The 286,952-nt window shown below is 42.8% G+C and overlaps 4 protein-coding genes and 1 pseudogene across 10 annotated transcripts; 4 read left to right on the top strand and 1 right to left on the bottom strand.

The window, feature by feature from the left end:
- Window positions 1-7,304: 7,304 nt before the first annotated feature.
- On the top strand, window positions 7,305-31,809 carry ALG1L2 (ALG1 chitobiosyldiphosphodolichol beta-mannosyltransferase like 2). Its single transcript, XM_055382133.1, has 9 exons — window positions 7,305-7,441; window positions 24,773-24,883; window positions 25,625-25,746; window positions 26,616-26,675; window positions 27,908-28,018; window positions 29,541-29,655; window positions 30,662-30,826; window positions 31,417-31,559; window positions 31,760-31,809. Exons 1-9 carry the CDS (start codon window positions 7,305-7,307, stop codon window positions 31,807-31,809), a joined length of 1,014 nt encoding a protein of 337 aa, XP_055238108.1.
- Window positions 31,283-45,007, bottom strand: LOC101139163 (protein-lysine N-methyltransferase EEF2KMT-like). Of its 3 annotated transcripts, XM_031009733.2 has the most exons (8): window positions 44,852-45,007; window positions 42,647-42,709; window positions 40,670-40,750; window positions 38,991-39,092; window positions 37,638-37,771; window positions 37,213-37,478; window positions 36,236-36,385; window positions 31,283-32,802 (listed from the first exon to the last, which is right to left on the bottom strand). In XM_031009733.2, the coding sequence occupies exons 1-8, from the start codon at window positions 44,945-44,947 to the stop codon at window positions 32,702-32,704; spliced, it is 993 nt and encodes a 330-aa protein (XP_030865593.2). In that variant the 5' UTR covers window positions 44,948-45,007; the 3' UTR covers window positions 31,283-32,701. The 3 variants fall into 3 exon arrangements, with proteins under 3 accessions (XP_030865593.2, XP_030865594.2, XP_063560244.1); XM_031009734.3 differs by lacking the exon at window positions 38,991-39,092 and having other exon boundaries at window positions 44,852-45,005; XM_063704174.1 differs by lacking the exons at window positions 38,991-39,092; window positions 40,670-40,750 and having other exon boundaries at window positions 44,852-45,000.
- A 553-nt stretch (window positions 45,008-45,560) lies between these two features.
- Window positions 45,561-197,423, top strand: LOC115933946 (collagen alpha-4(VI) chain-like). Of its 4 annotated transcripts, XM_063704170.1 has the most exons (21): window positions 45,561-46,228; window positions 46,802-47,149; window positions 53,405-53,517; window positions 160,266-160,337; window positions 161,658-161,684; window positions 163,113-163,157; window positions 165,721-165,774; window positions 168,815-168,877; window positions 169,232-169,297; window positions 175,546-175,599; window positions 175,717-175,752; window positions 178,985-179,047; window positions 180,986-181,048; window positions 182,131-182,193; window positions 182,704-182,767; window positions 185,059-185,109; window positions 191,827-191,862; window positions 191,967-192,029; window positions 193,311-193,373; window positions 194,574-194,609; window positions 195,934-197,423. In XM_063704170.1, exons 2-16 carry the CDS (start codon window positions 47,140-47,142, stop codon window positions 185,073-185,075), a joined length of 810 nt encoding a protein of 269 aa, XP_063560240.1. In that variant the 5' UTR covers window positions 45,561-46,228; window positions 46,802-47,139; the 3' UTR covers window positions 185,076-185,109; window positions 191,827-191,862; window positions 191,967-192,029; window positions 193,311-193,373; window positions 194,574-194,609; window positions 195,934-197,423. The 4 variants fall into 4 exon arrangements, with proteins under 4 accessions (XP_063560240.1, XP_063560241.1, XP_063560242.1 ...); XM_063704171.1 differs by lacking the exon at window positions 178,985-179,047; XM_063704172.1 differs by lacking the exon at window positions 46,802-47,149.
- Window positions 197,424-197,535: 112 nt separating this feature from the next.
- LOC134758090 (collagen alpha-4(VI) chain-like) lies at window positions 197,536-224,580 on the top strand. Of its 2 annotated transcripts, XR_010132924.1 has the most exons (7): window positions 197,536-198,274; window positions 198,364-198,856; window positions 208,132-208,249; window positions 210,981-211,661; window positions 213,451-213,546; window positions 214,194-214,423; window positions 214,556-224,580. XR_010132924.1 is itself a non-coding variant. In XM_063704175.1 (6 exons), exons 2-5 carry the CDS (start codon window positions 198,659-198,661, stop codon window positions 213,528-213,530), a joined length of 1,077 nt encoding a protein of 358 aa, XP_063560245.1. In that variant the 5' UTR covers window positions 197,536-198,274; window positions 198,364-198,658; the 3' UTR covers window positions 213,531-213,546; window positions 214,194-224,580. The 2 variants fall into 2 exon arrangements, 1 of the variants encoding a protein (XP_063560245.1); XM_063704175.1 differs by having other exon boundaries at window positions 214,194-224,580.
- A 12,622-nt stretch (window positions 224,581-237,202) lies between these two features.
- On the top strand, window positions 237,203-237,631 carry LOC101142357 (ATP synthase F(0) complex subunit C2, mitochondrial-like; annotated as a pseudogene).
- The last annotated feature ends 49,321 nt before the right edge of the window (window positions 237,632-286,952 follow it).

The following is a 286,952-nucleotide window of genomic DNA, read 5'->3' on the forward strand; positions in this document are numbered from 1 at the left end:
CGTCTTGGTGTCAAGCCCAATTGTATATTCCTTCTACTGAGATAAGGGAAAACCACCTTAGGGCTGGAGGTGGGATATGCTGGCAGCAATACTGCTCTTTAATGGATTAAGATGTTTATGTGTATGCACATCAAAAGCACAGCACTTAATTCTTTACCTTGTTTAAGATGCAGAGAACTTTGTTCACGTGTTTCCCTACTGACCTTCTCTCCGCTATTACCCTATTGTCCTGCCAAATCCCCCTCTCCGGGAAACTCCTGATGATTGTCAATAAATACTAAGGGAACTCAGAGGCCAGTGGCGGCATGACTGGCATGGGTCCTCCGTATGCTGAACGCCGTCCCCTGGGCCCTATTTTCTTTCTCTATACTTTGTCTCTGTGTCTCTTTCTTTTCCAGGTCTCTCATTCCACCTAACAAGAAACACCCACAGGTGTGGAGGGGCAACCCACCCCTTCAATCAGGAACTTCAGAATGTCACATTTGGAAATTGGGTGGTTGCAGATGTAAAGAATTAACTTGGCGACATACTGGAGTAAGGTGGGCCCTTCACACCATATGACTGGTATCCTTCTAAGAAGAAAAGAAGAGACTCAGAGGGAAGACAGCTGTGTGCAGCTGGAATGATGCATCTGAAGCCAAGGAATGCCACGCATTGCCGGCCACCATCCAAAACTAGAAAAAGTCAGGAAGGATTCTTCCCTAGAATCTTCAAAGGCGGTACAGCCCTGCCAACACCTGCATTCAGATTCTGGCCTCCAGAACTGTGAGAGGATGCATTTCTGTTGTTTTCAGCTACCCAAGCTTAGGAAATGGGTTGCAGCAGACTGGGAATAAGACAGGCAGCCAGTCAGCCTCCGTGGAATTCCCAGGCAGCTTGCAGGAGCCAGAGTGGGCCCTGGGCTCTGAAAAGGTCTGAGGCCCAGCAGGCGCAGGGGCCTAAACTATTTCTCGGCAAGGAGGAAGGAAGGTTCATCCAGAACGTAGATCCCCTTCCTCCTTCTCACACCTCACGAGGTCACAGCGAGGTGGCTGGGAGGAGAGCCAGGAAGTTTTCACTGAGGTGTGTGGGAGACAGCTTGGCAGCCCTTGGCCTCTGAAGGGAGGAGGTGGTGTGAAGGAGGGCAGCTTCAGAACTTCCCTGTTACTGCTTGATGACCTGTGTGTAAAGTATTCCTGTTTAGGTTTCAAAATCCTCTCAGAAATATAATTCTCAGAAAATCCAGGCACCCATTCCAGCTCCCTGGCATTCCCTGAAATCTGAAGTCATAGGGGCTGAGCCAGCCTGCCCTGGGTGTCAGGCCTCTGAGCCCAAGCTAAGCCATCGTATCCCCTGTGACCCGCATGTACACATCCAGATGGCCGGTTCCTGCCTTAACTGATGTCATTCCACCACAAAAGAAGTGAAAATGGTCTGTTCCTGCTTTAACTGATGACATTGTCTTGTGAAATTCCTTCTCCTGGCTCATCCTGGCTCAAAACCTCCCCCACTGAGTACCTTCTGATCCCCACTCTGCCTGCCAGAGGACAACCCCCCCTTTGACTGTAATTTTCCTTTGCCTACCCAAATCCTATAAAACGGCCCTACCCCTATCTCCCTTTGCTGACTCTCTTTCAGACTCAGCCCACCTGCACCCAGGTGAAATAAACAGCCATGTTGCTCACACAAAGCCTGTTTGGTGGTCTCTTCACATGGACGCACATGAAATTTGGTGCCGTGACTCGGATGGGGGACCTCCCTTGGGAGATCAATCCCATGTCCTCCTGTTCTTTGCTCCATGAAAAAGATCCACCTACAACCTCAGGTCCTCAGACCCAGCAGCCCAAGGAACATCTCACCAATTTTAAATCTGGTAAGCAGCCTCTTCTTACTCTCTTCTCCAACCTCTCCCTGTCCATCAACCACTTTCTCCTTTACAGTCTTCAATCTGTCCCTTCTCTTAATTTCAATTCCTTTCATTTTCTGGTAGAGACAAAGGAGACACGTTTTATCCATGGACTCAAAACTCTGGCACTGGTCATGGACTGAGAAGGCAGATTTCCCTTGGTGTTTAATCATTGCAGGGATGCCTCTCTGATTATTCAACCAGGTTTCAAAGGTGTCAGACCACCCAGGGATGCCTGCCTTGGTTCTTCACCCTTAGTGGCAAGACCCGCTTTTCTGAGGGAGGGACAAGTACCCCAACCCCTTCTCTCCATGTCTCTACCCCTTCTCTGCTTTTCTGGGGGAGGGGCAAGTACCCCTCAATCCCTTCTCCTTCACCCTTAGTGGCAAGTCCCGCTTTTCTGGGGGAGGTGCAAGCACCCCAACCCCTTCTCTCCTTGTCTCTACCCCTTCTCCACCTTTCAGGGGGGCAAGAAACCCACAACCCCTTCTCCTTCACCCTTAGTGGCAAGTCCCACTTTTCCAGGGGAGGTACAAGTACCCCAACCTCATATCTCTGCACCCCAATCCCTTATTTCTGCACCCTGACCCCTTTTCTCTGTGCCCCAATCCCTTATTTCCACACCCTGACTTCTTATATCTCTGCACCCCAATCCCTTATTTCCATGCCTGGACCTCATATCTCTGTGCCCCGACCCCTTTCCCACTTTTCTGTAGGGTAAGAACCCCTGAACCCCTTCCCTCCATGTCTCTACTCTCTCTTTTCTCTGGGCTTGCTTCCTACACTATGGGCAACTTTCCATCCTCCATTCCTCCTTCTCCTCCCTTAGCCTGTATTTTTAAGAACTTAAAACCTCTTCAACTCTCACCTGACCTAAAATCTAAGCATCTTATTTTCTTCTGCAATGTTGCTTGACCCCAATACAAACTCAAGAGTAGTTCCAAATAGCCAGAAAACAGCACTTTCAATTTTTCCATCCTGTAAGATCTAAATAATTATTGCCATAAAATAAGCAAACGGTCTGAGGTGCTTGACTTCCAGACATTCTTTTACACATCAGTCCCTTCTTAGTCTCTGTGCCCAAAGCAACTCATCCCAAATCTTCCTCCTTTCCCTCCCGCCTGTCCCCTCAGTCCCAAACCCAAGCATTGCTGAGTCTTTCTAATCTTCCTTTACTACAGATCCATCTGACCTCTCCCCTCCTCCCCAGGCTGCTCCTCGCCAGGCCAAGCTAGGTCCCAATTCTTCCTCAGCCTCCACTCCTCCACTCTATAATCCTTTTTTCACCTCCCCTCCTCACCCCGGGTCTCGCTTACAGTTTCATTTCATGACTAGCCCTCCCCAACCTGCCCAGCTATTTACTCTTAAACAGGTGCCTGGAGCTAAAGGCATAGTCAAGGTTAATCCTCCTTTTTCTTTATCCCAAATCAGATAGCGTTTAGCCTCTTTTTCATCAAATATAAAAATCCAGCCCAGTTCATGGCTTGTTCGGCAGCAACCCTGAGACGCTTAGCAGCCCTAGACCCTAAAAAGTCAAAAGGCCGTCTTATTCTCAATATACATTTTATTTCCCAATCGACTCCCGACATTAAATAAAACTCCAAAAATTAAATTCTGGTCCTCAAACCCCACAACAGGATTTAATTAACCTCACCTTCAAGATGTACAATAATAGAAAAAAGTTGTAATTCCTTCCCTCCACTCTGAGACAAATCCCAGCCACATCTCCAGCACACAAGAACTTCCAAACGCCTGTACCGCGCGGCCAGGTGTTCCTCCAGAACATCTTCCCCCAGGAGCTTGCTACAAGTGTCAGAAATCTGGCCACCAGGCCAAGGAATGCCTGCAGCCCAGGATTCCTCCTAAGCCGTGTCCCATCTGTGTGGGACCCCACTGGAAATCGGACTGTTCAACTCACCTGGTAGCCGCTCCCAGAGCCCCTGGAACTCTGGCCCAAGCTTCTCTGACTGACCCCTTCTCAGCTTAGCAGCTGAAGACTGACGCTGCCTAATTGCCTCGGAAGCCCCGTAGACCATCATGGATGCTGAGCTTTAGGTAACTCTCACAGTGGAAGATAAGTCCGTCCCCTTCTTAATCAATACGGAGGCTACCCACTCCACACTACCTCCTTTTCAAGGGCCTGTTTCCCTTGCCTCCATAACTGTTGTGGGTATTGACAGCCAGGCTTCTAAACCTCTTAAAACTCCCCAACTCTGGTGCCAACTTAGACAATACTCTTTTAAACACTCCTTTTTAGTTATCCCCACCTGCCCTGTTCCCTTATTTGGCCGAGACACTTTAACTAAATTATCTGCTTCCCTGACTATTCCTGGGTACAGCCACACCTCATTGCCACATTTTCCCCCAGTTCAAAGCCTCCTTCACATCCTCCTCTTGTATTACCCCACCTTAACCCACAAGTACAGGATACCTCTACTCCCTCCTTGGCGACCGATCATGCACCTCTTACCATCTCACTAAAACCTAATCACCCTTACCCCACTCAACGCCAATATCCCATCCTGCAGCACGCTTTAAAAAGCTTAAAGCCTGTTATCACTCGCCTGCTACAGCATGGCCTTTTAAAGCCTATAAACTCTCCCTACAATTCCCCCTGTAAGGCTGTTCTAAAACCAGACAAGCGTTACCAGTTAGTTCAGGATCTGCGCCCTATCAGCCAAATTGTTTTGCCTATCCACCCTGTGGTGCCAAACACATATACTCTCCTATCCTCAATACCTCCCTCCACAATCCATTATTCTGTTCTGGATCTCAAACATGCTTTCTTTACTATTCCTTTGCAACCGTCATCCCAGCCTCTCTTCACTTTCACTTGGACTGACCCTGACACCCATCAGGCTCAGCAAATTACCTGGGCTGTACTGCCACAAGGCTTCACAGACAGACCCCATTACTTCAGTCAAGCCCAAATTTCATCCTCATCTGTTACCTATCTCAGCATAATTCTCATAAAAACACACGTGCTCTCCCTGCTGATCGTGTCTGATTAATCTCCCAAACCTCAATCCCTTACAAAACAACGACTCCTTTCCTTCCTAGGCATAGTTAGTGCGGTCAGAATTCTTACACAAGAGCCAGGACTGCACCCTGTAGCCTTTCTGCCCAAACAACTTGACCTTACTGTTTTAGGCTGGCCATCATGTCTCTGTGCAGCGGCTCCTGCTGCCCTAATACTTTTAGAGGCCCTAAAAATCACAAGCTATGCTCAACTCACTCTCCACATTTCTCATAACTTCCAAAATCTATTTTCTTCCGCATACCTGATGCATATGCTTTCTGGTGCCCGGGCTCCTTCAGCTGTACTCACTCTTTGTTAAGTCCCACAATTACCATTGTTCCTGGCCCGGACTTCAGTCTAGCCTCCCACATTATTCCTGATACCACACCTGACCCCCATGACTGCATCTCTCTGATCCACCTGATGTTCACCCCATTTCCCCACATTTCCTTCTTTCCTGTTCCTCACCCTGATCGTGCTTGATTTATTGATGGCAGTTCCACCAGGCCTAATCGTCACACACCAGCAAATGCAGGCTAAGCTATAGTACAAGCCACTAGCCCGCCTCTTAGAACCTCTCATTTCCTTTCCATCGTAGAAATCTGTCCTCAAGGAAATAACTTCTCAGTGTTCCATCTGCTATTCTACTACTCCTCAGGGATTATTCAGGCCCCCTCCCTTCCCTACACATCAAGCTCAGGGATTTGCCCCCACCCAGGACTGGTAAATTAGCTTTACTCAACATGCTCCGAGTTAGATAACTAAAATACCTCTTGGTCTAGGTAGACACTCTCACTGGATAGGTACAGGCCTTTCCTACAGGGTCTGAGAAGGCCACGCAGTCATTTCTTCCCTTCTGTGAGACATAATTCCTCAGTTTAGTCTTCCCACCTCTATACAGTCTGATAACAGACCAGCTTTTATTAGTCAAATCAGCCAAGCAGTTTTTCAGGCTCTTAGTATTCAGTGAAACCTTTATATCCCTTACAGTCCTCCGTCTTCAGGAAAAGTAGAACGGACTAAAGGTCTTTTAAAAACACACCTCACCAAGCTCAGTCAGCAATTTAAAAAGGACTGGACAATACTTTTACCACTTTCCCTTCTCAGAAGTCAGACCTGTCCTCAGAATGTTACAAAATACAGCCCATTGGAGCTCCTGTATAGATGCTCCTTTTTATTAGGCCCCAGTCTCATTCCAGACACCAGACCAACTTAGACTGTGCCCCCAAAAAGCTTGTCATCCCTACTATCCTCTGTCTAGTCATACTCCTCTTCACCGTTCTCAACTACTCATACGTGCCCTGCTCTTGTTTACACTGCCGGTTTACACTGTTTCTCCAAGCCATCACAGCTGATATCTCCTGGTGCTATCCCCAAACTGCCACCCTTAACTCTTGAAGTAAATAAATAATCTTTGCTGACAGGACTATGCTGAACCTCCTTAGGCACTCTCTAATCAGATGTCCTGGGTCCTCCCAATTCTTAGACCTTTTATACCTGTTTTTCTCCTTCTCTTATTCCATTTAGTTTTTCAATTCATACAAAACTGTATCCAGGCCATCATCAATAATTCTAAATGACAAATGTTCCTTCTAACAACCCCACAATATCACCCCTTACCACAAAATCTGCCTTCAGCTGAATCTCTCCCACTCTAGGTTCCCACGCCGCCCCTAATCCCACTCGAAGCAGCCCTGAGAAACATCGTCCATTATCTCTCCATACCATCTCCAAAAATGTTCGCTGTCCCAACACTTTACCACTATTTCCTTTTATTTTTCTTATTAATATAAGAGGACAGGAATGTCAGGCCTCTGAGCCCAAGCTAAGCCATCGTATCCCCTGTGACCTGCACGTACACATCCAGATGGCCGGTTCCTGCCTTAACTGATGGCATTCCACCACAAAAGAAGTGAAAATGGCCTGTTCCTGCCTTAACTGATGACATTGTCTTGTGAAATTCCTTCTCCTGGCTCATCCTGCCTCAAAACCTCCCCCACTGAGTACCTTGTGACCCCACACTGCCCGCCAGAGAACAACCCCCCTTTGACTGTAATTTTCCTTTACCTTCCCAAATCCTATAAAATGGCCCCACCCCTATCTCCCTTTCCTGACTCTCTTTCAGACTCAGCCCGCCTGCACCCAGGTGAAATAAACAGCCATGTTGCTCACACAAAGCCTGTTTGGTGGTCTCTTCACGCAGACGCACATGAAACTGGGGTCCTCATGCCCACCAGTCCAGAGTGCTCTCTAGAGGAAGGCTACAGACATTTCCTGGCTCACTCACCCAGACGTTAGCTGTCTTGCTGAAACGCCTTTTTTCGCCCTCGAAAACCACTGGAAGAATGGCCAAGAACCCAGGTATCCTGAGTAAGTTCACTTAGAGAAGCAAAATCTAACATGAGTGGCAAAATGGACATTGGCACCAGGAGTGTGGGTCAGAATCGTGCTCCTTGGAACTACATCATCGCTTGTACAGTGTACCCCCCAGGCACCAAGAGACCAGGCCGAGACCCTTCAGTGGCCCTGGGCCTCTGGTCAGTGTCTTCCCGCCTGGCACAGAGGCAGGCTCTCATAAAGCAATGAGTACTGAAAGTTCCAGCCTTCTTGATGGGTTCTCAGCACCCCGTCGTGAGCCACACCCTGCCCCAGGGAAATCAGGATCACCCTGATGCTACCCCTAGGCCAGTGCCCCTTCTGAAGTGCCCCAGGCTGGCACCCCTATACTTAGATCTCTTCAGCCTCCTCATGAAAACCTTCTTGTCCATCACCCCAGCAGTCGTGACACTGTGCTAAATGAGCAGCTGACCACACGTCAAATCAATTTTCAGAATTTGCCTTTGGTTTAATATTGACGGCTCATCCAAAAGATCTTGTCACTATAGCTAGATGAAAAAAATGACAAGGCTCTGGAGAAGCAGAGCCACAACATGGAAGATACCTGGGTCCCAGGTTCAGGAGGAGAGGAGCTGCCTGCTCCAGACTGTCACATGAGTGGGAATGAATCTTTTTCTACGTTTAGACCATTACCTTTCTTCACTCTGTCACATAGTCTATCCCCGCTAAACAGAAATTGACCTCCACCAGACCGTTTACATCAACACCTGTATGTGCAGTGCAGTGGCCTGAGCCTCCAATCCATGCCCCACCTAGCCAACCGGCCTTGCCATATTCTTACTCTGAGAGTGGTATTCTGGGGACAGAAGCTCAGTGCATAGAATTGACTAATGCCAGATCCTTCAGGCGCTTTGCACTTTGAAGTCTATCTGTCCTAGCACATTCCAAGTACAAAGAAGACACTTCAGCAGTACAACCTGGCCTTCAGCCAGTTCAATTCCTTCTTCAAAAACCTAGGCCTGGCCAGGTGTGGTGGCTCACATCTGTAATCCCAAAACTTTGGGAGGCTGAGGCGGATGGATCACCTGAGGTCAGGAGTTCGAGACCAGCCTGGCCAACATGGTGAAATTCCATCTCTACTAAAAATGCAAAAAATTAGCCGGGTGTGGTGGCACGCCCCTGTAATTCCAGCTACGCTGGAGGCTGAGGTGGGGGAATTGCTTGAACCCTGGAGGTGGAGGCTGCAGTGAGATGAGATTGTGCCACTGCACTCCAGCTGGGGAAACAGAGCAAAACCCCATCTTAAAAAACAACAACAACAACAACAACAACAACAACAAAAACAAAGAAACCTAGGCCCACATCCAGACAATGGAATGTTATTTAGCACTAAAATGAAATGAGCTATCAAACCACAAAAAGACATGGAGAAACCTTAAATGCATATTCCTAAGTGAACGAAGCCCATCTGAAAAGGCTGCACACTCTATGATTCCAACTATGACATTCTGGATAAAGCAAAACTATGGAGACAGCGAAAATATCCACGGTTGCCAGAGGTCAGCAGAAAGGAGGAATGAATTGGTGAAAGACAGGATTTTTAGGGCAGTGAAACTACTCTGCGTGATACTACAATGGTGGATCTACGTCATTGTCCATATGTCCAAACCCACGCAATGTACAACACCAAGAGTGAGCCCTCATGTGAACTATGGACTCTGGGTGATAGTGATGTGTCAATGTAGGTTTATTGATTATGACAAATATCCCACTCAGGTTTGATATTGCTAGTGGGGAAGCTGTGCATGCGTGTGTGTGTGGCAGGTGGGAGTAGAGGTTGATGAAAACTCTGCACTTTCTGCTCCATTTTTCTTTCTTTCTTTTCTTTTCTCTTTCTTTCCTTTTCCCTTCCTTCCTTTCTTCCTTCTTCCTTCCTTCCTTCTTCCTTCCTTCCTTCCTTCCTTCCTTCCTTCCTTCCTTCCTTCCTTCCTTCCTTCCCTCCCTCCTTTCTTTCTTTCTCTCTCTGCTTTCTGTTTTTCTTTCTTTTTCACCCAGGCTGGAATACAGTGGTAAGATCTCAGCCCACTGCAACCTCCACCTCCCAGGTTCAAGCAATTCTCCTGCCTCAGCCTCCCAAGTAGCTAGGATTACAGGCGTGCACCACCACGCCTGGCTAATTTTTTGTATTTTCAGTAGAGACGGGGTTTCATCATGTTGGTCAGGCTGGTTTTGAACTCCTGACCTCGTGATCTGCCCGCCTCGGCCTCTCAAAGTGCTGGGATTATACGTGTGAGCCACAGCACCTGGCCTCTGCTCCATTTTTCTATGAACCTAGAACTTCTCTAACACATTAAGTCTATTTAAAAGGAAAAAAAAAATCCCTATACCCAGGATAGCATTACCTTTGGGAGGAGAGGAGCTAGCATAAGGGAGGGGAGAATGAGGAGCTCAGGCGAGATGGCCGTGCCCTGTTCCTTGATCTGCATGGTGTGCTTGTGTTTCACTTTGTGAAATCTCACCCAGTTATCCACTTTGGATATGTAAACAAAAATGTTTAAGAAAACTTCACCTGCAGTTATCTGACCTACACTTTTAAACAATAAAGAAAGCCTAGGCACACGGAGCCTTGGGTAACTCATGGAGCAAGGGGGTGCGGAATGCCTTCTGTAGCCAGCCTCAGTCCCACGAGGATGGGCTGCTGGGTGACAGCAGGACAGGCTCATGAGGACCAGCCATCGCCCAAATGCTCTGGTCCTCCAGGCTGCCTGCCCATGTCTCAAGCTGTTTGGTCTACAGTGCCAAAAGATCAAGAGGAAGGACAGTTAGAACAACCCCATGGTTTCAGCAACATGGAGGCCCTCAAGAACCATTTTGAAACCATATGGAATGGGGTGTGGGACAGAAGCATGTTTGGAAAAGTTTGAAAAGTGAGTGGAGGGGCCAGGTGCGGTGGCTCAGGCTTGTAATCCCAGAACTTTGGAAGGCTGAGGCAGGCAGGTCACCTGAGATCGAGAGTTCAAGACCAGCCTGACTAACATGGAAAACCCCCTTCTCTGCTAAAAATACAAAATTAGCCAGGCGTGGTGGCAGGTGCTTGTAATCCCAGTTACTCAGGAGGCTGAAGCAGCTGAATGACTTGAATCTGGGAGGCATAGTTTGCAATGAGCTGAGACTGCGCCATTGCATGGCAGCCTGGGCAACAAGAGATAATCTCCACCTCAAAAAAAAAAAAAAAGAAAAGAAGAAGAAAAAGAAAAAAGAAAAGTGAGTGGGAGGTAAGAAAGTCAAAGATGGTCCATGTAGTAGGCAGAATAACCGCCTCCAAAGATGTCCACAGGCCTTAATCCCCAGGCAGTGATTATGTTACCAGACATTCATGGTAAAAGGGACTTGGCAGATGTGATTAAGTTCAGGATTTTGAGTAGGGGAGATTATCCTGGATTATCTGGGAGGGGATTATATAATCACAAGGGTGCTTAAAAGGAAGAAGGTGGCTGAGTGCAGTGGCTCACACCTGTAATCCCAGCACTTTGGGAGGCCGAGTTGGGTGGATCACCTGAGGTCAGAAGTTCGAGACCAGCCTGGCCAACATGGTGAAATCCCATCTCTACTAAAAATATGAAAATTAGCCAGGCATGGTGGTGCATGCCTGTAATCCCAGCTACTTGGGAGGCTGAGGCAGGAGAATCGCTTGAACCCGGGAGGTGGAGGTTGCAGTGAACCGAGATTGCACCATTGCACTCCAGCCTGGGCAACAAGAGAAAAACTCCATCTCAAAAAAAAAGGAGGAAGGCAAGAGAGTCAGAGTCAGACAGTCAGAAAAAGGAGATGTGACAACAGAACCAGCAGTTGGAACGATGAAGCCATGGGTCCAAGAATGTAGGCAGTCTTTAGAAACGGGAAAAGGCAAGGAAAAAGATTTTGCCTCGAAACCTCCAAAAGGAATGCAGCCATGCAGAAATCTTCATTGCAAACATCTGACTACTAGAACTGTAGGAGAATAAATGTGTGCTGTTTTAAGCCACTGAGTTTGTGGCAATTTGTTACAGAAGCAATAGGAATACTAGTACAGTTTGTATAGATGACTGTGGCAACAGTGTGGTGAAGATGAGAGAAACAGAGCTGTGCCGGGCGCAGTGGCTCACCCCTGTAATCCCAAAACTTTGGGAGGCTGAGGTGGGCAGATCACGAGGTCAGGAGATCCAGACCATACTGGCTAACACGGTGAAACCCCATCTCTACTAAAAATACAAAAAATTAGCCGGGCGTGGTGGCGGACGCCGGGAGGCTGCTGCAGGAGAATGGCGTGAACCTGGAAGGTGGAGTTGCAGTGAGCTGAGATCACACCACTGCACTCCAGCCTGGGCGAAAGAGCAAGACTCCATCTAAAAAAAAAGAGAGAGAAACATAGCTGTAAGAAGTGATGTTCAGGGAGAGATTTTTAAATAATTATGGTTGAGTTAAAGTTGAAAGAGGCTTGTGTGTATGTGTATGTGTATAGATAAATACGTATGCAGATGACCCTTAGATCATAAGTATTCGATTTCTTTTTTTTTCCCCCCGAGACAGAGTCTCCCTTTGTCACCCAGGCTGGAGTACTGTGGCGTGATTTCGGTTGACTGCAACCTCCACCTTCCTGGTTCAAGCAGTTCTCCTGCCTCAGCCTCCGGAGTAGCTGAGATTACAGGTGCCTGCACCATGCCCGGCTAATTTTTGTTTTTGGCCAGGCTGGTCTGGAACTCCTGACCTCAAATGATCCACCCACCTCAGCCTCCCAAAGTGCTGGGATTACAGGTGTGAACCACCGCACCCAGCCCAATGAACAGTTCTTGCATGAATGACACAATGAAGAACACTACCAGAACAAGAGCAGATCAAAGGTGAATAAGTGAGTAGTAGCTTCTATTAATCCTCATCAGCAACCAACATAACCCAGGGCTTATAGATTTCTCTATGTAATATGCTACACACACTCTATGGAAAGAGAGAGAGAGAGAAGCACATCAGTCAACCAATTTTAAAAAGTTACTCTAAATGTGTTGGTCTTGTATTACAATCTTTAGATCACACTATTATTTTATTTCAAACAGGACTGGTAGAAACTTCTTCATGCCTTTTCAACCAAAGAACTTCAATACGGTGAAACCCCTAAAAATACAAAAAATTAGCCAGGTGTGGTGAGGCTGAGGCAGGAGAATGTCATGAACCCTGGAGGCGCAGCTTGCAGTGAGCCGAAATTGTGCCACTGTACTCCGGCCTGGGCGACAGAGCGAGACTCCGTCTCAAAAAAAAAAAAAAAAAAAAAAAAAAAAAAATCACACTTTGTTCTTTGATCAAGTACCAACCTTAGAAAGTTATGCAGCGAACACCATCTGACTTAGATTAATTGAAAAGTAACTGGATCAATCCCCCTTTACCCCAAGCATCTAAATGGAACAATTTTCTTTTCTTTTCTTCGGGATGCAGCGTACCTCAAACTGCAGAGCCACTTGGCGATGAAGCCAGGATCGCAGTGCATTTGATAACTTAATGCAAATTTTTACTAGCACTTAAAACTCAGATATGAAATCTATACTTGATCTTTTCTGCTTGGAATTGGTCAGATTAGTGGTTCTGCCCCGGCATACAACAAAAGGCTCTCAGAAACACTCATGGTCGCTAACCAATCAGAAGGACCAACAGAGCTCGACAAACAGACAGGAGGGTGGAAGGGCACCGCCTTCCACCCCACCCGCTTAGACAGCCTTTCAACTCTGCCCACTTTGAGGATGTGTAGGATGATCCAGGTAAGCATGATACCTATCTTAACTTCAAGGTAGAAATTAAGGCTTGAGTGCACTTATTTGGTGCCTTATTCATTTAATTGGAAGATTATATGGTAATTTCACTGCTCATAATAATTAAACCTTTTTTTTTTTTCACTTTGGGGATGATAATGACATTTGGAGAGTAGCACTATAAACCTCAAAAACCTATTTTGAAGATGACTGGATTTAGGAGCGGGACAGGTTTGCTATACACTTGACCGAACATACTTTGTTCCCCAAAGCAGCAAAAAAGCCAGAGCCTGGAAGTTTCTAAAACTTGAAGCAGATGCAAGTGGCAGATCCAAAAAGCTGTGCCTAGAGAACAGATCAGTTGACCGGCTGTATCTATTCCAGCCTCTCCAGTGGCTCGGTGGAGGATTTCGGACAGGTCTCTCAGTTTCCCCTTCTTTTGTTTCACCTTAGAGTGAGGGGAAGTCACAGCTTTTCTTCCTTTGTATTTCACAGAAACACAGGAGGCTGGATTGACAGTCAGCAAATGTAAAGAAATACAGACGCCCACAGGGCAATTATGCTGGCCTGGCCTCAAGCTTCATATTCATCCTTAATTGATTCCCTGGCACACTCACCAGTGACCTGGCTCCACTTCACCGAATGGACCCAAGGGCCCACACTTTCTTAATTCTCCTGTGGACCCTTTATTCACTCCCCCTCATCCTTCCTTTGCTGACGGTGGTCGCTTCTGACTGCCCCAATCTTTTTTTTTTTTTTTTTGAGATGTAGTCTCGCTCTGTTGCCCAGGCTGGAGTGCTGTGGTGAGATCTCAGCTCACTGAAACCTCCGCCTCCCCAGTTCAAGCGATTCTCCTGCCATGGCCTCTCGAGTAGCTGGGATTATAGGCGTGTGCCACCACGCCTGGCTAATTTTTTTTTGTATTTTTAGTAGAGACGGAGTATCACCGTGTTGGCCAGGCTGGTCTCTAACTCCAGACCTCAGATGATCCACCTGCCTTGGCCTCCCAAAGTGCTGGGATTACAGGCATGAGCTACCGAGCCTGGCCTCAATCTTATGCTTACTATTCTTCATCTGTTGCCTCATTTTATAGCCAGAGCTCAGGTGACAGCTGAGGGATTACATTCATCTGTCTCTGAGCCTCTGAGACTTCTATTTTCTTCACCACCCTCCAGGAATCCTTTTTTCTAGCTCTTGGGTGCTGGCCATCTCCTGGAAGGTTAAGTTGAAAATCTGACCTCCAGTTCATTGGTGCATCTACAATCAATCCGCATTACCTGCAGATTCTGTAGCTGCAAATTCACCTACTTGATAGTGTTTACTTATATCCCCTAAATCAATCCCAGTGGGGCTTTTCTGGATGTGCGCTGGGTGGTGAAGAGGTTGAATGGCTGATAAGCACGGTCCCAGCAGAGATCCATCGAGGAACCTCTGTCTTTTGGTTTCCGCTCTTATACCATAAATGAATGCCCTTTTCTTGGTCTTTTTGGGGTTTTTGTTTGAGACAGAGTCTCACTCTGTCACCCAAGCTGGAGTGCAGTGGTATGATCACAACCTCTGCCTCTCAGGTTCAAGTGATTCTCCTGCCCCAGCCTCCCGAGTAGCTGGGACTACAGGCATGTGCCACCACACACAGCTAATTTTTGTTTTTTAGTAGAGATGGGGTTTCGCCATATTGGCCAGGCTGGTCTCAAACTCCTGACCTCAGGTGATCCACCTGCCCTGGCCTCTCAAAGTGCTGGGATTACAGGTGTGAGCCACCATGCCCAGCCTGGGTTCTCTTAAATGTAATGGAAAGACGAGAATTGGAATGGCCGAGAGAGAGAACTAGGACCCTGCATGAATGAATCAAGTTGACTTGGAGAGAAACTGTATTTATAGGAAAGTTAAAGCTCTGAGTTTGGAGGCCAAGCAGGGTGGGGGTGAGCAAAGCCATGGGAAGGAAAGCAGGGCTTCAAAAAACAGCTGCTCCTTCTTGACAGATGCAGGGAGGAAACAGGAAAGACCGGGGGCCATGCGGTGTTATTTGTAGCACTTGAATAGCTTGGCTCTTAGAGTCCCAAGGCCTCCAGCTAGTGATCCACAGATGCCGTTAGAGGGCAAAAGTGCTCTCTGCTCTCTCATTTGTCAACAAGAAGAGCCGGTATGGCCCTGGCCTTAAGGATGTTAGTCAATTGCTTATTGTACGTCACAAGATGAATGCTGGGAGAGAGGAAACACACGGTGTGTAGGGAGAGGGCAAAAACGGCTACATCTGACCCACCCCAGAGATGAGGAAGGCTTCCAGGTGGGAGGTGACACCAGGAGGTAACCAGGTGGAAATCACCCTCAAGTAGCAGAGACAGGTGTGCAAAGGCTCAGAGGGAGCTTCTCCAGGATCAGCAGAGCTCGATTGTAGGGTGTGAGGCTGTCACAGAGGCTGGAGAAATAAACAGTTCCTTGCTAAGAAGTCTGAATTTTAACCTGAAGGGACATGGGAGCTACTGCATGCTGGTAAGCAGGGGGGGTGATGCTGGTTGGATTGCAATGCAGAGAAACCCTGGGTTGGCCTGCGTCTAATAGACTGGAGAGACCCTTGAAGAAATCAGGGTACAGGCAGTCCTCCGGAGTAGAAATGAGGAAGGTGCCAACTGAGACCACAGCAGTGGGGAAGAGTGTGAGAGGGATGGAAATTGAGATGAATTCATGGGTGTTTGGCCTGTGCAGTCACACAGGGTCCCGTGCTGAGAGGGACCCCAAGCTTGGCTTAATGCTCTGCTGTCACTGTCTTAAAATTCCTCCTCATTTTATGTTTGAATCTATGTTTTGTTTTGTTTTGAGAAAGAGTCTCACTCTGTCGCCCAGGCTGGAGTGCACTGGCACCATCTTGGCTTACTGCGACCTCCACCTCCCAGACTCAAGTGATTCTCCTGCCTCAGCCTCCCAAGTAGCTGGGACTACAGCCACCTGCCACCACGCCTGGCTAATTTTTGTATTTTTAGTAGAGAGTGGGTTTCACCATATTGGCCAGGCTGGTCTTGAACTCCTGATCTCAAGTGATCTGCCCACCTCAGCCTCCCAAAGTGCTGGGATTACAGGCATGAGCCACTGCACCCAGTCTGAATCTATGTTTTATCAGTGAAATCCAATGGGGCAATAGAACACATCCGTGGGCAGACGAGACACCAACAATAGGAGTTACCCCCGTCCCTTGCCACCGCACTCCCCATGGCATGTCTGCTGTGCCCTGAGCATAGAATCTTGGGGGGTCCGCAGTGCATGGGAGCCCAGCAAGGCTCCAAGTGAGCATAAGGGAACTATGTCCACAACGGAGTCTGCGAGAGATGCTGACAGCACCAAGAGGTTGCACTTTCTCTTATTATAGAATGAGAATTGAAAACCAAGTCAATGGCATTCTAAGAAACAGGAACAAACAAGGAACCCTCTCCCAGCCTTTTCTACTCATCTGATTCCCTGTAGTAACCAACCACTTCCACTGGAACTGATGACATAGGAGAGGCAAAGATAGCAGAGTCATAGTTGTTTTTCCTTTCAATTCTTCCTTACACATCAGTAAGCCAAAGGTAGAGAGTGGTGGTAGATTGTATAGGTGTGAAAAAGTGAAATAAGAACAGCTGAATGGCCGGGTGTGGTGCTTCATGTCTGTAATCCCAGCATTTTGGGGGGCCGAGGTGGGTGGATCACAAGGTCAGGAGTTCGAGACCAGCCTGGCCAACATGGTGAAACCCCGTCTCTATTAAAAATACAAAAATTAGGCCGGTGTGGTGGCAGGCTCCTGTAATCCCAGCTACTCAGGTGGCTAAGGCAGGAGAATGGTCTGAACCCGGGAGGCAGAGGTTGCAGTGAGCTGAGATCTCACCACTGCACTCCAGCCTGGGCAAGAGAGCAATACTCTGTCTCAGGGGAAAAAAACAAAAACAAACAAACAAACAAAAACAGGTGAATTAGTTTCCTGCAACGTCTCACTGTTTCTGTGAGGCAAAAAAATGCCACATACAAAGTACAAATTATGTCATTTCTGTGATTCCACATTTGAGTCCAATGTTCCTATTTAAATCTGGCATTGCACAATGTAAAGAGGAACAGTATAATCCATGCTACTAATTTAAAATGTTAACTTTTTTTTTTACTTAGATGGACATTAAATAACAAATGAAAGCATCATGATAAATTGAGACACAGACACCACAGAAGAAAGAAAATGCTTTATATGTTAATACTTCAGCAGTGCTTTTTCCTCTGATTTTTGAATAAGGGGGCCCATGTTTTCATCTTGCACTGGGCCTTGCAAATTCTGTAGCTGCTCCTGACTGTAAAGAGGGGATTTGGCCATAAAATCAGCAAGGGTTGGTCGTGGGGATGTGGGGCACAGGAAGATAGAGGATTTAGGCATGGCTGCAGGGTTTTAAGCTGGTGGTACTGTTGGCTGGGAAATCTAGGAAATCCAGCATTGAAGGACCGGCTTTGTGAATCTGTTGTGGATGGGCTGAGCCTGCAGTGGCCATGAGGCATCCTGCCTGGGAGGAGGGCGAGCAGCAATTCATCAGCACAGATGGTGACTGAGGCTCAGGAGGGGCAACTGAGGCAGGAACTGTGGGCAGGGATGCTGGGGATGCAGACATTTAGGAGATGGGACAACAGCTGGGTATGGTGGCTCACACGTGTAATCCCAGCTACTCAGGCTGAGACAGTAGGATAGCTCGAGGCCAGGAGTTCAAGATCAGTCTGCACAACATAGCGAGACCCCATTTCCCCCCCCTCAAAAAATAAAATTTATAAAAAGTAAAAATGCAAAGAAGAGATGGGACAGCAAAGAAGGCCTCATAAAGGAGATGGAGAGGAAGGGGACAGGAGGAAAGGGGAGAGGGAAGGTGACAGCCAGAAGCAGGCATGAGAGGTTCCCTAGAGTGGAGTTTTATTATCTCAAGTGACCATGAGCAAATTACTGAACCTCTCTGTGCTGCAGACATCATGGATAAAAAGAAGATAAAATGAAGACAATAACAACAGCACTTATGGATGGGGCGGTTGTGGTGAAGATTAAATGAAGAGTTTATATGGGAAGGGCTCAGAATGCTGCTGTATTAAATGTCTCAGTCTGCTATAAAAAGATACCACAAGCTGGATGGCTTAGAACTACAGAAATGCATCATCTTACACCTGCAGGCCAGAAGGCTGAGATGAAGGCATTGTCAGGGCCAGGCTCCCTCTGAGGATGCTAGGGGAAGGATCTCCCTCCCAGCTTCCGCCAACTCCTTATCTTGTGGCAGCAGAAGTCCAGTCTTCACGTGGTCTTCTCCCTGTGTGCATCTGTGTCCAAAATTTCCCCTTTCCATATATCTACATCTATATCTATGTCTATATCTACACACAAAAATACACATATATGTAGTGTGTGTGTATATATATATATAGATATATATAATTTTATTTATTTATTTATTTATTTATTTATTTATTTATTTATTTATTTATTTTGAGACAGAATCCTGCTCTGTCACCCTGGCTGGAGTGCGGTGGTGCAATCTTGGCTCACTGTCACTTCCGCCTCCCGGGTTCAAGCAATTGTCCTTCCTCAGCCTCCCGAGTAGCTGGGATTACAGGTGCCCACCACTGTGCCCAGCTGATTTTTTTGTATTTTTAGTAGAGACAGGTTTCACCATGTTGGCCAGGCTGGTCTTGAACTCCTGACCTCAAGTGATCCACACGCCTCGGCCTCCCAAACTGCCAAGATTACAGACGTGAGCCACTGCACCTGGCCTCTTTTATTATTTTTTAATAGAGATGGGGGTCTTGCTATGTTGGCCAGGTTGGTCTTGAACCTTGGCCTCAAGTGATCCTCCTGCCTCAGCCTCCCAAAGTGCTAGGATTACAGGCATGAGTCACTGTGCCTGGCGTATTTTATTTATAATCTTTTTAATAGAGATAGGAGTCTCCCTATGTTGGCCAGGTTGGTCTTGAAACTTGGCCTCAAGTGATCCTCTTGCCTCAGCCTCCCAAAGTGCTAGGATTACAGGCATGAGCCACTGCACCTGGCCAATTTCCCCTTTCCATAAGGACACCCATTATACTGGATAAAGCCCACTCTATCAACCTGATTTTAACCTGACTACTTTTGTAATGACTATCTCCAAATATGTCACATTTTGAGGTACTGGGGGTCAGGACTCCAAGAAGTCTTTTGTGGGAGAGGGGATGCAATTCAACCCACAACAGTGCCCTGCTCTGTGAAATGTTCACCTTTATGAATAAGACGACCTCCACGAGTTGTTTTCTTCAAAGGTATGAGGCAGAGACCAGTGAGGAGCAACCTGAGGGTGGGGAACCTAAATTTGTTGTGGCCACAATCTCCGCAAAAACGCAATGTTTCTCCCGCAGCACTTAGCAGCCCAGGTGAAGGTAAATACAAGAAGGAGAGGGAACAAAGATGAGGGAGTGACACATCCTGATAACATGCCAAAGACAACCACAGGCAGACATACTGATGGCAGCGAGGCAGACGAGGAACACTGCTCATTGCTCTGCCTGCCTCACTTTTGTTCACGGATCACCAGGAGGCCTGAGGTCCCAGGTGGACAGAAATCACCACGATCCCCTCTTGGCCCCAACCAACATACGCACAGGAGGCAAACCAACTTTTGATCATTTATTAAAACAAATAAGAGGTTAATCTGTGGGTAAAAAGGCCTTGTTTGTCAGCAGCTCAGGGGATGCCTTCAAGCTGACAGGCGCTAGTGCCCTTTGAAGTAGGAAGCATCAAATGGGTTCTGGAGATAAGCAATAGATAAACAACGGGAGTTACCAGAAGTGTCAAGCCAGGCATCACCTTCACAGAAATTATTCCTGGAGCGAATGTGGAAGTCATTAATCCCAAGAGAAAAGACAGAGGTGGGCGTGGTGGCTCATGCCTGTCATCTCAACAATTTGGGAGGCCGAGGCGGGAGGATCCGTTGAAGCCAAGAGTCCAAGATCAGCCTGGGCAACAAAGTGAGACCTCGTCTCTACAACAACTAAACTAAATAAAATAAATTAGCCAGGTGCAGTGGTGCACACCTGTAGTCTCAGCTACTCAGGAGGCTAAGGCAGGAGGATTGCTTGAGCCCAGGAGGTCAAGGCTGCAGCAACCTATGATCACATCACTGCACTCCTGCCTGGTCCACAGAGCAAGGCCCTGTCTCTAAAAATAAGAGAAGAGAAGACCGATGAAGCAAAGTGGGCCAAAACATCGAAAAAGGAAATAGCTCTGTTTTAGATGAAGGATTGTGAAACAAAATTTTCAAAAGCAGCAATGAAAGACCTGTCTACCACAGGTAGCCCTCAGCAAAACCACAAGTGGGCGGACTCTGACTCTCCCACACCCCTCTGGCTAACCCCAAACCCCTTCTAGATAGAATGTTCTCCTTCCTCTTCATCCTAATGCCAGGAGCAACTTTGGTGGTGCGTTCCCCACACCTGCCCCCTTTGCCAAAGCTCCAGGTTCCAGAGCCTTCCTTTCTTCTCTTCTGCTTTAAGGCTTGCTTACCCTGAGTTCAAGACCCTTACAGCCTTGTTAGATAAATGGCTACGTAAGATGATCGGTTAATCAGAGCGAGTATGGCTGATTATGGCTTCTGCAATATAGTGCAATGAACCTGCACCCACCTTCACTGAACGATCAACATTCACTTTGGTGTAATGGGGTAAACCATCAACATGTCCCTCCTGATGCAATGCACAGAGAACATGACACCATTGCTGTGATAGTCCCACCCCAAATGCATAAGAATATCACCGCCAAGAAACATCAGCCAAATCCAAAGTAAGGGACATTCTATCAAATAACCGTCTTGCGTTCTTCAAGAATGCCAATACCATGAAAGATAAAGAAGAACTGAGGACCTGTTCCAGGCTAAAAGGGACCTACAGAGACACAACAACTGAAAATAATGCATGATCTGGGATGATTGTTTGCTCCAATGTACATCATTGGGTTAACTGGTGAAATCTGAATGAGGTCCATACATTAGAAAACCGTATTGTAGCAGGGTTAGTTTCCTGATTTTGATCATTGCCTTGGTTATATAAGAGAAAGTCCTTGTTATTAAGGAATACACAGGAATATTTAGGGGTAAAGGATAACTCTTCTGCCACTTGGAAAATAATAAAGCAAATGGGGTAAAATGGTAGCACTGGGGAATCTCAGCGAAGGGTATAAAGGATGTCTTTGTACTATTTTTTGCAACACTTCCGTGTCTGGAAAAATAATAATAAATATTATGTATTTAATAAATGAATGAAAAAGTGTGCAATGTTTCTGCAGGTGTCGACCTTGGCAATGCAATAGGATCATCTCAGAAGCTCTGCATGAATATCAGTGCCCAGGCCCCAACCCAGAGATTCATAGTCAGTTAGCTGGGGGTGAAACTCCAGACATCGGCATGTGTAAAACACACCCCAAGGTCATTCTAGTGTGAATCCAGAATAATAAGCAGCCAGCTTAGTCTTTAGTGTCATTGGGCTGACAGGAAAGTCCTAGGCTGGGGACTTTCTGAGCCCCCATGTCTGCTTGTTTTGAGATCTGATCTTGGGGGCCACTTGGTGACTCAAAATAGGAGCACAGTTGTGGGTCCAGTCTTGGTCCTTCCACTAATAAGATGGGAGACGTTGCGTCAGATCCCTTGCCTGTGCCAGGCCTGGGTTTTCTCAGCTGTGGAATGAGGTTAACCAGGAAGTGCCTCAGTGGCCAATATGCATTCAAGGAAGAAGATGCCCAGCTCAGTAAGTGATATGGTGTGGCTGTGTCCCCACCCAAATCTCTAATTGTAGTTCCCATAATCACCACATGCTGTGGGAGGGACCTAGTGGGAGGTAACTAAATCACGGGGTGGGTCTTTCCCCTGCTGTTCCCATGACATTGAATAAGTCTCACAAGATCTAATTCTTTTTTTCTTTTTTTGAGACCGAGTCTCACTCTGTTGCCCAGGCTGGAGTGCAGTGGCTTGATCTCAGCTCACTGCAACCTCTGCCTCCTGGATTTAAGCAATTTTCGTGCCTCAGCCTCCCAAGAATCTGGGACAACAGGCATGAGCCATTATGCCTGGCTAATTTTTGTATTTTTATTAGAGATGGGGTTTCAACATTTTGGCCAGGCTGGTCTCAAACTCCCTATCTCAGGTGATCCACCCACCTTGGCTTCCCAAAGTGCTGTGATTAGAGATGTGAGTCACTGTTCCCTGCCTGATCTAATGGTTTTATAAAGGGGAGCTCCCCTGCACAACTCTCTTGCCTGCTGCCATGTAAGATGTGACTTTGCTCCTCTTCCACCTTCTGCCATAATCATGAGGCCTTCCCAGTCATGTGGCTCTGTGAGTCCATTAAACCTCTTTTTCTTTATAAATTACCCAGTCTCAGGTATGTCTTTATTAGCAGAGTGAGAATGGACTAATACAGTAACCCTTACATCCCCAGACCCCAAAATGGAGTTGTCACAGGATGGCAGTCTGAAGTCCTTGTGATGTCCAGCTGGCAGAAAGGAATTTGGATGAGTAGGGCTGGCCAACTTCTGGTATTGCTGGTGGGTCCTGTCATTGTGTGGGTGATTCCTTGCACCCCTGGCCCTTCATAGGACTAAATTCTGGGAGGGTTCTTGAGAAAGGGGCTAGAGAAGGCAAGAGGACACTAATCTTCTTCCAGGCAGTAGGAGGGCAAGCTGGAGAGGCCAAGCTCCCAAGTAAACTGAGGCACCTCCACTGGTCCCTTTGTGAGGCACACTTGACCTGGGTTTTATGGAAAGAAAATGCCCTCATCAAGGGGTGCTAAACAAGGCCCCAGGCTCCACACCTGATCCCAGGTGCCCCCTTCTGCCCTGCCCTAGACTCATCTAAAGCTGTACTGCCCAGAGTCATGGCCTCAGGCCACATGTGGCTACTGGGCACTTGAGATGTGGCCATCTTAATTGAGATAGTTAGTGTAAAATATACACTAGATTTCAAAGCCTTCATAAGCGAAAAAAAAAAAAAGAACATAAAATACCCATTAAGAATTTTTAAGTATTCATTAGTTGAAATAATAATATTTTGAATATATTGGTTAAAGTTTACTAGGAGAATTCATTTCACCCCTTTTACTTTTTCTAATGTGGTGACTAAGTTATTTAATATTACACATGTGGATTGCATTATATTTCTATTGGACAGCTGTGTTCTAAAGTCTGCACATTTTCCTTTTGTGGCTTATTTCCTTGATAATTTTATTAAAATTAAATTGAAGGGCCAGGGGCAGTGACTCATACCTGTAATCTCAGCATTTTCGGGAGGCCGAGGCAGGTGGATCACCTGAGGTCAGGAGTTCGATACCAGCCCAGCCAACATGGTGAAACCCTGTCTCTACTTAAAAATACAAAAATTAGCCAGGCTTACGGGTGGGTGACTATAATCCCAGCTACGCGGGAAGCTGAGGTAGGAGAATCGCTTGATTCCTGGAGGCAGAAGTAGCAGTGAGCTGAGATCATGCCACTGCACTCCAGCCTGGGGGACAAGAGTGAAAATCCATCTCTAAATAAATAAATAGAAAAATAAAACTGAGGGCCTAGCACGGTGGCTCATGCCTGTAATCTCAGCATTTTGGGAGGCCGAGGCAGGAGGATTACCTGAGGTCAGCAGTTCGAGACCAGCCTGGCTAACATGGTGAAATCCCATCCCTACTAAAAATACAAAAATTAGCTGGGCTTTGTGGTGGGTGCCTGAAATCCCAGCTACTCCTCAGGCTGAGGCAGGAGAATCACTTGAACCCGGGAGGCAAGGTTGCAGTGAGCTGAGATTGCACCAAGGTGCTCCAGCCTGGGCGACAGAGGGAGACCGTGTCTCAATAAATAAAGAAAGAAATAAAAATAAATTGAGGAAGGATTTAGCATGCAAAATAGAATCAGCTTTGGACCCTGAATACCCTGCAGTGAGAATTCCCCTGTGGTTCTCAGGCTTCTGTAATTCCAGCAAATACACTCTTCCTTCAGGTTCACTAAAATGCAGATATTGTGAGATAATGCTCATTTCTCACAGCTTGCTTAAATAATAATGATCATCATAGTAATTTACAACTTAATAGTCAACACTGCCTTTTTAACCCAGTCTGTGAGACTGAATCGTAAACGTGACATTCTTTGAAGTAAAGCTCTCAATTAATATACCAGACTGCATAAACTCTAATAACTTACCTTTCCACAGAAAGACAATATGTGGGTATTCTCTTTGAAGACAAATGGTGGAGAGTAGACTCTCATCAAAGACCCTCTGGCAGTAATGAGTTGCATTCCAGAAGGTTCCAGAAGGTTCTGTGGAAGGCTGCAGTTTGGTATTGGTTCTCAGGTGTCTGTCTAACTGCTTTCTAAGGATGAAGACTCCTGGTTCCTGCTTTAGCGACACCCACAGGAGCAACAGACTAAGACATTCCTCCACACAATAACAGACCCAGGCAGTGCAGAGCCATGTGTGTCTTATCTGTCCTGTTGTCCACAGTCTGGTTTTATCTTAGACCTAGCCTGGTGCAATCCATGTTGTATATTGGCACTCCACTTAAGTTTCCAGTTTGTAAAAAGCCCCTTTCATTCGGTGATTCCTCAGGTCTTTAGGGGAAATTTCTGGAAACCAAGGAGAAGGAAATAAAGGTTGTTTTGCTGAGGATGGGTGACGTTGGGCACGGAACCCAAATGAGTGGTTTGAGCAGAAAGTAGCCTCCACGCTTGACTAATGCAATAGCCCTGCCATGATTTCATTGCAGGGCTGTGACCGTCTATGACAAGCCGGCATCTTTCTTTAAAGAGGCACCTCTGGACCTGCAGCACCGGCTCTTCATGAAGCTGGGCAGCATGCACTCTCCGTTTAGGGCCCGGTAGGCCTCCCACCCTCAGCTGCCTTCTCTCCTGCTCACCACTGCCCTGGCCTCTCCCCTTCTCACTGCAGACCTGGGAACCCACTCATCCAGGGATTGGCAAACTAAGGCTACAGGCCAGTCTCCTGCTTTTGTAAATCAAGTTTCATTGGAACACAACACACTAAATTAACTTCTGAGTTGTCTACAGCCGCCTTTGAGCTACAATAGCAGAATCGCGTTTTGCAACAGAGAACCTGTGGCCCACAAAGCCTGAAGTATTTACTCTCTGGCCCTTTAAGGAATGTTTGTTGACCCCTGCACTGTCTTACTCTCCTGCCAATGGGTTCCCAGGCCTGTGGCAGGATCTGTGGACCTGTGTGTCCCCTGGGGTGTCTCATGGGGCTAAGGAAGGGACCTTTGTGCAGGTCCACATACCCTGAGGTGTGCCCCTGGGTAAGCTGGGGTGGTGTGGGAGGGCGTCCTAGCACCCTCATCTTGAGTCCAGGGGATGACAAGACAGTAAGTCCCGTGGAGAAAAGGAATGAGTCAGTCTTGTTTGCTGTTGTAACCTTAGCACCCAGCAACAATATTAGAGAAAGCAAGCCCAGGCCTCGATTGGCAGGGGTGGCCTGGTGCTGCTGATGTGGCCGGGCACCCCAACCGTTGGGAGCCTGCAGGCCTCACCATGGCAGGAGATGCCCGTTCTGGGTCCTTGGCCTGCTCTGTGGCCTCTCACAGGGTTTTTTTCTGCTCCTTCAGCTCAGAACCTGAGGACCCAGACACAGAGCGGTCGGCCTTCATGGAGCGGGATGCTGGGAGCGGGCTGGTGACGCGTCTCCACGAGCGGCCAGCCCTGCTGGTCAGCAGCACAAGCTGGACAGGTCTGCACAACCCCTGGGGCGCTTGGGGTTGGTGTGAAGGGCACCTGGCCAACCTGTGTTCTCCTCACCCCTGCCAGTCCTGCATGCCCCCACCCCGCCACGGTCTCAATGAGAAGGGGAGGGCGTGTGAGCTGGAAGAGGGGTGTCTAGAAACAGGCCCCTGACATTCAATTCTTTTCTCATAGAGGACGAAGACTTCTCTATCTTGCTGGCAGCTTTAGAAAGTAGATGTGTAGCTGCGGTGAGGAGCTCTGGGCTTGTCGGGGCCACTGAGCTGTGAGCTGCTTGCCTGGTCTGCAGCATGTTCCTGTCCCGGGCTACTGGGTGGGGCATCCTGGGGACAGTAGGGGTGGTGGAGGTGGGCTGCCCTGAATCCCCAGTTGGGTCATCGAGTGACCAGACCCTCAGGCTGAAATGCCCCCTCCAGGAGAGTATCTCACAGAGGCTCGTGGCCTCCCTGCCAGAGCAGTGCACTTTCTCCACCTGACCAGGGGACTCTGGCTACTGTTTATTTAAAATTTTTTTTCTGAGTGGGCATGGTGGCTCACACCTGTAATCCTAGAACTCTGGGAGGCCGAGGCAGGCAGATCACCTGAGGTCAGGAGTTCGAGACCAACCTGGCCAACATGGCGAAACCTGTCTCTACTAAAAATACAAAAATTAGCTAGGTATGGTGGTGGGCGCCTGTAATCCCAGCTACTTGGGAGGCTGATGCAAGAGAATTACTTGAACCTGGGAGGCAGAGGTTGCAGTGAGCTGAGATCATGCCATTGCATTCCAGCCTGGGTGACAGAGTGAGAGTCTGTCAGAAAAAAAAAAAAAATTATATCAGAAATTCCATGTAGAATTGTTTCTTTTTTTAAACACAGAGTTTGAACAACTGACTCTTGATGGACAGAACCTTCCTTCTCTCGTCTGTGTGATAACAGGTACCGCCTGGGACCCTGGGTGTCTGTTTGGTTGGGGGATGGTGGAGGGGGAGGGGCACACAGCCTTTACTCTGTGCTTCCCACGATCTTGTCTCCTTAATCCTCACTGCAGCTCTCTGCCATAGGGTCTTACACTGCTTGACATGCGGGAAACTGAGGCTCAGAGGGTTTCACAGCAGGGCAGGGAGCCCAGATTTGAATCTGTAGATACCAAGCTTTCTACTTTTTCAGTAGTTTCCAAGCATCTTTTTTTTGTTGTTACGTCACTGGTGTCTTTTTTTTTTTTTTTTTTTTTGAGACAAAGTCTCTGTCGCCCAGGCTGGGATGCAGTGGTGCGATCTCAGCTCACTGCAACCTCCGCCTCTCACATTCAAGCAATTCTCATGCCTCAGCCTCCGGAGTAGCTGGGACTAAAAGTGCCCACCACACCCAGCTTATTTTTGTATTTTTAGTAGAAACAAGGTTTCACCATGTTGGCCAGGCTGGTCTTGACCTCCTGACCTCAGGTGATCCACCAGCCTTGGCCTCCCAATATGCTAAAATTATAGATATGAACCACTGAGCCCGGCCATGTCATTGGTGCCTTAACCAAGCTTCTTTTAATTTTTCAAACAGAAGAGCGCCTGTCCCAGTTACTGCTGCTGAGCCTGAGGAGGGAGAAAAGCGGAAGCGGTGTGGGAAGAGGCGGGGTCTGGGCCAGCTGCTGGTCCTGCTCTCCTCCCTCCTCTGGCCTCTAGGCTCCCAGGACTGGTTTGGAACCTGCACCATGTGCTCTGGAGGCTGTGGCAGGGCTGGCGCGGCTTGGAACCCGCGCCATGTACTCTGGGGGCTGTGGCAGGGCAGGGGCGGCTTGGAACCTGCGCCCTGTGGTTTGGGGGCTGTGCCAGGTCAGGGGGAGTCCTCTTGTCCCCTGTGCACAACATAGACAGAAGGCTGGGTCCACCCAGTGGGTGGTCGCGTGCCAGGCCAGTGCTTACCCCGCCTTGTTTGCAGCCCGAGGCCAGCTGGTTGCAGGTGCAGGGCTATGCATCAGGGGTCAGGGTGCACACACCCCTGCAGGTCTTGGGGCTCCTGAGTTGCTTCTGGAAGGGCCCAGATAGGGCCTGACTGGAGCTGCCGAGGGGTGGAGCTTCTGGGAAAAGGATCCCTCCTAGTGGGGAGTGTCTTGGGCCTGGGGCCATGTGGCAGGGACAGAGACGGGTTCATGGCAGTGTCTGCTCTTCTCTGTGAAGGCAAAGGGCCTCTGAGGGAGTATTACAGCCGCCTCATCCACCAGAAGCATTTCCAGCACATCCAGGTCTGCATCCCCTGCCTGGAGGGCCGAGGACTACCCCCGCTTCTAGGTGAGAGGCCAGCAGGAGGCTCAGGGAGGAGGCGGGGCCTTTTGCAGGGGGAACAGGGGTGGGCGGGGTGTACTTTTTCTGAAAAGGTGGCTCTGGAGGCCACTTGGGGACAGGACCTGGGCTCTAGCTGAACTCCCAGGAGAAGGCTACTTCTTGGTGTGCCAGCCCCTCCCTGCCAGGTGGCCCCAGAGGCCCTTTACCAAGGGGTTTGAGGAAGCCACGTCCTTTCAGCCTGCCACACCCTCCATTCAGTCCTCTTCCTTCCTGCAAGAGGGCTGGGCCTGGGGTTGGGGCCACTGTTGCCCAGGTGTGGGAGGGCAGTGGCTTTGGGAGGTACAGGGACGATGAGTCAAACAGCGTCGCCTCCCCACTGAGGTGGTTCTCCTTTGCCTCCGTCTCTTTCCTCATTGATTTCTCCAAGTGGGGAGTCGTGGCTTGTTCCTGATGCGTCTCTAGAGCCACATCTTCCAGCTTCGAGTGAGCAGAGCTGTTGGAGGCTGAGGGCCTTTTCCTGGCAGGATTCTCCAGCTAGTCTTTGTTTTAGACAGTCTTGCTCCATTGCCTAGGTTGGAGTGCATGATCTCAGTTCATGCAACCTCTGCCTCCTGGGTTCAAGCGATTCTCCCACCTCAGCCTCCCGAGTAAATTACAGGAGTACAGGAGCTCTCCACAACACCTGGCTTATTTTTGTATTTTTAGTAGAGACAGGGTTTCACCATGTTGGCCAGGCTGGTCTTGAACTCCTGACCTCAAGTGATCCTCTCGCCTTGGCCTCCCTAAGTGCTGGGATTCCAGGTGTGACCCATCATGCCTGGCCCCAGCTAATCTTTAGAAATGTTTAGCTATTTGGCTTTATTTTCACACTGACAGCTGGTTTGTGGTGGGTGTGCTGTGGTTTATTATTATTATTATTATTATTTTGAGACAGAGTTTCGCTCCTGTAGCACAGGCTGGAGTGCAATGGCGCGATCTTGGCTCACTGCAACCTCTTCTTTCCCAGGTTCAAGCGATTCTCCTGCCTCAGCCTCCTGAGTAGCGGGGATTACAGGCACCTGCCATGACGCTTCGCTAATTTTGCATTTTTTTTAGTAGAGATGGGGTTTCACCATGTTGACCAGGCTGGTGTTGAACTCCTGACCTCAGATGATCCGCCTGCCTTGGCCTCTCAAAATGCTGGGATTACAGGCGGGAGGTGAACCTGGGAGGTGGAGGTTGCAGTGAGCTGAGATTGTGCCACTGCACTCCAGCCTGGGTGACAGAGTGAGACTCTGTCTCAAAACAAAACAAAACAACAACAAAAAAATCAAATTGTGGTTACGTAGAAAAAGTGTCAACTTACATTTTCAGATGTCCCAGCCAGGCCGTGTGGCTGCTTGGTCAGCTGAAGCCACTTGTGGTTGGGGATGTCGGGGGCCTTATCCAATTTTCACTCCCCTCGGGGGATGTTGCCTCACTGTGCTGGGAGGATTTGTGTTCCCAGGGCAGAGACCAGCGCTCTGACCGCACCCCTCTTGCCTAGCAGGGTCAGTGGACCTGGGTGTCTGTCTGGACACGTCCTCCAGTGGCCTGGACCTGCCCATGAAGGTGGTGGACATGTTCAGGTGCTGTTTGCCTGCGTGTGCCGTGAACTTCAAGTGGTGGGAGCAGAACCCGAATCTTTCTGCGGATAGCTTCACAGATCCACCGCTGAGGGGGAAGCAGTGCAGAGTGAGCTGCCCACAGTGAGGCCCTGCCCCTTGGTCAGTCCAGCACACACTGGAGGCCATGAGGAGGAGCCCTGCGGTTACTGTGGCTGGGCTGAGCCTCACTGAAGTAGTTGCTTCCATTTAGAGCTCATGTTATATTTAGGTTGGTACAAAAGTAATCACGGTTTTTGCCATTAAAAATGGCAATTACTTTTGCACCAACCCAGTATGAAAAAAAAGCTCCTTAAATACCAGAACTCCACTCGGGGCTTTTGCTCCTAGAGTAGAATTGGCAGGAATTGTCTGCAGGCTTACATGGTTTTCTTTCTTTCTTTCTCTCCCACCATGTCCCTTTTGGCCAAGCTCACGTGCTGGGTTTGAATCAGTTAAATGAGTGTCATGCTGTGGCCTCACTCCACCCACCATAGATGGGTGTTTGGAAGGGTGGAGTTAGAGGAGATTCTAGAAGCATTAGCCCCAGCAAAAGTTGAGCCCTTGGCCCCTGCTCAGGAGCCGGGCCCTGGATGGGATTCAGGGATGTGAGCCTCTCGTGTGAGCTGAGCTCAGGGAATGTCGGGATCAAATCTGGTGTCCTAGAAAAGTCATCTTTTATGTGCTGAACCAGTCCCCAGGGGGTTGCCTTTACTTGTTCCGTGGCCATGGAATTAAGAAAAACATGCAAAAATAATTCTTCAGTCCTTGAAGAGCATCCAGCACAGAAGGTACAAACCTTCCTTAAGGCTCTCTCCTCAAATCGGTTTGACCATTTTGATGTGCACCCCCCCAGGCCTTTATACCCTTCAGATGCCAAATCTAAGAACCACCTCCCAGAAGCCACACACCCTGTTCCATCCCCCAGCCTGGCTTGAGCGTGGGGTGGGTGGGAGCCCAGCTGGGCACCCCAGGGTTCTGGTGTCTTCTCCAGGAAACTCTCGGGCTCCCTTTGTTCTCTCTGCAGTGTACATGAGCTGGTGAAACATGAAGAAAACGGCCTGGTCTTTGAGGACTCAGAGGAACTGGCAGCTCAGCTGCAGGTAGCCATGTCTGCCACCACGCCAGGGTGGGCAGGGTTCTGGAGACTCCGCCGAGCCACGCTCCCTGATCCCTGCTTCACACAGCCAGGGTGGGACCATGTGGGGTCTGGTGGAAAAGCTAGGGAGGGAGCAGAAGTCACCGAGGCTGGCCTACTCTGCTGTCCCATTTCGGTACAGTAGGCTCGGTAAAGTTGGGACACAACCCCACCTGCCCTTTGGATTTATGGAGCTGAGACTCCACAAATGATGCTGGAGCCAGGTGGGCCAGGCTGCAGTTTAGGAAGTGATCAGGATCAGGTAGGTGCGTGGGCTAAGGGAACTTCTGGGACCAGCCTTGAAAGATGGGTGGAATTCTGCAAAGGTTACTTGTTTCTTATTGCCAAAAGTAATACATCATTCTTGTCAACAGAATGATTGGGAGGATTTTCAGTAAAGGTCCAGGTCATAAGTCATTTAGACTGGGTCCCCCAGTCTCTGTCAGAACCATGGTACTCTGTTGTGGTGTGAAAGTAGCCACAGATCATCTGTAGATTAAGGGGTGTGGCTTTGTTCCAATAAAGCTTTATTTACAAACACAGGCTGTGGGCTGGATTTGGCCTGCAGGCTGTAGTTTGTGATCCTTGATTCAGACAGTTTAGCAAGGCTGAAAAGAACACCCACACCCCCTTGTTACCCACAGATGGGTGGGACTGTGTTGGCCAGAGGACGAGAGGAGGGTGCTCACAGGAGAACGTACAGCATGTAGAGGCCGGAAGGTGCTCCAGGGCACCAAGTGTGGGAAAGTGGGACATACGGGGAAGTTTCCAGAAAGCATGATATCAAGTTGGAGGCGGAGCGCTGCTGGGGTGTGAAGGGTCTCAAGTCCAAGTGAGGGAGTTAGGGACTTGGGAGGGGTTGTTGTTGGGTCGGGGAGCTGGGGTCATCCAGGTGGTGACCTGGGATGGGGTGGGGACAGGCAATGAGGTAAGCTCTGCTCTTTAGTATCTTGCAGATGCTTTTCTCAAACTTTCCTGATCCTACAGCCAAGCTAAACCAGTTCCGGAAGAACCTGCGGGAGTCGCAGCAGCTCTGATGGGATGAGAGCTGGGTGCAGACTGTGCTCCCTTTGGTTATGGACACATAACTCCTGGGCCAGAGGCTAAAACCCCAGGGCCCCTGCTGTCCTTCCCGCAGCTTTTTCTTGGAGTCTCAGGGCAAACCCTTTCGAGCAGCACCTCCCAGTGGCCAGAAGCTGAAATGACGGCAGTCGTGCCACCTGGTGAATGACCCGGGAAGCTGTGGTTGGCCCTGATTTCTTCTTTGGAGTCTCCAAAACGCTTCCTGTCTTCTTCTGTTCTTCACGCCCCATGCCCCTGCTAGCGTATTACTGTTCTGTGACTTCCCTGTGACCTCTGCAGTACTCCTCATCCTGCATTTGGTCTCCAGGTGTCACCTTTCTGCCATGTTCCTAACACTTTGATTCCTGTCTTGAAAAAAGCACCTGCTGCACCATAAGCCCAGGGATGTGGCAGCTGCAGCGGGCTTGGCTTTGTGAGGAACCGAGTGTGTCCAGGGATGTGGCAGCTGCAGCGGGCTTGGCTTTGTGAGGAACTGAGGGTGTCCAGGGATGTGGCAGCTGCAGCGGGCTTGGCTTTGTGAGGAACCGAGTGTGTCCACGTTGGGGGAACGTCATACTTGATACACACGTTTTTATTTGCACAAAGAAAATGCTATTTTTGGAGCCAGAATTTTCATGTCTGATTTATGGTGATTTTCTTAAGAACCAGAACTGCTGGCAGAAAGGGGGCACCCACACGCTTAGATAGCCGATGTCTTATTAGAGGGCAGTTTGTGGTTCCTGATTTGGAAATTAACATTCTGCAAACATTCCAGTCCAATGAAAGTTTTATCCGCTTTCCCATATAAAAATTCTTCCCACGAGAGTGACTTGATTCTCACAATTCTGTTGGAGTCGTGTGTGAGTCCTACAGTGTGAGGTTCAGCATTGCCATCTCCAAGTACTCTCCATAGGGAAACAGTTTCTGGTCATGATGAGCTTCCGCTTCCCATCTGATCCCAGCCCAGCCTGGAAACAGAGCACGTGTTTGAGGATGGCGGTGTTTGGGGACAGGACATGAGCGTATTGTGTGGGGCTGCTAGGACAGGCCTGGCGGGGTGGGGGGGTGTCCAAGTCAGTTTACTTGGTTCACAGGTTCCCAGGCCCACCCAAGTACCTAGAATTGGCCTCCAGGAAGGGACCAGAAATCTGGTTTTGCATAGAAATGGCTAGCAGCAGGCACCATGCAGCTGTCCACTCTCTGCCCGCGTCTGCCCCAGCACTTGGCACAGCAGGACAGAAGCAGAGATCTGAACCCACATCTACCTGGCTGCTCCATCAACCCACTCTTCACAAAGCTTAGAAAGTGGCCGGGCACAGTGTCTCATGCCTGTAATCCCAACACTTTGGGAGGCCAACGCCGGTGGATCACTTGAGGTCAGGTGTTCGAGACCAGCCTGGCCAACATGGTGAAACCCCATCTCTACAAAAATACAAAAATTAGCCAGGCACGATGGCGGGTGCCTCTAATCCCAGCTACTTGGGAGGCTGAGGCGGGAGAATTGTTTGAACCCAGGAGACGGAGGTTGCAGTGAGCCGAGATTGTGCCACTGCACTCCAGCCTGAGTGATAGAGTGAGACTCCATCTCAAAACACACACACACACACACACACACACACACACACACACACACACACACACACACACACAAAGCTTAGAAGGGGCTGGTGTTTTCATAAGCACAGATGTCTGAAGAGCCTTTAGCCAGAATGATTCTTTTTTTTTTTTTTTGAGATACGATCTTGTTCTGTCACCCAGGCTGGAGTGCAGTGGCACAGTCATTGCTCACCACAGCCTCGACTCCTGGGCTCTAGCAATCCTCCCACTTCCTGAGTAGCTGGGATGACAGGTGCATGCCACCATGCCAGTATTTTTTTTATTTTGTAGAGATGGGGTCCTGAACGCATGGCCCTAAGTGATGCTCCTGCCTCAGCCTCTTTTATTATTATTTTTTGGATGGAGTTTTACTCTGTTCCCCAGGCTGGAGTGCAGTGGTGCAATCTCAGCTCACTGCAACACCTCCCAGGTTCAAGTGATTCTCCTGCCTCAGCCTCCCGAGTAGCTGGGATTATAGGCGTGCACCACCACGCCTGGCTAATTTTTGTGTTTTCAGTAGAGATGGGGTTTCACCGTGTTGCCCAGGCTGGTCTTGAACTTTTGACCTCAGGTGATCTGCTCACCTCAGCCTCCCAAAGCCTCAGCCTCTTACAGTGTTGGGATTACAGGCATGAGACACTGTGACCCGGGATGATTTTCAATCACGGTTTTTTGTTATGAGTGGAAAATGTGTATTTATAAAAATGAAGTAGTACAGACATGAACGTGTAGCAATCTCTATAATCCTGCCATCCAAGGATGGCACCTGTTAACGTGTATATCAGGGATGTCCAATCTTTTGGACTACCTGCGCTACATTGGAAGAAGAAGAATCCCCTTGGGCCACACATAAAATACACTAAAGCTAGCAATAGCTGATGAGCTAAAAGAAAAAAAAAATCACAAAAAAACCTCATATTGTTTTAAGAAATTTTACAGATTTGTGTTGGGCCACAGGTTGTACAAGCCTGCTATATATATGTTCTAGGTTTTCCCCTATAGGTATACCTATGTGAAAGTGATTATTTTGATACATTTTTTTTTTTGAGATGAAGTCTTGCTATGTTGCTCAATGTGGCCACAAACTCCTGGGCTTAAGCCATCCTCCCGCCTCAGCCTCCTGAGTAGTTGGAATATAGGTACTCATAACCACGTGTGGGTGATTATTATTAGTTTTTAAACAAAAATGGGGCTGGGCGCAGTAGCTCACGCCCATATTCCTAACACTTTGGGAGGCTGAGGCAGCAGATCACTTGAGGTCAGGAGTTCAAGATCAGTCTGGCCAACATGGAGAAACCTCAAATCTACAAAAAATACAAAAATTAGCCAGGCGTGGTAGCACGCACCTGTAGTCCCAGCTACTCAGGAGGCTGAGATGGGAGGATAGTTTGAACCTGGGAGGTGGGAGGTTGCAGTGGGCCGAGATGGCACCACTGCACTCCAGCCTGGGTAATACAAAGCCAGACTCTCTCTCAAAAAAAAAAAAAAAAAAAAAAAAAAAAAAAAAAAAAAAAAAAACGTTGGTGGGGGCTTATACTATGTGTGGTGCTTGGCACTGTTTTTTTCACTTAAAAGATATTGCAGGTTTTTTTTCACGTAAGTATCTGAAGAAAGACTTCCTTTTTTTTTTTTTTTTTTTGCTTTTTTGCTTTTTTGAGACAGGGTCTTTCTTGCTCTGTTGCCCACGCTGAAGTGCAGTGGTGAGATCAGGGCTCACTGCAGCCTCCACCTTGTGGGCTCAAGCCATCCTCCCACCTCAGCTTCCCGAGTAGCTGGGACTACAGGCGTGTGCAACCACATCTGGCTAGTTTCTGTATGTTTTGTGAAGATGGGGTCCTACTATGTGGCCCAGGTTGGTCTTGAACACCTGGGGTCAAGTAGTCCTCCTGCCTTAGCCTCCTAAAGTGCTGGGATGACAGGCCTGAGCCCCGTGCCCAGCAAGCCTCCTGTGCGAGGTTGTGCGGGACTCTGTCGTGGAACCCAGTATGTCTTCGTGTGCTGGCTTGTTTGTTGGCTCTGTAGTTAACGGGCTGCCCCACGTGGACAGGCACTGGGTCATCCGTGTCTCTGTGTGCAGGCAGAGGCTGCTGCGGGTGCATCTGTGCACATGGCTGCCAGGAGGGGCTGTGCTCAGGGGGAGCTGGGGCAGAGGCTGGTGGCAATGGGGGGCTTGGGTGTAGTGTGGAGGCACGAGAGCCAGGTGGCCGGGCTGCAGTCTGCGGGAGCTCGGGGGTCGCTTGGCCTCTGTGTGTCCTAGTGTTTTTGTCGGTGAGATGGGACAATGACAGAACACCCTCACAGGTGCTGGGGGCTGACCAATGTCAGGTCTCAGGACAGTGGCTGGCCCACTACGGGGCCAGTTCCCCTTCTCTATAGTCACCCTGCTCATCTTCCATCAACTGGGTGCTCAGGACAGTGGTGTGGTGGATCCGCCTGTACAGCCTGTGCTCCAGCATCCTGCAGGCCACAGCTGTGTCCAGCCCTGACCCCGACTGCCCCTCCTGCCACCTCCATTTTATAGATGAGGAAACCGAGGCCCAAGGGCTTAGGGAAACCTGCTCTGAAGCACATAGTAGGGCTGCTGGGCTCAGACCCTCCCTCCCTGTGCTGAGCTGCCCTCCTCCTGCCGCAAGCCCCCCACGCCCCAAGCCCACCCTGCTCACCGGCCTCTGCCCGAGTTCCCCGCGTGGTGTGGGAGTGTGGGGCATCCTAGCTTTTTGCTGGCGCCCAGTTCTTTCACTTCCACTGGAGTCCTGCAGGGACAGCTTGGGGACCATGCAGGCCCGGGTGGGCGTGGGGGCTCACCTAGCTCGGTGGTGAACAGCTGGCATGTCTCTGGGTTGCGGACGGTAAAGGCCATGTAGACCTCAGGAGCCCACTGGTGCTCCCGGCAGGCAGCCAGCCTCCACAGGACCCCGACCAGCGACACGATGGCTTCTGGGCAATACAGCACGTCTACGGTGAAAGCTTCAGGTTACTGAAAGGGACAAGTGGAAAGTTCCAGTTCATGCTGACCTCAGCAGCAGGGTGAGGCCAGAGAGGCAGCGGTCATATGAGACTATTAGATGCCATTTGACCATTTGGGCCATTAGATGGAAGGGCAATTACTTGGGTGAAAAAGGAGAACCCTTAGTAGAGAAAGCTGCAAAAGACCGAAGCAAAAGAAAAAAATCTCCAGACTCACTGGTGTTCCTTAAAAAACCAGCTCTGGTTCTCGGCCTATCTAGAGGGCTTTGAATGACAGAAAGCCTGACCCTGCCGTAAGCTTCGTGTTTCAGGTGTCTGCCGATTGGTCTGCTGGCTTGCAGGGGTGGGCCTGTGTCCCTGGCCACCGCTGGACCTGTGGTTTTCAGGGCTGGGACCCAGGACCACAGGCAGAGCTCTGTTCGACCAGAGAGGGGACTGAGTGTGCTGGCAGGGGTGAGGGGTTTTTGGTGGCCCAGCCAAACACCACCTTCTCTCAAGGGCCCTGTCCTCATCCCAGAAGTGGTTGTTTTCCTCTTGTGGTCTCTGAAGGACACAGGGCATGGCTCTGGAACAGAGCCATGTGGTGACGACTGTAACGGAAGTATGCCTGTCTCCAACAAGAGGGCTGTGGCTTGAAAGTCACCTTAAGAGGCACCCCTGTCCTTTGATATCACCCTGGAGGCCCGGAGTAACTCTTCTGGAAGCCCCATCATGTCCATGCCCGACAGCGTCCATTGTTCCCTTTTCCCAGAGCCAAGAGCTGGGTAGAGCTGCAAGGACACCACCTGCACAGGATGCCCTGGGCTGGGCATTACCTGCTGCAATGACAACATCTGGCTGGAAGGCAGAGAGCTGATGGACCGTCGCTACATCCCAGTCCAGCTGGGCCACTGTCACCCTGGGGCTATCTAAGTTGGCAGTGATGTCTGCCTCTAATGAGAGGCCATTGAGAAGGACATTCCCTCGGAGCTGCTCGAGGACCCGGCTGTGACAGTCGCTGAAGATGTATGCCCGGGGGTGGCACATCTTGCAGATGGACAGGCCTGTAAGGCCGGCGCCACTGCTAAGCTCTAGGACAGTCCTGGCGGGAGGAAAGGGGGCTGTGTCTTCGACTGCACCAGGGTAAGCCTGCCTCGGTGCCCTGCCCTGTGCCCCGAGGTCACCTGCTAGTGAAGGCTGCCGGGTTCTCAATGACCCATTCTGCAAGGTAGACGGCGGCTGCCCTGTGCCCCGAGGTCACCTGTTAGTGAAGGCTGCCGGGTTCTCGATGGCACATTCTGCAAGGTAGTGGGCGGCATCCCATGTGACCAGGCCTGTGGTACCGTGGGAGATGATGGCTGTGCTCTCGGAGAGTGTGACTGAGCCTTCCGAGGGCTGCACCAAGAGAGGGTGAGACAGTAAGTCCAGCAATCAGAAAACAAGTGGCTTAGAAGACAAGTAGCCATCCACCACATGGCTGAATAAACCATGACAGGACCAATCGCCACTCAGCAATGAGAAGCAGCTAACTGTTGACATACCAACAGCTTGCACGGGCCTCAAGGGTGTCACGCGGCATGAAAGACACTCATCTCAGGCCACACAGGATTCCATTCATCGAACATTCCTGAGACAACGGAATTCTGGTGATGGAACACAGGTCAGTGGTGGCCAGGGGCCAGGTGTGGCTATGAAGGGGTGGCTGCCTTGTGATGATTCAATATGCTATGTGTTTCCTTTGTGGTTTTCTGTATCTATGTTTTATCTTACTTTTTTTTTGAGCTCTGTCACCCAGGCTGGAGTCAGTGGCACGATCTTGGCTCACTGCAACCTCTGCCTCCTGGGTTCAAGCAATCCTCCTGCCTCAGCTGCCCAAGTAGCTGCGACTACAGGCGTGTGCCACCATGTCCGGCTAATTTTTGTACTTTTTTTTGAGACAAAGATTTGCTCTCGTTTCCGAGGCCAGGGTGCAATAGCGCGATCTTGGCTCACTACAACCTCCACCTCCTGGGTTCAAGAGATTCTCCTGCCTCAGCCTCCCGAGTAGCTGGGATTACAGGCGCCCACTACCACACCCCATTAATTTTTGTATTTTTAGTAAAGATGGAGTTTCACCATGTTGGCCAAGGTGGTCTCAAACTCCTGACCTCAGGTGATTCCCCCGCCTCAGCCTCCCAAAATGCTGGGATTACAGGCATGAGCCACCACGCCTGGTCTAATTTTTGTATTTTTAGTAGAGATAGGGTTTCTCCATATTGGCCAGGCTGGTCTCCAACTGCTGACCTCAGATCCATCTGCCTCGACCTCCCAATGTGCTGGGATTACAGGCGTGAGCCACCATGTCCACTCTTTGAGGACTGGGCACCAGGTCCTTGTGAAGCAGGTAGTGTGTGTCACCTATTGGACAAATGCCCAACAACCCCACGAGACTGCTGTTGTTGTTGAAGTGCTTGATTTACAGACAGGGAAACTGAGGCTAAAGAAGGTTAACGGACCTCATGTCTAAGACTGCAGAATGGGTGAGTCAGGATTTGAACCCACACCCACGTTTTCACTTTGTCTGTGCAGGAAGGGTATCTGGGCTGTGAGGGGGAGGAGGGTGCCCTTCTCATACCAGCAAATAGCTCCAGTGGCCCTGGGTGGACTCCTTGGCCATCAGGGTCTCTGCCAGCACCTTGTACAGCTCGTCCAAAGGCTCCATGTGGACAGCCTCATGCTGGGGGCAGACAGAGTGAGAGCTTGTTTGCTTTCGTTCTAATCTGTAAAAATGGCCAGATGATTTTCACCAAGTTTGGAGGGGAGATTCGGGATGGAATGGTGTAATACCGGCCAGCTGGCATATAAAATATTCACTTCGTTGGGCGTGGTGGTGTGTGCCGAATAGTCCCAGCTAATCTAGAGGCTGACATGGGAGGACTGCTTGAGCCCAGGAGTTCGAGGACAGCCTGGGCAAGAGACCTTGTCTCTAAAAAAAATTTCACTTGGTAGGGCAACCTGGATGGGAGGGCCTTCAACAAGAGGTGTTGAGAGGGTAGGGTTAGGTGTAGTCTAGGGCAGGAAACAAGGATTCCGTGAGAGCTGCCACGTGACCATGACAGAGAGCTCTGTGTTTGGATCAAACAGAGAGGAGGAAAACAAAAGGTGCTTTTAAATGAGCCCAGGCAAAACTGTGAGGGCGGCCCATGCTGCAGGCTGTGGCTGTCAGCAGGCTGCTTCTCCACAGCTGGTCCCGTCCTAGGATTCACAGGGCAACAGCAGGGTACACTGGGTGACTGCTGCCCTCTCCTTGTGGCACAGGGGAGACCTGCTGGTGAACACAGATGCACGCTTTTGGGGAGGACTAGGGAGAAAGCAGGTATTGGAGAAGCAGGGGATTGTTTATTTGCTAAAAGTGTGGCCCTTTCACGCAGCAGGTCTGCTACTGTCTACTAAGGAACGGCCTCTCGACATCCTCATGTCAAACCCTGCATGTTCGGGCCCATCTTTAAAATCCATCCTAGGCCAGGTGTGGTGGCTCATGCCAGTAATCCCAGCACTTTGGGAGGCCAAGGCAGGCGGATCACCTGAGGTCAGGAGATCGAGACCAGCCTGGCCAACATGGTGAAACTCTGTCTCTACTAAAAATACAAAAATTAGCCGGGCATGGTGGTGTGTGTCTGTAGTCCCAGCTTCTTAGGCACGAGAGTTGCTTGAACCCAGGAGGTAGAGGTTTCAGTGAGCCGAGATTGTGCCACGGTAATCCAGCCTGGGCACCACAGTGAGACTGTCTCAAAAAACTAAATAAATAAGTAAAAAACAAAATCCATCCTGATCAGTCAGGAAAGAGCTCATTCCAGCAGGATCAATGCAGAGAATTCACCAGAGGAACTAGTTCCAAAGGTATGGCAAGAGCTAAATCTTCCAACAGGGGCCTGTGGGGCAACCCAGAGACAGACAAGAGCAGGAAACTCCAAACCCTTCGGCGGGCAGGACAGAGGGTGTGGATGAGGGTTCCAGTGCTGTGGGCTGGACCAGCCTGGTAGGAATGAGAATTCATATTCTAGGAGCTGGGGCCCCAGAGAAGCAGCTGCTGTGGAAATCCCAGGAGGCAGAGTGAGGGAGAGACGCTGGCCTCCCCTTCTTCCCGCTCTGCACTGTCTCCCATGGGTCACACTCAGCTGCAGCCAGTTGCCTGGGGAGGCCCCTGCTATGCTGGGGTTTGCAAAGCAGGCCCAGGGCCTGGGAAGGACGGGGGCTCCAGCACGCAGGTGGCTATGCTGTCCAGCTACTGGGCGGACACTGCCCATTGCTGACCTTTTTGATGAGTTCTGAGAGAAAGCACCGGGCACACTTGACTGATGGCGGGTGCTTCACACACACAGGATGCTTCACAGTCTACAGCAAAGGACAGAACGTTGGTTGCTCGAGAGCCCATCTTAAGTCTCCTATGAGCTTCAAGCCAACACAGCAGAGGGCAAACTCCAGGCTACCTGATCCCTCAGCAAAGGTGTAGATGGACACGGAGTTCTGGCCCCACGCATCTGAAGTTTGTTTTAAGATATAAGCCGTTTCCTAAAGATGCTTCCACTGCAGTGGCACAGGATATGGCAGCATTTCTAATGCCCATTCTGAGCAGGAACACAGGGCATGTGGGCCCAAACCACCTCCCTCCCAGGGGAGCCAGTGTGAACCAGGGCTTGGAGTAAGGACAGTCGCCAACTGTCTGGCTCTATGGAAGAGGCGGGAAGGCCCACTCGGCAACTGCTCTCTTGGAGCGTGTGTCCCTGGGGACAGGATGGAGGGTAGGGGACGCTCAGGGTGACACTCCAGCTAAAGCCGAGAGAAGCCAAGTGCAGGATGAGCAAGTTCCAGGCAGTGGGAACAGCCTGTGCAAGCTCTGAGGTGGCCACGGGCTGGCACTTGGAAAGGAGGGCAGAGGGACTGGTGCAGCAGGAGTGGGGATGGTGGGAAAACAGGAGCCTGGAGGGAGAGGAAGGAGACAGTCCGCAGGGCCTGCTGGCTGGGAGGGATGCAGATTCTGCCCAAGGGCAGCAAAGTACCCCACGCAATACACAGGCTCTTCATGCTGGTGCTGGTTTTACATTTTTTCTGACACAGTCTCTCTCTGTTGCCCAGGCTGGAGTGCAGTGGCCCAATCTTGGCTGACCGCAGCCTCCGCCTCCTGGGTTCAAGCGATTCTCCTGCCTCAGCCTCCCAAGTAGCTGGGACTATAGGCATGCACCACCACGCCCAGCTAATTTTTTTTATTTTTAGTAGAGATGGGTTTTTGCCATGTTGGCTAGGCTGGTCTTGAACTCCTGACCTTAGGTGATCCGTCCACCTCAGCCTCCCAATGTCCTGGGATTACAGGTGTGAACCAGTGCACCCAGCCTTGTGCTGGGTTTTAAAGCAGCTCTCCCTACATTTCATGCTTCACCACCTACGAGAGTGAGGCTCAGGGTGAAACTCAGAGCAGGGTGCGAGATAACTTCAGGTATCTCCATGCTCGAAGCCCTGACCTACTGTATTGCCCCGAAAGTCTTCCCTGCTGTCGCTGCATCTTTTCCAAGTGGATCATCTTGGTTCACCTCTAGCACAGGAATTCTTCACCGGGGCTCCTAGGATGGGCTGGGTGGGTGGGGGTGGAGGATGTCTGCCTCCCCTGAGTTTGTATGGAAAATGTATTCTTCTGGTGCACTTCTTTCTGGGAGGGAGTCTATTGCTTTGTCTTTTCTGAAGGGCTCATGGCCCTTCGAAGGTGAAGACCCAGGATGCAGGGTGATCTCCACTTGGCCCTCAAGGCCAAGGTCAGGCTGTGGCTGGGTCGGGTGGACAGCATCCTGGCTGTCACCTGCATGCAGATGCACTTGAGTCCAAACCCCACCCTGGGCAAAGCAAGGGCCCATTTAGGTCTAGAGGAGACAGGAGTGGGCAGGACAGGCCTCAGGAATGCAAAAAAGAAAGTCTCTGAGCATCTACCAAATGCTAGAAGCTGTTTTGCACCTGTCATCTCTGTTTTTGCTGAGGATGGTTTAAAAAACATTCCCTAGATTTCCCCCCTCATGCAGATTTTTGTATATTCTGATGTCTTTGTCTAAGTCTTAGATAGAAAAAGAAAGCGCAGGAGCTGTCGGAGGTGCTGACACCCACCTGCAGTGCTGACTCAATGGTTTTGTTCTTTGAACAGGGGTGTTTTTAAAGGGTACAAGCACACCTGTGGTTCTTCTCTCAGGTCTTCCGGAGAGATTCAGGAAGCAGGGTCATGAGTCCCAGGGACTCTGGAATTCTTACCTTCTGCAAAATATCCCGCAGCAGCTCAGAATCTGATGAGTCTCTTAACTTTGCTTCTAAGCTCTGTGTGGACGGGAGAGAGAGAACTCTCAAGGGTGCATTCACAGGAACATTAAAACACCCAATAGAATGTGTTGGCAAAGCGCTATGTGATCCCTCCCTGGGGACATGGAGCCAGTTGGAAGTGGAAGCCACAGCGGCTGAAAGCCTGACCTTCAGATGTCGCAGGGTGCACCTGGATGAGTCACAGGAAGAAGGCTGACGCTTGGCCACATTAGTCCTGGCTACTTAGCGGCCACGTGGGTCATGGGCCAGCTCCGTGGTTGCACTGGTCAGCCAGGAATTACCAGGGCAGCCATGGCACCAAGGTTTGATGGGCTTGCCATGTGAGTTTAAGTGGAAATGCAGAATGTGCCCATACCAGCCTGGGTTACATTGTCCTCTTACAGTGGCCTCAAGTCCAGCAGCAAGCTTTGGCTCCCGAGTTAGGCAGACTGTCCCGGCTGGTATGTGACACATGGCAAGGCACTTCATTGCTTCAGAGCTCCTTCCATGCCATAAAAAGCCCTACAAGACCTGGTCCTAATCCCTCTCTCTGGCCTGTTCTCCCTCACCCCTGGCCCACACTGCTCACTCCACTCCAGCCACACTGGCTGCCTTGCTGTTGTTCCTCAACCACAGCTGGCTTGTTTCCACCACAGGGCCTTTGCATATCCTGTTCCCCAAACCCTTCCCATGGCTGGCTGCTTCACCACTCAGGCCCCAGTTCAAATGCCACATCTTTGGGAAAGGCTTCCCTGATTCCCCGACTTTGGTGACTCTTCTTCCCAGTTGCTCCATTCACCATTCCCCTGTTTTCTTGGCTTTAAAGCCACTCTCATCTGGTCTTTTCTTGTTTATTCATTTATTTGTTTATTCTCTGGCTCTCGCATGCAAGCAGAGCCTCATCTATCATGGGTACTGCTGATCCATGGTGCTTGGCTCACGGAAGGCATTTATTAAACATTTTGAGACTGAATAAAAACACTAGCTAACACCGACATGCATTTGCCATGAGCCAGGCACTGATCCACAGGCTTTTGTACTCAACGCTGACAACAACCCTAAGAGGTAGGTCATTATATCAACCATTTTATTAATAAGAAAACAACAGCACAGAGAGATGCAGTCACTTGCCCAAGGTCACACAGGGCCAGGGGTTGGGCCAGGATTCGAAGCAGGCAGGCTGTCTCCTGGGTCTGAACTCTCAACTACTACACCCTAATCAAACAATCCTTCTGGTCAAATGTGAGTGATAGTAATAGTACCCACCTCGTGGGTGTTGATGGTGAGCCCAAGTTAGCATTCAGCGTGGGCATGTGAACAATTATAGTCAATATTGAATGGAGACCTATGATGCTTTTATGAAGGTTTCTATTTTGGGTTAAAAATGCACAAATTTCTCCTGACCAGAAATGATCTCTGAGTGCTAAATATTTCATGTCAATGGAATAACGCAAATGATTAAGCAACACCCCATAAAATGGGGCAGACCCAGGGAGGAATATATAACCAAACTGACTCATCCCAGTGAGCTCACTGCACATGAATTACAAATGGAGCGGGGTGCATTAAGCCCCTCTGCTGGCAGAAGGGAGGCTGCTGCCTGCCATGCGCCTGTGCTGAGAATGGCAGGTCCCCAGGGAGAGGAGAGGCCACCCCCTTCTCTGTCTCTTCCATCACAGGCGTGAAAGCCTCAGCGCATGAGCTGATTCTGTGCAGTCCTCGACATACAGATGAGAACGCTGAGGCCCGAGGGACAGCCTTTGACCTGGTCACCGCGCTCAGGAGGAGGTCGTTACCCTCGGGCTTGAGGGCGCTGACTTTTTAGAATGGGCGAGGGCAGCTGTGTCCCAGTGACCAGAACGCTTACTGCCTTTAAAAAGTCATGAAAATGATCGTGAACTGTACCCCACACCGAGCACGCGTCTGCCCCCCAAGACTGTGGAGACGCCCCCAGCTTCCGCCGCCAGCTCGCGGGGCAGGAGGGGTGAGAGCAACTCTGGCCAGGCCCCAGGGACGGGGACCGGGTCTCCTGGCCCTGACCGGGGAGAGCCCAGGAACTCACGTGGCAGGAGCGCCGGGGGTTTCAGCACGGAGACCCATCCCGTCTGCCCCTGGACTTCTGCGAGCCCCGCAGGCCTCCCCGCTCGCCCCGCCGCCCACCTGCCAGGGGAAGCAGCGCAGTGTGCGCGCTGCTAGGAAGCGGCGCTCGAAACTCTGCAGCAAGAGTTTGGTACCCGCGTTCTCCTCCGGCGCCATGACGTGGGCGGGGCCGCAGCGTTGCCAGGAGACCAGGCGGAAGCCGGGCCTGGACTGAAAAGGGGGCGGGCCCAGGGTAGTGCGCGGGAGCAGAGAGGGGGCGGGGCCTGGGGGTAGGGTCAGGAGGAGCGTCCTGGGGGCGGACGCTAGGGCGGGGCCAAGATGAGCTTAGGAGGGCGGGGCCTGGGGTGGGGCCAGGATGAGCGTCATGACGGCGAGGCCTGGGGTAGGGCCAGGATTAACGTCGTTGGGGCAGGTCCTGGGTAGAGTCCAGGTTGGCGGGTCCTGGGGCGGGGCCAGGATAGGGCGATCCTGGAAGCCGGGCTTTGGAAGCGTCCAGGTTGGTGGCGTTCTGGAGGCGGTGCCTTGCGTGAGGGCAGGATAAGAGTCCTGGAGGCGGGCATTAGGGCGGGGATAAACGCCATTGGGTTCAGGAGGCGGGACTTGGAGCAGAGCCCAGGAGACAGGTCCTAGGGCGGGGCTAAGGCCAGACCCAGAGAAGGGCTCAGGAGGCGGGGCCGGGGCGGGGCGTTGACTATGTAGTAGCACATGGCCAGGCGGTGCGCGGACTCTGGGAGGCGGAGCTTAGGACGGGCCCACGTGGGGAGGGGCCCAGGGTCCGGGAGGCGGGGCCGAGTCCGGGCTGCGGGCTGCGCTCAGGAGGCGGGCCCTGGGAGGCGGAGCTTAGGGAGGGGCCGGTGTCGGGAGGGACCCAGTGACTGGGAGGCCGGTCGGGGCTGGGCTCAGGGGCCGAGACCTAGCTGGGCTTGGTGCGGGGCCGAGACGGAGCGAGGGGTCCAGGGTGTGGGAAACGGGGAGGGGTTTGAGGAGGGGATCGGAATGTGGCTCAAGTTCGGGAGGCGTTACCTGCGGAGGGTTGGAGGCAGGTCCAGGAGCGAGCCCACGGTCTGCCGACGCGGGGCCAGGGGCGGGCCCCAGGATCCGGAGCTTCGGGCGGGGCCGAGTCCGGGTTTGGGGCCCGGGAGGCGGGGCCAGTTAGGGCGAGGGTCCCTGGGATCGTCAGGTCAGGCCTTGGGCTAACGTAGGCACTCGCAGTTCCTCCGCCTTCAGGAAGGTCTTTTTAGCAGGGGCCTTACGGGTGCGCGCTTCGGTCCTGGAGGCCTTATGCTAGCCTCCTCTCCATCAGCGCCACCCGTCTGGGGCCCGAAAGGAGGGAGCTTTCCGTCTGTCCCCCAGCCTTTGGACTGTCACCAAACAAGCCATTCGTTCACCAAATACTTATTAAGCGCCTACCATGTGCCTGACAACGGAGACGTAACGGTGAGAAAAACTAGGTGTTGTCCAGGCCCTCCAGGGGCTCAGGGGCTCGTGGAAGAAGTGGACATTGAAGTATTTATCACACAAATGAGTGTAAAAGTACAATAGCGATATCTGCCACGAAGGTGAGCAGACAGAGCTAGCGGGGCTTGCAGGAGGAGTTTTGATCTTGCAGGGACAGGAAGGAGGAGTTAGCTCCTGCGGGGTGGGATTGGGGGTTGTGGTGATATAGACGTGGGGACAGAGTGGAAAACAACAAAAATATAATTATTTTAGTTCAAAGTTATTGTGTCTTGAGTTGAAAGGCAGGGCAGTTAGCAACACAGTTCAGATTTCAGTACTGCCCCTGAAATCTGAACTGTGTTCAAAGTCTAAAACGTTTACCTTAGCAAATTCCTCATAAAACTCCATTTGGAAGAGTCCCGAGAGCTAATTTGTTAAGTATACTTGCAAAAGGTAGATGAGGAGACAGATACAATCTTATTACCTCTTTCAGGTGAGAGGCACTGGAGCCCTGCTCAGCTATGAGAATAAGAGAGGGGAATTAATTCTAATTGAATACACTTGTTCTCATAGCTGTTGTTCCCCACCAGAACCAAATGAGCGCAAGATCTGACAAAGAAAAAAAAAGGTTCATCTTTTATTCCCCCATACCCTTTCATTTAAATCAAGAGGATGGGATGTGGTTATTGCTGTGCTTTTAGGCAGAATCAACGGTTTCTGGGTCTGAGATGTTGCATACACCCTCTCAGTCCCTGTATCCTGAGATGGAGTCACCTGAGAATCCACAGCAAGTCCTAACCAGGGATGGGTCTGGGTGATTAAGGAAGGTTGGCTTCAGAACTGGGCCAGGGGCACTGCTTTGCTTTTGCTGTTTTGATCAGCTCTCTGCCTGCAGGAGACAAGGAAAATCAATGGGAACAGGTTAGTTATACTCATAAATCTTGGGCTTATTTTATTAACTCACATAATAGCTATTAATTGTCTTTCCTCCAAGGAGCAAAAGGGCATATATGGTCAATGCCATAGTAAGTAACACTGTATTATGTTATACTAAAATATTAATCTAGGTTTGTTCAGTCTTTCCTGATTCCAAGATTGGAAGCGGATTGAAGAAGGACGCTAGTGGACCACAGAGCTGAGCCATGCACACAGAAGAAATCTTTTTTTCTTTTTGTTTTTGGAGACGGAGTTTTGCTCTCTTGTTGCCCAGGCTGGAGTGCAATGGTGCGATCTCGGCTCACTGCAACCTCCACCTCCCAGGTTCAAGCGATTCTCCTGCCTCAGCCTCCTGAGTAGCTGGGATTACAGGCGTGAGCCACTATGCCGGGCCATTTTTGTATTTTTAGTAGAGACAGGGTTTGAACACGTTGGCCAGGCTGGTCTCAAATTCCTGACCTCAGGTGATCCACCCACCTCTGCCTCCCAAAGTGCTGGGATTACAAGCGTGAGCCACCACGCCTGGCCAGAAGAAATCTTTATCTTGGTGTGCAGTCTCTGGTGAGGGAGAAATGTCATCTCTCTTGGATCTGAATCTGGAAGGATCAAGGCACTGAAGGGATTTTTTTTGTTTCGGACAGTCTCCTTGTGTTGCCAGGCTGGAGTGCAGTGGCACGATCTCAGCTCACTGCAACCTCTGCCTCCCGGGCTCAAGCAATTCTCCTGCCTCAGCCTCTCGAGTAGCTGGGACTACAGGCACGCGTCACCACACCCAGCTAATTTTTGTATTTTTAGTAGAGACTAGGTTTTACCATGTTGGCCAGGATGGTCTCAATCTCTTGACATCATGATCCACCTGCCTTGGCCTCCCAAAGGGCTGGGATTACAGGGGTGAGCCACCGTGCCCAGCCTCACTGAAGGGATTTTTTTTAATGTCACGTGGCTCTCACAGGTGCGGTGTGTTCGGGTGCAAGTGAAGATTACGAATGATGCTTAAAAACAAAAGTAAAATTCCAGGTGGTGTTGCTATGGGGAGCAGCATTAGGACAATCTGAATGGTTTCAGTTGCAAGAGTGTGCGTGTACGTGCAAGAACTACAGTCAAGATTCAACTTCTGGCTTTGAGGGTCTCTTTAATAACAGTAATAGCAACCTAAGTCAGTTTAACAGTATGGAATGGTTGCCTTTTAGAAGTTAAGCTATGGGCGTGGAAGTTCAATCAGTACATTGAAGTTTTTCCTTTATCTCTCCTATGGTTAATGGTTTCTGCAGAAAAGGACCAATTGATTTCTTTCTAAAACATTGCTTCAGGGTGTAGAGTCCTTTATAGGTCATGTGTCAACTTACAGAAAATTTTTATAGTTCAAATATAAATTACTTTCAATGTAGACTTTGTAATAGAATTTAAGGTTAAGTAAAGTTTCCACTTTCCTTAGGCTGTTTGCAGTGCCCAGCAGGCCCCATCATATCGAGATGGAAGTTATGTTAAAGGAGGAGGTTGGTCAGGGATGGGCAGAATAAGGACTATGGGCAGCTCAGGCTAATGATACAATGATTGAGATGTAGAAAGAGGGCCAGGCATGGGATAACACCTGTAATCCCAGTGCTTTGGGAGGCCAAGGCAAGAGGATCGCTTGAGGTCAGACCAGCATGGTCAACAGAGTGAGACCTAACCTGTACAAAAAAAAAAAAAAACCCACAAAAAAACCAAAAAATTAGTTGGGCATGATGGTGTGCACCTGTAGTCTCAGCCACTTGGAAGGCTGAGGTCAGGGGATCCCTTGAGCCCAGGAGTTTGAGGCTGCAGTGAGCTATAATCATATAACTGTACTCCAGCCTGGGTGACAGGGTGAGGCCCTGACTCAAAAAAAAATTGAGTCAGGGAAAAAATTGGAAATCTTAATCTTCGGTACCCAGGAATGTGACCTTATTTGGAAATATGGTCTTTCTAGATGTAATCAAGTAACGATGAGTCATCCTGGATTGGGGGCTGCTGGTGAGGGGGCAGATGCAATGACTGGTGTCCTTATAAAAGAAGAGAATGAGGGCTGGGCATGGTGGCTCATGCCTGTAATCTCAGCACACTTTGGGAGGGTGAGGTGGGGGGTATCACTTGAAGTCAGGAGTTCGAGACCAGCCTGGCCAATAATAACAATAAAAAAGCCATTTTAGATTCCAATCCACTGAAAGAAAACTGTCCCTTAGTTAATGTCATGCTTATTGGATCCATGAAGTCTTTGAAAATTTAAACTACAAGGACACTGCTCTCTGTGGTGGTGGAGAGAATACCAAGGATTTAAAGGTCTTTAAGAAAGAGAATGTAGAAATCGTACCCATTGGAAACAGCAAGATGATGATAATAGTACTGACAGTAATAATAAGCTCAAATATATAGAGCTTACTATGTATCATGAATTGTTCTGAATGCTTCATAAATATACGTTCCCTCCTTTACCCTCATGGCAGCCCAGTAAAGGTGCCATTCCCCATTTTACAGCTGGGGAAACTGAGTTATGGAGCTTTTCTGCACTGAGTCATCAGGAGCAAATGCTAGATCAGGTAATTGAACCCAAGCAATCTGGTTCCAGAGCCAAAGAGATGTATTTTTTATGGTATAAAAACATATACATACATTTTTAGGGGAACGGTGGGGGTAGGATGGGATGAGGATTCTGGGTAATTGCTTGGTAAATGCCAAATACCTTTCTTGTCTGTCCCTCTTTTCAAATGATAAAGTAATGTCAATTGCAGCACTTTTTTTTTTTTTTCAGACAAGTTCTAGCTGGAGTACAGTGATGCAGTCATAGCCCACTGCAGCCTGAAATTCCTGGGCTCAAGCGATCCACCCACATCAGCTTCCCAAGTAGTTGGGACTACAGGCCCACACTACTATGCCCAGCTAATTATTTTAATTTTTGTAGAGATGGCAGGTGGCGGTGTGGGTGTGTCTCTCTATGTTGCCCAGGCTGGTCTCGAACTCTTGACCTCAAGTGAACCTCCTGTCTCAGCCCCACAAAGCTCTGGAATTATAGGTGTGAGCCACTGTGGCTGGCTACAATACTATTTATTTCTATTTTGGACCAACAGATATTCTAGCATATAAGAAATGTGATGCTCTCTGTACATTGAAGAGTTGGTCTAATATTTGTCCTGGTGGATACAGAAATTGACTGTCTGCTCTGCTCTGGTTGAAGAAACCAGTCCGACTGTCTCTGAGGTTATGGAGCAGTCCATCAAGAATGAAAGCCCTCTGCCAGGCACGTTGGCTCACACCTGTAATACCAGCACTTTGGGAGGCCGAGGCAGGTGGATCACTTGAAGTCAGGAGTTCGACACCAGCATGGGTAACATGGTGAAACCCTGTCTCTACAAAAAATAGAAAAATTAGCTGGCCCTGGTGATGCCTGCCTGTAATCCCAGCTACTCAGGAGGCCGAGGCAGGAGAATCACTTGAACTTGGGAGGCAGAGGTTGCAGTGGGGAGCTGAGATCACACCACTGCATTCCAGCCTGCGCGACAGAGCGAGACTCTCTCAAAAAAAAAAAAAAAAAAAGAATGTCCTCATGATGGCCTCAAGCACATTGGTCCCTGAAGAGAGTCAAGGAAGGCCCACTTTACTCTGCACTGCAAAGCAGGCAGGTGGACAGGATGAGAAGTGGATTCAGTGAGAGGAATTGACCCAAAGGATTGTCTGCCTTATGGTCAGTTCAGCAGAATATTAAACTGAGCACAGCATCCTGTTCCCTGAAACCATCTGGTTGGTCAGTGGGGAATGTTCTTGTCTCGTTAAATGTCCTCATGCTACTGTCAAGATATCCTGTTATAAAACGTCATAAACCAGGTTTACAAATAGGCCAGGTGATTGTGGAATTTCTCCTTGGCAAGGCCTTAGCTATGGGCGTGTGATTGGTGTGCAGCAATCACAGTGTTCCGGGCCACTTGAGGGATAAAATATACCTTAGGTGATAAACTGTTGTATTTTAATGTGAATATTTCCACCAACATTAAACAGTAACCCCATGAGTTTTCTCATACCTGTTACACTCTGGAGTTGCAACAAGCTGACATGAAGCAAGTTGCAAACATAATTATCGCATTTGGCTCCTATGCACAGCAAGGGTTCTTCAAGCTGTACCTGGGACAGTCTTCCCTCACATGAGGTTTATAGCATCATTTATTTAATTATTTATTTATTTTTTGAGACCGTGTTTCACTCTGTCGCACAGGCTGGAGTGCAATGGCGCGATCTTGGCTCACTGCAACCTCCGCCCCCCCAGGGTTCAAGCGATTCTCCTGTCTCAGCCTCCCGAGTAGCTGGGACTATAGGCACCCGCCACCACACCTGGCTAATTTTTGTATTTTTAGTAGAGACGGGGTTTCACCATGTTGACCGGGCTGGTCTCAAACTCCTGACTTCAGGTGATCCACCCACCTCAGCCTCCCAAAGTGTTGGGATTACTGGTGTGAGCCACAGCGCCCAGCTATAGCATCATTTAAACTTTGTTTCTGCCATGAATTGTTAGTTGGTAGTTAACAAAAAATAGACAACCTTATTTATGTCTCACAGTTAGCATTGGTTTTTTTGTTTTCTTTAGGCTCTTTTTTAATTGTTTTTAAAATTGTGAAACAGGGTCTTGTTCTGTTGCTGAGGCCAGAGTGCAGTGACACAATCTTGGCTTGCTGCAGTCTCAACTTCCTGGGCTCAAGCAATCCTCCCACTTTAGCCTCCTGAGTAGCTGGGACTACAAACACGAGCCACAACCGCTGGCTAATTTTTAATTTTTAATTTTTTTTTTGAAATGGAGTTTCGCTCTGTCGCCCAGCAGGTTGGAGTGCAGTGGCATGATCTTGGCTCACTGCAACCTCCACCTCTTGGGTTCAAACCATTCTTCTGCCTCAGCCTCGGCATCCACCACCATGCCTGGCTAATTTTTAAAAAATATTTTTAGTAGCGACAGGGTTTCACCATGTTGGCCAGTCTGGTCTTGAACTCCTGACCTCAAGTGATCCACCTACCTCAGCCTCCCAAAGTGCTGGGATTACAGGCGTGAGCCACCACGCCAAGCCAAAGTTTTAAATTTTTTGTAGAGACCAGGTTTTGCCATGTTGTCTAGGCTGGTCTTGAACTCTTGGGCTCAAGTGATCCTCCTGTCTTGGCCTCTCAAAATGCTGGGATTACAGGCATGGCCCTTATGTCTGGCCCTTAAAGCTACTTTTTAATAACAGCCTTACTGAAAGATAATTCATATACCATACAATTTACCCATTTAAAATGTATCATTTGGCCAGGCATGGTGGCTCACACTTGTAATCTCAGCACTTTGGGAGGCTGAGGTGGGAGGATCGCTTGAACACAAGAGTTTGAGATGAACCCGAGCAACATGGCAAAACCCTGTCTCGACCAAAAATACAAAAAAATTAGCTGGGCATGGTGGTGTGTGTCTGTAGTCCCAGCTACTCAGGAGGCTGAAGTGGGAGGATGGTTTGAGCCCGGGAGGTGGATGGTGCAGTGAGTTGAGATTGCACCACTGCACTCCAGCCTGGGCAACAGAGCCAGACTCTGTCTCTAAATAAATAAATGAAGTGCATAATTCAGTGGTTTTTAATATATTCACAGAGATTTGAAGCCATCATCACCATCAATTTTAGAAATTTTAATTACCCCAGAAGAAACCCTGTATCCATTAGCAGTCACCCCTTATTTCCCCCCTACTATCCCCACCCCTGGCTCCTGGCAACCATTAATCTACTTTCTGTTTCTTTGGATTTTCATGTTCTGGGCATATATATATATATATATATATATATATATATATATATATATATAATCATCTAATATTTGTCTGGCTTCTCTCACTTAGCCTAATGGTTTCAAGGTGTATCCAGGTTGTATCATGAATCAGCCCTTCATTCCATATTGTGGCTGATTAATGTTCCATCACACGGGTGGACTGTACTTGTTTGTCCATTCATCTGTTGTTAATAGGCATTTGTGTTGTTGCCACCTTTTGACAATTATGAATAATTTTGCTACGAGCATCTGTGTGTGTCTTTGTAGGAACAGGCTTGCATATTTTTTGATATGGGCAAATGAGAACCAGTGGCGGGGGGCCTCTGTGGTGACTTTTTTGGTGATCTTTGTGTACTCTGTATAATGATCAGCCACTCAGGCTTGGGGGCAGCACTTAACCTTGCATTTCTTTCTTTTTTTTAAGATAGGGTCTCTCTCTCTCCCACCCAGGCCAGACTGCAGTTGATGCAGGGCAGGGGAGCCCTGAAGTGGAGCATAGTGTGTCCGGAACTGGTGGGTTCTTGGTCTCACTGACTTCAAGAATGAAGCCACGGACCCTCGGGGTGAGTGTCACAGTTCTTAAAGGCGGCGTGTCTGGAGTTTGTTCCTTCTGATGCTCGGATGTGTTCAGAGTTTCTTCCTTCTGGTGGGTTTGTGGTCTCGCTGGCTTCAGGAGTGAAGCTGCAGACCTTCCAGGTGAGTGTTACAGCTCTTAAGGCGGCGCATCTGGAGTTGTTTGTTCCTCTTGGTGGGTTCATAGTCTCGCTGGCTTCAGGAGTGAAACTGCAGACCTTTGAAGTGAGTGTTACAGCTCATAAAGGCAATGTGGACCCAAAGAGTGAGCAGCAGAAAAATTTATTGCAAAGAGCAAAAGAACAAAGCTTCCACAGTGTGGAAAGGGACCCCAGTGGGTTGCCACTGGTGGCTGGGGCAGCCTGCTTTTATTCCCTTATCTGGCCCCACCCACATCCTGCTGATTGGTCCATTTTACAGAGAGCCGATTGGTCTGTTTTACAGAGAGCTGATTGGTCTGTTTTGACAGGGTGCTGATTGGTGCATTTACAATCCCTGAGCTAGACACAAAAGGTCTCCAAGTCCCTACTAGATTAGCTAGATACAGAGTGTTGATTGGTGCATTCACAAACCCTGAGCTAGACACAGGTTGCTGATTGGTGTGTTTACAAACCTTGAGCTAGATACAGAGTGTCGATTGGTGTATTTACAATCCCTTAGCTAGACATAAAGGTTCTCAAAGTCCCCACCAGACTCAGGAGCCCAGCTGGCTTCACCAAGTGGATCCCACATGGGGGCCGCAGGTGGAGCTGCCTGCCAGTCCCGCGACCTGCGCTGGCACTCCTCAGCCCTTGGGTGGTCGATGGGACTGGGCGCCCTGGAGCAGGCGGCGGTGCCCACTGGGTAGGCTCGGCACTCCTCGGGGAGGCTCAGGCCATGAAGGAGCCCATGGAGGGTTGGGGGGAGGCTCAGGCATGGTGGGCTGCATGTCCCGAGCCCCGCCCTGCAGGGAAGCAGCTAAGGCCCTGCGAGAAACTGAGCAAAGCAGCTGCTGGCCCAGGTGCTAAGCCCCTCACTGCCTGGGTCCACCGGGGCTGGCAGGCCAGTCTGAGTGCGGGGCCCAGTGAGCCCATGCCCACCCGGAACTCACGCTGGCCCACAAGCGCCATGCCGAGCCCTGGTTCCTGCCCGTGCCTCTCCCTCTACACCTCCCCGCAAGCTGAGGGAGCCGGCTCCAGCCTCGGCCAGCCCAGGAAGGGGCTCCCACAGTGCAGCGGCGGGCTGAAGGGCTCCGCAAGTGCCGCCAAAGTGGGAGTCCAGGCAGAGGAGGCACCGAGAGTGAGCTCGAGGGCTGCCAGCATGCTGTCACCTCTCAATAGCACGTGAGGGTTCTTGTCTTTACCCAGGAAAGAATTCAAGGGCAAGCCGGAGGTATAGAAGAAAACAGCTTTATTGAAGAGGCAGCATTACAGCCCTGTGACTGCTCCTGTGGGGCAGGGTTACCCTAGAGACAGAGAGTAGTGGCAGAGAGTTTGCAATCACATTTATACCCACTTTTAATTGCATGCAGATTAAAGGGCAGTTTATGCAGGAATTTCTAGAAAATGGGTAGTAACTTTTGAGTCATTGAGTCATTGCCATGGAAAGGGGCAGTAACTCCCGGGTGTTACCTTGGCAATAGTAAACTTATATGGCACACTGGTGGGCATGTCTGATGGAAAGCTGCTTCTGCCCCAGCCCTGTTTTAGTTAGTCCTCAATTTTGTCTGGTGTCCAAGCCCTGCCTGTGGAGTCAAGTCCTGCCTCCTATCTTACAGTGGCGTGATCATGGCTCACTGCAGACTCAACACCCCCAGGCTCAAGCAGTTCTCTCACCTCAGCCTCCTGAGTTGCTGGGACCACAGGCACGTGCCACTACGCCCAGATACATTTTTTGCATTTTTTGTAGAGATGGTGTTTCACTGTGTTGCCTAGGCTGGTCTCAAACCCCTGGGCTCAAGCAATCTACCTATGTTAGCCTTCTAAAGTGCTGGGATTACAGGTGTGAGCCACTGCACCCAGACCAACCTTCCATTTTTAATCTCAAGTCACTTCTCTCTAGGTTGTGATTTCTTCTTTAAAATGGTGGTACTAAGAGCATCTATTTTATAGGGTTGCTGGGAAGATAAAAATGAAAGAACTGCTATTCAATGTTCAGTGAAGTGCTATGCACAATTTTGAATAATGAAGTTGGTGTTTATTTTTTATTATTTGTTTATTTATTTTTTAGAGATGGGGTCTTGCTCTGTTGCTCAAGCTGGAGTGTAGTAGTGCAACCACAGCTTAGTGCAGCCTTGACCTCCTGGGCTCAAGAAATCCTGCCACCTCAGGCTCCTGAGTGGCTGGGACTACAGGCATGCATCGCCATGTCTGGCTATTTATTTATTTGTTTTTTGTAGAGAGAGGGTCTCCCTATGTTGCTCGGGCTGGTCTTGAACTCCTGGCCTTAAGCAATCCTCCTGTCTTGGCCTCCCAAAACACTGAGATTACAAGTGTGAACCACCATGGCCAGCCTTATTTTTATTTTTAATCAGCCTTATCAAGTTGAATTGGTCATTAATAATGTGTAACAGTAATTTGAGGCAGCATTGGTTGGGCGGAGGGTGGGAAACATTTAGGACCCTGTGGGCTACAACTCGTAGTGTGTGCACTTATTTTATTTTATCTTGTTTTGTTTTGTTATTATATTATATTTTATTATATTTTTTTGAGACAGCGTCTCACTCTGTTGCCCAGACTGGAGTGCAGTAGCATGATCTTGGCTCACTGCAACCTCTGTCTCCCAGCTTCAAGTGATTCTCCTGCCTCAGCCTCCAGAGTAGCTGGAACTACAGATGTGCACCACCACGCCCAGCTAATTTTTGTATTTTTAGTAGAGATGGGGTTTCACCATGTTGGCCAGGCTGGTCTCAAACTCCTGACCTCAGGTGATACACCTGCCTCAGCCTCCCAAATTGCTGGGATTATAGGCGTGAGCCACCGTGCCCGGCTGTGCACTTATGTTTGATTTTTGCAGAACCACCCTTCCCTAATGGTTGTCTCCTAGATCCAAGGTGACTTTATTCATTTTAGAATGAACTTACCCCATTGATAGTGTAACCAGAGTTGGCATACATCACGATTGGCAGAACCCGGTCATGTTTAGCGAGATGGAAGTGTTCTGGAAACTCCTCCTTCTTGTAGATGTGGAGGTGAGGGTACTCATTCTTCAGTGCCTGGTAAAGGGCTTCCTCTTGCCCCAATTTGGGCAGGGGCATCCCAAAGCCACCGTAGCCCACAATATCAAACTTGACCAAGTCCCTGAACTTGATGTAGTTGGACAAGGGATCTTGTTGACATTGGGTCTCTTCTTCACGGTGGTCATCCCATGGTCTTATGTGATAATGACGCTGAGGTGCTCTGCAGGCTGTGCTTCTCAGTGGCTCCCACCAGATACCCGATGGTCCTGTCGATTTGCTGAAGCATCAACTTCCTGTTCTCTGCCTCTGGCCCGAATAGGTGTCCCACGTTATCTGGCTCTCTGTAGCACAGAGTCACAAAGTCAAAGTCTTCCTTGGTGAACCAGTTCATGACGGTATCGATGTTCTCCCTCCGCTCTGTCTCGTTGCTGTTTGGGTGAGTCTAGCACTCCACCAGGGACCGCTTGACAGCCTCACCCTCGTATTTAGCACCTCCCTTGGAATAGTGGAATGATGCCGCTTTGTTCCCCTGCAACTACAAGAAGAAAATTCCGTCGGCGCCATTTCTCATACCTTTCTCACAATAAGCAAAGCTCGAGTTGTCTACATCTGTGCCCCAGTCCAAAGGCATAGGAAATATGTGGTCTTTGGAGTCAGACAGGGTGGAGTTAGATTCTGGGCTTCCCCAGGATCTCATAGCATCTACAACACTGTTAGTTACAAGATGTGCTATTATTTTATGGGCTACTAAGCAGAAAAATGCTGCCAACGAGACCGTGACATTTCAGTGATTGTAAGGTGTATTCCAACTTCAGAGATGGCAAAATGAAAAATAATTCCCTAGAATAGAGGGAGACGGTAATCTCTGAGTTGGTGGTGGTGAATTTGTGCATGTGTATTTTTTATATATATACACATATATATACACACACATATATACTCATATACATGTATATATATGTGTGTATATACATACATATATACGTATACATGCATATGTATGTGTGTGTATATATACATACATATATACATATACATGTATATGTGTGTATATATACATATACATGTATATGTGTATATATGTGTGTGTATGTGTGCGTATATACACATACATATATACATATACATATTTACATATGTGTATATATACACACACACATATATACTCATACATGTATACGTATACATGTATATATGTGTACATATATACGTATACATGTATATATGTGTACATATATACGTATACATGTATATGTGTGTACATATATACATATATACGTGTACATGTATATGTGTGTACATATATACGTGTACATGTATATGTGTGTACATATATACGTGTACATGTACATATGTGGACATATATACATATACATGTACATATGTGGATATATACATATACAGTACATATGTGTATATATACATGTATATTTACATACATATATACATATACATGTATATATGTGTATATATACACATACATATATACATATACATGTATAAATGTGTATATATAAAAACATATGCATATAGATGTATATATGTGTATATATACATACATATACACATGTATATATGTGTGTATATATACATATACATATATGTATATATACACATATTTACATATATCTGTATATACACACACATATATATACACATATATACACATATGTGTATATACACATATATACATATATTTGTATATACACATATATACATATATTTGTATATGTACACATATACATATACATTTGTATATATGTATATATATACACATATATGTATATACGTGTGTACATATATACATACATATATATACATGTATATATATACATACATATATATACATGTATATATATACATACATATATATACATGTATATATATACATACATATATATACATGTATATATATACATACATATATATACATGTATATATATACATACATATATATACATGTATATATATACATACATATATATACATGTATATATATACATACATATATATACATGTATATATATACATACATATATATACATGTATATATATACATACATATATATACATGTATATATATACATACATATATATACATGTATATATATATACATACATATATATACATGTATATATATATACATACATATATATACGTGTATATATATTTACATACATATATACATGTATATACGTGTGTATATATGTATATGTAGTGGTGCAATAGTACAATCATAGCTCATTGCACCCTTGAACTCCTGGGCTTAAGTGATCCTGCCACCTCAGCCTCTTGAGTAGTTGGGGCCACAGGCATGTGCCACCATACCAATTTTTTTTTTTTTGAGACACGGTCTCAGTGTGTCACCTAGGTTGGAGTGCAGTGGCACAATCTCAGTTCACTGCAACCTCTGACTCCTGGGTTCAATCAATTCTTGTGCCTCAGCCTCCCAAGTAGCTGGGATTATAGACATGTGCCACTATGCCCAGCTAAGTTTTGTATTTTTAGTTGAGATAGAGTTTTGTCGTGTTGGCCAGGCTGGTTTCAAATCCCTGGGCTGAAGTGATCCACTTGCCTTGGCCTCCCTGAATGCTGGGATTACATGTGTGAGCCACCGCGTCAAGCCCTAATTTTTTTTTTTTTAAATATTTGTAGAGATGAGGTCTCACTAATTTGCCCAGGCTTGTCCTGAACTCCTGGGTTCAAGTAATTCTCTTGCCTCAGCCTCTCAAAGTGCTGGGATTACCGGCATGAGACTCCGTGCCCAGCTGGTGGTGAGTTTTAAAATCTCCCAGTGTCTCAGTGTATCAGTGTTTCTACCTGTGGAATGCCAAAAAGTAGATGGTATCTTTGTGAGGACTAAGCAGGCTAGCTTTTTATTTTTTTATTTTTATTTTTATATTTGGAGACAGAATATCTCTCTTGTCACCCAGGCTGGAGTGCAATGGCTTGATCTTGGCTCACTGCAACCTCCGCCTCCTGGATTCAAGTGGCTCTCCTGCCTCAGCCTCCCACGTAGCTGGGATTACAAAGCCAGCTAGCTTTAAGATACAGTGTTGGACACCACATTTTGGCACGGAGCAGGCACCCTTTTCTTTGCCCCCAGGTGGAACCAAGCCTTCCCTGGTGTGTGCAGTAGGTGATGAATGCTTGCCTGCTCAGCACCCAGTTCCTGGTGGGCTGGGTCACATTACTCTGACTCCTCCTTGAGCTTCAGTCCATGCCTGGTTCAAGATATATTGTCTCAACCCGAGGATCCAGAGGTGGGATGGAGCTGCGGCCTGGCCAGAGGACCGAGGATGCTGCATGCCATGGCTACAGCAACTGGTTCAGCTTTGGGCTCATGTCCTAGTCAGAGCCAATGAGATGTAATCTTGGGATATCTGCTGCGCCATTGGGAAGGGGATGGACTGCCCTGCTCATCCCCATACCTGATGCTGAGGGATCTGAGAAAATCACTTGTAAAATTTGGGGGTGTTTGGAAGAAGGGGAAACTGATGTCTCTTTCTCTCTACAGACATCTGATCAGCTACAGAGCTTGACTAACCTACGCAGAGGCAGAATGATATGGTGGTTAAAAGTGTGCTCTGGGCCGAGATTTTGCCACTGTACTCTAGCCTGGGCAATAGAGTGAGACTCCATCTCAAAAAAAAAAAAAAAAATGTGCTCTGGGCTGGGCGCGGGGGCTCACAACTGTAATCCCAGCACTTTGGGAGGCTGAGGCAGGAGGATCGCCTGAAGTCAGGAGTTTGGGATCAGACCCTATCTCTAGAAAAATGTTTTTTAAAAATTAGCTGGGTTGGTGGTGAATGCCTCTAGTCTCAGATACTCGGGAGGCTGAGGCGGGAAGATTGCTGGAGCTCAGGAGTTCAAGGCTGCAGTGAGCTATGATCAGGCCACTGCACTCCAGTTTGAGGGACAGAGAGAGACCCCATCTCTCTGAACAACAAAAATGTGTGCTCTGGTGCCGCACTGCCTGGTTAGATCCTTTGTCCACCACTTAGATGCATGTTATATAAATGCTCTCCTCAGTTTCCTCGTCTGTAACTTGGGGATGGTAATGCTGCCCCAAGAAGTGGTTATGGGGACTAAATGCATGTGGGCACATTGGTAAGTATTCAACAAGCTTGATTTTTCCTGGAGAGGGAGAAAGAGCATGCAGTGAGGTGGCATGGTCAAGTGCATTGGGACAAGGATTATTTCCTCTGGCTTCTGCTTCCTGGGAGGTACTAAGGAGGGATCTGAAATGTGTCTGCAAACCCCAGAGTTGGGGACTGCAGAGGGAAATTGAGATCAGGGACCCCAGTCTGGCAGAAATGGGTGCAGCATGGGGCATTGTGTTCTTTCCCTCAGAGGCATGGGGTGTGTTGCAGACAGTCATGAAATGTGGCTGAATCTTGCAAGGGACCCGCAGTCCTAGGGTTGCTGCTTGAGACAAAAACCCCTGTCAGTGGAACCTGGTGACCTTCACCCTTCTGTGTCATGCTGCAGACAGCAAGAGATGGCAGCAGATTACACCCAACAGGAAAAGGGCCATTGCCATCTCACAGGTTGTCATAGGAGGAGATGACATCTGCCCCTCTCCTCCTCCAGCAGTGTCAGCTGGGGAAGAGGTGGGTGGGTGTGCACAAAAGAGTAGACCGCAGACCATGCTTCTTCTCCTCCAGTCTGCTGGGGCCCCAAGAGAGTCTGCAGCCCTTGGCCAGTGACTGGCTGACACAGGAGAACAAAAGATCTCAGGCTGGGATAACGTGGTGGTGCAGTTCATCCTCTGGAGCTCCCTGTGAGATCAGACTGGAGCCAGTCTCCAGCTGAGACCACATCTCACTTAGCTCCTTCCCTGCCATATCCTGTTTTCCTTACTCCTATCTCCTGAGAGTTCTTCCTGAATGAATTACACGCACTCAATCCCTGCCTCAGGCTCTGCTTTTAGGGAACTTGACCTAAGACAGAAATCTTAGTACTAAATACTTTGCAAGGCCTCAGAAGCTCTGCTATCCACAGGCAGTTGAGATATTACCTTCCCTACCACCTGGCAGTCATAGTCTATGATGCGATTCAGTTTTCTGGAAGTTCTTCTCTAAAGAACTTCCCCCAATTTAAGATGATCTTAATTTGCTTACTTGTTTACTGTCCATTTAGCTGCTCTAAAATGTGAGCTCCAAATCAGGGGCCATGTCTAGTTGGTTACCCATTTCCTGGTACCTAGAACGGGCCTAGCCCAGAGCAGGTGCTCACTATTGATGGAATGCATGTTGAAAGAATGCGTGAATCTCATCTCCTTTTGTGGGTGAAAAACTCATCCTATTCTCACCCTGATTAACTTCCTTTCTTTTTTTTTTTTTTTCAAAATGGAGCTGTGATCTGTCACCCAGCCTGGAGTGCAATGCTGTGATGGCTTGCTGCAACCTCTGCCTTCTGGATTAAAACAATTCTCCTGCCTCAGCCTCCTGGGTAGCTGGGCTTGCAGGTGCACGCCACCATGCCCGGCTAATGTTTTGTGTTTTTAATAGAGACAGGGTTTCACCATGTTGGCCAGGCTGGTCTCGAACTCCTGACCTCGTGATCCGCCCGCTTTGGCCTCCCAAAGTCCTGGGGTTACAGGCATGAGCCACCGTACCCAGCCTCTCTTGATTAACTTAATGGAAATATTTACAGAGATTCTTTCTCTTCTGGGTTCTAGCGTCTTATGTGTAACCTCTGCAGGTAATACATTTTCCTTCCTGATGATAGCATTTCTATGGTAGCTTTCACTTGCAAATCCTCTAATACTTATTTATTCCATTTCTGATTGGCATTAGACATAATTCTCAATTTTTAGTGACAGCACTTTGTTTAACTTACATATAAATCGACTTTGCCTTGAAATGTGACATTGACTAGAAGGATGAAACTTCTAACATTCTGTAGAACATAGTTTGACTGGCTAATTTATTATTTAGAAGAAGCTAATATTGCCATTATGAGGGACTTAGGTGGCTCTGAAGAACCAGTTGCATTTCTAATGTTTGCAATGTTAAATCACAGATATTGCCAACATGAAATAGTTTCCGTATGCTGTGTTCTCAATACACACCATTTCCAAAGATATCCCAAGCTATGGTCTTAGGAAACTGTGATTTTTCTTATTTCATCTCATAGGAATTTGGGGAGCTATGGGGGATCTCCACAAAATGAGCTCCAGAAAGACACATGTGTGCACACACACACACTCACACATGTACCACACCACACTTGACTCTGTTTATTTGGGACCCATGATTATCAGAAGTGCTATTTTCAACAAATACTTCTGAGAAATAATCTGAACACTTAATTGGATGCAAAAGAGTGGCTATTTACTATTCTACCCTTTATTTAGCATAATCAGTGTTTCCAGCAGCAAACGCAATTGGAAGGTCGATAGTTTTATTAGGTTCATTATTCTCCCTTAGCGTAGTGTGGCATCAGCATGGCTATTATTCTTAAATTGCCTCTTTAAAACAAGGGCTTGTGCTTCTTCCAGGCAATTCCTAACTCTTGGGTTTTGTAGAGGGTCCAAAACTCTTTAGAACCTATAATTCAAGGAAAGGCTCCACTTTGGTTTTGCATTTTGTCTGGTCTCTTTCGGTGACAGAATTTATATCACAAGGTGCACATGTTTTGGGGAGGCTATGGACAGCCCATCGCGCTTGTGCTTTGGTAGGAAGTACGTGCCATTAAGGGGAAGGAGTTAGTTACTGATTCTAGGGAACAATTGGGTAGAAAGAGATGGACTCCCTGTATTTGAAATTCAGAACTCAAGCTTGGCTCTAAGTGTTTCCTTGCTTTGCTGTGCTCCAGGCGAGTCACTGAGCAGAAGGAAGCGAGTTGCCTGAGATTCCTCAAAGCCCGCAGCCCTTTTGGAGGTTACATTGTTATTCTCAGAGCCTTTATGATCCATAATAAAGACCTAGCTTGGACCAATATTAGGATGAGTTATCTTGCTATGAACATTTTTTAGGTAGAAGTTGCTGGTCCCATCTTGCTCACAATCCTCCAAAGTTTGGAAGTTACTTTCCAGGAGACTTAGCTTGCACTGAGAGCTGCCCTCCCACCCTCTCTCCAAATTTCCTCTTGGGAGTAGCCTAACAAGGTGCTGTCACAGACCCTTGCCAGCCATGATGACCCCACCTAGACCATCCCTCTGCTGTTTCACTCTTTGATACTCTCTGGAGCTCTCTGGGGAGGGGTGAGACCTGCTGTGTGGTTTGTACGGTTTGCCCAGGTCTTACAGTCATGGCTGGTGCCTCTCTCTGAGAACTGGGACTCCTGAACTTGGTGAAATACCTCAGCCATCGATCATGTTAAATTATCGGCGACACTCATTAAAAATGCGAGTCTGCTCCAGATGAACTCTCTCTCTTTCTGCCCTGACTGTGAGGGAGACCGTGAGAGAGAGAGACCGTGAGAGAGAGAAACCGTGAGAGAGACCATCAGAGAGAGAGAGAGAGAGAGACCGTGCCCTGACCTGCTGGACAGTGGAGATGCTCGTGGGCTGTGAGCAACAGATGCAAAGGCTGCCGGGAATCCCGTCTTTCCAGCATCATCTGCCAAGGCACATCAGTTCCTGGGTGTCTTGATGGGTTCTGGCAGCATTACTGTCATTGAAGGAAAACATTTTAGCCATATTAAAGGTGAACGCAGCAATCCCCACACAGCCTGCCTGGAAGGGACGCGGGACAAGGGTAGGTTTTCTCTGTGATGGACAGGAGGTAGGCGACCCTCCCACAGCCCTGCCTGGCAATGCAGATGTGTCACCAAAAGGCACTGGGGGCAGCTGGAGTGCTGTGCCGAGGCGGGCTCACCCGAGCCGCGGTTCGCTCTGATTGCAGCGGTTTCCCACCAGCTCCTTGGAGAGCTGGCAGATGACCCAGCCCCACAGCAGGAGCCGGGAATGGCAGAACGAGATACAACATTTTGATATCCACTTGCCAGATGAGCCGGGTGTCCTCAGTCGCCTGGCTCTGTGCCCAACCTCTTTTTGCATAAACACTTATGAATTGAGCCAGGAGGAAAAGCACTCTGATTATGAATTGAGCAGAAGGAAACAAAGTTCTGCAGATAAACACCAATGAAACAAAAAACCACGAATAAGAAAAATGACAGAAAAGGAGAACCTTCCCAGAAGCCTCCTGCCAGTGAACGGTCACCAGAGCAAGAGCATGGAGGCCCTGGGTTTTGTACTGTGAGATAAGGAAGATGATGAAAACCTCCCTAGCAACCAGGCAAGCACAAGACTCCTGTGAAATCCAGGTCTAAGTGTTTTGACAACAGAAGTAATATTATGTCATAGGTGAGAGCTGTGAGTTGCTGAACCCAAAGTGAGTTCAAATCCGAGCTCTGCCTCCTGCTACCTGTGTGACTTTGAGAAGTTCCAGTACTGCTTTGTGCCTCAGTTTTGTCATCTGTTAAATGGGCATAATCACAGCTCCTGCCTCAGAGTTGTTGTAAATTAATACATGTAAAGCACTGAAATCAGCCTGGTATACAGTAAGTGTTATGAACGTTATTTTCTTGGAAGGACAGAACTTATTTTCATGGTCTAATTCTGAAAGTCTAAAAAATGTGAGAGAAGAGGAAAGAATCTAGAGTCTCACCATGAGGGGGAAAAGTCAACTTGAAGCAGGACAGGGTCATTGACAATTTCCTGTGATTCTACAGCTGCCTTGTACACTATGGTAGCTCCTAGCCACTTGTTGTTTAGATTTTGTGATTTAGAAATGAATTAAGGCTGGGCATGGTGGCACACCTGTAATCCCAGCATTTTGGGAAGCCAAGTTGGGCAGATCACCTGAGGTCAGGCATTCAAGATCAGCCTGGCCAACATGGTGAAATCTCGTCTCTACAAAAATACAAAAATTAGCCGGGCATGATGGTGGGTTCTTGTAATCCTGGCTACTCAGGAGGCTGAAGCAGGAGAATTGCTTGAACCTGGGAGATGGAGGTTGCAGTGAGACGAGATTGCACCACTGCATTCCAGCCTGGAGGACAGAGTGAGACTCTGTCTCAAAAAAAAAAATTAGTTAAGAGAAAATTGAAAATTCAGTTCTTCATTCTCACCAGCCACATTTCAAGGGCTCAACAGCCCATGTGGGTGTCTAGCAGCTCCCATGTTGGACAGTGCAGAGTAGAGCAAGTCCGCCATTGCAGAATGTTTGATTGGACCGTGACTGAATAGTCTATTGCAGTGGTCCCCAATTTTTTTTAGCACCAAGGACCAGTTTCCATGTATTTGTTGGGGGAAGTTTCAGGATGATTCAAGTGCATTACATTTATTGTGTACTTTATTTCTATTGTTATGAACATTATAATATATAATGAAATCATTATACAACTCACCATAATGTAGAATCAGTGGGAGCCCTGCGCTTGTTTTCCTGCAACTAGATGACCCCTTCTCCAGGTGGTGGGAGACAGTGACAGATCATCAGGCATTAGATTCTCATAAGGAGCACACAACCTAGATCCCTTCCACATGCAGTTCACAATAGGGTTGGTGCTCCTATCAGAATCTAATGCCGCTGCTGATCTAACAGGAGGCAGAGCTCAGGCGGTAATGCTAGCCATGGGGAGCAGCTGTAAATACAGATGAAGCTTCACTCACTAGCCCACTGCTCACCTCCTTCTGTGCAGCCCAGTTCCTAACAGGCCACAGACTGCTACTGGTCTGTGGTCTGGGGGATGGGGACCTCTGGTCTATTGGATAACACTGGCTTGGAGGGTACTGATCATCCAAAGAAGTGCTGAGATCATTTGGCCTCCATTAATAAGAATGATGGACTTTTTTTTTTTTTTTTGAGACAGAGTTTTGCTCTTGTTGCCCAGGCTGGAGTGCAGTGGCACCATCTCGGCTCACTGCAACCTCTGCCTCCCAGGTTCAAGAGATTCTCATGCCTCAGCCTCCCAAGTAGCTGGGATTACAGGTGCCTGCCACCATGCCTGGCTAATTTTTGTATTTTTAGTAGAGTCGGGGTTTTGCCATGTTGACCACGCTGGTCTTGAATTCCTGACCTCAAGTGATCCACCTGCCTCGGTCTCCCGAAGTGCTGGGATTACAGGCGTGAGACACCGTGCCTGGCCAGATGGACTTTTTTTGAACATTTAGTTCCAAGCACCTTCCCTGCATTTTCTCAGGTAATCCTCCCAGTGACTCTAAAGCAGGGACTATGACAATCTTCATTTCACAGATGGAGCAACTCAGGCACAGAGAGGAAGTCAATGGGCATGGTCGCCCAGCTGAGGAAGGATGGAGCCGGCTGAGATCCTGTTCTGGGGATCTAACTCTACCGCCTGCATTCTGGGCTGCTGTATTCTCCCATGTTGCTATCTGACGAGCACAGCATGGGCTCAGAGTACAGAGAGGAGACACCAGCTAATAAGGATAGGTCTGGGGTGAAGGCTGGTGCCTTGGGGAAGGAGAGAGAGGCCCCATTCTAAAGGGATGCCATTGGAAGCTCATAGTGATAAAGCAAAGCCAACAGGTTTTGGGGCTGGGAGTTAAACACACAGCTCTGGTTTCTGCCTTTTCACAGTGGTGATGAATGGGCACTGAGACCCTCTCAAGCTAAAGTTGTCATCATTGCTCTTCATAGTCTGAAGGTGCATGAAATGGTCAACTTTCTTCCAAAGGGCTTTTATGCCTAAGTCTGCGGTTAGTGTATAAACAGATATTTACTGAAGTCCTGCTGGGTGCAGACACTGTGGCCAGCCCTGAGGCTACAGTCGAGATGAAGCCAGTCTCTGTCCTCATGAAGACCTGTCTATTGATAAGAAAAGAGAAAGCTCACTGAGCATTGACCCTGTGCCCACTGCTTTTGATGCATCTCTCATTTAATCCTTCTATCAAATCTGTGAAATAAACACATCACCATCATCCCTATTTCACATTTAGGGAAACATATGCTTAGAGAGGGTAAGTAACTTGGTCAAGGTCACACAGCTTCGAACTCTCCTCCCACAGGCGCAGGAATGAGAGGCAGCAGCTGGGGAAGCCAGGGTCTCTGGCAGTCCTTGTCTCTGGGCGGTGATCCAGAGAGAGAGAGAACACGATTGTCTCAGCACTGGATCTTCTTCTGAGTCATCTTGAAGGAGCAATTGCAGAGCGTCTCGGTGTTAAACATCATGTTGTGAATGACTCCGTGATCTCTAACCCAGTGTCCTTGGGGATAAAGGAGGGGAGGTATGGAGAAGCTCTTCGAATGGATGTTACAGGGGTGTCAGTGTTCTTTGAGGGCGCAGGCTATGTGTCACCAAATTGAAGGGGTGGCCTGCCCCTCCACACTTGTGGGTATTTCTAGTCAGGTGGGATGAGAGACGGAGAAAAGAAATAAGACACAGAGACAACATATAGAGAAACAACAGTGGGTCCAGGGGACCGGCACTCGCACAGCAAGGACCTGCACCAGCACCGGCCTCTGAGTTCCCTGTTTTTTTTGATCATGATTTTCATTATTTCAGCAAAAAGGAATGTAGTAGGAGAGCAGGGTGATAATAAGGAGAAGGTCAACAAAAAACATGTGAGCAAAGGAATCTATATCATAATTAAGTTCAAGGGAAGGTACTATGACTGGACGTGCACGTAGGCCAGATTTATGTTTCTCTCCACCCAAACATCTCAGCGGAGTAAAGAATAACAAGGCAGCATTACTGCAAACATGTCTCCCCTCCCACCACAGAGCAGCTTTTCTCCTATCTCAGAGTTGAACAAATGTACAATCGGGTTTTACACTGAGACATTCAGTTCCCAGGGGCAAGCAGGAGACAGTGGCCTTCCTCCATCTCAACTGCAAGAGGCTTTCCTCTTTTACTAATCCACCTCAGCACAGACCCTTTACGGGTGTCAGGCTGGGGGACAGTCAGGTCTTTCTCATCCCACGAGGCCATATTTCAGACTATCACATGGGGAGAAACCTTGGACAATACCCTGCTTTCAAGGGCAGAGGTCCCTTCAGCTTTCCATGGTGCATTGTGCCCCTGGTTTATTGAGACAAGAGAATGGCAATGACTTTTACCGAGTATACTGCTTGTAAACATTTTGTTCACAAGGCACGTCCTACACAGCCCTAGATCCCCTAAACCTAGATTTTATACAACACATGTTTTTGTGAGTTCCAAGTTGGGTCAAAGTGGCTGGGGCAAAGTGGCTGGGGCAAAGCTAGAAATGAACAACATCTCAGCAAAGCAATTGTTTAAAGTACAGGTCTTTTTCAAAATGGAGACTCTTATGTCTTTCTTTTCTACATAGACACAGTGACAGTTTGATCTCTCTTTCTTTTCCCTACACAAATAAAGAGCTCAGTGTCTTTTCTCATTGCTCAAGAGATTGAATGGGTAGGAAGAAAAGATGTTAAGTTGTAAACATGTTTCAGTTTTGGTACCACTTGAACCAATTTATGTTTTGAAAAGGAAAGAGTCTTGCCTACAAAGTCAGCCCCTGGGTTTTCTTTCTGCTTGTGGAATCCAGGCAATGGGCAAAGAGAAAAAGAAAACGAAGGAATCAGCCAGATGCATGGGCTCATGCTTGTAATCTTGGCACTTTGGGAGGCTGAGGCAGGTGGACTTCTTGAATCCAGGAGTTCAAGAACAGCCTGGCCCACATAGTGAGACCCCGTTTCTACAAAAAATATAAAAACTTACGGAGCATGGTGGCATGCACCTGTAGTCCCAGTTACTTGGGAGGCTGAGGTGGGAGAACTACTTCAGCCCAGGAGGTTGAGGTTGCAGTGAGCCATGATTGTGCCACTATACTCCAGCCTGGCTGACAGAGTGAGGACCGATTTCAAAAGAAAACAAAAAAAGATAAGAAAAAGAAAACTAGGGAATCTGGACAGAATAAGTTTATATATATAATAAAGAACTGAGAACTGGGTTGACTGAATAATTATTTGAATTGCTTTTGAGTGAATTTTTCCTATTGGAGTCTACCTTTGTTTTTTTTTGTGTGTGTGCGTGTTTTTTTTTTTGGTTTAGTTTTGTCTTTGTGTTTTTTTGAGACTGGGCCTTGTTCTGTTGCCCAGACTGCTGGAGTGCAGTGGCACGATCTCAGCTCACTGCAACCTCTGCCTCCTGAGTTCAAGCAATTCTTCCGCCTCAGCCTCCCCAGTAGCTGGGACTACAGGGCATGTACCACAAAGCCCAGCTAATTTTTGTATTTTTAGTAGAGGTGGGGTTTCACCATGTTGGCCAGACCTGGTCTTGAACTCCTGGGCTCAAGTGATCCATCTGCCTCAGCCCCCCAAAGTGCTGGGATTACAGGTGTGAGCCCCTGTGCCCAGCTAGAGTCTACCATTCTTTGAATTCACTGCAGTGCAAAGACTGGGACATGTGGAACTCCAGGTGTATATGGGTTACGTAGAGATGCTAGGGGCTGATTAAGGAAGGAAAGATATGAGAAGCCTGCAGAGCATGCTTTCCCAGACTGCGTGGGCCCTGGGAAAGGAGAAGTGGACAGAAAGGGAACACTAGGTGCCCTGAAGAGAAGATTCATCCAAGTCATCAGGGAAGTTACTAATGCAAGGGAAAAAAATGCAGAGACGGGGCCAGACACGCTTATTCCTAGTCCTTTCTGTCTGCTCAGTCACCTCTATGCTTATTTTTCTTCTTTCCTCTAAGTGGTGTCATGCGTTTTCTTCCCATTGCTAGTCACCCCTAGTCAACTAACTCCTCTCTTTACCATCTTTTCATCAGAACTTGAAACCTCCTCTCCTTCATGTATTAGTGATCATGTTTCTCCATAATACTGCTAGAAATAAGAATTTAAACCTGGAAAGCCTGCATTTGAGAACCAGATCTGCCTCTGCTAGCTATTTGAGAAGTTATTTTGTTCCATTCCTTTTGTTGTTGTCGAAACAGGGTGTCACTCTGTCGCCCAGGCTGGAGTGCAGTGGTTCAATCTTGGCTTACTGCAGCCTCAACCTCCTGGGCTCAAGCAGTCCTTCCACATCAGCCTCCTGAGTAGCTGGGACTACAGGTGTGTGCCACCACAGCTCGTTAATGTTTAATGTTTATTTTTTTGTTTACTTGTTTTTTGTAGAGATGGGGTCTTGCTATGTTGCGCAGGCTGGTCTCAAACTCATGGGCTCAAGTGATCCTCCTGCCTTGGCCTCTCAGATGAAATGGGAAAAGTTCCATTGTCCCCCTTGAAGGGCATGCGATGCGGGTGTGGTTTGCTTCTTCAGTGCCCCACTGCTCAAACCTCTAGGGGAGCATGCAGACAGGCAGGGAGCCCCATGGCAGTGTCCAGGGGTGAACGTTTATAGTTGAAGCCCCTGTGGGCGTGTGTTACAGGGTGCTCTTTTAGTTTAGCCGTCTGTAGGTAGCTTGTGTTAGTCGGCTCAATTAGACCCCCGCCTTATTGCAAGGACAGAGGGCTCTCTTTGTCCCGGGGTTCTTGTCTTGGTGTACCGGAAGTGGTGCGATCTCAGCTCACTGCAAGCTCCGACTCCTGGGTTCACGCCATTCTCCTGCCTCAGCCTCCTGAGTAGCTGGGACTACCGGTGCCCGCCACCATGCCCGGCTAATTTTTTTGTATTTTTAGTAGAGATGGGGTTTCACTCCGTTAGCCAGGACCTCGTGATCTGCCCGCCTCGGCCTCCCAAAGTGCTGGGATTACAGGCTTGAGAGTGCAAGGTTTTACTGAGTGGAAGTATCTCTCAGCAGATGGGGGAGCCAGAAGGGAGACGGTTTACCCCTGGAGTCGGGTGAGTGGCCTGACTCTTCTCCGACTGTCCCAGCCAAACTCTGGGTTGTTCTGCCAGTCAGTGGCCTGCGGTGTGCCGGTGCCCATTGGTGCGTTCCTCTTGACGTCCAGCACCCTTGTGTTCCTCCACTGATGTGCTCCTCTCGAAGTCCAGCTGCCTGTGTGTCTGCCTGCTAGGGTCTCAGGGTTTTTATAGGCACAGAATGGGGGTGTGGCAGCCAGGGTGGTCTTGGGAAATGCAACATTTGGGCAGGAAAACAAAAATGCCTGTCCTCACCTAGGTCCGTGGGCACAGGCCCTGGGGTGGAGCCCTAGCCAGGGGCCACAGCCTCCTCTACCCAGTACTTCCCTTCCTCACTTCCATATCATTTAAAGGGACCACATTCTTCCCTTCTGAGCCCTTCCCTTCTGTATCACAAAGTGCTGGGATTATAGGCATGAGGCACTGGTCCCAGCCAATTCCGTTCCTTTAATGCAAACTAGAAAATAGGTGTTCAGAAAGGCCTGCCTTATTCACCTCAGGGAGTTGCTATGAAGATCAAATTAGATCATGTTCAACAGAAGTTTAGAAAAGATTCCAAAAGCACCGTGCAAAGGGAATGTGTTTTTAAACTCCACTGAGTGGATTTAAAAATGTTTTTTTTCTTTCTTTCTTTTTTTTTGTTTGAGAGAGAGTTTCACTCTTGTTGCCTAGGCTGGAGTGCAACAATGCCACCTTGGCTTACTGCAACCTCTGCCTCCCAGGTTCAAGTGATTCTCTGCCTCAGCCACCTGAGTAGCTGGGATTGCAGGCGCTCACCACCATGCCTGGCTAATTTCTTTTTCTTTTGTTTTTGTCTTTTTAGTAGAGATGGGGTTTCACAGTGTTGGCCAGGCTGGTCTCGAACTCGTGACCTTAGGTGATCCACCCACCTTGGCCTCCCAGAACGCTGGGATTAAGGCTTGAGCCACCGCACCCAACCTGTGTTTCTTTTTTAAGCAAGAAAACAAATGCCTCTCCCCAGCACTCACTAAACAAATCCCTCTGTTTTTTTTTTCCATAGGATTCTTATCCTTCTTGCCCCACTGCAAACAATCTATTTTCTTTTGGCCCTTCCGTCCATCTGTGAAAGGGTCAGGCTTTCTAGCTAACCCTTAATCAAATATTTTTGATGACCACAGTCAAGACAGTACTTATTATTTTTTTTTTGAGACGGAGTTTCGCTCTTGTTGCCTAGGCTGGAGTGCAATGGTGCAATCTCGGCTCACTGCAACCTCTGCCTCCAGGGTTCAAGTGATTCTCTTGCCTGAACCTCCCAAGTAGCTGGGATTACAGATGCACAACACCATGCCCAGCTAATTTTTGTATTTTTAGTAGAGATGGGGTTTCTCCATGTTGGTCAGGCTGGTCTCGAACTCCTGACCTCAGGTGATCTACCCACCTCAGCCTCCCAAAGTGCTGGGATTACAGGGGTGAGCCACCCTGACTGGCCAAGACAGTGCTTATTAATGCCTGAGATGCATCCAGGAGCACATGACCTGGCTGTGACTGTTCTAACAAAGTTCCCCACATGAGTGGCTCAGGACAACAGAAAGTCATTGTCTCCAGTTCCAGAAGCTTGATGTCTGAAACGGGCAGGGCAGTGCTCCCTCTGAAGGCTCTAGGGATGAATCCTTCCTTGCCTCTTCTGGCTTCTGGTGGTTGCTGGCATTCCTTGGCTTGTGGCCACATCATTCCATTCTCTTCCTTCATTCTCATGTGGCCTTCTCCCCTGTGTGTCTCTGTCTCTTCTTCTCTTCCCATGAGGATGCCATTATTACTCGATTTAAGGTCCACGCTATTCCAATATGACCTCTTTGTAATTAGATCTGCAGAGACCCTATTTTCTTTTCTTTTTTTTGAGATGGAGTCTTGCTCTGTTGCCCAGGCTGGAGTTCAGTGACACAATCTCAGCTCGCTGCAACTCTGCCTCCTGGGTTCAAGTGATTCTTCAGCCTCAGCCTCCGAAGTAGCTGGGATTACAGGTGCATGCACCATGCCTAGCTAATTTTTCTGTTTTTAGTAGACACAGGGTTTTGCCATGCTAGCCAGGCTGGTCTTGAGCTCCTGACCTCAAGTGATCCTCCTGCCTCAGCCTCCCAAAGTGCTAAGATTACAAGCATAAGCCACCATGCCCTGCCCCTATTTTCTAATAAGGTCACATTCTGGGATTCCTGGTGAATGTGAATTTTTGGAGGACAGTATTCAGTCTAGCAAAAGGCAGAACATCCTCATTTTCTTCCCTACCTCAGAAATAAAGAAGTTAGCTTCGACCCCTCTGAGAGAGAGAGGCTTCCTGAGCTTCCAACAATCAATTATCCAAATATTAGTCACAGAAGAGCACTAAGGGTTGTGCACAGCACGTGGCCAGCCAGTTCTCAGAGTCTGTCAATTTTAAGGTGAACGCTAATCCTGAATGAGTTTTAAAATGTATTTGGCATATCCTGGTCATTGTAAAAAGTTCTCACATTGTGATGGCTGGGGCTTCCCTCTCAGGTGTAATCTGCTAAGTCAGACGTGACACAGCCTGGGTGAGGTGGGCCAAGCTGGGAACTGGGTTAAGAGGGAAGCTGGGGAATGATCTCCAAGGTATCAGATCCCAAACTGGCTTTAGCCTGATTCACCCAGAGGGATCTCATAAAAAATGCACATTCCGGGGTCCACCCCAGACCTAATGAATCAGAATTACCTGGGAAGGAGCCTGGGGAGCTCTGTTTTCAGAAGCAGCCCAGCCGAATCCTACGGTCAGACGGGGCTAGGAAACCGAGCTCAGTCTAGCGCGGTAGTTCCCAAACTCGTCCGTGCTTCAAAAAATACAGATGCTGATGTCCAGGCATGGTGGCCCATGCCTATAATCCCAGCAGTTTGGGAGGCTGAGGCGGGAGTATTGCTTGAGCCCAGGAGTTTGAGACCAGCCTGGGGAACATAGGGAGATACTATCTCTATAAAAAATTTAAAAATTAGCCAGGTGTGGTGGTGCCCGCCTGTGATCCCAGCTACCGTGGAGGTTGAAGTGGGAGGGTTTCTTGAGCCCAGGAGTTGGAGGCTGTAATGAGCTACGATTGTGCCACTGCACTCCAGCCTGGGTAACAGAGCGAGGCCCTGTCTCTAAAACAAAACAGAAAACGGATGCTATGTCCCATTCCAGAGGTTGAGGTTTAATTGTTCTTGGGTGTGGCCTGGGTTTTGGAAGATTTTAAAAAAAATCCCAGGTGACCCTAAAGTGTAGATGAGTTTGGAAACCACACGTTTAAGGCACACTTGAGTGGGGGAGCAGTGAGGTGGCGCGGGCTAGCCGGCCAGAACCCAGGGGTTGGGCAGTAGGAACCAGCATTGCAGAGGCCATTAAGGCTGGGAAGCATAGTGTCTGGGGCCCATAAAAATGCTTCGGCATGAATCCTTTAGACCTAAGTCAATAGGCTCCTAAATGTGCAAACTGCAAGGCTGAAATGAATGCATGTTTAATGCTTTACAACACTGTCAAGTGATCAGCTGCAACTCCGTTCTGAGGGCCTGATGCCTGAGATATGCCTGTAATGGGGGTTGATTTTAATGAATTTAATATGGTGTGGAGTGGGGCCTTCAAAAGTAAAGATGTCAGTTCTAAGTTGGTTGCAGGGGTCTGGGCAAAGGTCTTAAAACCCCATGGTGAGCAGATGGCCAATCCTGAACACCCCAATTTTAAAACAGGGCCTTTTTTCCAAGAGACTTTTTGAAAATAGCTCCTATTTTGAGGGGAGGAACCCTGGCAGGAGAGAGCCAGAATTAAGCCCAGCTGAGAGGGCGTTGGCAGGCAGGGGCCTGCCTGGTCCTCACTGAAGCTTGGTACTCAGGGTGAGCTTCCTAAACCAATGCAGATTTGCCGGCCCACTGAGCCTCGCAGATGAGAACCTGCATTTCAACAAGGTCCTCGGTGCAGCAAAGTTTGAGATATACTGGGCTAGAACACCCAGGGGACACAAAGGTTCTCTGAAAACTAAGGAAAATAGGCAGGGTGTGGTGGCTCATGCCTGTAATCCTTGTATTTTGAGATGCCAAGGCGGGCGGATCACCTAAGGTCAGGAGTTTGAGACCAGCCTGGATCAACATGGTGAAACACCATCTCTACAAAAAATACAAAAATTAGCTGGGTGCGGCCGGGCACAGTGGCTCATGCCTGTAATCCCAGCACTTTCTGAGGCTGAGGCGGGCAGATCACGAAGTCAGGAGATCGAGACCATCCTGGCTAACACGGTGAAACCCTGTCTCTACTAAAAATACAAAAAATTAGCCAGGTGTGGTGGCAGGTGCCTGTAGTCCCAACTACTCGGGAGGCTGAGGGAGGAGAATGGCATGAACCTGGGAGGTGGAGCTTGCAGTGAGCCGAGATTTTAACACTGCACTCCAGCCCGAGCAACAGAGCCAGACTCTGTCTCAAAAAAAAAAAAAAAAAAATTATCTGGGTGAAGTGGCAGATACCTGTAGTCCCAGCTACTTGGGTGGCTGAGACAGGAGAATAGATTGAACCTGGGAGGCGGAAGTTGCAGTGGCCCGAGATCGCACCACTGCACTCCAGTCTGGTGGCAGAGTGAGACTCCATCTAAAAAAATAAAAATAAATAAATAAATAAAAAATAAACATAAATACTGGGCTAGAAGACCCAGGAGACCCGAAGATTCTCTCAAAACTAAGGAAAATAATCTAGGTCACAAATATATTCTCTTCCTCCTTCTCCCCATTGCCCCCCTCCTCCAGTAATCTTTATAGACTCAAATCGAGTTTATATTCTATAATCAATTCTAGTCACTTTTATTTATATTTATTTATTTTAGAGATGGGGGTCTCACTATGTTGCTCAGGCTGGTCTCAAACTCCTGGGCTCACGTGATCCACCCACCTCGGTCTCCCAAAGTGCTGGGATTACAGGCATCAGCCACTGCACCTGGCCGTCACTTTTATTTTTGATGTTCAAATTATAAGCTAATGCCTGTGAGACCATAAATCCTTTTTATGCACTCAGTACATTTTCGTGTTTACCTTACATTTGTATTATGGAAAAATTCTGTTTTTTCCACTTGTTTCTATTTGATAATGAAGCCCTCTGTGCCTATCACCAGCCTCAGCCACCATCATCTCATTACCAAGCTGGGTTATTTTGAAGCAAATATCTTCTAATATTTAGCTGGTGTTCAAATTTCCCTAACCATCCTAAATGAATGTTTAGAATAGTTGTTTCATTGGAAACAAGGTCAAAACAAATACATTTTACATTTTTAGGCCAGTCTTGAAAGTAAGTGTAAAACCATGTGTGGGGTAGGAGGTGGGACTAGCCTCTCAAGGTGGGGCCTGGATACCAGAACCAATTGAGGACTAGCTAAGACAGATTCCACAATGAATAACACCAGGAGGTGGGAATATTAAGGTCCATTGTGAAGGATGGCTACCACAATTTTTTGATCAACTAGTTATCAACCGTGACTGCAGCTGAGAGAGATTTGTTTTTGCTTTTTTTTTTTTTTTTTCAGAGACAGGGTCTTGCTCTGTTGCCCAGGCTGGACTCAAACTCCCGGGCTCAAGTGATTGTTCTGCCTCAGCCTCCTGAGTAGCTGAGACTACAGGTGTCTGCCACTATGCCCAGCAAGATTTTAAAAAATACGTATGCCCGGACACTCTAAACCAACTAAATCAGAATCAGATATAGTGAAGTCATTAATCATTTTGCTCCTGGGTCTTTATGATAGTTTTGCTCCTGGGAAACTCCTGGGAATGTGGTAGAGAGAGAGAAAGAGGGGAAAATAAGATTTTAAGAAGTGTTGCTATGCATTTTGAAAATAATTTTTCTTTGGTGTTTGTCTTGAGGGACGGCGGTAAACATTTCGATTGCCTTTAAGTATGCTTGCATGCTGGAATGATGGTTCTTTGAATGTAGCATCGAACTGGCATTGGGCCACGTGGCAGCCAGCGTGAGGCTTTATGCCACATTTATAAACATGAATGTCATGAACCCACTCTCAGGGACCTTACAATTTGGAGGGTTAGGTCAGATCCACAAATCTCTTCTATCTCATGGTAAAGGAAACCTGGCGTGTAGCAGGAGATGGCGTGATAACCGTAACATATTGCATGATCAATATTTGTATCCTTCTTAGCAATATTAAACTTTTTGACCCCTTCCATCGTGTCATCAATTTGCTTAACACAGTTTCTTCCTCAGCGTCGGTTTTTAGACCTGGCATAAGCTGTTTGAAACCCAGGAACATACCCCACCCGCCATCTTTGGCCTAGTTAACACCTCCCCTCCCTGAGTGGTGGTTTGGAGAACCTGCTAATTCCTCATCCCACTGATCCCAAACCCAGGACACCCCACAGCTGCTGACCAGGATTAAACCTAACGGAGATTTAATGCCGTTAAATCAGAAGAAATTCTGATTCTCAGGGACTGACATTCATTCACTTAAATACTTGCAGAGTCAGCCAGGTGTGGTGGCTCACACCTGTAATCCCAGCACTTTGGGAAGCCGAGGTGGGTGGATCACGAGGTCAAGAGTTCGAGACCAGCCTGGCCAACATGGTGAAACCCCGTCTCTACTAAAAATACAAAAATTAACTGGTGTAGCAGTGCGTGCCTGTAATCCCAGCTACTCAGGAGGCTGAGGCAGGGGATTTGCTTGAACCTGGGAGGTGAAGGTTGCAGTGAGCCAAGATTATGCCATTGCACTCCAGCCTGGGCAGCAGAGCGAGACTCTGTCTCAAAAAACAATAAACCCAAAAACTTGCAGAGTGAATTTAGGAAACCATGAAGTCCACAGTTTGATCCAATGCCTTCCTTTTTCTCTTTCTCAAATATTTTGAGCCAGGTACTATCCTAGATTGCCTTGTGATATTTGCAATCTAGGAGAAGGCAGGAGAGAGAACTAAGAACAGACAGCATGTTCTGAGATGTCTGCTGTGTTTGCAGGTACCTTCCCTCAATTTCCCTACTCACTGGCCATGCTGGAAAGCAGGTCTTGGTGCTATATTTGTACCATGGTACTTCCCCTCCCTATACTCAATTGGTTGGCCAGAAGCCCAATTGTCATTCTCTCTCTCTCTCTACCTCTCCCTCTCTCCCTCCCTCCCTCCCTCTCCAAGATATCCAGTAACTGACTGATCAGCTGGTGGTGGGCTCTGCTGGCTGCCATGATGGGCCACCAGCAAAAAGGGAAAATTGGTTGTGAGTGAGAAGAAGAGATAAGAAAGTCCACAGGGCTGATAAGAAAGACCATGGGCTTCCAGGTGCGGTGGTTCACGCCTGTAATCCCAGCACTTTGGGAGGCCAGGATGGTCGGATCACGAGGTCAGGAGATCGAGACCATCCTGGCTCACACGGTGAAACCCCATCTCTACTAAAAATACAAAAATTAGCTGGGTGTGGCGGCAGGTGCCTGTAGCCCCAGCTAATTGGGAGGCTGAGGCAGGAGAATGGTGTGAACCCCAGGAGGTGCAGCTTGCAGTGAACTGAGATCGCACCACTGCACTCAAGCCTGGGCGACAGAGCGAGACTGCGTCTGAAAAAAAAAAAAAAAAGAAAAAGAAAAAGAAAAAAAAAGAGACCATGGGCTTCTGAGAGCAAGAAAGAGGAATTTTGGTTTCTGTAACTGCAGTTTCCATTCTCTCATGGCCTCTCATTTGTTTCTTGTGCCCATGAGTTTGCCTGTTAGAGATAATGTGTGTTCCTTGTCCTCAAGCTCATGCAAATGGGTTTCTGTTTCTTACAATCATTGTTCCCAGATATGGATGGTGACTGATGCTCTACTAAAGGTTGAAAAAAAGCAGAGTGGAAGCATAGAAAAGCGGGCTTCTCTGAGGAGGTGACGTTAGAGCCCAGTTGGAAGGCAGGAGTAAATGTGCACCATGAATTTTTAGGATTAAAACCAAGTATCTCACTGCTTGGGCACATGTAGATAGAGGTGATTTAACAGTAAAGTGTCCCAGTTGTACCCATTGTCAGTTACCTCACCACAGGGATTATGTAGCCCTGAGTTTGCTTAGTGCTTATTTATTTTAGGTTGTTGTTTATCCAAACCTCTTAAATGATACGTGTTTGGAACAAGTAACAGCATTGTTCATTGATGTTGTGGACAAACCACTATTTTATTACTCAAGACTGGGTAATTTATAAAGAAAAAGAGGTTTAATGGGCTCACAGTTCCATGTGGCTGAAGAAGTCTCCAAATCATGGTGGAAGGCAGAAGGAATGTCTTACATGGTGGCAGACAAGAGTGACAAGAGCTATTTTGGTCATTGTTCGCTGGCCATAGAATTTACTTCTATATTTTGAACTAAGATGAGAGCCAGGCACACAAGACGGGTACAGGTCTGTCTTTTGTTTTTGATGATGATGATGATGATGATGATGATGATGATGATGATGAAATGGCTGACATGGTTGATGACTTGCTTTTTCTCATCATCTCAGACCTAGATTTTTGGCTGGACTATTGGCTTGGGATAGATGAAGATCATTCCTTGTATCTCCTTATCTTAAAGTCAAGACTGAACCAGCCTCCAGACTCAAGCCTTCATGGGACTTCAGATACCATGAGGAATGGGTGTCTCTGCAATATTGTCGTGGCTGTCAAAAGTGTTATTGGAGCTGGGCAAATGGGTGTTCTCCTGTCATTCCATACTGCTTAGGTTTCCCATTCAACACCAATCTTATTTCCTTTTTTTTTTTTTGACAGAGTCTCGCTCTGTCTTCTAGGCTGGAGTGCAGTGGTGGGATCTCGGCTCACTACAGTCTCCACCTCCCAGGTTTAAGTGATTCTTGTGCCTCAGCCTCCCACGTAGCTGGGATTGCAGGTGCACACCATCAAGCCTGGCTCATTTTTTTTTTTTTTGTGTAATTTTAGTAGAGACAGGGTTTCGCCATGTTGGCCAGGCTGGTCTTGAACCCCTGACCTCAAGTGATCCCCCTACCTCGGCCTCCCAAAGTGCTGGGATTACAGGTGTGAGTCACCGTACCTGGCCCCATTTCCTGTTATACCATAAGTCATTGCCTGCAGGTGTGTTTTCTCCATTAGTTTGCAAAAGCTTCCTGAGAGTAGGTCTGTGCCTCATTTATTCTGGAATCTCCCTGGCACAAAGCACAGGGCTTTATCTTCAGTAGGCATCCAACAAATGTTTAATTTCATTCAACAGCTCCTCTTACTACTGCCCCCACCTTATTTGCAGGTGGCTAAGTACAATCGGAACAAGTAGGTATCATAAGATTTAGTCCAGAGTCAATTTGAGAAGAAATTACTTTAGTGATATGAAAAGAATCCATGCTATTTAGTCAGAATACTTCTGAGAGTATCCCCTGTCCAAGCATTTGCTGAATTTCTATGTATTAATTTTCAGGTGGAACAGTATGGTTGTGGAGAGTCCATTTGGACATAGATACACTTTCATGCTTTCATGTCTTTAACAATAATTTGTGGCCCTACTGTGTTTGTTCACTAACTCCTTTGAAACTACCACATAAGCTATATCTGTATTTTCCTTGTAATTTGGGAGGTCCAATGCTTCATTAAGCTCATATGCCTGAAACTAATGAAGAAAATAGCTCGTTAACCAGCTAGTATAAAAGTAGCCACCAAATCAAATCAATCACCTGCCTTAAATCAGCCCAGTACTCCCATTCTCCCAGTACTCCCAGTTCTCCCAGCGGAGAAGCCCATTCTGAGTCACAGTCAAGACATTGATGGAAAAACAGCTCCGTCTGGGGATCAAAACCACGCTCACTCGAAATCCTCCTCCCCAGAGTTCTACTCATTGCTCACCCACTGAACCCAAAACAAACCAGAAGTGCTTGAAATGAGGATGGGTAGCTCCGTGTACCAATCGGAATTTAAATCTCTATCAATTCCTGCTGTAGAAATGAGGCTTCTCCCCAGGACCAGCATTCCACGAAGGCAACCCTTTTCTAGATGGAGAAAACAGAACCTGAAGACACCCGTTTCCCTAAACTGCTCTTGCTCATGTGTAAGTACAAATGAAAAATGCTGAGGCTGCTTCTGTTGGCATTGCTTTTTAATTACGACCATCAATAAATCATTTTATCCTTGAACAAGACTTGAGAATGACCCGAAGGCAGAGGCGCAATTCCTTAGGAATTAGGCCAACAGAGAATGGGCTATCTCTCTTCCCACCCCTTCTCTTACTCTGCTGTCAGAAACAGAAACCTTCTCTGTGAGTAGCTGGGAGTAGACGGCCACACTTGAGTTCCATCTAGGGATTCTGTTAACATTTTTACCCCAGCCTGCCTTGATGGCCACTGCCACACAAGCTGCATCTGTTCTTCTGCGCCTTTTGTTACTTCGTTGTTTTTCCTCTTTCTAGTGTAGTGAGCTGAATGGTGGCTTTGCACAAGATATATCCAGATCCTTGTGCCTAGAATCTGTGGAGGTGGCATTATTTGGAAAAAGGGTCTTTGCAGATGTAATTAAGTTAAGGATCTTGAGATTCTCCTGGAGTATTTTAGGTAGGCTGTACATCTAAAGACAAGTGTCCTTATAAGAGGACACTTTTGTCCAGGCGCAGTGGCTCATGCCTGTAATCCCAGCACTTTGGGAGGCCGAGGCGGGTGGATCACTTCAGGTCAGGAGTTTGAGACCAGCCTGACCAACATGGAGAAACCCCATCTCTACTAAAAATACAAAATTAGCCGGGCATGATGGCGCATGCCTGCAATCCCAGCTACTGGGGAGGCTGAGGCAAGAGAGTTGCTTGAACCCAGGAGGAGGAGGTGGCAGTGAGCTGAGATCATGACATTGCACTCCAACCTGGGCAACAAGAGTGAAACTCCATCTAAAGAAAAAAAAGGACACTCTTTTTCATGCGCGTCCGTGCGAAGAGACCACAAAACAGGCTTTTTGTGAGCAATAAAGCTGTTTATTTCACCTGGGTGCAGGTGGGCTGAGTCCAAAAAGAGAGTCGGCGAAGGGAGATGGGGTGGGGCCATTTTATAGGATTTGGGTAGGTAAAGGAAAAAGGGGGGTTCTCTGGCAGGTAGGAGTGGGGGTCACAAGGTGCTCAGTAGGGGAGCTTTTGAGCCAGGATGAGCAAGGAGAAGGAATTTCACAAGACAATGTCATCAGTTAAGGCAGGAACAGGACATTTTCATGTATTTTGTGGTGGAATGTCATCAATTAAGGCAGGAACCGGCCATCTGGATGTGTACATGAAGGTCACAGGGGATATGATGGCTTAGCTTGGGCTCAGAGGCCTGACGTTCCTGTCTTCTTATATTAATAAGAAAAATAAAATGAAATAGTGGTAAAGTATTGGGATGGTGAAAATTTTTGGGGGGTGGTATGGAGAGATAATGGGCGATGTTTCTCAGGGCTGCTTCGAGTGGGATTCGGGTGGCATGGGAACCTAGAGTAGGAGAGATTAAGCTGAAAGAAGATTTTGTGGTAAGGGGTGATATTGTGGGGTTGTTAGAAGAAACATTTGTCATTTAGAATTATTGGTGATGGCCTGGATACAGTTTTGTATGAATTGAAAAACTAAACGGAATAAGAGAAGGAGAAAAACAGGTATTAAAGGACTAAGAATTGGGAGGACCTAGGACATCTAATTAGAGAGTGCCTAAGGAGGTTCAGCATAACCTTGCCAGCAAAGATTATTTAAGAGTTAAGAGTGGTGGTTTGGGGATAGCACCAGGAGATATCAGCTGTGATGGCTTGGAGAAACAGTGTAAACCACCAGTGTAAACAAGAGCAGGGCATATATGAGTAGTTGAGAACGGTGAATAGGAGTATGACTAGACAGAAGATAGTAGGGATGACAAGCTTTTTGGGGCACAGTCCAAGTTGGTCTTGTGTCTGGAATGAGACTGGGGCCTAATAAAAAGGAGCGTCTATACAGGAGATCCAATGGGTATCGGGGGACCTGCCCCGATAATCACGTAGGTTCTTTTCTATTTTCCTAAGCGTCGACTGGCTTGAGAAATAAAAGGACAGAGTACAAAAGAGAGAAATTTTAAAGCTGGGCGTCCGGGGGAGACATCACACACTGGTAGGATCCGTGATGCCCCACAAGCCACAAAAACCAGCAAGTTTTTATTAGGGAGTTTCAAAAGGGGAGGGAGTATACGAATAGGTGTGGGTGACAGACATCAAGTACTTAACAAGGCAATAGAGTATCACAAGGCAAGTGGAGACAGGGCGAGATCACAGGACCACAGGACCGAAGTGAAATTAAAATTGCTAATGAAGTTTTGGCACCACTGTCATTGATAACATCTTATAAGGAGACAGGGTTTTGAGATCAACCGGTCTGACCAAAGTTTATTAGGCGGGAATTTCCTCTTCCTAATAAGCCTGGGAGCACTATGGGAGACTGGAGTTTATTTCACCTCTGCAATCTCGACCATAAGAGACAGGTACGCCCCGGGGGGGCCAGGTCAGAGACCTACCCCTAGGTGCGCATTCTCTTTCTCAGGGACGTTCCATGCTGAGAAAAGGAATTCAGCGATATTTCTCCCATTTGCTTTTGAAAGAAGAGAAATATGGCTCTGTTCTGCCCGGCTCACCAGCGGTCAGAGTTTAAGGTTATCTGTCTTATTCCCTGAACAATTGCTGTTATCCTGTTCTCTTTTCAGGATGCCCACATTTCATATTGCTCAAACACACATGCTGTACAATTTGTGTAGTTAACGCAATTATTACAGGGTCCTGAGATGATATACATCCTTCTCGGCTGACAGGATTAAGAGATTAAAGCAAAGACAGGCATAGGAAATCACAAGGATATTGACTGGGGAAGTGATAAGCGTCCATGAAATCTTTACAATTTATGTTTAGAGATTGCAGTAAAGACAGGCATAAGAAATTACAAAAGTATTAATTTGGGGAACTAATAAATGTCCATAAAATCTTCACAATCCACGTTCTTCTGCCATGGCTTCAGCCGGTCCCTCCGTTTGGGGTCCCTGACTTCCCGCAACAAATCGGCTGTACCTTGTAGCATTCCGAGGACAGGCCTGACTTCTGAGAAGGGAAAGTGGTAAAAGTATTGTCCAGTCCTTTTTAAGTTGGTGGCTGAGCATTGGTAAGGTGTGTTTTTAAAAGACCATTAGTCTGTTCTACCTTTCCTGAAGACTGAGGACTGTAAGGGATATAAAGGTTTCACTGAATACTAAGAGCCTGAAAAAATGCTTGACTGACTTGATTAATAAAGGCCGGTCTGCTATCAGACTGTATAGAGGTGGGAAGGCCAAACTGAGGAATTATGCCTGACAGAAGGGAAGAAATGACCCTGCTGGCCTTCTTAGACCCTGTGGGAAAGGCCTGTACCTATCCAGTGAAAGTGTCTACCTAGACCAAGAGTTATTTTAGTTTCCTGACTCGGGGCACGTTGAGTAAAGCTAATTTGCCAGTCCTGGGTGGGGCAAATCCCTGAGCTTGATGTGTAGGGAAGGGAGGGGGCCTGAAGAATCCCTGAAGAGTAGTAGAATAGCAGATGGAACACTGAGAAGTTATTTCCTTGAGGATAGATTTCCACGATGGAAAGGAAATGAGAGGTTCTAAGAGGCGGGCTAGTGGCTTGTACTATAGCATAGCCTGCTTTTGCTGGTGTGTGGCAATTAGGCCTGGTGGAACTGCCATCAATAAACTAAGTGTGGTCAGGGTGAGAAACAGGGAAGAAGGAAATGTGGGGAAATGGGGTGAATGTCAGGTGGATCAGAGAGATGCAGTCATGAGGGTCAGGTGTGGTATCAGGAATAATGTGGGAGGCTGGATTGAAGTCCACGCCAGGAACAACGGTAATTGTGGGAGACTCAACAAAGAGTACAGCAGAAGGAGCCGGGGAGCAGAATGTATATGTGGCAGGTGTGAGGAAGAAAATACATTTTGGAAATTATGAGAGCTGTAGAGAGTGAGTTGAGCATAGTTTGTGATTTTAAGGGCCTTTAAAAGTATTAGGGTGGCAGCAGCTGCTGCAGAGAGACATAACAGCCAACCTAAAACAATAAGGTCAAGTTGTTTGGACAAAAAGGCTACAGGAGGCGATCCTGGTCCTTGTGTAAGAATTTCAACTGCACAGCGCTGCACTTCGGCTGTGTGTAATGAAAAGGGTTGGGATGAGTCACGGAGAGCTAGTGTAGCAGGACGAGTTGCAGACAAAACTCCTCAGACACTGGATTAAAGAAGGAAGAGGTTTTTTTGTTCGGCCGGGAGGGTCGGCAGACTCGTGTCTTAAGAGCCGAGCTCCCTGAAAAAGAAATTCCTAGCCCTTTTAAGGGCTGACAACTCTAAGCGGTCTACGTGAAAAGGTCATAATACATCAAGTAAGCGTGAGGAACGTGACTGTGGGCTACATACATCAGCTAACAGAACGAAAAGTTTTTACCGTGCTTTCTCATACAATGTCTGGAATTTACAGATAACACCAGTAGTTTTGGTCAGCGGTTAATATTATTGATATTTTAACCACCAGGGCCAGGTGGTGGCGCCAAGGTCATCTAGCTATTTATTTTACTTCTGTTTTTTCCAACTTTTTGCTTTCTCCCTTTTTTGCTGTCTTACAAACTAGGGAAAAGGGGAGGTTGGGAAGAAACTGGGAAGGACAACCAGAGAAGTGGTGGTCTCATACCATATTTCCCCCCTTTGAGCATTTTCACTTTTTAGTGGGAGTTCTTACTCTCATCTTTACTTTTTGAGTCTATTTGTGAGATAGAGCGATAGTGATTTATATAACACACATGGGCTGAAGTTTTCTGATGAACCAAAGTAGCTACAAAACCTTTTATCATTTGAAAAAAGCAAGGGTAATACACAGGGGAGCAGCAAGCAAGTTCCTATCACTAGCAATACACCTACAATGAGGGTTTTAAATCCTCCTACAGCTGGAAACCATTTTTCAAATAAAGACTCAGGATTAAACTCGTGCCAAACCTGTACAGGCACATGTGCCACCTTTGCCATGTCCCTGACTATGTTTTTAACCACCTGTCCTTGATCATTTATTTGTAGGCAGCAATTGGTTAAGTTAAATTTTCCACAAACTCCTCCTTCAGCTACTAGCAAGTAGTCTAAGGCCAGTCTATTCTGATAGATAGCATTCCTCATTTGGGTTTCTTGCCAAGCTAAAACAGTCAAAGCTCTGCCAGTTTCATTAGTAATTATTTCTAAGATGGCGTGCAACCGTATGATCCAATTGAGCATGTAGATGGGGGTTCGGTATCCCCATAAGCCGTCTTGTGCCCATGTGGCAGGCCCATAATACTGAATGATCCTTTCCGGGGGCCACTCATTATCTTTCCAGTTTCCTATAACTGTGCCTTTCTTTTCTCGGGAGGCGTAGACAGGGAAACCTAGGAGCTCACCCATTTTTATGGGTAATAAGAAAAAGGATGGCTTAATAGTGCCAATAACACAACTGCCTGCCCATTTATTAGGTAACCGAATGTAGGCTCTGTGCCTACATATCTAGTATAGTCCAGCGGGAACCGTCCAGTCCTGATGAGATTCTGGATGAGCCTAAGCAGGTTTTAATTTAGAAAATTTACTAAATGGATTCTTTTCAGTGTGGTTTAGGCCCTACTAAGTAATTGTCTTTGTTGTGCTGTTATACAACTTCTGTCCTATACAATTAAGCTTTCCTACAGGGATGATAAAGTCTTTCCCTTCTCTAGCTATACAGTATTGTCTAAAATTGAGGTTTTTAGGACCTAGAAGTTGCTAGCTTCGGCCTTCTAACTAGAATTATATCAGGAGCTGGATCAGTAGGCACCAAGTCTCGGGCTTCCCAAGGCCATCTGTCTCCGATAGTGGTTCCTCCGCATACATAACAAGAAGTAACATTAAGCAAGAAAATTACATTTTATGCTAATTGGAGAAACAAAGTTTTTGTCTTTTTCAGAAGTTCTGGTGCTGGCAGATTCAGCTCCTCATAAAAGGTTTGAAATACTGGTTTGGGAGAGCACTTGTGGACCTCCCCTCTAATTAAAATGGCAACTTGAGGGTTTCACCCTGTCCTATTGATCCCCAGGGTTACACGTTCTCCCTTTTTCCAACGGGGATCTAGGGGATTGGTAATTATTAGTTCTAGTGGGTTACAGTGACCGGCAGCACAGGAGGGGTTGGCTTCCCCCTTCTGAAGATAAACTGGGCCCTTTTTGTTCTTTTTTTAAGTAGCCTAAATAACACATGGCCAATAGGCACAATTTTTACAAACCCCTGACTCATGACAAACATATTTATTTTCTACTCTTTAGCTCCTTTCTCAGTTAAGAGAACCACATCCTATTTCTAGCTTTTTACTATTAATGGCTGCACAAGCATCAAATCTTAAAGTTATTTGCTTGGGGATTTCTTTTTCTTCTGTTCTACTTATTATTTTACTTGTATCACCTAGGAAAAGGCCAGTTCTTATTCTTATTTCAAAAACGGTGGTTGCAGGGGGCTCAGATGGGTTATAACACACATCAGGTCGGTCATTTCTCGGGCTACATACCTTGTACTGAGTGGCATTATACAAACAAGTTTCTTTTATTGTTTCCATACATTCATAATAACTATAGAACAGAAAGATTGTTTTAATTTGCTGTCCTACTTCGGTGACCTGATGAATACACTGGGAACAGTCCCCAGTTTGAGTAAGATCAGTTGAAGCCCTTACTGTATAATTCCAAAATTTAAGAAAAATGAATCTAACGATGAGCTTCCTCGTGCTTCGGCTGTGCATGGACCAGTCAGCTTCCGGGTGTGACTGGAGCAGGGCTTGTCGTCTTCTTCAGGGTCACTCTGCAAGGGTTGTCTGGGCTTGGTCTTGCCTCCCAGGTTTCAGGTGCTGCAGGTTTTACATGGCTGTGGTGGATCCAGGCTGGGATTCCTTCTACCTTCACAGCAGTGGGAGTGCTCAGAACGACAGTCTGGGGTCCTTTCCACAGTGGACACAAAGAGGCTCCGTTCCAGTTCTTGATCCACACTCGATCACCTGGGGAGAATGGGTGAACTGGGGAGAATAAGCTAACAGGGCATCTCTCATTTACCCAGGCTGAGATTGTTTGTGTAATTTTTCCTAAGGCCTGTAGCTGTCGCTGTAACTCAATTTCACCTAACTCTCAGAGAGTGCCTGGAAGTCCCCGCAATATAGGAGGGGGCCTATGATATAATATTTCATAAGGGGAATATACTGTTCTTTTATAAGTGGTACATCTAATTTTAAATAATACCATAGGGAGAGCCTGTATCCATTTTAATCCTGTTTCCTGACATACTTTCCCTAAACTATTTTTGATAGTTTGATTCATTCGCTCCACCTTTCCAGAACTCTGAGGCCAGTAGGCAGCATGCAGTTTCCATGTGATCCCTAATATCTTTGCCGCCTTCTGTACTAAGTCAGCCAAAAATGCCGGCCTGTTATCTGAGCCGATCCATAGGGGCAGTTCAAATCTAGAAATAAGATCTCGAAGAAGCACATGAGTTACTTCATGAGCTTTCTCAGTTCGTGTTGGATAAGCCTCCACCTACCCAGAGTAGGTACGCCCAAGAACTAGTAAATACTTGTTACCTCTACACTTTGACATCTCTGTGAAGTCCACCTGGAGATCTTCAAAGGGGACTGCTCCATAAGCTTGTATGCCGGGTGAACGGCTGGACCTTGCCTCGCATTATGCTGTCGGCAGGTAACACACCACTGCCTCACCGTTTTGGCAAGAGCTGACAAATGCGAGATGTAGAAATACAAGCCTAACAAGTTTTCAAGTGATTCGTGACCTAGATGGGTGGTTTCATGCACAGCCAGCACAACTGCAGCTCTTAGCAGCTGTGGCACAGCTACTCTCCCATCCGGTAACCGAATTCATCCTTCCTCCATCACTTGTCCTCTCTCTGCCTGGAGAAAGTCCTTTTCATCTTTAGAATAAGTAGGTACAAGATCAGGTGCTTGAGGGAGCAGGGGGGCTGTGACTGATGCCCGGAAGGGGGCAGATGCTGCTTTTCGAGCCTCTAAGTCAGCGCGGTAATTCCCTAAACCAACCAAGGTGGAAGCTCGCTGGTGTCCTCTGCAATGCATAACTGCCACCTTGTGGGGTCTCCATACGGCTTTTAATAATTGCAAGATTTCTTGTTGATATTTTATGTCTTTTTCCCTAGAGTTCATTAGGCCCTTTTCTTTATATAATACTCCATGCACTTGAAGGGTTGAAAAGGCATATTGAGACTCAGTGTAAATGTTGACATTGTTAGCTTCACAGAGTTCTAAGGCCCGAATGAAAGCAATGAGTTCAGCTTTCTGAGCTGAACTGCCCTGGGGAAACGATCTGGCTTCACCAACAGTGTCCAGAGTTACCACCGCATATCTTGCACATCTCTCTCCTTGTGGGTTGATGAAGCTGCTCCCAGCCACGTATAGTTCCTAGTCTACTGATGCCTAAGGCTGGTCCTGGAGGTTACATCTGCTAGAGTAAACTGAGTCCAACACTTCTACACAGACACGCTCAACAGGGCTCTCTGATACTGGGAGCAAGGTAGCGGGGTTCAGGGTGTTACAAACTTCAATGGTTATACAGGGATTTTCACAGAGCAAACTTTAGTACTTAGTGAGTCTAGCATTCATTAGCTAATGATGTCCTTTAGTATTCATTAAAGTCACCACAGCATGGGGGACATTTATGTTCAGGTTTTGTTCAAGAGTCAGCTTATCTGCTTCTTGTAGTAGCAGGGCAGTAGCTGCCAAGGCCCTTAAACATGGGGGCCATACTTTAGAAACCCCGTCTAGTTGTTTAGAGAGGTAGGCCACCGGCCTCAGCCAGAGACCCACTGTTTGGATTAAAACTCCAACTGCCATCTTTTCTCTCTCTGACACATACGATGGAAAAGGCTTTGTTAGATCGGGTAGCCCCGGGGCTGGGGCTGATATAAATCTTTCCTTTATCTCATGAAAGGCTTTCTATTGCTGGGATCCCCATTCAAAAAGGTCCCTGTCCCCTCCCTCCCTTGTGACCTCATACAAAGGCTTGGCTAATACTGCAAAGTTTGGGATCTACAGTCTGCAAAACCCCACAGCCCATAAGAATTCTCTCACCTGCCTTCTGGTCTTAGGCTCCGGTAGATTTCAAATGACCTGCTTTCTTTCTGATCCTAGGCTGCTCTCCCCCTTTCAGATAGTAAATCCTAAGTAATGTACCTGCTGTCGGCAGATCTAAGCTTTTTTCTTGGACATCTTATACCCACAGTCCTCCAGGTGCTGGAGTAGAGCATCGGTTCCTTTGGTGCACCCGACTGCCGTGGAGTGTCCCAGCAAAAGGTCATCAACGTACTGGAGCAACACGCAGTCTAGATCTCTGGTGGGAAACTTCTGGAGGTCTCGAGGCAATGCCTCCCCGAAGATGGCGGGGGAGTTCTTGAACCCTTGGGGAAGCCCGGTCCAAGTGTACTGAGTAGTGACACCTGACTCCGGATCTTCCCACTGAAAGGCAAACAGCTTTTGGCTCTCAGGGGCTAATCTGATGCTAAAGAAAGCATCTTTCAGGTCCAAGCAGGTGAAGCAGCTGTCCTCAGCTGGCAGCAACCCCAGCAATGTGTACGGGTTAAGTACTGCTGGATGTAAAGTCACTGTAGCCTGATTCACCAAGCGCAAATCCTGTACCGGCCAGTAGTCCTTGGTCTTAGGCTTGGGAACAGGCAGGAGGGGAGTGTTCCATGGAGACTGACAAGGAACTCTAATTCCAAAAGTTCTTAGGTGCTTGAGATGGACCTGGATACCTTCAAGAGCTTCTCTGGGGACCAGCTCCTGTTTTTGCCTAAACAGCTGGGCCCTAGGCTTAACTTCTATAAGTACGGGGGCTTGGTTGACTGCCAACCCTGGAGGGTTGTCTTCCGCCCACACTCTTGACCACCGCTTAGCCAGAGTTGGTCTTATCTCTTGGCCCCACTCAGTTAAGTCTCCATTCTTCCTCTCGGGGGACAGTAAGGGTCATAATGACTCCCATTCTGGGTAACTTTAGCAGCAAAGAGCCATGCTCTGTAAAGGAGATAATGGCTCTCAGTTTGCTAAGCAAGTCCCTTCCCAACAAGCGCAAGGGACAGTCAGGTGTGTACAAAAACTGATGAATCACTTTATGTCCTCCTACAGCACAAGTCTGAGGCAAGCAGAAAGCTTGCTTTGCTGAAACTCCCGTGGCTCCGATGATGTCAATAATCTTTTTGGATAAGGGGGCGACTGGGGTGGTTACTACCGAATGTTTAGCACCGGTATCTACAAGAAAATCAATGTCTTTACCCCTAACTGTCATCCTGACCATAGGCTCTTTGGGGGTCCTTGAGCCCAGTCCCCCTCAGTCCAATAACCCTTCTGCCAGGTTGAGTGGGGCCCCTTCATCCTTGTCCGGGGCCTCCTGCTCTGAGTCACCTGGTTTTCTTTTTAGCTGAGGGCATTTGTTTTTCCAATGTCCTATTTCTTTACAATAAGCACACTGATTACCCTGCAAGCTCTAAGAGCCAGGCTGAGTTTCCTTCCCGGGGCCCCCCTTCCCTTGCCTCTTTGGGGGGACCCCTCTGATTGCTGCCGCTAACAGGTCAGTGTTTCGCTGGGCCTGATGTTCGTTGTCTCTGTGGTTTTCCTTACGGCTTACTGCATCCCTGTTTACAAACGCCTGGTTAGCTATTTCTAATAACTGTGATGTGTTCATCCCTGCAAACTCAGACTGTTTCTGCAGTTTTCTTCTAATGTCTTCTGCGCTTTGACTAACTAAAGCCATGTTAATCATGCCTTGATTTTCAGGGCTATCAGGATCAAAGGGAGTATACATAACATAGGCCTCACACAGTCTCTCCTAGTTGTGCTGGACTTTCTTCTTTTCTCTGAATGACCTCAGAGACTTTGTTAACATTTGTGGCCTTCTGGGCTCCCCTCTTTAATCCTTCCAAGAGAGCTTCCCTGTCTCTGTTTAGCCTTTGCATATCCTCTCTTTCATGTGGGTCCCACTGGGGGTCAGTTCCTGGTAACTGGGTCCTTACATACTCTTGAGGGTTTTGGTAATCAGCTGGTGCATGTTCCTCTAGCCACTTAGTTGCTGCTTGGAGCACTCTCCGCCTTTCATCTGTGTTAAAGAGGAACATGAGCAACTGGTGGCAATCAGCCCAGGTGGGGTTATGGGTCTGGATAATAGTTTTGAGTAAATCAATCAGAGCTTGTGGCTTTTCAGTACAGGATGGGGTATTGTTTTTCCAGTTGAGAAGGTGGGCAGAGGTGAAGGTCTGGTACCAGAAACACGCCTCCCCACCACGTGACCATCCTCATCTATCCCAGTATACCGCTGCTTTCTCAGGGGCATTTGTGTCCCCGTTTTGGGTCTTAAACGAGCTACCAAGGGAGGGGTTTCTCCCGAGTCCTCACCTCCTCTCTTTTCTACTCTGAGTGGCCTAGTGATATGTTTGTCTTGTGGAGGCGCAAGCACCGTGGACTCAAAAGTGGGGAGCCTGCCTCCCTGGTAAGGAGAGGGCACCACTGGGATCACTGGTGCCATCTCCTGCAATGGATCTTCTGATGTTGGGTCGAACAGAACTTCAGGAGTTGATTTCCCTCGGCGGGTGGAGCAGGATCTTTCCTTGGCTATCTGTCACTTTGCTACTAGCACTGCTGCTGCCTGCCCTCTTAGCCACTGTGGGGGGTTTAGCATCAGCTGTAACCAAGTGTCTATGTATGGAAACTGGTCTGGGTGTCCTGACTTACCAGTTACCTTGTGCCATACCTTAGAAACAAGGGACTTGTCCAGGCTTCCTTCTGATGGCCAACCCACTTCTAATGTTGGTCAATCTATTTCACACAAAGTTCTAAGTTCCCCAAAGTCTCCATTAAATCCTTTCTTAAAATTTTTCAACATAGTTCCTAGCGGAGTAGGCTTACTTTGTATCTGACCCACGTTTCCTCGAGACAAAACGCCAAGCTCACACCACACGCACACCACAGAACAAAGAATGGGTAAAAAGCACACACACACACTTTTTCAGTTTTCACCAAACCAGAATCAAAACCAAAATCAGAGTATCCAGAAATCCAAGCCAGGTCAAACCAAAACCAAAGTATCAAGCAATTCAAGTCAAGTCAAAAAGAAAAACCAAAGTGCCAGTACAGGCATGCCGTGGGTGATCAGGCCACGCTTCCACTCAAATGGAGTGGGCAAGTTCCAAAGATCAGTCTTACCAAGTTTCAAATGTCCGGACTCCAAGTGCCTCTTCCTTCCCTGTGTTGAGCCACTGTGTTGATCCTCCATGGGGGCCTACCACACACTCCTCTGACGAGGCATTCCTCCGGGGCAATTGCCTACCCGGGAGAGCTCTCAGGATCTGCGTCGCTCAAGCTGGCCAGAGTCCCCCGCAGGGATGCTCCACAGGGCAGGCCTAAGCCACCTAACGGGCTGCCTCGACTTTCCGTCAGTTACCTCGCTTCCCGGTCAGGGAACCAAGACTAGGGTGGGGGCAGTCTTTAAAGCTGTCTTCAAGGAACAGAAAGAGGGTGGGGAAAGGATTTAGGATCTATGGGGTCAGCTGGGTTTCCTTTTGTGAGTTTATATAATGGTTTTGTTAGGACGGCAAAACCAGATACCTAAAGATGAAAGTATCCAACCATGCCCAGGAAGGAAAGGAGTTGTTGTTTTGTAGAAGGGGTTGGGGTTTGAGAGATTAGTCACACACGATCGGCAGGGAGAGCACGTGTGTTTTTATGATAATTATGCTGAGATAGGTAACACATAAGGAAGAAATTTGGGCTTGACTGAAGTAATGGGGGCTGTCTGTGAAGCTTTGCAGCAGTGCAGCCCAGGTAATTTGCTGAGCCTGATGGGTGTCAGGGTCAGTCCAAGTGAAAGTGAAGAGTGGCTGGGATGAAGGGTGCAAAGGAATAGTAAAGAAAGCATGTTTGAAATCCAGAAGAGAATAATGGGTTGTGGAGGGAGGAATTGAAGATAGGAGAGTATATGTGTTTGGCACCTTGGGGTGGATAGGCAAAACAATTTGGTTGATAAGTCATAGATCCTGAACTAACTTGTAAGGCTTGTCTGGTTTTAGGACAGGTAAGATGGGGGAATTGTAAGGAGAATTTATAGGCTTTAAAAGGCCATGCTGTAGCAGGTGAGTGATAACAGGCTTTAATCCTTTCAAAGCATGCTGTGGGATGAGATATTGGCATTGAGCGGGATAAGGGTGATTAGGTTTTAATGAGATGGTAAGGGGAGCATGATAGGTCGCCAAGGAGGGAGTAGAGGTATCTTCTACTTGTGGGTTAAGGTGGGTGGCAATGAGATGTATCTGTAGTCTGGGAATAGTCAGGGAAGCAGATAATTTTGTTGAAGTGTCTTGGCCTAATAAGGGATCTGGGCAGGTGGGGATAACTGAAAAGGAGTGCTTAAAAGAGTATTGTCTAAGTTGGCACCAGAGTTGGGGAGTTTTAAGAGGTTTAGAAGCCTGGCTGTCAATACCCACAACAGTTATGGAGGCAAGGGAAACAGGCCCTTGAAAAGAAGGTAATGTGGAGTGGGTAGCCTCTGTATTGATTAAGAAGGGGATGGACTTATGCTCCACTGTGAGAGTAACCTAGAGCGTCTGTGATGGTCCTGTAGGCTTCCAAGGTGATCGATCGGGCAGTGTCGGTCTGCAGCTGCTAAGCCAAGAAGATCTGGGAAGGAGTCAGTCAGAGAGCCTTGGGCTGGAGTTCCAGGGGCTCTGGGAGTGGCGCCAGGTGAGTTGAACAGTCCGATTTCTAGTGGGGTCCCGCACAGATGGGACATGGCTTAGGAGGAATCCCGGGTTGTGGGCATTCCTTGGCCTGGTGGCCAGATTTCTGGCACTTGTAGCAAGCTTCTGGGAGAGGCAGTTCTGGAGGAATGCCTGGCCACTGAGCTTTAGGCGTTTGGAAGCTCTTGTGTGCTGGAGATGTGGCTGGGGTTTGTCTCACAGTGGAGGCAAGGAATTGCAACTGAGATATATGTTGCTACTTGGCTGCCCCTACTCTATTATTGTACACCTTGAAGGCGAGGTTAATTAAGTCCTGTTGTGGGGTTTGAGGGCCGGAATTTAATTTTTGGAGCTCTATTTAATGTGGGGAGCTGATTGGGTAATAAAATGTATATTGAGAATAAGACGGCCTTTTGACCTTTTAGGGTCTAGGGCTGTAAAGCATCTCAGGATTGCTGCCAAACAAGCCATGAACTGGGGTGGATTTTTATATTTGATGAAAAAGAGCCTAAACCTTATCTGATTTGGGATAAAGAAAAAGGATCATTAACCTTGACTATGCCTTTAGCTCCAGCCACCATTTTAAGAGTAAATTGCTGGGCAGGTTGGGGAGGGCTAGTCATGGAATGAAACTGTAAGCTGGACCCAGTGTAAGGAGGGGAGGTGATAAAAGGATTATAGGGTGGAGGAGCAGAGGCTGAGGAAGAATTGGGAGCTAGCTCAGCCTGGTGAGAAGGGGAGAGGTCAGATGGGTCTGTAGAAAAGGAAGATTAGAAAGACTCAGCGACACTTGGGGTTGGGACTGAGGGGACAGGCAGGAGGGAAAGAAAGAAGATTTGGGATGAGTTGCATTGGGAACAGAGTCTAGGGAGGGACCGATGTGTAAAAGAATGCCTGGACGTCAGGCACCTCAGACCTTTTGCCCATCTTATGGCAAGAATTATCTAGATCTTGTAGGGTGGAAAAATTGAAAGTGCCATTATCTGGCTATTTGGAACCACTGTTGAGTTTGTATTGGGGTCAAGCGGCATTGTAGAAGAAAATAAGGCATTTAGGTTTTAGGTCAGGTGTGAGTTGAAGAGGTTTTAGGTTTTGAAGAACACAGGCTAAGGGAGAAGAAAGGGGAATGGAGGGTGGAAGCTTGCCCATAGTGAAGGAGGCAAGCCTAGAGAAAAGAGAGAGTAGAGACACAAAGAGAAGGGGTGGGGCGTTCTTGCCTTCCAGAAAAGCAGGAAATGGGTTGGGGCACAGAAATAAAGGGTTGGGGTGCAGAGATAGGAAGTCAGGTTGTGGAAATAAGGGATCAGAGCACAGAGATAAGAGGGTGGGGCATGGAAATAAGGGATCGGGGTGCAGAGATAAGGGGGTGGGGTTCCTATGCCTCCCCCAGAAAAGCAGGACTTGCTGCTAAGGGTGAAGGAGAAGGGGTTGAGGGGTTCTTGCTTCTCCCCCAGAAAAGCAGGACTTGCTGCTAAGGGTGAAGGACCAAGGCAGGCATCCCTGCGTGGTCTGACAGCTCTGAAACATGGGTGAATAATCAGAGAGGCGTCCCTGCAATGATTAAACACCAAGGGAAGGTGGCTTTCCCTAGTCCATGACCAGCACCGGAGTTTTGGGTCCATGGATAAAGCGTGTCTCCTTGGTCTGTACCGGAAAATGAAACGAATTGAAATTAAGAGAAGGGAGAGATTGAAGTGTGGTGCCAAGATTGAAAGGAGAAAGAGGTTGAAGGATAGTGAGGGAGGTTGGAGAAGAGAGTAAAAAGAAGCTGCTTCCCAGATTTGAAATTGGTGAGATGTTTCTTGGGCTGGTCAGTCTGAGGACCTGAGGTCATAGGTGGATCTTTCTCACAGAGCAAAGAGCAGGAGGACAGGGGATTGATCTCCCAAGGGAGGTCCCCCAATCTGAGTCACGGCACCAAATTTCACATGCATTTGTGTGAAGAGACCACCAAACAGGCTTTGTGTGAGCAATAAAGCTGTTTATTTCACCTGGGTTCAGGTGGGCTGAGTCCAAAAAGAGAGTCAGTGAAGGGAGATGGGGTGGGGCCATTTTATAGGATTTGGGTAGGTAAAGGAAAAAGGAGGGTTGTTCTCTGGCAGGCAGGAGTGGGGGTCACAAGGTGCTCAGTAGGGGAGCTTTTGAGCCAGGATGAGCAAGGAGAAGGAATTTCACAAGATAATGTCATCAGTTAAGGTAGGAACTGGCCATCTGGATGTGTACATGCAGGTCACAGGGGATATGATGGCTTAGCTTGGGCTCAGAGGCCTGACACTCTTCCTCCAGAGGAGGAGACCCAGACAGAAGAGGAGGAGGCAAGGTGATCACAGAGGCAGAGATTGGATCATGCAGCCACAAGTTGAGGAATTCTAGTAGCCTCTATAAGCTGGAAGACGCAAGGAATGGATTCTCCCCTAGAACCTCTGAAAGGAGCATGTTCCTGCTGACCTTTGATTGATTTTGGACTTCTGGCCTCCAGACAATTTTTTTTTTTTTTTTTTTTTTTAGGCAGAGGCATGCTCTGTTGCCCAGTCTGGAGTGCAGCGGCATGATCTCAGTTCACTGCAACCATCACCTCCCAGGCTCAAGCCATTCTCTTGCTTCAGCCTCCCAAGAAGTGGGGACTACAGGTGCCTGCCACCATGCATGGCTAATTTTTGTATTTTTAGTAGAGATGAGGTTTTGCCATATTGGCCAGGCTGGTCTCGAATTCCTGGCCTCAACTGATCCACCCACCTCAGCTTCCCAAAGTCCTGAGATTATTTAGGTGTGAGCCACGGCACCCGGCCCAGACACTGTTTGAAGCCACCCATTTCATGGTTCTTTGCTGCAGTGGTTGTGGAATATGAGTGCACTCGTGCTGTTGGTTAGACTTTGCTGACCTTGTGTCTGTTATTCCCTGGCAGCTCTACAAGGCCTGGAGCTGATACGAAAAACCTCCCTTCTTTGCCAAATGGTCCCCAGCTTCCCCGTTCACTGAAGGCCCTGCAGTCAGGAACAGTCAGGACCTTGCACCCAGTTGTTGTGGGTGTTTGGCCGACCCTTCCTCTTGTGTGATTCATGGACCATTAGCATTGCATCACCTGGGAGCTTTTGGAATTGAAGACTCTCAGGGCTCACCCGGAAGGACCTCCTGGGCCAGAATCTGCATTTTAACAAGATGCCCAGGTGATTTGCATACACGTTGAGATCTGAGAAGCGCTAGTAGGAGAGGCTTTAAGGTGGTAATTAGATCTTTTCTCCACCTGCAAGAATCTTAGTTTCTTCATGTTAAATCTATTAACTGTGGCAATGGCATGGGGATTATAAAACAAAACAAAATCCTTACATCAAGAATGCACCCTGGTGTGTTATGGATATGGGTGAAATGAAACGTCTGGAATTTGCTTTAAAATATCCTGAAATAGCAAGAAGGAAAAGAAAAGTGGGAACTGGAATGAGATTGGAGAAATGTTGACAAGTTCTTCCAGTGGGATGGTGGGTACATGGGGGTTCATGGTATAGTTCTCTCCCTGCTTTTTGTGTATATGGGAAATTTCCATAATGAAAAGTTAGAGGTGGGGCACGGTGGCTCATGCCTGTAATCTCAGCATTTTGGGAGGCTGAGGTGGGTAGAGTGCTTAAACCTAGGAGTTCAAGACCATCCTGGACAACATGGTGAAACCCCATCTCTACTAAAAATGCAAAAATTAGGCATGGTGACAACATGCCTGTAGTCATGTTGAGGCACAAGGTTGAGACATGAGAATCACTTGAACCCAGGAGGCGGAGGTGGCAGTGAGCCAAGATCGCACCATTTCACTCCAGCCTGGGTGACAGAGTGAGACTTGGTCTTAAAAAAATTTTTAACTTTCTTTTTTTTTTGAGATGGAGTCTTGCTGTTTTGCCCAGGCTGGAGTGTAGTGGTGTGATCTTGGGTCACTGCAAGCTCCATCTCCCGAGGTCACTCCATTCTTCTGCCTCAGCCTCCAGAGTAGCTGGGACTATAGGCACCCAGCACCATGTCTGGCTAATTGTTTGTATTTTTAGTAGAGATGGGGTTTCACCGTGTTAGCCAGGATGGTCTCAATCTCCTCACCTCGTGATCTGCCCACCTTGGCCTCCCAAAGTGCTGGGATTACAGCCATGAGCCATCGTGCCCGGCCTTAATTTTGTTTAATTTTTTTCTTTTTTGAGACAGGATCTGTAGCCCAGGCTGGAGTGCAGTGGTACGATCCCAGCTCACTGCAGCCTCTACCTCCTGGGTTCAAGCGATCCTCCCACCTCAGCCTCCCGAGTAGCTGAGACCACAGGCATGTATCACCACACCTTGCTAATTTTTTCCCTTTTTCTAGAGGCAAGGTCTTGCTATTTTGCCCAGGCTGGTCTTGAACTCCTGAGTTCAAGCAATCTTCCCATCTCAGCCTGGGAGTAATCCCAAAGTGCTGGGATTACAGGTGCGAGTCACTCTACCCAGCCTCAACTGTTTTTCATGACTCCACTTTTTCTGCCCTCTTGGAAATGAGTAGTCTTTGAGGGAATGTCTTTTTTGTCTCAATCTCTGGTTTCTTTGCTCAGTGCACCTGTGTTTGGGGCTTTGTTGATCTCCAGGCCTTTTTCAGCAGCGTTGTCCCTGGAGAGCAGGATGGGAGCTGATGGCTTCTCAGCATCTTTTAACTCAGTTTAAAGATGACTATCCACAACATCTAGTCAGCATCTGTTGCTCTCGGCAGCTGGGACTTCATTTCTTTTCTCTTTCTCCACCTCTCTAACCTCTTTAAGACGCTGTCTTTGTCATGGGTACAGCATCACCTGTGTGGCCCTTAGGCTCTCTTACTTACATGTGATCTGCGTATTATGTCTTTACTTCAGGACTTCTCAACCAGGGGGTGATTTTGCCCCCCAGAGAACATGTGGCCATGTCTGGAGACAATTTTGGTTGTTGCAGCTGGAGGAGGTGGTGCTACTGATAGCTAATGGGTAGAGGCCAGGGATGCTCCTAAACATCCTACAATTCCCCGGACAACTCCCACTAAGACAAAATAATGATCCAGCCCCAAATGTCAATAGTGCTGAAAGTGAGAGACCCTGATTCCATCTTAGAGATCATACAAGCACACTTGGCCAAATTGTTTTTGCTACTGTCCCATGAAGAAAAGGCAGACTCATGACTGATAGCAACATCGATGGGAATTTTGTTTACCTCTTCTTTGTGGACTTTGGGATACGATGACTTACCATTTGTGCAAGTTGTGCATTGCATACCTCCAGGGGGCGCCACCCACATATTTATGAAAATGCCACCCCAGGAATTGCACAGTACGTAGTCTACATGGCAGTAAACAGTTGCTCTGGTTTTTGGGTTGTCCTGGGGTGCTCTGGAACTGGGAGGAACTTTATTTCTGGCCATTAGAGGCCCTGAGCATGACATTGAGTATCCTTTCAAGAAAGGAGAAATGTTGAACAGAGACAACCTCATTTTTGTAACTCTTGACCATCATCTAGTTACGGAGCATCCACTTTTCACCCCTGGGCCATATCCATTTGACGGATGAAATATCATCAAATTATAATATCATGGCTTATACTTTTGATAGCTTCTGCCCGGAACATGGCGGTAACAGCTTCTCATTTTCAATTGATTCATTGGGGGAGAAAATATACACGGCTGCCCTAAGACTTTCTATTACATACCATTTGTTTGACGGGATTTCTTTAGTTTCTGTAGCATAACTTATTCTAACTGGTCCTCAATCACTTTGCAATAAAACCTGAATTGTGAAGATGTTCATTGTCATTACCAGTGACGGAGCAGTAAGTACAGAGTTCTGGAGAGGGAAGGAATCGAGAGAGTTAAACTAGCAGAATGAGCCGCTCACCCTGAGAATTGCTTTTAATCTTGGTGAGAACTGAGGGGAATTTTGACAGGGTTCAGGGGGATTGCGGGGAGTGGGGCTGGGAAGTGGCTGTTTGCACGTGTGGTCAGCAAATCCTGTGAGGGGGTCCATGTACTGTGGGCAGCCCCGCAGATGGAGTTGGGATTGCCCTAGACTGAGTACTGGGTCATCAGTACTCAAGACATCGAGGCCCAGGCTGGTGCAGGAGATACATTGCACTGCTTCAACCTTTCTTCTATCGCTCCTCTCCAATGACAGTCCCCGATTTTCCACTGAGGAGTCACTAGTCCCCCACGACATGTGTGCGACTGGCCATTCCCCACCCTGATCTGGAGCTGGGGCATGTGGTCCCAGCCTGGATGTCAGTATCCTTCCACCACCCTGGCCACAGTGATTGGGTCTGAGAAGCAGATTAGCCAAAGGAGAAACAATCTTGGAAATTTCATGTTCATGCTTAAGAAAGTAAAATGGAAAGCGGGGAGAGGGTGAGGGGTCATTCTGATGATATAGTTTTAGGACCTGGATGTAGCCACACCTGTAGCTGTCAACTCTGTGCCATAGTACTGCTTTTTTTTTTCCTTCAAATTTAAATACTTTCTAAAGGCAAGGTCTTGCTATCATTGCTTAGGCTGGTTTTGAAAAGTCCCTTTTGGGGGGATGCTTTCACTGCTTCACTTCCTTTCTATGACAGCTCAGGGAATCAGAAGACAAGGGAGATGATTTTTTGTGTTTGTTTGTTTGAGACAGGGCTTGCTCTGTTGCCCAGGCTGGAGTGCAGTGGTGCAATCACAGCTCGCCACAGCCTTGATCTTCTGGACACAAGTGACCCTCCTGCTTCAGCCTCCTGAGTAGCTGGGACTGTAGGTGGGTACCAATATGCCCAGCTAACTAAATTTTTTTTTTTAGAAGTGAGATCTCACTATGTCACCCAGGCTGGCCTCAAACTCCTGGGCTCAAGTGATCGCCCTGCCTTAGCTTCCCAAACATACAGGTGTGAGCCCCCACACCAGTCAACGCTGTGGTTTTATGCACCTGGGGTCCCCCTACGCCCTGAGCAATGATCCTCCTGCTTCAACCTCCCAAAGTGCTGGGATAACAGATGTGAAGCAGTATGTGTGGCCCACATAGTATTCTTATGGGTTAAATTGAGTCCTCCTCAAAACATGTTGAAATCCTAAATTCTAGTAGCTCAGAATGTGACCTTATTTAGAAATAGAGTTATTGCGGGCCAGCCGTGGTGGCTCACGCCTGTAATCCCAGCACTTTGGGAGGCCAAGGTGGGCGGATCACCTGAGGTCAGGAGTTTGAGACCAGCCTGACCAACATGGAGAAACCCCTTCTCTACTGAAAATTCAAACTTACCTGGGTGTGGTGGCCCATATCTGTAATCCCAGCTACTCGGGAGGCTGAGGCAGGAGAATTGCTTGAACTCAGGAGACAGAGGTTGCATTGAGCTGAGATTGCGCTATTGCACTCCAGCCTGGGCAACAAGAGTGAAACTCCACCTCAAAAAAGAAAGAAAGAAAGAGAGAGAGAGAGAGAGAGAAAGAGAAAGAGAGAAAGAAAAGAAAAGAAAGAAAGAAATAGGGTTATTGAAGATGCTATTGATTAGGATGAAGTCATCCTGGGGTAGGGAGGGCCTAAGTCAATGACTGGTGTCCTTATAAAAGAGGAGAGGACACGCCGAGTCACAGAGACACAGGGAAGAAGGCCATGGATTGGACGGAAGATTGGACTGATGCGTATGCAAACCAAGAAACACTGAAGACTGCCAGGAGACCACAGGAAGCTAGGAAGAGGCAAGGCAGGACTCCCCGACAAGTGCAGGAGGGAGCGTGGCCCTAGTGGCACCTCTGTTTCAGACTGCTGGCCACCAGAGCCACAAGACAATCAATTTCTCTGGTTTCAAGTCACCCAGCTTTTGGTATTTGGTTGTGACAGCCCTAGGGAATGAATATAAGTATTTTCTCTTTTTTTCTTTTTTTGAGATGGAGTCTCACTCTGTTGCCCAGGCTGGAGTGCAGTGGCGAGATCTCGGCTCACTGCAGGCTCCGCCTCCTGGGTTCACGCCATTCTCCTGCCTCAGCCTCCTGAGTAGCTGGGACTACAGGCGCCGGCCACCACGCCCAGCTAATTTTTTGTATTTTTAATAGAGACAAGATTTCACCTTGTTAGCCAGGATGGTCTCCATCTCCTGACCTCATGATCCGCCTGCCTCAGCCTCCCAAATTGCTGGGATTACAGGCATGAGCCACCACGCCCGGCCGAATATAAGCACTTTTAAATTAACTCTCCTCTCCTCTCCATCTTCTTCTAAATCCTCATTTTTGCCTAAGCAACAGCTAGGGTCTAATACGGATGTGATGACTCACTTCAAAGTGGGGGAAGCCCCCATGTGCACCCAAAGCTCCTGCTGCCTTGGCCCTGGCTTCAGATACTGGACCATCATTGTGGAGGCTTGCTGGAGATCTGAGCCAGGACACCATTCTCTGTTGCCTTTAAACAAAGGCTGGTGCTCGCCCAGGCGTGTAAGCTCCACCGAGGATCTATTTGGAAGGCAGAATTCTGAGATGACCCCTTAGGTTCTTGCCCTGGATAAATGCCAGGTGTAATCTCCTCTCCCCTGGACTGTAGGCAGGACCCGTGGCTTGCTTCTAATCTATACCTATGAAAAAGATGAAGGGATTTTGCAGATGTAATTAAGCCCCTAATCCATTCACTTTGAGTTAATCAAAAGGGAGATTATTCAGGGTGGGCCTGACATCTTCAGGTGAGATCTTCAATGAAGGTCTGGAGGAGACAGACTCCTTCCTCCTGGTTTTTGGTTTTCATTTGTTTGTTTGTTTTTGACATGGAGTCTCGCTCTGTTGCCCAGGCTGGAGTGCAGTGGCACGATCTCAGCTTACTGCAACCTCTGCCTCCTGGGTTCAAGTGATTCTCCTGCCTCAGCCTCCAAAGTAGCTGGGATTACAGGTGTGCGCCATCATGCCTGGCTAAGTTATGTAGAGACGGGGTTTCACCATATTGGCCAGGCTGGTCTCGAACTCCTGACATCAGGTGATCCACCTGCCTCGGCCTCCGAAAGTGCTGAGATTACAGGCGTGAGCCACCATGCCTGGCTGGTTTTGAAGAAGCCAGCCACATGAGTTCCACAGTTGCATGGAAATAAATTCTGCCAACAACCATGTGAGGTTGGGAGAAGACTCCAAGCCTCATATGAGACACTAATTCCAGCCGACACCTTGGTCACAACCTTGTAAGAACCTGAGCAGAGCACCCAGCTAAAGCCAGACTCCTGACCCACAGGAAAGGAGAGGTAATAGATGGGTGTTTCAAGCTGCTAAATTTGTGTTGATTTGTTATGCAGCTTAGAAAATGAATACATCATTCCATTTTTAAAAAATCATAAGCTAATCAAACCATTCGATTTCTTTTTTTCTTTTTTTTTTTGAGACAGAGTCTCACTCTGTCACCCAGGCTGGAGTGCAGTGGCGCGTTTCGGCTCACTGCAACCTCCATGCCCCCAGTTCAAGCGATTCTCATGCCTCAGCCTCCTGAGTAGCTGGGATTATCGGCGTGCGTCACCATACCCAGCTAATTTTTATATTTTTAGTAGAGATGGGGTTTCACCATTTTGGCCAGGCTAGTCTCGAACTCCTGACCTCAAGTGACCTTCCTGCCTCAGCCTCCCAAAGTGCTGGGGTTACTGACATGAGCCACCGCACCCGGCCTGACACACCATTCAACTTTAAGGAACTTCCAGGTGCTGTGGTCACGCCCCTCTTGTGTGGCATGCAGGTGGGGAGAGATGGGTTGGAAGATGACTGGATGCGGGCATGGAGCTAGGTGGGAAGAGGAAAAGTGTCTTGAAGGAAGTAATTCCCTTCAGATAAGGGAGGGAGAAGCTTGATCAATATGTAGACTTTCACAGTCCTTCAGTCCTGGGGATATTGGTGGAGAGACAGGTCTTGCCTTACATTTGAGAGTTACCATCCCAGGCAGAGGCCCTACTTCCACCTTCTTGCCGGTGGGGCTGGAGAGCAAATACTTAGAGGAGAAACGAACACCCTTTGTAAGCATGTGAAAAGTTTCTGGAGTGGAGAGATGATGAAGCAGGATATTTGGAGTCAACAGCCAAAGTTTTTATTTTATTTTTTATTTTTTAATATACTTTAAGTTTAAGGGTACATGTGCACAACGTGCAGGTTTGTTACATATGTATACATGTGCCATGTTGGTGTGCTGTACCCATTAACTCGTCATTTAACATTAGGTATATCTCTTAATGCTATCCCTCCTCCTTCCCCCGACCCCACAACAGGCCCCAGTGTGTGATGTTCCCCTTCCTGTGTCCATGTGTTCTCATTGTTTAATTCCTACCTATGAGTGAGAACATGTGGTGTTTGGTTTTTTGTCCTTGCAATAGTTTGCTGAGAATGATGGTTTCCAGCTTCATCCATGTCCCTACAAAGGACGTAAACTCATCATTTTTTATGGCTGCATAGTATTCCATGGTGTATATGTGCCACATTTTCTTAATCCAGTCTATCGTTGTTGGACATTTGGCTTGGTTCCAAGTCTTTGCTATAGTGAATAGTGCCATTATAAACATATGTGTGCGTGTGTCTTTATAGCAGCATGATTTATAATCCTTTGGGTATATACCCAGTAATGGGATGGCTGGGTCAAATGGTATTTCTAGTTCTAGATCCCTGAGGAATTGACACACTGAATTCCACAATGGTTGAACTAGTTTACAGTCCCACCAACAGTGTAAAAGTGTTCCTATTTCTCCACATCCTCTCCAGCACCTGTTGTTTCCTGACTTGTTAATGATCGCCATTCTAACTGGTGTGAGATGGTATCTCATTGTTGTTTTGACTTGCATTTCTCTGGCCAGGGATGATGAGCATTTTTTTCACGTGTCTTTTGGCTGCATAAATGTCTTCTTTTGAGAAGTGTCTGTTCATATCCTTTGCCCACTTTTTGATGGGATTGTTTGTTTTTTTTCTTGTAAATTTATTGGAGCTCATTGTAGATTCTTGATATTAGCCCTTTGTCAGATGAGTAGATTGCAAAAATTTTCTCCCATTCTGTAGGTTGCCTGTCCACTCTGATGGTAGTTTCTTTTGCTGTGCAGAAGCTCTTTAGTTTAATTAGATCCCATTTGTCAATTTTGGCTTTTGTTGCCATTGCTTTTGGTGTTTTAGACATGAAGTCCTTGCCCATGCCTATGTCCTGAATGGTATTGCTGAGGTTTTCTTCTAGGGTTTTTATGGTTTTAGGTCTAACATTTAAGTCTTTAATCCATCTTGAATTAATTTTTGTATAAGGTGTAAGGAAGGGATCCAGTTTCAGCTTTCTCCATATGGCTAGCCAGTTTTTCCAGCACCATTTAGTAAATAGGGAATCCTTTCCCCATTTCTTGTTTTTGTCAGGTTTGTCAAAGATCAGATGGTTGTAGATATGTGGCATTATTTCTGAGGGCTCTGTTCTGTTCCATTAGTCTGTATCTCTGTTTTTGTACCAGTACCATGCTGTTTTGATTACTGTAGCCTTGTAGTATAGTTTGAAGTCAGGTAGCATGATGCCTCTAGGTTTGTTCTTTTGGCTTAGGATTGACTTGGAAATGTGGGCTCTGTTTTGGTTCCATATGAACTTTAAAGCGGTTTTTTCCAATTCTGTGAAGAAAATCATTGGAAACTTGATGGGGATTGCATTGAATCCATAAATTACCTTGGGCAGTATGGCCATTTTCACGATATTGATTCTACCTACCCATGAGCATGGAATAATCTTCCATTTGTTTGTGTCCTCTTTTATTTCGCTGAGCAGTGGTTTATAGTTCTCCTTGAAGAGGTCCTTCACATCCCTTGTAAGTTGGATTCCTCGGTATTTTATTCTCTTTGAAGCAATTGTGAATGGTAGTTCACTCATGATTTGGCTCTCTGTTTGTCTGTATTGGTGTATAAGAATGCTTGTGATTTTTGCGTATTGATTTTGTATCCTGAGACTTTGCTGAAGTTGCCTATCAGCTTAAGGAGATTTTGGGCTGAGACAATGGGGTTTTCTAGATATACAATCATGTCGTCTGCAAACAGGGACAATTTGACTTCCTCTTTTCTTAATTGAATACCCTTTATTTCCTTCTCCTGCCTGATTGCCCTGGCCAGAACTTCCAACACTATGTTGAATAGGTGTGGTGAGAGAGGGCATCCCTGTCTCGTGCCAGTTTTCAAAGGGAATGCTTCTAGTTTTTGCCCATTCAGTATGATATTGGCTGTGGGTTTGTCATAGATAGCTCTTATTATTTTGAGATATGTCCCATCAATACTTAATTTATTGAGAGTTTTTAGCATGAAGGTTGTTAAATTTTGTCACAGGTCTTTTCTGCATCTAATGAGATAATCGTATGGTTTTTGTCATTGGTTCTGTTTGTATGCTGGATTATGTTTACTGATTTCAATATGTTGAACCAATCTTGCATCCCAGGGAGGAAGCCCACTTGATCATGGTGGATAAGTTTTTGATGTGCTGCTGGATTCGGTTTGCCAGTATTTTATAGAGGATTTTTGCATCGATGTTCATCAGGGATATTGGTCTAAAATTCTCTTTTTTGGTTGTGTCTCTGCCGGGCTTTGGAATCAAGATGATGCTGGCCTCATAAAATGAGTTAGGTAGGATTCCCTCTTTTTCTATTATTTGGAATAGTTTCAGAAGGAATGGTACCAGCTCCTACTTGTACCTCTGGTAGAATTCGGTTGTGAATCCGTCTGGTCCTGGACTTCTTTTGGTTGGTAAGCTATTAATTATTGCCTCAATTTCAGAGCCTGTTATTGGTCTATTCAGAGATTCAACTTCTTCCTGGTTTAGCCTTGGGAGGGTGTACGTGTCGAGGAATTTATCCATTTCTTCTAGATTTTCTAGTTTATTTGCATAGAGGTGTTTATACTATTCTCTGATGATAGTTTGTATTTTTCTGGGATTGGTGGTGATATCCCCTTTATCAATTTTTATTGTGTCTATTTGATTCTTCTCTCTTTTCTTCTTTATTAGTCTTGTTAGTGGTCTATCAGTTTTGTTGATCTTTTCAAAAAACCAGCTCCTGGATTCATGGATTTTTTGAAGGGTTTTTTGTGCCTCTATTTCCTTCAGTTCTGCTCTGATCTTAGTTGTTTCTTGCCTTCTGCTAGCTTTTGAATGTGTTTGCTCTTTGCTTCTCTAGTTCTTTTAATTGTGATGTTAGAGTGTCAATTTTAGATCTTTCCTGTTTTCTCTTGTGGGCATTTAGTGCTAAAATTTCCCTCTACACACTGCTTTGAATGTGTCTGAGAGATTCTGGTATGTTGTGTTTTTGTTCTCATTGGTTTCAAAGAACACCTTTATTTCTGCCTTTCATTTCATTATGTACCCAGTAGTCATTCAGGAGCAGGTTGTTCAGTTTTCATGTGGTTGAGGAGTTTTGAGTGAGTTTCTTAATCTTGAGTTCTAGTTTGATTGCACTGTGGTCTGAGAGACAGTTTGTTATAATTTCTGTTGTTTTACATTTGCTGAAGAGTGCTTCACTTCCAACTATGTGGTCAGTTTTGGAATAAGTGTGGTGTGGTGCTGAGAAGAATGTATATTCTGTTGATTTGGGGTGGAAAGTTCTGTAGATGTCTATTAGTTCCACTTGGTGCAGATCTGAGTTCAATTCCTAAATATCCTTGTTAACTTTCTGTCTCATTGATCTGTCTAATGTTGACGGTGGGATGTTAAAGTCTCCCATTATTAATGTGTGGGAGTTTAAGTCTCTTTGTAGGTCTCTAAGGACTTGCTTTTTGAATCTGGGTGCTCCTGTATTGGGTGCATATATATTTAGGATAGTTAGCTCTTCTTGTTGAATTGATCCCTTTACCATTATGTAATGGCCTTCTTTGTCTCTTTTGATCTTTGTTGGTTTAAAGTCTGTTTTATCAGAGACTAGGATTGCAACACATGCCTTTTTATTGTTTTCCATTTGCTTGGTAGATCTTCCTCCATCCCTTTATTTTGAGCCTATGTGTGTCTCTGCACATGAGATGGGTTTCCTGAATACAGCACACTGATGGGTCTTGACTCTTTATCCAATTTGAAAGTCTGTCTTTTAATCGGAGAATTTAGCCCATTGACATTTAAGGTTCATATAGTTATGTGTGAATTTGATCCGGTCATTATGATGTTAGCTGGTTATTTTGCTCATTAGTTGATGCAGTTTCTTCCTAGCCTTGATGGTCTTTACAATTTGGCATGTTTTTGCAGTGGCTGGTACTGATTGTTCCTTTCAATGTTTAGTGCTTCCTTCAGGAGCTCTTGTAGGGCAGGACTGGTGGTGACAAAATCTCTCAGCATTTGCTTGTCTGTAAAGTATTTTATTTCTCCTTCACTTATGAAGCTTAGTTTGGCTGGATTTGAAATTCTGAGTTGAAAATTTTTTTCTTTAATAATGTTGGATATTGGCCCCCACTGTCTTCTGGCTTGTAGAGTTTCTGCTGAGAGATCAGCTGTTAGTCTGATGGGCTTCCCTTTGTGGGTAACCTGACCTTTCTCTCTGGCTGCCCTTAACATTTTTTCCTTCATTTCAACTTTGGTGAATCTGACAATTATGTGTCTTGGAGTTGCTCTTCTTGAGGAGTATCTTTGTGGAGTTCTCTGTATTTCCTGAATTTGAATGTTGGCCTGCCTTGCTAGATTGGGGAAGTTCTCCTGCATAATATCCCACAGAGTGTTTTCCAACTTGGTTCCATTCTCCCTGTCACTTTCAGGTACACCAATCAGACGTAGATTTGGTCTTTTCACATAGTCCCATATTTCTTGGAGGCTTTGTTCATTTCTTTTTATTCTTTTTTCTCTAAACTTCTCTTCTTGCCTCATTTCTTTCATTTCATCTTCCATCACTGATACCCTTTCTTCCAGTTGATCGAATTGGCTACTGAGGCTTGTGCATTTGTCACGTAGTTCTCGTGCCTTGGTTTTCAGCTCCATCAGGTCCTTTAAGGACTTCTCTGCATTGGTTATTCTAGTTAGCCATTCGTCTAATTTTTTTCCCAAGGTTTTTAACTTGTTTGCCATGGGTTCGAACTTCCTCCTTCAGCTAGGAGTAATTTAATCGTCTGAAGTCTTCTTCTCTCAACTCATCAAAGTCATTCTCTGTCCAGCTTTGTTCCATTGCTGGTGAGGAGCTGCATTCCTTTGCAGGAGGAGAGGCGCTCTGCTTTTTAGTTTCCAGTTTTTCTGCTCTGTTTTTTCCCCATCTTTGTGGTTTTATCTACCTTTGGTCTTTGATGATGGTAACGAACAGATGGGGTTTTAGTGTGGATGTCTTTTCTGTTTGTTAGTTTTCCTTCTAAGAGTCAGGACCCTCAGCTGCAGGTGTGTTGGAGTTTGCCTGGGTGTCAGCAGTGGAGGCTGCAGAACAGCGGATATTGGTGAGCAGCAAATGTTGCTGCCTGATTGTTCCTCTGGAAGTTTTGTCTCAGAGGAGTACCCGGCCATGTGAGGTGTCAGTCTGCCCATACAGTGGGGTGCCTCCTGTTAGGCAGCTCGGGGGTCAGGGACCCACTTGAGGAGGCAGTCTGTCCATTCTCAGATCTCCAGCTGCGTGCTAGGAGAACCACTACTCTCTTCAAAGCTGTCAGACAGGGATATTTAAGTCTGCAGAGGATTCTGCTGCCTTTTATTTACCAATGCCCTGCCCCCAGAGGTGGAGCCTACAGAGGCAGGCAGGCCTCCTTGAGCTGTGGTGGGCTCCACCCAGTTGGAGCTTCCCAGCTGCTTTGTTTACCTACTGAAGCCTCGGGAATGGTGGGTGCCCCTCCCCCAGCCTTGCTGCCACCTTGCAGTTTGATCTCAGACTGCCGTGCTAGTAATGAGTGAGGCTCCATGGGTTTAGGACCCTCTGAGCCATGTGCGGGATATAATCTCCTGGTGTGCCGTTTGCTAAGACTGTTGGAAAAGTGCAGTATTAGGGTGGGAGTGACCCAATTTTCCAGGTGCCATCTGTCACCCGTTTCTTTGACTAGGGAAGGGAATTCTCTGACCCCTTGCACTTCCCGGGTGAGGCAATGCCTCGCCCTGCTTGGGCTCACGCTCGGTGTGCTGCACCAAGTGTCCTGCACCCACTTTCTGACACTCCCCAGTGAGATGAACCCAGTACCTCAGTTGGAAATGCAGAAATCACCTGTCTTCTGCGTCGCTCACGCCAGGAGTTGTAGACTGGAGCTGTTCCTATTCGGCCATCTTGGCTCCACCCCCGCTATTATGATTCTTACAGAGTCCTTTGCTTTCCAGCAGCTTCCTCTTCCTCCTTTTTTGGTTGGAATCCCTCTATTTTAGTGGCCACTGGGATTCTGAAATGACCAGGTCTTTGTCTCAGAGACCTCACACATGCTCTTCCGTCTGCCTGGAACACTTTTCCTTGCTCTGGTCCCCTGAGATCTCTTTCAGCTCAACTGCCCCATGCTCAGAGACCCCCTTTCTCCCTCTCTAGTTTGAAGCCAGTTTACCCCTGTAGTCTGTGCCTGGAATACTCGTTTTCCTCCTTGATGCCTCCTGAGTTGTCATGGGATGTATGTGCCTGTTTGGGTGTCTGGTGTCTGTCTCCCCGAATGGACTGCATGCTCCTGGTGAGCTGGAGGGACAGGACTAGCACAGGCCAAGGCCCTGGGGCTGGAGGGAGCAGGGCAGAAGGCACAGGTAAAAGGCCTTTGTGATCCGGAAGGAAGTGAAGGAGAGAGAGAGAGATGAGAGAGGCTGGCAGAAGATGGGCCAGGGGCCAGGCTGTGTGGGATCCTTTGGGCCACAGAAAGACATTTCAATTCTTATGTAAGAGAACCCAGACACCATTGGAAGGTATGAGTCACCTCATCTAACTGAGCTCTGTAAATGTCAATGTTTTATTATTTTTGTACAATTCTTTAAAAGTGATTTTAGTTATTTACCTTTTTATTTTTATTACTTTTATTTTCTTTTGAGACAAAATCTTGCTCTGTTGCCCAAACTGGAGTGCAATGGCATGATCTTGGCTCACTTCAACTTCCACCTCCTGGGTTCAAGTGATTCTCCTGTATCAGACTCCCGAGTAGCTGTCGTTATAGGCATCTGCCACCACGCCCAGCTTATTTTTTGTATTTTTAGGATAGACGATGTTTCACCATGTTGGCCAAGCTGGTCTTGAACTCCTGACCTCAGGTGATCCACCCGCCTCAGCCACCCAAAGTGCTGGGATTACAGGGGTGAGTCACCATGCTCAGCCTTATTTACTTTTTTAAAAAAGATCAGGCCAGTCACGGTAGCTCATGTCTCCAATCTCAGCACTTTGGGAGGCTGAGGTGGGATGATCACTTGAGGCCAGGAGTTCAAAACCAGCCCAGGCAACATAGTGAGACACCCCCTGCCCCAATTTCTAAGAAAATGAGAAAATTAGGCATGGTAGCTTGTCTGTATCCCCAGCTACTGGGGATCCTGAGCTAGGGAGGACTGCTTGAGACAAGGAGTTTGAGGCTCCACTGAGCTGTGATTATGCCACTGAGCTACAGCCTGGGCAACAGAGTCAGACCCCAGAGCCGCCTCAGCCTCCCTAGAGCTGACCGAGCTTTTGCTTCTTATCACAGGGAATGACGGACGCTGGGGCTTTGATGGGTATCAGGTGAAATGGGCAGAGTGACGCTTACCTGGGATGGCAGTGAAGTGAGACGGGGAGGTCATTGTGACAAGGGGTGGCATGAGGTACTTGGCCTTGACGCCCTCCCCGGCCAGATGGTCCAGGTTGGGGGTGTCCACACCCTGATCCTAGTCCCAGCGGAAGCCCTGGAAGGAGATCAGCAGCAGTTGTAAGTGCTCTTCTTCCCTGGGAGGAGGTGGCCGCCCAGCAGGACAGGCAGCGGCAGCAGCAGCTGGAGGGCGCTGAGCCATGTCATCCCACGAGCACCTGTCATGCACTCCTCACACAGTTCATGGGCTTCTCTCTCTTTAGTCCGTTGTTGAACAAAGTCCACATTAATAATTCAGCCCAGCTCTGTTGTGGGACAAACAAACTGGAGTGTAGCAAGGTGCTGCATATTTGCAGGACAGTATGAAAGCATTCTGGAGATGGATGGGGGACATGGCTGTACAATGTGGTGGATGCACTTAACACCACTGAATTTTTCCTTTGAAAATGGCTAAAATAATAGATTTTACCACAATAAAAAATCAAACTGGCCGGGCATGGTGGCTTACACCTGTAATTCTGGCACTTTGGGGGGCCAAGGAGGGTATATCATTTGAGGTCAGGAGTTCAAGACCAGCCTGGCTAACATGGAGAAACCACATCTCTACTGAAAATGCAAAAATTAGCCAGGCGTGGCGGTACATGTCGGTAATCCCAGCTACTCGGGAGGCTGAGGCAGGAGAATTGCTTGAATCCGGGAAGCAGAGATTGCAGTGAGCCGAGATTGCACCACTGCATTCCAACCTGGAAGATGGAACGAGACTGCATCTCCAAAAAAAAAAAAAAAAAAAAAAATCAACCCACATGAAATATTTTGGACTCTTATACTAATTCCAACATTTTGAAGATCTGGGGAGAACAAACTAGATTGGTGCTTTCCTTGGCTTAGTATATTCTGTTTTTATAGGGAGAGCAAATTATTGTTCACCAGCACTATTAAAATAGCTACAACAGGATGGGCATGGTGGCTCACACCTGTAATCCCAGCACTTTGGGAAGCTGAGGTGGGAGGATCGCTTGAGCCCAGGAGTTCAAGATGCCAGCCTGGGCAACATGGTGAGGCCCTGCCACTACCAAAAATACAACAACAACAACAAAAATAGCTAGGTGTGGTTGTGTGCATCTGTAGTCCCAGCTACTTGAGAGGCTGAGGTGGGAGGATCACTTGTGCCCAGGAGGTTGAGGCTGCAGTAAGCCATGATTATTTCACTGTACTCAGCCTGGGTGACAGAGTGAGACCCTGTATGGAAAAAAAAATAAAAAGCTGCAGTGGACTCAGTGATCATGAGGCCAGGCTCTGTATACATGTACATCATCTCATTTAATTTTTTCTCTGTTTAAAATTATTTTTTCCTCTAATCCCCATGTTGATCGACATTTTTTTAATCCTAGGAATTAGTTGAAAATTTCGCATTAAGAATTAAAAATTGCCTGGCCTGATGGCTTACACCTGTTATCCCAGCACTTTGGGAGGCTGAGATGAGAGAATCAATTGAAGCCAGGAGTTTGGGCCAGTCTGGGCAATATTGCGAGAATGCAACTCTATGAAAAAATTTAAAAAGCTGGGTGTGGTAGGGTTCACATGTAGTCCCAGCTACTTGGAAGACTAGGTGTGAGGATTGCTTGAGCCCAGGCGGTAAAGGCAGCAGTGAGCTATGATGGTGCCATTGCACTGCAGCCTGGGTGATGGAGTGAGACTCTATCTCTAAAATGAATGAATAAAATTGTGGTATAATATATGCAACATTTACCATTTTGTGTATCTGAAAGTGTACAATTCAGTGACGTTTTGTACATTTATCATGTTGTGCAATTATCACCACTACCTAGTTTCAGGGCTTTTTCAACACCTCAATTGGAAGCCTCATATCCATTCAGCAGTCACTCTGCATACCCCCTCCTGCAGCCCCTGGAAACCTCTCATCTACTTTCTATCTCTGTCGATTGGCTTAGTCTGAACATTGCATATAAATGGAATTGTACAATATATGACCTTTCATGTCTGCTTCTTTCACTGAGCATGTTTTTAACGTTCATCCATATCACAACATGGATAAGTTTTATTTTCTTTTTAGACCCTATCTAAAAAGAAAAAAAATTGTAAAACAAAAACAAAAACAAAAAAATATATAGGATGGAGATCAGATGAGTCCTGCAAAGTTTATAATATTTACTGTCTAGCACTTTACATAGAAGCTTGCCTACCTCTGAATGATATGCAGGTACAGAGATGACGTTTATCTTGGCACTTATAGAAAGACCTATAAATTGTATAAAGACATCATCATTGGATTTCCAGTAACAAGAAGCGGCAAGACATGACGATGTGTCCAGGTGTTCAGGTGAAGTTTAGGGAAGGTCTTGTCTTGACGAGGTCGGATGTGAGACCCAGATGAGATAACCCCATTTCCCCTGCTGAAATTGCCTGAGAATTTCATTCCAGTTATTTGCGTAGGTTGATTCTTTCGGTGGGGGTGGGGTGGGTGAGGAGGTGAAGTGTCAGGGGAGTTCTATTTTGTATTTGCACAGTTTGGCTTTCTTTTTACTTGGTGTGGTGTTTTGCTGTATGAGGAATTTCATAGGATTTTGTGATGAGTATGCAGCATAGTGGTTTGAATCCTGCCAGGCCGAGGGTCATATCTCGGCTCTGAAACTCATTATCTATGACGCCTTGGGGCAGGTCCCATAACTCTCCAAGCCTCTGTTCTATATTCCATGGGGTTGTGAGGTTCAGATGAAATAATGCATGCTGGCAGGAATGGTTACTGCTCATGGGATTTCCAGGTGCTCCCCGTTTTCCCCAGAGACCCTGTAGTTAGATGGATCCATGCCAGGGTCCAATGCTCTATAAGTGGAAGTCACTGACATCACCTCTAGTCTACAGCTTTTGAGGGCTTGGAGATAACTATCTCATTCTCTCATCTCCTGGTGCAGTAACTATGGGAGAATCCTTGCATTAAGATGGTAGAATTTCCATCATTCTAGGACTTTGAGTGGCCATATGGAGCACATCATACCCAGCCAACCCGTTGTGGACATGGAATGTAAGAAATCAACCTTGGTTGCTAAGCTGCTGAGACTCTGGGGTTAATTTGTTACTGCAGCATAACCTAGTCCATCCTGATGCATGCAGCATGCACACCACTTATGTTGACCCTTAGTCATGGTAAGTGCTCCACAGATGTTGGTTACTTTTGGTAGGAAGATAGATTGCCTCTGAAAGTTTTGTTAGCTGATCTCATGATGCCAATGTTGCTATTTTGTAATTGGATAAATTGGGCTTGGCTCTCCTTCCAGCATGTGGGAGAGAAAGATGACTGAGAGACAATAAGGCACTATTATCTTCAGTTTGTGTCCTTGGATACCCTTGGTGGCAATGAACAATGCATACCCCTCTGAGAAAACTGGACCTAAAGGAGAATGGGAGATGATACCAGAATTGGGAAAGTCCAAGGCCCCAGGCATTCCCTGGTCTGGAGACAACTTTGAGTCCTTGGTGGGAAGATTCTCCAAGGGAACATAAATGCTTCTACTATCTAGTTTGTCTCTTTGAGAATTAAAACTTTTTTTTTCATTCCAGTAGCTTTTGGGGTACAGTTTGGCTCTTTGAGAATTGCATACTAATTAATTTTAGGGGTCATCTGTACACATTTCTATATTCCTGAAACATGGTAGAAACAGCCAGCAGTCAGGCGACAATCTATCATGACCACTAAAATATCCCCAAAGTGAAACACCAGATGTGATCCACTGGGTTTAGTGGAGGCGGCTGGCTTGACAGTTGATTATATTTATTATTGTCACTGTGGTGATTATGGCCACAACATTGTGATGCGTGTTGTTCTTCTTTTGGTGAGTTGCAGTTTGGAAGGAATAAATCCATTTTTTTTTTTTGAGTCTTGCTCTGTCACCCAGGCTGGAGTACAGTGGTGCCATCTCAGCATGCTGTAAACTCTGCCTCCCAGGTTCAAGTGCTTCTCCTACCTCTATGGCCAGGCTGGTCTTGAACTACTGACCTCAGGTGATCCACCTGCCTCAGCCTCCCAAAGTGCTGGGATTACAGGCGTGAGCCACCATGCCCGGCCCCATTATTCATTTAACCAATATCTATTGAGCGCATTGGGTGTGGTGGAGGATGAACTGCAGGGGAGAGAGGAAGCCTCCTCCTGCCACTATGTTTTCAAGTTGTCCTAATACTCCACCATGACACGCAGGCTTATGGGTCCCAGAGCTCCAGAAGCATCTCCCGACCACAACATCCTGACCCAGATTCTACTGAAAAATACGTGAGTCTAGCAGAACCATCTCTGACACTTCCCTTCTTTTGAACGGCTGATCTGTCAGCCATGGGGAGCCCTTATGAAAGTGCAGTGTGTTTTGGGAAACTTGAGGTTGATCAAAGAATACCATTAAACTTTGTTAAGAAATCTACATATTGATGACATAGGCAGTGGGGTGGAGGTGGGGAAATTCCCAAATACATTTTAGGAATTATCTCAGGAGGCAAGAGTCAGAACTCTTGGTTGCCAGTGACAGAAACTCATCTTACTAGTGTGGAGTGGAAAAGGGATCATGTTTTTCTCTGCACTCCCCAACCCCAACCCCAAGCAGATCCTGAAAGAGGGACAGGATTGCAAGTGGATTATTTAGGAGATGATTCCAGGGAACACCAATAGGGGAGTGAGGAATTGATTCATGGAAAGGCAGGGGGCCACACAGGGGTCTTCAATGAGCAGCTTACCACTCCAGGCAACTAGGATTTGACCCCACTGGGGACCTCTGGGAGGTGATGTGGAATACATTTCAAAGTTGTTCCATCCAGGGGGCAAAGATATTGAAGCATTTATAGCCTGGCTCCCATCCATCACTTGCTGAGGACTGGTCCCAGGGCATCAACTCTCTGGCTTTGCTTTTTCCTTTCCTTTTTTTTTTTTTTTTTGAGACACAGTCTTGCTCTGTCACCCAGGCTGGACTGCAATGGCATGATCTCAGCTCACTGCAACATCTGCCTCCCAGGTTCAAACGACTCTCTTGCCTTGGATTCCTGAGTAGCTGGGATTGCAGGCACCTGCCCCCATGCCCTGGTAATTTTTTAATTTTTTGTAGAGACGGGGTTTTGCCATGTTGGTCAGGCTGGTCTCGAACTCCTGACCTCGTGATCCACCTGCCTCAGCCTCCCAGTGTTGGGATTACAGGAGTGAGCCACTGCACCTGGCTTCTGTGGCTTTTCTGACATACTCCATGCCTGACTTTGAGAAAGCCCTCAGGTGAAAGTCTTGGTTGTATGCAGTAGCAAGCATGTACTAGAATGATAAAAACCAAGGGGGCTTACCACAAGATCTCTCTCTCTATCTCCTTCTCTAGCTTTGTCTGCATACTGGCTTAATTTCTTCTTACTCAAGCCTTTTCTCCATAAGATGAGAAACGTGGCCACAGAAGCTCCTGTATTTCTCACTACACACAATTCCTGTCATCACAGAGAATGATTAACTTGGTCTAGTTCCAGTTTTGAAAAATATTCAAGGGAAGAATTCTGATTGGCCAATTTAGGCCAGATGCTCATCCCTGGACCAATCAACTGAGGCCAGAGGGGTGGAGTCATTTGAGAACATGGCAGCCCCCATGAGAGCCACATGAGTGGAGTAGGAAGTGTGAGTCTCTATAGAGGGGAGGGCTGCTAGGCTGAAAAGGCAATAGATGTCTGCAGTGAAAAGAATAGATCAGGAGATACATTCTGTTAAACCTGTTAATTATTTGAAAAAAAGAGAAACTTTCAATATACAGTCACAGTATACCAGAGCCAGTGGCTCACGCCTATAATCCCAGCACTTTGGGAGGCTGAGGTGGGCAGATCAGAGGTCAGGAGTTCGAGACCAACCTTACCAACATGGTGAAACCCCGTCTTGTGCGCCTGTAATCCCAGCTACTCAGGAGGCTGAGGCAGGAGAATCGCTTGAACCAGGGAGGAGGAGGTTGCAGTGAGCTGAGATCATGCCACTGCCCTCCAGCCTGGGCAACAGAGTGAGACTCCTTCTCAAAAAAAAAAAAAAGTTACATTGTGGTTCCCCAGCATGATTTATCAGACAGGAAAAACTTACAATATGCGTATTTCCTATGCACAGGCTACTGCTATGAACTGAAATTCTTAAATTCCAAAGATTAATTAAAATGTTTCTTAAGACACATAAACTGTTAGAATCTGCTTATAATGAGGCTGAAGTTGAGTAAGAAGAGAACTAGCATTTAGGACACTACTTTTCTTCTGTCGAGTACTGTCAAGTTTTGGTTCTGCCTGGAAGTAGATGCACCTCAAGGGAGGGTTGCATGTAAAGGTGTGTGTGTATGTGGTAATTTGCAAAGATGGGTACAACTTTCTGCAAATGCTCGTGCAGTGTAATTGAACCAATCTTTCCTTTAAGAGGTAGTTTATACTCCTCTACATGAATCTGGGCTGCCTATGACTTGCTTTGGCCAGTGGAATGCTGCCAAAGTGATGGTGACCAACTTCTAGCCGTGAAAGGAAAATAAACCTTGGGGCCCCAAGATCACTAAGCTAGGCTGGGCTCGGTGGCTGATGCCTGTAATCCCAGCACTTTGGGAAGCTGAGGCGGGCAGATCACCTGAGGTTAGGAGTTCAAGACCAGCCTGGCCAACATGACAAAACCCCGTCTCTACTAAAAAATATGAAAATTAGCCAGGCGTGGTGGCAGGCTCCTGTAATCCCAGCTACTTGGGAGGCTGAGGCAGGGAAATTGCTTGAACCCTGGAGTTGGAGGTTGCAGTGAGCCAAGATCGTACCACTGCACTCCAGCCTGGGCAACAGAGTGAGACTTTGTCCCCCCACCCAAAAAAAAGTTACTAAGCTAAAGAGAAAAGTCAAGCTGGGAATTGCTTAGGGGAAACCTGCCTCCCATTCTATTCAGTCACCCCTTTGTTCACTGAGATAAATGTATATCTGATTGCCTCATTTGGAGAGGCTAATCAGGAACTCAAGAATGCAACCATTTGTCTCTTAACTACCTATGACCTGGAAGACCCTTCCCCTTGTCTCACCTTCACCTTCACCTGGAGTTGTCCCGCCTTTCCAGACTGAACCAATGTACATCTTACACATATTGATTGATGTCTCATGTCTCTCTAAAATGTATCAAACCAAGCTGTGTCCCTACCACCTTAAGCACATGTTGTCAGGACCTCCTGAGGCTGTGTCACAGGCATGCGTCCTCAACCTTGGCAAAACAAACTTTCTGAATTAACTGAGACCTCAGATTTTTGGGGTGCAAATAGTCTTAGGCCTTGAGAGCCCTCTTGTAGTTTCCATATTTTTGCCCTCTTGGATGCTGGCACCAAGCAAACCTTGGTTATCCTGCTTAAAGGGCCATTTGGAGAGGGGCTCTGGAGGGCGAGGGGCCACATGGAGGAAAACAAGGTTCCCCGGCTGGCAACCAGCACCAACTGCCAGGCACATGCATGAGGCCGTCCTGGATGTTCCGCCCAGCTGGCCCGCCAGCTGCCGGTAGCCACACAAATGAGTCCAGGTTAAACCAGCCAGGAAGTCCCCATGCAACTCACAGGGTCATGAGCAATAATGGCTTGTGGTGGTTTAAAGTTTCTAATTTTAGGTGCAATAGGTAACTGAAACAGCCCACAAGGGTGTGAGAATGTGGAGGGTGCATTTCCCACCTGCTGAAGCTTCTCAATTCCCAGGATCCAATCCAGATAAGACTCTTGTTCTCAGTGTCCTTGATGGAAATGGCAATGAACTTTTTGCAGATTGGACCATCTCGGGAATCCCAAAGATGGGAAATTATTTTCTTTCTCAGAATCTTCCACACAGCATTGAGCCTTAGGAATTTCTAAGAAGGATCTGGAATGAAAAAAACCTTTTGAAAAGGTATCTGTATAGCTTCACTTCAGCAAGATTCATGGTGGGTATTAGACTAAGTGCTGGTGTTAAGCCAAACCATGTTTTTCAAAGACTCATCTGGCCTCAAGGTTGGCGGGATCAGAGTGGCCTCCCAGGATCTATCACATCCTCAGAAGAGTTGGTTCAACTGGCATGTACCCAGATCTCTTTGAGCTAGTATGATGCTCCCTTGAGTCAAAGGCTGCCACATCACATCTCCTTTAAGTCCCCCTAAGTATGACCCCAGAAGCATTGACAAAGTAGTGCTATTCCTGAAGATTTCAGGAAGACATAAATGAAGAGACTAAACTGCAAGGTACCAAAACTTCCATCTTTGCTAAAGACCCTCATCCAGGCTGGGCACGGTGACTCACGCCTGTAATCCCAGCAATTTGGGGGGCCAAGGCGGGCGGATCACCTGAGGTCGGGAGTTCAAGACCAGCCTGACCAACATGGAGAAAGCCCATCTCTACAAAAAATACACAATTAGCCGGGCGTGGTGGCACATGCCTGTAATCCCAGCTACTAAGGAGGCTGAGGCAGGAGAATCGCTTGAACCTGGGAGGAGTAGGTTGCGGTGAGCTGAGATCGTGCTATTGCATTCCAGCCTGGGCAATTAGAGTAAAACTCCATCTGAAAAACAAAAAAAAGTCCTTATCCAATGGTCATGCCACTCTATCTGGCCATGTAATTTCTCCTCCTGTCTTTCTGTAGCAACAGCCTTCTGAGGAACCTCACTCTGCCGTTCAAAACCCCTTCAACTTGTACCCTTCATCAGCAAAGTATTTAGCTCAACACGTATGCCTCTGGGGGAACTCGTCCACATGCCATGTAAGGATATTTCCAGCAACATCATCTTCACTACCCCAGGACAGCATTTTAGAGTGGATTACTTGCCTGCTGGGTGTGTTGTATTTGAGCGAGTTAGAGAAAATGCCACACTTGGAGACGAATTAAGAGTCTGTTTATTTAGCCGGCGGCTAAGAAATGGCTAACGTTTAAAGTTCTCTCGGCCTCGAAGAAGGGGCTAGATTTTCTTTTATACTTTGGTTTAGAGAGGGGAGGGGGGTCTACTTAAAACAATTTTATGGAAGTAGGCAAAAAAGTTAAAAGGATAAATTGTTACAGGAAAGTAAACAGTTCTAGATCTAGGGGCTTTAAGACTATTACAAGGTGATAGACGCGGGGCTTTGGGCGTTATCAATTGGAGGAATTCCTGGGAACTGCGGATACTGCTCGCCACAGTATCTTATCAGTTAATTGCATTCTTCTATGTGCTGGGAGTCAGCTTGCACAAGTTAAGTCCTTGAGGAAGGGGCTGCCAGTGAAAGAGCCAAGATGGAGTCTGTCTGGCTCTCTTACTAAGGGAGAGTCAATTCAGGTGGAAATAAGGCTAGGTGATTAAAAGAAAGGGAGAGTCTAAGAACAGGCTTAGTAAAAACAAGGTTGGGCATTACATTCCTCACTTGTGTTTTTGGGGAATCAAATCGTTGATTCTTCAGTTATAACGAGGGGGTTATATTGAGTCTTAAGATACATAAGTTTGACAGAAGCTATGTGTTGTTTTACAAAATTAATAAACTAATTTAATATACAAGGTCCAAAAATTAGACTTAATAGTAGGATGGGGAGGGGGTCTGGCTAACTTAGTAATTAGAATAGTTAGCTCTGGGTTCTAGTTGAACATGCTTTGATACTAGGGGATGTTATTTTCTTGTTCTTATTGGCTCTTATCTAGATTTTCTTGCCCTTTCTGAAGTGTATCTTTTATGACTAAGAATGGTGGAGGAACAGTTAAATCAACTTTGTCAGAGTGTTTCTGGAACATAGGGTTACTTAGATCAGTTAAAGGCCTGATTGGCTTAGGTGGGCTTTATGAGACTAGGGTTTGTTTGGATGGTGAACATAGTCCTGACATTAAATCCTGGGATATAAAATCTTAATCTTCATGACATGCCATGATACTATTGAGTTGAATTAAGGTCATGGACAGCTATAGTAAGAGGATTACAATTTTTCTAGTACATAATTTAGGATGAGAAGCACGATTTGTGGAAAGAGTTGAAGATCTGGTTGATCTTTTAGAGTAGGTGGCTAAAGTTACACATGTCTAATCAGGGCAGGAAAACTGATAAGTATCTTGACAGCTAACATCAGGGTGATTTCTAGGACAGAGGTAAAAGCCAATATTTTGGAGTCTTTTTTCTGCACTTTTGGAGCTTCTACACTTAGTTTGGCTCTTGGAGTGTCTGAATCTTGCTGCAAGGTCGACACTTCCTGCTCCTGGGACTGGCAGATTGTGTTGCTTTTCGTGGGTATGGGCTGGCTTTGGGAATAGTACAAATAAATCAACTGCAAAGGAGACTTCCTTGGAGGTACTGGCCTTCTAAGTGGTGTTTGCAAATACACGTCCTGTTGTGAAAGAGGTGAGGAGAAAAGAGTAGGAAGGCACAGGGGATATAATGGGCAAAAACAAATAAGTGAGGTAGTAAAAAGAATGAATCTAATGGCTTCATCTGACTTAGGTGCAGTTTTAAGGGGCCTGACTTAGGCCCGGGGACTTATGTTTTTAGCTGGGCTCTGTTGGCCTTTTTGATGTGGGAGTGATGAATCTAAGCAGGAAGGCTGTCTACTTTCAGAGCCATTGGCGTCGTGAGGATGACGGTGTGAGGTCTTTTCTAAGCAGGAGTGAGTCTTTCTTTTTGGAACTTTTTAACAAACACTAGGTCTCCTGGCTGGAACGAATGGCAGGACTTTGGTCAGGAATTGGATTGGGATGGGCTCCTCGAACAAGTGGCAGGATGATATCTTGTACCTGTTGGAGAGACTATATGTACTGTAACAAATTAGTTTGTGATATTTCTGCTAATTTGGCATCTCTTAGCTTAGGCAAGATAGGCGGCGCCTTCTTATACATGATTTCAAAAGGTGAGAAATTCGCCGGGTAAGGGGTGCACCTTATTTTGAGTAGGGCTAAAGGAAGGAGACTACTTAATTTACACTGTTTTTTTTTAAGATTAATTTTGTAGGAGTGTTTTTTAGGGTGTGGTTCATGCGTTCTACTTGCCTGGAGCTCTGGGGTTGATAGGCACAATGGAGCTTCTGTTGAATGTTTAACGCCTTACTGACTGACTGAGCTATAGGCGAGGTGAAGGCTGCTCTATTATCAGACTTTATGGCGGCAGACAGCCTATATTGAGGGATGATTTCATTGAGTAAAAACTTAACTACTGTGTTGGTGGTTTCGTTTTTGGTAGCAAATGCCTTAGTCTATCTGGAGAAGGTGTCTACTAGTACTAGAGGGTATTTGTACTTAGCCTGGTGTGGTTTTACTTCTGTAAAGTCAATTTCTTACTTTTTTCTTGGCGAGTTTTTTCAGAGATAGTGGCCTGGGCTGGGTTTAGGACTTTGTTTGGCATTTACGTGGGCGCAGATTGTGCACTGGAGAGCTGCTTAATCTGTTAGGATTTGAAGACGGGGGATCTTAAAATGGCTCCGGAGGAGCTGAGGTAGCTTTGCTCTTCTTAAATGGGTGGTAGACTGTAGGTGACTGATTAAAGTTTCGTTAAGAGTTCAGGGTATGAAGATTCCAGAGTCAGGAAGAATCTACTAACTTTCCTGATTTTTATTGGCTCTGAGATCTGAAGCCAGTTTTTTTGTTGTTGAGTATACGGGATTGTCAGGCAGATCTGGCTGTGGAAAGGAGACTGTGGGCAGCAAGTTTAGAGGCGTGACTGAAAGTCTCGCTGTGACCTGAGCTGCTGAATCAGCTTTCTGGTTACTATGGGCAATGGCTGTGTTTTCTTTTTGATGTCCTTTGCGGTGGATCACAGCTACCTGCTGAGGTGAGTAGCCTGCTTTCCTGGTAGATGGCTTTACGTACATGCACAGTAGCAAAGGCGTACTTGCTGTCACTGTAAATGTTAATACGTTTATTCTACTTTATCGGAGAGCCTGAGTGAGGGCGATCAATTCAGCCTTTCGTGCTGAGGTGTTCGCTGGTAAAGCTTGAGCTTACAACACATCTGTCTCCGTGGTAACAGCTGCACTGGCTTTTCATACTTCCTGCTTGAGGAAGCTGCTACTGTCTGTGAACACGGCGGCATCTGCCTCTTCTAGGGGCACAGCTTGAAGATCAGATCGGCCAGTTTCGATAGTTTCTAACAGTTCTTGACAGTCATGAGCAGGAATAGTGCAGTCTGAGTCAGGAAGTAGTGTAGCTGGATTGAAACACTTCGAGGGAGAGAAAGTCAAACGAGGCTGATCTAACAGTAAACTTTGATACTGCAAGATGCGAGCATTTGACATCTATTTGCCAGAAGCATTTTGTGGTAAGGTCTTTACGGCATGAAGAGCTGTAAGGGTTAAATTTTGGCTAGAGTTAACTTATCATCTTCTTGGGCCAGGCTTGCTGTAGCCGCTAAGGCTCGCAGACAACTTGGCCATCTACAGGTCACAGGATCTAGCCTCTTAGATAGACCACTGGGCATCTTAAAGGTCTTAGAGTCTGAGTAAGGCACGTCTTTAGCAACTCTTTGGCTTTTATGGAGATATTGGGGAGGGCTAAAGCAGGGGCTTCAGTTAATGCTTAATTAACGGGTTATTTCATTCTGTACTTCTTGGATAGCTGCCACTAAGATTTTTGTTTGTCTTTTGAATGCTTTATCAGCAGCCTTTTCAGCTGCCTGTGTTGCTTGTTTTTGTTTTTTAAACTTTTGATTGTCAAAAACTTTTTGGGCTATTTCTGAAAGCTGACTGATATTTATTCCAGCAAAGCTTTCTAGTTTTTGGAGTTTCTTTTTAATATCCGGGGCTGCCTGAGCCACAAATGCTAAATTAAGAGCACGGCTATTTTCGGGAGCTGCCGGGTCAAAAGGGGTGTAAATCTGATAAGCCTCCTGGAGGCGCCCTAAAAACGTTCTTGGTGACTTATCGGGCCTTTGGACAACATCGGTCGTCTTAGACAAGTTTATGGGTTTCTGAGCAGCTCTTTTAATACTTGCGAGGAGATACCGGTGAAAATCGTCTAAAGCTCCCTTTCTACTTGAGGAATTTGGGTCCCAGTTAGGCTGGGTAGAGGGAAAGACCTCCTCAAGGAGGTCTCTAGCTTCTCCTTCCGGTCCATTGGCTGATGTGAGGAAGTACTTTTTGGCTTCTTTTCGGATATGTTCTTTCTTTTCAGAGGTGAAAAGGGTTAAAAGGAGCTGTTGGCAATCATCTTAGGTGGGTGAGTGAGTCCGGAGTACAGACTCTGTCAGAGAGGTCAAAGCCTGGGGCTTTTCAGAGAAGGGAGGATTCTATAAGTTTTCTAATTATATAAGTCAGAAGTAGAAAAAGGGACACAAACTAAGAAGGGTGCTGAGCGCTCGTCACCTGGAGGGACTTGTGCCTCTCTCAGTGGTAGTAGAGGGGCTACTTCTTCCTGCCAGGGTCATGATTGAGAGGCAATGGGTGGCGAGCCTACAGGGGGCGTCGTCGAGGAGACATGGGGTAACTTTAAGGGAGAAGGTTGGTTGTAAGGCGGTGGGACTGGGTGAGGGAGACTCCCCTCTTCTTCAGAGGGAGGCAGTACAGGGGAAGCTGAACTGGCTGAGGGTCGAGGCGAAAACGTGGTCTGGCTTGGGAGGACCTTGGAGGTAGAATTATGAATGGCGCATGAATGGAGCCATGGAGGGGGGATCCTGACTAATCTTAGCTATTGATCAATGTAGGGAAACTGATCAGGGTGGCTAGGAGTTTCAGTAACAACCTGCCACACAGCTTGAACAATTGTGAGGTTCAATGACCCTTCAGGGGACCACTTGACTTTAAACTTTGGCCATTTTATTTTGCACAGTGTCTGGAGCTTGCCTTTTTTAAGGCGGACTTTATAATCCTCTGAGGAACTGAGAGTAAAATTCTGCAGCACACATTGGATAGGGCTTTAACTTTATAAGGCTGGGAGGAAGTGTTTTTTTTTTTTTTTGAAGGCAATTTAATAAGATTTGAGCATAGATATTAAACTTAGCATGGACAGAGAAACTTATTTCTTGGGCGACTGGAGTAGTGAAAGAACAGAATCAACATGACTAGAAAGAGCAGAAAAACTACAACAGCTAATACTACTTGCTACATTACTGTAGCTTTAAGATTGAGGGAGGAGGACTAGAGCCAGCCTGAGATCTTCTGGGTCAGTTTGATCTAGGCGTTCTTCTTCTTCTTCTAGATCTGCACTTTAAGTACTTTTGGTGTCTTTATGACTTAAAGGCAAATAGCTTAAACTTAGCTTTTACTTTTAAGGGTTTAAGGAGTGAGAGCAGAGCCAAGTCCTGGAGACGCTGAACTTACTGTCGCACCGGAAAATGAAATGTGCGGGGTAGGGGACAGGGACAAGGTGGAAAAGGGCTACTCGGATCATTTTTAAGGTGGGAGAGTAGCCACAGAGGAACAGAGTAAGAATCTAAACAAAGTAAAGCAGTACGGGCATACATTTCTTTACACAGTGTTCTACTTAAGGACACAGGAAAAGTTACAGAATGACAAAAGAGGTGAGTAAGGAAATCTGCAGGGTGGCTGTTTTGAACTCACTACTGGTTTAGTTTAGAGGAGGTCTAATCACTTGGACGTGGGGTATGACGATCTAAATACTTACAACTTTCATGGTGCTAGAAATCTTAATCAGGCAAATGTTTTTCACACTTGTTCTTGTAACAACACTTGACTTGGTTCTGGCAGAAAAGACAGGACTGTGGTGGCCAGCCTAAATGATTGATGAGAAATTTAACCCCCTGTCACAAAAAATCAGCACTAAGGACTTTGAAGAAGTTTTTACTTAGACGTCTTGGGCAATATCACCGTCCTGACATGCAAAACTTTCACAACTACTAACGAGACAATAGAAACTGAACAGAACAATCAACATAAAGCAAACAATTGACTTTGCAGCATGTAAACAGTTATGACAGTTTCTTCCTTTTTTTTTTTTTTTTTTTTTTAGACAGACAAGTGGAGTGGTTCCTGTGATGGGATCAGTCAGATGCCTGCCTGGCCGCTCCCCGTGAGGGGACTTGGGCTCCTCTTAGCATTGGCAGGCCGGTACAAACTTCCGGCTCAGATCGAGCTATGCCTGATGCTGCCTTAAGCCTTATGAGGTCGCCAAGGAACCGCAGGTGAGGGTCTACTTGAACTCCGTAGCTTTCGCTGTGGAGCTACAAACTGGAGGACAAGCGCAAGCCCTTGTCCTCCCTCATTCATTCATTATTCACAAAGAGTTTGTAACAGTTTTTTTTTTCTTTCTTGGAGATTCTTCAAGAAACTGGAACAAGAGAAAGATGAGAGATAGAAAAAGAGAGAGAGAGAGTGATCGGTCTGCCAGAAACCAGGACTCAGTCCTCCAGCATCCTGGGATGTGGACTGAGTCAAGAGAGGGCCCCTGTCAGGGCCACTTCCCTCCTAGAAAGAGACACAGAGGTGCCTAACAGAAAACCAGGGCTCTACCTTCTAGCGTCCTAGAGAAACGGGCAGAGTCAAAAGAGGGATGCCCTCATCAGGGCCGCTTCCCTCTTACTAGAACTGAAATCAAATCTGACCTACCTGACCTCGGGGTCAGAAGTTGAGGACTCAGAGGTGAAATTTTTGTGGGCATCCACACGGTAGTCGATCCGCTCTCCTCTGGAAGACGGTCACCTTTTGGGGACCTGAAAATTATTTTTCAGGTGGCACCCCCCCTACAAGCCGGCCATCCTTCCGGGGGAGCCCGGAGCGAGCCCGGCTCTCGCCTGGTGGCGTTTCTCGCTCGGGCCTCCAAATGTTGTACTTGAGCGAGTTAGAGAAAATGCCACCCTTTGAAATGAATTAAGTCTGTTTATTTAGCTGGCAGCCAAGAGATGGCTAACTCTTAAAGTTCTCTTGGCCCCGAAGAAGGGGCTAGATTTTCTTTTATACTTCAGTTTAGAAAGGGGAAAGGGGTCTAGTTAAAAGAATTTTACAGAAGTAAAGTAGGCAAAAAAGTTAAAAGGATAAATTGTTACAGGAAAGTAAACAGTTCTAGGTCTAAGAGCTTTAAGACTATTACAAAGTGATAGACGTGCGGCTTTAGGCATTATCAATTGGACAAATTCCTAGGAACTGCAGATATTGCTCGCCACAGTATCTTGTCAGTTAATTGCACTCTTAGAGGTGCTAAGAGTCAGCTTGCACAAGTTAAGTCCTTGAGGAAGGGGCTGCCAGTGAAAAAGCCAAGATAAAGTCTGTCTAGCTCTCTTAGCTAAAAGAAAGTCAATTCAGGTAGAAACAAGGCTAAGTGATTAAAAGAAAAGGAAAGTCTAAGAACAAAGTTAATAAAAACAAGGTTAGGCATTACAGATGGGGTCATCCTTACAGTGTTTGTTCTGAAACTTCAATGGAGTGCTCCTAGTTTGATAACTTGGACCATGCCAAATAAATTGAATTTCTCTTTCTTAACAACAGATGTTTGAATCCAGATGTTTGAATACAGCCCCGTGTCCCTCTCTGCTCCTTCCTGCCTTCCTCCTCTCCTCTTCCTTCCCTTCCTTTTCAAGAGCAGGGTTTGCAAGCTTTTACTTCAAAGCATCAGATAGTAAATATTTTAGAATTCATGGGCCATACAGTCTCTTGTAGCAGTTAATCAACTCTGCCACCCATAGCACGAAAGCAGCTGATATAGGTTGAATATGTGTCCCCACCCAAATCTCATGTTGCAATGTAATCCCCAGTGTTAGAGGTGGGGCCTGGTGGGAAGAGATTGCATCATGGGGGTGGATTTCTCATAAATGATTTAGCATCATCCCTTTGGTCCTGTACTTGCAATAGTGAGTGAGTTCTTGCAAGATCTGGTTGTTTATGAGTGTGGAGCACCTCCCTCCTTACTCTCTTGCTCCCACTTCAGCTTCTGCCATCATTGTATGTTTCCTGAGGCCTCCACAGAAGCTCAGCAGATGTCAGTGTCATGCTCCCTGTACAGCCTACAAAACTGTGAGCGAATTAAAACTCTTTTCTTTATACATTACCCAGTCTCAGGTATTTCTTTATAGCATGAGAGAACAGCCTAATCCAGCAGCCATAGACAATATGTAGCAAATGGGTATGGCTGTGTTTCAATAAAACTTTATTGACAAAAACATGTGCAGGCAGGTCAGATTTGGCCCATGGGCCATAGTGTCCCAACCTCTGCTCTGGAATATTCTCTTTAGCCTGGATGGACATCTCTAGGTTGTTTTTTTTTTTTTTTTGAGACAAAGTCTCACTGTTGCCCAGGCTGGAGTGCAGTGGTGCAATCTTTGCTTGCCACAACCTCTGCCTCCTGGGTTCAAGCAATTCTTCTGCCTCAGCCTCCCAAGTAGCTGGGATTACAGGCACCTGCCACCACACCTGGCTAATTTTTGTATTTTTTAATGGAAATAGGGTTTCACCATGTTGGCCAGGCTGGTCTCAAACTCCTGACATCAGGTGATCCACCCACCTCAGCCTCCCAAAATGCTGGGATTACAGGTGCCCGCCAATACATCTGGCTAATTTTTTTGTATTTTTAGTAGAGACGTGATTTCACTATGTTGCCCAGGCTGGTCTCGAACTCCTGATCTCAAGTGATCCACCTGCCTCAGCCTCCCAAAGTGCTGGGATTACAGGTGTGAGCCACTGCAGCTGGCCTCTAGATTTTTTTTTTTTTTGACCATTGATTATTTGGTTTGACTTTCGTTTTCTTCCCCATTGTGGTAGTCATTTTCTGAATGCCTGTTTGTCCATCTCTCTCCTCTGTAGTCCCTAGAGTCAGATGAACTCCTCTGCAGGTGCAATGGTGTAACACACTCTAGTGCTGAATTCTGAGCAGGAGAAAGAGAGCAAGAGTGACCAGTACCCTTGGAAACTTTGGCCTCCTGAGAATTTGATGTCTTCTCTGCAAAGGTTGCAAACCTGTTAACCCACAGGCCGGAGAGAGAGACAAGCCAGAATCATGATCTGTTAAGCTTGAGTTTAATATTTGATGCACAGAGATCACTGAGTTTTTTGATAAGAATTAGAGGGGGAAGAAATGGCCACAGAGATCAATTTCTATCTCCAGGTGAGGATTCAGGAGATAATCCTGCGAACAGAAATTCCTGAGAACGGAGATGGGGGAAATCTCTGGTATTAGAAGGGTGAAAAGGTCAGTAATTAAGGCTACGACTGTTCTCTTAGAGGCAAAAGAAGAAAATGAGACTGCCAGGCATGAATAATGAGAAATCTTTGATGGAATTAGCCATGCAGAACAGATACTAAATGCATCCTCATTCTTCTCATAGTCAAAAGATTTTGCTTAAGCTGGATGGGAAAAAGAGAATCCCATTTCACTAAGTATAAAAGAGGGGATTTTAGAGAAGGTCTCAGAAGAAAGAGATGTGGCAGCTTGGTGAAACTCACCAGAGGCTGAACCCTCTCCAGCATAACACAGTGATTGGGAGGAGTGGGGAAGCATTAGGCCAGGTGCATAGCCCAGTGCTGCTCTTTCTGGACTTTCTGCTCTCTCTGGACTTGTTTGCTAGCTGAGCTCATCCATTTGCATAATTTTCAGTGCCATTTCTCAGCTGAAGAGTCCTGAACTTTTGTCTTGAGGCTAGACTTCTCCTTCAAACAGCAGTCTTAAACACTCAACTTCTTTCTTGTTTTTTCCACTTGTCAACTCATGAACACCTCAACCTTGTTAAATCCAAAGCCAAACTCATGGCTTGGAGTGGTAGGTGATGGCTGTAATCCCAGTGCTATGGGAGGCTGAGGTGGGAGGATTACTTGATGTCAGGAGTTTGAAGCCAGCCTGGAAAACACAGTGAGACTCCCTATCTCCAAAAGAAAAAAGAAAAAAAAAAAAAGCTAGGCATGGTGAAGTGCATCTGTAGGATCTGTAGTCCCGTTACATGGCAGGCTGAGGCAGGAGGATCACTTGAGCCCAAGAGTTGGAGGCTGCAAAGAGCTATGATTGCACCAGTGCACTCCAGCCTGGGTGACATAGCCAAAGTCCCTGTCTTAAAAAAAAAACAAAAGCAAAACTCTTTTTCCTCCTCCTTCTCCATGGGGTCTGTCCGTGCCATCTCTGTTCTGTAAATGGCACCACCCCCTGCTGAGCTGCTCAAGGTGGTCATAACTCATGTGTTGTGCTAACTCTGCTTTTGCCCTCTTCTCCAGTCAGAAGTCCTGTGATTCTAAACTTTATCCAACTTGTCCACTCTATCTTCACTGTCATTATCTTTGCCTAGGACACTGCTATCCCAGCTGGGCTACAGCAGCAGCCTCCTAACCGGTCTTAACTGGTCCTCTGCACCTGCTCTCCATGCTCAGCAATCCATTTCCTACCTAGCAGCTTCAGTGATCTTAAGGTGTCCATTGAGTCTCATCCCTGCCTTTCCTGCCCATGGCACATAGAATAAAATAGAGACCCTGAGTCTTCTGCCTGTTCCTGCCACCTCTCCAGCTCTCTCCTATCTCTTCCCCTTGGCCTACTCTATTTCAGCCACTCTGGCCTCCTTTTGTTTTCTTCAACTTTCAAACCTTTCTCCACAACAGGGCCTTTGCACTTGCTGCTTCAGCCTGGAATGATTTTCCTCTGCACCTCCCCAAATTAGACCATCCTTTAGGTCTCAGCTAAAATGATGCTTCCAGACAGCTCTTTCCTGACCCCTTTATAAAGTGGACTTCCCTGCTCTTCTCCACCTTAACCTCATTATTTCTTGTTGCGGGAACTCAGGGACCCCAAATGGAGGGACTGGCTGAAGCCACAGCAGAGGAACATAAATTGTGAAGATTTTGTGGATATTTATCAGTTCCCAAATAATACTTTTATACTTTCTTATGCCTGTCTTTATTTTAAACTCTTAATCCTGTTCTATTCATAAGCTGAGGATGTACATCACCTCAGGACCACCGTGATAATTGTGTTAACTGTACAAACTGATTGTAAAACGTGTGTTTCAACAATATGAAATCAGTGCACCTTGGAAAAGAAGAGAATAACAGCAATTTTTAGGGAACAAGGGAAGACAACCATAAGGTCTAACTTCCTGCAGGGTTGGGCAAAAAGAGCCATATGTTTCTTCTTGCATGGAGTCTGTAAATGGATGTGCAAGTAGGACAGATATTGCTAAATTCTTTTCCTAGCAAGGAATATTAATATTAATACCCTGGGAAAGGAATGCATTCCTGGGGGGAGGTCTATCAATGGCCGCTCTGGGAATGTCTGTCTTATGCAGTTGAGATAAGGACTGAGATACGCCCTGGTCTCCTGCAGTACCCAAAGGCTTACTAGGGTGGGGAAAAACTCTGCCCTGGTAAATTTGTGGTCAGACTGGTTCTCTGCTCTCGAACCTTGTTTTCTGTTGTTTAAGATGTTTATTAAGACAATACGTGCACCACTGAACATAGACCCTTATCAGTGGTTCTGCTTTTGCCCTTTGCTTTGTGATCTTTGCTGGACCTTTATCAGTAGTTCTGCTTTTGCCCTTTGTCCTGTTCCCTCAGAAGCATGTGATCTTTCTTAGACCCATAGTAGTAGTTCTGCTTTTTGCCCTTTGAAGCATGTGATCTTTGTACCTACTCCCTGTTCTTACAGCCCCTCCCCTTTTGAAACCCTTAATAAAAACTTGCTGGTCTGAGACTCAGCAGGCATCACGGACTTACTGATATGTAGTGTCACCCCCAGCAGCCCAGCTGTAAAATTCCTCTCTTTGTAGTGTAGTGTCTCTCTTTATTTCTCAGCTGGCTGACACTTACGGAAAATAGAAAGAACCTATGTTGAAATATTGGGGGCAGGTTCCATCAATAGTTCTTTCATGGATTTACTTATTTTTTGTCTCCCTCCATACCCTAGAAACTCCTGGAGGGCAGAGCTGTGTCTGCCATCTTCATCATTGCATTACCACCACCCAGCACAGTGCCTGGCACAAAAGAGTTGCTCAATAAATAAATCAGGATGAATGGATAAATACATGGATAGGCACTTTGAACTACAGATGAGTTTAAATACTTTGTGTTTTTCTTAGTCAAACATGTGCAATTAAGCATGTGATAAATGATATGAAGACCACACCTGTGTCTTGCCTGATGTTCTTTGCAATCACTAAATGAAGTCAATTGTGCCTGTTTTGACAGTTCTGTTTTCAACCTAATGATCTGTTTCTTTTAACTTCTGGCTGTTGGCTTTCTTTGGGTTTGTTAGCCTGACAAAGTGGCAGATATTGGTATTTGCTCTTTTGTTTAAATGTCATGAACTTTAAAAATGCCTTTGCTTTTGGTAAGAAACCCTAGTTAGGACAGTCTAGCGGTCAGGATGATTTGGGTTCTGGTGCAGTAACAACAATCCCCAAATCTCAGTGGATCCATGCAGTGAGGTATTTGTTTGTTTGTTTGTTTTTTGAGACAGGGTCTCACTCTGTCACCCAGACTAGAGTGCAATGGTGCAACCTCAGCTCACTGCAACCTCTGCCTCCCAGACTCAAGCGATTCTCCTGCCTCCTGAGTAGCTGGGATTACAGGCCTGTGCCACTACTGTCTCGCTAATTTTTGTACTTTAGTAGAGACAGGATATCACCATGTTAGCCAGGCTGATCTTGAACTCCTGACCTCAAATGATCCACCCGCCTTGGCCTCCCAAAGTGCTGGGATGACAGGCATGAGCCACCATGCCTGGCCACAGTGAGGCTTATTCTTGGTCACGTTGCATGTCTGGGCTGTGTTAGGGCATTGTGGGGTGGTCTGTTCATTGTGTTCACTCAGGGATCCAGGCTGACAAAAGCCCCATCTCTGCATGTGTCCTTGATCACCACTTCAGGGGAAAGGGAATGTGGTGGATCACACAGCCTCTTAACACTTCCACCTGGAGGTGACTCAAGTTGCTCTTGCTCATGGTTCATTGGACAAAACAGATCACAGAGACATGGGCAACTTCTCTGTGCCTGGAAGGGGAATCAAAATATGAATAGCTACATTGATTTTTTCCCTAGCTATTACACAGAAGGCCTCATATAAACACAGTTACTTATTTGTGTTTTGAAGCTAATTGTTGTCCATCAAACTTCACAGAAGATATGTGCACTTCCAAGTTATTATTAAGCACAATTTTTTTTTTTTTGAGACAGAGTCTCACTCTCTTGCCCAGGCTGGAGTGCAGTGGCACGATCATGGATCACTGCAACTTATGCCTCCTGGGTTCAAGTGATTTTCGTGCCTCAGCCTCCCAAAGTGCTGTGACTACAGACACCCACCACTGCGCCTGGCTAAGTTTTGTATTTTTAATAGAGATGGGGTTTCACCATGTTGGCCTGGCTGGTCTGGAACTCCTGACCTCAGGTGACCCACCTGCCTCGGCCTCCCAAAGTGCTGAGATGACAGGCATAAGCTGCCATGCCCATCCTTGAGTATGACTTTTGATTGGCAAGGTCAGGGTTAGGGTTTTAGTCTGAGGACAGTATGATGTGGAGGTGAAAAGCAGAGCTTGGCTGTGAGTTTGCTGGGATGCCTGTGCTGCTTCTACAGTTCTTTGGCTGTGTGACCGTCACCTTTGTCAAGTTCCTTTACGTTTCTATGTGTTGGTTTCCTCATCAATAAAATGGAAAAACTAATAATCATAATATCTATTGGTGTTGGGATAGCCCAGTGGTTGACACATAGGACTCAAAAATAGTTTTTTGTTTTTTTTTTTTTTTTTTTGAAACAGAGTCTTGCTCTGTTGCCAGGCTGGAGTGCAGTGGTGCAATCTCAGCTCACTGCAAACTCTGCCTCCTGGGTTCAAGCGATTCTCCTGCCTCAGCCTTCCGAGTAGCTGGGATTACAGACGCCTGCCACCACTCGCAGCTAATTTTTGTATTATTAGTAGAGACGGGGTTTCACCATGTTGTCCAGGATGCTCTCGATCTCTTGACCTCATGATCCGCCCACCTCAGCCTCCCAAAGTGTTGGGATTACAGGCATGAACCACCGTGCCCGGCTCAAAAATACTATTATTAATTTTGGGGGGTAGTTAGTATATTTTGTGAAAATAAGAGTTCAGTACCTTGTAACACTGGGTTGGGATCTATCCCTGAAGGAACAGGCTTCTAAAGAGGAAGGCATGGAGAGAGGGGCAAAATTTCAGTGTATGTTGTAATGACTTTAGGTATAGGGACCTGGGGCTGAGTTCTAGCTGGGGCCACCAGGTGGCAAGGTGGACTTTGCTAAATTCTATCACTTTCCTGGGCCTCAGACTCACTTGTTACAAATGGGGTTAAAGCATCCCTCTTTCAGGGCTAAGATAAAGATGATTAAGTAAGCGGGAATGAAAGTAACTTCCATCAACTGTCAAAAGTATTCGTTTAAATTTTTTTTTTTTTTTGAGACGGAGTCTCTCTCTGTTGCCCAGGTTGGAGTGCAGTGGCATGGTCCCGGGTCACTGCAACCTCCACCTCCTGGGTTCAAGTGATTCTCCTGCCTCAGCCGCCTGAGTAGCTGGGACTTCAAGTGCATGCCACCACACCTGGCTAATTTTTATATTTTTAGTAGAGACCGGGTTTCACCATGTTGGCCAGGAAGGTCTCCATCTCTTGCCCTTGTGATCCACCCACCTTAGCCTCCCAAAGTGTTGGGATTACAGGCATGAGCCACCACGTCCGGCCCATTTAACTTCTATATTACTTTCCTGTTGGTGGATTTACCAGTGCAAACTGAGCAGCTTAAAACACCACCCAGTTATTATCTGTTTTCATGAGCCAAGGGTCTGGGCAGGGTTTAACCGGGTCTTCTATTCAGGGTCACAATACGGCAATCAGAGTGTCAGTTGGAGCTGGGGTCTCATCGGATGCTCAGTGTCTTCTTCCAAGCTTATTCAGTCTGTGAACTGAATTCAATTACTTACAATTGTTGAATGAAGGCCCTCAACTCCTAGAGCTGCCACCTCCAAAGACAGCTCACAGCATGGCCATTTGTGTCTCCTTGGAGGCTAAGGGTTCAGTCTCTGAAACTTCACCTTTAAAAGATTCACCTGATTAGGTCTGGCCCACCTGAGATCATCCTGCTTTGGATGAACTCAAAGTCAGCTGAGCAAATGTGCTTAACAAAGCAAGTGTGACCATCATCACATTTGCAAAATTCCTTCCTCTTGGCCAAATCACAAGCTCTGCACACACTCAAGAAGAGGAGATGATACAGGGAGCAGATATAAGGGAGTGGGTCTCTTGGGGGCTGTCCTAGAACTCTGCCCATTACAACTTCCTTTCTTGAGGAACAACAAGCCTGGGGAGAGATGATCACAGATGAGCGCAGCCCACAGGTGGTGAGTGCCTGGTGCTGGGGTAGGATGCAGGAGGCTGTGAAGCAAGTATGAAAAGCCTTCTCTGGGCTGGGTGCAGTGGCTCACGCCTGTAATCCCAGCACTTTGGGAGGCCGAGGTGGGTGGATCAGGAGGTCAAGAGATCGAGACTATCCTGGCCAACCAACATGGTGAAACCCCGTCTCTACTAAAAATAAAAAAATTAGCTGGGCATGGTGGTGCATGTCTCTAACAACCCAGCTCCTCAAGTGAGCAATTCCTGTCCCTTTTAAGAGCTCACAACTCTAAGGGGGTCCACATGAGAGGGTCTTGATCTATTGACTAAGCAGGGAGTACGTGACTGGGGGCTGCATTCAGCAAACCCCATCTCTACTAAAAATACCAAAATTCAGCAAAGTTTCAGGATACAAAATCAACGTGCAAAAATCACAAGCATTCTTATACACCAATAACAGACAAACAGAGAGCCAAATCATGAGTGAACTCCCATTCACAATTGCTTCAAAGAGAATAAAATACCGAGGAATCTAACTTACAAGGGACATGAAGGACCTCTTCAAGGAGAACTACAAACTACTGCTCAATGAAATAAAAGAGGATACAAACAAATGGAAGAACATTCCATGCTCATGGCTAGGAGGAATCAATATCATGATAATGGCCATACTGCCCAAGGTAATTTAGAGATTCAATGCCATCCCCATCAAGTTACCAATGACTTTCTTCACAGAATTGGAAAAAACTACTTTAAAGTTCATATGGAACCAAAAAAGAGCCCACATTGCCAAGTCAATCCTAAGTCAAAAGAACAAAGCTAGAGGCATCACACTACCTGACTTCAAACTATACTACAAGGCTACAGTAACCAAAACAGCATGGTACTGGTACAAAAACAGAGATACAGACTAATGGAACAGAACAGAGCCCTCAGAAATAACGCCACACATCTACAACTGTCTGATCTTTGACAAACCTGATGAAAACAAGAAATGGGGAAAGGATTCCCTATTTAATAAATGGTGCTGGGAAAACTGGCTAGCCATATGTAGAAAGCTGAAACTGGATCCCTTCCTTACACCTTATACAAAAATTAATTCAAGATGGATTAAAGACTTAAATGTTAGACCTAAAACCATAAAAACCCTAGAAGAAAACCTCAGCAATACCATTCAGGACATAGGCATAGGCAAGAACTTCATGTCTAAAACACCAAAAGCAATGGCAACAAAAGCCAAAATTGACAAATGGGATCTAATTAAACTAAAGAGCTTCTGCACAGCAAAAGAAACTACCATCAGAGTGAACAGGTAACCTACAGAATGGGAGAAAATTTTTGCAATCTACTCATCTGACAAAGGGACCTATGACTTTCTTATAACCAAGAGAATATGGCAGAGGCGATGGGATGTAGTGATTATGTTAGATAGGACGTTAAGTTGTCTGGCTAGGAGGCTGTCTGTCTTGCTGGCTTTGAAGATGTGAGCTGCCATGTCATGAGCAGCCAGATGGAGAGGCCCATTTGGCAAGAAGCTGAGGGCAGCAAGAAACTGGGGCCCTGAGTCCAGCAGCCTGCAAGGAACTGAGTGCTGCCAACAACCAGATGAGCCTGGAAGCAGATCAATCACCAGTCAAGCCTCCAGATAAGAACTGAGCCCTGGCTGACACTATGGCTGCAGCCTTGCACTGAACCCAGCTGAGTCACGCCTGGATTCCTGACCCACAGAAACCATGCAGTGATAACTGTCTGCTATCTCAAGCCACAAAGTTTGCAGTAATATTGTTGCACAGCAATAGATAACTAATATAAAAACTGTCCTACATCATGTACATTACTGAGCGAAATGTAGAACCTGGATTTGAGCTCTGATTTCAGAGGTGTGGTCTCAGTCTCCCCAGGGAGACCTGTCCTGGGAGACAGTTATGCCAGGCTGTGATGCTGTGATGATTGTTCTCTTCCTACCCAGAAGCTTTCAATAGGCATGTCAAGCATGTGACCCCAGCTACATATACCAAATGTATTTCTGACAAATGCCAGGACATCGTGAGCTTTCTTGTTTTACTGAGAGCTCCATAAAGGAAGGACTATCTTTGTCTTTTTTTTTTTTAAGAGTCTCACTGTCACCCAGGCTGGAGTGCAATGGTGCGATCTCGGCTCACTGCAGTCTCTGCCTCCTGGGCTCAAGGGATTCTCCAGCCTCAGCCCCCTGAGTAGCTGGGATCAAAGGTGTACATCACCACACCCAGCTAATTTCATATTTTTGGTAGAGATGGGGTTTCGTCATGTTGGCCAGACAGATCTTGAACTCCTGGCCTCAAGTGATTCGCTTACCTCGGCATCCCAAAGTGCTGGGATTACAGGCATGAGCCACTGCACCTGGCCTGTCTTATTTATGTTATGTCTACGTGAAACAGCCCAGTGGTCAGCACAAAAGGGGGTCCAAATGTGAAAGGAAAGAGCAAACACAGGGGAAATATAGGGGTGTTCAGAAATAGTTCCCAGGTTACTGCCTGTTTCAATATGTACAGTCCTCGGCCCCACCCACAAGATTCTGACTTGGCAGGTCAGAGTTGGAGATGGGGGAGCTACCTGGTTATGAGGGATCCCAGTTTATTTTGAGGCAGCTGGTTCTTAGACTGCATTGTAAAAATTACCCCCCAAAGATGTGAAGGGATAATTTATGTATTTTTAATAGAGATAGGTTTTCACCATGTTGGCCGGGCAGGTCTCCAACTCCCAGCCTCAGGTGATCCGCCCGCCTTGGCCTCCCAAAGTGCTGGGATTACAGGCATGAGCCATTGCTCCTAGCAGTATTTTTTTCATGAGGCAAAATTCACATAACACACAAGTCCCTGTATGAAACCATACACTTCAGTATCATTAAATACATTCACAATCTTAAGCAATCCTCATCTCTGTCTAGTTCCAAAACATTTTCATTAACACCCCCCGCCCCCCCCCAAAAATAACCCTGTATCCAATCAAGCAGTCTCCATCCCCTCCCCTTTCCCCCAGTTCCTGGCAACCACTTACCTGCTTTCTGCCTCTACAGATTTGCCTATTCTGGACCTTTCACATAAATGGAATCATGTAATATATATAATAACCAAAAGGTAGCAACAACCAAGATGGCCATTTGGTTGATGAATGAATAAACAAAATGTGCTGTATCCATACAATGAAAGTATTGGTGCCTACTACATGTGGATGGACCTCGGAAACATCATGCTGAGTGAGAGAGAGCCTTGGTATTGCCTCATCTCCCCAGGAGATTCCAAGGTGCAGCCAAGGTTGAGACCCACTGACAAGCAATGGATATGGTTGGGTGCAGATAAAATAAGGCAGCCAGGGGCAGGAGGGATGTCTCATTGAAGATGACTATTTGTGGATGCCTAGCAGGGGTGGGGATGAGGTATGATAACAGCAACCCCAATCTCAACACAGCGTGACCGATTTTATCTTCAGCCAGCTGATACGCCTCATGGGATTTGGACACATGACATCTCTGCCTCCCAGGTTCAAGCAACAACTCCTGCCTCAGCCGGGATTACAGGCATGTACCACCACACCTAGCTAATTTTTGTATTTTTAGTAGAAACGAGGCCTCATCATGTTGCCCAGGTTGGTCTCGAACTTCTGGCCTCAAATGATCCACCCACCTCAGCCTCCCAAAGTACTGGGATTACAGGCATGAACCACAGTGGCAGCCTCCAAATTCTATTTGAAGTTTGACTTTCCACCTCCAGAAAATCCAAACGTTTGCCCTAGTCACAGTGGGACACCCCGGAGTTAATTTGAGAGAAATGTGCTTTTAAAAACAACTCCAGGCCAGGCGCAGTGGCTCACGCCTATAATCTTAGCACTTTGGGAGGCCGAGGCGGACGGATCACGAGGTCAGGAGATCAAGACCATCCTGGCTAACACGGTGAAACCCCGTCTATACTTAAAATACAAAAAATTAGCCGGGCGTGGTGGCACATGCCTGTAAGCCCAGCTACTCGGGAGGCTGAGGCAGGAGAATCGCTTGAACCAGGGAGTCAGAGGTTGCAGTGAGCCGAGAGCGTGCCACTGCACTCCAGCCTGGCGACAGAGAGAGATTCCGTCTCAAAATAAATAAATAAAACCCTCCGATATGAACACCAAACTAGAATCACTCCATTGACTTCCCTCCACCAATCAGGGGGAGTGATGGTGATGGTGCATGAGTGTCTATTTGCATTGAGTCTTAATGGAAAATAAGGTTGTGTCACTCAAAGGAAAAACAAATCACAGCCCAGACTGGAGCTATGGATGAATAACATGGCTGAGTGTTGGTACAGGCTTTCCACAGCAATATTAAAACTGAAAAAATCAGCAATGAAGCTCCCAGCCACATTTCTGCCTAATGATTTGGGGGAAAACAACAGCGGCACTCCTCAACTTTTCCTTCGCTGCACAAAGTGGGTTTGGCTGGAAATGCCAAATGTGCTTGTTGCTGGGATCTTTCAAATGAAAGCAAGCTGGGAGTCAACCTCCTGCAGCCGCAGTCCAGAAATGGGTTGAGACCAAACTATTATAGTCACACTGATGCACATCTAAACAGATTTAACTCCCTCACAGCAATCCAGATTAATTTAATATGCTTTCTTAATGGCATTCCGCATTTCTCATTAAAGCAAATGAACGTCCATCCCTCTGTGATAAATTAGGTCAAAAAACATTCATATATTTAGGGCACAGGGAAGGAGGAGTTGTTGGCTGTTAAAAAAAAAAGTCCTGCAAATGGCCTTTCAAAGTCTAGACATCTTCATCATCAACACAAACATTCCTCTTCACAAAGGGACCTCAAGTAACCTTAGGCTGGAGGGCCCACCTGCATATGTTTTTCTTCTCATTCTCTCTTACCTTCCCTCCAGCCCACAGAACTCACATTCAGTGACCAAGTCACGTGGGTTTTACCTCCTAAATCTTTCTCATATCCTTCACTGCTCAGCCACTCTCCTGACACCACCATAAACCAAGCCACCATCACCTCCAGCTGTTTGACTGCAAATGCCTCCAGACTGGCCTCTGCTTTTCCCTGGCCCTGTGACAATCTGCACTCCTCACAGGGACCAAAGCAATCACTTCAGAAGGTGCATCCAAACAGATCACTCAACTTTCAATGGCTCCCTCTGCTGTGTGGGTTAACAATGATAAAAGCCCGGCCAGGCGCGGGGGCTCACGCCTGTAATCCCAGCACTTTGGGAGGCCGAGGCGGTCGGATCACGACTTTAGGAGATCCAGACCATTCTCCCTAACACGGTGAAACCCCGTCTCTACTAAAAATACAAAAAAATTAGCCGGGCGTGGTGGCGGGCACCTGTAGTCCCAGCTACTCCGGAGGCTGAGGCAGGAGAATGGCGTGAACCCGGGAGGTGGAGCTTGCAGTGAGCTGAGATCGCGCCACTGCACTCCGGCCTGGGCGACAGAATGAGATTCCATCTCGAAAAAAAAAAAAAAATGATAAAAGTTCACCTTTTCTGAGCACACACCATCTCAGTGCATCCCTACATCAGCCCTTTATTTCACCAGTGGGGAAGCTAGGACAGAGAGTAGTTACGTGGGATGCCCAAGGTGCGACCACTCGTGTGAAGTTTCCACACCCTAATGTGAGACCCTCTATGACCTAGCCCCTCTCTTTCTCCAGCCTCATTTCCTGATTCTCTCGCTTGCCCTGCAGGCTTCAGCCACAGAAACTTCTTGAAAGTCCCTTAAATCTGGCTGAGCACAGTGGCTCACGCCTGTAATCCTAGCACTTTGGGAAGCTGAGGTGGGTGGATCACCTGAGATCAGGAGTTCGAGACCAGCCTGGTCAACATGGTGGAACCCCATCTCTACTAAATATCCCAAAATTAGCCACGTGTGGTGGATGGCACCTGTAATCCTAGCTACTTGGGAGACTGAGGCAGGAAAATCGTTTGAACTCGGGAGGCAGAGGTTGCAGTGCGCCAGGATCACACCACTCCACCCAAGGCTGGGCGTCAAGAGTGAAAGTCCGTCTCAAAAAAAACAGTCCCTTAAATCTGCTCTATGCCTATCAACCTCAGAGACTTTACTATGGTGTTCCTCACCCTGAAATGTTGTTCCTCATTTCTCCACATAGTGAACTCATCCCACCCCCTAGGCCTCTCCTTAAGTGTCATCTCTTCAAGGAAGATTTTACTTTTTTAATATAACTATTAAAATATAATTCAGGTACCGTATGATTTGCCAATTTAAAGTAAACAAATCAATGGTTTCAGTGCATTCACAGAGCTCGGCAACCACCATCATGATCAATTTTAAAACATTTTCATCACCCGAAAAGAAACCCTGTATCCATGAGCAGGTACCTGCCATTTCCTCCTCCCACTAAGCCCTGACAATCTACTTTTTTTGAGATAGAGTCTCTGTCACAGGCTGGAGTGCAGTGGCACAATCTCGGCTCACTGCAACCTCCGCCTCCCGGGTTAAAGCAATTCTCCTGCCTCCCGAGTAGCTGGGATTACAGGGATATGCCACCACGCCCATCTAATTTTGTATTTTTAGTAGAGACAGGGTTCCTGTCTTCATAGATTTGCGTGTTCTGGACATTTCATATAAATGAAATCTTATAATATGTGACCTTTTGTGACTGGTTTCTTCTACTTAGCATAATATTCTCATAGTTCATCCGTGTTGTAGCACGTGTTAGTACTTCATTCCTTTTGATGACTGAATAATATTCCATTGCATGGTCAAACCATGTTCTATTTCTTCACTCATCAGTAGACAAGCATTTGTGTTGTTTTCACTTTGGCGCTATTATGAATAATGCTGCTATGAGCATTTGTGTACAAGTTTCTGCATGGACATATATTTTCATTTCTTTCATAAACTGGAGTGGAAGTGGTGGGTCATAGGACTCTGTGTTTAAGCTTTTGAAGTGCCAGACTGTGTAAGAAAGAAAGCCTTTCCTCACCCTGTGAGACTGAGCTCCCTCTCTCCATTTATACGTTCTCTTTATGCCCTTCGCTTCTCTTTCAGAGCAATTCACGTTGACCTGGGTCACCCTCAACTTAAGGCTCATAACTCCCCTAGATCCTCAGGGTCCACACTAAATGTGATGAAATATGATGGAAGCCACATATTTACTTTTGCATTTTGTAGTAACCACATTTTAAAAAGTAAAACAAAAGACGTGAAGGTAATTGGAATAATATCACAGATTTAAACAAATCTATCCGAAATACCAGGTCTACAAGTATAAAATATTTTAACATTAACAAAATACTTTGCTTTCTTTTTACATTAAGTCTTCACAATCTAATGTGTATTTGACACTTCTCGCACATCTCAGAATCATGGCCACACTCCATATGGGGGGCCCTCCCGTGATGCCAATGATGGGCCCTCCTCCTCCCGGGATGATGCCAGTGGGACCTGCTCCTGGAATGAGGCCACCCATGGGAGGCCACATGCCCATGATGCCTGGGTGCCCAATGATGAGACCTCCTGCCCGTCTCATGATGGTGCCCAGTCAGCCCAAAATGACTTGACCAGACAGATAAGGATAGAGGGGAGGCCTCATTACATCAGTGTTGTTGTGTTGTTATTATTGTTGTGTTTTCTTTGTTTGTAATGTTTTGTTTTGTTTTTGAGACACAGTCTTCCTCTGTCGCCCAGGCTGGAGGGCAGTGGCACGATCTCAGCTCACTGAAACCTCCACCTCCCGGGTTCAAGCGATTCCCCTGCCTCAGCCTCCTGAGGAGTGTGGGACTACAGGCGTGTGCACCATGCCCGGCTAATTTTTTTTATTTTACTAGAGACAGGGTTTCACCATGTTGGCCAGGATGGTCTCAATCTCCTGACCTCGTGACCCGCTCGCCTCAGTCTCCCAAAGTGCTGGGATTACTGGTGTGAGCCACTGCACCCGGCCTATATGAGTTTTATATTTACCTGCTCCCTTCACCAGGAGATCATGCTGCTGTGATGCCGGGTTTTCTTAACAGTATAAGGAAGACTTGCCCCCTTGCCCTATCAAAGAGAATAGTTTTGGAGGGGAGAAGTGGGACCAAAAAAGATGCAGTTTTCATTTCTATTGGGAAATGTGAAAATAAAATCGTCAACTCTTTTAGTTAAAAACAACAACAAAGAAAAGGAAACGAGATGTGGGGCTGCCACATGCAATATCGTGCATTAAAGGGATCTTCTACTCTGGAGGAAAATATCTTTGCTGATGCCAGACCAACCTAACACAAAGACCTTTTGGTTTTTTAATGTGACTGTGTTTTATTTTACAATGTGTAATTCACTTTAGAAGGGCAAAGTACCTGTCTGGGGAAGACTATTTAATTTCCTGCATTTATTTAGAATATTGGCTAATGTTATTCTGAAGGGAAATATCTCTAACAAGTGAGTGCCCCCCACATAGACACAGCTCATGAGCTCACGGGGCAAAGGAATTGAACAGCAGCCTCCTAATAGCTAGCCTTCTTTGTGGTGTGGAAATAATTATCAGCATGTAAAAGACTATATATATATTCAACAATTCTGACCCCCTGCAAAATTCAAGTCTACAATTGATTTGTTTCCTGGGCCCCTGAAAACAACTTTGTCAAAATTGTTCAGAAATAAAATCAGCCAATCGTTGCCTCTTGGGGACGCAGGACAAAGCAAATCAGCCATGACCAACGTGGAGTCGGCCATACACAATTACATGCAGACCTGCAGGACATCGAGTCCCTGCTATGGTCCCTCCCCAGTCAGGCCCCCATTGCCTGGGCTGCAGCCAGAAGCATTCAGGCACAAGTGCATTCAACAAATACTTATTTAATTGTATTGGTGGTTAGAGGGTTGTTGTTGATTAAGGTACATTAATGGATCCATGTCCTCCCTGTATCCAAGACTCTGCCATTTGTCTCTGCAGTTCCTCCCACTGAAGAATCGGAGTATATTTCTCCAGCCCCTAATGTTGGGTTTAGTCATGTGTCTAGCTTTGGCCACTGGAATATTAATCTGCATGACCAAAAACTTGGAAAGTATGCATTCATTTGTGCTCACTCGCTCCTGCTATCACCATGAGAACAAGCCCAGGCCAGTCTGCTTCCAGCAGAAAATAAGAGACACCAAGAGCAAAGTAGAGCTTCCCAGACATGCTCATGCTAGATTAACCAATCCTCAGCTGACCCATAGATCCATGAAAATAAATGACTGTTGTATTAAGCCACTGAGATTTGGAGTGACTTGTTATGCAGCATTTTGTGACAATAACTAACTGATACAAGGGTCACCATCCTTTATCGCTGTAGATTTTAACCAATTTTTAATAGCTAGATGGAGATCTTCTAGTTGCCTTTATTTATAATGAATAAGACTGTAGAGCTAGTTTGGCCTGACACTACCAGTTACCTACCCAGAAATTCAGAAATACTTTCTTCTCCAACCCACCCCAACCAACCATTACCATTTTTTTTTTTTGAAACGGAGTCTTACTCTTTGCCTACGCTAGAGTACAAGTGGCACAGTCAGAGCTCACTGTAACCTCAAAATCCTGGGCTCCCCTGATCTTCCCCTTCAACCTCCTACGTAGCTAAGACTACAGACATGTGCCACCATGCCTGGCTAATTTTTTTATTCTTTGCCGAGACAGGGTCTCACTATATTGCCCAAGTTGGTTTCAAACTCCTGGCCTCAAGCAGTCCTCCGGCCTCACCCTCCCAAAGTGCTAGGATTATAGGCATGAGCCACCACACCCAGCCTCTTCCTCTTTTTAAATAGAAATCCTATTTTATTCTGACAGCGGGTTGCTTACTTTTTTTTTTTTTTTTAGAAAAAATTGGCCCAGCCCCAGGGAATAAATTGTGACTGGTCTAAACAGGGTTGGCAAACTATAGACCAAGGACCAAATCTGGCCCTCTGACTGTTTGTATAAATTAAGTTTTACTGGAATAAAACCAGGTCCATTCATTTATGCCTTGTCTACATATGCTTTTAGACTACGATGGCATCACTGCGTCACTGCAACAGAGGTTATCTAGACCAAAAGCCTAAAATATTACCGTTTGCTTCTTTATGGAAAAAGTTTGCCATTCCCTAGTCTAAGGTTTAGATTCTGAGCTTATCATTTTAGCCTACCCCCACTTACCAGTGACTGGCTCAAAACAAGTCTGTGATTCCATTCTGACTGTTCTACTGAGGGAAATCCCCCTTCTTCTCAGGCAGAGCTGATGAGGGTAAGTTGTACTAATAGGACATATGCTCAGGTTTTCTGAAAAATACTTTTATCTAGAAATGCATAGGAATATGCTGGTGCCTGAATGTACCATCTGGGGGCCTGGAGATTGACTCACCCTGCCTCCAGAGTTAGCGCTCACACTTACTACTGAGAGGCCTGAGGAAACACCTGCCTACCCACCACCAGAACCTGCACATGTCACCTGGAGAACTAGAGATCAGCCTGCCAGACACACCACCCAGGAGCCCAGTGGCGCACCTGCCCACCTGGCCCAGTGCTGCCACTGCCAGCAACCAAAGAAGCCGCCTGGAGGCCCAGGGATTGGCCCATGCAGACAGGCTATCATCAGTGCCCACATACACTGCCCATGGTCCCTAGTATTGACACACCTGGTCTACCACCACTACCACTGATGCTGAAGGACAAGACTTCCAGGCATCCCCATCCTCAGCAAAGCCTCACCACAGCCTCCCATAACAACTGCAGTCTGGCTGGGTGTGGTGGCTCACACCTGTAATCCCAGCACTTTGATAGGCTGAGGCAGGTAGATCACGAGGTCAGGAGTTCGAGACCAGCCTGGCCAACATGGTGAAACCCCGTCTCTACTAAAAATACAAAAATTAGCTGAGCGTGGTGGCACATGCCTGTAGTCCCAGCTACTCAGGAGGCTGAGGCAGGAGAATCGCTTGAACCTGGGAGGCAGAGGTTGCAGTGAGCTTAGATTGTGTCACTGCACTCCAGCCTGGTGAGAGAGCTAGACTCCATCTCAACCACAAACACACAAACAAAAAAAACTGCAGTCTAAGCCACTGAATAACTCACAGACACCACTCATGCCAATTACAGCTGAAGAAATCATATGCAGACTATACCACTGTACCCACCCAGAATCAAAGCCAAAGTGTGATATCAAATGAACACTGTAGATACACCTATAAGAAAAGGTCTTTCCCATATAAAAGCCAACCCAGAAAATTGGAAGAAGTGACTGCTATGTCAGAGGCACAGATAGTCACATAAGGACGCAAGAAATATGAAAAAGGAAACATAACATCTCCAAAGAAGCACAATAATTCTCCAGCAACAGATTCCAATGAAAAGAAAATCTATGAAATGCCTGAAAAAAATTCAGAATAATGATATTAAAGAAACTCAGGGAGATATAAGAGAGCACAGATAATGAATACAAAAAAATCAGGAAAATAATTCATGATCTGAATGAGAAATTCAACAGGGATAGACAGCATAACAAAGAACCAAACACAAATTCTGGAAGGGATGAAATCATTGAAAGAAATACAAAAGATAATTGACAGCTTTAACAATAGACTAGATCAAGCAAAACAAAGAATTTCTGAACCTGAAGACTAGTCTTTTAAAATAATCCAGTCGACAAAAAGAAAGAAAAAAGAATGAAGCAAGGCTACATGACATATGGGACACATATGTGACCAAAAACTGAAATTCTGGGAGTTCTGGATGGAGACGAGATGGGTAAAGGCATAGAAAAGCTATTTAATAAAATAATAACTGAAAACTTCCTGAAAGCTTCCAAATACAGGAAGCTCAAAGATTACCAAATAAATACAACTCAAAAAGGTCTTCTCCAAGGCACATTATGGTAAAATTGTCAAAAGACAAAGATAAAATGCTAAAAACAGCAAGAGAAAAGCATCAAGTCACTTATAAGAGAATCTCCATCAGGCTAACAGGGGATTTCTCAGCAGAAACCTTTCAGGCTAGGAGAAAAGGGGATGTATGCTACAAGTTAAAAAAAAAAAAAAAAAAAAAAAAAGTAAGGCAAAAATGCTATACCCAGCAAAGCTATCCTTCACAAATGAAGAAGACTGGCACAGTGGCTCACATCTGCAATTCCAGAGACTCAGAAGGCTGAGGCAGGAGGGTCATTTGAGCCCAGGAGTTCAAGGCTGCAGTGAGCTATGATCATGCCACTGTACTCCAGCCTGGGTGACAGAGTGAGACTCCATTGCTTAAAAAAAGAGAAAAAATATTTCCCAGATAAGCAAAAGACTGTTTGTTTGTGTCGTTTGTTGTGGTCCTACAAAAAATGCTTAAGGGAGTCCTACACTGGGACACAAAAGAACAATATCTACCATCATGAAAATACATGAAAGTATAAAACTCATGGTAGTGCAGACACACAAAGGAGAAAGGATTCAAACATCACCATTAAAGAAAACCACCAAACTGCAACAATAAATAATGAGAGAAAAAAGGAACAAAGGTGTATTAATCTGTTTTCACACTGCTGATAAAGACATACCTGACTGAGACCGGGCAATTTACAAAAGAAAGAGGTTTAATGGACTTACATTTCCACGTAGCTGAGGAAGCCTCGCAATCATGTTGGAAGGCAAGAAAAAGCAAGTCATGTCTCACCTGGATGGCAGCAGGCAAAGAGAGAGCTTCTGCAGGGAAACTACCCTTTTTAAAACCATCAGACATTGTGAGACGTATTCACTATCATGAGAAGAGCATGGGAAAGACCTGCCCCCATGACTCAATTGCTTCCCACCAGGTCCCTCCCACAACATGTGGGAATTCAAGATGAGATTTGGGTGGGAACACAACCAAAGCATATCATTCTGCCCCTGGCCCTTGCCAAATCTCATTTCAAAACAAATTATGCCTTCCCAACAGTCCCCCAAAGTCTTAACTAAGTTCAGCATTCACTTAAAAGCCCACAGTCCAAAGTCTCATGTGAGACAAGGCAAATCCCTTCTGCCTATGAGCATGTAAAATCAAAAACAAGTTAGTTACTTCCTAGATACAATGGGGGTATAGGCATTGGGTAAACACAGTCATTCCAAATGGGAAAAAATTGCCAAAACAAAGGGGCTACAGGCCCCATGCAAGCCCAAAATCCAGTGGGGCAGTCAGATCTCAAAGCTCCAAAATGATCTCCTTTGACTCCATGTCTCACATGCAGGTCGTGCTGATGTAAGAGGTGGGTTCCCATGGCCTTGGGAGAAAAAAGGCCACAGCTCCACTCCTGTGGCTTTGTGGGTATCAACCCCCTCCTGGCTCTTTCACGGGTTGGCATTGAGTGTCTGCAGCTTTTCCAGGCACACAGTGCAAGCTGTCAGTGAATCCAACATTCTGGGGTCTGGAGGATGGTGGCCATCTTCTCACAGCTCCACTAGGTGGTGCTGCAGTAGGGACTCTATGTTGGGGCTCCGACCCCACATTTCCCTTCTGCACTGCCCTAGTAGAGGTTCTCCATGAGTGCCCTGCCCCTGCAGCAAACTCCTGCCTGGACAACTAGGCATTTCCATACACCTTCTGAAGTCTAGGCAGCAGTTCTGAAACCTCGATTTTTGACTTCTATGCACCCATAGGCTCAACACTATGTGGAAGCTGCTAAGGTTTGGGGCTTGCACCCTCTGAAGCCACAGCCCACATTGTACCTTGGCTCCTTTTAGCTGCAGCTGGAGTGGCTAAGACTCAGGCACCCGAGGCTGCTCACAGCAGGGGGGCCCTGTGTCCAGTCCACAAAACCATCTTTTCTTCCTAGGCCTCTGGGCCTTTGATGGGAGGGGCTGCCATGAAGCTCTGTGACATGCCCTGGAGACATTTTCCCCATTGTCTTAGAGATTCACATTTGACTCCTCGTTACTTAAACAAACTTCTGCAGCCAGATCAAATTTTTCTTGAGAAAATGGGATTTTCTTTTCTATTGCATTGTCAGGCTGCAAATCTTCCAAACTTTTATGCTCTGCTTCCCTTATAAAACTGAGGGCTTTAACAGCACCCAAGTCATCTCTTGAATGCTTTGCTGCTTAGAAATTTCTTCTACCAGATAACCTAAATCATCTCTCTCAAGTTCAAAATTCCACAAATCTCTACAGAAGGGGCAAAATGCCACCAGTCTCTTTGCTAAAACATAACAGGAGTCACTTTTGTGCCAGTTCCTGGCAAGTTCCTCATTTCCATCTGAGACCACTTCAGCCTAGGCTTTATTGTCCATATAACCATCAGCATTTTGGGCAAGTCTCTAGGAAATCTCTTCCAAATTTTCCCACATTTTCCTGTCTCCTTCTGAGCCCTCCAACCTCTGCCTGTTTCCCAGTTCCAAAGTCACTTCCACATATTCAGGTATCTTTTAGCAACACCCCACTTCTGGTACCAATTTACTGTATTAGTCCATTCTCACACAGCTGATAAAGACACAAGACTGGGAAATTTACAAAAGAAAGAGGTTTAATGGACTTACAGTTCTACATTGCTGGGGAGGCTTCAAAATCATTGCGGAAGTCAAGGAGAGACAAGTCACATCTTACAGGGATGGCAGCAGGCAAAGAGAGAGCTTGAGCAGGGAAACTCCTCCTTTTAAAACCATCAGATCTCATGAGACTTACTCACTATCAAAAGAATAGCATGGAAAATACCTGCCCCCATGATTCAGCTACTTCCCACTGGGTCCTTCCCACAACACATGGGAATTCAAGATAAGATCTGAGTGGGGACACAGCCAAACAAAATCAAAAGGATATACAAAATAACCAGAAAACAATGAACAAAATGACAGGAATAAGTCCTCACCTATCAATAATAACTTTGAATATGTGTTAAATTACCTACCTAAAAGATAGAGACAGGCTTAATGGATAAAAAATGACCCAACAACGTCTACAAGAAACTCACTTCACTTGTAAAGACACACACAGACTGAAAGTGAAGGGATTGAAAAAGATATGCCACACAAACCGAAATCAAAAGTAATCAGGAGTAGCTAAACTTGTATCAGATAAAACAGACTTTAAGTCAAAAACTGTAAAAAGGACAAAGAAGGTCATTGTATGGTAATAAAGGGATCAATTCAGCAACAAAATATAACAATTCTAAATATGCATGCAACCAACACAAGTGCATCCAGACGCACATAGCAAATATTATTAAATCTACAGGGAGAGAGAGAGTCCAATACAATGATAGTTGAGAACTTCAATATCCTACTATCAGCATTGGACAGTTCATCTAGACATAAAATCAACAAAGAAACATTAGATTTAAGCTGCACTTTAGACCAAATGGACCTAACAGATATTTTCAGAATATTTCATCCAGCAGCAGCAGAATACACAATCATCTCATCAACACATGGAACATTCTCCAGGATAGACCATATGTTAGGACACAAAACAAGGCTCAACAAAATTTTAAACATTAAAATCATATCAAGTATCTTCTCAGACCACAATGGAATGAAACTTGAAATCAATAACAAGAAGAAATTTGGAAACTGTACAAATACATGGACATTAAATGTGCTATTGAATGATCATTGGGTCAATGAAGAAATTAAGATGGAAATCAAAAAAATTTTTTAAACAGAAAATGGAAACACATCATGCAAAACCTATGGGATACAGCAAAAGCAGTACTAGGAGGAAGGTTTATAGCAATAAATGCCTACACCAAAAAAGTAGAAAGATCTCAAATAAACAACCTAATGTTGCACCTCAAGGAACTCAAAAAGCAAGAACAAACCAAACACACAATTAGTAGAAAGAAAAAAACAATAACAGCAGAACCAAATGCAACAGAGACAAAAAAGAAATGCAAAGAATCAACAAGATAAAAGTTGTTTTTTTGAAAAGTTAAACAAAATTGATAAACCACTAGTGAGGCTAACCAAAAAAAAAAAAAAAAAAAGAAAAAGAAAGAAAGGAGACCCAAATAAATATAATCAGAAATGAAAAAGGAGATATTACAACTGTCACCAAAGAAATAAAAAGGATGATTAGAGGCTATTATGAACAACCATATCCTAACAAATTGGAAAACTTAGAGGAAAGGGATAAATTCCCAGACATACACAACCTACCAAGATTGAACTAGGAAGAAACAGAAAACCTGAACTGACTCAAAATGAATAGCAGGTTTGAATCAGTAACAAAAAGTCTCCCCAAAGAGAAAAGCCCTAGACTAGGCTTTTATGCTGATTTCTACCCAGTTTATAAAGAAAAACAAACACCAATTCTTCTCAAACTATTCCCAAAAATTGAAGAGGAGGGAATTCTTCCTAACTCATTGTATAAGGCCAGCATTACCCTGATATCCAATCAAGACAAGGACACAACAGAAAGAGAAAACTACAGGCCAATATTCCTAATGAACACAGATGGAAAAATTCTCAGCATAATACTACCAAGCCAAATCTAATGATGAATGAAAAAGATAATATACCATGATCAAGTGGGATTTATCCCAGGAATGCAAAGATGGCTCAACATACACAAAATCAATGCATGTGATACATCACATCAACAAGATGAAAGGCAAAAACTATCTGATCATCTCAGCAGATGCAGAAAAATCACTCAGTAAAACTTACCATTCCTTCATGATGAAAACTCTCAACAAATTAGGCATAGAAGGAACACTTCAACATAAGAAAAGGCATATATGACTAATCTACAGCTAACATCCTACTCACTGGGAAAAATTGAAAAGCTTTCCCTTTAAGAACTGGAACAAGACAAGGATGCCCACTTTCACCACTCTTATTCAACACAGTATGGGACATCCAAGCCAGAGTGATCAGACAAGATAAAGAAATAAAAGGCATCCAAACTAGACAAGAGGAAGTCAAATTGTCTCACTTTGCAGATGACATAATCTTATACTTGTAAACAGAAAAACCTAAAGACTCCACCAAAAAACTCTTAAAATGGATAAATTAGGCTGGGCATGGTAGCTCATGCCTGTTATCCCAGCACTTTGGGAGGCCAAGGTGGGCGGATCACCTGAGGTTGGGAGTTTGAGACCAGCCTGGCCAACATGGTGAAATCCTGTCTCTATTAAAAATACAATTAACCAGGCATGGTGGTAGGTGCCTGTAATCCCAGCTACTTGGGAGGCTGAAGCAGGAGAATTGCTTGAAACCCAGAGGCGGAGGTTGCAGTGAGCCAAGATTGCATCACTGCACTCCAGCCTGGGCAATAGAGCGAGACTCTATCTCAAAAAATAAAAAATAAAAAAATTAAAAAAAAAAGATGTATAATTCAGTAAAGCTTCAGGACACAAAATCAGCATACAAAAATCAGTAATGTTTCTATATACCAGTAACAAACTAGCTAAAAAAGAAACCAAGGAAGAAATTCTATTTACAATAGCTACAAAAATAAAATACCTAGGAATAAACTTAACCAAGGATGGGGGAAAAAAACAAAAAAACCTCTACAATGAAAACCACAAAACACTGATAAAATAAATTGAGAAGACACAAACAAATGGAAAAGCATCTCATGCTCGTGGGTTGGAATTACTAATACTGTTAAAATGACCATACTACCTGAAGCAATCTAAGATTCAGTATAATCCCTATCAATTATATTCTTCACAGAAACAGGAAAAAAAAAACCCCTGAAATTCATATGGAACCACAGAAGACCCCAAATAGCCAAAGCAATACTGAGCAAAAAGAACAAAGCTAGAAGCCTCACACTACCTGATTTAAAAGTATACTGCAAAGCAGCTGGGCGTGGTGGCTCATGCCTGTAATCCCAGCACTTGGGGAGGCCAACGCGGGTGGATCATGAGGTCAGGAGATCGAGACCATTCTGGCTAACACGGTGAAACCCCGTCTCTATTAAAAAAAAACGAAAAAGTTAGCCGAGGCTGAGGCAGGAGAATGGCATGAACCCGGGAGGCGGAGCTTGCAATGAGCCGAGATTGCATCACTGCACTCCAGCCTGAGTGACAAGGCAAGACTCTGTCTCAAAAAAAAAAAAAAAAAAAAAAAAAAAATATATATATATATATATATATATATATGTATGTATATACACACACACATACTGCAAAGCTATAGTAACCAAAACAGAGTGTATTGGTATTAAAACAGACACAAAAACAAAGGAAACAGACTAAAGAACCCAGAAATGAATCCACATATTTACAGCTGATTTTCAAGAAAGGTGTCAAGAACATACATTGAATAAAAGACACCCTCTTCATTAAATGGTGCCAGGAAAACTAGATATCCAAACACAGAAGAATAAAACTAGACCCTTATCTCTCATCACTTACAAAAATAAACTCAAAATCGATTAAAGAGTTAAATGTAACAGCCACAACTATAAAACTACTAGAAGTAAACACAGGAGAAACGCTTCAGAACAAAGATTGTATGGCTAACACTTAAAAAGTACAAGCAACAAAAACAGACAAATGGGATTATATTAAATTAAATACCTTCTGCATATCAAAGAAAACAATCAACAGAGTGAAAAGACAACACCCCTCCCTTACACCATATACAAAAATTAACTCAAGATGGCCTACAGACTTAAATGTAAAACCCATAACTATAAAAACCCTGGAAGACAACCTAGGCAATACCATCCAGTACATAGTGATGGGCTAAGAGTTCATGGTGAAGATGCCAAACGCAATTGCCACAAAAGCAAAAATTGACAAATGGGATCTAATTAAATGAAAGAGCTTCTGCACAGCAAAAGAAACGATCAAAAAATAAGCAGACATTTCTCAAAAGAGGATATACAAATCACCAAGTTTATGAAAAAATATTCAACATCACTAATAATCACGGAAATGCAAATCAAAACCACAGTGAGATATCATCTCATACTTGTTAGAATGGCTATTATTAAAAAGACAAAGCACAACAAATGCTGGCAAGCATGTGAAGAGAAGAAAATTATCGTATATTGTTGGTGGGAATGTAAATTAGTACAGCCATTATGAAAAAAAGTACAGAGATTTCTCAAAAAACTAAGAGCAGATCTACCATATGATCCAGCAATCCCACTCCTGGGTATATATCCGAAAAAAAGGATATCAGTGTATCAACGGGATATCTGTACCCCCATATTTACTGCAGCACTATTTACAATAGCCAAGATATGGACTCAATCTAAGTGTCAATCAATGGATGAATGGATAAAGAAAATGGGAATATATGCACAATAGAATAGTATTCAGCCATAAAGAAGAATGAAATCCTGTCATTTTCAGCTAAATGGATGGAATTAAAGGTCATAAAGTTAGGTGAACTAGGCCATGCACAGAAAGAAAACTATTGCATGTTCTCACTTATATGAGCAGTTTATGCTTCTGGAAATCAAAGCGGGGGCCATGTTTCAGGTCAGTAGGGTCAGGGATAGAGACCGCAGTTATGGACTTGTGTGCCCTGGAGCTATATAAAATTGATATCATGGAGATAAAGAGTAGAATGATAGTTACCAGAGGCTGGGAATAGAAGGGGTTTGAAAAGAAGTTGATTAATGGGTATAAAAATATATAATAGAAGGTATAAGATCTAGTGTTCATTATCACAGAAAGTGACTACAACAATTTGTTGTATATATATATATTTTTAATTTCAATAGTTTTTAGGGAACAGGTGGTATTTTGTTACATGGATAAGTTCCTTAGTGGTGATCTCTGAAATTTTGACGTACCCATCACCAAAGCAGTTTACCCAATGTATAGTCTTTTATCTCTCAACTCCTCCCACCTTCCCCCTGAGCCCCCAACGTCCACTGTTTCATTCTTGTGCCTTTGCATCATCATAGCTTAGCTCCCACTTACGAGTGAGAACATGCAATGTTTGGTTTTCCATTCCTGAGTTACTTCATTTAGAATAATGGTCTCCAACTCCATCCAGGTTGCTATGAATGCCATTATTTCATTCCTTTTTAAGGCTAAGTAGTATTCTATGGTATATATATATATATGTGTGTGTGTGTGTGTGTGTGTATATATATATATATAAACACATTTTCTTTATCCACTAATTGATTGATGGGCATTTGGGCTGGTTCTATAGTTTTGCAACTGTGAATTTTGCCGCTGTAAACGTGTGCAAAAGTATCTTTTTCATATAATGACTTCTTTTCCTCTGGGTAGATACCTAGCAGTGGAATTGCTGGATCAAATGGTAGATCTACTTTTAGTTCTTTAAGGAATTTCCATACTGCTTTCCACAGTGGTGGTACTAGCTTACATTCCCACCATCAGTGTAAAAGCGTTCTCTTTCACCACGTCCATGCCAACATCAATTTTTGCTTTTTTTTTTTTTTTTTTTTTTTTTTTTTTTTTTTTTTTTTTTGAGATGGAGTCTCGCTCTGTCACCCAGGCTGGAGTACAGTGGTGCAATATCAGCTCACTGCAACCTCTGCCTCCTGGGTTCAAGCAATTCTCCTGCCTCAGTCTCCTGAGTAGCTGGGATTACAGGCAACCACCACCATGCCTGGCTAATTTTTGTATTTTCAGTAGAGACTCAGTTTCACCATGTTGGTCAGGCTGGTCTCAAACTCCTGACCTCCTGATCCGCCCACCTCGGCCTCCCAAAGTGTTGGGACTACAGGCGTGAGCCACCGCACCTGGCCCTATTTTTGTTTATTTTACACGTGGTATTGCATTGTGATTTTGATTTGCATTTCCCTGGTAATTAGCGATGTTGAGCATTTTTTCATATGTTTGTTGGCCATTTGTATATCTTCTTTTGAGAATTGTCTATTAATGTCCTTGGCACACTTTTTGATGGGATCATTTTTTTTCTTGTTGATTAGAGTTCCCTGTAGATTCTGGACATTAGTCCTTTGTCAGATGCAGTTTGTGAAAATTTTCTCCCACTCTGTGGGTGATCTGTTTACTCTGCTGATTATTTCCTATGCTGTGCAGGAGGCTTTTACTTTAATTAAGTCCCATCTATTTATCTTTGTTTCTATTGCATTTGCTTTTGGGTTCTTGATCATGAACTGTTTGCCTAAGCCAATGTGTAGAAGCGTTTTCCAATGTTATCTTCTAGAATGTTTATGGTTTCAGACCTTAGATTTAAGTCTTTGATCCATCTTATGTTGATTTCTGTATAAGGTGAGAGATGAGGATCCAGTTTTATTCTTTTACATGTGGCTTGCCTATTATCCCAGCACTATTTGTTGTATAGGGTGTACTTTCCCTACTTTGTTTTTGTTTACTTTGTCAAAGATCAGTTGGGTGTTAAGTATTTGGCTTTATTTCTAGCTTCTCTACTCTGTCCCATTGGTCATGTGCCTATTTTTATACCAGCACCATGCTGTTTTGGTGACTATAGCCTTGTAATATAGTTTGAAGTTGGGTAATGTGATGCCTCTACATTGGTTCTTTTTGCTTAGTTTTGCTTTGGCTGTGCAGACTCTTTTTTAGCTCCAATTGAATTTTGGCATTATTTTTTTCCAGTTCTATAAAGAATGATGATGGTATATTGATAGGAATTGCACTGAATTTGTAGACTGCTTTTGGCAGTATGGTGATTTTCACAATATTGAGTCTACCCATCCATGAGCATGGAATGTGTTTCCATTTGTTTGTTTCATCTATGATTTCTTTCAACAGTGTTTTGTAGTTTTCCTTGTACGGGTCTTTCACCTCCTTGGCTAGGTATATTCCTAAGTATTTTATTTTTACAGCTATCATAAAAGGGTTTGATTTGATTCTCAGCCTGGTAGATGTTGGTGTATAGCACTGCTACTGATTTGTGTACATAGATTTTGTATCCTGATAAATGGATTTATTGTATATTTCTAAATAGCAATAAGATTTGAAATATTCCCAACACAAAGAAATGATCAATGTTTGAGGTGATTAATATCCTGAAGACCCTGATTTGATCATTACACATTGCATGCATGTACCAGAATCTCACATGGACCCCACAAATGTGTACAATTATTCTCTATCAAAAACGTTTTTTTAAGAAACATGGAGGAATACACTGTACCTCTTCCTTGCTGTCTCTGGATATTGTCACATGAGGACTTGACATGCGGATTGTGGCAGCCTCTGTGACCAAGAGCAGAAGACAATAGCAGCATAGAAACCTCAAATGAAAAACCTAACATCTCAAGCTACTAATTTAGCCAACCTTGGCATCAGCTATCTCCGGTTTTAGTACATGAGGTGATAAGCCCTCACTGTTCAAGTTGGTGGCCATCAATTGCTGCAGAATAGAAGTTAATGAGGCTTCCTCCTCCTGGATCCCCTACTAGACCCTGACATACCCATTCAGTCACAGGCAGAAAGGGAAGCAGAGGGTAAGGAGACCTGGCTGGCTGCGCCAGATGCAGATCTTACCTGTCCTGCTTAGAACACTCAAAGCTCAATTGGTTAAACAAAAAAAGGAAAAACAGTAAGGAGTATAACACTCCCCAGATGCAACTTAATCTAACACTCTATACTTTAAATTTTCTGAACATACATAGAAATCAGACCACTACTTCTGCAGAACATTTTACTGGTAAAAAGAACAGCCCACATGAGGGAAAACTGATTTGGTGGAAAGACAACAAAAACAAAACATGGGAAATAGGTAAGGTGATAACATGGGGGAGAGGTTTTGCTTGTGTTTCACCAGGAGAAAATCAGCTTCCTGTTTGGATACCCACTAGACATTTGAAGTTCTACAATCAACCCATCAGAGATGCAAATGAAAGTGCCTCCGCAGAGACAGAAAACCCGCAATTGAGCATCATCGACTCGCAGGGTGAACAAAATGGTGATATCAGAAGAACAGATGAAGTTACCATCCACCAAGAAAACAGCACATGTGGAGAGCCAGGGAGAAGAATAGAAAGAAAAAGAGACAGAGATCAGAGACAGACACAGAAAGTGAGAATGGGGAGAGAGATAGTGTAAAAGAGAGAGAGAGAGAGACCATAAGAGAAGGGAGACAAAGAGATAAAAGGTGCGAGTCATCAGGTGAGGAGAAAGACTGAAAACTATGAGAAACAGCAACTAAGACACAAAGGATCTGGGAGACTGCCTGGGTGCCGCAGCACCCACACCGTCCTCTTGCCCCCTGTCACTTGGGTTAAAACCACCGGAAATTCCACTATTGCAAATTTTGTATTAATCCTTGTATGTCTGTCTTTTCTGTTGTTAGTCTACAGGTGTATCCAGCAGCTCCAGAGAGACAGTGACCGACCAGAGAGAAGGAGCCATGATGATGGTGGTGGTTTTGTCAAGACGAAAAGGGGGATATGTAGGGAAAAGAAAGAGAGATCAGACTGTTACTGTGTCTACATAGAAAGGGAAGACATAAGAGACTCCATTTTGAAAAAGACCTGTACTTTAAACAATTGCTTTGACAGAGACAGTTGCTTGAGTGCATTCATGTGTCTTCTTCTTCCACAGGGAGAACGAGGCCCCCGAGGTCTTCCTGGACTCCGAGGTGAGGAAGTATGCCCTGGTATGAGGGGACCTAAGGTGAGTGTGACCTTAAGCTGTGGGATTCTTTCTCTTTCTTGGCTTCATCTCTTGAGTTTGAGGAAAATCATAACTCTTCAACATAGCTATGGAGTCTTAGCTCCCCCTCAGATTAAAGGTTTTCCAGAAGTAAAGCCTGAGAAAAAGAGTCAATTGCAAGTATTTTACTGGGAGATAATTCTAGTAAGCATTAGTGGGGAAGTAAAGAAGTGAGATAAGGAGGAAAGGAGGCCTGAAAAGGGTACATTATAAATCAGATCACCACTGTGGGTAGATGGAGCTTAATCTAACTGAAGAACTCTGGCACCCAGAGTTGAACATGCATCTCAATGTACCCCAGTTAAGGGGTGAGGGAGCTGTGGTATTTATACACCAAATCCCATCAAGAATTAGTTAACAGCAGCTTCCAGGAGGTATTAGTTCCTAGCACTCTGGGTCTGTCTTGCATGTGGGTAGAGCAGGCCCTGGTCCCTGAAAAAACCCTCAGAAAAGAGTGACAGGTGCTGGTGGTTGGAAGTAGGATTGAGAACCCTAAAGTTTTTTTTGTTTTTGTTTTTATTTTAATTTTAAGTTCTGGGGTACATGTGCAGGATGTGCAGGTTTGTTACATAGGTAGACGTGTGCCATGGTGATTTGCTGCACCTATCAACCCATCACCTAGCTATTAAGGCCTGCATGCATTAGCTATTTTTCCTGATGCTGTCCTTCCCCCAACTCCATCCGCCGACAGAGGCCCCAGTGTGTGTTGTTCCCCTCCCTGTGTCCATGTGAGAACACTAAAGTTTTAAAGGCTAAAGGGATACAGGTACATTTTTGACTGGTTGCATTAAATGTCCCTCAACTGTCCAGGATTGGAGAATCTTCCTTAATAAACTAAAAGAAAAAAATTCTACAATCTAAGAATCCTAAAGACAGTTTTCCTAACCACAATGACCATGTTCTGTATACCTATCAAATTACTCTTTCAATTCATTTTTCCTGTTGTTCCTTGAACCCCTCTCATGCTTGCTAGCCAATATATTCTCACTTTTGTTTGAAAAATATCATCATTTTAATAAGAGGTAGGCCACTGTTGTTCCCTTTCATTCCTACTATGTGAGGAATTGCAAAGTGCAATTTTCTCCAGGTTCCATGCAAAGGAGGGTAGCAATAACCAGGGTGTTGTAATGCCCACCACATTTGCCAGACAAGGCATCTTCATTTTGATCTAATATTGTAATTGCATTTTCTTCAAACCAGGGAACATATGGTTTCCTAAATGAAACAAGGGCTTAAAAATCTCATTCAAGCTCAATTCTTATGATCTCTTTCTAACTTTAGGGAGCAAGAGGATTTTCAGGAGAGAAGGTAGGTAATCTCCTTTATCCTTCTTAAACTGGATAGCAGTATCTTTGGGAAATGCAATACTTATTTCAATCGCATTTCTTTGCCTGAGTGAGGTGAGGCTTCAGACTTTTAGACAAGAGAATTTGTCAGATGATATTAATAGCCAAACTTCCATGCTAATGAGTGACTATTTGTAAGACATGTATTTCAGGTTTAAGGCAGTGACATATTGTTTGCAATCCTTGCTGACTCTATATAAGAATTGGGCCACCATATTCATCACATGATGGTCTAGAAGTGTTGGTCCTGAATCCAGGGTATGGTGGGCTGGGTCTGGTCAAGGTGGGTGTCAAATGGAAGAGGAATGCTGGGATGAGGTTGTTAGGAAAGGAGTTGGCACAAGAACGGAATGATTTACATTCAGATTCAGAACCATAGTATCCAGTTGCTGATTCACTCACTCAAAAAGTATTTATTAGGTACCCTCTGTTCCCCACATTATCCTAGGGAATGGTTACAAAATGATGAACAAGACAGACAAGGGCTCATGGAGCTTCCTTATTCATGTTTTCTGGTACCACCGATTAACCTTCTGCGGCCTGTGGCAAATATGCCATGTAATTCTAGTCCAAGAGTTCGTTATACTTATTTTTATGTATAACTCAGCTGTGCTTTGGTTAAAAAAATGCCTGAAACTTGATTTGCTTTTGTAGACAGTAGGAGTAAATCAACTATTTCACACATGCAAATGCATTTTATTTTGCTTGTGAAACTCTGGCTTTTTCTTTAAAAAATTCTTTATAATGAATATATTATTGGTCATTTTGGGTTAGTTGGCAAAATGAAGGGCCCATAATTTGAAAGTGATGGAATATTTGATGAGATGTCACCATGCCACTGCCCAGTTTTACTCTTATCTCCTAATTAGCCTCAGTTTTTCACTTCCTTTCTTTTTTAAAATTTTATCTCCCAAAATGCACACACATGCACACACACTCATTTAGTTCCTCCTTAATCTGTGAACTACCAGGTTTCCATTAGATTAATTAATTCGGGCATATTTGCCATCTTTTTAAAGAAGGTCAATGACAAAAAGACCATTTTTAGCATTCGACAACCAGTGTTTCATTTGGTCTTGTGAAACAGCTACTTGTTTCAAGTGCAAAAGTTTAAAGGAGTCTTTCTTATCCACTCAAATTTTGAGGTTAAAAAATACATATACATTTTTAGCACCTGAAGCTATGAGGTAAAACAGTATATAACCCTAATAACTGTTTCAGGAAGAAAATAATCATTACTTTTTAGTAACTGGGTACAGTATATAAGTGTTACAGAGTCTAGATTCTGTATCAATTGAAAAAATATTAGCAAGGAAATTAACATCAAAGAAATATTCACATAAACCTGTTTCTCTTGTCTCTAAGATTCTGATCTTCCTTTGCTTCACAGGGCAACCCTGGTGAGGAAGGAGTTGATGGCTTGGATGGAGAACAGGTGCAGAAGTTTCTCATTTAATGTCTTCCTCTCTATTAACCTGGCATTTATACTCTTGTAGAGAGTACAGCTTTTCATGACTAGCTAGAATTTTTAACATGCATACTCAACAATGTTTAATGTTAATCTCTGTATTTTTCCTCATCCTCAAAATACAAGGACTCTAGAAACTTTAGTCAACTCCCTCCCATATTACATATTATTGTCTAGTATTTTATTTCCATCTTGTTTTTGTTAAATTCTGCCAATTACATATTCTTATTGTTGTTTTATATAGTCAATGCTTATCTAGCTTTACCCTCATGTTTACTCATCTGACTGATGCCTTCCATGTAGTCACTGATACCTTCAAAAGAACATGAAAAAATCATGCTTCTTTTGCTTAAGGCACAACTTTTAGAATTTCCTTTAATGAAGGTCAGTTCATTGTAAACTCTTCTTGTTTTTGTTTTCCTGAAAATCTCTTTGAAAGATAGTTCACTGGGTAAGCAATTCTGGTTGATGGTTACTTTCTCTCAGCACTGTGAAAATGTAATTTCAACCATGGCACGTGTATACGTATGTAACAAAACTGCACGTTCTGCATATGTACCCCAGAACTTAAAGTATAATAAAAAAGAAAAAAAGAAAAGACTTGGAAAAAATACGTAAGTGCTCCAGCTCAGAGTATTAAAAAAAAGGAAATGTAATTTCATAGTCTTCTGGCTTCTATTTTCTTCTACCTTTCATTATTGCCATTAAGAAGTTATCGGTTGGCCGGGCGCGGAGGCTCACGCCTGTAATCCCAGCACTTTGGGAGGCTGAGGTGGGTGGATCACGAGGTTAGGTGATCGAGAACATCCTAGCTAATATGGTGAAACCCCATCTCTACTAAAAATACAAAAAAATTAGCCGGGCGTGGTGGTGGGCACCTGTAGTCCCAGCTACTTGGGAGGCTGAGGCAGGAGAATGGCGTGAACCCGGGAGGCAGAGCTTGCAGTGAGCCGAGATCGCGCCACTGCACTCTAGGCTGGGTGACAGAGCGAGACTCCATCTCAAGAAAAAAAAAAAAAGAAGTTATCTGTCAAAATAATTGTTCTTTTGTAAGCAACTTTTAAAAATGTATAAGGCTGCTTTAAAATGTTCCCTTTGATCTTAGTTTTTGACAGTTTCAATATGATGTGTCCAGGTGTGGATTACTTTTTATGTATTCTGCTTAGGACTTGTCAGTCTTTTGAATCTGAGTGTTTATGTTTCTTATAAATTTTGGAAATCTTCAGTGCTTAATTTTGAAATTATCATTTTGAAATTTTATTTTTCCTGTTTTCTGTATTATTTCTTTGCAGAAATCTAATTAGCAATTTGTGAAAACTTCTCATTTTGTCCCCATGCTCTTTTATATTTCTATTTCTTTGTCATTCTGTGCTGCATTCTGTATAATTTCTTCAGTTTCTAGTTCACTAATTCTCACCTCACTTGCATTTAATATAATATTTAATTTGTCAATTGAATTTTTAATTTTAATTATATTTTTCACTTTAAGTAGTTCTATTTGATCCTTTCTGAAATCTACTTGGTCTCCTTTCATAGTTTGTTATTTTATTCATTCTCTGCTAATTATTTAAACATACTAAATATATTCATTTTATATTCAGTATATTATAATCCCAATATTTGCAGTCACTGCAGGTCTGATTTTGTTGTATGTTGTTTCTGCTGGCTTCTCCTTCATGGCATCTCCCTCATGTGTGTTGTGACTTTTGATTTAAACTCATTTTTTGATGGAACGTTATCTGTGAGACATCATTAGGGCCTGAGTTGAGGTTGTTTGCTTCTGTCATGTGTTCCTAGTGGCACTACATCCTGGGACCACCCTAAAATAAATTGTCAGTTTGAGGCCCTTCACACCACACACACACGGCACACCACACACACACACACACACACGGCACACCACACACACACACACACACGATTACAAGAAGCCCTCAGGACAGCCATGAGCTATTACTTGTCTGCATTTTTGCTTTCTCTTTATTATGAACCATAAGGATTTTTTAAATCAGGTTTTTTTTTTTTTGAGATGGAGTTTTGCTCTTGTTGCCCAGGCTGGAGTGCAATGGTGCGATCTCGGCTCACTGCAACCTCCACCTTCCGGGTTCAAGTGATTCTCCTGCCCCAGCCTCTTGAGTAGCTGGGACTACAGGCATGTGCCACCACACCTGACTAATTTTGTATTTTTAGTAGAGACAGGGTTTCTTCATGTTGGTCAGGCTGGTCTCGAACTCCCAGCCTCAGGTGATCCACCTGCCTTGGCCTCCCAAAGTGCTGGGATTACAGGCCTGAGCCAATGCACCCAGCCTTAAATCAGATTTTTAATGCATACAAAATATATTTTAATTTATCTGGAATTTTAAATTTTCAGTGGCAGGGTTATTCAAAACATGTAATCTGTCACATTGTCAGAAATAGAGTAGTAAAGGTACTTTCTACTCTTGGCTAGAATTGTGAAAATACATAAAGAAAAATTTTGGTGGGACTAATAAAAGGCAGGCTCTCTGTATGTTCATTTTTCTTTTTTTAGGGTAATCGTGGAATCCCAGGGTCATCTGGAGAAAAAGGAAATAGGGGAAATCGGGTAAAGTATGATGATATTCTTTCATTTTCCTGTTGAGTAACCTGATATGGATAGTTTATTTTTAAACTGTGGGAAACTGTGGGAAAAAAATCATCTAGTGGCTTAAACCCTATGGAGTTAAATGGAGAGTTAAAGGGCAATTAATATGAGGTAGCTGTTTGGAAGCTTCACCTAAGGTCTGACTCTGCTGATGGTAGAATGAGTAAAGTAAGTCCTGTGACTTAACATTTTGTGATTGAGAACAGTGATCATGTCACTCCCCATCTCACAAGCTTCTCATGGCTCCCTGTCACCGATGATTTAGTGTTACATCCAAGGCCTTTCAACCACATTCTTTACAAATCTCTGTCAAGAAATGTCTTCCTAGGCTCACTGTCTCTGAAATGTTGCTTATGCATGCCCACCTCTGTGTCTTTGCTCATGCCAGCTGCCTGTCCTGGAATGCCTTTTTCTTGGTTCCGTATTCAGTGCTTAATCTGAATATCACCTTTTCCTCAATGGGCCCAGTTCCTCTCTTTCTTCCTCACGACAGCTTCCTTGGCATGTCAGTTTGTAGTGATCTTTGCCTTCTCTACATCCTTGCAATTATTTGTACTATCTGTTTGACAGTGATTACACACTTCCTCCTGATGGTAATTCTGTTTCCATGTAAGGGATGGCAGATACCTAGCATATGTCCCACAACCCTCCCTTCCTGTGCCCATGGCAGACATACTAACCATTTATGGGATCCAACATGGCTGAAGGATCCATCTTAACACAGTACTATAATCAGCTTCTATTGATTGATAGGATTAGACATAAAGGGTGTAATTTATTTGCTTATGCTTCTTTGTACTCCTCATGAAATTGGAGTAATGCTTTTACTCCAAAGGTGCACAATTAGTGATGTGGATTGAATTCCTGATAGGTGAAACAGGGAGAGTCAGAAGACATGGCTCTTTATTGAGGTTTAATTTCTAACTTGAAGTTTATGGGTCAGACTTTGGAGAAGGTGGGAGATACCATACTTTCTTAACACTGGAGAGCCTTCAGTTTCCGCTAAATTTAGTTAAATTCAATAAACACCTGTCAAGTGTTTATTGTCCCTACATGTGGGACATTTGCTAGATACAAAAAAGGGTTCCAAGATACATAAGCCATGGCTCTGACCAACAAAGAGCTTACTGAGTGTGCAGGAGATACAACTGGTACAGGAAAAACTATAATATGAGATAGGATAAGCTACAGGATGTAACAATGGTGCAAATAAAGAATCAATGGGAGCACAGTGACTTGGAGAGGAAACGAAAATAGATTCCCTTTTCTTCACTTGATCAATCATCAAAATTTATTGAGCATCTATTGTAATCAAGGCATGATTCTAGAATGGGGAACAAAACAGACATGGGCTCTATCTCTTAGGATTGGCCTCTATGGAAAAAGATAGACATGAATGAAATAATCACGGAAATAGATATAATATTACTGCAGAGATAAAGGTATGGAGAGGAATATGACAGGGGATTTGACCCAGCCTGTGCAGTCAGAAGGGCTTCATTGAGGAGGAGATGGGATGAAATTTAAAAGATAGGTAACAATTAAGGAAGAGAGAGGGGGGCAAGAGAACAACTTCTATATGAGCAGGTGCCGAAGGGTGGAGAGGACTCCGGCTTTCCAGAAAATGCAGGAAATCAAGACATTTTTCACTCAGACCTCTGTGAGAGGGACTGGGGGAGAGAGACAGGGTATTCTAGCTTAAGAAAAAGGCTCAAGGAAAAGGTTAGAGTTAGAAGAAATCAGGATAGGTCTGGAAAAACAAGGATCCTAATTTCATAGGAGTGGAGGATAAAATAAAAAGTATAAAGAGTGGGGAGAAAGCCTGAAAGGGCAATTTGGAGCCAATTTAATGCTACGTTTGGGAGTTTTGTTTCTACTGAGTAATCAAGGGCTATTGAAGGTTTATAGGCAAGGAAGACACATGTTGGAAGCTGTAGGTTTGGAAGATTACTCTGAAAGTCCAGTGACTGGTTCAGATAAAGGAGGGTCTAGAAGTAGGGTGAATCATAATAGGAACCATATGCCTAAACACTTGAGTTTATTCTTCTATTTAATCCCTACACTGTTTCTATAAGTTAGGCACATCTGTTTCACAAATGAGAAAATGGAGTCTGAGAAAAGTCAAAGAAATTTACCAATGTAGGAAATTAAATAGCAGGATTGGAACCTAGAGTTATCTAGCTCCCTTTTACCATTATATTAGGCCAGAAAAGAGATAAGGAGGCATCTCAAGTAAGATTATGAGGTGGCTTCTTTTGGAGTCTAGAGAGCATTTTATTTCCTTTGTGTCTGAAAGCTAGAACAGTGATCCCATCTGTTAATCATGCACACCCTCCGGCTCCAGGCATGTGATGTCATCTGAGGAAGGCACCTGTGGTGGAGCCTCTCCCCAGTTCATGGCTCTGTGGGCGCTACGACACAAGAATGGCACAGATCATGGCAGCGTTTAAGAGAAGCATCATTTACTTGTCATAGTCCTATGGCAAGTTTCTTCACCTCTCTGGTTTCCTATCTGCAGTAGTCAGGAGCTCTGGAAACATTGTTCTCTCCTTTCTCTTTTTCATGAGATCTTGCTCTACCGCTGCTGCCCATGCTCATGATGGAGAAAGCCCTCCTCACCACCACCCCCTTTTTAAGCAACAACAACATGTGTTTCTGTGTGGAGCACCACCAAGGGGTGGAAAGATCAAGGAATTTGATGGTAGGGAGACCTGGGCCCAACTTCCTAGAATCTCAGGTCCTGCATAATGCAAATTGGTGAATTCCTGAGCTGTGAGGGCTTAATGAGGTAATACACATCTAGGTCCAAGCATATGGCAGATAGCCAATAAAAGTATGTCCTTCTTTACCTTTCAATCTCACCTCCTTGGCAGTGAATGCTTTAAAATTCAAGTACTAAGTTGCTCTTTTCATTTGATTCTCATTTTCCCTCTTAATGTTCTCTTCTCTCTAGGCAATATGTGATTTTTAAAAGTGACACATTTTTTCTTTGTGATTTAAGGGCTTGACGGGACCGCCAGGACAACCTGGAGAGCATGGAGAGCCTGGGTTAAGGGGAGATCCTGTGAGTGATGTTGGGGGATTTCTGCTGCTTTAATTCCAGGGACTGGAGAACTGTTTGCTCATGACACAAAGGCAACGAGCAATTAATTATTCATTAATAAAGCATCTGCTCACCCTATCTTAGTATTGCAACAAATAAAAGATTTGAGGGAAAACTTATAGAAAAGTTGAGTTCTTAAAAAGGTTGGAATTTTAATTGGATTAAATGTCTAAGATTTTTGAGCAGGCCCAGACAATAAAAAGGGTCCACTTTAGTTGTACCTTATTTTTTTGTTTTGTTTTGTTTTAAATAATTCTTCCTATAATTTCTTTTCTTTTCTGTCCATTTGAGGCAATGAACCCTTTATTTTCTCAGGGGGATCCTGGAACTAATAGCTATATCCAAGGCCCTAAGGGAGAAAAAGGAAGGCGTGGGCGTCAGGTAAGATGTTCTGTTTCCTTGAGGGGCTACATGGGAACAGATGCTAGCTGGGGCAGAAGACTTGGGCATTCTGGTAGGATCAGCATAAAAAACCAGAGAGCAAGCCTGTGGGAATCCACTGTCTATGGAGATAGAAGCTCTGAATGCCAATCTCCACTGACATCCTCATCCTTGCATACTTAATTCATAGTTGTTTTTTTCTATACGAATCCTTTCTCCTACAACATTACATCTTTTGTCCTTGGTTTCCTCATCTCCAAAATGAAAGCACCAGACTCAATAATGCCTAAGATATTTCTGGTTTCTAAATTCTCTATCTTTATAATGATGTATTGATTTAAAAGGTACTCAGGGTCATTACAGTGCTGGCTTGCTTTCTGTCACAGCCAGTGCTGATTGATGTGAACTGGGTATTAGCCATTTTTTAAGGTGAAATCCTTGCCTAGTTCTGAAAACTAGAAGCATTGTGATAGAAGGCATCACAGAAGCAAAAAGACGTGTTAACTTTGATCGATGTTAACTTCTTGGCAGCCATTTTTAGATTTTCATGTCCCAGACATTAAAATGTATGATTCTGAAAAATGACTAAAATAACCCAAGTGCTTCAGTCCTCATATCTTTCCTAATTTCCAGGCATGAGGTCTGCATAGACAAACGTTTGCAGCTAGAGAGGAACCTCTATTGCTTTGAACTCCAGTTTTTCATCCTTTGACAAAATTATAGGACATTGGCTCTCTTCTGTAGCTAGTTTGCATTCCTTTTACATATGTCTAGATCCTGAGTTAAATGCAGTTTGTAACAAGATGATTATTATGTTGCTGTGTGAGAAAACCAGCATGACTTGCTTCAAGAATCTCATCCTGTTGTTAATTGCAGTTGTTTTGGACAAACCCCATTGAGAGGGTGTCCTGTGGTGAGTTGACATCAGAGAGCCCTGTGAACAGCCACTCAATCGGCTATGGAATTGAGCTAAGGGAGCAGCAGGACAGCAATCCTTAACCCATGTGGGCCCCAGTTTCATCTGGAAGGAGGGAAGGAAGATAGAGAAACCATTTCAAAGCTTCCATGAGTTGTGGTTGTTGTGAGAAGAAAGATCATGATCTGTCTATTCAGACTGGTTCTCTTATTTGCTCAAGGTTTTACTGCTGGGAAGGAACCTAGGCCTCTAGACAAACTGTCCAGTGCTGTGTACATCAGAGCACTGCAGACACGGCAAGAGCCGCATGTTCACAGCTTTCTGAGGTCTCCATCACTGAGTTTAGCCGAGGGTTAACCTTGATCACCAGATCCCTACTTGTACATGCAAACAAAAATTGTAACCCTCTGGGGCAGTGCTGTGACATATTCCATTTGTGTTCCCCATGGTTTCTGCTCCCATGCTGGGCCAAAAAACAGTGGTAACTAAATATCCTTTGAATAGACTTAGATAACAGAAATCACTCCCACCAGCTATATTACCCTGAAGCTGGTAGATGCTGACATTCTAGCCTGAGCTTGTCCAACTCACTGCCCATGGGCAGTATGTGGCCCAGGATGGCTTTGAATGCAGCCCAACACAATTTGTAAACTTTCCTAAAACATTATGAGATTTTTTTCTCTTCTCTTCTCTTCTTTTTCTTTTCTTTCTTTCTTTCTTTCTTTCTTTCTTTCTTTCTTTCTTTCTTTCTTTCTTTCTTTCTTTTCTTTCTTTCTTTCTTTCTTTCCTTCTTTCTTTCTTTTTTTTTTTTAAGCTTATCAGCTATTGTTAGTGTTAGTGTATTTTATGTGTGGCCCAAGACAATTCTTCTTCCTCCAATGTGGCCCAGAGAAGCGAAAAGATTGGACACCCCTGTTCTAGCCTGTTAAGTGCTGTTGGGAGATAGCTCTCTAGGGGGCAACGGCTCCTTTCTGACATGAACCAAAGAGTGGCTTAAATGTTGCAGTCTGGATGGAGAGGTTTTCCTGATGAAGCAGTCTTTCTGACCGAGCAGAATAATTTTATTATATACCTAATACTGGAGAAAGCGTGGAGAGCCAATCATACCAGTCAGAAGTGAGAAAGTAACACTTCTGGGGAGAATGAAAGTCAATACAACCTTTTTGGGAGGCAATAGGCAATGCACATCAGTCATCAGTTAGGATTACTGTTTTTTTTTTAATGTTTTTAAATATGCCAATGAAAGCCTGACTAGCAGTGTTTAGCTAATAAATGTGTTTTATAACCCAGGGATAGGTGATGACAACTTTGGCACATCAGTTTATGGTCCCATCAAGCCTCAGTGATGTCGTCAGGGACCCAGCGCCTTTCCTCCCACACTGCCATCCTCAACGTGTCAGCTTTCGGTCCCTAGGTTTAGCAGCTCCAAGTGTTTTTTTGTCTTCACCTTTACATAAAATATCAGGAGAAAAGGAGCTTTCCTTTCATCAAATTACTCCCAGCAATATTCTCTTTATAGCTCATTAGCTAAAATAGACCCTGTGCTCCCCAACAGCCCTTGCCCCATTTCAAGAGATCCAGAGAAAGCAAGTCTCTAACAAAAGGAAATGGGATCATCACAGTTGGCTTAGGCCTGTTCATCCCCTGGAGCTGGGTATGTCGTTGCTCCAAACAAAACTAAAAAGACCAGATTTTCTTAGCACAGAGGAAGGGAGGGCCTGTTTTGTAGGCCACCAACTGAGTCTGCCACAGCTTTAAGATGTGTATGTCGGCTGGGCGTGGTGGCTCACACCTGTAATCCCAGCACTTTGGGAGGCCAAGGTAGGCAGATCACGAGGTCAGGAGATCGAGACCATCCTGGCTAACATGGTGAAACCCCATCTCTACTAAAAATACAAAAAATTAGCCGGGCGTGGTGGCTGGCACCCATAGTCCCAGCTACTCGGGAGGCTGAGGCAGGAGAATGGCGTGAACCCGGGAGGTGGAGCTTGCAGTGAGCAGAGATCACGCCACTGCACTCCAGCATGGGCGACAGAGCGAGACTCTGTCTCAAAAAAAAAGAAAATTAAAACAATAAAAATAATAAAAATAAAAGGATGTGTATGTCATTTGATCTACCCTTTCTAGTCCTAGAAATTTATCTGGACGCTAATCATGGTGCAACACAAAGATTTAGCTCCAAGGATGGTCATTGCAGTGATTTGTAAGGTAATAAAACATTGAAAATATTTAAATATCTAATAATAAAGGATTATTTATGTAAACAATGCTCTTCCACACAGTGGAATAGTATTAGGCCATGAAACATAATGTAGAAGATGATTTCATGATATGGAAAACATCCATGATGTAATATCAAGTGAAAAAAGCAGGTTGCAACCCTGTATTTAACGTGAGTCCAAATTTGTAGAATATTTCTATATTGCCAAAATTGTGTATTTCTTTTTTATTAATTTCGATTTTTATTTTAGATTCAGGGGATAATGTACAGGTTTGTTACAAGGGTATATTGCATGGTACTGAGGTTTGGGCTTCCGTCACCCAAGTAGTAAACATAGTACCCAATAGGAAGCTTTTCACTCCTTGCCCCATTCCTCCCTCCCCTTTCAGAGTCCCCTGTGTCTATTGTTCCCATCTTTATGTCTGTGTGAACCCAAAATTTAACTCCCACTTATAAGTGAGAACATGTGGTATTTGGTTTTCTATTTTTGCATTAGTTCATTTAGGATAATGGCCTCCAGCTGCATCCATGTTGCTGCAAAGGACATAATTTGGTTCTCTTTTATGGCTGAGAGTGCGTGCACTTTACATGGGACATAGTGTCCATTGTCAGCACCCTCAGTTCCTTCAGAAGGAGTGGGTTACATTTTTTTTCAGTATTTGGTAGAACTGGGTTTGTCCTTCAGCTCACTTATGGTGGAGGCTGTGGAATTGCCAGCCTGTATCTATTCCCTTGTATGGAATAAAGAAAGAGAGATAAGAAGGAAGGAATAGAAGTAAGAAAGAAGGAATGTAGAAAGGAAGAAAGGAAGGACGGGGAGGGAGGGAGGGAAGAAAGAAAGGAAGTGAAAGGAGAGAGAAAAACCAACTTGTTTGTAGCAGCAACATGCCAGCCCCTAGTGTTTCTTTACCTTAATTTTATTCTCTGTATTGTTGAAATAGTCCATGATGAACCTGTTACTTTTTATCCTCCTCATTCTGAAAAATTTCAAATCTACAGAAAAATGTAGTTGTAAGTCTAAACACCAATTTTTATCCTTTAGCTATATTTGCTTTATATCTCTTTATACAAATACTTAGGGGTCTGTGTGTGTGTAACTGAGCGAATTGAGGACTAATTAAAGGCTTCATGACAATTTGCCTCTAAATATTCAACAAGTATATGTTAAGAAAAAGGATATTCTTCTATATAAACATAATATAATCATCACCCTCATGAAATTCAATATTTATACAATATTCTTTTCTTTCTTTCTTCTTCTTTTTTTTTTTTTTTTGAGATGGAGTCTCACTGTGACACCCAGGCTGGAGTGCAATGGCTCACTGTAACTTCCGTCTCCTGGGTTCAACAATTCTCCTGCTGAGAGCAGCTGGGATTACAGGCACCCGCCAACACACTGGCTAATTTTTGTATTTTTAGTACAGATGGGGTTTCACCATATTAGCCAGGCTGGTCTCGAACTCCTGACCTCAAGTGATCCGCCCACCTCAGCCTCCCAAAGTGCTGGGATTACAGGCGTGAGCCACTGTGCCCAGCCAATATTATTTTCTAATACACAGTCCATATTCAAATTTTCCCACTTGCCCCATGTCTTAGGCAGTTTGGGCTACTGTAACAGAATTCATAGAGTGGGTGGCTTAAATAACAAACATTTATTTCTCATAGTCCTGGAAGCTGGGAAGTCCGAAATCAAGGTCCTGGAAGATTCAGTGTTTGGTGAGGGACTGCTTCCTGGTTCATAGCCGTCTTCTTGGCTGCAACCTCACATGGCAGAAGGAGAGCTATAGTGTTCCTTCAAGCCTCTTTTATAAGGGCGCTAATCCCACCATGAGGGTTCCCCCCTCATAGCCTAATAACCTTCCAAAGGCCCCACCTCCTCATACCATCACATTGGGGATTAGGATTTCAACATATGAATTTTGGGGGGAACACAAACCTTGAGTCTGTAGCACCCCAATAATGTCCTCTGTGGCTGCTGCTGTTGTTCCAGGATCCAGCTGAGGACTATGCGGTGCCTTTAGTTGTCCTGTGTTGTCAGTGCCCTTTCATCACATTTGCTCAGTTATTTGTTTACATGACACTGACACTGTACACCAGTTATTTTGCTAAACACCCCTCAATTAGGATTTGTATGATTGTTTTCCCATAACTAGATTCAGGCTAAATACTTTTGGTATTATAGCACAAACTTTTATGTACTTTAAAAACTTTTGAAAAACATAGTTTTTAATTGTTGCATTCTATTTCAATAAGTGTTTCTACCATAATTTAATCAACACTTCCCTCATACTGTGGGATGTTTAAATTGTTTAAGAATTTAATCTATTATGAATAACAGTTGGGTGAACAGCTTTGCACAAAATGTTTTTGTTTCTGTTATTTCACACTCTTTCCCTATTTATGTATTCCTGTTGAGTTAGCATGTAACTTTATGAAATAATTATCTGAAGTACCCCTACTTGGGATCCCACATGGTTTCCATTTTTCTTAAAAGATAGACTCATTTTTTTCTCTGGACAATACTCATTTTTCCACTTCTGACCCCAAAGAAATGAGAACACTAGACTCTTTCCTCATTGTGACTATATAACCTCTTTCTCTCTCTGTCAGCATCTGTATATATTGATCACCCATGTCTTCAGAGAGACACTTTTCTACCTTCTGTTTCTATCTGCCACTCAGGACCCTAAATGATACAGGTAGAAAAAGAAGTGCCAATATTTTCAAATATTAAGCATGGCTGTGTTCCCAGCGTGGTGAACTGTGAGGAGTCATCAAAGGAACAATCTCTGGGGAAAGATGCCTACAACACTGATATTTTGAAACATCAGCATTTAATGCCATTTGCTTCTTGAGGAGCACTGACCAACAGAACATTCTGAGATCATGGAAATATCCTGTGTCTGTGCCATCCAATGTGGTAGCCACTAGCCATATGGAATTATGGAACACTTGGAATGTGGTCAGCATAACAAAGAAACTACATCTTTAATTTAATTTGGTGCAAATTTAAGTGCTACATCTACCTAGTGGCTTCTGTATTGGACAAAAAGTTTTGCTAGCATTTGTTATTGTTTGTTTCTGATCTTCCCTTTATTTCTTACTTTTTAGGGAAGTTCTAATGTTGACGGACCTCAGGGAGAAACTGGAAATGTCGGCCCTTGGGTAGGTGTTAACAGCTGGAGGAATGTATTTCCCCTGCGTTTGTGGAAGAGGATGGTAGGCTGGGGTGAAAATTGGTTTATATCCTTCTTTAAGGTCTCTGCTTTCCATTTTTTTTAGGGGACAATAGGAAGGCGAGGTCTGCCAGGATTAAAGGTCAGTGCTTTCTGGAAAGAGTTGCTCTTTGTTCCACACATATGACTACTGTGTTTATTATTGATACATAATATCTGCACATATTTATGGGGTACATGTGATATTTTGATACATACATAGAACATATAATGATCACACCAGGGTATTTAGGATATCTATCACCTCAAACATTTATTATTTCTTTATATTAGGAACATTTCAAATATTCTCTTCTAGCTATTTTGAAATGTACAATATATTGTTGTTAAGTATAGTCACTCTACTGTACTATCAAACACTAGAACTTATTCCTTCTATGTGACTGTATGTTTTATGCATTAACCAACCTCTTTTCATTCTCCCTACCCTCAACCCCCCTTCTCAGCCTCTGATAACTGTCATTCTACTCTCTACCTCATGAGATCAACTTTTTTAGCTCCCACGTGTGAGACAGAACTTGTGATATTTGTCTTTCTGTGCCTGACTTATTCCATTCAACATAATGACTTTTAGTTCCATCCATGTTGCTGCCAATAACAGGATTTCATTCTCCTTTATGGCTGACTGTTATTTCACTGTGTGTATGTATCACATTTTCTTTATCTGCTCATCTGTTGGTGGAAACTTAGGTTGATTCCACATGTTTGCTATTGTGAATAGTGCTGCAATAAGCATGGGGTGCAGGTAACCCTTTGATATACTGACTTTCTTTTCTTTGGGTAAACGCCCATTAGTGGGATTTGTGGATCATATGGTAGTTCCATTTTTAACTTTTTTGGGAAATCTCTATATTGCTTTCCATAATGACTGTATGAACTTATATTCTTACCAAAAATATGTATCCCTTTTCTCTGCATCTTTGCTAGCATTTGTTGTTTTTTGCATTTTTGATAAAAACTATTCTAACTGGGATAAGATAATATCTCATTGTGGTTTTCATCATCAGTGATGTTAAACATTTTTTGATATACCTATTGGCCATTTGTATGTCTTTTGAGAAATGTCAGTTCAGATATTTTGCCCATTTTTTAATGGGATTGCTTTTTTTTTTTTTTTGGCAATTGAGTTGTTTGTTCCTTGTATATGCCAGATATTAGTCCCTTGTCAGGTGAATAGTTTGCATGTATTTCCTCCCATTCAACAGGTTGTCTCTTCACTCTGCTCATTGTTTTTTTTTTTTTTTTTCCAGTTCAGAAGCTTTTTGTTTAATATAGTCCCATTTGTCTATCTTTTATGGCTTCTTTAAATTGTTCTCTCTGAGGTCAAGGAGAGTGCCGGCTGGGCTGTCTGAGGTTGCATGAGGTTCATTGAAAGTTTCCATGGCGATTTTTTTCATGAAAAAGGGAAAGTTTATATGGTTCTCTGCCTCCTCCCCACCCTGCTATAATGTTTCATTTAGATTGAAAAGAAGCTAATATCCTAATATCTTAGAGTAGGACTTTCGTTTCTATTATTTATTTCATTTATTTCTGTTTCATTGCTCTATATGCCTATTTTTATACCAGTACCATGCTGTTTTGCTGACTATGGCCTTATAGTGTAGTTGATTTTTAAAATAAGAGATATAGTTACAAATATTTTCAGGCTTCAGGATGAACTGGGTTTATCCACCATGTCAGTGGTTTGCTAGTTGACTCAACATTGGAGCACTGGTCATATAGGCCCATAACTCCAAATTACAGCATTCCTTGGACTTTGGGAAAATCTGGCTCAGTATTATCTACAAAATTAGATCTGCTGGCCTTTGCAAGATGTATAATAAAGTGGAATTCTAAGTATAATTTTATTTATGGAAAAGGTTATATTTATGCCAAACAAATTGATGCATTCCTTTTTTGGCAATAAGGCAAGATTTTAAACTTGCTGTTTATGATAAAATTGAGAATGTTATTAATTTTTTTAAAGGTACATAAACCCACCACCCCTTGGCGAGTATTTTCATGTTTTTCTGTTCTCTTGTATAAAAAATAAAGGATTATTATAATGTAGATAACATTTTATATTCTGCTTTTTCCTGTTTCCAAATCTCCCTATTATCATTTTAGAACATTATGTTTTACTCCATTGAAGTACCATGATTTACTAATCTTTCTTATGTTGAGCATTTAGGTAATTTCTGTTTTGTTGGGTATCATGGTAATTGATGTGAAGAACGTCAGTGATGTGTATTATAGGTTTTTTGTTTTGTTTTCACTTTTGCTCCACTCATATTATTTTCTTAATATAAATGTATAAGCATAGAGTTATGATAGAGTCTGAACATTGCTATATATAGCCACATTGTTTTTATAAATGTTGCACTATGAATATCACTAATGTGATATGCAAATTAGACCACATTTCATAACCTGGTTCAAAATTTCTAGCTGTATTCCTTTTAAAATTTGGTTCATATTTATAAATCTAGAAATCAACTCTTAAAGAGCAGAATAACATAACAGAAATGATTACTAGAATTACTGAATAGTTTCAAAAACTGATGAAGCACAAGTAATTGATCCACATATTGATTAAATTCTGACTTTGAAGTTTTTGCTCTTTGCATATCTATGAATAATTAATAATCTAGTCAACATGTGAGCAACATGAAAAAGAAGGCAGAACAATTCACAAAATGGATGTTATCCTCAATCTTGGAAAACATATCTTCTCTGAGAAATGAAAATATTAATTTGTGGGATAAATTAAATCAATTATAGAATGAATCATTTTAACAACTCATCCTTTGCCTAGAGAGCTAGCTTCTTGCCATCAAGGTCTGTAGGGTTTTAAAGCCACTTTCCTGTTATTTTCCCAAGCACTTTTTGTGCCTTTGTCTCAGAGTGTCATGTTTATTGCTGTGATCAACATTCTGAGTTTCCTTGTATGAAATAAAAGACCTTAAGGCCCTTGAACGTTCAGTCTGTATGCCTTAAAAGGAAGGACTGTTTAGGAACCAGTTATTACACAAAATAAGAGTTTGGGTTATTTAAACAAAGTATTTTTGCTCCCATCAGTAGCTGAGACATTGGAAGGAGATGTGCAAAGACTGGGAAAGGCCTTAAGAATCTGGTCTTGCCTTTTCCCAAGATAAGTGTAAATACCCACATTTCCTCTTCAACTTCATCTCCTAAGAGGATTGATCACAACCAGTCAAATCTTGTTTGAGTCTTTCTCTTGTGGTTTCAAGTGATATATTGCAGGAAAAGCTGCTTTCAATAAGAACACTAAAGATGGCTGGTGAACTCACAATAAGTTGTATTCATTTTGACAGGGTGTGCCTGGAGAATCCGGTGAACAGGGTTACCAAGGAGAGCTTGGGTATCCAGGCTCACAGGTTGTATCTGGGAGCTTGGTTTTAGTGCTGAAGGATATTTGTTTGAAATTTTGACTTCATTGTTTGATAATAATTTAACATAAATCAGAATGGCTTTGGATGCCTCCTTTCCAGGGCCTCCCAAAGAAAATTGTATAGCCCCTTTTCTGAAAAGATTAAACCACAATAGCTAATATTTATTGACCTCTATGTTCTAGACACTGTCTAAAGCACTTATATTAACTAATTTAATTCTTCAATGGGAGGGAGGTTATTATCCTCATTTTACAGGAGAAAAATAAAGAGGGAATGGAGAAGTTAGGTAAATTGGCAAAGGTCACACAGCTAGTGAGTGATAAAGCTGGGATTCAAACTCAGGCAGTATAGTTACAAAATCAGTGCTCTTGATTACTGCCTCTGAAGCTGTGTATTCAAATATTATTTAATTTACTAAAATTGTATTCATATCTTGACATAGTGGTGTGCACCTTTCATCCCAGCTACTTGGGAGGCTGAGGCAGGAGGGTCACTTTGAGCCCAGGAGTTCAAGGATGCAGTGAGCTATGATGGTGCCATGGCACTCCAGCCTGGGCAACAGAGTGAGACCCCATCATTCAATTTGGTAGGAAAAAATCAGTAAAGTGTTTACAGAGTATCTATTTATGCACAGGGAACTGCTAATAGACCTGGGACATTCATACCATTAAGGCAAGGGTCCTGCCCTGAAGAAATTCATCCAGTGGGGTTTTGTTAGGTTATCAAATGATAACTGGAAATTTAAACTTTCAACCTGTTCTTTTGGCATCGTCTAAGCATAACCCAAATCTGTCATTCTATAGCCCTTCTGGAGCACATTATATGTATTTATTTTAAAAAACAAATTGTTTTTAAGTATACTCAAATTGAAGAACTTCGGAACAACAAATTTTACTAATATATCAAATCATTCTCCATAATTAAAAATCCTATGAGTGCCAGATGATAATTTCAGAAGGTATCTGCTGCTCTTAGACTTGCTAAAGGAACTAAGGAAAAAAAATGATAGTTAACGTGTAATTAGAGATTATACTTATTTTATGATGGAAAATAGTATCTGAACTGAAGGGAAAGCAACTAAAAGATGTATATTTTTCCCTTTTCTTTTTGATGACTGGCTCAGGACCCTCTACCACTGTTGTGTCGCTGCTTTCCTGTCTATACCCACTTCATTACACAGCTGATTGGAAGTGAAGCAAGTCATGCTGGGAACCATGAGCAAGATAATGAATAAAACCTCTCCTTAATTCTCACCTTCCTGCTGGGATGTGAGCGTGATGGTCTATTTAAATAGATGATTATCAATACCCCACTTAGGAGAGTAGAAGCCATAGTCAATCAATACTTCTAATAGGAAAGTGTTTCTCAGAAAAGCTGGAAAAATATTAAAGTGTCAAAAATCAGCAAAGTAAAATAGATTGGAGAGAAAATGAGCAAATCCCAGCAGTGTAGTCAGTGAGATTAAGCTACTTAAATGCACCCTTGGCTCTTGATCAAATCGAAAACACAATCTCTTGTCCTTAACCTTTGTGTGTATAAGGAAAAGGTTCATTCTTCAATGGAGATCAATAGCCTCGCTGCCCTCTCATCACCCTTTTAGGATTTAAAATTGGTTGAGTGAATTCAAATATAAAAGCAATGTTCTCAAACTTTAGTACTCATCAGATTCACCCGGAGAGATTGCTAAAAATAGAGATGCTGAGGACTCGCATCCTCTGCTTCAGATGGCGTGAGTTTGAAGTGAGTGTTCTGGGGTGCTTCAGAGTGCAGATGCTCCCTGATTAAAGTTTGATAAATGAGATAGTGATGGGTCAGGGCACCTTAATTTGTGCTTCCATTGGCATCCAAGGTGATTTTTTGGTTACATGGAATATAAATGACTCTTTAAAAATTGGTTGCATTTTAATTTCATCTTTGGATCAGGGACCAAGAGGAAGGCAAGGACCACCAGGAACTTCTGGACAAAAAGGCTTAGTGGGTGCTCAGGTAGGTTTGTAAAACAGCTACAATGCAGCTACTCATTAACACTGGCTGATTCATATCCCTGAGTGTTCCTGGATAAATAACATAAAGTCACACTGTTTGTTCTGGGATATGGGGATATCAGGAATTTCTAGAAAAGCTAATTTGATGCAGTAGATATTGATCATCTGCTATGTATCTTCTTCTACTCTAGGTAAGTTGTGGGAATATAGTGACCAATAAGATATGGGTTTAAACCTCGAGGGTATGTAATATAAGTTCATATTTAGCTATAGTAAAAGATGACATAATAGTACCATATAAAATTATAAATAACTAATCTGCTCCTTACAAATATGTAAGGAAGCATTACTCTACCAATTTTATAGACAAGGAAACTGAGGCTAAGGGGAATTAAATGACTGGTCATCCAGATAGTAAGTGTCTGAACTGACTTCCAACTTGGTTCTTTCTAGTGCCTGCTTTACTCCCCACCTAATATCTTGATGGTTCATAGAATGCTCAGATAGATTGAGACGGATGATTAGAGTGGCTTCCTGAGGAAATGAGCATTTGAGATGGCTTAGAAACATAAGCAGCATGATTAGAGTCAGGAATGAGTCTCCATCAGGAAACTGAAAATAGCAGCTCAAAGATGGCCAAAGCAATAGTTCTGCTATTTTTCTGCCTTGATCAGGAAAGAAAATCTAGCCTTATAACTGATTATATTATTGTCAATCTCAGTTGAAAATATCTTCAGTTTGGAGCAGGTGAAAGTCTAGGCTTTTGTTTTCCTGATCTCTTAATCAAATAATGTTTCCCCCTGTAGCATAGAAATGATTCCTTCAATTCTCAGTATGTGGTAGATGTGGCCTCCTGCTCCCCTATCCTAACCGCCCCAGCCCATAGTGTAAGTGTGTATATTATGCATTTTGAATGTTGGAGGATAGAATTAATTAATTGTATTAAATATTAAAGGTTAAACTCCCATCTCTAAGGTGATTCATGAGCATATTACCAGTTACAGACTATTTCCATAATAACAAGAGAGACAGACAGTTAACTTTGTGGCCCTGGTGGTGATTTTGGCCACGGTCTTGTTGCAGGGGAATCCTGGGCCTCCAGGGCCAAATGGTTCAAAAGGAAAAGCTGGACCAAGAGGAGTGAAGGTAAATGTCAGAGAACACGCTCTTTCTTGATTGTAGCTTGAGAGAACCACTTGGGTTTTCTTAAACAAATCTTTACTTATATCATCACTTCCAGCATACATTTCTGATATGGTTGGTGATGCTATTGACTGAAGGCAAGGCATATAGATGAACATATAGAAAAATGAATCACATGTTTAAGTAGACAAAGATGTATCAACAGATAGATATACATATGGATTCACCACAAATAGAAATGTGCACATCCAAATTTAGAAAAAGACATAGTAATATAAAATTCTATAATTGATGTTGCATACCTGGTGCTGCTAATTTTCGGTACCAAAATTGTTACTATGTTTGTTAGTCATCCATATTTAACAAAGCCTAGAGAAAAGTATTTACCTTAGGCTGTATGGCATGCTACCAAAACTTGAAAGCATTGACTGTAAAATCATTAAGGAAAATGACACAAAATTGCATAATCTCATAGAAGAAAATTAATTAGATATTTTCTCTTTATAATAAAAGGGAGAGATTGGTGATATAGGAGAAAGAGGCCCACAGGGTCGACAAGGACCAAGAGGGGCAACCTGTAAGTCCAGTTTCTCTGTTTTGGATTCTTGATTTAATTTGTTTGCCATTTCTTCTTGTTTTACATAAAATTCTAATGTTTTAAATGTATGAAACCACTTTTATTCAGTTCAGAATATAGGTACCAGAGACAAGAAATCAGGCAAATCAGGGAGATATAGTCTAAAAAATCTCAGTGTGCACTAAGCCGAATTTTGATGGAGTCATCTACCACAGCATTAAAGTGTCTTATCCATATTTTAGATGCTGGTAAGAAATTATGAAAAAAGAGGTTTGATAAACAAAAATGGCATCAACTTGATGTAATAAATTGAAATGTCTTTAACATCATTGCTGTGAACACAAAATTTTAATATTCTTGATGAGTTAAACTCATGGTTCCAAATATGACATGACCACCAGAGCTCTTAAGAATCAAAACAGTCAAAATTTCTGAGACTTCTTGTATAAATTAAGAATCTAAAGATGACTTGGAATTTATTTTGCCTTCTCACATATTGAAGAGCAAAGTGCCAATGTCTCTCATCTGTTTGACAATGATATTTTATAAGCATTTGAGTCTTTTAGGAATACAGAGATGTTCAGTGAAACATTTTTTTTCCAGGGCAACAAATAAGGCAGCCAGATCAGCAAACTTTTAAGAGTATGGGTTTGATTATCCAGAGCATAGAAATAATCTTTGGAGACCAAAGATCCTAAAAGATTTCCTTTTACAAGACAACACTTTCAAACACAGGGCTATGCATTTTTACCTTAGTTATCACCCCGAACAGGAGAGCAAGTTAGCTATTTTATGACTATTTTCAAAAGACATCTCGAAAAATATAGAGTTTGGATCTCGGGGGTTGCAGATGCTGGAGGTTCTGCACATCCTTCAGCAGGGACAAGATGGAGTAACAGCAAATGAACTTCATTATCACCGCCCCTGGCCCCTGCCAAGAACTCATTTTTGGCAATCTTCTGTCTTATTTTTTTTTCTTTTCTAGTCTTTCAGACTTTCCTATTTAGACCATAGGAATCTTTTTGTGACTTCAGATTTTTAATTTTTCTTCTCAACTGATCTACCTGGTTTAGGGGAACTCTGTCCATTCAGAAAAAATACCTATAGGGTTTTGAATTTACTCTTTATTACAGTAAGCTCATTGTCTGTCTATACAGATGCTAAGCTCCTTGGTAGTATCACCAATTTCATGATTATTATTATCACCACCACTGCAACCTCCACCATCATTATCTTCAGCAATAACATCAAAACTACCAGCATCATCACCACCATCACCATCACCACCGTCACCATCAGTACCACCATTACCATCATCACTATCACCATCACCACCACCACCACTACCATCGTTATTACCACTATCACTATCACAATTATCATCATCACCACCACTACCACCATCACTATCACCATCATCTTCATTATCACCACCACCATCACCACTACCACCAACACCATCATCACCATTGCCACCACCATCATCATTACTATCACCATCACTATCAATCATCATTGCTACCACTATCACTACCATCACCACCACCTTCACTATTACCATCAGCACCACTATCATTACTGCCCTCCTCTGACACCATCACTACCACTGCTACCACCAGCAGCAGACTAATTACCATTTATCAAGTACTGCCTCTGTGCCTGACATTGTGCTAAGCACTTTTCATACACAATCTCACTTAATCTTCCCAACAAGTATGCAATGTAGATGATACTATTATCCCTATTTTACAGATTAGGAAACTGAAGTTTATAGAGGTTGTGCAACTTCCCTAGGGTCACTCAAACAACTAATGTTGGGACTGGAATAAAAATTCAGGTCTGTCTGGGTTTATAGTCTGTACACTTAATCACTAAACTATATTGCCTATATTCCACTCTTTTTCTCCAAAGTCTGTGCTTTTGTCTGATGATTTACCAATTCTAGAGCTTCTATTTTTACTTTATCTCACAAGGAAAGCAAGTTTAGCCCAAGGGAAACTTTGTACAGTTGTGTATGGCTTCCTACAACCAAGGTATCATCTTGCTGATGTACAGATGGGGGTTTAAAAAACCTAAAAACTTCCTTCTGTTGTGGTCTTTCAAAGTTTTAAACCCTTATCTTCTCCAAATCTGAGTGTTTGTCCTATGAAGGTTGTCTCCCAATCTCCATCAAGCCCCACTGTTATCCTTACTTCCTTGCATTGTTGATTTATCCAAGGGTTCAGATATTATTATCAACCAAGTGTTGGTCTGCATGACTCTACAATTAATCTTATATGTCATTTTCTTAGGGTATTCCTGGTTCTGATGGATATGGACATCCAGGAAGAAAAGGAACAAAGGTGAGGGTAACCTTACAGGGTATTCTGAACTAAGGACTGTAGTTTTTATTTTATTTTATTAAAATAAGTGTTATTTTCCAAGTTGTATGCCAGGAACGGTTTGTACATATTTACAAAATGTTTTGGCCACCAGAGCTCCCTCCCTAAAAAGTAAAAATCGATTTTGTCGCTCTCTTATTTAAAAGTCAAACTTCTTCCCTCATCTTCCACATATATGTCAGATAGTCCCACCTCAGCTCTGGTAGTGCCAGACCCTTTCTCAACTTCCTTGACTTTGCAAACGCTCGTGTTTCCATTTGGAATGTGCTTCCTGATCTCCATCTCTTGGACAATTTTTACTCATTTTCTAAGACCCAGTCAAGTACCAACTTCTCCTTGTGGAAGCAGCCTTGGTCTTCCCCGGACAGAATTTGCTGTTCTATACACTGTGTTCCTAAAGCACGTTCATATTTCTGCAGTAGCTCCTTTCTGTCAAGGTTGTATTGTAATTTATTCTTGTATCCCCCAGGCAATAAACCTGACAGCAGCATTGCACTTTTGTTTTTCTGGAGTTAAGCCTGGCAGAGAGTAGGTGTTCAATAAGTGTATTTGTTTTTTTTTTCTTTTATTATCATACTTTAAGTTTTAGGGTACATGTGCACTTTGTGCAGGTTAGTTACATATGTATACATGTGCCACGCTGGTGTGCTGCACCCACTAACTCGTCATCTAGCATTAGGTATATCTCCCAGTGCTATCCCTCCCCGCTCCCCCCACCCCACAACAGTCCCCAGAGTGTGATGTTCCCCTTCCTGTGTCCATGTGATCTCATTGTTCAATTCCCACCTATGAGTGACAATATGCGGTGTTTTTTTTTTTGTCCTTGCGATAGTTTACTGAGAATGATGATTTCCAATTTCATCCATGTCCCTACAAAGAACATGAACTCATCATTTTTTATGGCTGCATAGTATTCCATGGTGTATATGTGCCACATTTTCTTAATCTAGTCTATCATTGTTGGACATTTGGGTTGGTTCCAAGTCTTTGCTATTGTGAATAGTGCTGCAATAAACATACATGTGCATGTGTCTTTATAGCAGCATGATTTATAGTCCTTTGGGTATATACCCAGTAATGGGATGGCTGGGTCAAATGGTATTTCTAGTTCTAGATCCCTGAGGAATCGCCACACTGACTTCCACAATAGTTGAACTAGTTTACAGTCCCACCAACAGTGTAAAAGTGTTCCTATTTCTCCACATCCTCTCCAGCACCTGTTGTTTTCTGACTTTTTAATGATTACCATTCTAACTGGCGTGAGATGGTATCTCATTGTGGTTTTGATTTGCATTTCTCTGATGGCCAGTGATGATGAGCATTTTTTCATGTGTTTTTTGGCTGCATAAATGTCTTCTTTTGAGAAGTGTCTGTTCATCTCCTTTGCCCACTTTTTGATGGGGTTGTTTGTTTTTTTCTTGTAAATTTGTTTGAGTTCATTGTAGATTCTGGATATTAGCCCTTTGTCAGATGAGTAGGTTGCAAAAATTTTCTCCCATTTTGTAGGTTGCCTGTTCACTCTGATGGTAGTTTCTTTTCTGTACAGAAGCTCTTTAGTTTAATTAGATCCCATTTGTCAATTTTGGCTTTTGTTGCCATTGCTTTTGGTGTTTTAGACATGAAGTCCTTGCCCATGCCTATGTCCTGTATGGTATTGCCTAGGTTTTCTTCTAGGGTTTTTATGGTTTGAGGTCTAACGTTTAAGTCTTTAATCCATCTTGAATTGATTTTTGTATAAGGTGTAAGGAAGGGATCCAGTTTCAGGTTTCTACATATGGCTAGCCAGTTTTTCCAGCACCATTTATTAAATAGGGAATCCTTTCCCCATTTCTTGTTTTTCTCAGGTTTGTCAAAGATCAGATAGTTGTAGATATGCGGCGTTATTTCTGAGGGCTCTGTTCTGTTCCATTGATCTGTATCTTTGTTTTGGTACCAGTACCGTGCTGTTTTGGTTACTGTAGACTTGTAGTATAGTTTGAAGTCTGGTAGTGTGATGCCTCCAGCTTTGTTCTTTTGGCTTAGGATTGACTTGGCAATGTGGGCTCTTTTTTGGTTCCATATGAACTTTAAAGTAGTTTTTTCCAATTCTGTGAAGAAAGGCATTGGTAGCTTGATGGGGATGGCATTGAATCTGTAAATTACCTTGGGCAGTATGGCCATTTTCACGATATCGATTCTTCCTACCCATGAGCATGGAATGTTCTTCCATTTGTTTGCATCCTCTTTTATTTCGTTGAGCAGTGGTTTGTAGTTCTCCTTGAAGAGGTCCTTCACATCCCTTGTAAGTTGGATTCCTAGGTATTTTATTCTCTTTGAAGCAATTGTGAATGGGAGTTCACTCATGATTTGGCTCTCTGTTTGTCTGTTGTTGGTGTATAAGAATGCTTGTGATTTTTGTACATTGATTTTGTATCCTGAGACTTTGCTGAAGTTGCTTATCAGCTTAAGGAGATTTTGGGCTGAGACAATGGGGTTTTCTAGATATACAGTCATGTCATCTGCAAACAGGGACAATTTGACTCCCTCTTTTCCTAATTGAATACCCTTTATTTCCTTCTCCTGCCTAATTGCCCTGGCCAGAACTTCCAACACTATGTTGAATAGGAGTGGTGAGAGAGGGCATCCTTGTCTTGTGCCAGTTTTCAAAGGGAATGCTTCCAGTTTTTGCCCATTCAGTATGATATTGGCTGTGGGTTTGTCATAGATAGCTCTTATTATTTTGAAATACGTCCCATCGATACCTAATTTATTGAGAGTTTTTAGCATGAAGGGTTGTTGAATTTTGTCAAAGGCCTTTTCTGCATCTATTGAGATAATCATGTGGTTTTTGTCTTTGGCTCTGTTTATATGCTGGATTACATTTATTGATTTGAGTATATTGAACCAGCCTTGCATCCCAGGGATGAAGCCCACTTGATCATGGTGGATAAGCTTTTTGATGTGCTGACAATAAGTGTATTTGAATGAATGACTGCCACTCTCATAAGAAGCTTGTATTTTAATAGGTAGTTAATTGGTCACTGACAGGTCTTAAAGCATGGAGGTCACATGGAACTTGTTGAGCAAATCAAATCTCAATACCCACTGTTATTCTGGATGCTTCAGTCTTCAAGTTACATGTATCGCCTCACAAAATAAGAAATTACTGGGATGTTTAGTGATGCTTAGTTGCTTAATGATGTCAGTACTCTGGGCTGGCTTCTCTGCAATTCTCTTGTTTCCCTGTGGCTGCAAGATGGCACCACTGCCATTTTATTGAGCAGAAAAATGCCTCAAATATAGTAAGTTCTCAGTAAATATCTATGGAATGATGGGCTATGGGGAACCTCAGTGATCATCCAGTTTAGCTTTGTCAATTTACATTTCAGAGAATTGAGGCTTAGAGAAGTGAAGTAACTTGCCTGTGGTCACACAGCTAGTTAGAGGCAGAGCTGAATGTGGAAGCTAGTCCCTTGAAATTCCATCCAGGTAAACTAAATTTTTCTTTGCTATGGACAAGTTTGCATAGCAGGGAAATTCTGGGTAGAATTCAAATATGTGTGGTTTGAGCTACATGTCAGTTTGGAGCTAAGCACAAGTGCAGTCTTTGTTTATTGTGATACAGTTAACATTATGGAACACAGATTCAGTCCATATTTGCCTGAATTTTTCTTTGCGGATGTAATGGCCTCACTTTAAATGTCTCATATTGCTGATTGGCCAGTTGACTACATTTTCTTAATCTGTTCACTCCCCTTCTCTCTGAGTTGACTATTTTACACCCTCACCTCTCTCCTCAAACTTCCAAGATCTGCTTTGTCTTCCATACTTAAAGCAGATGATCATGCTTCCTATTTCATGAACAAAATTGAAGCAGGGAGAAAAGAACCTCCATAAATGTTCACCACCAAGTAGGCCAACCTACTTGCCTCTGTACCCATACACCCTGCCTTCTCTCCTACTACTATGGACGAGGGTCCATGGTCTTACCTAAGACTAATCCTTGCCTCCTAGACTGGATTCCACTCCCTTTTGCTTTCTGAGGCTCTCGTTCCATTTTTTTCCCCTGGGCAAAACTCACTGAAGGAGTAGTCTATACCAGTGCTTCTCAACGGAAGTGATTTTGCCCTCCAGGGGACATTTGACAATGTCTGGAGATGTTTTGGTTGTCAGAACTCAAGGAGAGGGTGCTGGCATCTACTGGGTAGAGATGCTGTTTAATATCTTACAATACTCAGGACAGCCCCTCCCAACAAAGAACCATCAAGTCCAAAATATCAGTGATGCTGAAGTTGAAAAACTGACACTCAAGCCTTCACTCCTCAACCCTCCCCACTCAACTACATCTGCTTTAGTTGAGGTAAACCCCATGTTGCTAAATTCAATGGTCACTTCTCTGCTCTCATTGTGCTCCATCTCTCAGCAGCATTTGACAGATTGATCATGGGTTTATTCCTGACTTTTTCCCTCACTCAACTTCCAGTGCGTTCTATTTTCCTGGTTTTCACTGTCTTCTCTTTCTCATCCTGCTTTGCTAGATCTTCTGGATGTTCTTGACCTTTAAGTATCGGAAGACTCAAAGCTCTATTCTCATACCTTCTTCCCTCTTTACTCACGTCTCAGGTGACATTTCTTGGGGAAATCCAGTTTCATAGCATCAATAACCATCAATCCTGTTATCTCCACTTTATCTCTCCAGCTTGGACCAATATCCTAAACTCTAAAAATATCTCCACTTGGTCATTTAGCAGGCATCTTAAAATTGGCATGTCCCCAAACAAATTTCTTCTTGTTTTTTTGTTTGTTAACGTTTTGTTACAGAAAAATTCAAAAATAAAAGTGGAGACTAGTATAATGACATTCTCCTGCCTCACCCCACGTTCCCATCACCTAATCCAAACAATGAACAACCCCTGGCCAATTTTGTTTTGTTTTATTTATACACCCAGTCACTTATCCTCCCACCATGCTGATTTCATACCCCCTCCTTCCTCCTCAAACCTCCAAGATCTGCTTTGTCGTCCATATTTAAAGCAGATGATCATGCTTCGTATTTCATTAAGAAAATAGGAGTGAGGAGAGAACCTCTACATACGTTCGCCTACTGTAGGTCATGTGATATATGGGATTTACTTCAAGATAATCATATATTCCATACATAGACATTTCAGGTTGCATCTTTAAAAGATTATTTAAAAATGTAACCACACTACCATTCTTACACCAAAGAATTAATAATAATCCTTTAATATTATCAAATATCCAGTCAGCCAAAACTGGTTCCCTTAACAACGTGCACCTCCTCCAGCCTTTCCTATCTCAGGGACTGGAAACTTCATCCATCCAGTTGCTCAAAACAGACATTTGCAGCTGTCATTGATAAATCTTTTTCTCTCACTCCCACATTTAATCCATCAACAAATAGTGGTAAGTCTATCTTCAAAGTACATCCAGCATTTTATCATTTCTCACAACTGCACTGCCACCCTCTGGACCAAGCCAACATAATTTTCCATCTGTGTTACGGCAATAGCCACTGACCTGGTCTCTCTGCTTCCACCCTTGCCTCATATAGTTAGTTCTCCATGCATCAGCTAGAGACATCTTTAAAAACATAGTCAGATCAAGTCATTCCTTTATTCAAAGCCCTTCTGTCGTTCTCCATGTCACTCAGAATAAAACTTACTCTTAACATGGTCTATAAGAATTTACACAGTGTGGTCTCTGTGAACTCTTTGTCTTCATCTCCTCCTGCCTGCCCTCCTTGCTCCACTCTGCTTCAGTGTTCCTCAAACATGTCAGCACATACTCTTCCTCTTACTTCAGGGTTTTTTTTTTTTTTTTTCACATACTCCTCCCTCTGCCTGGAACACTCTTCTTCCAGAAGTCTGCTTGTTTTCTCAATTCATGCTGGTCTTTGCCCAAATGCCGCCTTTATAAAAAGGCTTTGCCTGACTACCTCATATGAAATAGTGTCTCCTCATCCTTTGATACACATAGTTCTTTATTCCTTAATACCCTTTCTGGAATAACATTGATCTCTTTCTCACATATTATATATTTCTTTGTTCATTTTCTTCCCCACTAGCTTGTAAGTTCCGTGAGAGCAAGGTCTTCATTCTGTTCACTGCTGAATTTCCTGTGCCTAGAGAAGTGCTTGGAAGATAGGAGATGTGAATAGATATTTGTTGAATGAATGATTGCTTTGTAGTATGCCTTTGGTTCTGACAATGAGCACCTGCTTCCCAGCACTCAATGTGGTGCCCTCTCCCTTGGTTTCTGTTGGATTAAACTTCAGGTTCTTTAAACTGAGAGATAAAAATGCCCTACGGAAGAAGTTTCATTACACAATATACTAGGGAGGGGGGGAAATTTGTAAAAATTATTTACAAGTTGTTTCATGTTGAATTAGAGATATGAAATATGGCCACTTGAGAGCAGCTCAAGATAACAACTGTTGCTATAGTTGTTTTTCCTGGCACCTGTTTTGAGTATATTTCCTCAAAATTATAGTGTCTTCTTTTTCCCCAAGGCATGTCAAGGAAATTTCTTAATCACATGACATTAAACAAGACCTTATCTCATTTCTGACACTAGGGTGAACCTGGATTATAGTGTCTTCTTTTTCCCCAAGGCATGTCAAGGAAATTTCTTAATCACATGACATTAAATAAGACCTTATCTCATTTCTGGCACTAGGGTGAACCTGGATTCCCTGGCTATCCTGGTGCACAAGTAAGAAGATATATTTCTGGGCCTGGCAACTGGTAGGCAGCATGTGTCATTTGTTTGTGCTTATTTTTCTTTACACTCAAAGTTCTGCTTTTGATTCTATTAAGGGAGAAGATGGTGACCCGGGCCATCAAGGAGAAAAGGGGGCAAAGGGAATAAAAGGGAAGAGGGTAAGAATCAAAGAAACTTCCTAAGATCTATAGAAGCCCACATCATTACGGAAGTGCATTTCCACTGGGTTAGGACTTCTTAGCAGGAAGCCCATTCCTGCTCAGTCAATGCTCATTCCACACCTTCCTTTGGCTATCCCACTCCCCACCTAATCCCACTCTCATTTATCTCCTGAATACAAATACAGTTTACCAAACCATAACAACAGAAAATCCAAGTTGGGAATTTTGATTTTACAATACCAACCTTTTAAAACCAAGTTTGGGAGCACCTCTGTCTTTGGTAAGTCTAGACATCATTTGGAAGGATATTGTTTTAGCTGTTGAGCAAACATTGCTGTTTCTTTAGGATTCTTCCAAGCCTTAACTTTCTCTTGCTATTTTTAGAAAAGATTCTTGAGAATGTAGTTGCCATCTTGGTGGACTTTGAGTCCACTGTACTTTATACAAGTCTCCGATTAAAAATCAATTCCTTTATGTTCTGAACAGTCAGCCTTGAACAGCCACAATCACTGGCAGCTCTTTTTGAAAAGAGTAAGCCTGTGGATATCTAACATCTTGATAATGTTTAGCTGATCAATGTTAGAGACCAAGGTCTTCTAGGAAATGGACTAGTGTTTACTGCAGAAAAGAGGAAAGGAAAGATAATGTATGTTTTCTAGGTACTCAAGAATTAGCATTTTCATACATTGGCAAGGACATAAAGAAATATTTGATCTGTGCCTAACTTGGCTTGCTGCTGGCTATGGTTGCTCTGATCAACTAACTTTTATTTCTAGTTTCAAATAAAGAAAGATAAAGGATTCACTGTATTTAGATAACACTGTGTCATTTCAAATGCTTGGAAGATGAGCAGTGAACCTATGGCCACCATGTGCCTTTTCTGAAACACTGAGAACCAGAAGGTGGTAGGGAAATTTTTCCTTTTTCCTGATGTCAGGCCCTTAATGCAGACGTCCTGCATTATTTTTATTATACAACCTCAAGACTCAACAGAGTGTATTGAGTCATATTTTAAGGATCTGTCTAGAAGTGTGTGTTTGTGTGTGTATGTACACATGTGCATGACTGAGGTTGGGTATATAGGGGGGAATTTGGATGGTTCCCATAAAATGACCTTCCTCTCTTTCTATTCTCCATGTCTTATCCCACAGATATATAGTTTATAAACTAACTGGTCAATAGCAGACTCATTGGCATTAGGAATAATAACATATCAAAGTGGATCTGATGGTTGTAATCAAAGAGGAAGCTTATTCTTCTGGCTTGGTCTTTTTTTAGGGTAATGCTGGCTTTCCTGGATTTGTTGGAACTTCGGGTGACCAAGGCCCACCAGGACAAATGGTAATATGTACCCTTCCTTTTTCTTTTGTTTTCAACTGTTGTATAAATATAAATGAAGATTTGATAAGAAGCATCTCTAAAGAAGAAATGAACTTTTGGGACAAACAGTGGGATCAACGTAGAGAATGGGGTAAATTTGTCCTACAGCATATTAGCTTCAAGTCTTTATACAGTATATTTATTCAATATATATTTTTACTTGGACATGGGGAAGATATTGGAGTGGCTGGAGATTTATGAACCTAAATAAATAAAATGATGCATAAAACTCACTGGAGAGTGAGTTTATCATTGTTTATCATTGCAAACAAGATGAGCAACAATATTTATGCAAAACTAGGGGGAAACCCTAACAAAATATAATATTTGTATAATCTTAACTAACAATGTTGCAAGCCACGAATATTTTTAAAATTCCCTGGAACATCATTTGATATGAAAGGAAAGAGTTTGAGGCTACGATCCTTCTGCTCTGCGCCTTGTCCTAGGAGGCCAGACTGTCAGTCCACGAGGGATGGCACAGTAGGTCAGCCGTGGATTGAACCTGGTGGTCTCACTTGCAGTCTAGGGTTTACTGGAGAGGTGCAACAAAGTCAGAAAATAAAAAATTTTAATGCTAGAAGGACCATTCATGGCATTTTTACAGAAGAGGAAACAAAGGCTGAGATGCTGAGATAATTATAGTGACCTGCCTGAGGTCACAAGTTACCACCTTGTAGATTCTAAATAAGAAAAATGATCTCTAGACTCCCAGAGGTTGGAGCCATGAAACTCTAATCTGAACGTTTCCAGAGAAGACTTCTTGTTCAGTATTAGGGCAGAAAAAGGGTGGTGCTGGGTGGCCTGAAGAGAAGGGATAAGGGAGGAACTGGGGTCTACTTTAGAACTATCGATGAATGGTCCTGGGATCTTTGATACCCCTTTTTCTGAATGTGATCCTAAACTATGGTTTCAAAATGACCTGGTCCTCTAAGAGTGTTTCTGTCTAGGCCTTCTGGACTCAGAGGTCTTGGATACACCTCTTAGGCACTCTGGCTTTCTTCCTAAAGGAGTCAGACAGAACTCTAGGGCTGGGAGTGAAGGACAGAAGATGGTCTATGTAGTGTGGTAGAGTTTTTAAGACTCTTTTGCCAACTCTGTACAAGAATGTGTTGGATCTCAAAATTTTGCATTTTAAACTCAAGTTTCCATTCTTTCCAGGGTATCAAGGGCCCCAAAGGTTTGGTAGATATGATGGTAGGTGAAGATTTTAATTCCAAACTTTATTATTATTATTATTATTATTATTATTAACATGGAATCTCGCTCTGTCGCCCAGGTTGGAGTGCAGTAATATGATCTTGGCTTACTGCAACGTTTACCTCCTGGGTTTAAGAGATTCTCCTGCCTCAGCCTCCCAAGTAGCTGGGACTACAGGCGTGAGCCACCATGCTTGGCTAATTTTTGTATTTTTAGTAGAGACACGGTTTCACCATGTTGGCCAGGCTGGTCTTGAACTCCTGACCTGTAGTAATCCATTTGCCTCAGCCTCCCAAAATGCTGGGATTACAGGCGTGAGCCACTGCACCCAGCCAAAACTTTATTCTTCTTAGAGCACAAAGCTTTCCACTTTCACAAAATAGAAATCTGTTAATCTTAAAGATTCTTTAGTTTTTTCCTCTTACAAATTCTGCTAGTACTTTAAGTTTATAGACTTTACTCTGAAATGTTATCGCCAAGTCAAATAAAAATAGTAGAATGGTATTTTAAATCTAGCAGGGAATTGGGGTGTTTTTGAGCAACACTAGTTGACATTAAAAAAGAAAAAGACTTTGAGGCTACTACCTTTCTGTAATGTGACTTTTTGTAAAGCTCAAAAACTGCTTATAAAGTATTTATAAACCCACACACAGGCTTTTGAATAGCACAGGTTTCTGTGTTTCATGGAACACTTGAAAACAATCTCAAAAGTTATGATAGCGTTTCATCTCCCAAGTACAAAAATACTATTAGGCGGGGGTGGGGGGTGTGGAGACAACTGAGGAGCAGGAAGTGATGAGGCCTGGGATGGAGAGAAGAACAGAACAGAGAGGAAGGGATCGAAGGAAAGAAGCAGAATGACTAGGTGAGGTGTTAGGGGTGTCTGTCTTGGCAGTCATTCTAAAGAAGTGATATAGGAATTGCTATTATAATATAGAGTGCCAAGAATTGAAAGCATTTCCTTGCATTCTCTGCTGAGATTCTTTGGTTTCAACTTCTTCAAAATCAGGTTTGATTCCATTACTTTGTAAGGCAGATTTAAAAAATGGGTACCCCTTATCTACCTATCTCCAAAAATATGGGCACTACATCACACACACATCTTTTAAATGTTTTAAAATATCGACAGGATTTGGAAATGTAATTGTAGAATATCTCATCGGCTCTGACAATTTTTGGGTTTTCTGTTGTAGATTAAAAAGCTTCAGATAGGCACTGATAACATCCATATGACATTCCTAAGGTGACATGTGTGAATAAAAATATGCTTCAAGTTAAATACTTTTTCCTTTTTCCTGTTCTCCCCCCATCTTTTTAACAGCCTTGCAAAATTGTTGCTTTCACACGCGAAAACTGCCGTAAGTTGTTTCGGAAAGGCTCAAAAGGAGCCAGTGGTATGAGCTGGGGATGGATTATGGATTAGGGGCATAAGTCACCTGAGGCTTTGGCTGAGGTTTGGAAGGTGCCTTATTCATTGTGAAAGGCTCTTATAAATTCATCCATTGGGCTCAGTTGCCCTTTAGGTAAGTAATCTTTCCCAATGTGGTCTCAGAAATAAAGTGGATTGACAACATGCCATCTCAACGATGAAGAGAAGCTCCACTGAGCAATACTGTGCCCCAGGAGATGTCATAACTGCACACCTGTGTGCCTACATCTTGCTGCTTCTTATCACAAAACAGAGGAGCTTTGTTCTTTTTATGTAACCCTATTAAATAGGAGGGATCAATAGTCACCCTTTGAGAAGAAATCTGTCCTATTTTATTTACAGTTGTATTTTGAAAATGGAATTATGAACAATCCCATCTTAAGTAATGTTTTGTCACATCCTCAAGTTGGAATTTATTTATTATATTCAATGCATTCCAGGATATTTGTGTCCTATGATATCTACAGTTATCTACTTAATGGCCATGGGGTGAGAATGTTGATTTAGCAAATTGCTTAGTTTGGAAGTTTGGATTTTCTCTGCAATCATCCTGCCCTTCTTACCCTAACCCTTCCATGTTCTCTCTGTTCCCATCCAGTGGCTATTCAGAGAGATTCTGGACTTCTTTTTCCTATAAATCATAAAGAATAATACCATCAGTGTGATTATGAATTAAAAGAGTCTCAGAGTCAACCGTATAAAAAGTTAAAACCCTTTTACATTGAGGGATGCCATGAAGTCAAAAGTAAACAGAAAAGTGGGAAAAAATAGTTTGCAGTATAAGCAAAGGACACAGGCAAAGGAACTAACTTCCTTACTATATCATGTTGAAATATAAAAAATTGCTACTGCTCAGTCATTTTTATCTACAAACACAGACATTGCATAATGGCTAAACCTAAATGTAAAAACAAAAAAACACCACTTTTAGAAAATGGGCAAAAGACATGAATGGGAGATTCAGAAAAGAAAATATACAAAAGTACAATAAACCTGTAAAAATGTTCAACTTCACCAGAAGTCATAGAATATAAATTAAAACAATGAGATACCCATTTTGTTTCTCACATTGGAAGTGTTTTAAAAATGCCAGAAAAATTCCTATTCAGATTGGGAAATGTGTAAGAGTACATATTGCTGATGGGAGTGTAAATTGATACAACTTTTCTGAAGAGCAACTGGCTGGACCATGCATATAAAATCAATACTTATAGAGATTTATATAGGGCATGATTGGACAAATGTGCACAGATACATGTGCAAGTATGCTCCTCATAAAGGATCATCTATATAGTAGAATAGATGATATTGCTCTAAATTTATTGATGGAAAAAAATCATTACACACTAAGTGAATAAAGATTCAGAATAAATATATCTTAAGCTCCAAGTTTTATAAAATGAAATTAAATAATTATATATTTATTATTTATATACATAAATACATATACATGATGAATTAAGAGTAATTCTATTTTTTGTTTTTTTAGTATTTTTTGAAAATGTATTACTCGTATACACACACATATATAATACATATAGTTTATAATTAATATATATGTAATTTTATATGTGTATATATTATATACATGTATATAATATAGTTTCAGAATAGCTCAATGTATTCATTAGGTTTAAGTTCAGTTGAATGTGACCTAAATCCTCAGTAACAGTGGTACAAATGTTATTTCTGAAACCATAGGCTGGAACTAGTCAGTTCAGGTTGATATGGAGCCTGTGGTGGTCAGGGATTAGTCTCTTTATATTTTCCTGCTTTGCCATTGTGTGTATATGGGATGTTCTATTCCCCAAATTGCTTCATGGTCTGAAAATATATCAGGCTTGAGTCATCACATCTATATTTCAACCATCAGGGAAAGGAAGGGAAAGGAGAAGAATATTTTTTCAGTTTTACCTATCATCTTTCCTATTCTATTACCTAGAATTTGTAAGATGGCTAAGTTGGGAAATGTTGTCTTTGTTCCAGGCATCCATATGCTCAATGCGAAATTGGGGGTTCCATGACTATAGAAAATAAGGGAGAATGGATTTTGGGGGACAAGTAGAGGTCTCTGCCACACTCAGCAGGAGCCTGAGAAGGCCATGCTTGAATTTCTCAGAAAAGATGGTTTTTCATATTGAAGCACACACATGGGAAAGGTGCCACTGCCTACATAAGCTAACAATGTCTTCTTTTCTCTCCAAAATAATTTCCCTTCCAGTTTGTTCAAGAGGTAAATAATATTCCTTCTTACTCACTTCAATCCTTACCTCTTTCAAGGCATTACAGAATATCTTAAATCTGTGTATCTGTTGTCTCAAGGTATTTCCAAATGCCCAGCATTCCCAACCGAAGTGGCCTTTGCCTTGGACATGTCAAATGATGTCTCCCTGTTGGATTTTGAGAGGATGAGAGACATTTTATTGTCTCTGTTGATGAAGATGGAAATAAGTGACAGTAACTGCCCAACAGGTGCCCGTGTGGCCATTGTTTCCTACAATGCCAAAACCAATTACTTGGTTCGTTTCTCAGACTACAAGGGGAAGGTTGCACTCCTGAAGGCTGTCAGGAACAACCCCTGGAGCAGCCATCTGGCCTCAGGAACCTCGGGGCCACCATGAGGTTTATGGCGAGACATGTGTTCAAATGTGTACGCTCGGGTCTTCTCATGAGGAAGGTGGCTGTGTTCTTCCAGGCGGGCTGGGCCTATGATGCAGCTTCTATCAATACAGCCACACTGGAGCTTGCTGCAGTGGGCATCATCCCCGTGGTCATCACCTTCACAGAAGGGCACAACCTCCCAGACACCCTGCTGGTATGTACGGGGAACCACAAGTGGGCAGGGAGCTGGGGGTGTTAACACCTGGTTTCTACCTCTCCATCAAGAACCACATGAGGAATGAGAGATGTTTAGGGAAAGAATTTCCCTGGAATTGATGTGTATGCAAGGAGTGAGGGCTCTCAGTATGGCCCGTATACTGGTGCTACTCCTGGTACCCACTGGCTAATCTTGGGCAACCTATTCTGTGCTATGTGCCTCATATACATTATCTTACTTAATGAGTCCCACAACTCTGTAATGTAGGTGTTATTGTTTATTTCCATTTCCAGGATAAGAAAACGAAGGCTTATGGAGGTTAAATATATCATCAAAGGCCAAATAGTTAGTGGCAGATATTGTCTGCCTCCAGAGCCTGTGCTTAACCACTATGCTAAACTATATCATTGGAGGTCAGAGAATACAATTTTCTTCCTTTTTAAAAACCAGAATATAACATACATACCATGTAACAAAGTGGACAAAGTGCAGTGATTTTAAATGTACAGATGGATGAATTTTTATATATGTTTAAATCCCTGTGACGGACACGTGGTTCAAGATATAGAACACATTCAGTGCCCTGTAAGTTTTCTTCACGTTCTTTATGCAACCATAAAGCAGTTACTCCCCATGGTAATTGCTTCTCTGAGTTCTATCACAATCAAGTACTTTTTGCCTGTTCTGGACCGTCATATATTGGGTCATACAGCATGTACTCATTTGTATCTGGCTTCTTCCAGCCAGCATGGTGTCTCTTCTTGTTCCTCCATGTCGTGTGTGTGGGTAGTTTGTTCTTTATTATTCCTGTGCAGTATTCCATTGTATGTATACATAACCATTTATTTACTTATCTATTCTCCAGACTTTACTTTCCTAATTGAAACCCATGCAACACACTCTGATGGAATATCTGGGATGATTTATCAGAACGAAGGGCGATTTTCTTCTTAAGAGATTCCAGGCTGCTTATGAATGTTAGGTTGGATCATGGGATATTGGCAATATTTCACCAGTTTTGAGCTGCAGAAATGGAAATGTTACATGGTTCAACATAACAGCTAACCAATTCAGCCCATTTAATTTTCTCTGAAGGTTCAGTGTGCAGCAGAAGTGGTAGGTGAGAGATTTTGTTGACACAGCTTTGAATATGCGCATGAGAATCAATAAAGTTGTGACAGCTTCCAAACTGTGGGGAAGGATGGACAAAATATCTTGAGAAAGTTAAAATGCAGAGGATGAGTTCCTTGTTCATCCTTACATCCCTCTTGCCTACTATGATGTCTGTACAGGGGGGGTTGGTAGGGTACATCCTCAAAACTGCTAGAATGGATTTATAAAGGCAGGGTATAAACAAATAGCTAATTAAATTAGAGATGCAGCTTTTGTCTTTGGCTCTCTCATCAATAGTGAGGTGCCTTTGGACAAGTCTCTTCACCTTTCTTGGTCTTATTTTACTCAGCTCAAAAATGGAGAGGGGTTGCAACTAGACATTATCCAGGCTCCCTTCCAGGTGTAATTATCAAAGTGTTTATTTCTCAGGAAGGGATTTCCTTAGCATTTGGAGAGTGATTCCTGGGGTGTGATCACATCCCTCCAGTGCTCATCAGTGCTGCTCTCTGAGAGGGAATCCTGGGCAGACAGTGTTGGGATCTTGCACACAGATGATCCTTTGTTGTGATGTTCTTGCCCTCTTAGTTGCCTTAGGTTCTGAGTAAAGGGATATAACGGTATGTGAGAAGGTCGTGCCAGCTTGTGTACTTGAACCTCAGTTCTGTCATTTCTATCTGCTCTCCTCTTCATTTATTGGACATATTCTTACCCCAGGATGCTGGGAGACAACTTCATGTTCTTTAAATTTAACAGTTTACAAAGCATGTTAAATGATACTTGCCAGCTCAGCTATAATGAGTAACCTCATTTCTGGTGACATTGGTAAGGAGAGAAACTGTAAAAATGACAACTGCATTCTCAGGACCTTTCAGAAAATCCTCATTTCTTCACAACTGGGCAGAAAATTCAGCCCTTAACCTCCCCTACTCTGTTCCTCAGCCTTAGCGGAATCCAGTTAGGAGAGTGGAAATATCTTGTGATTTTTCTTCTGAATTATCTGCCTGAAGGCTTTCTTTGATTATGTGTGGGGCTTTGTCTTTCACCTCTATGTTATTTTGATTTTCAGAACAACACCTACATGCTGCTTCTGGAAAAATGATGGTTGTTCAATTTGAAGCAATTATGTAAACAGATGTCCTAACTTCCCAGTCCATTTAAACACGCTTAGAAGCTGTGGTGCATATTGAAAAGGTTTATAAAGCCATCCATGGAGTTGTCTCAGACCTAAATAAAACTGCATTATGACTTTGGACTTTCTGTGCCTAATCCCTTTGTTAAGAAATGTCTAATTGCCTTATGTGTCAAAAGAAGACTTCATTAGACCCATTTTTTTTGGCTGTTTTATTATTTTGTTTTATTTTTATTTTTTATGTATATTCTTTTTTTATTATTATTATACTTTAAGTTTTAGGGTACATGTGCACAATGTGCAGGTTAGTTACATATGTATACATGTGCCATGCTGGTGTGCTGTACCCATTAACTCGTCATTTAGCATTAGGTATATCTCCTAATGCTATCCCTTCCCCCTCCCCCCACCCCACAACAGTCCCCAGAGTGTGATGTTCCCCTTCCTGTGTCCATGTGTTCTCATTGTTCAATTCCCACCTATGAGTGAGAACATGCGGTGTTTGGTTTTTTGTCCTTGTGATAGTTTACTGAGAATGATGATTTCCAATCTCGTCCATGTCCCTACAAAGGACATGAACTCATCATTCTTTATGGCTGCATAGTATTCCATGGTGTATATGTGCCACATTTTCTTAATCCAGTCTATCATTGTTGGACATTTGGGTTGGTTCCAAGTCTTTGCTATTGTGAATAGTGCCGCAATAAACATACGTGTGCATGTGTCTTTATAGCAGCATGATTTATAGTCCTTTGGGTATATACCCAGTAATGGGATGGCTGGGTCAAATGGTATTTCTAGTTCTAGATTCCTGAGGAATCGCCACACTGACTTCCACAATGGTTGAACTAGTTTACAGTCCCACCAACAGTGTAAAAGTGTTCCTATTTCTCCACATCCTCTCCAGCACCTGTTGTTTTCTGACTTTTTAATGATTGCCATTCTAACTGGTGTGAGATGGTATCTCATTGTGGTTTTGATTTGCATTTCTCTGATGGCCAGTGATGGTGAGCATTTTTTCATGTGTTTTTTGGCTGCATAAATGTCTTTTGAGAAGTGTCTGTTCATGTCCTTCGCCCACTTTTTGATGGGGTTGTTTGTTTTTTTTTCTTGTAAATTTGTTTGAGTTCATTGTAGATTCTGGATATTAGCCCTTTGTCAGATGAGTAGGTTGCAAAAATTTTCTCCCATTTTGTAGGTTGCCTGTTCACTCTGATGGTAGTTTCTTTTGCTGTGCAGAAGCTCTTTAGTTTAATTAGATCCCATTTGTCAATTTTGGCTTTTGTTGCCATTGCTTTTGGTGTTTTAGACATGAAGTCCTTGCCCATGCCTATGTCCTGAATGGTAATGCCTAGGTTTTCTTCTAGGGTTTTTATGGTTTGAGGTCTAACATTTAAGTCTTTAATCCATCTTGAATTGATTTTTGTATAAGGTGTAAGGAAGGGATCCAGTTTCAGCTTTCTACATATGGCTAGCCAGTTTTCCCAGCACGATTTATTAAATAGGGAATCCTTTCCCCATTGCTTGTTTTCCTCAGGTGTGTTAGACCCATTTTTTTTAAGTTAAAAAGCAGAGGATTACAAGGAAAATGCAACTTGTGGGCCAGGTTTCAAATTTTGTTTTTCTTTATAAAAAGTCTAGCCCATGTTCCCTTGAAACAATGCCTAATAGCTCACATTTATTGATCTAGGCACTGTTCTAAGATCTTATTGATTCATTTAATTCTCACAGCAGTCCAATGAGATAAGTGTTATTATGAGCCCATTTTTCAGATGATGAAACTGAGACACAGAGAAGTTAAATAACTTGCTCAAGGTCTGGAATTCTCATTAGCAATGGGATTTTCAAAATTCAAAAATCAAAAACAGGAAAAGAAGAGAGACTTTAGAAGATTTAAGTTCTTTCCCTGTATTTATCCATTTTATCTTTACAATAACACAATGACACAGGTCTATGAATTGGCCCTATTTCGAGTTCTGTGTATTGCTCTTAAAAAAGAAGGCCAAGCAATGGAATGATAGCTATAATGGGAGGCAAACAAAAAAATCACCTTTAGAAGCTGAAAACATTAAGAGAAAGGCTAAATTTTGGGGGTATATTTTTGTATAATTTCAAAATTCAGATAATTTCAGTAGGACATTCTTTTCTATTTTGGGGAGACAATAAAATATATGTTTTTATTTTTATTTTATTTGTAATTGACAAATAATAATTGCATATATTTATGGGGTATAAAGTGATGTTTTGATACATATATACATCATGTAACAATCAAATCAGAGGAATCAACATATCTAAAGTTGGGAACATTTCTTTTGAAGAAAGGTGGTCTTGGGTTATGTAGTTAGGCCCTTTCAGAGGAGGTCTATGGCTGCTCTGTTCTCCGCCAGACTGTTAATGCCCTAAGGCCAGGACCAGCACCAAAGGAAGAATTAGGCAATGAGGCTTCAAACCGTGGTTTTGTCCCTTATGTAATCTGGGCATGTTATTTGGCAGTGGGGCCCCCTTAATTTATTCTCTGTAAAATGGGGATAAACTCACAGGATTGTTGTGAGAATTATAAGAGATGGTACCCACAGGGATATCTGACACTTTCTATGTGTTTACTCAATTGGGTCACTATATTACCATCTTCTTGAGGTCTGTAAGAATGCCCTTTGCGCACTATTTATTAAATCTGATAGTGAGTGCCTATGGAGTTCCAGCCACCATGCCACATGCTTTCCATGCCTTATCGTCCCAACCCCTCCCTATTTAAAATGTGGTTCAGGGACCACCAGCAGCAGCATCACGCAGCATGTGATGCCTTTCCCCTGATGGAAGCAATCGGGATCTGTATTTATAACAAGATTCCCAGATGGTTTGCATAAATGTTAAAATTTTAGGAGTATTGGTCTGAGCCTCATAGCTATGCTACAAGTTAATAATGATAATTGTACATTTCCCAGATATGTGAAGGCCAGAGGTGAAGTTACTTGTTCTCAGCTACACAGTCCTGAAATTTGCATTCAGATATGGCTGGTTCGTAAGTCTCACTATACAACCTAAACCCTTAACCCAGTGCTGACACCTAATGTTTTCCAAGGAATCTAGGAAGAGTTGGCTGTTTCATGGCAGTCTTTGGTGGGACCATGCCAACTGGAAGGAGCCGAAACTGGACTCAAGCTCCTGGGGTCAGTCACGGGTTACCTGGCTACTCTCTCCCTCTGTCTCCTTCCCCCTACTTTTTCCAGTTTGCTGTCCTTGTTTCTCAAGTCCTTACTTCAACTTGGTGACAGATGGTTTCTAATTCTCTCTCCTTAGGGTCCAGTTAGCTCTTCCTCTGTCCAAGGCAAATCCTCCTTTCTAGCACTTGCTTCTTTCTACTGTATTCCCATCTTTCCAAGCCAAGAGACTCCCCCAACTCAGTCCCAGAGATGAACATTATCCCATGGCTTCTGGCAGCTTAGTACGACAGATGATGCATTGACTTTAACCCACAGGGTTAAGTTTGAGTCAGGGATCATGGGGAGTTTTTTTTTTTTTAATGTTGAGAGTTGAAGTTTGAGAGTCGTCCTTGTACTCCTTGAGAAATGTCTTTCTGTCTATCAAACAAAAAAGGATGTTAATTTAACCCCTTTGCCATATCCTTTCCCCTCAATATACTCCTGTCTTTAGCACACAACTAGTCCCAACAAACCACAACTGGACATTTAGGGATGAAGTTGGTTGAGAGAATTGCTAAAGGTGCTGATTCAAACTATGGTAAAAATTTGAACCTCAAGCAGACCTCTTGGTTTATGTTAAAGACACTCTACTGATATTTCTTTCTCTGGTGTTGATGGGACTTTGCAGTAGGAATCATACACAGTTTTCTCCTCTCCTCCCACGCTATCTCTCTGCTTGAACTTTCTCAGGAAGTATCTTGTCTATTTTATCAGTGACAAGGACCATGGTGGCAAGTCCAAAGTCAAAGTAATTAAATGTTTATTAATAACAACTAGGTACAGATGAATCTATACTGAATCATAGCTTCCCTGTGGACTTTTATCATGTTTTTGTTCCCACAATTTTGTTTTTGCAGGAACAGTACAAATTTTAAATATGATCATAAAATTATTGTTTGTTAGAAAAGGTTTTAAAAGGTCAGGGTTCAAATTCAGTGGAATTTGATAGTTTTCCAGCAAATATTTATAGAATAAAGATAGAAGAGTTATGTGCTCTGAGCTGCTTAAAGTGGAAAAGTTGGTGCATTGTCCTGATCAAGAAGCAAATAGAGAAGGTAGTTACCTAGGACCAGGCTGTGTTGGAAAAGGAAGAGAACTCAGGGGCATTGACTCTTTCCCTAAAACTCTGTTGCTGAGGAAACTGAAGCCAGAGGTTTATCCAAGGCCACATAGCCAATTATAGCCAGTGAAGGACTAGGACCCAGGTTCCTGACCTCTAATCTGTTAGTGCTGCACATAACTTTCCCTATGAACCATCTCTAAGACAAAGGAGAATGAATTTATACCGACTTGGGGGAATGTTCAAATTTGTTTGAAGTCTTTCATGCTACTTTAAAAAGTCACTGAAATTTTTGCAGTTTATAATATACTTCACCCATGTTTCCTGTGCTTAAAAAATAACGTACACTAACTTAGCATTTCCCTACAACTGTTGGAGTAAAATTGATGCACCCAGAGTTATCGCAGCCTCTTCATATCTCCTGACACATTGCCATGAATTCTGGGTTCAGAAGCCTTCCAGATTGCCTTGTGTGATTTCCAGTACAGCTAGTGGTGTGTCATATTCCTGCCTACGCTGTTTTCTCAATCCCTGGTGATTAATTAGGTCCATTTGGCTTGGTCAGTACCCAGATCTGATGATCATGTGCAGTAGATCTGAGTGTTGAATGTTGGCAGCACTGCACTCACTTTTCATGCCAGCTTTCTTCACGTGTCAAGGAGTTCCACAGATGTGCACCATGCAGCTGCAGATTGGAGGTGGGTGTACGCTAATCTGTGAGAGCGAGAGCATAGAGCAGAACTCCAGAGATAAGCACAGTCCGCCTCTGGGCCTTTGTACATGCTGTCCCTTCACGCTAGAATGCATTTCCCTGCCTCTTTGCCAGTTAAATATCGACTTATTCTCTCAAAAGTGCCAGATGCCATAATTTTCATTAGGTTCCCTCTGTTCCTTTCCCTTGAAATGAAAATCTCCTCTTCCTGTGCTCCTTAAATATATTATTGGAGCTCTTTCTTGTTTGAAAATCATTTATCTATCTTTCTACTTGGATTTTAATCTCTTTGAAGATGTGGCCATGTCATCTTTGTATCTCCAAATGGCTTGTTAATGCTTTCATGTAGTATCTGTTTAATCAGTCTTGATTGATTTGGATTTCTAAGTTAAGAAAAAGCCTAATTTAAGGTTGCTTTTGCCATATGAGGAGCAAGAGAGGATGCTTTTTGCTTTTATTCTTAGGAGACTTAGGCCTGTTCCCATGGTTTTCTGTGTTACGTTAGCATAAACATTGAACTCTTCATATTTCTTTTCCCACTAGGATTTTTTTTCAAGTAAGCTGACTCTGAAAGACAATATTTGGGATACACTACAGTCCCGAGCAGAAAGAGTGAAGAGCTCTGTAATGTTAAGAAACTTTGTTTGCAAATTAACCCCTGACTGTCTATCTTCCTGAGGTCTAGCCTGACATCTTCATATCCTCAGCATCTAACATCTTCATATCCTCAGCATGTTGCTACCTGGAGGAGGGCCCAGAGCCTGCTTGTTCCTGCCCACACAGATGAAGGAGGAGAAGCTGACTCTCAGTGGGGCCCTTTTCTGCATGCTTTGCCAGACAGTAGATACAAAGATGGACATGACTAAGCTTAGACATCCACCTCTTTGTAAACCACACCTCAAATCTTGAGAGAAACATTTCTAGTTTCATCATGAGTTTGACATTCTGCAAATTGTCTGTATAAGTCATGGCAGGTTAACTGTGAACCCATTCTTTTCCAAGTCTCAGTGTCTTAACAAACATAAGTGGTTATTTCTGCCACCTGTCATAAGTGGATATGGGCCCTTGTGTATGTTTGTGTGGGAGAAGGCATGTTTTGCTACATGCCACTGTTTCAGGATGTGGGCTGCTTCTGTCAGCGGCCCCATTATATTGTAGGGCCTCAAAGCCTTTTTCTGGATCCTCCTCACCTGACTGGCAGTTGAGGGGAGAGGGAGTAATGGAGTACAGTGCATGCACTGGAAATGACATATGTCACTTCTACCTGCATCCCGTTGGCTAGACCCCAGTCAGTAGGCACAACCTAACTGCAAGAGGGGCTGGGAAATGTAGTCCAGCTGTGCCCTAGGAAGAAGAAGGAAGGGGTTTGCTGATCATCTAACTAGTTGACCCATGGACCTTGTTGGATTTATTGTTAATATTTTGCTTTTAAGCATTGTTATTAGTTGTTAAATTAATCATAATTGAAAAGGCTAAGTAAAGGAGATAAATTTATATCTCTATAAAGCCTTCCCTGATCCCTCTTCACTCTTATATTCTGGTTGTGATATGTTTAGCTCTGACCACCAGGAATACTCTAGAGGGGATTCCCACATGGTGTCTACTGTTTCCATTCTAATGGTATTTGACATTTACGACTGCCCCTTTGAAGAGTCTGCCATTCAGGTCAATAGCTCCCACCACACTGCATTCCGTGAACAATTAGTAAAGATTTATGAAGTTTACAAATGATTTAACGTTGTCTCCTTACTCCCATTCCGATGCGTGATATTGGCTGAGTTTTACACATATTGGGAGTCTGAAGACCCACGATACACATACCCACACCAATGACAGTCCAACCTCCAGGTTAGAACTAGGGAACTAAATAGCAATAAATAACTGGAATGTATAATGCTGAGTTATTTGTACATATATTTATATAATTATATATCCTTTAAAAATCATATTCATGTTTTTCTCATCTGAATAAGAAAACACATGAAAAAGATGGCCTGAAATTACTCCAGCTAATCATAAACTTGAGTGTGTGTGTGTGTGTGTTTGGATTAGATGGATGGAACCAACAGATTTTACTTGTACATCTGGGAGACAGAGCGCCAGCAGCATGTGGAGCACGTGGCCCGCTGCATTCTCTGCTACAGTAAGCCAGGACAGCCTTTAGAACAGGGTGAGTTCACTGGTGGCCACAGCCTAGCTCTGCTCGGCAGATGTGTATTTACTTGGCATGTGCAGGGTTTTAAAATCTAGAGAATTTCCTATGAAGTCTGGATTTCTGGTTTTTCTTAGGAAGTCAGACTTATCGTGAGAGTCACAGACACTGCATTCCCATGAGAAACAGTCAGCACAGCTGAGTTGGGCCTGACCCCTCTTAATGGGGTGAGGAGTCTCACAGTCCTTACCCCTCCCTATCTTACTCCTGGCATGCTCTGCTCATTTATCTGTCCTGCTAGCTGCTGGGTTGGCTGGGCTTGTGGTTCCTGGCTTAGTGCACCTTAGTGTGATGGGCAGGCCACTGAACTAAGAATTAAGAGTGATAGGTTCTAGGCCTGGAACCACCATTGACCAGCAGTGGGATACTGGCAAGTCATCCAGTTTGTCTTGGTTCCCATCCTCCATTGCTGTATCCCACACCAACCTGTGCTGGAGAGAAGTTTCTGCTGAAACGCGTGCATGCCCACATGTGAAGAGCTCCTGTCCACACCCATTTTACCTAGCACCAGAGTGGGTAAACTTGAAGGGATGTCATGGTTTTCTGTGTTTGATCCACACTAAGCCCAGTACTACCACAAGATACTCAGCTATGACAACTTGGTCAAGTGTAGTAACTGCCATTTGTGAGTATGTCACAGGTGATGAACTGCTTTCACATCCATCATCTAATCTGACATATTGCTTTTTTGGGCCTCAGTTCCCTCTCCTCTAGAAGCCTAAACCTAGCTAGTGTTCATCGAGGTTTTACTATGCATCAGGCATTGTTTTGAACACTTACATATATGTGAACTCAGTTTTTCTTTTAAACTTCATAAACAACCTCAAAAGGAAGTACTATTATTATCATCATCATTACCTCCATGTGTCAAATGAGGAAACTGAGGTTCTGGTAGACTAAGTAATTTACCCAAGGTCACATGCTGAGTAAGGAATAGACTTGGAGCGAACCAGGCAGCCGGGTTGCTGAACTCTTGACTATTACCCCTGTGCTTTGCTAATGACTGAATTAGGAGTTTTTAACCTTTCTTGGTATTATAGATCCCTTCTGCATCTGGTTAAACCTATGCTCTCCTTAGAATAATGTTTTTCAATGCAGAAAATAAAAAACAGGATTACAAAGGAAAATGATTACATTGACATTATCAAAATACTTAAAAATTTTGATATAGTAATATATATTTTTAAAAGTTTTATTTTTAATTGGCAAATAATAATTATATAAATTTATGGGGCACAGTGATGTTTCAATGCATGTATACATTGTTGAATGATCAAATCAGGCCAATTAACATAACAATTGCTTAAAATACTTATCACTTGTGTATGGTGAATATGTTTAAAATCCACTTTTTAAAGCTACTTTGAAATATACAATACATTATTACTGACTATAACACCATGCTGTGCCACAGACTGCCAGAACCTATCCTTCTGTCTAACTTAAACTTTGTACCCTTTGACTAATGTACCTCCTTTCCCCATTCACCTCCCTGCCGCTCTCCCTACGCTCTATTTCTATGAGTTTGAACTTTTTATATTCCACATACAAGTGAGATCATACAATATTTGTCTTCCTGTACTCGGCTTATTTCACTTAGCATAATGTCCTCTAGGTTCATCCACATCACAAATGACAGAATTTCCTGCTTTTTTAAAATGCTGAATAGTATTCTGTTGTGTATATATACCACATTCTTAACCCATTTGTCATGTGCTTCTTTATTAGCATTTTAAATGATAAGATCTAGCAGGTCTAATAACTATTATTTCAAAGTATTAGTGACTGCAAATAATATTGAGCCATTTGCAACCACTGATAAGGAAATCAGTGATTTCTATTGGTGTCGGAATCACTGGTATTATAGTTGTTTGTTGTCTTTATGCACAGTGAAAAGAAATGTTAAATTTCATTTCAATAGAGGTAGTGAAAATAAAGATGTAATTTTTTCCCATCCTTATTCACAGACACCTTGGGAGACTGTGGTTCCCAGGTTAAGAACACCTGCCCCCGCCGGTTCTAAATGAAAGATTTTGCCCCAGCAGTGGGTCTCTAACACCGTTGTTCATCAGAATACCTGCGTACATTTCAATGATAGATTCTGAGCTCCCTCCCAACACCACCAAACCAGAATCTTGACGTGGCTGGAGCCTGGGAATCTACAGTAAAAAAATAAAAAAATTATACATGCTATTTCGATGCTGAACCAGCTTGAGAGCTCTAAGACTACACTATTAGCTTTTCATTTAAAATTGGCAATGTTTGATCTTTTTTTCTTAACCTTAAAAAAAAGGCACTTTCATATGGTCATTAAGGTCACTTGCAGCTCTAGCAATCAATGTTTTTTTACGTGGTTTCCCACGAGTGTTGATTTATCTACTGTTAGATTATAATCTATTATTAGATTATAATTATTTTTTGGAGGAGGAAATAGAGGTGATGTCTGTGAACACAGACTGGGAAGCCATATAGCCTAGTGGTTGAAAACATTAAGTGTGCAATTGATCTCAATTCTTCTTATGAGAAATGAGCCCATTTACAGTGCCCATTGACTTGCCACGTCACCACAATGCCTGGAGGATAGTGCTCAGAGACAGCTGTCCTTATTGAGGGTCTGGAACTGTGTTTTGCATGGAAAAGAAGGGGATGCGTGGTTTAACTCCGGCCTCTCCCTGCACTTCCTTCCTAGACAAATGCAGACCAGACCCAGAATGCCCGGCTGGCACGCCGGGGCCCCAAGAGGTGGACGTGGACTTGGTGTTTGTGGTGGATAGCTCCTATGGAGTGGATGCCGACGTGTACCGCGGGTCTTTGAGTCTAGCGGACGCCGCGCTAGAAGACCTGGAGGTGGCTGAGCAGCCGGGCGCGTCCCACCTTGGGGCGCGTGTGGCCCTGGTGACGCACACGACACCCAACTTCTGGCCGGGTGTGGGTCGCCTCCCTGTGCTCGAGGGCTTCCACTTGACCACCTATGGCAACCGGAAGCAGATGCAGAGACATGTGCGCGAGGCAGCCCGCCCCTTACAGGGAACCCCCGCCCTGGGCCACGCCCTGGAGTGGACGCTGGAGAATGTGCTCCTGGCAGCCCCTCGGCCGCAGAAGACACAAGTCTTCTTCGCCATCGTGGCCAGCGAGACAAGTAGCTGGGACAGGGAGAAGCTATGGACTCTGTCCCTGGAGGCCAAATGCAAGGGCATCACCCTCTTTGTGCTGGCCTTGGGTCCGGGTGTGGGGACCCATGAGCTAGCCGAGCTAGCCGAGCTGGTCAGTGCTCCCTCTGAGCAGCATCTACTGCGCCTACAAGGGGTCTCAGAGCCAGAGGTTAACTACGCTCGGGGATTCACTCGGGCCTTCCTGAACCTCCTAAAAAGTGAGCAGTCCCCGGGAACTGGGGCACCTTGGGTGGAGTGGGGAGAGAGAGGGATTTACAGAGCCTGGCATTTGGGCATGCAGGTGCCTGTTGCAGATTCACTATTGCCTAATGTTTGTAGCCCAGTATCCCTGGGAAACGCCAGGGAGCACCCCATTTCCTGAAAACCCTGCACTATTACCGCCCTGACATTGCGTCAAGCCTTGTGATGGTTTTTTGTCCTGAACTTCTCATGGGGGAGAAGTTCATGGCTGGGAGCCTCAGACTTCCACATAACTTTTCAATTTTCTCATTTGTCAAAATGAGAATTGCAGTCTTTTCTCTAATTGTGAAGCCATATGTTCAGGGAGGGGCTTTGAAAGCACCAATATTGTACACATATAAGGCATAGTTACTGCTATTACTATTTATTACTACAGTTTCCAATAGTATTTGACAGTGCTTCTTAAGTTTTTACATGCACATGAATCTCCTGGGGATCTTGTTAAAATGTAGATTGTGATTCGGTAGGTCTGCATTGGAGACAAGAGTCTGCATTTCTTACAAGCTTGAGAATGATACCAATGATCCTAGTTTATTTGATGTTTATTTTAAAGTAGAGGTTGACATGGCAGTGTGGAGTCAGGGGTTTTCAGGGACTCACTAGGAAGTAAGGGAGACAGGACAAAAGTCTAGGGTCTTCCATTTCAGGTTGGATTGATGAAGCCAACAGTGAAGATTAAGGGGCAAGGGATGTGCCAGTGGGTCCTAGCCAGAATTCTTTCCCATCCCCCTGCTCGAGCATCCTTAACTCCAATTAGAACTAGTGGAATTGTTATTGTTTTTTCTCTTATAACTAGATGAGTTAAATTCGTGGGCAGCCAAATCTGTATCCCTAGCATGATAATGGAGATTTAGAATTGCGATGGCAAGGGTATTATCCTGGTCACATTGTTAGCAGTTTGTCTTGGGTTTCATCCTCCAGTGCATAATTCAACTTATGTGCAGGGTGCTTTGCTGTAACATGTGGAGCCTCCTTGTCCTCCTTGCTTGGAGACTTTAGTTTCTCAGTTTATAGGTGGTTGTGGTAGCCCATTGGGAGCCTTGAGGGACATCTTCGCCTTCATCACTATAAGAATAAAAGGAGTTTGATGGACATCTTAGAAGTACTAACACAGCATTTGTGCCTCTCCAATTTGAGAGGTACAAAGATCAGTGAATTGGTTCTAGTCCTAGCTCTGCCATTAGTGAGCTATGTGATCCTAGAAAAGTTCATGAATGTCTCTGAACCTTAGATTTCTTATATATGTAGGGAGTGGTAATAGAAGGCTGATGGCTTAGAGATTCTTTGAAGGAGAAGCGGCCTGAAGGAATCACTTTTCTAATCTGTTTTAATTTAATTTTACTTTATTTTTTATATTGTATTATGTTAGATTGTATTTTGTATTTTGTTTTTCTCTTAGGTTGGATTTTACTTTGCATTATTTACATAATAGGATACATTTTATGTTTTTATTTTGTTTTATTTGCTTTTATATTATATTTATTTTATGCTTTATGTGAATATATTTTATGTCTTTTTGATTTTATGTCTTCCAGGATTAAAAACATTAATGTTTTATTTGCTTTTATTTTTATATTGTTATGTTTTATTTCATTTTGTTTCATTTGTTTTATTTTATATTTTACACTTTGTTTTACTTGATTTTATGTTTTGAATTTGATGTCTTCATGAATAATATTTTGTTTTATTTTATTTTAGAATTTTATATTATTTTATATTTGACTTGATTTTTTATTTTACTTTTAGGTGGGACAAACCAGTACCCACCCCCAGAGCTCACTGAAGAATGTGGGGGCCTACACCGTGGGGACACTTGCTGCAATTAGTCACGCCTGTCAACAGGTGGATTGAGGACAGGGTTGAGATTGGTCCATACCTCTGCCCAAAGGCAGAAGAGACTTTCTCCCTAAAGAAAGGTCATATGCAATGCTAGTCCTCAACTTGACCTAAACCACTGGTCCTGGGATGCTCCTGGGTTTGACAGTTCTGATATGGATTTTCTTTCTTTTCTTTTCTTCAGACAGGGTTTTGCTCTATTGCCCGGGCTGGAGTGCAGTGGCATAACCTCAGCTCACTGCAGCCTTCACTTCCCAGGCTCAAGCAATCCTCCTGCCTTAGCCTCTCACGTTGCTGGGACTATAGGCCCATGCCAACACACCCTGCTGGTTTTGTACTTTTTGTAGGGATGGTTTCACCATGTTGCCAAGGCTGGTCTTGGCATTCTACCAATTTCTACCAATTTCCATTCTACCATATTGCCCCAAGCTTGAATTCCATATCCCAGAGGTAAAATTGATAATGCTAAACATATCATTCTGATTTTTCAAACATGTCTGCAAAGCTAAGAAAATAGTTAATGCAATAACACAGTCATTAGGAAATGCCCAAACATAAGGCTTACAAATCACAGCAATAACAGTAACAACAGTTGAGCCTCTCAGTTCTTGAGATTTTTTTCATGCAGTTTGACATGGATTGTTTCTATACAGGTTTCCCAGGCACCAGTTTGGTATGTCTGGCTTGGCTGATGATTTGGAAGCACTTGAAGCAACAGGCATTTTTCTAGAAGAGAAGAGAAAAGAAATCACAACATCTATAACTCAGCAAGAAGCACTTGAAAATTATGAAAATAACAAATATGACATTGAAGAAAATGAACAAGAAACACCAGCAAAACAAAAAGAAACTAGAAAAGAAATAAATGCAGACACTACCTATGGTAAAAACCAAACCACTTCTTGGTCCTTAAGTTGGATTCACTTTTTTCATTTTTAACTTTTTCTTAAAAAAAATCCTGTGCACTGTGTTAGCATGCAATTTTTTAAAATTCACTTTGCTTACAAATCCACAGGTTCATGTATGCAGCTAAAGAAAATAGTTTAAAAAGAAAGACAGACAAAGGCTAACTTTCACCTGGCTGTCGAACTGGAGCTGGATGAAAGTTAGTTCAGGGCGTATTATGAAGGCACACTCTATGAAGTGTCTGCACTACCTTTGCAGAGAAGCAATGAGTTATTGCAGAAGTGGTGAAGATACTCCTGACCTTGAAATGCACCTACTTGGAGACAGGCTCTACATTTTGGATACATCTAAAACAACTGTAGCATCAATTTTGGATTACAGCATGCAGTAATGCAAATGCCAAGTTCCTTTTTTTTTTTTTTTTTTTTGAGACAGAGTCTCACCGTCACCCAGGCCGGAATGCAGTGGCATGATCTCGGCTCATTGCAACCTCCGCCTCCTGGGTTTAAGTGATTCTCCTGCCTCAGCCTCCTGAGTAGCTGGGATTACAAGAGCCCGCCACCAAGCCTGGCTAATTTTTATATTTTTAGTAGAGACAGGGTTTCACCATGTTGGCCAGGCTGGTCTTGAACTCCTCACCTTAGGTGATTCTCCTGCCTCGGCCTCCCAAAGTGCTGGGATTGCTGGCATGAGCCACTGCACTCGCTGCCAAGTTACTTTTTATATGTGATCAACAAATTAAGCAGAACACTAAACACATGAGAAAGAGATACAGGAAAACTTCTCTGTGAAGTTCTGGAAAGTGATTCAAGATAGCTGAAAGAGTTTCTAGTGAGTGGTGTGGTTAGTCCTGGTTACATTAAAGGAGAGATGATTTATCTGAGGTTTTGAATGTGCCTAGATAGTTCTTCATCTGGGGCTACTGGCTAGGTGGCCATGGGAGTTATTCACTCTCTTGGTGACTCAGTTTTCTGCTCTGTAAAGTGGGGATTATATGAGTCCCTACCTCATAGGTTTGAGAATACAACTTGATAATTCATGTGTTTGCCACATAGTATACATCCACACAAGTTAGTTGTTAAGATGCTGATGATACATGCTACCTTTTAGATTTCAAAGCAAACACATGTCCAAAATAAATAACAGAATCAGACAGACATAGGAATACCACCTCCTTAGGCTAGAATATTAAACATAGAATAACTTACCTTGTTGGTTCTTATGTTTTCAGTATAGAATATCCTCAGGTAATCTTACTAAGGTAATGATTTTCAGTCTTGATTGTACACTAGAGTCACCTGGGGATCTTTAAAGATTGACCTCAGCCCAAATCAGTCAGAATCTCTGGGTGTAGGACTTACCCAGTGATTCCACTGAACAACCAAGAGTGAGAACTACTGCTTTAAGGCATTCTTTCTCATAAAATCAAGGTGGAAAGGATGGGGGAGAGTTTCCTAGTCAACTAATCCAATCCCGTTCGCAGACAAAAACTGAGGTTTGAAGGTCCCTGATACTTCTCAGCTGCTCTGTTGTTATGTGGCTCTGGCTGGCCAGTTTCCTTTCTGTTTTCACTCCAAGGCCATTCAAAACCCTCACCACCTCCTCAGGGTCCTTCCTCCATGCCTCTTCCTCTAGCAGATATGCCTCCCTCTTTTTTTATTCTTTTCAAAAGAAATAAAGGTGACCGAGCACAACCTCCTGTAACTTTCTGTATTTCTGCAAGCCTCTCTTCTTGCCCTCCAGTTGGAGAAAAGAACTGGCCCTTCTCTTATTCTGAATTGTCAAGAAAGACCAAAGGGCTCTTCCAGACCTTGTTGACTTGTGCTTCTTGGGATCTGGCCACTGTTGGCCACTACCTTCCTCTTTAAACCCTCTCCTCTCACAGCTTTGGAGACAACATTCTCCTCTTGTTCTTCTATTCTGGCCAGTCCGTCTTTGTGGGCTCTTCTTCCCAGATCCACCTTCACAGGGGGATTCAGGTTTTATGGAATTTATACAATTTGGGGGCCCTCTTTAAGAAAAATATTTTAAAAAATTATTAAAATTAAGTGAAAAGTGAATATTCATTTAGAAGAGCCTTATGCAAATGATTTGCTCTGAAGCCTAGGCTTTATTATTGTCATGATGAATCTGCTACACCCTTCCCCAAGACTCTTTCTTCAGTCCTCCAAACACTCTGCACACACCACACTACTTAGGTATGCTTTCCCCCTGGCCCCCACAACATCAACTATCCCCTCTGTGCTGGTGACTCTCAAATCCATATCTTCCACTTTAACTCTCTCCTGTGCTATAGCATAGTGTATTCAATTACCCTCCAGATCGTTCCACTGGACTTGCCTGCAGTCACATCAAGCCACCTTAGTTCAACAAACCCAACTCATTGTCTTTCCCATTCGAATCTCCTTCTCTTCCTTTACCAACTATCTTTATTGGTATGAACCACCAGTGGCCCAGGAATGGAAAGCCAAAACTCAGTATTATTTTTAAAAAATTAATTAATTAGATTTAGGAGTGCAAGTACATGTGGATGTATTGCATATTGGTGATGTCTGGCCTATTAGAGTACTCATTACCCAAATAGTGTACATTGTACCCAAAAGATAGTATCTCATCCTACACACCCCTGCCCCTGCCCCTGCCCCTGCCCCAGCTCTCCCACCATTTGGAGTCTCCAATGTCTTATTCCACTCTGTATGTCCACATATACCAATTGTTTAGCTCCTACATATAAGTGAGAACATGCAGTTTTTGACTTTCTATTTCTGTATCATTTCACTTAGGATAATATCCTCCAATTCTATCCATGTTGCTGCAAAAGACATGATTTCATTCTTTTTTATGGATGAGTAGTATTCCATGATATATATACCACGTTTTTAATCCAATAATTCCTTGATAAGCATTTAGGTTGATTCCATGACTTTGCTATTGTGAATAGTGCTTCTATGAGCATACGGGTGTAGGTGTCGTTTTGATATAATAATTTATTCTCCTTTGGGCAGATACTCAGAAGTGGAGATGCTGGATTGAAGAGTAGTTCTACTTTTAGTTCTCTGAGAACTCTTCCTACTGTTTTCCATAGCGATTGTACTAATTTACATTCCCACCAGTAGCATTCCCTTTCTCCACGTTCTCACCAACATCTGTTGTTTTTTGACTTTTTAGTAATAGTCATTCTGACTACTCTAAATGCTATCTCGTTGTGGTTTTCATTTGCATTTCTCTGATGATTATTGATGTTGAGTATTTTTTCACATTTGTTGGCTGCTTGGATGTCTTCTTTCAAAAAATGCCTGATTGCCCAATATTATTCTAGTTGACCTCTTCTCCCTTGCCTCCTGCTGTCTAACTGGTCTGCTTTCTTCCAACTTGTCCTCCTTCCAGTTCCATTCTAAACAGCTGATTGACATTTCTAAAACACAAATATGGTTGTGTCCCTTCTCCTCTTCTATGGTTCTTCATTGTTTATAAGATAATGTTCAGGTGCCTGTGGAAGGCACATGGGCCTTTACAATTAGACCCCTGCTTTGGTCCTCTGGGGCTTTACTGGCTGCCACTTCCCTGCATATGCCTTTCGTGGCCTTTATGCCCCGCAATTTATTCCAGATCTCTGTACCATTGCTTACCCTCACCTGACTGTCTATATTTCCTCTGCAGTGTCCACGTGGGCTATATCTACTCATCTTTTGCTACTTAGCTCAAGTTTCACCTCTCCTTAGAGTTTTTTCTATGCCCCCAGGTAGTTTTAAATTTTCACAGCCTCCTTGGTGCTCCTGAATCTTAAGACAAATTCTGCCATAGTGCCTGCTACCTTTCATTGCGCCTACCTGTAAAGAATTAAATGAGTTAACTCTCTTTGCAGGTGCCAGGCTGATCTTGGTACATTTTCAATTTCAGTGTTATATCCAAAGCACACAGACCAATTTTTTGGTTTTCCCCTCCAAGTAGGGCTATAAGACATATATGCCAGGGAATAGAATAAGCTGGAGCAAAATTATAATTTCATTGTAGCGGCTCTTCATACCTGCCAACTCTTTTCTTTTTCTTCACCTTTACCTTTCTTTACTCCTGGATTCCATGAACTACTGTGAGTAAAATTGTTACTGCCACCGCGTAGTTCTTCCAAGAAGGCAAAGGTTAATATTCATGGTAAAAAATAAAGCCAAATATAAGACTGAGGGCCAGCGATAATTGCTTGGGTAAAAATTTGTTGGCCCTCAATGCCTTAACATACTGGTAAAAGAAAAATTAAGACTAGTGGTATTCTGAGTGTTAAGCTACAAAGATAATTTAGAGATAATTAGCATAAAGCATGAAGGACTCTTTCACCTATAGCCGTACTGACCAATGTAATAACTGCTAGCCACATTGGCTATTTACATTTAAATGTAAATAATTCAAAATTAAATAACATTAAAATTTCAGTTCCTTGATTGCACTAGCCACATTTCAAATGCTCAACAGCCACATGGGAGTGGTGGCTACTCTATTGGACAGCACAGATTTTCCATTATTTCAAACATTTCATCGTTATAGAAAGTGCTACTCTAGAAGTCTAATTTAGGAAGAGCAGTCCCTGTTTGATTGTCTCTCAGACCCAAAGCAAGGGTGGAGGTTCTAAAGATGACAGAGTGTCCCTAGGAAAAGCGATGGATATATTTGAATGAATTCTTGGTTTGTCAGTTCAGAATCAGTTGTAATGGCAGAGGTTGGTGCCGGCTGATAACTAACCCCTGAGTCTATTTGTTGGCTCTAGAGAGTACAGCAAAGAGCTCACCATTAGAGTGTTTTTCTGTTGACAACAACATATTTTTGAATAAGTATTTCTCTTACTTCTCCTGGGCCTGTACTGCTTGTTATCTTATATCCTCCAGAGTAGGGGTCATGCAGTGAGCAAATTCAAATATGACTACTCAAAGCATAGGACTATTTCCATGATCAATTTCTTACCATACTAAGAGCATATCTCATCCCTGTGGGTACAGTACATCTGGTCACCTCTCCTAGAAAACTAGTCTGTGCTGATTATACTATTGGGAGGTTAGCAGATAGTTTCACAGAAACAAGGCATGAATTTTAAGGCTTGTGTTTTTGAAGATAGTATCCTCTTTATTTAAGGGTACATGGAAGGCCTAGGAGGAACTATGGGGAGGATGGCAGCATTCTGTGCTTCAGGGCCAACCTGGATCAGAAATACTTCTGTGTGATACAAAGGATACCCAAGGAAATCTGTTCTCCCTAGAAGTTGAGGTGGGGAGGGTTATATACCTGGGAAAATCATTGCCTCATGTAAAATTCAGGGAGTCTCAGATCTTGCTTTGTTGTAATGTGTTGATTTCCAATGCCGTTTTTAATTGTTCAGGAACATCATGTTTTTCCTTGTTTAGCTGCTAGAGAAAAAGAGAAACCTTGTGGCAGTTAGAACATAGTTGATTCTTTAATTGCAGGAGTGTGTGACTTAACCCTTTGCCTGGTATGGTCTTAGGTCCTGTTTATAATTTGGTATCTTATTGCCATGAAAAGTCTCCTCTGTCCGTCTTATGATCCCTATTTTAACATTAATGCTGGTCAGTTGTGTCTAAACTCTAAAAGGAGGAGGTATAACCAGGCATGTCTGACTTTCCATCCCGTCATGGCTGGGAATACAGTTTTAAGGTATTTCTGGGGTTCTCTTTGCCAAGAGAGAGTCCATTCAGCCCATAGGGGCTTAGGATTTTAAAGTTTACACATCCTTGGAACATTCATGAGATCCAACTGCAGTTCTCCCTGTGTTTACTAGGTGGCGGTATAACCCTTTCACGGAGGTCCTCTGACTCTCAACATAAACCTTACACTCCATAAATTCCGAGGTAGCAACAATATAGCCAAGGGCAGAAACAATTGTCTATTGTTTCAATATTCATACCCACTCTTGCTGTATACACAGTTTATAAAGCACTTTCCCATGTTATGTCACGTATTTGCCCAGCCCCACCACTAAATCTGGGATGTTGGCATTGTTCATCCCCTTTTTGGGATAAACTATCTTACAGAAGTGATGTGGCTTGGCTCAGACCCGTAACAGAAACTGGCCTTGAACTCCTTTTTATCCTGAGACTAGGGCTCCTTGAGCTATACTGCATTTGTTCCAAACAGTTAGCTGCCACCAAAGAATTCTGAAAGTCAGAGCCACAGGGGTGGGAGGATGGGCTTGATTTCTGCCTCAGATTCCCTGCTCTTCCATCTGCTGCCCCCACCCCCACCCCCACCCCACCCTACCCCACCCCACCCCTGTGGTTCTGGCCTGGGTGGAAGTAGGAATGGACTGAAAGAGAAGTTGAACTGTAGTGCAGGTCAGTTGTGATGGCAGCCTCAGCCAACCCCACAGGGATCTCTGGACCTAAGTGGGCTTGTGTGAGTTACCCCAGTGTGGGCTAACTTGGCTGGGTCTGTATCCCCTGCCTCCATCACCCAGAAGGGCATACCTGTGGACGAGGCAGCTCTGAAACTGTGGCAGGCTCTAAAGTCGACCAGCTGAAGCCTTTCTGCTCACAGCACTCCTAGCAGGTGGGGAAACAAGTTCTTCCTTGAAGCAGGAACTGCAGAGCACAAACCACACTCATCATAGTTCCTTTACCTGGAATGTCCTTTTGCATTGTTTTCAAATTTCCCTAGCTTCCAAAATCCAACAGGACACAATGAAAATCATTTGTGCAAGTTCTCAGAGATCTAGCCTTTGCATTCATCTCTAGCCTCACCTATGGTGGCGGTTGTTCTGACCCTCCAACTTTTCATTTGAGCAATACCATTTCCTGGAAATGCCATATTCCATTCACCTATGCTGTTGCCCTTGGTGATACTTTTGTGGGAAATGCCTTTATTTAATTTATTTACAAATATTTAATAGGCATCTATTATGTACCATATCCATTATTTGTGTCAAAACCCAGCTCAGCTCTCATTACCTCTCAGGAAAACATCTCCCATTGCCCCCTTTCAAGAAAGAATTAATCAGTAGCTCCTATAGGCTGCCTTGTAGACCCTTATCTTTTTGCCCTTTTCCCTCCATTTCACACCATTTGCCAATTAGTCTTCTTATTAGGCCATGAGCCTCTTCATCTTGGAATCCCCTGCCCAGGACAGGGCCTGACACTTCTCCCTTTAGTTCTGATATTTAAACTCCCTGCCAGTTTTCAGACTGTTAGAAGTGCCCCAACAGCCACCCCAACAGTTGGTTGCCTTCTATATCTCTTGCTCTAGAACAACTTTTTGCTTTGTAATTCTGCATTTATTTTTGTTCTGCATTTGTTTCAGACACCAGGGCATCTGCCTCCATCAGTCAATTGTAAAAAGGTTCATGTGTTTTTAAATTCCTCCTTGGATCTGTTATTTTGTTAATTATAACCTTGTACTGCTTTGGGGATATTAATTTATCTGATGAAAGAATTGAGACCCAAAAAGGTCAAGTGGCATCAAATCTTAAACCATGATTCAATTGGTAGCCTAAAATTAGAATTAAAATGTGTTTTGAACTGATTTGGCATCTGCTTGGTTTGCTCTGCAAAATTTAAGGGTTTTAATCGTTACATGAATTGACTGCTTTGCACTTTTAAACATGTATGGATTTCACTGATCCTAGAAAAGTGGAGGGTTTGCGATTGGTAGGCTCGGAACTTGGTTCCCAGCCATGTATCAAAATGTATAAATGCATACAGGGATTTTCCCTGAGCTCTCCTGAGTGGAGATCATGCTGACTGTGTACTATTTATGGTTCTTCCTTTAATTTCTGACCTCTTGTGATCTCATGGTGGATTCTTCGTTTAAGTTTTGAATAATCTCAAAGGTATATTTCTAGTACAGCTGGAGGGTCAATGTTGGGATTACGGTGTTATGGGAAATACCAAGACTGGGGCATGTGAATTCAGCATCTGGTTCCCTCCGCAGCTTTCCTGGTGACTTCATAGAAGATACTCTATTTTTTTGGGCTTTGGTCTTTTCTGTCTGAGGAGACTGGAGAGGAGAGAAACATTACTTGCCCCTTTATAGTCTCTCTAAATTCTGCAAACAAAAGCATCCTTCGTTAGCTAATCTCTTAGGAAGCTAAAAGATGGAAGCCCAGCCGAGGACAGGAGAACCACCCAGCTGAACCCAACCCAAATTTATGACCCACAGAATACTGAGCTAAATAAATGGCTGTTGTTTTAAAACACTAAGTTTTGGGGTAATTATTAATTGCAAAAAGTTGTGACTGGGCTTGCCCATGTGTCTAGTCAGCTACCAGTCTGTTGGTCAGTTGGCTGGCCTAGGGTCAATTCCTAATGATAAGAAAAAATAAAAATTGTATATTTGTATTCATGTAATAATATAGCCTCAAAATACTTAAAACACCAATGCAATTAGATTAGAGAAAGCATTTAGAAGCAGAATAATTGGAAAGGAAGATGTAATATAGTTTCTATTCATACACAATATGAATACATATCTAGAAAAGTAAAACATTCTAAGAGAACAGCAATGTTACAGAAAGAGTCTTCTCCATCAGCCTAGAGCCTGCGGTGATCATTCAACAGCTGACCATGATGGACACAAAATATGACTGAGAAAGAAACCTTTGTTTTTGTAATCCACCAAAATTAGGGGGTTGTTACTGAAGCATTTCCAGGCCTGTCCCCAGAGATACAGATATAGAGAAATGGGAACTCTCAAACATGGCTTTTGGAAGCAAATATTAGAAAATGTTTTGGTATTTTCTAGTAAAATTAAAAATTTAAATACTATGAACCAGCAATTTTACTCATAAGCATATTCCCTGAAAACTCATTTGCTTGATGACCAAGATACAACCACATTCATGAATGATGTTCACAGCAGCATTTTTTTTAAAAAAAACCCAAGTTGTAAACAACCCACATGTTCATTAAGAGTGAAATATGTAGGCTGGGCTTGGTGGCTCATGCCTGTAATCCCAGCACTTTGGGAGGCCAAGGTGGGCAGATCACTTGTGGTCAGGAGTTTGGACCAGCCTTGCCAATATGGTGAAACCCTATCTCTACTAAAAATACAAAAATTAGCTGGGCATGTTGGCGGGTGTCTGTAATCCCTGCTACTTGGGAGCCTGAGGCAGGAGAATCACTTGAACCTGGGAGGTGGAGGTTGCAGTGTGCCGAGATTGTGCACTGCATTCCAGCCTGGGTGACAGAGTGAGACCTTGTCTCAAAAAATGGAAAAAAAAAAAAAAAAGAGTGAAATGTGTGAATATGCTGTAGTACATTGAAATAAGGTGTACAACGACGAAAATGAATGAAATTGAATTAAGATTAAGCCACATTGACTAAATCTTAAAAGCACATATTTGAGAAAGACACAGAAGTATGCATACAGTAGGATTTCATTTATCTAAGCTCCAAAATAAGGCAAAATTAAAATTATATTGTTATCATTTATGTGGTAAAACTAGAAAAAAAATCCAAATATGTGGTCACGGTTGAAGTCAGGACAGAAACATGGTAGACGCCGTGATGTGTTGCCTACATCCCACTTCAGGAATGAAGAATTTGTTCTTCAGCTGCTGTGAGTGCTGCTGGAAGGTGACTCTCAGAGGTCAGCCCTCATTGAGAATTTCCTCAGAGGAAGAGAAATTTACCTTCCATGGGCAGATGCATCCAGTGACTGGTCAACACTGAGTTATAAAATCCCAGCCCAACAACTTGGGATAACTCTGCAGGCCATCCCAGAGCTGCTTATGGGGTTGACTGAGGCCTTCCACTGGACTGCACCACAGCCCAACTTCTCTCGCTGCCTAATTTTGCTCTTTTCTTCATTCCACAGGTGTTGATTTTAAAGACACTCCCATATAAATGTTCTACATGCTCGTCTCTGTTTCAGAGACTGTTTTCTGGGGACTCCAGTCTGTAATCCTCTTGTGGAGGGAGGTGGCTAGGACCAGGAAGGAAAACACGAATGATAAGAATGTTCTATTCTTCTGTGGAAGTTGTATTTTCACAGGAGTTCACTTTGTATGTATTCATTAACGTGTATATGTATATTTTATGCTGTTGATTTATGTTTCATGCATCATAGTAATCCAGAAATTCCTCAGAAACACAAATCCAGGACAAGTGAGCTGATGTCACCCTCATATTACCCCTGATTCAGGAAAATAAAACATATTCTTTTAAGATATGTGTCAGCCTGAGTGAATCTCCTTTTTTTGGAAGGGGCAGGGGGCTCTTCATTATGCATCTATCAGTGGACACATTTTAAAAGCATATTTTTTTCATTATTCAGAATGTAGCAATTTTGTCAGAATTCCTTCTGTCAGGAAAGGAAAATTCCAAACTGGCTCCTGGTCTTGCCTTAATCATCTTCCTCAGGGAAAGCTGAAAAGTGATCTCAGAATGTTGGTCTCATTTTAATCCCATGGTCCTTTGGACATAATTTTGTTTTGATTCAAAACTGTACAGGAGCTTAAAGAGAAACTTATAAGTGTAGATGTAAGAGGTGATATATAGCTATTCTGTCAATATATATTTACTAAGCACCTACTATGTGCTAAGAACTCTTCTAGTAGCTCAGGAAATGGCAGTGAAGAGTAACAGTAATAAAAAAAACAAACCCTGCCCTCATGGAGTTTACATATTAAGAGCACAGCTGGGGATCTTAGAGATAGTACCACAGTAAATAAGTAAATTATCCAGTGTGTTATAAGGTGAAAGCACTATGAAATAAAAATGAAAATATAGCAAGGTAAGCGTACCTGGAGTGCCAGCGGGGAGGTTTGGGCAAGTATTAAGAAGATGGCCAGGGCTTGCCAATGAGGGGCTGACACTTGAGCAAAGATTTGAAGGAGGCAAAGGAAAAGCTTGTCCTTGAAAGGCTATGTAGATATCAGGGACAAGGTCATTCCAGGCAGAGGCAACAGCTAACACAAAGAAAGGCTGTGGCCAGGCATGGTGGCTCACGCCTGTAAACCCAGCACTTTAGGAGGTCGAGGTGGGCAGATCACGAGGTCAGGAGTTCGAGACCAGCCTGGCCAACATGGTGAAACCCTGTCTCTACTAAAAGTACGAAAGTTAGCCGGCCATAGTGGTGGGCACCTGTAATCCCAGCTACTCAGGAGGCTGAGACAGGAGAATTGCTTGAACCTGGGAGGCAGATGTTGCAGTGAGCCGAGAATGTATCATTGCACTCCAGCCTGGGCAACAAGAGTGAGAGTCCGTCTCAAAAAAAAAAAAAAAAAAAAAAGAGAAAAAAGCTGCAAGGTCGAAATGTACCTGGTTTGTTTGAGGAACAGCAATGATGATGCCAGTATGCATGAAGTGGTATGAAAAAGTGAGTCAAAGAAATGAAGTTAAAGAGGAATTGAGGAGGAGAGTCATATTGCATATGGCCTTATAAAGGATTATGTTTAAGTTATCTGTTGCTACGTAACAAATTATTCCAAACTTTATGGCTTAACTCAATGAAAACACTTTGTTCACTAATCTGTGATTTGGGCACAGCTCAGTGGGAAAGTATATCTCTACTTTCCTCGGCATCCGTGAGTACAGCTTGAAGGCCGGGGCTGGTATCATCCCTAAGGCTTCCTCACATGTCTGGTGGTTGATGTTGGTTGGGACTTCAGCTGGGGCTGTGGCCAGACCACCTATATGTAAACTTTCCATGTGGTCTGGGTTTCCTCACAATATGGTAGTTGAGTTCCACGAGACTCTAGAGAGAGACAGAGCCAGCTTTTGAAGTCATGCCCTGTCACTTCCAACCCATTCTAGTCATTAGAAATGAGTCACTGGTCGCTGAGGCTGGTCCCTAAGCAAGGTGAGGGAGATTCAGCTCTACCTTGAAGTGTGAGGAGTATCCCAAAGTTTGCAGATATGTTTTAAAATTATGTTTTAAAAAGTTCTCCAGATTTTATTTTGAGTAAAGTCCATTGCAGGGTTTTGATAGAGGAGTGAGATGATTTGATTCACGTTTTAAAAGTATTACTCTGCTGTAGTGTTGTCAATAGAATATAGGCCTGCAAAGGTGGCAGTGGGGAGATGAATTAAGATGCAAGGGATAATGACGGCTTGGATATCATGGGTAAGAAATGGTGATATTTTAGATATATTTTGAACTTAGAGCCAATATTGACAGATTGAATGTGGGATATGAAAGAAAAACAAGAGTCAACGATGCCAGAAAGGCTTTTAGCACAATCAGCTCAAAGGATGAAGATGCTGTCAACTGAAATGCGGGACAGTCGTGAGTGGAGCAGGTTTGACGAGTTGTTAAAGACCAAGAGATCAGCTTTGGAAATGTTGAGCTTGAGACAACAATTGGACATGCGGCTGGGGTGTTGAGTAAGCAGCTGGATATGTTAGTCTGGAACTTAGAAAAAGGCCGGGGCTAGAAATATGTATTTTAAAGTCATTAGACTATAGATACTATTTAAAGTTCTGAGATTGGATAAGATTCCCAAGTGAACGAATGCAGAGAGAAAAGAGAAGAGGACGGAGGACTGATTCCTGGAGCACTCCAGCATTTAGAGAAGAAGCCAGGGAAAAGAGGAGAAACCAGGGAAAGAGACCAAGACAAAGGGACCAGAGCACTAGGAGGAAAATCAAGATATTGTGATGTCCTTCCTGGAAGCGCCGAGAGAAGAAAGTGCACTGAGGAGGAAGAAGTCTTGGCAAGCCTCTTTTTATTACAGTTCTTTTATTATGAGTATTGTAATCATCTTTTTAGCTTTGGGGGGTGTTATTTTGGCTTCTTTTTCTATAAACTTTCTATTTATATCTTTTAAGTCAAATTTTCTACTGAGTTGGTTATCTTTTTCTTACTGATTTTAGGATCTCTTTGCAAATAAAGAAAATTATCTGTCATATGTGCTACTGATATTTTTTACAGTTTGTCATTAGTATTTAGACATGGTTTAACATATGTGTATATTATATAAAATATATACTGTAGTACTCTATATACATATAGTACTCTGTCTCTCTGTCTCTCTCTCTTTATATATATATATCTTTAAAGTAATAAAATTACATGAATTATATTTGTAACTATCACTTGCCTTAACAGCAAGAGCTCCCTCCGATCCACATTCTATTCCAGGAATCTTCAAAGTTGGCTGTGGGAGGAGGATCTTCCGGCTGATGGGATGGCTGACAAACAGAACAAACTCTGTTTCTGGGGCTTTGTCTTCCTTTCTTACTGCCTCTTTTACTCACTGCCACCACCTTGTCTCCTTGGGTTTTAACCATCCCAACCCTACTCCACTATAAAGTTTAGAAAGCTGAAAGCTGAATTTCCCAGACTCCCTTGTAGCTAAGGGGGCCTTGTGACTGAGTTATGGCTAATGAAAAACAGGTGGGAGACTGCTGGTGCTGTATTTCCATTTTCTTGCCTGTTTTTTAACCTACAATATAGACACGAGCCTGAAGATCCAGGAAGCTTCACTAAGGATGGCAGAAAGATGGAAAGAGTCTAGAGTCTTGAGGGCATAGATTTTCAATCTACGTGCCTTGGTCTGCCTGTCCCAGACTTCTTGTCATGTAAGACAAATTACTTGTTTGGGCCATTGTTTATCAAGTTTTCTGGAAACAGCAACCCAACAGTACCCTAACTGATACGTAGGCATTCAAAGCTCCTCCTTTAAATCCCTTGCTCAATTGAAGAAAGGCCCTTCCTCCCCTGTGCTTTAGTCAAGATTCTTTTGGAAGTGACAGAAGTGAAACTCAAAACAGGGCAATAAAAATTTGTTGGCTCATGCATCCTTCTTAGGAAATGTATACAGTTGTGCTTCTGGAACGAGAAACTGAAATACTGACTAAACTCTACATTACTATGTTTAATTCTCTTTCTCTCTGTGGGTCAGTTTCAGTTTTTCAGCCCAGATGTTTCTAGGAGTCTTGAACCACCATCGTGACAGTTCCTTGGCCACTTCTACCCAGCTAAGCCACCAGAAAATAAGGATCAGAGGGCTGGGGACTTTCTCACTCTCAGGTCCCCTCCACCTGGTGGATGACGTCCAAAATCTGCCACTAAGAAATCTCTTCTTTGACACTTTGAACAATCAAAATTAGAGTCTCCCCTGGATGCTACTTTGGTAATCCCCTCTCAGTCCTGATTTTCTGTCAGAAAGACTTCCACTCTTCAGTTACACCTATAAGAGGGTAGCTTTTATCTTCAAATATTATGAGCACATGTTAAAAATATATAAGTATTCCTACAAATGTAACTATATATTTAGGTATGAGGAAAAGAGAAGATGAGGTTATTTTCTCATGGGTGTCACCCCCACCGCCCCTGTTCCAAATTATGTGAGAATGTACCTTTAAAAGGAAAACCACAAAACTCAAACCAATTGTCATAAATTAATTAAAGTTCAAGAGAACTCGCAAGAGTTATGTAAGTCATAATGTGATTGGATTCAGGTTAGGGAAAGAATGGTTGAATTTCAAGAACTTCTCGGATTTCTCCATCTTTCCTACATACAGAATGATGGCAAAGAAGGAAAACAGAAAGGAATGTTACGCTACAAATCACCATAACTTATGAAATAAATACATTTATGCAAAAGGAGATGGTAGAGGCCTTCCAGTTAAGTATTGCAGAATCAAGATAAGCCAACTTCATTCTCCCTTCTGAAACAACAAAAAGAGCAGAGACCACATGAGAAGAAAATCTCAGCCCACAATCAATGAAGAATAGCTGCCAAATGCAGTGAAATTTAGACCATTCTCTTTTAAATTGCAATTGTTTATCCTCTACCACTCCTGATTCCTCCTTTCTGCACTTCTCCCCAATATATTTATCAATTTTTATAATTTATGACGTTATTTTTTGTAGTCTCTCCCCCTCTCCCTGCTCCCAACAAGGCAAATTCAGCAAGGGCAGAGATATTTTTTCTTTTGTTTATTGATGCATTTTGAAGGCTTAGAACAGTACCTGCAATGTGGTGTCCACTCAACACATATTTTTTGAATAAATGAAGTTGCTTCTTCAGATTCCACCAGTGCATAGAATTCTCCATGTGTAGGTGGTTAATGAGGGTACAAACTGTCAACCTCTGATCTTGGAACAGATGGCTTACTGGAATATCCCTGAGCCCCATTTAATATTAAAAAGCAGTAAGAAAGTTCAGATGTAAAGAGTAGCAGAGATGCCATCTCATGAGAGTCAAGCTGTGGTAGGGTAGAGGAGAAATGTTGTGGGGCAAGGTCATTTGAAGAGGAGTAAGCACAAAGTCACTACATGAAGAATCTGGGATATTGGCGTCATGGAGTCCCACGTCTAACTCCAAAAGACAGAGCTTCAGAGTAGAAAGTTGGTGGGAGAATATTTTGAGGCAATAGATCTAGACCCTATTTGCCAGCTGGGCCAGGTCACCTAGACTGATGTCTGTTACCATACACTATTCTTCAGCAAGCAGCTGACCAAGAAAAACTAGCTCCCATTAAAATATAAACAATAATTTAAAAATCCAGCCAGAAACTATGATAAAAATATTAAAAGATAAAAATGAAGAAACTCACTATAACAAGAACACCAAAGTAATTATTTTACAAAGCATAAGAAAATATTGAACACTTTCCTTGAATTAAAATAAGATACATTAAAAGAAATATGTCTCTTTGCACCAAGAGCTCAAAGAATACAGACAAGTGTACAAATAAAATGATAACAAAAAAAATTCTAGAAAGGGATTTTTAAAATGAGCTGGAAGAGCCAGGAGAAAAAAAATTAGAGGAGAGACTGAAGCCATTATATAAAAGATAGCCACGTTAGAAATATCAATAAAAGGAGAAAAGGTAGTACCAAAAATACAGTTAGGAATATTGAGGATAGGTTTCAGAAAAATGAGCAAAATAAAATGGAAAAGCAAAAGAGCATTTGAAAGGATTACAGAGAAAATAATAGAAAAATAAAAAGGATTTTATTTATACCTAATTAGTATCCTTGAATAAGAGTAAAGAACAGAGAAAGTCAAATTGTCCTTCTTTGCAGATGAAATAATCTTATATACAGAAAAATTAAAGATGCCACAAAAAGCCCTTAGGACTGATTAATGAGTTCAGTAAAGTTGCAGGATACAAAATCACTAGCATTTCTATACACCAATAATGAACTAGCATGAAAATGAAGTCAAGAAAGCAATTCCATTTACATACCTACAAAAAACCCGAAGTACCCAAGAATAAATTTAATCGATTGATTAAAATAAATCAGTTTTACAGGCTCATGCCTGTAATCCCAGCACTTTGGGAGGCCAAGTGGGGTGCATCATTAAGGTCAGGAGTTCGAGACCAGCCTGGACAATATTGTGAAACCCCATCTCTACTAAAACTACAAAATTAGCCAAGCATGGTGGCAGCACTACTCGGGAGGCTAAGGCAGGAGAATTGCTTGACCCTGAGAGGCGGAGGTTGCAGTGAGCCGAGATTGTGCCACTGAACTCCAGCCTGAGCAGCAGAGCAAGACTCGTTTCCCCCCCCACCCCCCAAAAAGGTGAAAGACCTCTACAATGAAAACTACAAAACACTAATAAATGATGCTGGTTTCTTCTGGTTTTCAGTTTCTTTTTGGTTTTGTTTTGGGGATTCCCCTCACTTTCTTTAAACTCAGGTATAGAATTAAAAGACTGTTAGTGAATTTCACCCAATATTTCTAGATACTTTTTAGTGAGAGGTTTTTCCCTTTAGTATATCTAGCACATAATATTGATAGAAATGGAAATCTGCCACATAGTATTTCTTTTCTCTGTTTAAAATTTAACTTTAATTTTTAATAAGGCTTTCCATGTACATAGATTAAAGAGTCAATTGATTCCACTAAGGTTACTATAGAAGATAAAATTTTCTTGCCTCTTGCCTCCCCAGTTCATGCGCTCTAAAGACAACCACACTTAATTCTTTCGTTTTTGTATAATATTCTCATGCATCTCTTTCTTGCTTTTCTAGTTTTAGATATTCTCTACAGAATTTCTTTAAAGGCTGTCTTAACCACATCTGCATTTCCCTTATCATCCTCCAAATAATTATATCTATTTAAACGAGATCAATGTTTACTGTCTATATTACTATGACTATGCAAATATTGTTCCTAACAGAGCCATGTTTTATACTTTGTATGCAATTTATTGTTTTCTTAGGAGTATTGGTCACTTCTATTTCTTGTTTTGTTTGACTGTCATTTATACATGCATCAACATTTCATTGCCAAATTTTGTAGGAAGTGTAACTCTCCTTTCACTTTAATAAATACATGAGTTATTCTATCAGGTTTGTCTCTCTTCCATCTCTCCGGAAGCCTTTCTGCTCTACTCGGGACTGCTCTTGCTGTATAGCTCTCTGCCTTCACCATCATACTGGGAATACTTTGGCTCTGCCTTATGTTGATGATCTGTTTTCTGGATTCCATGGCTTTCTATTTGTTAGTTTCTTCGTGTGTTTTAATGGAATACATGCTTCAGCAGATTTTTTTTGGGACTATGTTAACATCTAATGGCTTTATTTATGTGTTACCTATTATAATAGCATTTCTATTTCCAGGAAGTGGTCTTATTTTCTTAATAATGGCTTTACTGAGACATAACTAACATGCCATATAATTCAGCTATTTAAAGTCTACAACTCAATAGTTTCCAGTACATTCACAGAGTTGTGCAACCATCACCACAATCGATTTTTCAACATTTAAATCACAATCACCCAACCAAAAAAATCTGTACCCATTAGCAGCCACTCACCATTTCGTTCCAACTTCCCCACCCTTCTACCTTGGGTAACCATAAATCTACTCTCTGACTCGATAGTATATGTGGTGCTTTGTGAATGGTTTCTTTCACTTAGAATAATGTTTTCAAGATTCATCTGATTAAAATACGTATCAGTATTTTATTACTTTTTACTGCTGAAGAATATTCCATTGAAAGAGCATTATATTTTGTCAGTTTCCCAGTTGATGGACATATGGATTATTTCCACTTCTTGGATATTATGAGTAATGTTGTTATGAACATTCATGAAAAGGTTTTTGTGTGGGACATATGTTCATTTTTATTGGGTAGGTATCTAGTGCTATGGTCTGAATGCTTGTGTCCCTCTCAAATTCATATGTTGAAACCTAATCACCAATGTGATGGTATTAGGAGGTTTGGACTTTGGGAGGTAATTGTCATGAGGGTAGAGCCCTCATGAATGGGATTAGAGCCCTAATAAAAGAGGCACCAGACAGCTGCTTTGCCTCCTCCACCATTTGAGAATGTAGTAAGAAGGCTCCGCCTATGAATCAGAAAATGGTTCCTCACCAGACATCAAATCTGCTGACACTTTGATCTTGGACTTCCCAGCCTTCAAAACTGTGGAAAATAAATTTCTGTTGTTTATAAGCCACCAAGTTTATGGTATTTTTTAAATAGCAGATCAAACTAATTGAGACACTTAGGAATGAAACTGCTGGGTCATACAGAAACTCTGTCATGTACTAAGTTGTGTCCTCTTCAAATTTATATGTTGGAGTCCTACTCCCTTGCACCTTAGAATGTGACTGTATCTGGAGACAGGATCTTTAAAGAGGTAATTAAAATAAATGAAGCCATTAGGATAGGTTCTAATCCAATATGACTGGTGCCCTTATAAGAAAGAAGATTAGAACACAGATAGATACAGAGAGAAGGCTATGTGTAGACATAGGGAGAAGACAGCCATCTGCAAGCCCAAGAGAGAGGTCTCAGAAGAAACCAACCCTGCTGGCACCTTGATCTCAGACTTCTAGCCTCCAGAACTTGAGAGTTGTTTATGCCACTCAGTGTGTGGTGCTTTGTTATGGAAGACCTAGAAACTAATACTCTCCATCTAGGTTTAGCCTTTTGAGGAACTGCCAGACTATTTTCCAAAGCAGCTCTGTCCCAGGCAATCCCACCAGCAGTTTACAAGGGTTCAATAGCTTGTCATTATCCGACTTTTTGACATCCTAGTGGGAGTAAAGTAGTATCTCATTGTGGTTTTAATGTGCATTTAGTTGATGGCTAATGACATCGATCATTTTTTCATGTACTTACTGACCATTTGCATATCTTCTTTGGAGAAATGTTTATTCAAATCCTTTGCCCATTTTTAATTGGGCTTTCTTTCCATGATTGAGTTATAAGAGTAAGAGGTGTTATGTATTTTAGATACAAGTCCCTTATCATAAATACGATTTGCAAATATTTTCTCCTATTCTGTGGGTGTCTTTTCACTCTTCTAATGGTGTCTTTTGTGGCACAAAAGATTTAAATTTTTATAAAGTCCAATTTTTCTAGTTTTTTCTTTTGCTTCTTGTACTTTTGGTGTTATGCCTAAGAAATCAGCATATTCTAAGTTAATAAAAATCTAGACCTATATTAACTTCTAAGAATTTTATAATTTTTGCTCTTATGTCTATGACTTTGATCAATTTGAGTGTATTTTTGCATGTATTTAATAGTATGAGGTAGGGGTCCAATTTTACTATTTTGCATGTGGACATCCAGTTGTTTTACCACTATTTGCTGAAAAGACTATCCTTTCACCACTGAATTGTCCTCGCATTTTTGTTAAAAATAAATTTACCATAAATGAGAGGGTTTATTTATGGACTCTCAATTCTATTCCATTGATATATGTCTATCCTGATGCCAGTACCATACAGTCTCAATTACTGCCAGGTTAGAAATGAGGAAATGCAAGCCCTCCAACTTTGTTCTTTTTCAAAATTGTTTTTGCTATTCTAGGTCTCTTGAATTATCATATATATTTTAGGATCAGCTCATCAATTACTGCAGAGGGGCCAGCTAGAATTTTGATGAGGATTGTGCTGAAACTATAGATTAATTTGGGGAGTATTTCCATTTTAATAAAATTAGATCATCCAATTGATGAACATGGGACCTCTTCGTATTATGTATTGATAATATTCAGACATACAATTGATCTTTTTTGTTTTCTTGAGACAGTATCTGGCTTTGTCACCCAGCCTGGAGTACAATGGTGCAATCTCGGCTCATTGAAATCTCTGTCTCCTGGGCTCAAACCATCTTCCCCCTTCAGCCTCCCAAGTAGCTGGTACTACAGGTGCATACCACCATGCCTAGCTATTTGTGTATGTGTATTTTTGGGAGATATGGGGTCTCGCCATATTGCCCAGGCTGGTCTCGAACCCCTGAGCTCAAGTGGTCCTCCCACCTCAGCCTCCCAAAGTGCTGGGATTACAGGCATGAGCCACCACACCTGGCCTGATTTTTTATGTTGATCAGTTGAAATAATGAATCTATCTCTTATCCTGTAATGTTGCTGAACTAATTTATTATCTGATGATTTTTTTTTAGTGGATTCCTTAGGATTTTCTATACATAATATCATCTGCAAATATATATGGTTTTCCTTTTCCTTTTCCATCTGAATGCTTTTTAAAAAAAAAAAAATTCCTGATTGACCTGAGTTGAACCTCCTGTACAAAGTTGAATAGAAGTTGAAGAGGGAGCAGACATTCATGTCTCATTCCTGATCTTAGGAGAAAAGTTCTCAGTCTTTTACCATTAAGTATGTTAGTTATGAGACTTTTGAAGATGCCCTTTATCAAGTTAGGGAAATCCCATATTCTACTTATTATTTGTTGCATATTTTCTTCATGAAGTACTGTCAAATTTTGTCAAATGTTTTTTCTGTATTTATTGAGATGCTCATGTAGCTTTTGTCCTTTATTCTATTGACATGCTGTATTACATTGATTCTTGGACGTTAAACCAACCTTAAATTGCTGGTATAGATCTTGCTCAGTAATGGTGTATAATCCTTTTCAAATGTTGCTGAATTGGTTTGATAGTACTTTGCTGAGAATTTTTGCCATTGCACTAATAGAGGTTATCGATGTAAACTTTTATTTTCTCGTAATATGTTTGTCTGGTTTTGGTATTAGGGTAATACTGGGCTCATAGAATGAGTCAGAAAGTGTTCTCTCCTTTGGAAGAATTTGTGGAAAATTGATGTTAATTTAACTTTAGACATTTGGTATAATTCAAATGAAGCCATATGGGCCTGTTTTTATTTGTGGGAAGTTTTAAATGTCTAATTCAATCTATTGTTAAATCTATTCAGGATTTTTACTTCCTCTTGAGTCAGTTTGCAGTTTGTGTCTTCTAGGAATTTGCCCATTTCGTTTAAGTTATCTAATTTGTTAACATACAGTTTCTGCTCATCACATACCTTATAACCCTTTTTATTTCTGCAAGTTCAGTATTATGCTCTGTCTTTCATTTCTTATTTTAGGAATCTGTCGTGCCTCTTTTTTTCTTGGTCAGTCTAGCTTAAAGTTTGTTAATCTCTTTAAAGAACAATGTTCAGCTTCATTAGTTTTCTATATTGTTCCTGTATTCTACTTCATTAATCTTCATTATAGTCTTTACTATTTCCTTAATTTTACCAGTTTGAGTTTAGTTCATTCTTTTTTCCAGTGATTTGTATTGGAAGCTTAGGTTATAAATTTGAAATATTTCTTCTTCCTAAAGATAGGTTTTTACTACTATAAATTTCCTTCTAAGCATGGTGTTAGCTTCATTCCATACTTTTGAAATGTTGTGCTTTTGTTTTAATACATCTCTAAGTATTTTAAATTTTTTATTTCCCCCATTGAATATTTAGAAGTCTGATGTTTAATTTCCATATATTTGTGAATGAAATTTTTTTCTGTATGTTTTTGATTTTTAATTTGATTCCTTTTTGGCTAGAGAATGCACTTCGTATGATTTTAACCCTCTTTAATTTATTGAGGTTTGCTTTATGGCCTAACACATGGTTTATTCTGGAGAATGTTCCTTATGAACTTAAGAAGAATGTGTACTTTGCTGTTATTTTGTGGATTATTGTACAGATGCATGTCAGGTATAGTTGGTTTACATTGTTGTTCAAGTTTCCTATTTTCTCATTCACCTTCTGTGTGGTTATTCTATTCATTACAGAAAGTAGAGTATTGAAATCTCCAACTATTACTGTTGAATTATCTATTTATTGAATCTGTCAGTTTTTGCTTCATGAATTTGGGGGCTCTGTTATTAGGTACATACATGTTTATAATTATTATACCTCTATAAATAATGACTCATCATTATAAAATGTATCCTTTAGTAACAGTTTTTGTTTTAAAGTTGATTTTGTCTTATGTTAGTATTGCCACTTCAACTTTCTAATGGTTGTATCCTCTTTTATTGTTTTACTTTCCATGTATTTGTATGTTGGAATCTAAAATTAGTCTCCTATAGACAGGATAAAATTAATGATTTTTAAAAGTCCATGTTACCAATCTCTGCCTCTTAATTGGAAGAGTAATACATTTGTTTAATGTAATTATTATATAGTTGTTCTTTTTAAATATAATTTTCACTCATTATGGTTATTTTGCTAGAGAGTAGGTCTGCAGAGCTCTTCAGGCAGCTTTAACATTCCCTTTTATTCTTATAATTTTGCCCTTTCGAAATTTATTTACTGGGTCATTTGTAAATGCACACGGAAAAATTACCTTTTTCCACTACCTCACATCATAAACAAAAATCAAGTTCAGAGTTACAATTATAAAAAGAAAACAATGAGATTTTAGAATAAAATGGAAAATATCCTCACAACCTTGGGGTAGGCAAAAAATTCTTAAACAAGATATAAAATGCATTAGCCATAAAGAAAAAAAACTAATAAATTAGCTACATTAAAATTATGAATTTTGCTCTCTACCTTCTCTTCACTGAAAGCAACTGTGTTCCCAAAGCCCCTCACCCCTAAAAATGTACACCTGCTCCAAGTGTGTCTCCACCCACTCTTGGTCAAGAGTACCTCCCACTTGCTGAGCTGCCTACTATCTGCAGTGGTGCTGAAATGACCAGAGACACTGACAGATGAGAGCCTCAGCAGCTTGGCAGTCTCACATCCCCTTATCTCACTTGTCCCTAGCTGCAGCTTCCAAACCAGTGCAATTTCAAGAGACATTGACACAGCAGCCAAGTTTATTGGAGTTGGGGCTGCTACAGTTGGGGTGGCTGGCTCTGGGGCTGGGATTGGTCGGGACTGTGTTTGGGAGCATCATCATTGGTTATGCCAGGAAACCTTCTCTGAAGCAACAGCTCTTCTATCCCATTCTGGGCTTTGCCCTCTGGGAGGTCATGGGGCTCTTTTGCCTGATGATAGCCCCTCTCATTCTTTTTGCCATGTGAATGAGCCATCTCCACCTCCCATAGTTATTTCTCCTATGTCTCATTGGCCCTGTATGTTCTTTTTTCCTATACATTCCCAGGTAGCCTGGGGAACATGGTTGGCTCAGGGTTTGACAGAGGGAAGACAAATAAAGACTGTATTAATAAGGTGAAAACAATTATGAATTTTAAGAAAGTAAAAGGTAAGCCACATTGTAAGAGATGACAGTTGAAATACATACATCTGATAAAGGACTCAAATCCTGAGTGTACAAATAACTTATAAAAAAACAAAAAGAGAAAGGCAAGCAATACAATAGAAAAAAGCAGAGGAAAGATTTGAATAAACACTTGATTAAAATCAGGACATCCAAATGGCAAATAAGAACATGAAAAGGCACATAATTTTATTAATCATCAAAGAAATGCAAATAAAGTCATAAGCAATGTCATAGCCACTAGAATAGTTAAAATGAAAAAGGCAAAAGTACTAAGAGTTGGCAAAGATGTGTAATGATTGAAACATTCACATACTGTATGGAAGTGTAAATTGCTACAATCACCTAAGAAAACTTTTTGGCAGTACCTACTAAATAGAGAAATATATTATATTCTTCAATGAGAGGAACTAAGTGGCAAAGATGCCAATTATCACTACACTAATTTATAAATTCAAAAAAATAGCAAATAAAATATCAATGAGTTTTTTTTGTTTTGAGTTTGGCAAAGCAATTTTATCTTTTGTCTGGAAGAATAAGTAATTCATGAAGGAAAACAAAATATTGAAAGGAAGAACCACCAGTGGAGCACAGAAGTGCTAGGCATTAAAACATACCACAAATATGTAGTAAATAAAATAATAGATTATTCAGTTATTGTAAAGCATTTTCAAGAAAAGACCAAAGATTATATAGGAGTTAAATTTGTGGTTTCAAGTAAATGGGGAAGATTAAATTCTTTAATAAATAATGCTGAGTTAACTGGTTAAACATTTGGAAAAATTTAAGCCAGAGTCTAAACACTCTGCATGCACCAAAGTATTCCAGATGAATTAATATTTAAATGTTCTTACAATATTAATAAAATAATAGATGCAGAAAAGGCCTTTGACAAAATTCAACAGCCCTTCGTGCTAAAAATTCTCAAAAAATTCAGTACTGATGGGATGTATCTCAAAATAATAAGAGCTAATTATGACAAACCCACAGCCAATATCATACTGAATGGGCAAAAACTGGAAGCATTCCCTTTGAAAACTGGCACAAGACAGGGATGCCCTCTCTCATCACTCTTATTCAACATAGTGTTGGAAGTTCTGGCCAGGGCAATCAGGCAGGAGAAAGAAATAAAGGGTATTCAATTAGGAAAAGAGGAAGTCAAATTGTCCCTGTTTGCAGATGACATGATTGTATATTTAGAAAACCCCACCATCTCAGCCCAAAATCTCCTTAAGCTGATAAGCAACTTCAGCAAAGTCTCAGGATACAAAATCAATGTACAAAAATCACAAGCATTCTTATACACCAATAACAGACAAACAGCCAAATCATGAGTGAATTCCCATTCACTGTTGCTTCAAAGAGAATAAAATACCTAGGAATCCAACTTTCAAGGGATGTGAAGGACCTCTTCAAGGAGAACTACAAACCACTGCTCAACAAAATAAAAGAGGATACAAACAAATGGAAGAACTTTCCATGCTCATAGATAGGAAGAATCAATATCGTGAAAATGGCCATACTGCCCAAGGTAATTTGTAGATTCAGTGCCATCCCCACCAAGCTAACAATGACTTTCTTCACAGAATTGGAAAAAACTACTTTAAAGTTCATATGGAATCAAAAAAGAGCCCACATTGCCAAGTCAATCCTAAGCAAAAAGAACAAAGCTGGAGGCATCAGGCTACCTGACTTCAAACTATACTACAAGGCTACAGTAACCAAAACAGCATGGTACTGGTACCAAAACAGAGATATAGACCAATGGAACAGAACAGAGCCCTCAGAAATAATACCACACAGCAACAACCATCTGATCTTTGACAAACCTGACAAAAACAAGCAATGGGGAAAGGATTCTCTATTTAATAAATGGTGCTGGGAAAACTGGCTAGCCATATGTAGAAAGCTGAAACTGGATCCCTTCCTTACACCTTACACAAAAATCAATTCAAGATGGATTAAAGACTTAAATGTTAGACCTAAAACCATAAAAACCCTAGAAGAAAACTTAGGCAATACCATTCAGGACATAGGCATGGACAAGGACTTCGTGACTAAAACACCAAAAGCAATGGCGACAAAAGCCAAAATTGACAAATGGGATCTAATTAAACTAAAGAGCTTCTGCACAGCAAAAGAAACTACCATCAGAGTGAACAGGCAACCTACAGAATGGGAGAAAATTTTTGCAATCTACTCAACTGACAAAGGGCTAATATCCAGCATCTACAAAGAACTCAAACAAATTTACAAGAAAATTACAAACAACCTCATCAAAAAGTGGGCAAAGGATATGAACAGACACTTCGCAAAAGAAGACATTTATGCAGCCAACAGACACATGAAAAAATGCTCATCATCACTGGCCATCAGAGAAATGCAAATCAAAACCACCATGAGATACCATCTCACACCAGTTAGAATGGCGATAATTAAAAAGTCAGGAAACAACAGATGCTGGAGAGGATGTGGAGAAATAGGAACACTTTTACACTGTTGGTGGGACTGTAAACTAGTTCAACCATTGTAGAAGACAGTGTGGCGATTCCTCAGGGATCTAGAACTAGAAATACCATTTGACCCAGCAATCCCATTACTGGGTATATACCCAAAGGATTGTAAATCATGCTGCTATAAAGGCACACGCACATGTATGTTTATTGCAGCACTATTCACAATAGCAAAGACTTGGAACCAACCCAAATGTCCATCAATGATAGACTGGATTAAGAAAATGTGGCACATATACGCCATGGAATACTATGCAGCCGTAAAAAAGGATGAGTTCTTGTCCTTTGTAGGGACATGGATGAAGCTGGAAACCATCATTCTCAGCAAACTACCGCAATAACAAAAAAACAAACACCGCATGTTCTCACTTATAGATGGGAATTGAACAGTGAGAACACTTGGACACAGGGTAGGGAACATCACACACTGAGGCCTGCCGTGGGGTGCGGGGAGCGGGGAGGGAAAGCGTTAGGAGATATACCTGATGTAAATGATGAGTTAATGGGTGCAGCATACCAACATGGCACATGTATACATATGTAACAAACCTGCATGTTGTGCACACGTACCCTAGAACTTAAAGTTTAATAATAAAAAAAAAGAAGTCCAAAACATTTAAAAAAAAGATTTTGCCACATTTCTATTATATTTTCAGCTGTGGTATTGCTCAGTCAAAGAATATTAGTTTTTGGTTTATTTTATTCACACTGCCACAATACTTTAGAGATATGCTATAGCAACTCCTAAAAATATATTTCCCCCTTTACTATGCAAAATACTATCATAAAGGTTATTCAATTAATAACTTGCTGAAATGATTATTTTTATTTCAGATAAGGTAATATGTTTTATATATTTATTTGAATATCCTCTTTTTTATAAAATCAGTTATTGACCTTTGTAAATGTTTAATGAGACCCTGAGAAATTTTACATTATTCTGTATTGTTCATAAATTTAGAATATTAATTTCTCATATGCATTACATTTTCATTCACCTTAAAAAAATTAACAAAAGTATAAAACAAAAGGAATATATTTAAATATAGATGAATATTTAAAAGCATTACACCAAAGAGAAAATTAAACAGAAAAACACTGATACATTTAATAACAGAAAAAACATACATTTCAGATAACAGTACAAAGAAGATTGTAAGGCAAATTCAACCAAATATTAAGTTTTTAGGAAAAGATGGTTATCTCATTTTTTTTGGGGGTTTCCCTAAGATTTTATAAATGTCTCATAATAAAGAAATTATTCAGAAAGAAACAACTGAAAATTAAATTTCAGTAAAAGTCCCCTAAGAAATTAATATTCAAATAACCAACATATTCATAGAAAAATGGATGAAGGATGCAATAAACTTTTCAAAAAGGGAAAGTACACCACCAATAAAACATTAGAAAATCAACTTCATAATTATTCAAATAAATAAATAAGAATAAGAAATGACCATGGTATGCTGGCTGAAGCATTTAGGGGGAAGTGTACTGATGTATGCAACTCTGAAATGCATCAAAGGTAAGATGAATAGATGGATGGATGAATAAACAGATGGATAAATATGTGATATAACAACTAGAGTAAAATGTTACTGGTAGAATCTAGGTGGAGAGCACACTGTAAAATTCTTTCAATCCTACTATAAGGTTGAGCATTTTTATAATAAATATTGGAAAAAAAATGAGTGGAGACAGTAAAATGAGTTAGTAAGTTTGTTTAATAGTCTGCAAACAAGAGCTCAAGATTAAGATATCTACTGAAGCAGTGTTGGTGAGGGTCTAACTAAAGGAAAAATAGTGTGTTAAAATGTTGTTGCGGGAAGTCAGCGACCCCAAATGGAGGGACTGGCTGAAGCCATGGCAGAAGAACATGGATTGTGAAGATTTTATGGACATTTATTAGTTCCCCAAATTAATACTTTTATAATTTCTTATGCCTGTGTTTACTGCAATCTCTAAACATAAATTGTGAGGATTTCATGGACACTTATCACTTCCCCAATCAATACCCTTGTGATTTCCTATGCCTGTCTTTAATCTCTTAATCCTGTCAGCTGAGGAGGATGTATGTCGCCTCAGGACCATGTGATAATTGCGTTAACTGCACAAATTGTACAGCATGTCTGTTTGAGCAATACGAAATCTGGGCACCTTGAAAAAAGAACAGGACAACAGTAATTGTTCAGGGAATAAGACAGATAACCTTAAACTCTGACTGCTGGTGAGTCAGGCAGAAAAGAACCATATTTCTCTTCTTTCAAAAGCAAATGGGAGAAATATCGCTGAATTCTTTTTCTCAGCAAGGAATATCCCTAAGAAAGAGAATACATGCCTGGAGGTATAGGCCTATAAATGGCCCCCCCAGGTGTGCACGTCTCTTATGGTCAAGACTGCAGGGGTGAAATAGACCCCAGTCTCCCATAGCGCTCCCAAGCTTATTAGGAAGAGAAAATTCCTGCCTAATAATTTTGGTCAGACCGGTTGCTCTCAAAACCCTGTCTCCTGATAAGACGTTACCAATGACAATGGTGCCCAAAACTTCATTAGCAATTTTAATTTCGCCCCCGTCCTGTAGTCCTGTGATCTCGCCCTGCCTCCACTTGCCTTGTGGTATTCTATTACCTTGTAAAGTACTTGATGTCTGTGACCCACACCTATTCACACACTCCCTCCCCTTTTGAAAATCCCTAATAAAAACTTGCTGGTTTTTGCGGCTTGTAGGGCATCACGGAACCTACCGACATGTGATGTATCCCCCGGACACCCAGCTTCAAAATTTCTCTCTTTTGTACTCTGTCCCTTTATTTCTCAAGCTGGCTGACGCTTAAGGAAAATAGAAAAGAACCTACGTGAATATCAGGGCAGGTTCCCCAATAAAATGTAAGCTCAGGCCCCTGTCTTTAGGATGTAATTTTTTGATGTTCTCTCTGAAACATGACCCCAATCCAAAAGAACTAATAAATTTGTCTGCCTGTCTTTCCAGGGAGTCAATAGATCTATCAGGGGAGAATAAAGTAGAAATCCTGGAGACAGGAGCTCTTCACAAATGACAAATAGTTCACAGAAAACACTTCTACCCCAGAGTATCAGTTCCTCCAGAGAATCAGAGCTTTTATCCAGCCTCAGGGCAGAAGATTCTCTGAGTTAGAAAAATTGCCACACTGACAGCTTTATTTTTACCAGTGACATAGACAGTCATCAACATAATCATACCACATAAGCAGTGTGTTCAAAAGACAATTAGAGAGGGCTCTGGGTTGCTATGGTGACAGACCAGCCTGCCAGACCTGATATTTCTCCTCCTAACTTCTCATTAAAATAGCTTTAAAAAAACAGAAAAAGATAAAAACTGGAAAGCATGCTGGAAAATAAAAGTAATAGATGTCAGAGTTGGAGTGGAATTTTTCCTGAGCATATAATTTTAGAGTAAATCAAGGAGCATCATCCTAGATCATTCATCTCCTTGTCATCCTCTGAAATAGACAGTTTGGAGCCCCTCAGAGAGTTGAGAAAGGCTTTAAGTGACCTCTCTCCTAAACCTGGGATACAGGGCTTCATAGATAGAAAAACATCAAACCTCACACCAACAACCAGACTCCGGTCTTACTCCTGCCTACTAACACCTTTTTTTTGTATATTCACTCAGAGATTAATACTCCTAGCACCAAACATGGCAAAGATAGAAGATGAGCAGAGATTCATTGTGTTCCAGAATTCTTTGTCTTTGAAGAAACTCACCAGTTGCAGAGCCAGGAAGAGTTCTGACAGCAGCAATCACTTGGGGTTTAATGTCCCATGCAATATAGTTCACCAGAACAAAAGCTATAAAAATGTAACTTAATTAGAAATCTCCAATTCTCAGATCAAGATAACATCCAATTGTATTGTTTTTGTACTCATTAACCAAATTGACCCAACAATTCTATACTTCCCTAAATGTTATAGGTGTTCAAAAGTAAAAAAGAGACATCCTGAGATATGCAAGAACCGAGAAAAGTCATAATTATTCTTCCTTTTTCTTTTTCTTTTTTTTTTTTTGAGACAAATTTTCGCCCTTGTCCAGTCTGGAGCGCAATGGGGCGATCTCGGCTCACTGCAACCTCCGCCTCCCGGGTTCAAGCAATTCTCCTGCCTCAGCCTCACGAGTAGCTGGGATTATGGGCACCCGCCACCATGCCCGGCTAATTTTTGTACATTTAGTAGAGACGGGGTTTCACCATGTTGACCAGGCTGGTCTTGAACTTCTGACCTCAGGTGATCCACCTGCCTTGGCCTCCTAAAGTGCGGGGATTACAGGTTTGAGTCACCATGCCTGGCCCTTCCTTTCTTTAAGAAAATTCTCATTTGGGTATTCCAATCCATTGAAAAAATCAAGAGATGATTGGAGAGATGAAAGACGGCGATTAGCGAGAGGTGGTGAGACGGCAATTAGCATTATAGAGCTGTAACACTAGTCAAAGGCTCTTTTAAGATCATCATCTTTCCTGCCAGTGGAGCTGAGTGGACGGGCAAGTAGCCATAGTGCCGCTGCCTTGTGTGGGACTCACTACTCTGACTGGCAGGCCGGCAGGTCACTGGTCCCCATGCCACGCCCCATCCTCCCGCAACATGGCAGCCAAGCTCACCCAGGCTTGGAGTCAGAGGAAAAGGACCAGGGGAAGGGGTGACAGGGACGTGCTTTGGGGTACCCAAATGATGGTGGACTTTAAACTGACCCTCTAGCCAGAGGCTTTATTCCCCGGCCACTTGATTCAAGAGGGGTGGGGGCTGGGAGGGCAGAAGGACACGCATCCATCCACAGAAGGCAAAATGGCACTGACTGGTCTTCTATGTGGGACTTGGGTGAAAGTCTCTCCAGGTTCCCTCAGCTTGGGTGAGCCAGCCGTTTTATTTTCAGTTCTCAATTGTATGTTTTGTTTGAGGTTTTTTTTAACTTTGATTTTCTGTGAACTGTATTTGGGCAATTGTTTAAGGCAAGACACTTGGTTGTGAGAAGTCCTCATTTTGCCGACTCTGGGATGCCAGAGTCATATTGTTCTGTGGCCCCAACCAGCCCTTTGGGGTTCACTGTTGGCTGCCCCTCAGATGCTCTGGGGTTTTCAGCATTTGGTGTGGGGGCCCCTTGTTGGCCCATACTTGGGTACTCTGGGTTTTCAGCATTCGGTATTGTTGGCTGCCTCCCAGGTGCTCTAGGGTTTTCGGCATTGCCATTATCTCTAGGATTATGAGTCCATCCTAGGGAATTCTTGGTCTTCCCTTTTCTTGTTTTCTGACCTAAAGTTATCATTTTCTGTAATAGCATTTTCTTGTCTTTGTCACTTCATTTACACTTTTCTTTTTACATTTTGCTTTATAAAAATACTTCTTTTGTCATATTTAATTCACTGGCAAATGCTTATAATCTACTTTTGTAATGCCTTGCTACCTACACTTACATCTTCTCTTCAGGCAGCAGAAATCTGAAAGGAAAATAGTGAGGACCCGTTTGCTTTCCCTCTTGCTAGACTTAGAAAAACTTCTGTGCCCAATAGAAATCCTTGTTTGACATGGAGACAATGATAAGCATCCCAGAAAACTCACCGCTAGGATGTCTTTTAGGCTATAGGAGCAAATTCAAATTCAGCTTAAAGAAAAATAAATTCATTTTCTATCGCAACACCATTTGGGTTTAATATAAATTGGAAAACCAAGATATTTGGCCTAAACATGGTTCTATACATTATACTGCTGTTTTACAATTGGACTTATCCTGTAAAAAAGAAGGAAAATGGGAGGAGGTCTCTTATGTACAGGCTTGTATGGCCCTTTACTGGCTCATGTTACTTCCAGATACCAGGAAGCTGCACTTAAGGGATTCCCTCCGAGCTATTCTTCCTAAAAGGCCTACACCCTCTCCAGAGTCTCTTCAGTCCCTTAGTTCTGAGGCGGGGCGCAGGTCCCACCACTTCTCTAATGAAAGATTCTACCCCAAGGTCATCAGGCAACCCTCCCCCTTATCCAACTTGCCCCAGCACATATACCCTGCTGCCCAACCAGTACCACCAGGAATGGGGTCCCCTATCAGCCCCTAAAGTCAAACCTTTGTTCATTGTGGGAGGTAGCTGATGGAAATGGGGGAACACTTAGAGTACATGTGCATTTTCTAGATCTGATTTGGCTTTATACAAGCAAAAATTTGGCCAGTTTTCAGAGCATCCAGAAAAGTTTATGGAGGAGTTTGTTAAGTTGGCCACGTTCTTTAATTAAACTTGTCCTGACTTACAAGTATTGTCCACTTGCTGTGCCGTAGAGAAAAAGTAGAGGAAAAAGTGTGTTGTTAAGACAGTCAATTATGACAAGATTAGAGCAATAATTCAGGGAAAGGATGAAAATCCTACTCGGTTTCAGCTGTTCGGTTGGGGCACTCAGGAAATATACTAATGGAGACCCAGACTCCCCATACGGGCAAGCTCTCCCGGGTATACATTTTTTACTCCATCTGCCCCTGACATTATAAGGAAACTACAAAAATCAGCAATGAGACTTCAAACCCCTCTGAGACAACTCTTAAATGTGGCCTTTAAGTTTACAACAATTAGGGACAGGCAAGTCTTTTATTGGGTCATCTGCTATGCCTGAAATGCCTACTTCTTTCTTCCTTCAATCAACATTCTATCCCATCTTCAAGGTCTTCCCTTCAGGAGACCTTCTCTTAACTGATATTTACCTCATCAGAAAGCTTATTTTCCTACCCTGAACTTCAGGGGAAATACAGTAAAAAATAAAACCTCCTACCCATCCAGAAAATCCTCTCCACAAAATATAGGAAAGAAAAAAAGTAGTTTTATTATGGAATAAAGTTTAAACCAGACTCTGATGTGGATCACAGGCAATCTGCTAAGCAGATCACAAAGACAGAAAGAAAGCTCACCCATTATAAAACCAAACAGATACAATCCATTACACGCATGTTCTCAAGGATAACCAGATCTCAAGTAAGGGGACTTTGACCTGCCCTTTGTCACACACAATTTATCCTAACTCACCTGGTAATTGAGGTGGTTATTTGCGTTTGCTAACAGACTTTATCCAGAGTAAAAATAAACTTCTCATATCTCTCTCTCTGTCTTTTTTTTTTTTTATAACTTCTCATATCTTTACCGCAAGTGGTAGTCTTGCAACTTACAGTCAGGTGTCGGGCCAAAGAGAGAGTCCTATCCTTCCATTGGAACTGGGAGATGGGGAGACGGGGGTACTATCTTCCTTGATGATTACATTTCAAAGAGATGGGTGCCACATCCCTGATAAAAAGATTCCTGGGTTGTAAAACTGGCAAGAGGCTTATTTATCTTTTAAAAATATTCACATCCATCTCAAAGAGTCAGAGAAATAATTTATAAATTTTCTAAGTAAATACTCTAAGAAAAGGGATGGGGAAATTCTCTCTCCTTCTTTTTGTACTAAGGAGATTTTTCCCCCTTTATTCTTAATTTGTATTTGCCCTTGCAAACTCACATATCCTCTTTGGTCTGTGTCATTAAAATGTTATTTAATTGACAGGGGTATTTGTATACTCCTCATCTCTTTTTCACTCGATCTTAGTAGAAACTGTGTCATGTGCATTTGTGCTGTGGCACCTGATGTGTCCCCTGCATACAACTTAGTCCTTTCAGTCTATTTTTTTCCTTGGCCAACCTCTTGCTTCCAGTCTTTCTATTCAGCCTGTCTCTGGCTTTGGTCATCAATTCACAAGCATCACCAATCACTTTGGCTCTTGTTTCTTGGGACTGATGGGGTCCTCTGTGGCTTGGCCTCAAATTATTCCCTTAGGAACTACCTCCTTGAGAAGCACAGGTGTGTGAAACCCATATATTTAATGGAACCTGACTGTCTTCTTGGTGCTGATTATAGGAGTATAAGTAGCAAGAAAATAGTAGCTGTGGTTGCCAAGTTGAAATGATGCCATATGTACTTAATTATAGCTAAGCCGTGCAAAACTTAGAAACTTCAATAGTGAACCAAATTGTGAGAAAATAATAGGATAAAAACTTCCACTTTTTGAGGGCTCTTTATTTGTTGACAACCCTGGTAGGTTGTGATTTACACTTCCAAGAGAAAAGCCCAATAACATGGTGAATAATTGAGGTTTTGGAGGGGCATCCTGCAAGAGAGAGGCCAAATTCCCAGAGGGAATGGCAAGAGAAGAGGAGACTTAGGATAACTTGTCACATGAGAATTTTTGAGCATTTTGCTTTGTGGTGTGTGATGTAAAGTCTATTCTGTTGCAAAAATTTCAACAAAATCTATATTGCTCATTAATGCTTCTAGTGTGAGTGAATTCCCTTTGGGGAATGCAACTAGTATTGAATTTGGGGTGGTTCAAGTACAGTAAAGAGCAAAAACAGAGATTCTGTATGGGGACATCTGACCTCTGTGTTCCATTAGTCCTTAAGTGTTCATTCAAAATTATCTCCTCAAAGGCGATGACTCCTGGAAATTTTCTAGCTTTCTTAAGAAGAGAATAGAGACAATGTTTAATAAAGTAATTCAGAGATTAAGTTGAATAATTTCCCAATAGTAGGGCTGCTGAATATTGATATGATTTCAAAAAAGTATTCAAGCATCATATGGGGATGGAGGTGCAATTGGATGATTTTAAATGCACCATGGAGCCCTTAAAGCAATATTTCCAGGGAAGGTTTTCTCATTTCCTTCTCTAAATTAAGAATCTTTTAAAAGATCTATTTCTATTTGACCAAGAGGATAGGAATTAGGATTCCTTACCCCAGTCCTGGACTTCTTCATACTGTATAAGGACTGCGTTTTGCTCTCCTCTCTTCACCCCAGCTTGGGAGGATCCAGGTAGAGTAGCTCACACTTCACTAGCCAGAGGGGTTATGAGGTAGTTTGAGCCTACTGCTTATACAAAGGCCAAGGGTCTCTCACTCTCCTCCCAGTGCAGTCCTCATCTCCCTCCAAGTCTCACATTTTTCACATTTATATGTAGAGCCATTCAGCTTGGACTCAGCTACCTTGATCTTGCATGTTCACATCTGCCAATTCATATTATATTCCAAGTATGTGAAAACTTGTATACTGACAATGATGACTTTGTTTGGTTTGAGAAAACAGAAACATCCTCAAATTATAAACATCCACTTTCTTTAAAAATCACTAGGATTGGGATGAATAAACAATCCGTTTCTCATTCCACCCATTTTGTTAAAAGCGTCTGTTCTTTGTCCTTGCTAAAATTTTCCCCCACGCACTGAAGCTGGAAACCTAAGGGTCATCTCTAATACCTTTCTTCCCTTCTATCCCACATCAGAGCTATCACCAGATCAAAGTAATTTTATTTTCAAATTACAGTAAGACTCTGGCTACTCTCCTCTGTTTTCACAGTCAGTACCCTAGTCCAAGTCACCATCACCTCTTATGGTGACCACTGCAGGAGCCTCCAGTCTGGTTTCTCTGCTTCCATTTAATTATCACAAAGCAGCCATAGCATTCTTCTTAAAATGCAAATAGAATCATGTCACTTTCCTGCCAAAATCTAACCCTTCAATAATTTCTCAATGTGTTAGATAAAAGCCAAACTCTATAACATAGTCTGTAGTATGCCTACATGATATTGGCCCTGGCTTACCTCTCCAAGCACATTTTGTGCTATTTTCTCCCTAATACTTTTCCTTAGTAAATCACTAGTTTAGTTCAGTTATATTGGGATGAATAGTTTTTTCTAATTTACTACAGTTTAGCTACACTCAGAATTATTCTGGCAACTCATACTTAGCTCTACACTATTGACATTTCTAATTTTCCTGACTAAAACATTTAATCATAGATAAACATGTACCATGAGCTTAGCTACTGCAGAGATATGTCTTCCCTAACTAAACCTGAGACTGTTTCCTACCTCTTTCAAGGTGCTAACAGTCTTTAGTTTTTCAAAGAACGATGTATGTATTTATTTCAACCTTTTGTATTGTATCTATAATGGTATAAAATGTATCACACAGACAAAGCATATGTCATATGTAAACACACGATAAAAAATCTTATTTCTGTCTTTATTACCATGGAAGAGTATCAAAAATTTTTAAACATTTTAATCTCCTTCAATTTTAATCTTAAAAATTTCTAAGTCATTGCCCAATGTTATGTTTTTAGGGGCAAATTGGCTGGGAAAAGCTGCCAATCATAGCTAAGACAAAAAACCTGGTGTGTGTCCTTTTAACCACCAGAGACACCAGAGGATGAGACTTGTATGAAAGACATGGTAAAAAGTCACATCTTATTGGGCACACCAATCACCCCCAAGTTGATGGTTTTTACTTTGCTTAGTCTTTGGTGACACATTCAAATCAGATAATTTGAAGATAATTTAATAAAAGGTCTCTACAAGGAACTCAAACAAATCAGCAAGAAAAAAACCCAAACAATCCCATCAAAAAGTGGACAAAGGACATGAATAGACAATTCTCAAAAGAAGATATACAAACACCCCAAAAACATATAAAAATGTTTAACATCACTAATTATCAGAGAAATGCATATTAAAACCACGATGAGATACCACCTTACTCTTGCAAGAATGGCCATAATTAAAAAATCAAAAAATAATATATGTTGGTATGGATGTGGTGAATAGGGAAATCTTTTACATGGCTGGTGGGAATGTAAACTAGTACAACCACTATGGAAATATTATGGAGATTCCTTAAAGAACTAAAAGTAGAACTATGATTCCATCTAGTAATCCCACTACTGGGTATCTACCCAAAGGAAAAGAAATAATTATATGAAAAAGACACATGCATGTGCATGTTTATAGCAACACAATTCACAATTGCAAAAATGTGGAGCAAACCTAAATGCCCATCCACCAATGAGTGGATAAAGAAAATGTGGTATATATATATATACCATGGGATCTACTCAGCCATAAAACAGAATGAAATAATGGCCTTTGCAGCAACTTGAATGGAGTTGGAGATCATTATTCTAAGCGAAGTACCTCAGGAATGGAAAACCAAATATTGTACATTCTCACTTATAAGTGGGAGCTAAGCTATGAGGATGCAAAGCCATAAGAATGATGTAATGGACTTTGGGGATCAGGGAGAAGAATGGGAGGAGGGTGAGGAATAAAAGACTACATATTGGGTACAGTGTACACTGATCAAGTGACAGGTGCACCAAAATCTTAGAAATCACTACTAAAAAACGTATCCATTTAACCAAAAACCACCTGTTCTCCAAAAACTATTGAAATAAAATAAAAGGAAAGATTTTTAAAAGTTTAAGTAGGGTCGAGGAAAAGCAAGAGGGAATGCTCTAGTACCTGGAAACACCTGAGCCAGTTACACATTTCTATTGAGTTTGGGTCCAGTTGTTACAGCACTGAGCCTACTTTAATGTACAAATGAGCTCTTTAAAAATTAGAATCTATTTAAATATATTTAGTAAATTTCTAACTTGATTTTTAAATAGGTAAATTTACATGGATCCAAAGGAATAAAGGATTTTCGGTGTTAGGTCTCTCTGCCCCTACTCACAACCACTCACTAGTTATTTGTAATCTAGAGATACATATAAGCAAACAGATAAAAATTGTTATACCTTTTTCCATTTTTTACAAAAATCTTGGCAATATTGTGAGCATTTACTCTATACCAGTTTCTGTTCTAAGAATTTACATTTAACTCATTAACTGTGAAACAACGCTATAAGATATATACTGTTATAATTTCTAGTTTACAAATGAGAAGGCTGAGAAACAGAAAATACAGATGTGCCCAAGAACATACAGCTAATGAGTACTGGGGGTAAGATTTGAACCCAGGCTGTCTGATTCCAGTTCCTATCTTCTTAACCACTTTATTGTATGGCTTCAGAGATAACACTGTTAACATAATAAATGTATTTTATTCTATATATGTTATAAAACAGTATGTTACTGTTTCTATGATATAATAATGTATTTTTAAAAATTTCATTTATTCCCTCTAATTGGAAATTATGCAATCTATTTTTTCATTGTTATTCTTAAAAGTAGAATATGTATACTTAATGTAAAGTCTACAATTAATTATTTCTATTTTCTTCAGAAACAAAACATAACAGCCTAATCACATTCTCCCTGGTTTATATGCTATCATTTTCTATTATGTCCAATTTGGGATTTATCATACTATTTTTTAAATTCACAAGTTAAGACATTATTATTGCTGTATGCAGTCTATATTTGTTTAGATTTGCCTATGTATTTACCATTCTTTTTGCTGACCTTTCCACCCCAACTTCAAATCTCATGTGCACATAATTGGATAAATCATAATTTGGACTCATGATATGCTGTCATCATTAACCCACTATGATCTTCGTTTTAAAATGCTCTCTTTTGCTTAAGGAACAACTATGAATGTATTGCTGAACCCACAAACACTAACTATAACATATCTATGTACTCTTTTTTCTTGCATCTCAAAACAATTTATCTTTTTTCCAAAGTACATTCTTCAGAGAAGTTCCTCTGGTCTGCTGGTGGTAAATGCTTTTAGTTTTTGTTAGACGATAAAAATCTTTACGTCACCCTTTGTCTTGAATGACAATTTTGCTGGATAGAGAATCCTAGGTTCATAGTTTTCTCTCAGCATTTTGAAAATATTATTTCATTGTCTTTGGATTCCATTTTTTGGTTGATGAGAAAGCTGTTTTCACTCAAATTATTGTTCTGTTTAGTGGCTCTTTCTTTCTGACTGCCTTTAAGAGTTTCTTTGCCTTTGGTACCCTGCAGTTACATTACAACATGTCCAGGTGTGAATTTGTTTTCTTTTTTCCTGCTTGGTTTATATTGTGATTCCTGTATCTATGGATGTATATCTTTCATTATTTCTGGAAAATTCTCAGCCATTATTTCTTCTTCTTCTACTTAATCCTTTGAAAATATACACTAGATGTTTTCCCATTTTATCCTCCATTTCTCTTAACATTTATATATATATATATTTCACCACTCCTTAGTTCTCTGCACTACATTCTGGGTAATTTCTTAATTTCTCTTTTCCAATTCACTGTTTGTTGTATTGTGTCCAAACTGCTTTTTAATTGCTCGATTGTGGTGATTATCATTTTTCTTCCCAGAAGTTCTATTTGGTTCTTTTTAAAATCTGCCTAATCAACTATAATTCCTTTAAATATTTTATACAACTTATTTCATATTCTCTAACTGGTAGTCCTAATATCCAAAGTCCGGTTTTTTAAAAGAATTATTTATGCTGATCCCTCCTCATGGAACCTTTTAACTCATTTATTTGGTATATTTTGTTCATTGATTCACATTTAAATGACTTGAGTCTGTGACTACTTGATGGTTCTGGACTGAGAATGTTTATCTCTAGAAAGAATTTGCATTTGCTTCTGCAGGATATCCAATAGTACTATTAAATTTAAACCACTTTAATTTAACTTGTAGCTCTGGGGATTACCTAGGCAGAGGTAGCATAAATTTAAATCTCAAATTTGTATCAGAACAAGCCTATAATATCATTTCTCAGGAAGTCTATTGTTTTATATATAGATATAACCCAGAAAAGGAGCAGAAACAGATAGCTTCCCACGTTGGCTCTCTTTGCAAGCAGATGGGTATTTTCCTCAACAACCTCTTCAAGTGACCCCTGAGTAGTCTAAGAGCTACCCTCCCATTCCCTGAATGAGCCAACCATTAATCCCTCAAACTCTGGGTTCCTAAAATGGATTTTTGCTCCCATAAGTGCTACGTTCTGTCCATCTTTGTTTATCTCTGTAATTTTTGCTTACTCTTCATTTTTGCTAGCCCTTAGGGATTTTTTGTACTTCTTTGTGTGCCCAGCAATGCAATTGACATTGTTTGGCTCTGTATCCCCACCCAGATTTCATCTCAAATTGTAGTCCCCATAATCTCCACATATTGAGGAAGGGACCTGGTGGGAGGTGATTGGATCATGGGAGTTGTTTCCCCCATGCTGTTCTCATGATAGTGAGTTCTCACGAGATTTGATGGTTTTATTACGTGTTTGACAGTTCTTCCTATTCTCTCTCTCACAATCTCACCTGCCACCATATAAGATGCGCCTGCTTCCCCTTCTGTCATGATTGTAAGTTTCCTGAGGCCTCCCCAGCCATGCAGAACTGTGAGTCAATTAAATGTCTTTCATTTATAAATTACCCACTCTTGGGCAGTTCTTTATAGCAGTGTGAAAACAAATTAATATAGCAATATATATGTATTTATATATAGTATATATGTTATTTTATATATAAAATACTTTTATATATAAAACATATATATATATATATGTACACACACACTGCCCAAGGCAGAACTTCTAGTGTGATCTTTTAAAAGACAAACTTTTTACCCCTAATTAGAATATTTTGATGAATTCTCAATGTTCTTAGAATAAAGACTAAAATATATCTTCACAAAGTCTGTGAAGACTTTTTTACTGCAGCTATAATTTTACATTTATTTGTGTTAACATTTTTTAAATGCCTGGTAGCCTCCAAGATAACTGTCCCCCCACCCAGCCCAAGATTCTCACCTTCTGGTATTTGTGCTCAGTGTAGCTCTCTCCCATTTTGAATGAGGCTGACATATATGGAACTTAGGATATTGTGGAAAAGATAATGTGTGACTTCTGCAGTAAAATCATAAAAGATATCTCACTTCTGCCTTGCTCTCTTGGGTCACTCACTCTGGAGAGAGTCAGTTGCCGTGCCATGAGGCACCGAAGCAGCCACATGAAGAGTTCACATGGTGAATAACTGAAGCCTCCTGCCAGGAGGCATGTGAGTGAGCCATTTTAGAGGCACATCTTTCCTCTGCAGTCAAACCTTCATCTGGCCAACATTCTGACTGTTAGCTTATGAAAATCTCTGAGCCAGAACCACCCAGTGAAACCACTCCTAAATTCCTGACTTACAGACTTTGTGAGATAATAAATGATAACTTGTTTTAAGCTACTGGGTTTTGGGATAATTTGTTATACAGCAAAAGATAATAATACATAACTAATATGATGTCCACCTCTTCCCCTACACTGAATATTCATGAAGCAGAGACTGTGTCTGTTTTTGCTTACTCTTGCATGCCCTGTGCCTGGCGAATAGTAGAGACTTAAGAAATATTTGTTGAATCAACAAAGCAATGAATGTAAAGATTGTATGTCCTTAGTCTCTAGCAAAGATTTCATGGCAAAAATGCCAAAAACAATTGTGACAAAAACAAAAATTGACAAGCTCATTAAACTAAAGAGCTTCTGGACAGCAAAAACGAAAACAAAAACTATCAACAGAGTAAAGAGACAGTCTACAGAATGGGACAAAATATCTGCAAACTATGCATCTGACAAAGGTCTAATATCCAGAATCCACAAGGAACTTAAATTAATAAGCAAAAACCAAATAACTCCATTAAAAAGTGGGCAAAGAACATGAACAGACACTTCTCAAAAGAAGACATACATGCGGCCAACAAACATATGAAAAAAACTCAACTTCACTGATCATTAGAGAAATGCAAATTAAAACCATAATGAGAAACAATTTCACACCAGTCAGAATGGCTATTATTAAAAAGTTAAAAGATTACAGATGCTGGCAAGGTTGCAGAGAAAAAGGAACACTTAAACACTGCTGGTGGGATTGTAAATTAGTTCAGCCATTGTGGGAAGCAGTTTGGGGATTTCTCAAAGAACAGAAAACCAAATACCTCATGTTCTCATTTACAAGTGGGAGCTAAACATTGATTATACATGGACACAAAGAAGAGAACAACAGACACCAGGGCCTACTGGAAGGTGAAGGGTGGGAGGAGGGTGAGGATCGATCACCATTCAACCCAGCTTCCCATTTTTAGGTACTCAAAGGAATAGAAATCATTCTATCATAAAGACACATGCATGTGTATGCTCATTGCAGTACTATTCACAATAGCAGAGACATGGAATAAACCTAGATGCCCATCAACAGTAAACTGGATTAAAAAAATGTGGTACATATACACCATGGAATACTATGCAGCCATAAAAAATGAGATTTTGTCCTTTGCAGCAACAGGGATGCAGCTGAAGGGTATTATCTTAAGCAAGCTAACATAGGAACAGTAAACCAAATACCTCATGTTCTCATTTACAAGTGGGAGCTAAACATTGATCATATGTGGACACAAAGAAGGGAATAACAGACACCAGGGCCTACTGGAAGGTGGAGGGTGGGAGGAGGGTGAGGATCAAAAAACCACTTATCAGGTACTATGCTTATCATCTGGGTGATTAATCTGTACAGCAAACCCCTGTGACATGCAATTCACCTATATAACAAACCTGCACATGAAATCCTGAACCTAAAATAAAAGTTAGAAAAAAAGAGAGAGATTGCATGTCCTGTGCCATAGAAATGACCAGAAGAACCCAATGCTGAGAAGTTGCTAGAAAAATAATCTTGACAATATATAATGGCCAGTATTTTCCTTACAGACTGAGAAATTTTAGATTTGGAATATGTTTATGCAGAATCTGCTGTAGTTAATAGGTTTTCAAAATATTTGGGCAGTGAAAGATGACAACAGGGATCAGGCAATGTAGTTCTCATCATTTAAGCTCCTTAAAAAAAACAAAACATCACAAATGTTTAAAAACGGCTTTGGTTCTCTTTCAAAGTAAGAATTAAAAGGGGAAAGATAAATCCAGAATTGAGTACGTGGATGTTCCTGGGTATGGGTGTATGTGTTCATTGCAGTAGTGGTGGTGGCAGCATTAGTGGTAATAATGGCTCTGGGAATGAGGGTAGAAGTGCCTCACCCTATCCTTCTGCTTATCTAGCCTTGACCCTTCCAACAAAGAAGCATTGGAGATTATTCCAAGTGCCTATTTTCCAACAAATAACAGTTCATTTCTTTCTTCTGGAAAACTTTCTCTGACTCTCAGGGGCCGCTCCCTCCTTTCTATTGCACTTATCATCTTTAAGAACGTCATGAAGGCCTTAGTTCATTACTTTATATTATGGTTTACCCCTTTTTTTTCTGAAATAATATCTCTCTGTCTCTTACTTTCAGGCTGGAGTGAAGTGGTGCAATCATAGCTCATTGTAATCTCAAACTCCTGGTCTCAAGCAATCCTTCCACCTTGGCCTCCCAAAAAGCTGGGATTAGAGGTGTGAGCCACTGAGCCTGGCCTGGTTTATGCATATTTATAAGTATGCTATGTACTTGATTTCCCTCCGTGGAACAGAAAGCATTCTCAGCAGAAAGAAGATTCCCTCAGTTACAGTTGCTATTCAGAGCAGTGGGAAATACACACAGTAGGACTGGCGGAGGAGAAAGTGGAGGTCATTCCCAGAGTCCTAGAGGATTGGTTTCAGTTTCAGCCTCAAGGGATAAGTGCTTAGCCAGAGAGAAATACTATGATGAGGCACAGTCAGAAACCAGACTGGCAGGCAAGAAGAGACAGAGATCCTAGATGCAGGCGCAAAAACGCAGGATCAAGAGTTCAGTCTTATTGGGTATTGTCTGTATGGTCACCAGAGCATATCACCAAACCGAAAGTTGCAGACCTAGACTGATGTTCTTTCCCAAACTAGACTATACATTCCTCAAGGATTGGTATTTGTACTCATCTCTATCCTCAGGGTATTGCATAGGGCTCTTAATACAATAGCTGCCCAGTATATATATATGTGTATATATATATATATATTTTAAACTTTGAATTGAATTTTACTGTATTTATATTTGATTTTCATATAGCTAGTTGTGTGAGATTAATCTTTACTAGGTAGATAAAAGGGTTGAAGCTTATTAGTTGTGAGTAATATATATACTACAAAAATAGGCCATTGTTGGTGAATCTCTAAAATAAAATTGACATAAAACCTTCACCTACAACATCATCTGAGCTAACTACATACCATCATATAGATTACTTGAACCAACCTTAATAGAGGACTCATTTGTAACCAGGAAATAAATTGAATACAAATAGGATTTGCTAAAGAATGTGGTTTTCTTTTGCAATATTTACTTATTTGTGACATGTGTCTAAATTATTGCTACTCGGAATTAATGAGGTTGAAAGGAATAAGGTTCAATTGCTGTGTGATGAGTTAAAATATTAATTGTGTTTATTTTTCTATATTTGTTCCTTCTGCCATTTCAAGCAGGTAGCCAGGACCTAGATAATTCCTGTGATTTTAATTCATTTTAAAATTTTAATTCTAATTTTTGGCAAGGCTGAAACCTGAAGCCACTTGAAATAAAAGGATCTTCACATATTTGTTGGAACCTAAATTCATTGAAGACATCATTCCAAGTGAAGAGATTATTCCAAGTGCCTTTGAGGAACAATTAGGGAAGGGAAGAGAAGAGTGGATATAGAACTCTGGCAAGAAATGTGCTTGGGGTGCACAATGGCTTTAAAATGCTTTAATTTAAATGGCTATAGATGGGGTGAACTTTACTCAGATTGACACAGTCCCTTCCTGTTTCTGACATTTGACTTGAGAACTTCTGCTAACAGGCAATAGTAGGAAAAATGGGGAGGCTTTTCCAGACTGAAAAAGGCAGCCTGAGGGCCATGAGGTAGGAAAAAGCAGCACGGCAGCACAAGGTGTACCGAAGAAGAGATGAATGTAGTTTTGATTTGCATTTCTCTGATGGCCAGTGGTGATGAGCATTTTTTCACGTGTCTATTGGCTGCATAAATGTCTTCTTTTGAGAAGTGTCTGTTCATATCCTTTGCCCACTTTTTGATGGGGTTGTTTGATTTTTTCTTGTTAATTTGTTTAAGTTCTTTGTAGATTCTGGATATTAGCCCTTTGTCAGATGGGTAGATTGCAAACATTTTCTCTCATTCTATAGGTTGCCTGTTCACTCTGATGGTAGTTTCTTTTGCTGCCATCTCACACCAGTTAGAATGGCAATCATTAAAGTCAGGAAACAACAGGTGCTGGAGAGGATGTGGAGAAACAGGAACACTTTTACACTGTTGGTGGGACTGTAAATTAGTTCAACCGCTGTGGAAGACAGTGTGGGGATTCTTCAAGGATCTAGAACTAGAAATACCATTTGACCCAGCAATCCCATTACTGGGTATATACCCAAAGGATTATAAACCATGCTACTATAAAGACACATGTGCACCTATGTTTATTGCGGCACTATTCACAATAGCAAAGACTTGGAACCAACCCAAATGTCCATCAATGATAGACTGGATTAAGGAAATGTGGCACATATACACCATGGAATACTATGCAGCCATAAAAAGGATGAGTTCATGTCCTTTGTAGGGACATGGATGAAGCTGGAAACCATCATCCTGAGCAAACTATCACAAGGACAGAAAACCAAATACTGCATGTTCTCATTCATAGGTGGGAACTGAACAATGAGAACACTTGGACACAGGGTGGGGAACATCACACACCGGGGCCTGTCGTGGGGTGGGGGGAGGGGGGAGGGATAGCATTAGGAGAAATACCTAATGTAAATGACGAGTTAATGGGTGCAACACACCAACATGGCACATGTATACATATGTAACAAACTGCACATTGTGAACATGTACCCTAGAACTTAAAGTATAATAATAAAAAAAAGAAAAAAAGAAGAAGAGATGAATGTAGAGACTACCTTTCAGTATCTGAGACCTAAAAGCTGAATTTCATAAGGGAGAGCTCTGCTCCACAGGCAGGGCCTCAGTGAAAAATGCAACCTGCTGATCTGACAATGGGTTGTTGGTAAGCGTCTTTGGGTTGTGTTGTTTCTAGAGGCAGGAGTGGATTGACCTCAGCCTTAGAAGCTGTTTCAGTGGAGTGAGTTCACCACTTACTGGTTGGTTTCCAAAGTGGGAGGCTGTCATTTATTGGCTGGCTTTCAGAGGAAAGTACGTTCCTGCTGAATGGAGTAGCAGTTCTGGTATTTATTTGTTACTGTGGCTATAGAACTGCCAGTTTTTTCTTAGAAGAATGGGATTTTTACTTTTGATTTTGCTTAATTCTCAGAAAGATGGGACCTTGTTCTCATCTAGACAAAGATTTACAAGTGCACATCATATTTCTGAAACAGGGAGTTTCCAGACCATGGACAACCACTGGGTTTTGGACATGAGGATGTGAGGGGCAACCACAAGGGCATGGAGGTGAAAGGCCTTCCCTGTTCTGCAGGTGTCATGGAGACCTCATGGCTTCTTCTGTCATATAGAAAAGAAGGTGCCCACAGCAATTAATAGTGAATTGCCTCCCAACCCAGACAGATGGGTGCTAAAAGCAAGATTTGAATTGATTTAAAGAATATAAATAGAGTACTTCTTGCAACCCTGTGTTTGTAGACTGATATCATTTTCCTCATTTTATGAAAGGGGATGTTTATGATACGTACTTGTCATTAAAAGATGGAAGAACACGAAAGGAACAGTAAAAATGGGACTGGGGATTTTGTTTAAATTGGATATGAAGGGTAAGGGGCAGGCATTTGTAGTGCAAACATTTCTTCCTTGGCCTCTCAAAATAAACTCACCATTCCTGAAATGAAGGAGCTGGGCTAAATCATCTCTAGGGACACTCACAGATCTAACCCACCAATTCCATTTATTTTTATTATTATTATTTTTAAATGTAATATTGTTTTTAATAGGACGAAGACAGCAGATTCCAAGTTTCAGAATGTAACTGCATCTTGTTAAGAAGCAAAATCTATTCATTCATTAACACCAGGGAAGAGTAAATAAGCTTAGTTATTTTACATATAATGTTCTACATTTGTAAAATGACTTCATGCCACCCATCTCACTTTATACTCAATAAAACTGTCAAACTCTTATAGGGTAGGAAATATTAGAAGTGTCCAAGAATTCTGGAGCCCTTCCCTGGCTCTAGTACTGACACTGGGAGGCGTGAGAAGATGGCCACAGAGCTCCTAGACCATCATCCCCAGCACTCAGAGACTCACCACCCTATCTGCTTTGGAGTCTTGCAGTCTATCCTGTCATGCCCTCTATCCCTTTTCATATCAGCCACCACAGAAAGTCAACACCTCCACGTCTTCCAACATCACCTGGACTCCCATCCTCGGGAGGCTCTGAACATTCCCTAATTCTTCTACTCCTCCTTCCGCCTGCTCCCAAAGCCCCCAAACCTCTCACTGCATCTCCTGAAGCTCTGTCAGTCACCAGCTAAGTCCTCTGTGCCCTCAGCCTCCTCTGTGAGTGTTCTCTTCAATTGCTTGTTCTCACTGGACTCCAAAGGAACCATGTTCCCATAAGGCCTCTCAGGTGAGAGGACTGCCAATTCTCTTTTCTCTCTCACATCACTCATACCACCATGTAGAGAGGCAAAGATCCTTATAGTTGCTTCTAGGATGTTTCTCACTTCTCCCTAATGGCCTAACTTTTAATCTTATGCCATTGCAATTCTGCTACACCATCCCCATTCTGAGCCTCAGATATCTTCAGATTCCTCAGTCACTTCATGAAGATTTTAGCTCGTGGCTCACAGTCACTCTCTCCATCACTACCCCTTCCCTCATTCTTGATGATATCAGTATCCACATGGATCACCCTTCCAATATCCTGGCTTCTCAGCTCCTTGGCTTTTAACAAAGATCCTACCTACTTCAGTTAAATACTCCCAGGACCCACAATGGCCCATGTCATTACCTATACTGCACACTCCATTGTCTTGAATCCAAGCATCTGGGTCTCTGACTGTTTCACCTCACTCCTACTGGTACCCAGAGCCAACAAGTTTTGTTGACCACACTGAGATCTATGATCCATTGATCCTGTAACCTTTTCATAGTCTGCCTCCTTTTCCCATCATGTCTCCACTTCTCAGATTCTAGAAACCATCGTAATCATTTCCTTATATGCACCTTCAATTTCCTTGTCCTTCTTTTCTGTCTCCATATTCATCTGGGAAAACTTGACCTTGGTAAAATACAGCTCTCCACATCCTTGCCACCTGCATCAGGCAGTGAATGTGGCTGGGAGAAAATGAACAACTATGTTGACCAGTGGTGCTCCCCAGCAAATCGAAATTACATTTTTCTTCCCTCCTTTCTACTCAACAAGTAGTTCATAGTTCCACAACATCAACGTTTGAGAGATGATTAGAAATGCAGGATCTCTATCCCCAGCCCACTTAATCACAGTCTGCATTTTAACAAGGTCCCCAGGTATTTCCTGTCCACATTAAAGTTTGAAAATAATGATCTAGAGGATGATTTAAAACCTAACTGGCTTGGCAGAGTGGCTCACTTGTAATCCCAGCACTTAGGGAGGCTGAGGCGGGAGGATCACTGGAGCCCAGGAGTTCAAGACCAATCTGGGCAACTTAGCAAAACCTCATCTCTACAAAACTTAAAAAAAAAAAATTAAAAAAAATTTTTAAAAATTACCCTGGCATGGTGGTGTGCGCCTGTAGTCCCAGCTATTTGGGTGGCTGAGGTGGAAGGATTGCTTGAGCCCAGGAGGTGGAGGTTGCAGTGAGCTGAGATCGCACCACTTCACTCCAGCCTGGGCGACAAAGTGAAACCTGTCTCCGAATAAATAAAATAAACAAATAGAACCTTCTTTCTTCTTAAATTTCCAATACTTCCAGACCATCCTCTCAGCTGATGAGTTCACTTCCTGTTTCAATGAGAAAAAAAAAGACAATCTGAATAAAACAGCCACATTTCCATCCCTGCCTACCAACTGTACAGAATGTGTGCCTGTATCCTCTGTCCTTTCTTCTCTCCCTGTGGGTGGACTGCCAATTCTCTTTTCTAAGGCTATTCATCATACTTGTGTTCTAGCTCTCCTCCCCTCTGCCCTCACCGGGGAGACTACTTCAACTCTCTCTCTCATGTCCTCAATTTTTCTTTCCTCTAGGTCTTTTGTATCAGCATCCTACCATTCTATAATTTTTCTCATCTTAAAAACTAAGCACACAGATTAAAAAAATAAAGCACTCATCCTTTGCTACATTCTCATGAAGCTGCCCGTTTCTCTGCTCCCTTTTATAAAACTCTCCTGAAAGTGTTCTCATTCTCCTCTTTTATCCCTCCAATCAAGCTTTCATCTCACTACTTCACCAAAACTGCTTCAATTGTGGGCACCAGCGACTTCTATGTTGCTAAATCCGATGCTCAATAAATCTCCTTTTCACTTGACCTCCGACAGTAATTACTTAGTTGATCAAGCCTTTTTTGAAACAAACAAACAAACAAACAAACAAAAAAACGCTTTCTTTGCTTGAAACAATAAAAGCCCCAAAACGTGTTTACTTTCTACTTGCAATCAATTCTTAGTTTAAGTTTACAATTCTAGGTTAAATATACATGTCCTTTAGGATTGCTAAAGCATTTTTCCTTGTCTTTTTTTAGACTAAAGTATTGTTGGAAAGAATGGTGATACTATAATTCCTGGTCCATTGTATTTGACCTGCTTTTACTTTCTCGAAGACTTTAGGATCTACAATTCATCACTTGGGTTCAGAAATTTCACATTGATATGCTTTTTTGTGGGTGGTTTTTTATTTATTATACTGAATTCACAGAGGACTTCTTGATCTGGGTGGTCATGTCCATCAGTTCAGAGAATTTTTCTTAATTACTTTTAAAATAATTTTTTCCTTCTACTTTCTATGTTCTCTTTTTCTGAAATTCCTACTACTTGGATATTGGATTGCCTAAATTGAGTCTTTAATTTTCTTTTTTCTTCAAAAATTTTCCTCTATCTCCTTTGCAGTTTGTTTGTTTGTTTTTATTTTTATTCTACTTTCTGGGATTTCCTTTATCTAATTCCAATTATTATTTTTTTATTGCTGCTATCGTATTTGTAACTTATAGGGTCTCTTTTTGTTTGTAAAACTACTTTTGAATAATTTCCTCTTCTTGTGTAAAGAATATGATAGCTTCTCTTACCTCTCTGAGGATATTAGTTCTAGTCCTACGTCTTCCTTCAGTTGTCTCCTTGCGTTGCTTATTGAATCGTTTCTATTTCTTCCTAATTTATTTATTTTTGTTTATTGTTTTGCTCTATTGTTTAGCCTTTTTTTCCCCAAATGTCCTGTGATTGGTAGTCTTGTATTGAATTTAAGAGGAAGCCACTAAAAAACTGATTGGACACCTTGTATGTAAATGAGAGAGAGAGAGTGAGGGTATAGTCTTCAGATAGGCTATATTATGGGTTGATTTGGCTGGGATGTTTCCTTAAGAAACCTTACAATAATCATATTCTAAAGTCTTTTTTTTTTTTTTTTTTTTGTGAGACGGAGTCTCACTCTGTCACCCAGGCTGGAGTGCAGTGGCACGATCTTGGCTCACTGCAAGCTCTGCCTTTTGTTTTTTTGTTTATTCTTATTATTTTAACTTTTATTTTATGTTTGGGGGTACATGTGAAGATTTGTTACACAGGCAAACACATGTCATGGGGGTTTGTTATACATATTATTTCATCACCCAGGTATTAAGCCCAGTCCCCAACAGTTATCTTTTCTGGTCTGTTTGTTTTAATCTTGGCCTGGTCTATTTTTAAAGCATGAGATCCTCCCATCATCTGCCCAGGAGAAGTATAGCATTCTGCTAATGTTTTCATGGAAGCACAACATGGAGCGTAGATAAAAGTATTATTGTTCAATATGCAAAGTTTCACTTAATCTTCTCATGTGAGTATCTACCCCTCATCTGTTCCTGTTGTCACATTTGAAGTTTTTCTAGTGAATTTTCTCCATGTACTAGTCTCTGCCTTGATGAGGCAGGAGAGGGGAGGAGTAGAGAAGAATAATGTGGCTACACAGGGCAATGAAAGGTGCCTGGTGGCATCTAGTTACTTCTTATACATAATGTCAACCATTTCTCCTATTTTCAAGTATACATATGCAACATCTTCTGGAGGTTCCTAGAACCCCTGAATTCTGAGCCTTTTAGGAGTGTTTTATAGCATAAATTAGCCTGCTTCTAGAAGACTTTGTCCCTTTAATATTGTTAAAATGTCCATACTATCCAAAGCAATCTACAAATTCAGTGCAATTCTTATCAAAATTTTAATGGTATTTTTCACAGAAATTAAAAAATAATTCTAAGATTTGTATGAAACCAAAAAGACCCCTAAGAGTCAAAGCAATCTTGAGGAAGAAGAACAAAGCTAGAGACCTCATATTCCTTGATTTCAAACTATGCCATAAAGCTACAATAATCAAAACAGTGTGGTACTGGCATTAAAAACAAATGCATAGGCGAATGGAATAGAATATAGAGACCAAATCTAAATCCCTGCATATATAGTCAACTAATCTTTGAGAAGAGCACCAATAATAGACACTCTAGAGGTATGAAAGACTCCTCAATAAATGATGTTGGGAAAAACTGGATATCCATATTCAAAAGAATGAAATTGGACCTTTGTCTTAAACCATATGCAAAAATTAACTCAAAGTGGATTAAAGACTTAAGTGTAAGACCTGAAATCATAAAACTCTTAGAAGAAAATATTTCCTAGGGGAAATGGTCGACACAAAGTATAAGAAGTAAACATAAAGAAAAAGCCCCTTGATATTAGTCTTGGAAATGATTTTTTGGATATGATACCAAAAGAACGGGCAACAAAAACAAAAGTAAATAAATGGGACTACATCAAACTAAAAAGCTTCTGCACAGCAAAGGAGACAATCAACAAAATGAAAAGGCAACCTATGAAATGGGAGGAAACATTTGCAAACCATATTATCTGATAAGCTATTAATATCCAAAATATGTAAGGAATTTACACAACTCAGTAGCAAAAAACAATAACCTAATTAAAAAATGAGCAAGGGACCTGAATAGGCCTTTCTCAAAAGAAGACATACACCAGGCCAACAGGTATATGAAAAGGTGCTCAACATCGCTAATCATCAGGTAAATGCAAATCAAAACCACACTGAGATATCACCTCACACCTTTTAGGAGGGCTATTCTCAAAAAGACAAGAGATAACACGTGTTGGTGAGGGTGTGGAGAAAAGGGAACCCTGTACACAGTTGGTGGACATGTAAAATTGGTACAGTCATTATGGAAAACTGTATGGAGTTTAATGAAAAAATTAAAAATAGAACTACCATATGATCCAGCAATCACACTTCTGAGTGAATACCCAAAGGAAATGAAATCAATATTTCAAATAGGTATCTGTTCCGCCATGTTTATTGCAGCATTATGCACAATAGCCAAGATATAGAAAAAACATGTGTCCATTGATGGATAAATACATAAAGGAAATGTGTCACACACATACACACACACACACTCTGAAATATCATTGACCATAAAAAGGAAATCCTGCCATTTGTGACAATGTTGATGAACCTGGGGGACATTATGCTAAGGGAAATAAACCAGGCACATAAAGGCAAGTACTGTATGACCTCACTTATACATGGAATCTAAAAAAGTCAAGGTCATAGAATCAAGAGTAGTACAGTAGTTAACAGTGGATGGAGATTGGGGAAAATGGGGAAATACTGGTCAAAAATTACAGACTTGAAGTTATAAGATGAACAAGTTCAGGGAATCCAGTGTGCAGGATGGGTGATGATGGATGTGTCCATTAATTCGATTGTGGTAATCATTACGTAATATATACCTGTCAAATCATCACATTGTACAACTTGAATATGTAAATATTTGTCAATTAAATTTATTTCAAAACCTTGAGAAAAAAAGAAACACAAGTTATTCTCGAACAAACAAATTCCATTTGCTGGAATTTTAGTAAGTTCTGGGAGTGGCAGTAATGTCTGTTCAATCTACCATATTCAATTATAATGTCTGTCTTGATTTTTATTTACCAAATTAGGGCATTAAAACACTTATGGCAAAGGATATTAGAAAATATGAGTGCTGAGAGATAGGTATAAAACAATGGTCAAAGTCTTCAATTTAGCCTTTCTTAGGCCATGGCAGATCATACAGATGAAAAATACAACTATAAATGTATTATGGTAGCCGGTTTTCAAGATGACCCCTAAAGATCCTTGGCTTCTGGTATCCATGCTCTTGTGTAATCCTTTTTCACATTTTATCAGGGTTGCTCTGCATGATTAATAGCATGTGGAAAGGTGACTGTGTAACTTCTGAGGCAAGATATTGCTGTTCCACCTTGTTCTCTTGGGTCATTCACTCTGGGGCATACCAGCCACCATGTCCTAAGGACAGTCAATTGATCCCTTGGAGAGGCCCCTGTGGAGAGGGCCTGAGGACTATTACAAACTTATTAGTCATGTGAGTGAGCAACCATGGAAGCAGGTCTACCAGCTTAAGTATAACCTTTAGATGATTGTAGTCTCATGAAAGATTTTGAGCCTAAACTTCCCAGTTAAGCCAACCCCACAATCCTGACCCATTGAAACCATAAAGGATGATAAAGCTTTAAGATTGTTTTAAGCTACTATCTTTTGGCATTTTTTTTAATGCAACGATGTATTACTAATAGGGATATTAACACATTTCCTAAGATCGACCTGATATATATCATCTATAACAAGGGTCAGCAATCAATGACCTGTAGGCCAAATCTGGCTCATTGTTGTTATGATCTGGCTTTATTGTTGAAACAATAGAGTTTCATTGCAACACAGCCCTGCTCATTCATTTATGTATTGTCTATGGCTGCTTTCATGCTGCATGGCAGAATTGAGTAGATACAAGAGAGATTACATGGACTGCATTCCTAAAATATATTTACTGTCTGGCTTTTTACAGAACAGTTGGCCTACCCCTGGTGTATAAAATCAATTTATCTTTCTATTTATCTATCCCAAAAACTAAGAATATAAACTTCTAATAAGGTCTTGTGAGTCATTGCCCAAAACTGGCCATTTTTGGCTCCAAAGATATTTATAATAAATTCCAAAAGTAGAAATAGAACAGAATACATTAGTTGGCAAAAGTGTAATATTACCATGGAACTTATAACAAAAATATAACCTGATATAGCAGAGAATATTATTTGCAACTGCCCCCTCCCCACAAATCTTCTTTCCCTTTTTGCTAAACACCTTGCTTTTCGGCTAGACTGCATCACTCAACTTCTCTTGTGCCTTGATGGGGCCACACAACCAGTTTGCAGTTTTGCCAACACCTATGAAACCAGCCTCATCACCCCTGTTCAGAGACATCAGCAAACAGCTGCCAATTGTTCCCCTCTCAGAGTCCAGTCTCACATCTGAATTTAGACCTGTACCAATCAAGCACCTTATTCTCAGAGATCCGAGTTTCAGCTCTGTGAGGCTCCTCTTCCAAATTTAAATTTTAAGAAAAATGCCAACCTCTTTTCTTTGCTTGCATAGCTGCTTTCTGAAAGTTGTTATATCCATGATACCTTAGATCCCTTAGTGTTTACTCTGTGCCTTTCAATTAACTAGTTAACAATTTTTAAATGAACTTCTCTGGAGGAGCTCCAGCATCCACTCTAGCTATTTACCCAAGAGGAATGAAAGCATGTATTCACACAAAGGTACACTCAAATGTTCATAGCAGCCTTGAATTCCTTCATTCATTAGGAATCCAAAATGTAAACAACTTACAGGTCTATTATCATGTAAATGAGGAAATAAATTGTGGTACATCCATACGATGGGAAAGTATTCAGGTATAATGGAAAGAAATACAAATATGTACAATATTATTGACGATTTCCAAAAAGTCAGTAAAATAAACTGGGTGCAGAAGTTTTAGATTATCTTAGTCAATTTACATGATAGTTTGGGAAAGATGAAACTGTAGTGATGGAAAGCAAATCAGTGTTTGCCAGAAACCTGAGGCAAGGATGGGAGACTGGCTGAAGAGGGGCATGAGGGGACTTTTGGAAAGAATGGAAATATCCTGTACTGGTAATGAATACATTAATTCACTTAAAAAACTAATAGAATTATTACTTAAAATTTGGTAAATTTGGCTGAGTGTGGTGGCTCATGCCTGTAATCCCAACACTTTGGGAGGCTGAGGCAGGTGGATCACTTGAGGCCAGGAGTTCAAGACCAGCCTGGCCAACATGGTGAAATCCCATCACCACTAAAAACACAAAAATTAGCCAGGCGTGGTTTTGTGCACCTGTAATCCCAGCTACTTGGGAGGCTGAGGTAGTAGAATTGCTTGAACCCAGGAGGTGGAGGTTGCAGTGAGCTGAGATCATGTCACTGCACTCAAGCCTGGGTCACAGAGTGAGATCTTGTCTCAAAAAAAAGAAAAAAAATTGGCGAATTCTATTTTATGTAAGTTATACGTCAATAAATAGATTATACCTATGGAAATTTAATTTAAAAATACCATTTACAATAATTTTTAAAGTGTGAACTACTCAGGGATAAATCTGATAAAAGATGTATATGAAACCTACAAAACTGCTAAGAGAAATTAAAGATTTAAATGCATGGATTGAAAGACTCAATATTTTTAAAAATGTTAATTTTCCTCAAATTTAATACAATTCCAATCAAAAACTCCAATAGGGTTTTTAAAACAGAAATTGACAAGCTGATTCTAAAATTCGTATGGAAATGCAAAAGCTGTAGAATAGCCAAAATAACTTTGAAAAGGAACAAAGTTGTAATACTCACACTACCTTACTTTAAGACTTATAAAGCTACAGAAATCAAGACAATGTGATGTCACCATAAAGACAAGCAAATCAACAAAACAAAGAGTCTGGGAATAGAACTACATAGATATGGTCAATTGATTATTAATACAAAGGCAATTTATTTAAGAAAGAATAGTCTTTTAAAAAATGTGTGGTGGAATATTTAGATATCCATATGCAAAAGAGTGGATGTTGATCCACATCTCGAAATAGATCACAGACCTAAGTGCAAAACCTAAAACTGTAAAACTTCTAAAAGAAAACAGGAGAAAGTTTGAGTGATCTCGGGTTAGGCAAAGATTTCTTAGAATACCACAAACACAACCAATAAAAGAATTTGATAAATCAGACCTTATTAAAATTAAGAACTTCTGCTCTTACTGTTAGAGAATAAAAAATACAAGAAACAGTCTGGAGAAAATATTCACAAATCACTTAGGTGATAAAGTAGTGGAAGAAGACTTCATGTGTTTTTCCTAGCTACAAGGAAATGTCTAATTTTTCACCATTTATTAAGGGGGTTGCTATTTGTTCTTTATAAGCACTCTATTATGTTTAACAAATTTACTTATATTCTAATTTTATTTAGCAATTGTATCAAGAACAAATGATAAATTTTATCAAAATTATTATTTTTAAATCATGTGTTGATAAAGCACTTTTAAGTTGATCTCTCCCCATATGTACTCGTTATTTATCCTACTGGCTCTATCACTACAATAGGATTAGCAGGGTGTAGGGTTGGGGAGGAAAGTCTCATAAGTTATCTGTCTTTTTTACATTTCATAAACAACCTAACTCTTTACCAAAATAAACTGTTTAAGTCTGTAAGTTTTCTGTTGATGGAGGGCAGAGGCCATGAGAATGAGTTCTTTTGTTTGCTGCAGATCTTGATGAAAATTGTTTTTGCTACCCCTCCCCAAAGGTAAAAGATCTTGGGCAATTGAAATTGCTCAATAATGTGTTTTCAATCACAGGAAGAAATGGGCAGAATTTTGCATCCCTTGATGAGTGGAAGGACCCTTAGGAGTCATACCGAGTAACATGCCTGGAACAGAAAGTGATATTTGAACCAACCTTCCTTTCTTTCTTCCTTCCTTCCTTCCTTCCTTCCTTCCTTCCTTCCAGACTGGGTCTCCCTCTGTCACCCAGGCTGAAGTGCAGTGGTGCAATCTTGGTTCACTGCAACCTCCGTCTCCCAGGTTCAAGTGGTCCTCCCACTTTAGCCTCCTGAGTAGCTGGGACAACAGGCATGCACCACCATGCCCAACTAGTTTTTGTAGTTTTGGTAGAGACGAGGTTTCGCCATGTTGCCCAGTCTGGTCTCGAACTTCTGAGCTCAAGCGGTCCCCCACCTCAGCCTCCCGAAGTGCTAGGATTTCAAATCTTCCATATCCTTCTCATCCATCAACAGAAAGTGGGACTGTGTTCATTCCCATGTCAGAAAGTACACATGTTGTGGGAAAAGGAAACTCAATCATTTTTGAGCAAGCATTTCATGAAAATGTTTTCTCTCCAAATATTTTCTCTAACTGAAGAATCATCAAGTCACATCATCAGAGAGGGACACACACTACCTATAATCTCCCATCATTTCTGCAAATTGTTTAAGGACACCACATCATTGACAATTACCTTGATGATGACAGATTTCATAAAACACAGCAATTCTCCATAAGAAGACTCTAGCAGTGCTTCACCTGAGGGGAAAAAATTGTATTCAGCCTTCACCTCAACCCATGGTCAAGCAGACTTAAACCCCTTTTAGAACCATGTGTCTTTGTTCAAAAGACTAAGAGCATAGTACGGAGTATTTTTTCCTGTTACAGTACTGTGTAACAAGCAACCCCCCGCCCCGCCCCACAATCTCAGTAGTTTAAAACAATAAACAGTTCTTTATCATGACTTTTAAACTGTGGTCCGGCTGATTATGGGCTAGACTCAGCTAGGCTGAGATGGATTTCAGCTTCTGTTTGGGTTCAGGTCTGCTCTATGAATTTTCATCTGGCAACCTGAATTATGGTCTTCACCTGGCAAAGATGTGAAGAGCCAAGAGGGTTGGTGGAAACTCTATACTTCTTAAAACTTTAACCAGAAAAAAAGGTACTGTTGTGTTTGTTTATATTCCATTGGTCAATGTACATCATAAGGCCAAACCCATAATAAATGGAGGTGGAGAGCTATACTTATCTCACAGTAAACCATGACAAAGTTGTGGAAGAAGAAAAAAAATTGTGAATAAACATTGCACTCTACCACTCCAAAGTTCACACAAGAGAGATGATTTTTTTGACAAACAGAAGTAGTAAAAAAAAGAAAGAAAAAAAGAGAGACAATCTACAATTCTGCATTAAAGAAAGGATGTTTATAAATAAGCAGAATGGGAAAACAAAGTAAGTAAAGTGAAATATACAAAATTTTGCATAACATGCTAAAAAATTAGAAGACAAAATTAGCTGAAGTAGAAGATTCACATTTGTAAAATGTGTAAGAACTTTGAAAAGTGTATGAACCACATCGTCAAAGACCTTGCATAGCTGGTTATACAAAGTACGAGTAAACATTAAATTGTATTAAATTACATAGGCAATAGAGATCCATGAAAGGTTTTTCAGAAAGAGAATAGCATATGCAAAGCAATATTTAAGAAGGTTAACCTTGAATTGGACCACATGACATATCAGGCAGCAAAGATATTTGAGGTAGGGAACGTAGTTAAGAGCCAGTTGGGGATGAGAACTTAAAGCAGGTGTTTAGAGAATGGAAAGAAAATAATATTTCGAAGAAAATATCAGTAAGATCTTACACAAAATATGTCTTTTTTAGTGCAGATAACAAAAACCAGGTTTGAACTGAGGGATTTCGTTGTAAGGACTTGGGGATATCTTGTAGACTTCAAGGTGAGGGCTAAAGCTAGATTGCAGAAACAACTGGGACCAAGTTTAGAACTCCACCAGATGTTTTCTCCATTTAAAATTTCTGCTCCTCTCTCTCTCTTTGTTGGCTAATTCTTACTTTTTCTCTCTCTTCAGTCAGGCTTTTTCAACTTATCCCACCCATATGGTAGAAAACCTGGTCACTGACGGCTCCCAAATTTAAGTCTAGGCTCCCAGAAAGGGAGTGATCTAAGTTGCCATTCCTCAGGGATGAACCATCATTGGGACTATAGCTTGGGTCAGATTTCCACCTCTAAGCCAAAAAATAGTGGCCAGGGGGCAGATCTTAGATAAATATGGCAGATTCTGTAGCAACAATGTGGGTAGAGACAGAAGGGCAAGTAAAAAGGGATGATAGATAGCCTAAGCAGGTTCTTCATGCTTGATGACTATCTTTATAGAGAGTAAAGAACAGCATAATAAAAAATGACTTTGAAGTTTGATTCTGGGAGAATATCTGTGGCACTGAGAAAAATACGGGCTTGCAGAGTTGCTGGGCTTCTGGAGAAAGATTGTAATCTTGCTTGTGGATATGTCAATATTGAGATGTCATGGAATGTCCAGACAGCACTGTTCATCAGACAGTGGGAGATGTGGGACTAACACTGAAACAGAGTCTTGTAGGCATGGTGTTTGTACACACATGCTCAGAGTTGCAAGATTAAACTGAAAATTGGTTCAGCATGCAGGGGAAGCAGAGCCAAAGGTCAGGTATTGAAATTTGATGTGGCCACAGGTCGGAGGCTGAAGGAGGACATGGAGTCAAGGAAGAAATGTCACAAAATATGAGAATAAAGCCTAGAGTGTATGGTCTCTCCAAAAACAAAGAAGAAAACATTCAGTGGTGAGGCCAAGAAAACCTAACACTGTGTAAAAATTCAGGAGAATGAAGGCTGAGATTTAGCAGTTTAAGTAACCTTAGCAGTTTAGGTAAAGCAACGTCAAAGTGTTGTTTCAGTTAGGATCCTCACAAGCAGCAAGTCATAGAAAACCCTAACCTAGCTGACTGTTTTAATAAGGATATTTATTGTCTCAGATAACAAGAAGTCCAAGGGAAGGGGAGCCACAGGCTACAAGCTGCATCTGCTCAATGACATCATCTAAGTCCCAGGTTTTTTCCATTAATCGTGAAGCTAATCACAAGATGCCTGCTGTAGCAACAAGCATCTCACTTGACTGTGATAATGCCAGGAGAAGAAAATAGAGTGTACTTTTTTAAAAAAGAGAAAACAGAAAGTGATGTCAAAAGGTGCCATAATAGAAAGTCCTAGTCCTTGTCCCCCAACAGAAACATAAATTTATTAATAAGTAACAAAATACCTTCATGGAAGTCCAGAATCCAGTTAAGCAGTTGCAATACCCCAGATGAACACAAAATTGGAATCAGCTGCACCAAAACAAATATGAAGAGCAATTTTATTTTACCTATGTCAGCCTTTCCCCCAAGGCAATGCAACTAAGCATTTAGAGAGATTGCAACTCCTCTCTGGAAAGAAGGAAAAAGGGGGGGCAAATGTCAATCTCTCTTGACTTTCAGTGCACTCTCTAAGGAGCTAGCTTCTGTTTCACCTCAATGGAGTGTTGAAAGTACTGGTATAACCTGTGTGCCTGGGAAGCTACTAGACAGGCTCTTTCCTGCAGCCAGCATTGTTCTGGGGATCAAGGAGAAGGTGTAGAACTGAGGCCTCTCCTCTAGGACAGAGGGAGAAATCAGAAGTATGGCTCTAATGTCTCTGGTCTTGTAGTATGCTCCCTAAGAGGCTGGTTTCAGCCCCTAGAGCACTGAAGAAACTGGCATAGTCTAGATTCCCAAGGCACCTGTGGCTGGCATGACTCTGTAAGGCTAGAAAAGAGTGTATGACTGAAGGTTTATGCCAAGGGAAAAAGGGAAGAGTGGAACATGCTCCCAGTGTACCCAGCCTTTCAGTGCATTGCCCAAGAGGCTAGCTTCCATCTCACCACACACAAAGCATTGATGGAACTAACATAGTCAGATACCAGAAGGAGCGAGAGATTATGGGCTTCTGGAAAAAAAGGCTGGATGCCTAAGGCAACTAGGAACAAAGGCCTAGAATCTCTCTAGCCAAGCTAACTGGTGAAGGTCTTTCCTACTCAAAGCCGGTTTCTAAAAAGTGGGAGAGAGAGCTGTTTCTCCAAACACACAGACACAAGTGCAAAGCTACAAGAAACATGAAGAATCAGAAAAACACCACACAATCAAAAGGACGAACTAAATTTCTATTAATTGAACCTAAAAAAATGGTGATCTGTGAATTGCCTGACAAAGAGTTCAAAATAATTGTCTTCAAAAGTTCAGTGAGTTAGAAGAGAACACAGATATATAACTAAATGAAACAGGAGAACATTACACAAACAAAATGAGAATATTAACAAAGAGATAAAAATAATAAAGAAGAACCAAACAGAAATTCTGGGACTGAAGAATATAATAACTGAACTAAAAAAAATCAGTAGAGAGGTTCAACAGTAGATTTAATTAAGCGGAAAAAAATCAATGAACTTGAGGGCAAGTAATTTGAGATTCTTCAGTCAGAGGAGCAAAAAGAAAAAAAAAAGAATAAAAAAGAGTGTAGAAATCATAAGGGAATTATGGGATACCATCACAGGAGCTAATATATGCATTTCAAGAGTTCCAGAAGGAGAAGAGAGAGAAAAAGGGACAGAAATCTTATTTAAAGAAATAATGCATGAAAACCACCCAAATTTGAGGCAGGAAAATGAACATCTAATTTCAATTCATAAATCCTAATGTGTCCCAAATAATATGAACCTAAAGAATTCTACAAAGAGATAAAGATATGGAATCAATCTAAATGACCATCAATAGATGAATGGATAAAGAGAATGTGGTATATATACACATTGTTATTCAGCCATATAAAAGAACACAATCATGTCATTTGCAGAAACACGAATGGAACTGGAGGTCATTATGTTAAGTGAAATAAGCCAGGCACAGAAAGACAGATGTCACATGTTCTTGCTCATATGTGGGAACTAAAAAACAATTGATCTCATAAAGATAGAGAACAGAATGACAGACATCAGAGGCTGGGAAGAGTGTGTGGATAGGAGGAGGGAATAAAAAAGAGGTTGTTTAGTGAGATAAATGTACAGTTAGATAGAAAAAATAAGCCCCAATATTTGAGAGCTGAGTAGGGCGATTATAGTTAGCAACAAGTTTTTATATATTTCAAAGTGGCTAAAAGAGAGGACTTTACATGTTACCAACACATGGAAATGATAAATACTCAAGGTGATGGATACCCCAAATACCCTGACCTGATCATTGCAGTCTATGCATGTAACAAATACTCACGTGTATCTCATAAGTATGTAAAATATTTTGTATAAACAATAAGTAAATAAAAAAGAAGTAAAATTATCTGCATATGACATTATCTCATATGTAGAAAATCTCAATGACTCCACAAAAACCTGTTAGAACTAATAAACAAATACAGTAAAGTTATACAATCAATGTACAAAAATCATTTGCATTTTATACATTAACAACAAACTATCTGAAAAGGAAATTAAGAAAAAATTTCATTTATAATAGCATCAAAATGATACAATACTTAAAAATAAACTTAACCAAAGAGGTAAAAGACTTGTACACTAAAGTATGTAAATTGTTCATAAAAAAAGTTAAAGAAGACACAAATAAATGCAGAGATATTCCATGCTGATGGATTGAACAAGTTAATATTGTTAAAATGTCTATACTACTCAAAATAATCTACAGATTAATATAATCCCTATCAAGATTCCAATGAATTTTTTTACAGAAATAAAGAAAAGAATCCTAAAATTCATGTGAAATCACAAGACACTGAATAGCCAAAGCAAATTGAAAAAGAAGAACAAAGCTGGGGGCATTATACCTCCTGATTTCAAACTCTATTATAAAGCTATTGTAATCAAAACAGTATGGCATTGACATAAAAACAAACATATAAATCAACAGAATAGAATAGATAGCCCAGAAGTAAACCCATATACATACAGTTAGCTGATCTTGGACAAGGGTGCCAAGAATACATAATGGGGAAAAGATAGTCTCTTCAATAAATGGTGTTGGAAAAGCTGAATATCCACATGCAACAGAATGAAATTGAACCTTTATCTTACACCATACACAAATATCAAAGATGTAAATGTAAAACCTGGAACTGTAAAACTACTAGAAGAAAACATAGATGTATACTTCATGACATTGGGCTTAACAATTATTCTTGGATATGACACAGAGTACAGAAAACAAAAACAAAATTAGATAAGCGAGACTATATCAAACTAAAACACATCCGCACAGCAAAGAAAACAATCAACAGATTGAAAAGGCAACCTACAGAATGGGAGAAAGTATTTGCAAACCATATATTTCACAAGAGATTAATATCTTAAAAAAATCCCAAAACAAGGAACTCCTATGATTCCACAGCAAAAATAATACTTAAAAAACAAACAAAAAAAACAATGAAAATCAAAACTAAAGTAAACAAAACTAATAATCTGATTGGGCAAGGGACCAAGAAATGAAGACATTTCTTCAGAAAAGAAATACAAATGGCAACAAGTACACGAAATGATGCTCAGCCTCATTAATCATCCAGGGAAATGAAATTAAAACCACAGTGAGACGTCACTGCATACCTGTTAGAATAGCTGTTATCAAATAAACAAAAGATAAGTGTTGGTGAGGATGTGGTGAAATTGAAACTGTTGTACACAGTTGATGGGAATGTAAAATGGCACAGCCACCGTGGAAAACAGTATGGCAGTTTCTCAAAAAATTAAAAACAAAACACCAAATGATCTGACAATTCCACTTCTGGGTATACATCCAAAAGAGTGAACATCAGGATCTCAAAGATATATATGCACTCCTATGTTTGTTGAGGCATTATTCGCAATAGTCAAGATCTGGTAACATCCTGAATGTCTATCAATAATGAATGGATAAAGAAAATGAGGTATATACATACAATGAAATATTATTCAGCTCTAAAAGAAAGGGAAATCCTGCAATATGTGACAAAATAGATGAACCTAAAGGACATTATGCTAAATGAAATACATCAATCACAGAGGGACAAATACTGTATAATTCTATTTTATGAAGTATCTAAAATAGTAAAACACATAGAAATGGAGAATAGAATGGTGGTTGCCAGGGGCTTGTGAGGAGGAGGAAATGGGGTATAAAGTTTCAGTTATGCAAGATGAGTAAGTTCTGGAGATCTGCTGTACAACATTATGCCTATAGTTACTGATACCGTATTGTGCACTTAAAAATTTAAGAAGGTGGAGCTCACATGAAGTGTTCTTACCACAGGGTGTATAAATAAAAAGAAAAAGTGTTTGGATCTTCCTTTGTGTATAATTGGCTAGAAGAATTTCACATGCCCACTGGCAAGAATAGGACTAACATAAACTACTTGGTTTAAACTGAGTTGGCAATATGGTCAATTTCCCTAAGTACAATGCCACACAGAGCGTAGATACTTGAACAAAACTCAAACACTGCTAGTGAAGAAGAATGGCATACTGAATTTTGAGTAGGAAGCCAATATTGTTTGCTACTATTTCTTAGGAAATTGACAAAAGGGTGTGGAGTTTAAGAGATTGATTGGTACAGAAAAGTTTGAAATAGATGTGGTAAATTCAGTAAAATCAGAATAGAACAAATAAGAAGCTTGTGAAATGGCAATGAAGGCCTACTGAAGTTAGATAGCATTGCTCAGAAGACCTAATCAGCAAAGTCTTGAGATATTGAATAATATTCAAGACATTTGGTTATAGGAGTCATGGTCATTGACATTTCTAATACTAGTAAAGAGAAAATCAGATGCAAGAGAGCTTTTCTTTTCTTTCTTTCTTTCCTTTTTTTTGAGATGGAGTCTCCCTTTACTAAGTGTCCATAAAACTATATCTTGTTTCTTCAGTTAGGAGGGCTTAGATAAAACTCTCATTTGTCTTGATTCATGAAAATAACTTATCTTCCTGATTAGAAAATTTCTGAAAACCCCAACCACAATGTAGCAAGAATATTTTTTATGTATGTATGTATGTATTTATTTATTTATACATACTATGGTAAGAATGCTTGACATGAGCTCTACCATCTTAAATTTTAAAAAGTCAAATAAATTGTCTTATTATGGAACCACATGTGGACATGATGAATAAATGTTTTCTAATGTGTGGTTTTCCTCTGAAGAGATGTTGTCAGTACACCCTTGGGTTCCTCACTGTGTGGTCTCTGTATAAGCAAAATCAGTTGTCACTGTCTTTACACAAACCCCATTGATTTGGTGAAGTGGGTGGTGGTCAAGAGTACCCGCCCAGCAGAGGATTCTGCTCTTCAGTCAGGAGTAAAAGAGTGTTTCAATTAAGAAGGAAATAGAAAAATTTCTTGAAACAAATGATAATGGAAACACAACATACCAAAACCTAAGAGATACAGCAAAAGCAGTACTAAGAGGGAAGTTTATAGCTAGTTTACAGATATAAGCTATAAGCATCTACATCAAAAAAGAAAAACTTCAAATAAATAACTTCATGATGCATCTCAAAAACTAGAAAAGCAAGAGCAAACCAAACCCCAAATTAGTAAAAGAAATAATAAAGGTCAGAGTGGAAATAAATAAAATCAAAATGAAGAAACAATACAAAAGATTAATGAAATGAAAAGTTGGTTTCTTGAAAAGATAAATGAAATTGACAAAGTTTTAGCCAGGCTAAGAAAAAAAGAGAGAAGACCAAAATAAATAAAATCAGAAATGAATAAAGAAGACATTACAACTGATACCACAGAAATTCAAAGGATCATTAGTGGCTACTCTGAGCAACAATATGCCAATAAATTGGAAAATCTAGAAGAAATAAATAAATTCCTAGACACATACATTCTACCAAGGTTGAACCATGAAGAAATCCAGTACCTGAACAGACAAATAAGTAATGAGATCAAAGCTGTAATAAAAAATATCTCAGTGAAGAAAAGCCCAGGACCTGATGGTTTCACTGCTGAATTCTACCAGACATTTAAAGATGAATTAATACCAGTCCTACTCAAACTATTCAGAAAAAATAGAGGAAAAGGAAATACTTCCAAAATCATTCAACAAGGCCAGTATTATCCTGATACCAAAACCGGAAAAAGACACACCAAGAAAAAAGGAAACTATACTATAGGGCAATATCCTTGATAAATATTGATGCAAAAATCCTCAAAAAAATACTACCAAACAGATTCAACAACACGTTAAAAAGATCATTCATCATGAACAAGTAGGATTTATCACACGAATGTATAAAAAGGAACATATCTCAACATAATAAAAGCTATATATGACAGTCCCACAGCTAGTATCATACTGAATGAGAAAAAACTGAAAGCCTTTCCTTTAAGATCTGGAACATGATAAGGATGTCCACTTTCACCACTGTTATTCAACATAGTACTAAAAGTCCTAGCTAGAGCAATCAGACATAAAGGACATCCAAATCGGATAGGATAAAGTCAAATTATCTTTGTCTGCAGATGATGTGATCTTATATTTGGAAAAACCTAAAGACTCCACCAAAAAGCTATTATAAGTGATCAACAAATTCAGTAAAGTTGCAGAATACAAAATCAACAAACAAATTTGGTAGAATTTCTACATGCCAACAGCAAACAATTGGAAAAAGAAATCAAGAAATAATCCCATTTACAATAGCTACAAATAAACCCCTAGGAATTAACTTAATAAAAGTAATGAAAGATCTATGCAGTGAAAACTGTTAAACATTAATGAAAGAAATTGAAGAGCACACCAAAAAAATGGAAAAATACTCCATGCTGTGGATTGGAAGGATCAATATTGTTAAATGCCCATACTACCCAGAGCAATCTATAGATTCAATGCAATGCTTATCAAAATACAAAAGACATTCTGCACAGTAATAGAGAAAACAATCCAGACACTCATATGGAACCACAAAAGACCCAAAATAGCCAAAGCTATCCTGAGAAAAAACTACAAAACTGGAGGAATAACATTACCTTACTTCAAATTATACTATAGAGTTATAGTAACAAAAACAGCATGGTACTGGCATTATAAACAGACACATAGACCAATGGAACAGAATAGAAAACCCAGAAACAAATTCGTCTATTTGTAGTAAACTCATTTTTGACAAAAGTGCCAAGAACATACATTGGGGAAAAGACAATCTCTTTAATCAGTTGTGCTGGGAAAACTGAATATCCATATGCAAAAGAATGAAACTAGACCCCTATCTCTCATCATATACAAAAATCAAATCAAAATGGAGTAAAGACTTAAATCTAAGACTTCAAACTATAAAAATACTAAAAGAAAACATTGCGGACACACTGCAGGACATTGGCCTGGGCAAAGGTTTCTTGAGTAATACCCCGCAAGCACAGGCAACCAAAGCAAAAATGGACAAATGGGATCACATCAAGTGAAAAAGCTTCTGCACAGCAAAGGAAACAATCAACAAAGTGAAGAGACAACCTACAGAATGGGAGGTTGTCTCAAAAAACTAAAAATGGAGCTACTATACAATCCAGCAATCCCACTGCTTAGTATAAACCCAAAGAAAAGGAAATCAGTATATTGAAATGATATCTGCACTCTCACGTTTTTGTGCAGCACTATTCACCATAGCCAAGATTTGGAAGCAACCTAAATGTCCATCAACAGACAAATGGATAAAGAAAATATGGTACATACACACAATGGAGTACTAGTCAGCCATAACAAAGAATGAGATCCTGTCATTTGCAACAACATGGATGGAACTGGAAATAAACCAGGCACAGAAAAACAAACTTTGTGTGAGCTAAAAATTAAAACAATTGAACTCATGGAGATAGACAGTAGAAAGATGATTACCAGATTATCAGAAGCTGGGAAGGGTAATGGGGGTGGAGGAAGTGGGGATGGTTAATTGGTGCAAAAAAATAGAAACAATGAAAAAGAACTAGTATTGATAGCACAACAAGGTGATTATAGTCACTAATAATTATTTCTGCCTACTTTAATTTAATTTAATTTAATTTAATTTAATTTAATTTTTGAGATGGAGTCTAGCTCTGTCGCCCAGCCTGGAGTGCAGTGGTGCGATTTCAGTTCACTGCAACCTCTGCCTCCCAGGTTCAAGTGATTCTTCTGCCTCAGCCTCCCAAGTAGCTGGGATCACAGTCGTGCACCACCACACCTGGCTAATTTTTGTATTTTTAGTAGCAACAGGGTTTCACCATGTTGGCCAGGCTGGTCTCAGAATTCCTGACCTCAGATGATCCCCCCGCCTTTGGCCTCCCAAAGTGCTGGGATTACAGGAGTGAGCCACTACTCCAGGCTTATATACGTATATATATATTTTTTTTTCTTCAACTTTTAAAGTTCCAGGGTACATGTGCAGAATGTGCAGGTTTGTTAAATAGGTAAATGCGTGCCATGGTGGTTTGCTGCACAGATCAACCCATCACCTAGGTATTAAACCCAGTATCCATTAGCTACTCTTCCTGATGCTCTCCTTCCCACTCCCCACCTCACGCCCAATAGGCCCCAGTGTGTGTTATTCCCCTCCATGTGTCCATCTGTTATCATTCAGGTCCCACTTATAAGTGAGAACATGCGGTGTTTGGTTTTCTGTTCCTGTGTTAGTTTGCTGAGGATAACAGCTTCCAGCTCCATCCATGTCCCTGCAAAAGACATGATCTCATTCTTTTTTGTGACTGTGTAGTATTCCATGATGTATATGTACCACATTTTCTTTATCCAGTCTATCATCGATGGGCTTTTCAGTTGATTCCATGTCTTTACTATTGTGAATAATGCTTCAGTGAACATATATGCATGCGTGTATCTTTACAACACAATGATTTATATTCCCAGTAATGGGATTGCTGGATCAAATGGTATTTCTGCTTCTAGATCTTTGAGGAATCACCACACTGCCTTCCACAGTGGTTGAACTAATTTACATTCCCACCAACAGTGTAAAGGTGTTTCTTTCTCTCTGCAGCCTCACCAGCATCAGTTGCTTCTTGACTTTTTAATAATTGCTATTCTGACTGGCATGAGATGGTATCTTATTGTGGTTTTGATGTTCATTTCTCTAATGATCAGTAACATGGAGCTTGTTTTCATATGTTTGCTGGCCACATGAATGTCTTCTTTTGAGAAGTGTCTGTTCATGCCCTTTGCCCACTTTTTAATAGAGTTTTTTTTTTTGTAAATTTGTTTAAATTCCTTGTAGACTCTGGATATTAGACCTTTGTCAGATGGATAAATGGCACAAATTTTCTCACATTCTGTAAGTTGTCTGTTCATTCTGATGATAGTTTTTGTTTTGTTTTTGCTGTGCAGAAGCTCTTTAGTTTAATTAGATCCCAACTGTCAATATTTGCTTTTGTTTCACTTACTTTTGGAGTCTTCATAAAAACTTTGCCTCACCTATGTCCTGAATGATATTGCCTAGATTTTCTTCCAGGGTTTTTTATAGTTTTGTGTGTTACATTTAAGTCTTTAATCCATCTTGAGTTAATTTTTATATAAGGTGCAAGGAGAGGGTCCAGTTTCAATTTTCTGCATATAGCTAGCCAGTTCTCTCAGCACCATTTATTGAATAGGGAGTCCTTTCCTCATTGCTTTTTTTTTTGTCAGGTTTGTTGAAGATCAGATAGTTGTAGGTATGTGGTCTTATTTCTGGGTTCTCTATTCTGTTCTGGTCTATGTGTCTGTTCTTGTACAAGTACCATGCTGTTTTGGTTACTGTAGCCTTGTAGTATAGTTTGAAATTGGGTAGCATGATGCATCCAGCTTTGTTCTTTCTGCTTAGAATTGTCTTGGCTATTCAGGCTTTTTTGTTTGTTTGTTTCATATGAAGTTTTAAACAGTTTCTTCTAATTCTGTAAAGAATGTCAACAGTAGTTTAATGGGAATAGCACTGAATCAATAAATTGCTTTGGGCAGGATGACCATTTCATGATATTGATTCTTTCTATCCATGAGCATGGAATGTTTTTCCATTTGTTTGTGTCATCTCTGATTTCTTTGAGCATTAGTTTGTAGTTGTCCTTGAAGAGGTCCTTCACTTCCCTTATTAGGTGTATTCCTAGGTATTTTATTCTCTTTGTAGCAATTGTAGCTGTTATCCTCAGCAAACTAACACATTCACAATTTTGCTCTCTGCTTGTCTGTTGTTGGTGTATAGGAATGGTGGCAATTTTTGTACATTGAGTTTGTATCCTGAGACTTTGTTGAAATTGCTCATCAGCTTAAGAAGCTTTTGGGCTGAGATGATGTTTTCTTGATATAGGATCATGTCATCTAAAAACCAAGATAATTTGACGTCTTCTCTTCCTATTCGAATACCCCTTTTTTCTTTCTCTTGCCTGATTGCTCTGGCCAGAACTTCCAATACTATGTTGAATAGGAGTGGTGGGAGAGGGCATACTTGTCTTGTGCTGGTTTTCAAGGGGAAAGCCTCTAGCTTTTGCCCATTTAGTATGATATTGGCTGTGTGTCTGTCATATATAGCTCTTACTATTTTGAGATATGTTCCTTCAATACGTAGTTTATTGAGAGTTTTTAACATGAAGCGATTTTGAATTTTATCAAAGGCCTTTTCTGCATCTATTAAGATAATCGTGTGTTTTTTGTCTTTAGTTCTGTTTATGTAGTCATTAATAATTTAGTTGTACATTTAAAAATACCTAAGAGGGTAATTGGATTGCTTGTAACACAAAAGAAAGATGCTCGAGATGATGGATACCCCATTTATCCTGATGCAATTATTACATATTGCATGCCTATACCAAAATATCTTATGTTTCCCATAAATATATACACCTACTATGTACCCACAAATTTAAAAAAAATTTTTAAGAGTTTTAGAATTGTCCCTCTGGGCTGTTGAAAATATAATTGAATTAAAAGGACTTCAACTGCTCCTTGGAAGTGTAAAATCTGAACCACGACCTTGATTGTTAAAACTTTCTTCATTTTTATAAATTCTCACCCAAGTTTCTGGGTGATAGTCACAGAAATTTCATTTGTTTTATATTTTCTACACATTTGAATTTGAGAAGCATTTGGAATCTTTTTATAAAATCTTTTCTAACAAGGACAACAACAACAAAAAACTCTTAACCATCCACTAAAGACATCTTTCAGACTTACGTGATGGCCAAAACACTAACACTCATTGACTTATCCACATTTCCTTTTCTAATTGTTTCTTGTCTTGCTTTTCCTTTTAGGGGATGAAGGCAGCACAGCACCGAAATTTCAGGTGTATACAGCTGGAATAATTACAGTGAGCATCAAGTCATAACATCTTGCCAATGTATCTTTTAGTAATTGGATGTATACAGTAGAATTAACATTGAGGATTTGAAATTTCTTGTTATTTAATATCCTTCAGGGACATGTTTACAGAATTTCATGCTTACGCTTGACAGATGTTTGGTGATTCAGGAAGGAATAATGAAAAATTCAGATATGTAAACAAAGATCTTAGTTACTCAATAAATTAGACAGGAAATGTTTCCCAAGAGTACCAAGTAAAATCAGCAGAAAAGGACTCAAAGCATTTGGCATTTCTTTTTTCTTTTGAGATGGAGTCTCACTCTGTCGCCCAGTGTAGAGTGCAGTGGTGCAATCTCAGCTCACTGCAAACTCTGCCTCCTGGGTTCAAGCAATTCTCCTGCCTCAGCCTCCTGAGTAGCTGGGACTACAGGCGTCTGCCACCATGCCTGGCTAATTTTTTGTATTTTTCGTAGAGATGGGGTTTCACCATGTTAGCCAGGATGGTCTTGATCTCCTGACCTCATGATCCGCCCGCCTCAGCCTCCCAAAATGCTGGGATTACAGGCGTGAACCACCACGCCCAGCTTGGCATTTCTTTTACATCTTTTACTTGCTTGTATATAAATCCCTAGGTCTATATTGGTTTCTCTAGATTCTTGACATCCAAGCCAGTGTTTATTTGTTAGGCAGCAATAATAATAAACACTCAGGATATTTTCAAAGTTAGAAGTAGCAGTTACAGGATTCACATAATAGAAGTGATTTCAGTGGAAAGACCTACTCATAACAAAGGCAAAATGAATGGGCATTGTGGTTTGTTAATGAGGGTTTTGCACATTTGAGTATGTGAATCATTTCTTTGAACTAGAGTTGCTCAACTCTTCCTGCTCAAATGAATCAATGCTGAAGCCTAAAAATATACAAATTTCTGACACCATTCCCCAGAGATTCTGAATTAATTGGCCTTAAGTTGGGCCTATACATATGCCTTTTTAAAAAAACTCTCTATTGACTTTGAGACACAATCCAGTTGGGAAAATGTAATCTGAAGCCTGACCTCACCAAAACCTAATAAAACAAAAGCCAGAAAACAGGTTCAGAACCCATCGGGTTATGGCGGCTCCTTTAAGATTTAACTTGTACCAGTAAATTAGCCTTAACTATTTCTTACATTATTAATTTTAATATCCCAACAGCATTGGTTTAAGGCATTGCATGTTTTTTGAAATTTGAGCTACTCCTACAAGCCCTCCTTGGTGACTTGATGTACTGAGAACTTGTCCACTTGCTTAGCAGTGGTTGTTGAACCTTGTATGTGGTGTGTACTTAAGTATGTGACTTCATTCATTGAGCGGGACATGAGATATTCTGAAGTTTCCTGTGGTTAGCTCTTTATTTCAAATGGAAATGGATAATATTACTGTTTACTTTTCCTATTGTGGTGCTCTTTTATTTTTAAGTTACTTCAAGACGGTTCTGAGATACCAAAATGAGTAAGATATGGTTTCACTAATACAACCACGATTAACTAGGTGAATAGCAATTATATTTTATTGAATGAAACACAGCTTAATTAGGTTAGGCCAAGGAGGGCTATTTCCTCACCAATGAGCACACCTTGAGGGAAGGACAAAGTATTAAAGATAACTAGAATTTGAGATTCTAACACCCCCTGAAGCTCTCCATCTC

The sequence above is a fragment of the Gorilla gorilla genome, chromosome 2, assembly GCF_029281585.2.
Source record: "Gorilla gorilla gorilla isolate KB3781 chromosome 2, NHGRI_mGorGor1-v2.1_pri, whole genome shotgun sequence".
Lineage (NCBI taxonomy): Eukaryota > Metazoa > Chordata > Mammalia > Primates > Hominidae > Gorilla > Gorilla gorilla.

Coding starts and splice junctions, on each gene's coding strand:
- ALG1L2 (XM_055382133.1), top strand. CDS start 7,305: ATGAGTGGCAAAATGGACATTGGCACCAGGAGTGTGGGTCAGAATCGT. Junction 24,884..25,624: donor CACTCTCCGTTTAGGGCCCG/GTAGGCCTCCCA, acceptor CTGCTCCTTCAG/CTCAGAACCTGAGGACCCAG. Junction 28,019..29,540: donor AGGACTACCCCCGCTTCTAG/GTGAGAGGCCAG, acceptor CTTGCCTAGCAG/GGTCAGTGGACCTGGGTGTC.
- LOC101139163 (XM_031009733.2), bottom strand. CDS start 44,947: ATGGCGCCGGAGGAGAACGCGGGTACCAAACTCTTGCTGCAGAGTTTC. Junction 40,751..42,646: donor TGCGGGATATTTTGCAGAAG/GTAAGAATTCCA, acceptor CCTTTGCTGTAG/ACTGTGAAGCATCCTGTGTG. Junction 39,093..40,669: donor TCTCAGAACTCATCAAAAAG/GTCAGCAATGGG, acceptor GTCTGCCCCCAG/CATGAGGCTGTCCACATGGA.
- LOC115933946 (XM_063704170.1), top strand. Junction 53,518..160,265: donor TGAAGCCACGGACCCTCGGG/GTGAGTGTCACA, acceptor CTTCTTCCACAG/GGAGAACGAGGCCCCCGAGG. Junction 165,775..168,814: donor AAGGAAATAGGGGAAATCGG/GTAAAGTATGAT, acceptor TTGTGATTTAAG/GGCTTGACGGGACCGCCAGG.
- LOC134758090 (XM_063704175.1), top strand. CDS start 198,659: ATGAGGTTTATGGCGAGACATGTGTTCAAATGTGTACGCTCGGGTCTT. Junction 208,250..210,980: donor AGGACAGCCTTTAGAACAGG/GTGAGTTCACTG, acceptor CTTCCTTCCTAG/ACAAATGCAGACCAGACCCA. Junction 211,662..213,450: donor CTTCCTGAACCTCCTAAAAA/GTGAGCAGTCCC, acceptor TTTTACTTTTAG/GTGGGACAAACCAGTACCCA.